Here is a 288,358-nt window from a genome sequence, read left to right on the forward strand (position 1 = left end):
TTTGGATAACAGGTCAGTTATCTGGGAAAAATAAAACAGATCAAGATTTCAACTCCCAAGTAGAATTGTGGTTATCGGGGCCGGGGGTGGGGTAGAGTGGGGAGCCCTTGGTCCAGGGATACAAAATTTCAGTTAGACTGGAGAAATAAATTCAAGAGATCTATTGTACAATATGTAACTATAGTTAATAACAATGTATTGTATACTGGAAAATTGCTAAGAAAGTAGATTTTAAGTGTTCTCACCACACACAAAATAATGATAAGTATGTGAGGTAATGCTAATTAGCTAGATTAAGCCATTTCACAAAATATACATATTTTACAACATCAGATTGTACACCATAAGTATATATATATTTAGTTGTCAATTAAAAAAAAGATTTCAACTCCTTACATACAAATGTCTTCTAGATGGATCATGGATGCAAGTGTGACTGATGAAATGTCAGAAGTGCTAAAAGAAAAATAATGGATATTTTTCCTTTAGGGGATGGCAGGCCTTTTAAAACAATATTACAAAAATTCAGGAACCAAAAAGAATAAAATTGATAACTTTGACATTTTAAAGTTCTGTGTTGCAAACGATCAAACAAAAAACAAACTCACAACTCACACTATAAAGAAGGAAGAGAGAGAGGACAAATTGAGAAATGTTTTTGCAGCATGATCTATAACAAAGGGCTGAAAATAAAAATGTATCTTACATACAAGGAAGAACAAACAAAAGAAAAATGAAAAAAGACAATGGACAGAAAATTTATAAAAAGAAGATATCCAAATGACCAATACATATATTAAATGCTCTAGTTTATTAGGAACCAAAGACCAGTCAAACAATATTAAAACCATCATTGAAATATTTTTTGTCCAATTGTTAAATATTTTAAAAGATAGTAACATTCAGAGTTGGAGATGATTTCAGGAAATGGATACTTTCATATCCTATTGGTGTAAATGTAAATTAATATAATACTTCTAGAGTACAGTTTGGCAATATGCATAAAAATAACCCAAACTGCCACATATAGGAATTAATACAAAAGGAATAACTGAAAACATGAGAACAGCTGGAACCATAAGGATACTCACTGTGGCTTTGTTCATAATAGAAATTCAGAATCAGCCCAGATAATTAAGTAAATTATGGTACATGCATTCAGTAGAACACACTGCAGCCTGTAAAAGAGAAAAGTAGCTCTGTACTGATAGGTATGGAAAGATGTCTGGGACAAATGGTGGACTGAAAGGAAGCATGTTTCAGAACAGCAAGTGCAGTATGATTTCATTTATGTGAAATTGTGTTTGTCTATAAATGTGTGTATTTGCATAGAGAAATGTCTAAAGGATATTCACCACACTGATATCAAGCTTTCTCTATGCTGATGAATTTTAGGTATATGTTTACTTTCTTTTCTGCACTTTTCTGTTATGTGAGATTTTGTTTACATTGAGCACGCATTATATTTAAAAACAGTAAGTTGGTTTTAATATATTGCCCTACACACGTGGCTCCTTTCAACATGGCAGTGCATGTGTTAGCACTCTTGTACAGACATGAGAGCAATGACCATGTCAACGGTATTTCTCCCCTAAAAGCACACTTAGTCCTAAAGGAAAATGTAAAAACAGCTTGGTGGCTAGAGGAAATACTGGAAGGTACATAGTACACTGGAAAAAAAGGTGGTTCATATAGAGTCAGATAACTCCATTTCCCAAAATGTGGCCTCGAAGAGTTCAAGTAGCATTCACGTATCCCTTTTTAGAAATTATTTATTTATTTATTTAGGATAGAGATGGTGTTTTGCCATGCTGGTCAGGGTAGTCTCGAACTCCTGGCCTCAAGCAATCCTCCTGTCTCGACCTCACAAAGTTCTGGGATTATAGGCATGAGCCACCATGCCTGGCTTCATGTATCCCTTTGAAACATTCTACCGCCAAAATATCACATTTATATTCAAAAGTGACATTCAGTGTTCAGAAACTTAAATTTTTTGAATTTGCAGACATTCTTGTGGCGAAATATTAAAAAGTGATATATCACAAGACCAGAAAAGGCATTATTGTAAAGCATCATTGACTCCCATGAAAGAAACATATTTGCAGCCAGAAGCCAAAAAACAGTATTATGGCAAGGCCAAATACATTGTACATCATTGCCAGAAACATATTTCCGGCAAAGAAACAAGAATTGGTAATTGAACTATCAAATATATGTCAAGAGGTTATTATGTTCCAGAGAGAATTGAATACATTTAGAAGTAGATTTCATCTGATTTTCCCTGACCTGAAGCATATCTGAATGCCAACATCTATTAGGCAAGATCTCCGTAATATTGAATGCAATAAAAGTCCTTTATATTTCTTATAAATTTTTACATATGCTTACTTAGGAGGGTTTTTTTTTGTATAACGATGTCAACAGCCATCCTCTAAAGAAAATTTTGTCTTTACTAAGTTTCCTTGAAACCATATAGAGTCAATAAATTTGTTATTGTATTAAAACATGATTGAGAAATTTTAGACCTTGTCATCTTGAATTATATTTCTACCTGCAGCACTGTAACACTGTTTAGCTTGAACAAACTTCTTTATTTCTAGATTCTGTCAGCCAAAGTAAAAAAAATTTTAAAAAAAGAGAACATTACTGTACTCCACAGGGAGCAGTAGCGTTATAATGAGATAATATTGATAATTTATTTTGATCAAAAAGAAAAAAATACTATGAATAAACTTATTGTATATTGATAACTAAAAGGAAAAACATAGTTCCACAATGAAAAACGTGTAAATTTAAATATTTTCAATATTCATGTTCATAGATGAATCCTAGCTCAGTGCCTTGCCAAGGAAGATTAAAAAAAAATTCAGTTTTAGAAAGCTCGAAGTTCCCAAAGTCAGAGAAATGTGAACAGATTCAAGCTTACTCCATTGTTCCAATTTGTTCAGCTTTATCCATTAGGCCATCACTAACTTCCAGATTTTATTTTTTTCCCCAGTAATGTGCATAGGCCAATTTAGTATGAAAGCTACAATGCAGAACTACATATTTTGAATAAGAGATTGAAAACAGAATATTTGTTTCAACTAGTCAAACAGCTCTCTAAATTTTCTTTAGCATGGATGGAAGCACAAGGATTACCATGGGCTGCTAGTTTTTATTAGAGTCTAAAGTCATTATTGTAAAGTTCTAGTATCAACTTAGAACCCAAACATTTTCCCCAGGGACCAGCTACATCCCTATTTATAGCCCAAACTCTTGGTTTAATGCAATTTAGAATATCTACAACAACAACAACTTCTCTTTAGGATTTCTTTCTCAATTTTGACAGTTCTCTGGTCAAGCTCCAAAGCACTGTACAGTTGGACTGGTGATTCTCAAAGAGGGCCATGTTGGAAATTGGAGAGTCGAACCCCTCCACTCCTCAGGATGGATGAGAGGAAAATAATTCAATATTATATTTTTATGTTTTTGAAGGAAACGCTTTGATTTTTGTAATAAAACTACAGAAAGCAAAACTTCAGGGAAAAACTACGTGTATATGTTGAAAATGATTGAGAAGCACTAGCAAATACTGATAACTACTGTAAAGGAAGGAGAATGTAAAAGAACTGGTCATTTAGATGGAAGCTGAGGAAAATTTTCGGCTGGGCACGATGGCTCACGCCTGTAATCCCAGCATTTTGGGAGGCAGAGGCAGGTGGATCACGAGATTAGGAGTCTAAGACTAGCCTGACCAACATGGTAAAACCCCACCTCTACCAAAAATACAAAAAATTAGCTGGGCGTGGTGGCATGCGCCTATAGTCCCAGCTACTCAGGAGGCTGAGGCAGGAGAATCGCTTGAACCCGGGAGGCGGAGGTTGCAGTGAGCTGAGATCACGCCACTGCACCACAGCCTGGCGACAGAGCGAGGCTCTGTCTCAAAAGAAAAGAAAAAAGAAAATCTTCTTGGTGAAAGAGGTGACAGAGGGACGAATAGGATCATACAGTACCCAGAGTGTTCTGTTCCAGTTTCCTCCTCCATTCCACACTTGTCTAGTTCATTAGCAAGCTGTGAATTTGGATGGCTTAATCTGTGACTTGATTAGCTTGATTAAAGGCCGAGTTAAGTTGAAATATTTGGCACTGAATTTCAGAACTGAAACAGATAAACATTACCCTTGCCAAGTGGCAATTCCAAAAGTTCACGGGTTTTGTTGTTTGGGGCTGGAGGTGACCAGGAAAGTAAAGAGGGGGAGATTTGATAGTAAGGAAGGCGGTAGAGGGAGCACTTGGAGAGAGACAGAAAATTAAGAAAAATGTACTTGATCTTTAAGTTTAAAAAGAACCACAAGATCACAACTAATAAATCATCATAAAATTGGATCTATGGTAACAAGTAGAAAATGCTGTTCACTAAAATGCACAGGGATTTAACATTTTAGGATAACAAGTCTATTGCTGCCAGAAACTGGAATTACAAAATAACAATCAAAAGCATATATAATTTGGAAGCAAATAACATAGGAAATACAAACATTTTCACATTTATACCCATCTGTTTCATAATAACTATGCTGAACTCTTCAAGAAGAAATACATTCCTGAGAGAACAAATGGGGCATTCCACCTGTATTCCACGGAGGAAGACTTATTTCAAGACATAAGCAGAGCCACTTGTAGAAGGATACTGCTCCTATCTTTTTGTGTTTTTCATGACCCTTCTTTTCAGGCAATGTGTTGCAGTTTGGTCCCATAATATGCAACTAGGTTTGTCTGGGCTGACTTATCTGGGTTAAAATATTCAAAGTAATTCTCCATTTGCTATCCTTCCCAAAACACTTTGTTAAAAGTTATCAGTAGGTAGGTAAAATAGCTTAACACAGTGAAAATTCTAATTCAGAATAATTATCTGAAAGGCTTAAGTTAATTAAAATCTGATGTATAAAATTCTTTTTGATATCTACGAATGTATTTTTAAGTTCTCTGAGAATATGAGCTGATTCTCAGAAATTTTCAAGGAGAGTTCCTTTTGGACCTGTTTTAACAAACAGGTAAAAATCATTTTTAATTAGTTCATCATTCATATGCAAATAAATGCTGCTACAGAATTTCAAGAGTGCCTGAAAGGACTTCCTAAGGAAAGCTAATAGTTCCCTCACGATTTTTTTCTATTTATAGTTTATTTATCAAACACTTTCTTAGAAAAAGTACAAAGATCGTGATCTTACCTATGCTAGAATTATCTCAGCTTCTTAAATACTGTTTATTTAATGAGATTTTACTGGAATCCTCATCGTTAGTTTTATCACACAGGAATGGTAATTGTGTCATGTGTATAAACCTTGTGGAAAACATTCCAGACCTCAGTTCCTTATGGTTTGATTTTAGCTATTTCTAGGGCATTTATTTTAACATTAAACAGGATTCTGAAAATTTTGTGGATTTAGTGTTGATTTGTCTAATGCATATTTGTCAGCATCTTTTCCCTCATAAGCAACATGTTGGGAGATGGTGTAGACAAAGGTAAGGATCCAAATCATCAGTTGAAAGTGACAGCGAGAATAAACCACAGCATACTAAGGTTGGAGAGTGAAGCAGGCCACCCAACAAAGTCCAGGCTGGGTCAGTGTATTAGTTCGTTTTCACACTGCTGAAAAAGACATACCTGAGACTGGGCAATTTACAAAAGAAAGATGTTTAATGGACTTACGGTTCCATGTGGCTAGGGAGGCCTCCCACAATCATGGCAGAAGGTGAAAGGCAGTCTCACGTGGTGGTTGACAAGAGAAGAGAGCTTATGCAGGGAAACTCCCCTTTTTACAACCATCAGATCTTGTGAGACTTATTCATTATCATGAGAACAGCATGGGAAAGACCTGCCCCCATGACTCAATTACCTCTCCCTAGGTCCCTCCCACAACACATGGGAATTCAGGATGAGATTTAGGTGAAGACACAGCCAAACCATATCATTCTGCCCCTGGTTCTTCCCAAATCTCACATCTTAACATTTCAAAGCCAATCATGCCTTCCCAATAGTCCCCAAAGTCATAACTTATTTCAGCATTAACTCAAAAGTCCACAGCCCAAAGTCTCATCTGAGACAAGGCAAGTCCCTTCCACCTATGAGCCTGTAAAATCAAAAGCAAGTTAGTTAATTCCTAGATACAATGGGAATGCAGGCATTGGGTAAATACAGCTATTCCAAATGGGAGCAATTGGCCAAAACAAAGAGGTTACAGGCCCCACACAAGTCCAAAATCCAGTGGGGAAGTCAAATCTTAAAGCTCCAAAATGATTTCCTTGACTGCATGTCTCATATCCAGGTCAAGCTGATGCAAGAGGTAGGCTCCCATGGCCTTGGGCAGCTCTGCCCATATGGATTTGCAGGGTATATCCCTCCTCCTGGCTGCTTTCACAGGTTGTCATTGAGTGTCTGTGGCTTTTCCAGGTGCATGGTGCAAGTTGTCAGCGGATCTACTAATCTGAAATCTGGAGGATGGTGGCCCTCTTCTCACAGCTCCACTAGGCAGTCGCCCAGTAGAGACCCTGTGTGGGGGATTTGACCCCACATTTCTCTTCTGCACTGTCCTAGCAGAGGATCTCCATAACGGCCCTGCCCCTGTGGCAAACTTCTGCCTGGGCATCCAGGAGTTTCCATACAGCCTCTGAAATCTAGGCAGAGGTCCCAAACCTCAATTCTTGACTTCTGTGCCCTGGCAGGCTCAACACCACATGCAAGCCGCCAAGGCTTGACGCTTGCACCCTCTGAACCCTCGACCTGAGCCCTATATTGGCCCCTTTCAGCTATGGCTGGAGTGGCTGGGATGCAGAGCACCAAGTCCCTAGGCTGCACACAGCACGGGGACCCTGAGCCTGGCCACAAGACCACTTTTTCCTTCTAAACCTCCAGACCTGTTATGGGAAGTGCTGCCGTGAAGACCTCTGATATGCCCTAGAGACATTTTCCCCATTGCCTGGGTGATTAACATTTGGCTCCTTGTTACTTATGTAAATTTATGCAGTCAGCTTGAATTTCTCCTCAGAAAATGGGTTTTTCTTTTCTATTGCATTGTCAAGCTGCAAATTTTCTGAACTTTTATGCTCTGCTTCCCTTATAAAACTGAATGCCTTTAACAGCACCCAAGTCACGTCTTGAATGGTTTGCTGCTTAGAAATTTCTTCTGCCAGAAACCTTAAATCATCTCTCTCAAGTTCAAAGTTCTACAAATCTCTGGGGCAGGGGAAGATGCCTCCAGTCTCTTTGCTAAGATATAACAAGAGTCACCTTTGCTCCAGTTCCCAACAAGTTCCTCATCTCCATCTGAGACCTCCTAAGCCTGGACCTTATCGTTCATATTACTATCAGCATTTTTGTCAAAGCCATTCAACAACTCTCTAGGAAGTTCCAAACTTTCCCACATTTTTTCTGTCTTCTTCTGAGCCCTCCAAACTGTTCCAACCTCTGCCTGTTACCCACTTCCAAAGTTGTTTCCACATTTTCAGGTATCTTTTCAGCAGGACTCCACTCTACCGGTACCAATTTACTGTATTTGTTCATTTTCACACTGCTGATAAAGACATACCCTAGACTGGGCAATTTACAACAGAAAGATGTTTAATGAACTTACAGTTCCACATGGCTGAGAAGGCCTCATAATCATGGTAGAAGGTGAAAGGCATACATCTCACATGGCAGCAGACAAGAGAAGAGAGCTCATGTAGGGAAACTCCTCTTTTTACAACCATCAGCTCTTGCGAGACTTACCCACTATCACAAGAACAGCATGGGAAAGACCTGCCCCCATGATTCAATTATCTCCCACCAGGTCCCTCCCACAACACATGGGACTTCAAAATGAGATTTGGGTGGGGACACAGCCAAACCATACCAGTTGGATACCCTAGAAACCTGTGAATGTGAGAAGTACTGTCAAAGCTACTAAACCATGGGGGCAGGAGTTAAATGCAGCATAATCATGGCAATGGCTGATAAAGATATAAGTGGTGACCATTTTATTATTAACTTAAAGAAAATAAATGGGAAGAAATTAAGACAAAAGGAAGTGTTATAAAGGCAAGATAGGTGGAAAAGATCTTGGTCAAGATCCAGGCAAATGTCAGCCAAAGTTCAACTGGAGTCTGTATTGCATGCTAGGACATAGATGAGTTCAACTGAAGTCTATACTGCATGCTAGAACAGAGATGAGTTGCGGCGGGGGGGTGGGGGGTGTGGACAGGAGAGCTTCAAATTTTCATTTTATAGAGGAAAATTGAATCTCAGGGAGATGGAGTTACAAGCTTACTGCATGGCAGAAGTAAGTCATTATTTTTCTTTATCTGTCATCTCTGCAATGGAAATCCTACCCATCCTTCAAAGATCAATTCAAAAGCCACCCTCTGTTACTCACTTCCCTGTTTTTCCTAACTCCTGATCTCTTTCACCTCTGAATTTCTGCAGATTTTAGTAGTGTTCGTGTAACAATTTCTACTTATATTTTGGTCATTTGTATGTAATGTCTTAACTTTCATAGTCTTCAGACTGTATACACAATGTACATGACAACCATAAACTTTGGTTGACATGAATAAATGAATGGACCAGGCACGGTAGCTCACGTCTGTAATCACAACACTTTGGGAGGCCAAAGCGGGAGGATCTTTTGAGCCCAGGAGTTTGAGACTAGCCTGGGCAATGTAGTGAGACCTTGTCTCTACAAATAATAAAAAATTAGCCAGGTGTGGTGGCATGTGCCTGTAGTCCTAGCTACTCAAGAGACAGAGGCAGGAGGGTCATTGAATCCAGGAGAGACTGCAGTGAGCTATGATGGCACCACTGCATTCCAGCCTGGGTGACAGAGTGAGATATTGTCCCCCCAAAAAATAAATAAATTTCAAGACCATTTAATGGACAGATTCCTTAGCCCTGTCTGAATTTAAAAGCAAAACAGTTTTATTTTGTTTTTCATGGCTTACTATCCTGTTCCTGTTGCAGACTGCTTGAACTCAAAGAAAGAGGCTCACTGATGATTATGTAGGCAGGGAGGGCCTTCAACATAGCGTGTCCTCTTGCTGGAGAGAAAAGAACAGGAAGAAAAAATGAAATGTACCCTGACCTCATCGTTTTTTTCTCTTTTTCAATAAATGACCTTCATGAATTCTACTTGTTTTATTTCTCCCTGTTCCTATGAAACCAGAAGGTAACTTTTTTAGGGTTTCTCCTCAGAGCATTCTATTACCTCCATGTTATGATTCCAGTAAATAAATAAATTCTAGGGACCTTTGGTAGACCAAAGGCCAGTCGATGTCAGCTTTTCTCTGCTTTCTACTTTGAGTGACAGTCAGGTAGTACAAATGCAGCCCGAACTGGGCTAGTGTGGTGTGGGGCCACAGGACCAAATTAGTCAGATGTATGGTAGCTAACTGATCATTTCAAAGTGAGAAAGGATGGATTTAAAACTTTTGCTGTTATTATGATGATGGTAAAGGAGAAGTCATTATGAAATTACATTAAAAAAAGTAAAAAAGATGTTTTATACCTAAAGGAGGAATTAACAGCTCAGAAATAAAGATTTTTTTTTCCTCTCAATGAGTACTTATGAATTTAGAAACCCCAGGAGTGAGTCACTGAAAATGTCCCAACAGATAACATATTGTTAATCTTTTTCTTCTCCTAGAAAATCCGATGTGAGAGACTAAAAATCTAAAATAAAGTCCACTGCCTATCAAATATCTGGAGAAACTAATGGTAGAAGAGTGATGAGATCAAAACAAAATAAAACCATCAGCTGATCTAATTCCAAGAACTAGAGAGGGTGTGTTTTGGTTTCTGCAAAGTTCTGGAAAGCAAAGCAGCTGGTCAAATTCTTAACTCCTTCAGGGCAGAGCTGTGTTTTATTTTCCCTATGAATTCCCTTTAGCACTCAGCAGCATAGAGTAGGTGCTTGGTACATGTTTGCTGCATTAAAAGCATTGAGCCATACTTGGTATAGCAAAGGCAACCATGTGCCTATGTTAGTTATCTCTCATATCAAGCCTTTCTGAGTCTCTGCCAATCTTCTGTGTTCTTCGTACTTCACAAATTGGTGACAGAAAAGCAGATGCCCTTAGTCTTTTGTACTATCTGTTCTAAGCCTGGGTTTCACAGTTACTTCTTGCCTTTTGTGTGTGTGTGCTAGTGAAAAAGTGATGACTTTTCTGGTAAATGATGTATGTCTCCACTGCCTCTAAAGATGCTACATCAAAAGACCTCCAGGACTCCTATTTTTCATGCCTAGCAACTATTATTGATTGGAATTCGGTCTCAGAGTTTAATAATTTCATTCCCAAATCTCTGGGGTGCAGAGAGCTAGGCTCAGGGGTGGGGGAGAGGTCCACGTTTGACTGAAATACTTGTTCCTCTTGTTCCTGCTCATAGACCCGTTTCACACTGATGAGCCAGACAGCTCTGCCTAGAGAGCCTATTGCTTTTTTTTTTTTAAATAAGTTTCTTAATCTTAAAAACATACATTTTATTGTTAAAAAGTGATTGCAGACAACCGTATAGAGTAAAAAGGAGGAGTGTTCCAATCTTTTGCCATCCTGTCATTGATCCCCTTCACCAGAGGTCATTGCTGATAAAATCCTGACCTTCAGAGATTCAGACAGATTACATCACTGCCAATGTTTGAAAAAAGAAAAATCTTACATTCAAAATAATTCTGTCTGCATGCCTTCCAATAGTTCATTTTACAGTTTTGATGAAACACTGGTCAGGTACTGTAAAGGATCTGAAAGTTATTACTCCCAGTACATCCTGTGTGTGGTACAGACTGTCAAACGTACACCTTGTATTATTCTTCATACATCCTGGATTCCTGGGGAGAGGGTGTATGATGTGGGCGTGTTTCGTGTGCTTGACATCTATAAATATACTCAGAGGCTGCTCAAAGCTGCTCACTGTTATTTCAGCACATTCACTATTCCCGGTTTTTACATACACCCGCACCCTCACAAAAAAGGAGTAAAACTGAATTTATTTCTGCTATCATGATCATGATTCCAGATAAATTGCTACAAAACTAGTCATCATTTTCTAGGTGTACCTTAACCCAAAGATACAAAATTAACTTCTAGTTTTTCAGCAACAATGTGTAGAACACTCTGTTTCTACTCATTTTCTTGACCTCCTTCAGGGCTGACTTGAGATGCTGACTTCTATTTATGCCTCCACCTGCCTTCTGCAGTTTGACTCAGGGATCATCTTCTTTTAGCTCATGACTCTGACTCCATTTTTTCCGCTAAAGTTTTTCCTTTTTCTTTCTCCAGGAATCCCAGCCCACAAGTCTTCCATCCACTGCTGCCTGTACCCTGCCCTTGCAGTCTGCACTTATCTGGAGTATGGGACCTTGACAGTGTTCAGGGCCCATCACGATCAGCCCCTATTCACCCAGCCAGTCTCACCTCCCATGGCTCTTTCTCATATGTAACTTTGTGGTTAGGAGCATAGATTCAGGAGTCAGTGTCTGGGTCCAAATCTTGGCTTTGTTTCTTATAAGTTATGGGTTACTTAACACCATATGGACTTCATCTTCCTCACCTGGAAAATGGGGATCTTAGTCCAGTTACCTGCATCACAGGGTTTTTATAAAGATGGTGGGTGGACTGTTGCAATAATCGTAAACCCAGCGAATCATGCCTGAAACAATGCTCTTGCGAAGTCTCCTTTGACATTGATTTTGGGTTTGGCCATGTGGCCTGCTTTGGCTGATGGCATAAGCAGATATTTGATATGTGCTTGCATGTTGAGTTTTGTACTCATTTGCTTGCTGGTTTTTGGAACTCGACCACCGCCTGAAAAAGCCTAGGGTAGCCTGCTGGATTCTGAGAGATGCTTGTATCAATTCTGAGAGATACTCCATCCCCCAAGTCAACTGAGACATGTGGGTTGGGGGACATCTGGGACTAGCCAGCCCCAGCTAACTTGCCAAGTGAGTGCAAATACATGAGTAATTCCAGCTATTATATGGAGCAAAAAGATGGACTGTGCTAGCCCAAATTGCCAACTCACAGAATCTTGACCTAATAAATGGTGATGGAGTCACTAAGTTTTGGGGTGATTTGTTATGTAGCCATAGTTAACTGATAGAGAGACAAGTGAGTTTTTACTTGCTACATGCAAAGTATTTAGACAAGTGTCTGACATTTGGCATGTCAGTATTGTTTATTATTTATCATTAGCTTGAGTCATAGGGGTCACCTTGGAAACTCCTGACTAGGCTGAGCCTTCTTATGCTTCCGTGCCTCTGCATGTGATTACAGTTTTCAAAAGTGCATTCACTGACTGCCTACCTCCTATGTGTCCCTCAAGAAGCGGGATATTTAAAATATTTGACAATTAGTATGGCATGGGCACCATTAATCAGAATCAGGGGTGTACCACCTAAATATCAGGTCTGCCTTCAAGACTCTGATGAAGCATCATCATCATCAGTCACCTGAGTTATTGTAATACCTCATCAGATTTCTCTGCTTCTCTTCTTACATCTCTCCATCCTCACCCCATAGTTTGCTCTAAACATGGTTGTCATTTTTCAATGGAAATGATCCTTTAAAAATATAAGTCAGATCATATCACCACGCAGAGAATCAAAGCTGCAATGGTTCTTTGGTTCACTCAGAGTAAGATCTAAGATCCTTGCAATGGTTCACAAGTCCTGCAAGTTCTGAGTCTTCCACTCCTGCTCCTTACCTCTCTGATTTTTCTCTCCTTCCTTCACTGTGCTCCAGCCACACTGGTCTTCTTGTTCTTTCTCAAAAATCCTACCTTAGAGACTTTGTTCTAGCTGTTATTTCTGCTCGAAATGCTTGTCCTAAAAGAACAGACTTGCCTAACTACTTCACCTTTTCCAAGTCTTTGCTCAAATACTTCTCAATGAAACCTAAACTGACTATTAATCTGCAACCTGCTCCCTAATGTTACCCTACACTCTCACTCTCCCTTTTACTCTATCACCTTCTGTAATAGTCAGGAATCCCCCAGAGAAGCAGAACCAGAAGGATATATATATATATATGAATATATGAATATATATGAATATATATATGAATATATATGAATATATATATGAATATATATATGAATGTATATGAATATATATATGAATGTATATGAATATATATACACAGAAGGATGTGTGTGTGTGTGTGTGTGTGTGTGTGTGTGTGTATATATCCTTGCAAAGAACTGGCTTATGCAACTGTGGGGGCTGGCTAGGCAAACCAAGATCTGTAGGGCAGGCTGTCAGAAAAAACAGACTGAATTCCCAAGCACAAGCTAAGGCTTCAGTCCATAGGCAGAATTATTTGTTTTTTAGGGAAACTGCAGTTCTACTTGTAAGGTCTTTCACCTGACTGGATCAGGCCCATCCGGATTTCTAGGATGATGGTCAGAGCAACACCTACACTGGTGTTTGACTGAATAACTAAGGACTGTAGCCTGGCCCATTGGCACATAAAATTGGCCATCACATCTTCTAATATACTATATAATTTTCTAATTTCTTATGTCTATCATCTGTCTCCTTCACTAAAATAAAATTTCCATGAGCATTGGAGATGTTTTTGTTTGCTGATATATTTCATAGTAAATATTCAATAGATGTTTGTTGAATTAAATAGAAACATTACATCCCCAGGAAGTCTTTTGACTACCCGCTATCCCCAAAACAGACACCTACCTACCCTAAGTTAGGTGCCAGTCCTCTTCTTTCTACCTCCTAGTTAGCTAAATCCATTCACTTTAATTAGACTGATTTAACCTCATTCCAAGAGATTAAGTAAAGCACCAGGAATAACTAAGCATCTTATGGTGTTATTTATTTAACTTATTTATCTCTTTGTTCCCATTAGCCTCCTATTTTGCATCTATTCCTTTATCTTTCTTCTACTTCGAATCATTAGGAAAAATAAAAAGGAGGATGCATTACGATGAAATTTATAAAAAGAAGCCTTACACTAAAGGCAGTGTTGACTTGTTTGATATCTCCACCTATAGAAATAGTCTTTCAATTTAGCAGCATGCCTCCATTTATTTTACCAGCATTTATTAAGCACCAAATATGTCAGACATTGTATAAAGAACTGAGACCACAGAAATAAAAATCAATGTCACTGCCTTCACATTGCTTTTAATCTTTAGTAATTGTTAATTATCATATATTATCAGTCATACAATTATTAATGATGCCTATCAATTATTTATTATTTATTACTCATTAATTAAGCCTTTATTAATTATTAGTTAATTATTGGTATACACAGTGTTTGATATTTAAATCGGCTGTCAACATTGAAAAATTAGGCCAGGTGAGGTGGCTCATGCCTATAATCCCAGCACTTTGGGAGGCCAAGACAGGTGGATGACCTAAGCTCAGGAGTTCAATACCAGCCTGGCCAACATGGTGAAACCCCGTTTCTACTAAAAATACAAAAATTAGCCGGGCATGGTTGTGGGTGCCTGTAATCCCAGCTACTTGGGAGGCTGAGGCAGGAGAATCGCTTGAACCTGGGAGACAGGGCTGCAGTGAGCTGAAATCGCACCATTGCACTCCAGCCTGGGTGACAGGAGGGAAACTTCATGTAAAAAAAAAAATGGAAATATTAGAATATTTTACATAGAAATCAGAATTTCTGGCTTCCCTTGAAATATCAAAAGATGTAACAAAATGGCCTGCATTTTTACATAGCATAAGCAGCTCAGATTTGAGGCATGAGCTCTCCATTTCTAATTCACCATATTCACTACTTCTCTGTATTGCTTCTCAATATTAAGATGAGATATCAGCTGCTATTCATCACCTTACACCTAGCCTGATTAGCTTTTTAGCTACCTTCCTGGCCTCCTGCATGGATTTGGTTTGTGGCTCTCTAGTCTAGTTCATTGTATTTGATAATACACTACTAAAACACTTTTTAACTCTGCAAAATAATTCTGCTTCTATGATATAATTTGATGTTCACAATAAATCTAAGATGTAGGTAGGCCAAGTATTATTGGCTCCATTTTTTACACAACATAATGAAAAATTGAAGTGGTTAATTTACAGATTTGGAGTGTAGTGGTGGTTCTAGAATTTACATGTCCTCCTTAGCTACCTTAAGTCTAAAGAGTATTGCAGAGGGATTTCACCCCCTTCCTCACTTTCCTCAGTACAAGATTTTAGACTGAAGTAGGTCAATGATTGGGAGGGGCAGAAAAATGAACACAAAGTTAAATTTGGAATTTTAACTATTACTTAAGACTGAGTTGTGGCATTTTAGGACTAAGTGGCTGGGGGACTTTTTATTAACTGAGAGTCATGGGCCTGTTCAATGTTTCATCTAAGGATAGAAAAAGATCACACCAATGAATACATGTGTAAAGGGACAATGGAAGCAAAAATTGAATTTTTCTATGCAATCAAAATGTGTCATATTTATTCAGCTTACCAGTTACACACAGAGATGCAGGCACACCACACACACACAGACACTTCTTTTCTTTTACATAAATAGGTTCATACTGTATACAGTATTTTTTATTGTTGTCGTTGTTGAGACAGGGTCTCACTCTGCCATCCAGGCTGGAGTGCAGTGGCGTGATCATGGCTCATTGCAGCCTGGATCTCCTTGGACTCAGGTGATCCTCCCACATCAGCCTCCTGAGTAGCTGGGACTACAGGTGCATGCTACCATGCCTGGCTAATATTTGTATTTTTTTTTATAGAGACAGGGTTTCATCATGTTGCCCAGGCTGGTAGTATTTTCTAACTTACTTTTTCCTTTCAACAATATGTCATCTTTTTATGACATTAAGTTTTCTTATACTGTGTCAATTTTAATGGTCCCATAGTAGTCTACTATATGGTGGTTTTATAATAATATTCATCCAGTAACCTGTGGGCCAATTTGGTTTTCCAGTGTATTATTATATAAATAAGTTGCACTAAATATTCTTGTAGCTGACTCATGTGCATGTATGAATATTTCTTTTCCTTTTTTTTTTTTTTTTGAAACTGAGTCTCACTCTGTTGCCCAGGTTAGCATTCAGTGGGGCCATCTCAGCTCACTGCAACCTCTGCCTCCCAGTTTAAAGTGATTCTCCTGCCTCCGCCTCCCAAGCAGCTGGGATTACAGGTGTGTGCCACCACACTTGGCTGATTTTTGTATTTTTAGTAGAGACTGGGTTTCACCATGTTGGCCAGCTGGTCTTGAACTCCTGGCCTCAAGTGATCTGCCTGCCTCGGCCTCCCAAAGTGCTGGGATTACAGGCTTCAGCCACCACACCTGGCCATATGATTATGTCTTTAGGATAAATTCCTAGAAGTGGAATTGCTATATCACAGGATACATCTATTTTTAAAATTCTGATGCACATGTAATGACTCCTTAATCAATGTCCTTCCTTCCCAAATCTCCCAACTCCTAATTAGGTCTAACTACTTCAGCCAGATAAATCTCACTAAATATCATACTTGAATATTGTACTCCCTTGTTAAAAAGTCTCAGTGGTTTCTAGCTTATTAGATAAATTTAAAAGCTTTGGGGGTGTGGGGGGAGGCCCAGGGAAAATATCTCATCTTAACTTCTTTAATCTCACTTACCGTTCTTCAATTCCTGTTGGCGCTGACCTATAATTTCTGCCAGGTCCAACATTTCTATTTTTTTTCCCCTACATGAGGAAGCTGCTCCCTTTTCTTCTCTGCTAATCTAAATCCTATATGTCCCCTGAAGTCCAGACCAAATTATACCTCTTCCAGAAAGTGTTACTGGAATAATCCCACCCCCAAATTATCATTGCACCCATAAATCATATTCCTCTATAATTTTAGTATGTATATCCTAAAATTTCCTCGGGGTGGGCAAGCTGTTTCTGGGCAGGTTATATTTTGAATCTGCCTCCACAGCAAACACAGTGCTAAGTTCTGAATCTTGAAAAGGACTGTAAAATTGTACAATGAGTTACTAGAGAAAGTTCTTGAATATTCCCTGAATGCCTTTAAAATCGGTTATACTCCCATTTGAAATTAGGTAAATGGACTAACTGAGTTTTCAAAGAGGCTTCAGCCATATTTTTCTAAGAGTATAACTATAATTAGTTATTGATGAAGTATGAATCATTTTCAGCTGGCCCTGTGAAAGATACCTCCACTTACTCACAAAAATTATTTGGTATGGAATAAGGTATGAGAGAAAAATCTCTCAAAGATAATTTAATCACCACAATTACCAAAGTAGTTGGTGGTGGTCATGGGATGGACTTTGAAAACCACATAAGTGAGGTTCCATTGTATAAACATATTTTTATTCATAGCTTATGATACAAAACTGAACCAATGAATTTTCAAATTATCCTAGATACTGAACATTAAGAAAAACTTTGATTCATTTAAAAATACATAAATTATTTTCATTTCACCCCCCCCCAAAGTATGGTGCTTCACTGTTCCAAAAATACTACACATTCAAATAAACTGTAATTATGAACACATATAGCTTCCCACAGTTAGAACTTTAGAAATGAATTGTGTTAAATAAAATGCATGTTGCTGCAATATTTAAATATGCTTTAAAGTAAATCATTATTATAAGTAGGTATGTAATTACTATGGCTTTAGGAAGGTTTAACTGGGAACTAAAATACAAAAGAATAAAATTTCTGCAGCTTTTGACCAAAATACAATGAATAGATATCCACCATAAATCTGCTTTCTAATCCCTCATTCCAGGTCTTCCTAGATGAGGTAATTGGAATGAAAAATCATAAAGAGAAAAAGTAAAATTTGGAACAAAAGATATGAAAAATAGAAATAGAGAATCTAGAAATATTAAGAACTTCAGGCAATGTAAAATCCAACTTTTTAAAAAACGAATCTTTACTGGAGGAATAGTGGCTTTGAATCTATCTCTCTAAGGATTAGAGCAAAAATAAGATTTCCAAAAGAGTGGGTGTGTTTTGGTCAGAATGGAGGAGGAAGTTGTCTGTGGTACTAAGATGCAATGTAGTACCCACCTCGCACTAGGTACTCTTTAACCTAATGCATTAGTCAACCTTCTAGTATTCAAGTTTTTCCCTGAAATTCGTATCATTTTAACTTGTAGATGTACTGGCAACTGGCAGCTGAGCTCTCCCTGCCTGGGTCTCCCACAGCTACAGCAAATTGGCAGTAAGCCTTCCTTAGCAGCTGCTAATGGGCTGAAGGTACCTACAGCATGATTCCACTTACATGAAACAAATACAAACCCACCTATTTCCATGTGTACCACATATGTATGCAACTACACAGAAAAATGTTTGAAAAGATACACTTAGAACTGTTAACATGTGCTACTTCTGGTGAGGAGATTAAGGGAAAGGTCAACGAGAACTTTCATTTTATGGTTTGAATTTTTACTGTAAGAATGTAGTCATTTTCTTTCCAGTAAAGCCTTGTGAAAAAAAAAGAATGTAATCATGTATTATTTGCTTTGAATTATTTTAAAAATTAGCAACCAAGAAAGCAGCCCTGGGACGCCAGCCAATGCTCAGAGCAATGTGAAGAACAATGTAGTTGACCACAGAAAGCTGCATTACCAGTTTCTTCAGGGGCCAATAACTTTATGAGAGTGAATCTATCTTTGTACCAGGTGTCCTTGATCTGGCTAATCTACAACTTTCCGCTGGACATTTTACTGGGATATCTTGAGGTTACTGCAAACTCTGTAGGCCTAAAACCACACACGTCATCATCTATCCCATGTGACTTTCTTATTTTTACCAACTCTATCATCATATTTTCAGGCTACTTCGTCTTCCTTGCCCCCCATATCAAATTAGTCACTGAGTCATGTTTATTCCACCATTGCCATTTGGCTGCTTCTTTTCATTTGTGTCACACTACACTACTTCATGCTTTTATCACGGATAAACTTTTTTTTTTTTTTTTTAGATGGAGTCTCATTCTGTTGCTCAGGCTGGAGTGCAGTGGCACCATATCAGCTCACTGCAACCTCTGCCTTCCAGGCTCAAGTGATTCTCATGCTTCAGCCTCCTGAGTAGCTGGGATTACACGTGTGTGCCACCACACCAGGCTAATTTTTGTATTTTTTAGTAGAGACACGGTTTTGCCATGTTGGCCAGGCTGGTTTTGAACTCCTGGCCTTAAGTGATCCACCCACCTCAGCCTCCCAAATTGCTGGGATTATAGGCCTAAGCCACCGCACTTGGCCCACAGATAAACTCTTGTGATAGTTTCCCAAAGAATCTTCTGTTTTCAGTCTCTCCCAGCTGTCATTAATTTTGTAAAGCAATGCCAGATTAAAACTCTTACAAGTAGAGTTTGTTTATTCTACAACCTGGACACACACACACATGCACGTGCACGCACACACAACACACACACACGGACTTACCCCTCTAATAATTGTCTACTTATTCCACATAAAGCCTGAAAGGATTTATGGAATCTGATGTTAACATTAACAGCTTGGCTTTATTTCTTAACATTCTATTCTTGGATTATTTGCCTAAAATCCTCCTTTACTATCCACTGAACATATTCTCTTTTCCCACTATGTACTTTTCTTTTTTTTTTTTTTTTTTGAGACAGAGTCTGGCCCTGTCTCTCAGGCTGGAGTGCAGTGGTGCCATCTCGGCTCATGCAAGCTCCGCCTCCCAGGTTCATGCCATTCTCCTGCCTCAGCCTCCCCAGTAGCTGGGACTACAGGTGCCCGCCACCACGCCCAGCTAATTTTTTGTATTTTTAGTAGAAACGAGGTTTCACCGTGTTAGTCAGGATGGTCTCGATCTCCTGGCCTCGTGATCCACCCACCTCGGCCTCCCAAAGTACTGGGATTACAGGCGTGAGCCACTGCGCCCGGCCACTTTTCTCTTTCTTAAGTGCTCAAGTCAGAGTTTATCTTACTTGTGAAGACTCTGTTGTCTGGTATTTTTAATTAGTTTTATTTATTTATTTTTAAATTTTTTTTTTTTTTGAGATACTGTCTTACTCTGTCGCTCAGGCTAGAGTGCAGTGGCACCATCTTGGCTCACTACAACCTCCAATTCCCAGGTTCAAGTGATTCTTCTGCCTCAGCCTCCCAAGTAGCTGGGATTACAGGAGCCTACCACTATGCCCGGCTAAGTTTTTTGCATTTTTAGTAGATATGGAGTTTCACCATGTTGGCCAGGCTAGTCTTGAACTCCTGACTTCAGGTGATCCATCTGCCTCAGCTTCCCAAAGTGCTGGGATTACAGGCGTGAGCTACTGTGCCTGGCCTAGCTTTATTTATTTTTTAGAGACAGGGTCTGGCTCTGTCACCCAGGCTAGAGTGCAGTGGCACAATTATAGCTCACAACAGTTTTGAACTCCTGGGCTCAAGCAATCCTCCCAGCTCAGCCTCCCAAAGTGCTGGGATAATTAGTTTTATTTAAAATTTGGATTTATTTTTATGACTGAAATTGATTACAGTTATCTTAAGGGGAGAATCCTTGTCCTAAGTTTCATATTATTCCTAACTGCTCCCCCAGACGGACTCACCTATCACAGTGTAATCATCAAAGAAGGCATTCAATAAATTTGTTGGCTGATTGACTCACTGAAATCAAAGAAAATTTATCTGTACCTTCTTTATTTCTGGGGACCATTGTTTATATGCTTCCAAAAGTAAAAAAGAATACATTTGATACATTGATGTAGCCATATATCTATTAAAATGCACATTGCTTGAATTTTGAGTTGCAATATATGTTCCTGGAGGTAAACATTTTGGTTGGGGCCAGTTCGTTCATTCGACAGTATTTCTTGAATGTATAATATGTGTTAGGTATTTTGCTAGGCCCTGGGACTGAACAGACTAAAATTCACGCCTTCATAGAGCTTACATTCCAAAGAAGAGAACAGACAATACATGAAATAAGTAAGACACAGAGTTGGTCAAATTGTGATAAGTGCTTCGGGAAAAAACAAATCCGAAAATAAGTTTAGGGAGTGTTGAGGGTGCAGGGGGAGTGCTAGTTGCAATTTAAAATAGGGTGGTCAGTATTTTCCGTATGTGACATAGAAAAAAAGTTGATACGTATATCTAACTATAATACAATCAAGATTGGCTTGAATCAGTTTGCCTCAGAAAATATGACTTGGAATATTTTTCTCATGATTTAATTTTAGTTGGCTTTTAACAAAGACTTCAAAATGGCAGCTCAGGTTCATTTTTAGTTCAATGAAGAATAGTTCTCATACATATGCAGCCTGGATTTAATTCTATTTCTTGGGTTGGATTATTACCAAGATCTTAACAAGGAAAATGAAGAAATATGGATGCCTCAGGAATTGACTAACCACTTATATCCTGCATTAAACATGCTTCTCTGCATCCAGAAGCTGACTAGTACCAGATTAAGAACTAGAAAGGATTTCTTGGCAAAGGACCCTTTCTTGCAAAAATAATTCCAAGACTTGGGCTGAGCTCAAATTTTAGGATTTATGTGGAAATTCAATACTTATCTTTTTGTATTAGCATGTGAACAATTTGAACAAGTAATACAAATTCCCTGAGGTATGGTCTCAAAAGGTCTAGAGTTTAAGAAGAATATTTTTTATCTCCTATACTCTGCGTTGTCCCTTATTGAAGTAAAGCATTCATTTCACAGTGTTATTCAGTAATACCTTTATTAATCAAAGACACATTTAAACATCACAACTTGTAAATAATTTTGTAATTAAAATAATATAGATGACATGGGAATGCATTCTAGGAAAGAGAATAGGGGTAGGGTATAAAGATATTATTTAGCTCAAATAATACTAGTATGAGGTTACCGCATGTCTAAAAGCCATTTGTTTTAAAGTGTAGTTCACTAATCATTCTGTTGGCTGATGTCTGATCATTTCTAAGTTTTGATTAGGGATGGAGAGAGGACACTGGAGACCTGTAGATGGTGTCAAAGGTTAGAGATGTATTGCCGCATGAAAAAAGAGAAGAAAATGGGAAAAATGAGAATGCCAAAGCAAACTTATTTCACAATTTTGCTTAGGGCCTGTGCTATTAACAGTCAGCTGTAATGGACAAGCAGAAGCTGTGGGGAGAAGTTTTTGTGTATGTGCGGATGCATAATTTCAGATGAATGACAACAACCTAATAATGCTTCCCATAATTTATCAAGAATTTTTACTTGCTTTTTCTTCCCCCCAGCACTGCTGACTGTGTAGAAAGATGTTCAGTCCTAGATAATTCTATAATGAGGGATTACATCACCAGACTACATAAATAGATACCATAAAGCTATATACAAGTAAAAATAGATTAAGTAAATTTCCTTTTCTTAAAGCACAGAGAAACTGCTTACCTGAGATACATTAGTGTGAAACCTATTTTTGGATACTTCCTGTACCAATTCCAACAGATTTTCAATTAAACTTTGCAGCAAACAATTTGCATTCATTTCTCCACGAAGCTCAGATACAGGGTAATGGGGAGGTATGCTGTGTTGGAAGTAAAGTTGCTATCTTACAGACTACAAAAACAAGGAGGCAAGCATTTGAAGAGTAAATTGGATTCATGGAAACAATGGACTCCATCAGTTAAGGATTCTCTATTGATCTAGAGCACAAGACGCACATCACCCCATTTGATACCATAAAGCTTGTAATACATATCTTAATGTATTGACAAATCCATTTGCTAAACCGCAAAGTATCAAAAGAACATTTTGAAACGCTTCTTAATATATTATGCTGCTAAGTTTCTCCTAAGTCAAAATATTAAAAGCAAAACCCCTAATTTAAAATTAGTAAAGCAACTTAAACTAAGTCTTTAGGATAGAAAATGCGACTTTTTAGAAGGCCTTTATCTTCTTTAGTACCTATTTTGAATGAGTGAATCTTTTCATACTTGCCATCCTTGCACTGGAAGGAATTACAAATATAGCATCTAATGGTTTCGTATTCTTCGGTGAAGTTAAGTCTTTTCTTTATAGGAGCAATTCTTAGCTCCCGGATACTTGCCATGAGATAGATGTGTTTGCGCCTGCCATGTCATGTCATTAGTTCTATTGCAACATCTGATTTCAGCTCAATCTAAGGGATTTTTGCCACTAGCCACTGTCACGGACTTGTTCATCCGAGTGGTTTCATTTTCTTTACAAGTGATACATTCCATTTACTTACATTAGCTTTAGATTATGGTTGCTAATATGGTTAAGGAACTGTTCTATCTCAACAGCATAGGAGGCAGATGGACTTTGGAAGGTCTCATTCCTCTGCCAAGGGTGTGAAGGGCTCAGCTAAAGAATGATGAAAACGTGGGTGGAGGTAATAACCTAAGCAAGGGGAGGTCAACACCATTGCATGTTCAGTCAGACCTTATGTCAAGGGAAATGAAAAAGAGAAGAGCTTGGTGGTCTTAGGTAGCTGCCCCTAATCCTTAGTGTCCTTCACTTGAGAAGATGGTGAAACTGAGAGTCAAAGGAAGAAGTGTTAAAAAGTTTCTTCCCCACTGCAATGTTGGATTTGGGCTCAGCCTGTCAAGCATTTTTGTTTACTTTCTCTTGTGAGCGGAGAGACAGGTTAAGGGTGGAGGCTGTATCTGGCTGAGGACCAGTTTTGGTGTGACATTTAACTCCAAGTAAGGCTGAATTGTATGTGGGTAATGTACTCTTTCCCAGTCTACTTGTGAAGCCTACAAATGGGGGTGGTTGTGAAAAAAGAAAGGTTTGGGTTGACATTTAGCATGCTAGATGAGTTGAACCCCTTAAGCAAAGAATTATGATAGACAAAACTAACCCACAGGAGGATGTGAGAGGGGCTATGGTTTGAAGTTATGTGCCTAGTTGTCAGATGGACACATCTTAATTTTTTAGTATTTATTTGTACACATAACACTATTTTGGGTGGGAAGATACAAAAGCAATAGAAAAAGTCCACCTCCCACCCCCCACCTCAAAAGAGTTCCTGAAATGGCTGATGAGTCAGCCCTACTCACTGAGTTTGCATGCAGAAGGAAGTCAGGCCAAAGGTTCGGTAAAACCTAAGTCAGTATCTCCTGGCTCTAAGACTTAACCCAGTTCCTAGCAGAGTCAGGTATAACTGATGGCCACAGAAGTGTACAGAAATAATAGCAGCAACTAACATTTATTAAGTGCTTCCGTTATACATTTATGTGCTATATACTTTACATCAATTATTTCATTTAATTCTTAAAACAACCTTGTAAAGTAGGAAGTTTTATTATGGCTCTGAACAGAACCATCATACAGAGAAGTCAGCTCATGCTAAAGTGTACTAAGGGTTTTTCGTTTGTTTGTTTGTTTGTTTTCTGGAACCCTTCACTAGGCTGCCAAGACACCTGCCTTGGATCTCCTTCTATTTCCCTGGTTGTTCCTTTACCATCTCCTTTGCTGAGTCCTCCTCCTCTTCTTTTTTAATGTTGGAGTGCCCCAGGGCTTACTTCTTGGTCTACTTCTTTTCTCTAGCTACATAATCTAGTTGATCTCAATACCATCTGTATACTAACAACTTCCAGAGACATATATCTAATTGTCTACACCTATCTTCACATGGATGTTTAACAGACATCTCAAATTTACCATAACTAAATCAGAGTTTACAAATACAATCTCCACCCCGCCCTCCGATATTTGTTCTTTCTCAATATCCCCAATCCCAGTAAAGGGGAACTCCATTCTCCCCAGAGCTCAGAACAAAACCCGTAGGATCATCTTTCTTTCATATGCTAATCTGCCAGCAGTACCTGCGTACTTTACCTTCTAAACAGATTCAAAACCTGGTCACTTTTCTCAATCACTCAGACTCTAATCCAAGCCATCCTTACTTTTCATCCCAGCTAGGCTAATCTCCTTGCTTGCTCTCTTGCCTCGCTATGCATGTTGCCCATACAGCAATCAGTCATCTTTTTTTTAAAAAAACTTTGTATTATGAACTTTTATTTATTTATGAATTTTGAGACGGAGTCTCGCTCTGTTGCACGGGCTGGAGTGCAGTGGCCCGATCTCGGCTCACTGCAACCTCCGCCTCCTGGGTTCAAGTGATTCTCCTGCCTCAGCCTCCCAAGTAGCTGGGATTACAGGCACCCACCACCACACCCGGCTATTTTTAGAAGAGACGGGATTTCGCCATGTTGGACAGGCTGGTCTTGAACTCCTGACCTCAGATGATCTGCCCGCCTCGGCCTCCCAAAAAGTGCTGGGATTACAGGCGTGAGCCACCGCGCCCGGCCCATTATTATCTTTTAAAACATACACATAAACACACATAAATGATGACCACCCTATGCACTCATCACTTAGCCTCAAAAATTAACATTTTGCAAATCTTCATCTATTCACTTCTCTGTCCTTTTTTTTTTTTTTTTTTTTTGAGACGGAGTTTGTTTCGCTCTTGTTGCCCGGGCTGGAGTGCGATGGCACGATCTCGGCTCATCGCAACCTCTGCCTCCCGAGTTCAAGCGATTCTCCTGCCTCAGCCTCCCGAGTAGCTGGAATTACAGGCATGCACCACCATGCCCAGCTAATTTTTTGTATTTTTAGTAGAGAGGGGGTCTCTCCATGTTGGTCAGGCGGATCTCGAACTCCCGACCTCAGGTGATCGGCCCGCCTCGGCCTCCCAAAGTGCTGGGATTACAGGCGTGAGCCACGGCGCCCGGCCTCTGTCCTTCTTTTTGTGGGATATTTTCAAACACATCCCAGAAAAGTCATCCTTTTAATGATCAGATCAAGCTACTCACCACTTTCTAATTGCTTCTAATCTCAGTAAAAGCCAAGTCCTTTATCACGGCCTGCAAGGCCTGGGTGATCTGTGATTACTCCCCGCCACACCCATTCCTGCCGCCGTCCTCCTGACCTCACTGCTTTATTAGAGGGTCTCCCACCCTCGCGGCCCCAGCAAGCATCATCTGGAAAGCTTGTTAAAGCACACGCTGCTGGGTCCCACCCCCAGAGTTTCTGGTTCAGTAGGTCTAAAATGGGACTGGAAAATTCGCATCTCTAACAAGTTCGCAGGTGCTACTGCTTCCAGCGGGCATACTTGGAGAACCACCAGCTGCATTGTTCTCCTTCCCGTTCCTCAACAAGGCAGGCAAGATCTTGCTTAGCAGTCTCCACGCTGCTCTTCCCTCTGCCCTGGGCATTCTTTGCATTACTCAAAGCTCCTGTTATTCCATCTCTCTTTAACTCATGCCTTTTGAGAGGCCTTCTCTGACCACTCTTTCTAAAATCTCTTTCCCTCTCCTCATCCTCATTTATGTTTCTTCATGGTAAGCATCACTTACTGTTTCCGTCACCCCGTCTAGATGGACAGCTCCACAAGCAGAGAGACTTGGTTTTGCTGTCACATCCCCAGCACTAAAACCTTGCCTAGCAGGTGTTCACTTCACTTGTCCAAGGAATGGATAGCATACTGAGGAGGGAGAGCCAGCTTCTTGCTTGGGACACTGGACAGGCAAATCATTTCTTCTTGCCTCAGTTCCACCATTTGTAAGGATACTGGTTGGTTATGCCTACTCTTCCCATCTTCCTGGGTACAGGCACAAATGAAAAGAATAACGTGCACACGCCCGCGAAGCAGAGCAGCAAGTGGATACCGAGCATTATTACGCCGTGCGTTCGGCCGCCCTTTTCCTGCACGGAGAACCCCCTCCGCTCCCATTTTCCAGCGCCCCCATCCCGGCGATCCACAGACCCGCTGTGGGCGGTCGCCGCCCGCGTCCCGGCCTGCGGGCCAGCGTCTGGGCACGCCCGCCCCGCTCCCGGCTGGCGCCTGCCCGCCTCCAGAAGCAGAAGCAGCAGCAGCAGCAGCGGCAGCGACAGCGGCAGCGGCAGCAGCAGGAGGAAGGGGAGGCGCCGAGGGAGGGGTCCTCGGCCGCAGCGGGAGGCCGCATCGCAGTCCCGTCACAGCGTCGACGCCGGCCGGGGCCGAACCCGGAAGTGGCCGAGCCCGCGCGCGCGCCGGTCCCGTCGCCGCCGCCCCGCACTCGGGCGAGCGCGGGAGCCGCGCAATAGACGGAGCGCGCCCGGCCAAGCGGGCCATGGCCGCGGGGGCCGCCGCCGCAGGTGGTGGCGCGCGGTGAGGCGAGCGCGGCGCCCCCTCCGGGGCGGATGGAACGCGGCTCGGCGGGCGGGCAGTGCCGGCGTCCGCGGCTGGAATGGTGCTGGCGGTGTTGGTCGGTGCCTGCGTTCTGAAGCCCGAGAGGAGCCACAATGGAGACGCCGCCGCCTCCCGCGTGAGTGAGCGGGCGGGCGGGCTGCGCCGCTGCGGATAAGCGCGCCGCTGCGGCGCGTGTCGCCGGCCGCGGGCGCAGCTCTGGGGACAGCCGCCGGGGCCGGCGGGAGGTGGGAGATGCGGGGCGTGACGAGGCGCGGTGCCCGCAGTCCTGAGCGGACGCGGACGGAAACTCAGCCTGGCCAGGCGGTGACTTAAAACGCTGCCCAGGATTCTGGGGAAGGGTCTTCCCCATCTCAGGCGGATAGAAGATTCGGGGTGGGGCTGTGTATGGGTGACCCTGCAGGTCCTGTGTGTACCTTCCTGAAATGCATAGGCACCTGGTGCCCAGTTTGCCTACCCCTTTATAAGAGATCAGGCTAGGATGCACTGAGTCCGTTGAAAAAAGGAAACTGGAAAGTACCAGTCACCCGCTGTCTAAATGAATTGATCTTAGGTTGCTTGATTCCCCGAATTTCTAACAAAATTAATATCTGAGGAGCTTTTGCATCACTCTAAATGAGCGGCGGCCGTTCAGGGCATGTGACCTCTTTTACCTGGCACTGCAGAACGTTTTATCCAGAAATCAGAGTATCTTCTGTTTCCTTCGTACCTCGGGCAAATTAGTAGCGTATCGACCTGCCAGGCACAGGTGTCTTTTTTCTTTGGTACCCAAGTACATTCAAGATCACTGGCAACAGAATTACTTTCTAGAAATAATAGCTGAAACATTATGTAGAAAACATTATTGCATTATTCAGAACAAGGGTTTTTTTTTTTTAATTTTAGTTTCTAGTTTTAAAAACATCTTGGTAAAAGTGAACTGTGAATACCTAGGAGTTTCGAAAATTTCAATTTTGGTTCCCTCTTCTCTTAGGAAGGAACAAGGGTCCTTTGAATCTGACTTTTCAAATCGCAGACAAACCTCATCTTGAAGAATGGTTTACCTTTTCGTGAGAGCTTATTCATGGAGGCTTGTCGTTCTCCGGTCAGATTTGGCAAGCTTCACTTCATGCCGATTGTACCGCACCAGTCTCTTGTGGTTATTTGGCAGAATTCCAGCCAAAATAAGGATACTTGGCTTGGGTTGAATAATTTTTTTGATGTTCAGCCCTTTTAGGAGAGCTAATGGGATTCTGGAACGACAGTTTCTAAAAGTGCGTTTCAGAATTTTTAGCTTGAGTGGAACAGGTCGTGGAAATCTAGGGGGTAGATGATAAGACTCTTGAATTGGCCTTCCTGGGCTGACAGAAGCAGGGGCTTAGTCACTTCTCGATAGCTGGTTTTGAGGGCTCTGAGATTTGGTGATGTTCTTCAGCAGGCTGGAGGAAGGCACCTGAACCCCTAGGAAATATGATGGTGGATGGTTCACATCAGCAGCATGAGCACACGGGGGTCTGCCCAGGCTCAGAAGCACTTAAGGCAGGATATGCTAGCTGTATTTAGACAACATATGGTATGTAATATGTAACATGTAGGTATGTTATCTGTAGTAAACCTGCCTTCTGTGTAAGTTCCTGCAGTTCCTTTTTACTTTTGGAACAGAGGGAACTAAAGGAAAGAACAAGGGAATACTTAGAATGCAGGTGAAAAGAAGGGTGTGGGAAAGCAGGCTCTGGAGGGAGGGAATAGAGACACAGATGATTTAAATTGAAATAATGAAAAATGAAATTGATGTATGCATTCAGACATTGATAAACTGACTTTAGGGTAGATCAGCTAATCATAATTTTGATGACCACCATTTTTTGGCATTGAGATTCCATCAATAGTGCTGGAACAATGAGAGGCTGAGATATAATGGAAAACCTGGAATGCCAGCATGGATGAAAGATTTGTTAAAACTCCTTTCAATCATGGGTGGCTAAAGTTGGTGAGACTTTTTCATTGTTTCTGTCTATTTAATTATAAATACAAATAGGTTTTTATTTTCATTTGGTTCTATCCAGGATTAAACCTAATTCAAGAACTCGTTATGGTGTTATTTGCCATTCTGTGAATCAGAAATAGTTTTTTTCCTTGCCACCCCTTGGCCTGTTTGCCTCCACTCCCATTAACATCCCTCCACCATGGATCCCGTGTGCCGGATTTGAGACGTGCAGGCAGTGTCTTTAGGAAGGAACTTTACCGGGCCTCACTGCCAGAGCTGGGCTAGAACAGAGGCCAGTGGAAACTATTAGGAAGACTCAGCTTTTCATAAAGTTAGATTTTTAGCCTGAGCTTTAAGGCAAAGAAAGATGACCTGGACTTAAAGTGCCTTAGATGGTGTGGTTGGAAGCACGGCCCCAGGTTCTCTTTGTGTTAAGTGTCTGTTTATTAATTCATTCAATGTGCAAATATTTGAATGCCTGTCTCTGCCTGGCACTGTGCGTGGTGCTTTTGCTTGTGTTTCTCTTTTAACATCCAGATTTACATTGTTCTCAGATCCCACCTTGTTCTCCATTGGCCTGTTGGCACATTGTCTTGGAGGGATGTCAGGCATCTGTACCCACCATTCCTGTTTCCTTCAGGATGGACTCCTTGAAATTAGCTTTTGATCTCTTGTGCTTTTTCTATTCCTTGCCTCCAACTTTCATCCTTTTTAATTCTCATATAATTAAAAATTGTCGTTGAACTGTATATTTGTGCTTATTGTTTTTTGCATACTTGAGTATATGTGGCATTTAGATTCTGTTGCATTCTGGGGTCTGGGTGATATTGAGACTGTGTTACATTTGCTTCTGATCAAACTTGAAAGATGTGTAACTAAAAAATTAGATGTAGATTAGTAAAGGAATTTCAGGTAGTAAATTGAGAGATGCAGTTTAGATGTAGATTAGTAAAGGAATTTCAGATGGTAAACTGAGATATGCAAAAGGAAATGTAAATTGACCAGCCCTGACCTCAGGAATGTATTTTACAGTCTGGCTTTTATAGTTATTTGTATAAAGGATTTTCATAATAAGTTGAAGGAAGACTGTGAGGTATAGGCCTGAGTGCATCCATCTGATCTTCTCTTACTGATCAGTTTTCTTGGCACTTGTTTTTTTACTGGCTCCATTTTCACAAGTCGGCTTACTCTCTATGAGCCTTGATTTTTTTTGCTTTTCCTTCACAAAACTAAGCAAACATCCCTAAGATAGAACCATATCTTTTTTCAGTTGATGGTTCCACATTACTAGAGACTTGTCATCAGAGGTGTTCATGCATAGGCAGAAAAACAACTTGTTGACCGTGTTCTAAGGCATTTAGGCAGCAGAAGATTGGTTGGATTAGAGCAGAGGTTCTCACATTTTTGAATTTAACTGACCTGTAAAATTAAAAAAAGAAAAAAACAATTGAAGTCTAACAATTGCTAAGTTTTTTGTTTTGCTAAGTAAAAGAATTATTTATGAAACAACAGTGATCAACTATCACCATCTTTTTATGAAAGAAAAAAACATTTTAATATCCTTTCTCAAATATAAGGAAGAATATAATCTGACTAAAGGATTGTCTTTAAATTTAAAAAATTTAGCCTTATGAAAACTTATTACATTGTCCTCATTTTGACATAGATCAGTAAAAAGTTCATTGAAGCCTGACATTTGCAGTCCACTGGACCAGATGACCTGTAATGTTGTTTCTAAGATTGAATTGCTATGAATTTGGAAACTTGCTACAGGATACCCAGTATTCATTTGTTCGTCTGTTATAGTGCATTGGAGTGTATTCTTATTTTTGTTTAATTAAATGTACAGTGGGCATCTCTCATATCACAGGTGAATCTCTCCACTGATAGACAAAGACATTTAAAATATTTAGGAGTAATAATGGCCCACAAACAAGGTAATGGTGAAAGAAGACATGTGGATCAATGTGTGTTGAAGGAAGTGTTACATATAGGGACAACTTTGAGGTGCATTTGGGAACTTGAGAAGTGAATTCTGGAAATAGGTAGCATTTATGTAGTAGTTTAAAAAATTTCTGATGCTGGGAAATCACTCCACCTACTCCCCACAAAATGCCCCAAACCTTTTGTTTCTGATGTACATGGTAGGCATTCAGTAAATATTAGTAAATGTGCTTTTCTAAAGGTGACCGTAAGTTTACTCATCTATGGCTGTTACGGATTTACACTAGTAGTGCTTATGAAGACCATTGAACTTCTTTCTTAAGATCAGGCAGAAGGTTTTTTTTAAGGTGATCCAGAGAAGGAAATTCACATTAAGTTGCATTTCTGTAGTGTTCTACCAAATCCAAATGCATTTACTCTTTATGATGAGGTAGTTTGAGTTTTTAATTTATATTTATTGAGTGCCTACTATGGCCAGATTTTGGGGATATCTCAGAAAACAAAGTTCCTTTTCCTATGATTGAAACTAATAGCAAACAAATATGTAATATTGTTAGTAGTATTACAGTAAACAAAAATGAAGCAGGATAAAAGGGTAGAGAATAATAAGAATAATAGTTCAGATAGGGTCAGGGTGTCTTTGACGAGGTGATATTTTAGCACAATCCAGAGGGGGAATAGCATTCCAGGTAGAGAGAATAGCAAGCGCAAAGGCATTCTTGAATTCTTCCCCTGATGAGATAATTGCTGCAGTGAGTGGGTCAGTAACTTTTTGTGTGTTATACACTGTACTTTCTTACATTTCGGACTATTGGCATTTGCTAAAATATTCCTTTGACCAGTTCCATTCTCTGATTTTACCTTGAAAAACAAGCCCCTGCTTTTTATGATAGCTCTTTTTCTTGTTTTCCTTCTCTGGTTTTTAGGTTGCTAAATGTGATTTGCATACTTTATCACTTAATCTCACTTAATCTTGTCAACAACCTTATAGTGGTAGGTGTCTTATTTATCAGCTGAAGAAGTAGAGTTTAAGTTACTTTCTCAAGCTTATCAAGTATTAGAAAAACTGGGATTCTAATCTCTCTGTTGTATCACTTTTTTCTGTCTTGCATGACTTCTCTTCTATCACTGTTTGTGGGCAGTATTTCCTCACGGAAGTAGGCCTTGGCCAGTTCTTTTCAATCAACTGTTAATCTCTGAGTTCTAGCTCCATCTATATCTTAAGTCTGGGCTCTAGGTCTGTGCTTTGGTGTGGAATTTTGAACTTCTCACATCTCTACTCTTAGCTCATGCCTCTAAACCCAATATATTCAAAACTGATGTTTGTTCACAAACAGACTTCATTTTATAACATTTCCACTTATTCAATGGGATAACCATTCTTTTGGTCCCTGACAACCAATACATTGGAATAGTCTTTGATTTCTCTCTCTTTCTTCATCCTCCACATCTTATCAGTCCCCAGGAACTGTGGTCTTGGTTTCAAGTGTCCATTCTGGTTGCTACTATTCTGATGAATGGATTTCATCACTTGATACCTGAACTTTTTCACTGGTCTTCTATTGAGCTCTATGTATTCTGTCCTCATCCTTCAGTCCCCACGGTTTTAACCGTCCAACATCTTAGAGTCATGTGAAGTGACTTATCAAAACCAGAGACTCAGGCAGTCACAGCCCTTCGTCATTTTATCTTATCCTATATATCCAAGATCATCATGTGCTTTTAAAACTCTCCCTTGTCCACAAGCCAGGATTCTCCAGCCTTTTCCTATGCTTCTCTTCTTCTCTCCCCTTTTATAACAACTCGAAGTTCCTCCAAGGCCCCATTGGAGCCCCATCTCCTTCACCAAGTCTTTCCTCTTTACTCCAGCTCATTCCAGCTCATCGTTGCTTTCCTATAGTGTTTGTCACTGCACCTATGTACTGACTTGTGCCATTCCTTAGTGGTTTCCCATGTACTTCCTGTTTAGATAGTAAATGGAGGAAGATCTCAGTTCAGCCTTCCTAATGTTTCTTACCCTTCTTAGTACATGGCATGCAGTAGGCATCTAGGCAGCACTTAAATACTTAATTTATTGGCTTTGGTCATTTTGAATATTGCTATTAACTTTGAATTGAATGTTGCAATTAAAAATGAAGGCCAATAAGATCCATAAAAATATATCTGCATATTCAGTTTAGATCCTGAACTCAACACTTCTTCTAAACTTTGTTTACATTCATATAGTGCCTAGTGCCTATACAGCTCCCTGAGATAAGTAGGTGAGGTATTACTATCTTTGACTTTCATATTACATTTCACATCAGACATATTTGTGAAGTAAATTTTATAAGTAGTCTGAAGCCCAGAGAGGCTAAGTGACTAATCCAGGCTCTCTTGGTTAGTATTTGGCATAGACAGAACTACAATTTTGGGCTTCTTTCTGATTCTGGTCCTCATCTAGTACCTTTTCATTTGAGTGCTGGAAAATGTATCCCAGTCAACTGAATTGCGGAGTCATATTGCCGCCCCCTTACCAACCAAGTGATGGCAATACTAGGAAGAGGGGCAAAAGAAAAGTCAGAAATATAAGTGATAAAATAAATGGAAATGTTTGAAATGGATCATCGACCTCCTTTTCCATATTTTAGCACCTCAAAAATATCCCACTCTGACAATGCTTTGTTAGTTATTTATAAAATATTCCTTAGGAGATTGATCTTGCATAAGACATGCTTTTACCGTGGTCCTTTTCCTGGTAATAGTCACTGTCAGGGACAAAAAGTGCCTGATTTGTGTTCTGTTTGTCATGTAGGTGGGAGGGAAAGAGGGAGAGAAAGCTGAGTTGAACTGAAGCAGAGCTTTTTACAGCTCTATTGTTCTACTATCAGAGAGCAATTATACTCCAACTTCCATCCACCTCAGACATCCCAACCTCCTCCTCCTGCCAGTGCTTCCCCACACACTTAACATACAGCCGCACAACCGAATTCTCCAGGGAGAATAGGGTGCTCTTTAATACCTCCCTCTGCCCTTTAGTGAGTTCAGGGCTCTGCTTTTTAACTGCTAATATATTTTAGTAAAGTTTGGCAATTCAAGCTTTTCTAGATGTTTCCTTTTCAGCTCTGGAAAATTGGAAAAATAATTTTTAACTATATATATTTAAAATATTCAGTGGCATTATGATATTGTCTGAAAGGCATTCTGTGTCTTGATGCAAGATCAGAAGTTTTTTTTTTCCCTTGGAGAAGTAAGTAATAAAAAGAAAAAAGAGATCAAAGTTTTTATCTCACAAGATACCTCATATTCAGTTCTACATACTGAAGACCTAATCCAAGTTCTTACATGTCTATAGGGCAAATGTTAACATTTTTAAAAAGCTATATTTATTTGGTAATATGAACATACGTTTGTAGATTAGTTAGTCTGCTGTTTCCGTACCTAATAAAAGTTTAAATTCCAGACATGTGAAGAAAATTTGCAGTGTGTCTCTTTGCCTTAGCTAACTGCAAAAATTGAAATCACAACCCTACCATAGACCCAAACGTGTTTCCAATTGAGAAAGTCTTCTACCTTCACAGCCTCTAAGTAATATAGTGGTTATTTATTTGAAGGATGTGAGAGTATTTTGTTGAGAAACTGTAGAATGATATAACAAATTTTAGTTAAAATGTTAGTTATGGTTGACTCTGTACTTCTGATATCCTGGATTTGTGTATGAGAGCAATGCTAGTAAGATGCCTGCTTCTGAATGCAAGTTTAGCTGGGAAGATAGCAGAGAAATAGAATAAATATTATAAAGTAATGGAGAAACCTCAAAACAGTACAGCATGGATGTTGACTTTGAAAACAACAGCTGCTGATGTGAACTGGGGATAAATTTGTGAGTAATGGTGGTTGACTCATTGCAAGCAGGGGAGTCTTGCAGCTTTTGAGGTGAACAGGCAAAGGGGAGAACAGTGATGGTGACCACCCAAGGGCCAAGTATTTATGTCCTAAATGTCAAAATGTCTTTGATCTCCTGTTAAACTTTGCAGCTGTATCATTCACATGAATAGTTGCATTTTTTTTTTTTCTAAAAATGCAACATATTTTCTAAAGCATTTGTTTTTAATCTGGGATGATTCTGAGGTGGGAGGTAAGTTGGTGGCAGGACATATTACATGACTTTTGTTATTATTACTATTTTTAAAAATCACGCATTGCTGGCTTTACCCTATACTGGAGATGCCATCATGTATGTATAGCTAATTCTAAAAAGGGCTTGTGTGACTCTTCATGTGAGAAGGGGTGGTTATTTGTGGCTTGAAAAAATTGCTTGGGTAATTCTGATCTTTCTCTCACTCTGCTGAAAACCATTGTTTCAAAGCCAATAATAAATATCTAAAGAAGTTTTACTTCATTTCTGTGGTGTTCTTAGAATTGTTACAGTAGATTTAAACCTTTGCCTGGTTTGGAAATCTTGACTATTTGAGGGAGACAGCCCTGTTAGAGTCTTTATTTTCTTCCTGTCTGAGAATTCAGTTATCATCAATAGTGTATCTTAGGCAGAGTCAGAAAGTCACCTCATCTGAGAAGCCACCTGTGTCCACAGCTGGGAATTTGCAGAAGTCAGTCACTGAAGGAAGGCTTTAGGATATCTATGATAAAACATAGCAGTACACTGGGATCCAAACCCTGGGAAACTTCAACTATTTTAGAGTATGTGTTGATAACAATAGGCTATTGGATAATTGCCAGACTACTTGAGGAGTCTAAGAGTTGGATAAAGACTTAAAGGTGAAAGGAACTTGGAAAAATATCTTCTTCAGGTATTTTAAGGAAGACAGTTCTTAGAATGAGAAGCTTTTCTGGAAAAGGCTAGCACTTTGCTTCAGAAGAGAAGCAGGGCAAAGGTGTAATTCTTCATTTAATGTGGTACAACCTAAAGGGTAAACCTTTACCTCTCACTTAACTAGTTATTCCTAGTATATATATATATGTCACATCTATAGTTTTAGACATTATGCATCATTTTCCGTTCTGCTTCTGAATGAGAAGCCATCTAACACAAAGCCACACAGGGAATGGAAATTTGTGGAAAGGGCATTCGTTTTGAAAATGGACGTTTGCAGAAGGGGTGATGTATTTGTAAGTGACTCTCAGTACAGAGAACACTTAACAAAATTCAGTGTTTTTTCTTACTTATTCCTTTAAGCCTTTGAATAAAGTCTTCTTTGCAGAGTTTCTGTAGTACATCAGAAAAAGGAGGAGCTGAAAATAGGTTTAAGAGAGCACCAATATGGGCATTGATTGTTGTATGGCAGCTGTCTAAAAGTGAATTCTCCAATGCAGGGAATTTTAATTCCTAAGTTCTTAAGCAAATATAAACACTCCTGACTCTTAAATCATGACATTCTTTCTGGGGCAGAGTTGCTTTTGCTTCCACTTTCAAGCATTGAAAATTCTTTTATGATAGTTTTGCTAATCCTCAATATAACATTCTTCCTTTGTTGCATCTTCTAAATTATTAAACTAGAAGCAAATATAGAATAAGTATTACCTTGCTATCGTATATGGACATGCAGTGTTACATGGTTAGAAAGTTTGCATGGGTTGCATATATCTACGCAGTTTCCCTTTTCCCTGGTTTCTTACTGTTTCCTTTACAGGTAGAATGAGAACATCTGTCTTATACTATAAAGTGTTTTTCCAGTTCTCTCCCTCCAGACGTGAATGTTCTGCCATCTTTTTGGCTTCTAGACTTATCAGTGCTTTTCCTTTCTTAGACTGGGTGTAACTAATTCCCTACACACACACCTTCAAGAGGGCATAGGGAGTAGAGTGGCATCTCCTTATTCTCCCACTCCAGCTGTGGGCTTTCCTTGTGGAGGTAAAGCCTTGCGTTAATTCATTTGTTAGGCCCCTTAAAAACTCTCAAGCGGTGAGGAAGTAGAACTGATGTGCACTTGTAGTAGGCAAGCCCTCAGAGAGTCAGGTGCTTCAACTAGTGCTGATTCTGGGGTTTGGGGTTTGCTTAATTTTAGAGGTTATATTCATGTTGAGTACCTGTTTCATGGCTTCATGTACCAACCATGTAACCAGTGATTCCCACATTTCTGCCTCCAGCTAAACTTTTCTCTCCAACTCTAGACTCCAATATTTATCTGGTGATTTGATGCCTTCACTTGGATGTCTGATGTTTTAAAACCAATATGTATAAAAACAGCTCTTGATCTCTGCCTATCTCAAACAGTTTCTACCTACAGCCTTCTTTATCTCAATGAACAGAAACTCAGTCCTTTCTCTTGTTCAGGCCAAAAGACTTGGAGTCATTCTGACTTTCTTTGACATGTCATATGGTTGTTTCAACAGATCTTGTTGGCTGTATCTTCAAAATGTCCAGAACCCAGACAGTTTTCATCACCTCCACTGCGACTATCCTCCCTAAGCCACTCTCATCTCTTAGTGAATTATTGTAATATCCTGCTAAATAGATGCCCTCTTTTCATCTTTCACCCATGTAGACTGTTCTCAACCAGCAGCCAAAGTGATCTTTGGAAAATGTAAGTCGGATTATGTCACTCTTTTGCAGTGTCTCCTCATTTCACTCAAAGTGAAAGGCCTTAGGATATCCTAAAAGGCCCTTGTGATCTGCATTCCCCTCTCCTGCTCAGCCCCAGCCTTTTGCCAAAGCTGCATGGGTCACAGTTCCTGGAACATACTAGGTACATATTGGCCTTTGCTGTAGTTACTGCTTCCATCCGGACGTTCCCACACCCCCTAGTCTTTTGTTCAAATCTCAGTTCTCAACTAGGCCTTCCCTGAGCACCCTATTTACTGCAGATTACACCCCTCCACCATCCCCACATTTCTCACTCTCTTCACCCTGCCCTGCTTTTTCTATTTCCATAACACCATTTCCTAACATGCCAGTTGCTTCCCTGACTTGTGTTGTCTTCCCCTTTCCCCCCACCAGACTCCAAGCTCTATGAGGCTAGGGATCTTTGTTTTATTCACTGATATATTCCAAGTGTCTTAAGAGTAGTGATTGGTACATGGTTGGTACTAAAAAAAAAATTGCTGAATGAATTAATGAACGATAATGTTTAAAAATGAATCGTCTTTTTAGAAATGGGTCAGGAAAGGAAGAGAAGTGCAGCAATTAATAACGATGTTTGCTTGTTCTTTGATGTATATACAAGTATGATATTTTTAGACTTCATTTTTTAAGCCTGGTTAAAAATTGGTGCCCTGATTTTTTATGTAATAGCTTTATTGAGGTATAATTTACATACCATAAATCCACCCATTATAATTGTGCAATCTAATGATTTTTATTAAATTTATAAAGTTTTATAACCATTGCTTCAAAAAGTTGTCTTGTGTTCGTTAATTTGCAGTTAATTCTTGCCCCCCTCCTCATGGGACCCTGATTTTTTTGGTTAATTTTATGGTCCTAAGTCTTGAAAGAATAATTCATGTAGCAATGCTTGTATAGCCTTGTGTGCTTAAAAAATGTAAATTTAAATATTCACTGTTCAGTGTAGGAAATGGTATTGAAATATTAGTGAAAAGAACAAGATGGAGAATCAGACTGGCCATACTCTTACCCAGCCCTACCATTCACCACGTTACTCAAGCTATTCTCCTCATCTGTTAAATGGGGATAATAATAGTAATTTGCTCAGAGAGTTGTTGTGAGGATTAACCAAATAATGAAAGTAAACTACTCAGCACAGGGCTGCCATATGGTAAATACTCAATAACTATTAACTAACATGGTTAATCTCGATTAATCTTTTGTTAGTATAGGTCAAAATATATGGGGTTAATATATCCTGGCACGTAGAGAGCAAAATTTAAATCAGATTCTATGTTTCTGAAGTTTGTGTAAAATATGATCCTGCTCTGTCTTGGTTTGTTAATAACGTATGACTATAGAAGTTTGTAAAAGCAAGTTAATTTCCAATGGAGAAGATCATTTCTCAACAGTTTTATTTGGAGATATCTGCTAAGCCACTTCTACTGAATATTCTGTGTTGATCTTTGACGGAACTTTGACACCAGGGAGGTAATTACTCACTTTTTAATTGAAACTATAGTGTCCATCAGAAACTGTTCTCAATCGTCTTAACCTTATATTGGGATATTCTGTCCATGAGACTTCCTCTAAATAAGTAGGGGAAGGAGACATTCATTGTCTCTCTTGTAGCTTGATAAGCTGAACTAAATGATCTTTAATAAGATCTTTTTCTGTTTTTGTTCTTTTCTTTTATGTACAGATGCACAAAACAGGGTCATCAGAAGCCTCTCGATTCAAAAGATGATAATACCGAAAAACACTGCCCAGTGACAGTGAATCCTTGGCATATGAAGAAAGCTTTCAAAGTCATGAACGAATTAAGAAGGTATCATTATACTAATGTACATGCAACCATTGGTTTCGTCCCTTTATTTTTCAGTTGTTTGTAGTGAATATATAATCAACCTTCCGTTGTTGCTTTGTCTGGTACACAGAACATTAAAAGCTTTTTCTGCAAGTTTTTTAAAGGAAGAGAGCAAGTAATTTATCAGAAGTGTGGATGGTGTGGGGCTCCTCTATTAGTGTGGTAGCCACTTAGCCACATACAGCTAGTCTGATGAGATAGTTTGGAGGTGAAAAATACACAGGGGATTTCTAAATGCAAAAAAAAAGAAATGTAAATATTTTATTAATACTTTTAAATGTATTGATTCCATGTAGAAATGATAATATACTAGATATTTTGAGTTAAAAAGAATATAGTAGGCCAGGTGCGGTGACTTATGCCTATAATCCCAGCACTTTGAGAGGCCAGGGCAGGAGGATCACTTGAAGCCAGGAGTTTGAGACCAGCCTGGTCAACACAGTGAGCCTCTGTCCCTATTTTCTTTCTGTTAAAATAAAAAATAGGAGAATATATTATTGAAATTAATTTCTCTTGTTTCATTTTACCTTTTTAATGTGATTACTATAAAATTGTGACTTGCATTATGTTTATATTGGACAGTGCTGGTCTAGGGCTTCTAACTTACTGTGGCAAAGAATATGGAAGGAAACTTTTAGAGACAAATGTAACCATTTTTTTGTGGGAGTGGTGGTAGTTTTGGGGGGCAGTGACCTACCTGTTGCTGAGGTAATTCTCAAGTGTACTAAGGATCACTGCAACTTTTTAGTAGTATTAAAAGTTGATTGAAAAATGAGTAGCTTTTTTTTTAATTAAAAGGGTAATGTATGTATTAAGAGTCTTGGTTTTATTTTCTTAGCACTTTATGAAAGATCTGCTTTTTCCCACCATTCCCTTTGTGAAAGTACTCTACGTATATCTATCTGAAATGCTGAAAGCCTAGCTAAAAAGGGATTAAACCTTCCCTTAATCTTTCTGTGCTTCCTAAAAGCTCTCCCTTTTAGGCCCATCATTTGTTTGTTTCTTCTTTAATTAAAGTAGGGATTCAATAAATATTTATCTGCTAGGTACTGTAGGTACAGTGGTGAGCAAGAACAAATATGGTTGCCACCCTTGTGGGCCCATAGCTGACTGCAGGAAGCAGGCATTCATCAAAGAATCACAAAAATAATTTACTGTAATGACAGTAAGTGCTGCAAAGGAGGGCTGCTGGTGCTAGAAAGGTGGATAACAGTGGTCAGGAAAGGCTTTCTTGAGAAGACAGGAATAATTATGCTGATATCTAGAAGGAAAAGAAGATAAGGGGATAAAGTCAGGATGGGAGTGAGGAGAGAGAGAACAGTGTTCCAGGCGTGGGGAATGCTGTACCACATCTTAGGGTGGGAAGGAGCTGGCCTCATCGGAGGAACTGACAGTGTTGCTGCAGTGCACATGGCGGTGGAATCACACAGGAGAGGCAGCTGAGTAGGTGGGAGGGGCCATTGGACTGAGGTCCTGAAATTTTGGTCTTAATCAAGAGTTGCCTTGAGAGGAAGCCAGTGGAGAGTGTTAAGCAGGAATGTGACCTGATCAGATTTATATTTTGAACACACTGGCTGCTGGGTGGAGAACGGATTGGAGAGAGATAAGAGAAAGTTAAACTGAATATTGGATCATTTGATTTGCTTTCTAGTACCGCTTTGACAACATTTTCAAAATGTGGATTTTCACTTATTCTTTGGGAGAATATATAGCTGGGATAATCCAGCAAGTCTGAGGGTGCTGTTTCAGGTTTTTAATCCTGTTTTGACAGTAGTTATTAGAATGTAAAATGCATTGGTTACCAAGTGGAACTGCAAGAAAAGTAAGAAAAATAGTCTGGTTGTTTTAAGACTGGGATCTTTAATGGCTCTTTTTTCTCTTTGAGAAGTCTAAAAAGACTGACTTTTAATAGGACTATTCAAATGTTCTTTTTCCCCACTCCTATGGGTGGGGCACGGGTAGCCTTGGCTTTCTGCTGGTGTTAATGTGAGTGGGTCTCTGTTGACCTGGGCATGACTCACCAAACTGCAGGGAAGGTAACACCAAGTGCTCCTTCCCTTGGGGTGAACGACCTGAGTTTTGGGACAGACTCTGGCCTCGAGCCATTTGTTTTACTTGTTTCAGCCTGAGTATAAAATGAGAGGAATGGGCAGGGTGGTGTCTAAGGTTCAGTACTGCTCTGACCTTCTCAGCCTAGAGATGTTTTTCCTGCTTACCTGCAAGCCCTGTGGTGTCCTTGTCTGGCCCTAGGATTATTTATAAGCTCCAGTCTTTATTCATCTGTTTGCCCCTTTTTGGATGTGAACTCTGCGACTGTGAGATAGTACCTTCTTGTTCTTTGTGTGGCACCCTTTCAGCAGCTAGTATGTCACTGGGCTGGTAGTTGATGCTGATTTTCAGAACAAAGAATGACCTTTGAATAGCCAGAGTGTTGGCTGCCAGGTCTATAACCTGAGTTGTTTTAATGAAAGCGCCAACCAACAGTATTTTTAAAAATGGACTGTCATTGGGGTTCATCAGACCTTTTTAAAAATGTCATTCCCTTCCACTCTTAAATCTTATAGCCATTTTGAGTAATTCTTTAAAAAAAAAATCTCTGAAGAGGCCTATTCCTTGTACAGCTGAAAAATCATTAATTATTTCCTGTCCTTGCGTCAACTTCCTCTTGCCCAGAAAGGGTAGCTGAGAGTGGTTTCCTGACTTCTGGGAAGGGAGAACTTCCTTGTTCTCACCACTCTGCCCTTGGGCTCTAACCTCAAAGTGGTAGAGCAACAGCTGTACTCCGAACAATGTTAATGTGAACCTTTGGCTGATGGAAGCAAAATTTTAGGAGTAAAAGTCACTTTCAATTATGGCTGATGTAAGGTGTGGTTGTGGGAATGGTGGTAGGAAGACAGGAGTTCTGTAAGGTTTAAGTTACAGAATTAAAATTGTTTGATAGAAAAAGTACATGACATTTTATTGTTTTCTTAAACTAATTGTTTTTAGACAGGAGGCCCAGAGACCTAGCTTTATATCCCAGCCTGGTAAGAGCTCGAATATCTTGAAATTATTTGGTTTAAAAACCCTGCAGTCATATGTAAACAATGTATTCAACAAGTGTTGGTGAGCACCTAATCAGCTAATACGACTGAAAGGCTGTGTGGGATCCAAAAACAGTATCAGACTTAGCCCACGCCCTTTGAGTGTCTAGAGAGCTGCTGGACACATAGAGAGAGGAGCATGAGGCAGTGAAAAAGTGTGCAAATCATGGGTGCCCAAAAGGATTCTCATGGGAGAAATTCACACAGCCCACAGAGGTGGGCTTCAGCTGGGCCTTGATGGGAGTACAGCAGGATTCACCTAGGGGATGGAGTGGGAAGGTCTTTGCTGGTATGATTAATTGCACAAGCCAGGGAGGGAATAAACATCATCTGTTGGATAAAGTGAATCAAGGGTTCATCCTGGGGAGTCTGTGAAGAAAGGGTTAGGAAGCAAGAGAAGGGCAGAATTGTGGCAGGCTTAAATAGTATGATGAATTCGGGCTTAATCCTCTGGGCAGTGGGATTCAGTGAAGGCTTTTGAGAAACGGAGCATCATGCTAAGATTAATGATGTTGGAGTTGTGAAAGGATGGCTTTTAGGTCAGCAGTGCATCTCTGGTGGGAAATTCAGATCTTAACTCTAAATTTCCCAAGTGTGGATGGGGGAAAATTTTTCAAAACATCAACATTTTCAAAATCAACCCAATAGATCTTCACAGAATGCTTATAATGTGCAACACACTGTATTAGGTCTAAGAGGGGTCAGAGAAGCAGACTGTATCCCAGGTAAGTTTTTTCTTTTTCTTTTTTTTGAGACAATCTCACTCTGCCACCCGGGCTGGAATGCAGTGGCGTGATCTCAGCTCACTGCAACCTCCGACTGCTGGGTTCAAGCGATTGTCCCACCTCAGCCTCCTGAGTAGCTGGGATTACAGGTGCGTGCCATCACACCCAGCTAATTTTTTATATTTTTAGTAGAGACAGGATTTTGCCATGTTGGCCAGGCTGGCCCAGATAAGTTTTATTGACAAAATTAGATTGCTAGCTTTTGGAGAAGACCAAAGAGCAACTGTTGAAAGGTGGCATTTTGTCTTTAAAATAAATTTAAAAAAAAATCCTACTGTTTTTTAGGCCGTAGGATAAGACTGTACTTGAGCTTTAACAATTTCAATGAGTATTAGTGGTGGGGGCACAACCTATTAGCTTTATTTACAAGGAATATAAGTTTGATCCTTAATATTTAGGAGTTGAAAGTGTTCAGTAAGGATGAATCATATGAAGCAATTCAAATGTTCACCTTTATATCCTGTACAACCCATAAATATCGAGTTGTTCATTCATAACAGCAGTTCTTAACATTCCAGAAGATATTTATGCAAAATAGCCCGACGTGCCCTCTTAAAGGAATGGTTATTGTGTTTTTCCTCCAGGATTTTAGGCATCATGGGACCTATATCACTACTAGGATTAGATTATCTGTTGTGCATCCATAAAAACATTTGATTTGTGGCTGTTGAATTTTGGGTAAATTGTTATTGTGGTTATTGTATGAATTCATACTTCATTACTTAGATGGCAAGTGAATTAAACAGTGAACTTAAGTGAGTCTCCCTTTTTCTTCATGTATACCTAAGATATTTTGATACAGGTATATAATGTATAATAATCACAGTAGAGTAAATGGGATATCCATGACCTCAAGCATTTATCCTTGGTGTTATAAACAATCCAGTTATACCCTTTTAGTTATTTTTAAATGTATCATTAAATTATTATTGACTACAGTCACCCTATTGTGAGACATATTTTACTTTTAGGAAGATAGACACCGTGCATTTTAAAAGCAGTGACAGGTTTTTCTCAGTCTTAGGAATTCATTCATTTTATATCAGAAGACCCAAGGACCCAAGGATGCCTTAGTATGTTCAGGCATGTTTCATACCTTTTCAAAGCAGTTTCTTTTTTTCCTGAGAAGGACCAATTTTCATGATATAATTTTATTTAGGAGATGGAGTGCCTTTCTTTATTCTGTGCTGTTTGAGTTTTACATTAAGCCTATCTAACTCCTGTTCTTTTCCCTTTAGATTTGTGCTTAGAAGGCACTTCATTCTGAAGCTTTTCCATAAGGTTGGGCCTAGCTTCTCCTGTGTGTTTCCAAATATCTCACACTTGCCCCATCTTAAAGTCATGGGTTCATTTTATAATCACTTATTTCCTTGTCTGTCTCCCTCACATGACTAAACTTCATACTGTCATGGCTGTTAATCTTGTTTATTTTGGTAAGCTCACACAGTCCTTGATGAATGAATGAATAAATGCAAATTTTGCTAAATAACAACTTATTTATACCATTATTTTGGAGGCCTTCTTTTCCTACAGTTTATTCCCTCATTGTATTTCAAGTAATAGGAACATAAACTTAGAAATTCACCGTGGAAGACTTTGCATATGGGCTGCTAAAAGAAGTTTTTATTATTTTTAGTGCCAGACTTTTCATTCGTAGCTCTCTCACTCAAAAGTCATTCAGCTTCTTGTAAGCATGCAAATTTGGAAAGAGGTAAGGGCCAGACTCAATGTACACACACTGATGTACACTCATTGTATACTCAGTGACACAAACTAGTAAGAGTTTGTTAGCTCTCTCATCTCTGAATACTGTTTTAAAATATGTTATTACTGAAGACAGATAAAAAATTGAATACTAAAACTAAACATGTCCTTAATTTGTAAAGTGGCTCTGAGACCTAACCCAGGATGTGGCTGCATAATATTTTAGCAGTGTTTTAACCTTATTAGTTAACTAACATCAACTAATAAGTCAGTAAGGCCAAGTTAATTATGTAAGTGACAGCCAGCAGGTATTATGTTTGAAGGTTTGGATCAATGAATAATTGTAATTGAAGCCAAATGTCATTAGTTACGTGGTTTTTGAGGTGTTCAAGTGTAATTCCACTTGTGTTCCATCTTGAAACTAAAGCACTAGGAGGGATTACTGACAAAAGGAAAGTAGGCGTAAAGATGCACTTGACTCATGTTTGAGTTGTGTTCAAATCCCCAGGTCACAAAAGAGAAACCTGGGTTGCTTTGTTCTAGAGAGACCATGCATGCTCTGCTGACCCTGCTTACCTCCCTCCAGAGTTTCTTCACTCCCACCCTTCTTTCTCACCACTCTTCTCGGCCCACAGTTCCACATTCTGCTTTGCTGCTTCAGGTCTCCATGCGATAGTACATCATGTTCTCTTTGGGATTCTTTTGCTCCTTCTCGATCCAGCTAACTCTCACTTGTTTTTAGAACTCAGCTTAAGGCCAATAGCTGCAGGAAGCCCTTTCTGATCCCCAGTCTGATTTAAATGCAGCACCACCCCCCTCCACAACCTTTCCATAACATCTTTATTACGGTGCTTTCCACTTTATCCAATAATTTTTGCATTGCCAGTTTTTTCTGCTGGTCTTCTTAAGGGCAGAGATGGTCTTGCAGTACTTTGTTGATGGTCTTGCAGTACTTTGTTGAATGAATGAACAAACTTTGATTTTTAAAAATATTCTGTAGAGGTAGTGCTTAAAACCCACTAAATTTGGAGCTTTTATTAGCTATGTATAGAACTTAAAAATACTTTCTACTATATAGTATGTCAAAAAATAAATTGTTGTTATTTATAATTTATTTATTATTTCCCTTTCTTGTTTTATTCAAACTTTAACAGATCTTAAAACCATATAGCTTTAGGTTTTGTGTAGTGGTCAAGAGGCTCTGGAGTCAGCCTGTGGATTTGAATCCTGGCACTGCCTCTAGTTGGAGGACTTTAACCTTGGTTTCCCCAGCTATAAATTTGGGGATAAAAATAATACCTTATAACATTGTGGTGGGCACTAAATGAAATAATACATGCAGGTAGAACTCTTGCATAGTACCTTCCTGAAAACACCGCTGACACCACTGACTTTTCCACCCTAGTTATATGTGAACCCATAGAATTTTCATAGAATTGCAGAATGGTTTTATATTCTCAGAGCAGGTGGTAAACTTTGTCAGTTCTGTAAAATGATCTGGAGGAATTATAAATTAGTGATACTGTGCCACCTTTTGTGACTCCAATATGGGACCTGCTTTATGTCTCATACAGCATCGTGAGCCATTAAACTGGTAACACATGAGCCATGCTGTATAATCTAAGTGGCATAGCAGTCTCATCAGCAATGAGGCCCTGGGATGCAGCCATCACTGATGCTGGGGTACTCTTTTTTTCTTCCATTTCTCCTAAACTGGAAGGAGAATAGTTACCAGTAGGCTCTCCAAAAAGTTTTGGCATGAACTTTATGGGAACAAGTTTGCAAGCAGTATGGACAGGTGGAAAACTTCAAGGACTTGGTCAAGCTTATGGAAAATGTTGCTTGTAAGCTACTAGAAAATTACAGAAGTAGGCAGGCCACCTTTTTAGGAAATAGAACAGTAGAGGAAGGTGCCAAGTGTGACCTGCATGTACTATGCACATAGACATAAATTCAGTGCTTGGGTATGTGAGGTGTGGAAGGGACATTTGCTTTCACCACATCTGTTTCAGTCATTCATGGTATGACTACTAGCAAGGCAGGTTTTAGGCTTTGGAGCCTTCTTGCTAGTTCTAGAATAAGCATCAGCAACGTTTTCTGTTAAAAATATTCTGTGACATTATTAATTACCTGGAGAGTATGATCTGGCACCACGTATTGCATGTCAAAAATGCTCACCACATGTTTTTGAGTGAATTACAATGGATGTTTTAAAATTACAGATATAATAATTATGGTTGCTGAATAATGGTTTTGAGGTAACAAAACGCTTTTTTTTTTGAAACAGAGTCTCACTCTGTCACCCAGGCTGGAATGCAGTGGTGCGATCTTGGCTGAATGCAACCTCTGCCTCCCAGGTTGAAGTGATTCTTGTGTCTCAGCCTCCTCAGTAGCTGGGATCAGAGGTGTGGTCTACCATGCCTGGCTAATAGTTGTATTTTTAATAGAGTCTGGGTTTCGCCATGTTGGCCAGGCTGGTCTCAAACTTCTGGCTTCAAGTGATCCATCCACCTACCTTGGCCTCCCAAAGTGTTGGGATTATAGACATGAGCCACTGCACCTGGCCAAAGTGTTTTTTAACTTTAGATGTAATATTTTCTGGCCTTGAAGGATGAGATATTTTGCATTGGTAAAATGTTGTGATTAGGTTAAGCTTCAAATGCGCAAAGCCTTTTAAGCAGCAAGTGTAATGAATATAATTTTACCATTGCTTGATGAACTAGGGTCTTTTAAGATTTTTTTTTTTTGGGAGGGGGTGGGTATTTTACCCAATTTAGTTTTCGGCATGTGTTTTTTCTTCATCTTCATGTCAGACTACACCTGCCACTTCTGCCGCTACTTCTTATTCAGACAGCCTCTTCTTTTGCAGTCCATTGATGGTTTGCTGCCAGTAATTGCCTTTAGGTTGAGAAATCGATAATCAAGTTTGGGAAGATTTCTGTGTTTTTCAAAGGCAGGATTCTTAGTAAGGGTCCAAGGCATGTTGGGCCTTTATCCCAGCTGTTTTCTATTTACTTCATGTTTAGGGATCATGTCCCAAAGGATGGCTGTCTTTTACGTTAGTCTCCACTTGATGAAAGTGGGCTTTACTGTAATATTTTTGCATAGGATGTTCAATACATTCATTGTTGATATCATTTAAATTTTTTCTCTCTGCTTTTTTACACAGTCAAAATTTGCTGTGCGATGTCACAATTGTGGCAGAAGACATGGAAATTTCTGCTCATAGAGTGGTGCTGGCCGCCTGTAGTCCTTATTTTCATGCCATGTTTACAGGTATGAAATATTTTAGTTATGGGCATTTTAAAAAATGTATTCAGATCTGTGCTTTTCTTACCACATTTTCTTTTGTTATTACCATTTTACTTTTATGAAATGAAGAATTATAATGGAAGAAAATGTTCTTGCTTTGTTCCAAATTCCTCCTCATCTTTGTTTTTCATTGTTGGGGGTCAGTAAGCCTATACATAGGTACACTCACAATTTTATGCTCAACTTTCTCCCTTTAAGTTATACTTATGTATATTAGTTCCTGCCATTTATAATAGCTTTTTGTCACTTTATTATTTTGACAAAAGGAAACCACTTTACATTTTTTAAAATGATTTTTACATTTGTTTCATCTAGTGTTACATTGAACAAAAAGATGTTTATTTAATATCCTTCATTTGGAAATATAAGAAAATAAAGCGATTTATCTATAAGCTTATGTTTTACTTTGGCAACTGTGAAAATATATAGAATGATTTTAGTGCTTCTGGAAAAGAAGTAATTTATGTCTGTCACACTTGAATCCCTTACTCTCATTCTTTTTTAAAATATACTGTACAAAGAAATGAAGTTTTTATCTGTTACATCAATGAGTTTATAATCTTAGGGTATTGGTATGTCAAATAGAAAATACAAATAGAAATGTAGTTATACCAAAAAGCAAAAATACAAAGCTCTTCTTACTTTAGAAACTATTAAGTATTTCTGGTGCTTCTGTTTTACTAGATACTTCAAGGCATACAAAAACAATGTGAACATGCTTCCTGCCCCAAAAGCTTCCTGTGTAGCTAGGCAGATGGATGTGCACCCTTTAATAGGTAAAAGTGTATGGAAGATCTGAGCGCTCACAGCAGTGGTCAGACGTTGAGGGCTGTGATGGGCAGCACTGAGAGAAGGATTTCCCCAGACCTGGTGGATTGAGGGGTTTACACAGATGAAGATGAGTGTAGAAGGTCAGATGGAGAAGACGGACTGAGTGAGAACTTTTCTGGGTGTCTTGGGAGTAGTGAGGAGACCAGAGCCCCGCTCAGTTTTCAGCCTTTTATGATCTTGCTGTTCCAGAACAGAGTTAAATAATCAGAAATGAAGAAAGATAGCAGGTGGGCTCTGAGCCAAGTTTGGGAGGGTTGCCTTTCAGCTGAGAGCTGAGGTTGATCTGAAAAGTCAATACCCGTGAAGTGAGACTAGTCAGATTTTTATGTCTTGGGGTTCACTCTAGTCTCTTGATTTACATCTTATTTATTGCTGCTGGACACTTTTCTAGAGAGAGAGAGTCTCTCAGGCTTGTAAGAGAAGGATTCGATCTGGAATGTGTTGGGCTACTTTACGAATTCCCTTGTAAAGTGCTGTCCCCTTAGTGGCCTTCCTTCAGATGACACTGCTGTTGCCACTTACTTGTTGGAACTACTAGGTCTTTGGAAAACTTAATCTGTGCTTCAGTTTTTTCCCCATCTGGAAAATGGGAATAATAATATTACCCACATCCTAGAGTTTTTGTAAAGATTAAATGAGATCATGTGTGTGAATTTCTTAGCACTTGACACATAGAAAATGATCAATTAATTTTGACAGTAATTATTACGGTCATCATCACCATTCTTTTTTACTCTAACTTCCTAAATTTCTTTATATTCTGTACAAGATTGGAAAGCTTTAAGCTAGGCTCTTTTTTTTTTTGATAAATGTTTTATTGTCTACAGAGTGACAAAAATAGAGTGATTAACTTATACCTGTAAGATCAAGGTTAGTTTCCTTTCCCCTCAAAAGGCTTTGGAGACTTAGTGTCTCCAAACTCCCTGAGCCTTAGACATCCAGTGAAATGGATGCTAGGTAGAGATAGGAGAGCTTATTATGTCTTTAGCTGTCTTTTCTGTTTGCTTTATAATCTAAACTGCATTTTGGTTTCCCTCTTCTGTTTTTGTCTAATGGTTCTCTGTGCTTCGTGATTTAGCTGACGTGGTTTATGAATATGTGAGCTTTGCCTAATGAAGGGAATGAGGCATTGAAGACATTCTGATTTTCTAAGTATTTATAGTGTATTACAACTAACTAGTAGGTAGGTGCTTTTGCAGTTCAACTGGTTTCTGTCTGAGAATATACCTTTTATGCTTAGTCAAATTTTAGATTGCTATACACTAAAGTACTTGAAAATAGGAATACTGTGTTAATTTCTGGCACATATACAAAATGTGAATTGAGTACCTAACGTTTTTTTTTTACTAGTTTATTGAGGCATATTTTATATATCATAAAATTTACCCATTTCAGGGCTGGATGCAATGGCTCACACCTGTAATCCCAGCACTTTAGGAGGCTGAGGCAGGTGGATTGCTTGAGGAGTTCAAGACCAGCCTGGGCAACATGGTGAAAACCCATCTCTATCAAAATATAAAAAATTAGCTTAGTGCGGTGGCACTAGCCTATATAGTCCCAGCTACTCAGGAGGCTGAGGTGGAAGGATCACTTGAGCCTGAGAGGCAGAGGTTGCAGCGAACCAAGATGGTGCCATTGCATGCTAGCCTGGGTGACAGAGTGAGGAAAAAATAAAATTACCTATATTAAGTGCACAACTCACTGATTTTTAGCAATTTTACTGAGTTGTACTGCCATCACCATAAATCAATTTTAGAACATTTTTGTTCTCACATAATGTTTTTGAGGTTCATCCGTGTTGTAAATGTTTCAAAGGAAGGTTTGCTGTTCTTATTGCTAAATAGCATTCTGTGTGGATAGACCGCTTTTGACTTTCCATTTACCAGTTGATGGATGTTTTTGTGTTGTTTCAATTTTTGGCTGTTATGAATAATACTGCTATGAACATTCATGCGCAGTTCGTTTTGTGGACATATATTTTTATTTCTCTTGGGAGTAGATATCTAGGAGTGTAATTGCCGGGTCACATGGTAAATTTATACTTAAAAAATTCTGCTAAGCTGTTTTTCCAAAGTTACTGTACCATTTTACATTCCTACTAGCAATGTTTGAAACTTCCTGTTTCTCCACATCCTTGCCAACACTTGCTACCGCTTTTTAAAAAATTATGGCCCTTCTAGTGGGTGTTGAAGTAGCATAGTATTGTAGTTTTAATTTGCATTTTTCTAATGACCAATGATGTCAAGCATCTTTCTATGTGCTTATTATTTAGGCTAAACTTTTATGGTTTTTCAGCAGTAGATGTTATTTGACTTTCTAGCAATCTTTGTACTGTTTTTTTTTCTTCTACTTTTGAATCTACTGTTTAGCCAACAATTTGGCAGAAATTAGATAAAAAAGATAAAGGCCACTTTGGGAAGCTGAGGCGGGTGGATCACAAGGTCAGGAGATTGAGACCATCGGGGCTAACACGGTGAAACCCCGTCTCTACTAAAAATACAAAAAAAAATTAGTCCGGCGTGGTGGCGGGCACCTGTAGTCCCAGCTACTCGGGAGGCTGAGGCAGGAGAATGGTGTGAACCCATGAGGTGGAACTTGCAGTGAGCCGAGATAGCACCACTGCACTCCAGCCTGGGCGACAGAGCAAGACTCTGTCTCAAAAAAAAAAAAAAAAAGATAAAGGCAGGGCGCAGTGGCTCATGCCTGTAATCGCAGCACTTTGGGAGGCCAAGGTGGCAGAATTGCTTGAGCCCATAAGTTCTAAACCAGCCTGGTAGAAATAGGGAGATCTCATCTCTGAAAAGATTTTAAAAAAAATTTACTGAGCATGGTCACACGTGCCTGTATAGTCAGTCCCAGCTACTGGGGAGGCTGAGGCAGGAGGATCGCTTGAGCCTAGGAAGCAGAGGTTGCACTGAGCTGAGATCATGCCACTGCCCTCCACCTGGGCAACAGAGTGAGAATGTGACCCTGTCTCAAAAAAGGAAAAAAAAAAGAAGACACAGGGATTGGGTCTAGGTAATTTAGTGTATGTAGACTCATTTAAGAATTTGCCAGAGTATGAGTAATTTGTTTCTTTGTTTTTCATGGTCCAAAGCCCTGTTAAGCTTTTTTTTTTTTTTTTTTTTTGTTTGGTAAAAATTATGGTGAGGTTAACAAGTAGATCATTGGATGCTTTCATTCCACCAAACATCATGTATATTTACATTCCCTTGCTCAGGGACAGGGAGTTTCCCTACTCTTCTTTCTTTTTCCTGTGACTAACCTATTAGGAAATGGGGAATATGCAGATGTTCTTTGTTGGGTCTTACTTTTAATCTCATAAACTGTAGGTGGAGTTTTCATTTAAATTATATCACCTAAGAAATAATTCTGTTACTCGTCATAGTTCCAAGTATTTGAGTAGAGAAGGGAAGTGAAAAGTAATTCTGTGATGTAGTCACAGGGTTCTACTTTGTGAAGTATGGGCCTATTTAGAGCAAGGCCAAGTTGTTTAACTATTACTTAAGGAAGAACATACCAAATTGGGTTCTTGTGTTTTTAGATTACTTCTTGGTTACAAATGTGGCATTTAGAAAGCTGTTTGCTTAACACATACTTTGAGATTTATTTGTGCCATAGGCTAACATTTCTGAAATCTGGTGGGAAGTACTGAATACTAAATTTTTATTTTTAGCCTTTTTTTTTGGTGTGCTTTTTGATTTCTTTTGTCATATTGAACATGATTCAGTAAAATAAATTAGAATAGGAAAAGACAGATTCTTGTTTGAGTGACTAAGAAGTAAGATTTTAAAAAGCTATATACATGGTTATGTTTGTCTGAGATTCATGCTTTCATTCATCAAGGAATATTTATTGAGCATTTTCTGTGCTAGGCATTGTCCTAGGCTTTGGGGACTAGAGTGATGAATAAAACAGATAAGTTCCTGTTCTCATGATTCTAGTTAGGAAGAAGAAGAAAGGTTAGACAGTAAGTAAACACACAAAAGGTAATTTCTGGTATTGATGATGGCTCTGAAAAAAATTAAATAGAATGTTGCACAAAGAAGTTAAGTTGGAATGCTTTAGGCTGCCTGTAACAGCAAACTCCACTCAAACTGGTTTAAATACTAAGAAAGCAGGCTGGGCACCAGACGTGATTGGATCTACAGCTTGAAAATTTCATCAAGAATCTTCTTCTGTCTCTCTGCCCTTCTATCCTTGATAAAAATATCCTAAGGTTTCTTCCCCTCCTAAATGAAAGATGCCTACAAGAGTGGACCCAACATCTCAAGGAAGGAGGACTCTCTCTTTTAGGAGCTAAGAAACCTTTCTCAGAAGTTACCCAAACCAGACCAAAACTGGCAGGGCAATGCAGTTACCATGTGGGCTTTAGATTTGCTGTAGAACTGGAAAGTTACATACTCTGACCATCATAGAGAGTGGCTGGTGGGCCACACAGGTCAGCTTGCCAAACTGAAAATGCCTGTCTGTCAGTAACTGCTTTGTAACCCAAGAACAAAAAGGTGGTAGTGATTAGAGTAGATGACAAGTGGAACTTGCAAAGTAATGGAATAAAATTTATTTATTAAACATAGCTATAAATTTGTTATTTATTTCTTACAGTTTCAGCATAGTCAGAGTTTCTGCGTTACACTTTTATTTTTTTTTCAGATATTTTCTGTGCTAAATAACTGAAATTAGAATCATGGAATTTTTAAAATGAATTTTAGCATTTGTCTTTTTAAACCTATTCACTTTTCATTTATTCATTGGATAAATTCATTTTGCAATGGATAAGTGAAGTTACCAGTTTATGTTGGGCTTCAGGAGTCCTGATTAAAGATCCTTGAGATGGTTTTTTTTTTTTTTTTTGAGATGAAGTCTCGCTCTGTCACCAGGCTGGAGTACAGTGACATGATCTCAGCTCACTGCAGCCTCCGTCTTCTGGTTTCAAGCGATTCTTCTGCCTCAGCCCCCTGAGTAGCTGGGACTATAGGCATGCGAGATGGAAATGTTTTTTAGCCATATGTGTGTTCTTACACATTCATGATTTGGAGGGCTTCCTTTTTTTTCTCAATAAAAGTAGATAGGAGACTGGGTGCGGTGGCTTATGCCTATAATCCCAGTACTTTGGGAGGCCAAGGCGGAAGAATCATTTGAGGCCATGAGTTCAAGGCTGCAGTGAGCTGTGATTACACAATTGCACTTCATCCTGGGCAACAGAATGAGACTCTGTCTCAAAAAAAAAGGTAGAGATGATGTGGTATTTGCTAGTGAAAGTGCTTGGCTCACTCTGTAATGTATAGTGATGTTCAATAAATGTTTGTTGACTGAAATCCTACATAGCTAGAATATCCATGTTTAAGACTAATTTTAAAGTGCCATTAGTTATGTTAAGTAAAAATGCTATATTTTATGTATTTATTCAATTAATTAATTTATTTACTTATTTATTTATTTGGTGAAATAAGAGTCTTGCTCTGTCACCCAGGCTGGAGTGCAGTGGTGCAGTCTTAGCTCACTGTAACCTCCACCTCCTGGGGTCATGCAATTCTTCTGCCTCAGCCTCATGTAGCTGGGATTACAGGCATGTACCAGCATGCCTGGCTAATTTTTGTATTTTTAGTAGAGATAGGGTTTCGCCATGTTGGGCAGGCTGGTGTTGGACTCCTGACCTCACATGATCCGCCTGCCTTGGCCTCCCAAAGCGCTGGGATTACAGGCGTGAGCCCCTGCACCCAGCCAAAATGCTACATTTTAAATTGGCACTTGCTTTACTTTTTATTCATCTAGTCATTTACTTATCTAACCAGTATTGGGTATCTACTAGATGTCAGACATGTTACACAGAGATAAGAAAGGCTTCATCCCTGTTCTCAGTGAGCTTAAGAATTCAGAGGAGGAGAACTAGGTAAAGAGTTGATGATGACAGAGTGGATTTGCATGAGGCACCCAACTGTACCTAATCCAGTCTTGGGCCACCAACAGATAAGGCTACCTAGAGAGGTTCCAGTGGAGATTAGCCTGAGAAATGAGTGGGTGGGGAGACAGAGAGGACAGTGTTCAACAAGAGCATCAGGGGTAAGACATTGCTTGGTGTCTGTAGAAAACAACAAACAGCTTCTCAGTAATGTATTTCAAGTTTAGAAAAGCGGGAGGAGAGAGAGAAGGCTAGATAATGAATCAGGAGCTGGACATGTGTGCTTGGACTGGGAGAAACCAAAGGATTTTTGAACTCCGTTCTCAGGTTTGTGGAGTCAGTACTGGAGGCAGGAAAATAATTAGGAGGTGGCTGCATTGGTGTTAGCAAGAGATTATAGGATCCCCAATGGTGAGAAGGTGAGAAGATTTATTTGAGATCTATCCAAGGTTAATCCTGCAAGTTTTAGTGAACTGTGGGACTGGTGGGTAAGGAAGAGGAGAGAATCAAGGATGACTCTCACTCAGGTTTTTAGTATAGGTGTTTGTATGGATAGCATAATGTAGCTTCAGAGTTCTGATATAACCTCAGAGTTATGTGATCAAAACATAAACAAGAAACCATAATCTCTATAGAGACAATGGGAGGTTACAAATGGTAAGGATAAACTATGTACAGTATCATTGGATAGCCTAGTTTTTTTTCTGTTTTAAATAGGACAGAGTCTTGCTTTGTTGCCCAGGCTAGTCTTGAACTCCTGGGCTCAAGTGATTCTCCTGCTTCAGTCTCCCTAGTAGCTGGGATTACAGGAGTGAGCCACAACACCTGACTCTCATTAATAGTTTTTAAAATGCTTATCAATCATAAATCTCACAAAGCCATACTGTTTAAAGATTTCCTCTGAAAACACAGCAAAGGGCAAAACTAAGGTAATATGTAACAACTGGAATTAGATATAAATAACTTTTACAATACTCTTTAGTATGGGCTTTGATTCATAGTAATTAGAATTTTTAAACTATTAATACAGTCATGGGCACATTTTTTGTTTTTCTTACTGTTTTTGTAAATTAATATAAAAATATTAAAATGTTTTCAAAACAGTATATAATTGAAATTGAATTTATTGGAAGCAGATACAGTTTTCTGGGGAGAAAAATAATCTTAAAAATGACAAATATTTGAACTAGCAAAATGCATCTTATAGCAATACCTTAAAAACTATAATATTAAAAACTGGCAGAGAACTAATTATTTTTCAGTCATACATGTAAATTAAAGTCCCACTTGGTTTTGCCTAAGGTAAGTTATGTTTAACTGAGTACTGGCTGTTTGGCTTTGTGCTCATGTGGCCCCAGGCCCTGAAGGGCTTTGCATATTATTGGGGCCCTGTAGGTGAATCAGTTATGGCCTTTGTCTCAAGTCCAAGTGGGAATCACCAGAATGTCTTAACTTTTGGCACAAAAGAGGCTTCAGTTTATACAGACTATCAGTTTATACCCCAACTATTCACAGGGAAAAACATTTGCTGTAGCACCAGACATACAACTCAGTCCCCTTTCATCCTGCTATGTAGGTATAGGTACATCTTTCTCATTAACTCTCCTACTTCCCTTGTCATACAAAGAGATGTTTTTCTTCCTGGGAAGTAGCAGCGTAGTTTTTTGGGATATTTTAGCTCTGAGGTGAACAGCTTCTTTCTGAGATCTTGTCAGAGATAATCTCCAGGGAAGCACGCAGTTAAATGTACACCACTATTGTTATTTCTCTTCTCCCAGGGTTTTGTTTACAAAGGAATTTTGTGTAATTATGATTTCCCATAGACTTTTCTGATAGTTTATGGTCGCTGACAGTGCATTGTATCAGAAAAAGAAGTGAGCTTTCAAGAAATCTTGAGGCTATGTTATGGTTTACTTAGAGATGCTGGGTTAAAGTGAAAGTGATGAATAGTGGCACGTTCTCATGCTTCTTTTATCTTTGAAACTTAGTGAATTCTAGAGCCAAATCTTTTTTGCCCATGGCCCTCAGCATTATTCTTGGACTGTCCTTTTAGTTTTTAATTGAATCCCTCCCCACCCCCATTCAATTGCTTGTGTCTCCATGTGTCATAGTTCACTTATGTTGGCACACCTAGGTGCTTAAACTTGCCTCCTACTCTCCCGAAGTCTCCTTGGCTTAGGGACCATCCCTTCTCTTTCCTCCTTCCCTATTTCTTTTCCACAAGTGGGTATTAGGAAGAAAGTCTTGTACTGTTTTTTTTAGCAGGCAGTTTTGTAGAAGGATACCTGGTTTTAGTAATAAAGCTGGTATGGAAATGACTTCAGTGTGAAGTTGCTGCAGATGACAAACAGTAACTGAATCTGAGCTAGAAGATCTCTGTAACAAGCTTTGTTATTGACTAACCCTTTGTTATTATTGTGATCGCTGTTATGCCTTGCATTCTCTAAGCATCTTAAGTAATTTGTTTTCTCGTTGTCTCTGGCATGAGCGTTGTGACCTCTCACTGAGGGTGGAGCCTCTGTGTCTGGTGCAGGCTTTGCATGCCCCTGCAGGCATTTGTGTGTTTGTTGAAGGAGTAATGCTAGCCAGGTGGGTCCTTTTCAGCAGTCGTTCATGGCTATTAGCCAAAGGCAGTAACATCGTTACTCTTCTAGTCATGACTAGAAATCCATAAAGACAACAAATGCCCAAAAGCAGGGACAGCCTCAGCTACTGATCCTATAGCCACAAGAATAGTTCATGCAGCTGGACGTATGGCACATTCATTGTTGTGATATGATTTTCAGGTGCAAAGTGGGTAACAAAAGTACGTTTTATGATTTGCTCAGGTAAGCTTTTGGAAGAGGAAGGGGAGTGTTTTTGGCCTGCAAAAAGTGGCTGATTATGCTGCCTATTAAATACAGTGAGTGGCAAGAAGATGTATCAATCTACATTGGCATTGGAACTTCCACAGCAGTGTCTTGCTGTAACATCACTCTTATTCCTTTGTGTTTTAGGTGAGATGAGTGAGAGCCGAGCAAAGAGAGTTAGAATAAAAGAGGTAGATGGCTGGACCCTGAGGATGCTAATTGATTACGTTTACACTGCAGAAATTCAGGTTACAGAAGAAAATGTACAGGTAAGAGTAAACACTTCACACCATCTAGCTTTTTATGCATACAGTTTTTTTTTTAATAAAAAAAGCATACCCACACAGTATACATTTTGTACCAAAATAATAGGATTCATTGTGAAAATTGTATCTCTAAAAAATATTTGGAATGATTATACCTTTTTAGTAATGTTTGTGAGTTCAGTATCTTTTATATTCTTTAAGATCTGAGATACAAATCCTTTAGTTCTCTGAATGATGCTTGTTCTTTCATGAAAACACTGTCATATTCATTTATAACTGTTGATTGATGCTGCCCACAATTTTTCTTTATTCCTTGGAAGGATATAGTCTACAAAGAATGTTTTTGACTGCCAATATTCTTTATTTCTGTCTTTTTTTTGACACCCGATCTTGTTCTGTCTCTCAGGCTGGAGTACGGTGGTGTGATCATGGATCACGCAGCCTTGACCTCCTAGGCTCAAGCAGTCCTCCCGCTGCAGCCTCCCAAGTAGCTGGGACTACAGGCGTGTGCCACTGTGCCCAGCCAATTTTCTTATTTTTTTTTAGAGAGGTCTCACTGTTCCCCAGGCTGATCTCAAACTCTTGGGCTCAAGTGATCCACCCTCTTCAGCCTCCCAAAGTGCTGGGATTATAGGTGTGAACCACCGTATACCCAGCCTATTCTTTGTTTTACTATTTGAGCATCCTATTTAATTCTGGAGTTTAGCTAAAAGTTGATATTGCATCTTATTTTCTATAAAGAACAAATGTTTTATGTGTGTTACGTAAATGTTTAAATAATACAGATGGATGTGGAGTAAAAGGTGAAAATCCCTCTTTAGAAAACTGCCCTTCTCTTCGAACCTACCCCAGTCCACATACATTGATTCACTTCTTCTTCCCTAGAGGGTAGCTTCTGTTATCTACTGTGAATCCCTTCAGACCGTTTTCCATGCGTTTATTTACACACACATACACACAATTTTTTTACATAAGAAATACTATACTTGTTCTGAAACTTGCTTTTTGAATTGAACAGTGTCTTAGGGGTCTTTACACATTAGTGTATATGGGTCTAACTCATGTTAATCAGCTATATATATATGTATGATTTTTCACCTTTATAAAAACAGTGCAATGAGTGGACATTTTTATATTTGCGTCCCCAAATTTTATAAGCTGGATTCCTCAAAATGGAATTGGTGAATCAAAGAGTACATGCGTATATTAATTTTTTGATAGCAATGCCAAATTGCCATCTGAAAATGTGTGTTTATTTATATTCCTTCTAACAGGGACACTGTGTTTTGAGGACAACAAAAATAACTAGGACTAAATTCTTAAGAAATAATCTTTAAATTCTACTTGCACAAATAGGAAGTTGTTGGCTCAATCCTTATCCCTGCTAACTAGCTGAAATATGCTACAAAATGAATTCGGAGACTGAAATCTTTGCACTTGTTAAGACATGCTATTGATTGTTCCATGTGAAATATTGGCAGTAGTAAGGCCTCCTGGTGATCTTTCCCAGATGGCCTCATTAGCTTTTGCTTAGAAGTTCCAGTTATGAGGTAAGGCATTTGAAAAACCTTGGTCACTATTGGGGTTGTTTCTAAATGTTTGCATCAGATGCTAGATGAACTTTTTTTTTTTTTTAACATGGAAGAAAGTGTTTGGTATATGTCATGAGATCACTGTACTCATATGTCATCTCATTCTGGTCTTTGAGGTACATTTAGACTATTTGCTAGATTCTGGGGCATTGTTTTCAACAAGAGTTTATCTTGGTTTCTTTTTGTTTATTCTTTTTATTCATTTTAGTGCATGGGCCTCATTATGCCCTTATATTTGACCTTCAACAAATGAATTACTGATTTCTTTGATTCACATAATGGGCCACATGGGAGAAAATTGAGAAAAATCATTTAGGCCTTAGAGACTAAACTGTGTGAATTCAGCCCTAAATGTTGTTTGTAGTAGTTCTTGTGGTGGGGACATGGGCCTATTAGGAATTAGGAGAACGCCTCTCATGTTTCTTTTAATAACTATCATGTTCCAGTCATGAAATATTAGTCATCACAGCCTTTCAGAAAACTCTTGCCATCCTAATTTGCCTCTTGTGTATATATTGCTTAGCTTTTAGAATATGCAGGAATACATTCTAAGAGTTACATTTGGCAGGCGTATTATTATTAAATGCTTAACATTTGTATAGTTTTGTTTTGTTTTTAAGAGGGAGAGGGATATCTCTTCAGCATAGGGCTATCCTGGTTTGTAAAGCTTTATTTTCAATTGAAAAATACTTGTTTTGGAAAAGGCAGTTGAGAAATAAATTAGATTAAAAGTAGCTACTTTTTCCATAACGTGTGTTTTTCAATGAAAAAAGTAAGACTGTACCATATAAAGATACACCAGACTCCTATTTCCTGTATATTTTTTGTCAATCTATATTTTGTTAAATCTTTCTTGTAAAGTGCTGTCCACCTTAGAGAAGAAGGTGTCTGGTGTTATTAATGTTAAGCTGAAGTTTTAAGTGGCCCTAACTGGAAGCCGGTGCTCTGAATTTATATGCCCTGAAGGTGCTGACAGTGGGAACAGAAGTTTCTGTAATTCGAGTGTTTCTTGGTGGTGGTATATTTTTCTCACTGGACCTAGACTCAAATCTTTTACCAGGTGACCTCCCTTTTGTAAGTTTCTGTTTTAGTAATAAAGTACAATATTGGGCTAGAAAGTATCTTTGGGATTGCATGTTTTGATGTAGAATCATTGTGCCATAGAATGCTGAGGTCCAGCCATCTGTTGGCAGTCAGTTGGTGACAGAACAGGGCTATAACCCTGGTTTCCCAGATTACTAGTGTAGAGTCTCTTCCATGATACCATATGGTCTCCTTATTACACTAATTTTAAACAATATAATAGCTATTTGAAGTGAAGGTTGTTAACTTGGAGTCAGAATAAGGGAATGAGTAATTTAAAAAATTAACTCCAAAGAAGGGACTATTGTTATTATAGTCCCTTCTGATTTATACAAGCAATAGGGCTTTAATTCTTGGCCATTCCAGGTTTCCTAGCTTTTTGTATGTTTGTTGCTGCTGTTGTTTTTTTGTTTGTTTAGGTTTTTAAACTTTGGCTTTAAGTTTGGATATTTGGTTTTATTTATGGCAAAATTGGAGGATAATTTGAGCTAAATGAATTCACAGTTTTTTTTTTAAAGGGAGATAAAAGGAGAACCAATATTTTACCTATGACTACATTTGCAATTCAACTTTTTTGTTGTTGGTGCTGTTGAGTGAATTAAAATTTAACTTGTGTCTAGAGTTTCAAAGCAAACTTTATGAACTGCATAAATCTGGAAAATAGAGAAAATACAGCCAAAGGCTATTGAAAAGTATGCTCTTTGACATTTGGTGGTTATGGACACCTTTGAGAATATGATGAAAAACTGTCAACCCTTTTCTAAGGAAAGGGCACATTAGCTTATCTACACAAAGTTTTGCATACATTTTCAATACACTTTCAGAGAATACGTGTACCTTGCTGCTTGCCCCACCTTCCACTGTTAAGAATACTTGGCTTTATTTTTGAATTTTTAAATTTTTTTATTTCATTGAGACAGAGTCTTGCTCTGTTGCCCAGGCTGTGGTCAGTGGTGTGATCTTGGCTCGTTGCAACCTCTGCTTCCCAGGTTCAAGCAATTCTCCCACCTCAGCCTTCCAAGTAGCTGGGACTACAGACATGCACCATCACGCCTGGCTAATTTTTGTATTTTTAGTAGAGATGGGGTTTCACCATGTTGGCCAGGATGGTCTTGAACTCCTGACCTCAAGCAGTTGGCCAACCTTGGCCTCCTCAAATGCTGGGATTATAGGCATGAGCTACCACTCCCGGCCGAGAATACTTGGCTTTAGATATAAAAAATATAAATATGTAAGTGTGTGTGAGTCTGTGTGTGTATGTGCGTGTATGAAGGATTTTCACATGGGTATATCTCTAGTTATATGCTAAGCATTTTATATGTAGCTCATTTGATGTTTTTGCCTCCATATAAGATAGGTGTTACCCCAATGTGATTGAAGAAATAGGCTTAAGAAGGTTAAATAATTTGCTCAACATCACACAGCAACTATTAAATCATCATTAACTAGTATTGCTTACAAAGAGAGTTTATAAATTCAAAAATGTAAATGTCTTTATAACTGAAAATTTTTTTTCACGATCCAAAAATTATTCAAGATATATGCTATGTCATTAGATGTGTTAATTAACACTTTTGGAAAATCCTAAAGGATCTTGAACTTCTTAAAGCATTTACTTCATTGCTAAATTTGTAGTTTTGTTACATGAGTTTGACTTCTCCGCCTTTGGGTATTTGTTTTGGCTTCCTAAAAGTAGGTAAGAGTTTTTCACTTGATGTAAGTGTTAAAAACAAAGGTAATGCTGTTAATAAACAGTGCCCATGAAAGTAAATGTTCTCATTCCTAAATTAATATTATGAGTACTCATCTACAGATTCTTTCTGTATTAGAACTGTTATCATCTAGAAGAATTTGAGAAACATCTGACAGTTTTGAATGGATGGGTTTTAAAAAGTTCATGAAATATATGTTGGATGAATTGGAATTATGTGAGACAGACACTTTCTATCTCTTTAGAAATGAAACAAAATTTAAATGAGAGTTTTTCAAGGGACATCTAAAATCAATTATCGGTAATAGACTAAATATTTAACACAGTCTCAGTATAGTAAAAAATTCAATATAGTTTGTCCATTTTATTGGTGGTATAGGGCAGGTTGTTGTTGTTTTGCTTCAAACCAGAACTGCTAGGAGTATGCTGTATAGATAGTGTTTTACTCTGCATGTTCCCAAAAGGAGGACATCACATGGAGGGGCTTACATGGTACCAGGCCTGTTGACATAGTTGAAAAAGCTTTAAGTTGGCTTAATCAATAAAAAGCCAGCCAAAGTGGGGAAATCACCAAACAGAATACATGTGTACCCTAAATATTTTAACCTCAAACATGTAGGTTTACAATTGTATTCCAATCTTTGTTTGTAAAACTGAGTATGGTAAGCTGTTTCAAGAGCCACATGTCCTTTTTTGCACAAACCACACCATAATCATGCACCAACTATAATTTCCAGCCTTTTTTTTTTTTAAGTGCAGCAAGAACCGAGACACTTGAAATCTCAATGCAAAATCTTCTTTGAATTATACAGTTTCTCTTTCATTCCTCCCATGTCTAATTGGATTGAAAACATTTATTTTTTTTCCAGTAACACGTTGATCAAGCCACTCCAAAGCAGCCAACTTAGTTTTCATAGAAAGAGCTCTTTTTACATTCACATTTCATTGAATTCATTTACTTAATTTGTGTAATTTCAATAAGTGCAAGTGTCATAAACAGATGTGGGAGCAAATCCAACATGTATGAGTTGGTAAAATGCATCCCAGCTGTAGGAGCAGACGTGTGCAAGCACAGTAGAGTGTAGTTACTGAGGGCATGGAGAGAGTTGGTTCATCAGGTGAGTAGGTAAAGTGGATTTTGGTGAAGAGTGCTTTTGCTTTGTGTATTTCTATATTGTGTGGGTAAACATTGAAATGAAATTCCCATTAGGTGGAGATTTGTTTTAAAAATCTGTCTTAAAAATATTTAAGACACCCTATCAGTTAAACAGTCATTGATGGAATATCTGATAAGTACTCGGTCCTGGTGCTACAAAACAAAAAAACAAACAAACAAAAAAAAACAGGGAACAAAGCGTAATGAATAGAGTATATACTTAGACTGGGTTTGGATCTTGGCTTTGCTGTTTAAATGCCATGTGACCTTGCCTAAATTGCTTAACCTCTGATTGGCATTGGAGCTTGAGCCAGAGATGAATAGGGCCAGGTGTAGGAGCACTGACCTGATGGAGCAAGCACTCAACAAGCATTTTTTTTCTGTTTGTGTTTGTGTGTGTATTTTTTTTTGACATTTTCAAAAAATAATTTTAAAACTGAGGGTAGGCTGGGCACAGTGGCTCACGCCTGTAAGGGATGCCAAGGGAGGCGGATCACCTGAGCTCAGGAGTTCAAGGCCAGCCTGCCCAACATGGTGAAACCTCATCTCTACTAAAATTACAAAAGTTAGCCAGGCGTGGTGGTGCACACTTGTGGTCCCAGCTACTCGTGAGGCTGAGGCAGGAGAATCGCTTGAACCCGGGAGGTGGAGGTTGCGGTAAACCAAGATCGCACCACTGCACTCCAGCCTGGGCAGCAGAGTGAGATTCCATCTCAAAATAACAACAACAAAAAAAACTGAGGGTAGCATGCAGTCCAAACTGAAATGTTTAGAGGTAAGTTACAGATTCAGGTCTGAATGAGATGCTGCAGAGAGCCTGGCAGCAGGACTTTCATGGTGTTGGTAGTGGTGGTAGCATATACTCTTGGGCTGATGGCAGTGCCTTTATCCAGGAAGAGCTGCCCTGGGTGAACACTCAAGCCTATAGCTCTTATGTTTCTGGCTTGTCTGGAAAGAGATTTGGTAAGGGCTGGGCAATTGTAATGACCACAACCAAGTAAGTTTGAGATTGTGGAGGGTCTGCATTCCCGTAGGAAACTGGGCAGCAAACCCAGGATCTGGGGCTTGTTATGTGGGGCATTAGGAGTCACGCTGTGGCTTGGCAAGCATGAGGGTACTTGGGGGAGCACATCACATTTAGGGCAGCAAGATTAACGCCAGACTGTAAACACTGATATGGTGCCCAATAAGCTTTGTGGTGTTGGTCAGGATTAGTTTAGGACCAAATTGAACTGCACTTGAAGATCTAAGATTTTTAAGACCTGTAGCTGGATCAGGCCAGATCAGGTATGGATGAAGAACCACTTTACTGCTTTTTATACATGGCTTGCCCTTTCCCTTCCCTATATCTAAGCTGTTGAGCTTACCTCTTTTTTTCACTGCCAGTATTGATCCTGATGAATTCCATCTTCCAATCAATAGTTTACTAAATATTTATGGGGTATCTATTCTATGCCAGACACTGTTCCAACCATTGGTGTTACAATGTCAAGCAGGATAGATAACGTCCCTGTCTTGAAAGGCTTTACATTGTAGAGGAGGGGTAGGGACGAAACAAATAATATACTCGTAGATAGAGAAACAGGTGAATTTTACATTATTCTCTGGGGAGGAGTCATTTGAACAGAGACTTGAATGAAGAGAAGGGAGTGATGTAAAAGTAAAGGCAGAGAACATTCCAAGCAGAAAGAGCAAAAGACCTGAGATGTGAATAAGTTTGGCATGTTTTATGGGCCAGAAAGAAAAGGATGATTATTATTTGAGCAGAGTAAATGATGAGAGAGTGGAGAAAAATGAGATTAGATTAGAAAGGTAAATAGGGCCAGACAAAGTGGGTTTGTAGACTATGATAAGGAGGTTTGATTTTGTTCCAGTTGTAGTTTGGGCAGGGAATTCATGCTTTAGACAGTTGGTTCCCCTTTCCCATCTGCCAGGTGGAGGATGGACTGTGGGGGCAGTAGAAGAAGTTGGAGGCCCTTTAGATACCTGTTGGGGTAGGCTAAGTGAGAGACTAGTGGCTTGGGCCTGGGTTGTTGGCGTGAGATGGTGAACAATAGATTTGGGAGATATTTGGAGGTAGGGCCAATGGAATTTACTAATGGATTTGCATGATGGGATGGAGGAAGGAGAATGATCAAGAATGGCTCCTGCGTTTTTGGTCTGAGCAACTGGGTGGATTATAGTGCTGTTGTCTGAGATGGTGAAGACATGGGATGGGGACATATTTTCAGGGTGGTGGGAATTAATGGTTCTATTTGGTTATGTTAACTTTTACCAGTTGGACTTACAAGTGGAGATGCTGAATAGGTTGGTTCTGTGATGGGAAGGGGTCAAGTTAGGGAGGTAGATTTGGTGTATTGGTGGCATATTGAAGTGGATGAGGTCACTTTAAGAGGTAGTGTAGACAGAGAAAGCAAGCAAGCCTAAGACATAATCTGGGGCATTCCAGATTTTAGATGAGCAAATGAGGGAGATGGAGTACTGGTGATGTAGGAGGAAAAGCAGGTGTATGTGGTGTCACAGAATGCTAGTTCTAGAGAAGAAAGTGCTTCAAGGAAATAGTGTTTGGCTGTGTCAGATGTTCTTGATAGGTCAAGAAAGTGAATTGAGCCATATCAGTTAGGTGTCGTTATGTTCGTTTGCCTGAGACAGTCCTATTTTATGCCTGTTAATCTGGTGTCTTGTCTGATTAGTGTTTATTTTACTCAGAAATGTTCCAGTGTGGATGATAAATTATATGGTCACACTGGTCATTAGTGACCTTGGGAAAAGCTATTTAGAGGTGATGGTGAGAATGAAAACTGGTTTGGAGTGGACTAAGAATAAGTGGACTCAGAGAGTACCAAAAGTTCTTTCAGTGCCTTTTGCTATGAAGGGGGAGAGAATGTGCCGGCTGAAGGGGATGATGAGTTTAAGGGTGTTTTTTTTTTTTTTTGATGGGTAATATTTTAAAGCATTTTTTATGTTAATTAGAATAACCTAGTAGAAAAGCGAAAGTTGATGTGATAAAGGGGAGAAAGAAACAAAGGGTATAATTGCAAAAGTGAGAGAGGTTGGCATCTAAAACAAAAAGAAGGGGTTTACCTTAGATGCGAGCAGGAAAACTCCTCTGTTAACCAGAGAGAAGGCAGACTGTGTTGTCAGATACAAGTTAGTGGCTTCGATGGTGGAAAGGTAGGTATTTTATCAGCTTGCATATAATTATAAAGGCTGTGGCAAGTAATCAGCCAAAAAGAAGATGAGGAAGAGGGACGCTGGAGATTTGAACTAAAGATGATAAATCATTGTCTTGCAAAGGATGAAGATGAATTTACTAGTGAAGTGTAGTCGAATTGTCAGGCCATATTGGGAGCTCATTTGAGATTTGCAGTCATAAATATCAGGTAGAATGGTTGTGTGATTTTCTTCAGCCATGTTAAACCACTTATACTTAGTATAGAGATGATGAATGTGTTAGTTAGCTATTGCCACAAAAATGCCACAGAACAAACTATGCCAAAGCTCAGTGGCTTAATAAAAAAATCATTTATTCTTATGGATTTGCAGATTGGCTGAGGATCAACTAATCTAGGCTGAGGTTGGCTAGGTGATTGGCTCTACACCATGTTTAAAAATTATTCTGGAAGAAGAAAGTCTAGAGCAAGACTACATGAGTGGGTAGTTGAGAAAGAGTGGAGGAGGAAGTGGTAGTTGAAACTCAGGAAACCGAGATGTTCTATTTGGATGTTTATGTCATCAAAAATTGTCAGAAGTTGTGGTGGAGAGAATGGTGATTTAGGTTTTAAAAAGTTCTTTCTCTCTTGTGTGTTTGAGTTAGCATGATGACAACACTCTGGGGTGATTGTAGTACCATACTAAATCTTTGATTTAGAACCACCTGTTCCATCTTAGTATATTAGACGAAGTTGGCCAAGTAAAAAAAGTCATCTGTAAATGAGTAGGAGTGACTGAGTTGTCGTTAGATAGTCCCAGTGAGGAAGGTGAGCAGACATGTGTTTCCAAGGAGCGGGGGTTTTTGGAGAAAGGAGAAAGGAAGTAGCAATGGGGAGCTGCATCTCCAGGCCTTAAAGCAGCATTTTTGTTTTTCAGATGTAGATGGTGATCAACTAGTGGGTCAAGAAATAAACTTAGTAGGCCATTATTAGCATTTAAGAGAAAAATTAGAGACAAGAGTAGGAAATGCTATTCAAGCTTAAAGTCTATTTCAGAAGAAAATAGCAGATCCTAGCAAGTCTGCATGTTTTGTGAAATTTGGGTTCTAGGTTGTGAGGTAAAAAGTCTTACTATGTAGTCTGGTCAAAAGAATTGGAAAATTCAGCTATAAGTTACTTGGAGTGTGAGAGAGAAAAGTTTCATAAATAGTAGAGATGTGACTGAATATATGTTATTGATTATGCATAAATACAGTGATTTTTATGTTATTTGTGTATATATTTTATTTTTCTAGACTGTATTCTTTAGCATGCATTTCTAGCATGGAAATACCCAATAGATGACTAATAGATGTTGACTGCTTAGATATCAGGAAGACATAGGTACTCAGTGGTAATCCAGAAAGTATACTTTGTTTTTTGTGCTGGCTCATGGTGCAATTCCTGGAACAGGGCACAGAGATTCAGATGGACCTGCTTGAGATGGTGAGCAGTGAAGGTGATGTCACAGTGGGGGTTAGACATCACTTGCCCAGTCTATTTCTTGGCTTTGCAGGTCTAGAAACTATTTTGTTAGCTCCTTCAGAGTTGATCAGACTTTTGGGAAATAGCTCAGAGTAGCCAAAATCAGAACACTAATACATGAACCAAAATGATCTTAAACTAATTTTCAGTGGGTAACAGGTGTTTCTAGGGACTGTGTTTACATTATCTGGTGTGCATCATTCTCAGGATCTAGATACCTAAGTGATAGAATTAGTAATCAGAACCTCATTTGGTGAGCAGGGAATCACAAGGAAAGGAAATTTACTTCAAGGGGATAATGGAAAGTCCTACCAAACTGGTATCCCACTGCAAAATATACCTTTCTAGTGATTTGAGTATTGATTACATACTGTGAAATCCAATATCTCCTTACCTTTCATGGTACTGGGAAAACTCTGACAAATAATTGCTCTTTGGATAACCCATTTCTGAATTTTTTTGTAATCTCGTAGTTATCTTTTTCTGTCCCCAAGCACTTGAGGATGTGCCAAACTCCACCAGACACAGTGGTTCATTGACACAGAGATTCTCAACTAGAGGGCAGGGTGCCGTGGTATTTTTAATTCTTATTTATCTTCTTGTGGAGATTTAATAATGTGGACCATTTTAAACCTCATGTTAAAAATAGTTTCTTCTGGCCGAGTACGGTGGCTCACGCCTGTAATCCCAGCACTTTGGGAGGCCGAGGCAGGTGGATCACGAGGTCAGGAGATCGAGACCATCCTGGCTAACACGGTGAAACCCCGTCTCTACTAAAAATACAAAAAATTAGCTGGGCGTGGTGGCGGGCGCCTGTAGTCCCAGCTACTAGGGAGGCTGAGGCAGGAGAACAGCGTGAACTCCGGAGGCGGAGCTTGCAGTAAGCCGAGATCACTCTACTGCACTCCAGCCTGGGCAACAGAGCGAGACTCCATCTCAAAAAAAAAAAAAAAGTTTGTTCTGACAGAGACTATCACTATATATTTGATTATGTTTTGAGCTTTGTTACAGTCATATTCCAGATCTGCTCCTCCAACACTGCCCTCCACCCATTTTGAGTGGATGACCATGCTTCATTTGTAGCCACACATCTAGAATTTGCCAAGTAGCAAGGAATTCTGTAGAAAGTTCATCTTCAAGGTGAACAGACACATCTACTGAGCAGTTTTTTAAAATGTTGTTAATAACTCCTCAAGGTAAAAATCATTTGAATTACACGTATAATACTGCATATTTACATTAATGTGGAACAACTCAGAAAATAATAAGGAGCCCTTAGGTTGGCTTTCTGCTAGTAAACTTTATGGCCCAGTGGATTTTGGCTAATTATAGTATTAAAATTCAGAGCTCAAATCTTGAATTTATTACTGACTTCAAGAAGGGCCTTGAGTAAGATATTAACCTTTCTGTTTCTCAGCTATTAAATGAGGCCAACAGTGCTTTGCCACTGCATTGAAATGGTGTAAAAATATACCAGTTAAAGCTTGCAAAAATATCTAAATGCTCTATAAATGTTGAGCAGAAATAAGAGATGGGCAGGAATAAAAAGACTTAAGACCAAGAAAAAGAATAACTCATTAAAATTATTTGGGATCACTGGGTAGAAAATAGCTCATATGACTTTTCCTTCCCTCTTTATATTCTGAATCAGGTCATATAAAAAATGTCCCTAATTTGCTATAGAGTTCTCTCCCTCTTGTGCATTTGAGTTGGCATGGAGACCACACTCGGGGGATTGTAGTACCATGCTAAATCTTCGATTTAGAATCACCTGTTCCATTGGTTTGACATGTAGTGGTTAGAGAAAAAGTTATGTATCTCCCAGCAGTGTCTGTGGAAGGCTTATTGCTTTTCCATTTCTGTTTTCTTTCTCTTATGAGATAGAAGTCCTTTGTGAGTAAAAGGGTTTGGCAGATGATGTGCTTGGAAAACACAGGTTAAAACTTAAAAAAAAAAAAAATACATAAATTCCTGAATCAAACCTTCAGGATTAGTGGTTGTTTATGATATAACCATGGGTACTTATATCATTGTAATGAATTTATCTGACATTCTAGCACCCAGAAATCAGTTACCTTGATATTTTATCACTTTACCTGGTTAGTACTAATTTATTATTATCCAGAGGCATAAAAATTTAAATTATTTACCATTTGAGTTTTGATGTTAATTGTATTTTATTATATTTTAAGTCTGAATTTGGTAATCCTCATAGTTTTAATCAAAATATTAGACCAACTAGAACATCCATTCTCCATTCTAGTTAAATTATTTTTATTCAATATAAGAATATAGAATAAAAAAAGTCTTATTTAAAATTTAATATGGAATGGCCATTGAGGTCAACTAGTTTGAGAAAACCTAGAAACCTTAGTATAAGAGCATCTTATAAAACTAGATGGATACGAAACCCAAAGTGGTTTTTAAAAAATTTATTGTTCAGAACAAGGCTAGGTACTCTAGATGCGTTAGTAATTGAGTTACTTGTGGCCTTGTATTATTAAAATATATGCTTCTTGAAGATGTCTCCATGGCTGAATCATTTTGAGATTCACGTTTTAAGTAGTTTCATGTGGTACATAAAAGGCATTTATCTTGATGAACAAAAAAATGACTCCATCCTGATTATGATTTAGCATCTTATAACAGCGTCTTTGTAATTTGAACTCGAACAAGACAAATAGAAACAAATCAAAGTCCTTATTAGAAATAAATCCAGTTCAAAGTGGATTTTTTTTCTTGTTTGTGATGTTGTTTAGGTATGGAGCCTGTGTGTGGGATACCACATTTTTATCAGGCTAGTTGCCAGCGTTCAGGATACGCCTCTCCAATCCAGTCCAGGTGGTCACAGTCTAGAGTTGTTAAATTATATATGGTTCTGGCATATTTGGTTTGACACCAGCCAAAGGTTTTATAAACCCTAGCATTATTGATACATAGTCTTAAAAATATTATTACCTCTTGGACCTTAATGTCTTAATTTCGTTAGGTTAGTAAAATTAATGTGCTTCTGATAATCTGGTTTAAGTGTATTATGCCTTTTCTTAGGCTATATAATTTATGAAAACTTTATTTCTAGCTTTGTACAGTGGCAGTATCATAGCCAATGAGGCATGATTATTGCTAATTGAAAACTTTATTTCTTGCGAAAATAGAATATAGCTATATCACTGACACGGATGCCCAAGCTACTGTTTCAAAATAAGTTTATCAAATGCTAGTGTAGCAATTTGGTCACGTAAATGCATTTTTGTGGGGTTTCCTCTTATTTTGGATTCTATCAGGTAGGATTATTATTTTTTATTTGAAAATTTATTTCATGGCTTATAAATGCTGTCTGTTGACCTCTGGTTAATCTATTAGTATGGATTTAAAATACAGTTGTCCCTCAGTATCCGTGGGAGGTTGGTTCCATGACTTCCCTTGGGTACCAAAATCTAAGCATGCTCTAGTCCCTGACTTAAAGTGGCATAGTATTAATATTTGCATATAACGCATGCACATCCTCCTGTATACTTTTTTATTTTTTATTTTTTTGAGACGGAGTCTCACTCTGTTGCCCAGGCTGGAATGCAGTGGTGCAATCTCGGCTCACTGCAACCTCTCCCTCCTCCTGGGTTCAGGCGATTCTCTTGCCCCAGCCTCCTGAGTTGTTGGGATTACAGGCACCCACCACCATGCCTGACTACTTTTTGTATTTTTTGTAGAGACAGGTTTCACCATGTTGGCCAGGCTGGTCTTGAACTCCTGACCTCAGGTGATCCACCCGCCTCGGCCTCCCAAAGTGCTGGGATTACAGACGTGAGGCACTATGCTTGGCCCCTCCTGTATACTTTAAATCATCTCTAGTTTGTGTACAATACCTAATACAATGTAAATGCTGTGTAAATCATCATTAATATGGTATGGTTCAGGGCATAATGACAGGAAAAAAAGTTTGTACATAATCAGTACAGATGCACTATTTTTCCTGAATATTTTTGATCTGAGGTTGGTTGAATCCCATGGAGGGTTGACTGTACTTAATTGTTTTTCTCCTAGTGGGATATAATTTACATACCATAGATCTTAACTGTACAGTTTGCTAAGTTATAACAAATGTACACATCTATTAGTCCACACCCAAATCAAGGTATTGAGCATTTATAACCTCAGGTCTCTTCCCAATAAATCTCCCACTCCCTTTCCAGGCAACCACTGATGGGATTTCTATTATAATAGGTTAGTTTTCCTTGTTCTTGAACTTCATATAAATAGAATCATACAGAATGTATTTCTTATAAGGCTGACTTCTTCCTCATAACATATTTGTGAGAGTCATCTATGCTGTTGTGTATTTCAGTAGTCGTCCCTGTTTATTGATGAGTATTGCATTGTAAGGGTTTATTACAGTTTAGCATGTTAATGGATATGTGTCTCCTCTGACTAGAGACAGGATGGGATCCAGATCCAGTGCTGCCAGCTGTAGGAGTGAAGGATGCAAGGGCAGGAGCCAAGCTGTCATTAAAAAAACCAGTAGAACACTTTCTTTACTCTGTCCACTATGTGTTAAAAATACTTGGTGTGGAAGTGTTCAGTAGTTCATTCTGTTTGTGTCAACATTGTTTTATTTTTTAAGTTTCCTGAGATCAGAGGAGCTTGTTGTCCATTGAGTTGTTCTAATATGATGATGGGTTAAAGCTGTGTGCCAAGTCCATTTAATTTTATAATAGGATTGTTTGTTATAGCAAATACTTTAGAAATGTTAGTTATTTTTAAAGCCATTATTAATCTTTACTATTATTGATTATAACATTTCATCATGTGGATTTATCATATTTTACTTAATTGTTGCCATATTGTTAGATCTTTAGTTGGTTCTGGTTTTTTTCTGCTAAGTAATGCTAAAGTAAAAGTCATTTACGTATCTTATTCCATTTTTTGGACTTTTTTCTCGAGGTAGATTTTCAGAAACATAATTTTAGGGTCAAATGTTTTAAACGTTTATATTTTTTGATATCTATTGATCAATGTTCCTTATTTGTTTTCTAAGAGAGTTGATTAGTTTACAGTGACAGCAAAAATATGCTAAGGGCCAAGGCTTACTGTACTTTAGTTTGAATATATATTGTCTGGAAACATTTTGTTGTTTGAATTGGGAGGTGCTAGAAAGAAAAGTAAAAACATTTTGTATTGTAGTTATAAAATGCACTCTCATGGTTCTATATTTGTTTGATAACTAATGAGGCATCAAATACATTTCTCATTTTTGTATGCTATGTTTCTTTTGCAAATTTTCCCTAATTACATCTTTTATGTTGAGAATATTTGATCAAAAAAGGAAGCCACCTATATTGTGAATGATCTGGGATAAAACATCATCTTATGCGGGAGAGAGTAAATCTTGCTGTTCATTTCTCATGAGGTAGAATGTTCAATCCAAGAAAAAAAGCCCTGAGTCAGAGCTGTAGTGCTACATGGTCATTGCCATGCATTGTGTTAAATCGTTGACTGACATTTAATTTTTCAATAACCCTGAAAGGTAGGTGATGTCTTCATTATCCATTTGAGCCACTCACAAATAAGTTGGACTTCTAAGAGAAACCTTGGGTTAAAAGTAGTAGAAGTAGCAACTGGAAAAAGGATAGTGTAGGAGAGATGGCTTTCAGTCTGCCTGAGGCTCCTTTGCCCCCAAATTTCTTCTCTCTATACTACCTTTGCTTTTCTACTTCATTAATTATAACATTGGAAATTCCACCAATTGCAGTTGTATTCTGCTTAAGAGTCAACCTCTCTTAAAATGTTAAAAACCCCTAGAAGGGATTTATTCTGGAAGATCTTGTGTTATTAGCCATTAATATAAGCGAATCAGACAGTTTTTTTGTGGGGGGAGGTTGTTGTTTTTGTTTTTTTAAACTCTGTGGGACATACCTATTCCTAGGGGTGGAGTGTTGGGAGGAGGCAGGCGAGGTTGCATGTGGGGTACAGGAAAGAAGGCGGAAGAAAGTTTCCTTCCTCTTTCTGGGATGTAGGGGGCTGGCCCGGTGCAGAGTTTTGACATAGGAAATGTTTGTCCTTGGCATCCTGCCATCTCCTTATTCATACTTCTACATCTCAAAACCCTACGCCTTGGCCGCAAAACCCAGCCCTCTGCTATGTGCATCCAACCATGACTCTCCACCCAGATCTGCCTTTCTTGTCACTAAGCGTTTCATCTTCTAAACACATCACCCTTGCCTGCCTTCTCCCCACACTCCTCCCCAAGCTCCACCTTGCAGGATAGCTATGGCTAGCCGAGTCAAAAACAACAGCAACAACAAAAGCTGTCTTTTCATGCTTGCATGTTTTCTTAGATATTTAGAAGTTATATATATATGGAGCAATCAGACCCTTTGGTAGTCTTTTCCTAATAAACAAACTGCTAATGGCTCAGGATTTAAAAGACATACTACATAAATTATTTCCCCCTATGGAATAAATGCCCAAGCTGAAAATAAACTACAGATCCTAATAGCCAAGCAGAAGGAGTATACTTGTCTAAGCGAAACATCTTCTATGTAATTTGGCTTGTCAAACAATGTGAAGTAGGATGAAAGCATCTTACTTTAAAATGTGCAGCTGGTGTGAGAGTGTCACACGGATGCTAATTGTTTGGCTCGGGTGTCTTCCATTTCTCATGCTCTACAGTGTCTTCACTGATCAATGGTGGCTTCTCCCTTCTGTTTCTTTGTTCATTGCAGAAAGCATCTCCACAGTAAAAAATGTGCAGCCTTTTATTTTTCTCCATTGGTTGGAAATCAACATATACAAATAAAAAAGCTTGTTTTTCCCCTATTTTTCAAAATGACATTTTAAGTTAGATTTATTTAATCAGGGGCTATGTCCTTCTACTTCATGTTTCTCCAAACACTTAAAACTGTTGCTGTTCACCGAACAGGAAGAGTAACGTGTAGAGCCTGGTTACTGTTCTACAAAACACTGGCTTGATGATCAAAGGCCTTTCAGACTCCAAAGGCCTGTCAACACGCCAAAGTGAGGCAATCTCTAGTGAGTGGTGGGTAATATTTCCTGGAGAAGCCACAGTCCATCTATAGCTCCCCTTAACCCTTGTTATAGTTGCTAGCATTGTAGAGATTCAGAAAGACATTCCTTTACTTGCTTCTCCCTGACTTTCTTTTAAATAATATTTGACCATTTAAATGGTACATAGAAAATGCACCATTTAACAAATACATAAAATTTAACAAATACGTAAAAATAAACAGGAAATGTTCATATCACACCTAACCAGAGTAAACTGTATTAACAATTGTGGTATAGCCCTCTAGTACTGTTTGTTGTTATGTACACATGTGTTTACCCAAAAAAGGGGTCATACTGTAGATTCTTTTAGAAACTAGCTTTTTATACTAAATGTATTAGAAACATTTTTCCAAGTCATTAAATATTTGTCTACTATATCTCTTTTAAGAGCTGCAAAATATTCAGTTTCATTGATATTATAGAATTGACTTCATTTTTCTCTTGTTATTGGACATTTAAGTTCTTCTCAATTTTTTATAATTTAAACAGCACTATAATTAATAGTTCTATAGCTAAGTATATTCACATTCACAGTTTGTTCCATTGTGTAATATAACAGCTTGGGGTCCTTCTGCAAGCAAGGCTTATGTGCAGTTCATTTATTTGAGAAGTGATCCCAAGGAGCCACAGTGAGTGAATGGAGGACTTGAGCTGGAAAGGAGGGAAAACCGGTTCATAGGTGCAGTACAGATCTGGCCATAGCTACATGTGACAGGACCTTTGAAAGCCTTATAAAATATGTCTCAGAACTGTCTTCTAGGAGAATACCAGGGGGAAATATTTCTCTTCCTTTGATCCATTCTCCACTAGTCAAGGGTGGTCCCACAGCATTATTTCCTGCATGCTTCCAGACTGTGTGGGTATGAGCCCAGTGCATCACTGAGGGCCTAGATAGGAAGCCAGAGAGAGGTATGGCCGGGGGCTGGGGTGAGGCCCTGTTACGTTACATCTTCAGAAAGATGGTCCAAGCCTGCTTGGGCCTGGTTGCTGCAGTGGTGGCTTGGGCAAGAAGTAAGGCTGAGAGGATTTGTAGTAGGATACAAGAAGTGTCTGCTACATATACATTCCTAGAAACAGAGTTTGTAATTTTGTCTCAAAGGACATGCACAATTGTATCTCAAAATACAAATACACATGGGAGTCATAAAGTTATGTTCAGGTTGATTCATTTATGACGTACACATTCTGAGACCTGAGGATGTGGCAGGGGTAACAGACGTGATCCTACTACCACAGAGCTTACATTCCTTTGCAGGAAGACAGTAAACATGGGAACAAATACATAACATCAGTGCTGACAGCAGTAGGTGCTGTGAAGCAAATGAAATGAAGCAGTGCTGTTAGTAGTGACTTGAAAGGGACTGAGCCCATGGTGAGAACACCAGGGTTCTCATGATTTTAGATGGCACACAGATGAACTGAGAGTGAAGAGACTTGGGTTGGAGTTGATGGAATAGAACTAAAGGAGAAGGATGTAGGAAGGAGGGGCGAGGGCCTCTTTACATTCACTGTCTGCTTTACATTTTTCCTAGAGGCAGATGTACCCAAGAGAGATATTTTGGCTTTTGGAGTGTGGCCTTCCCTCAGTATATACACTATATGGAATTTAATCACTCTTAGATTCTTAGAAAATATTATTAACATTCAAAATATATATCAAATTATAATTGCTTCATCTTTGATGTTTTGGAATATACTTCAGGATCATAGAGTGCCTTGGAGTTATTTTTAATCAATCTCAGGGTTAACACTAGTGCAACTCTGCACTAGATGGAAATTTCCATTAGACGGTGGCTGGGGGTTATTGTATCAATGTAATTCTACTTCATATGAGAAGCAGCACTGTTCAGCTGCTCCTTTGCTTTAGAGAGCTCAGAAAATAAGTTTCAAAGACATAAATTTATTCATTGGACCTTTTAGTTACAATGCCCAAGATATTTTTGTGACCTAAATAGCAAATTAAGAAATCACCTCTTTAGATTGCTAGGTGTTTCTCACATTTGTTACCAATAGTACAATTTATCCACTTCAGTAGAAAATAAGCCATGGGATTATGATAGCTCCAGATTAAAGCACATTCTTCTTTTTCAGTGATATGTAAAACCACAGGATCAGAATTATATTACATATTGAAAGATTAGAGTATTAAATCTGATCTCCTAAATCAGGGTTTTCCAAATTCTGATGACTTGTAATCATTTGTGGGCCAGCTTCAAGATTTTGCTATATTCTACAAGTGCTGATGCTATTAAATTTTTAATGTTTTTCTCTACAGTGAGTCAATTTTTGCTTAAATAAGTTTACTTGAGAAGGAATGTTTATATTATTGTATTATTGAAATAAATGGAAAATAACTTTAAAAAATATATTTCTAACTATGAACCTATATTCTTTTTTTTTTTTCTTTGAGATGGAGTCTCACTGTGTCACCCAGGCTGGAGTACAGTGGTGCGATCTCGGCTCACTGCACCCTCTGCCTCCCGGGTTCAAGCGATTCTCCTTCCTCAGCCTCTCAAGTAGCTGGGATTACAGGTGTGCACCACCATGCCCAGCTAATTTTTGTATTTTTAGTAGAAACGAGGTTTCGCTATGTTGGCCAGGCTGGTCTTGAACTCCTACTCCTGACCTCAAATGATCTGCCCACCTTAGCCTCCCAAAGTGGTGGGATTACAGGTGTGAGCCACCAAGCCTGCCCTGAAATTATATTCTAAACTATTAATGCAAGAAGTTTATCTGTATGTCATCTAAAATCATTATGCACATTTTGGTTAGTACTGCTCTCATAGCAGGCTTGGCCTGTCCCATACCAGGTGTGTGACCTTTAGCAAGTTACCCAACTTCTCCTACCTTCTGTATTCACTTGTGTATGATGGAGATAATGAGATATTATTGTCTGACAAGTGCTTAGCACAGTGCCTGATGTAGTAATTACTCAGTAAATGGAAGCAACTGCAATAATGCATTGTTGAAGTGGTTGTTGTCTTTATTATTCTTCATGAAAAGGACAGTGTTGGAGATTTAGAAATTATACAAATACTTCCATTCTGCACCTAAATTGGGGGTTGAAGGTATTAGAACAGTAGACCAAAGAGTTGACCAATTTGATTATATCCCTAGCTTTCCATGACTCGCTGTATGACTTGGTCAAGCCGTTTAACCCCTCAAGGGTGTGGTTTCTTCATCACACAAATTAGAAGGTTTGATTTGATTTGATCTCAAGACATTCAACTTGCAGGGTGACAGCTGTTTGAGTGGTTTTGATCATGGGATGTGGTTCATCTGAAGTCAGAGCATTTTAAATTTTAAGTGGCTGTTTGACACACAAAATAAGCTAGGAGTTGATGTGGCCCCAGCTGTTTTCCTGTTTTCATTATGAGTGACTGATGGTCACCAGGCGTCATGTTATCAAGCTGGGTCAATTAGTAATTGCTTTTGAAGCTGTATATAATTAATTACGTAATTATGAGCTATTGAAGTTTAGTTCTAGTAAAACTACATCATAAAACCAAGGCAATTTCAAAAGATTTACTGACAAAAGAAAAATATGAACAAACTTTTTGTACATTTGACTTACATTTATTTTATGTTTAGTATATATTTGTCAAGCATGTAACCACTTTTCACTGTCATCAATAAACATTATATGTGAATATAATCTAGCCGCATGGACCACTGTTGAAGTAACTTTTATATTTCTACCTAGATGACTTGTTATGCCCCTTCCAGATAGGAGAATCTACAATTTTATGAATTTCGGTCTCCTAATACAGTAGATCTGAACTTGGTAATGATTAAGTTGAAATCAATAAAGCAAAATGAAATTTAAAAAGCCTGCTACACACACATATATGTGTGTGTGTGGGGGGGGTGTATACGTTAGCATAATATACCAACGACTAATTTTTTTTTCACTCAGGAATATATTTTAGAAATTATCTCATTTATTAGTTTCCTCTTTCGTTTGAATGACTGCAATTGAATGGATGATTCCAATTATTTGATCAGTCTCCTTATGATGGACATTAAAGGCTATTTTCTAACTTCTATTAGCCACAATAATGCTGTAATGAATATCTTGTGCATGTGAGATTTTATGCATATGTTAGCATATCTATAGGTTAAATTGCTGGGTCAGAGGACATGTGCATTTGTAATTTTGAATTTGAAATAAACAAATTGTTCTTCATGGAGGTTGGACCAATATGTGCTCCCACCAACAATGTGTAAGTGAGCCTGTTTTCTGCCCAACCACTTTTCCTCATCGTTCTGTGTGACCAAACAATTTAAGTATTATACTGTTTTCTCTAGGAAAATGCTAATTAGAGGGGTGATCATACTATTTGTGCAGATTTCACAGAGATTGAATATTACACTGAAGACCACTTTCTAAACTATATGTAGAAATTTAGTTTGCTGAATTAAATGGCTGTACTGTTAAGCATCTTGGAACGCACTTTATGTTGCTTCAGAGCGCAATTACACTGGCATGGAAAAACCTGCAATTTGAAAATTATCAACAAATTAAAGCCTTCTGTGGATATTCATTCTCATAACGTAATGAAACCTACTATACATATCATGCAAAAAGTTTGGCTGTAACGTTATTTATACTTTATTTTCTATTTTTAATTTTATTTTTTGAGACAGAGTCTCTCTCTGTCACCCAGGCTAGAGTGCAGTGGTGTGATCTCGGCTCATTGCAACCTCTGCCTCCAGGGTTCAAGTGATTCTCCTTCCTCAGCCTCCTGAGTAGCTGAGACTACAGGTGTGTGCCACCACACCCAACTATTTTTTGTATTTTTAGTAGATTGGGCTTTCACCATGTTGGCCAGGTGGTCTCAAACTCCTGACCTCAAGTGATCCACCTGCCTTGGCCTCCTAAAGTGCTGGGATTACAGGTGTGAGCCACCACACCTGACCTATTTTTCTTAAACTCAGAAGGAAAAGGCCTTATGTCTAGATACTGTTTCTATTTTTTCTTGAACCTTTAGGTTCAGGAGTTAAAGCTTCCGTGCTTCCTTTAAGAGGGTAAGAAGTTTGTTACAGAGAGATGTGAATGATGTCTTTTTTTTCTATGTTTAGGACTTACTCCATAGATTTAGGAAAGTCATAACATATAGTCATAAACCACTATTATTTTTCTGTCTTTGGGCTGCAGTGTGGCATATATGAAAGTCAATTTCTGAAGGAACTTAGGTCTTTTTTTAATGCTAATGTAGTCTTTTCTAAAATTTACCATTGTTCGAATAGTTGAAGGTTTTTTTGTGGGGTTTCTTTGGCTTTTATAAAGGATCACCAGAATTCAATAACCTTTTTTTGAAGTTTTTCTCCTTAATTTGACTTTCAAATATGGTCGTTTATATAGCACTGTAATAATTCACTTACAAGGAAAAATGTTTTTCTATTATTGACTTATTTGAAAAGCACTTGTAGTGTTGGATATAGTATTTATAGTGAAGATAGTGTTTCAGTCCCACAGAATAACATATAATTAATATAAAATTGCTTGGAGTTACTCAAATAAAAATGCAAATTAAAAAGTTATTAGATAATCACCTATTACATTTTCCTTGTTAGCACATATATTACATTCTAGAGAAACTGCTTATAGGTAGAGACTGTTGTTGAACTTTAAATTGTTCTACCCCGTAAGGAAAGCAGTTGTTATGATACTCATACAGTGGAAAAACAGGCCTTCAGCAAAATGAGGCTTTGTTGTGATACAGATTACTCTGGGGCCACTCCTTCCCCACAAATCACTGAAGCGCATGACTGCTTGAACTAAGAGAACAAAACCATTTTCATTGAATCATAGCACCCCCTATCATCCTAATAATTTACGGGTTTTTGTTGTTGTTGTTTTGTTTTGTTTTTGAGATGGGGTCTCACTCTGTCACCCAGGATGGAGTGCTGTGGGGTGATCACAGATTACTGCAGCCTCGACCTCTCAGGCTCAGGTGATCCTCCCACCTCAGCCTCCTGAGTAGCTGGCACTACAGTTGCGTGCCACCACACCAGGCTAATTTTTATATTTTTTGTAGAGATGAGGTCTTGCTATGTTGCCCAGCCTGGTCTCAAACTTCTGAACTCAAGTGACCCTCCTGTCTTGGCCTCCCAAAGTGCTGGGATTACAGGTGTGAGTCACCATGCCCAGCTAAGAATTTGTGTTTTTAGAAGTCAAAGGAACATTTTGTTTATGCTTATAAAACAAACCATTAATCTTATAAGATCTGATATCTTATATTCTTCTGACCAAGAAGAAGAGGCCTTTGAAAGATTACATGGAAATTATGGGGAATGTGAAGAGTCATCATTGTTATTGAAAATAATTTTTATATTTGTTTTCTAGGGAATATGGGGGTATGGACGCAGATAATAAACTATGGCTGAACATCTTGTGTCCTGTGTAGAAGTGGTCAAAGAGACAGTGTTTTTCCACCCAAGTGCCTAAGAATATTGATGTGTGTGTTGCAGGTACTTCTCCCAGCAGCTGGTCTCTTACAGTTACAGGATGTGAAGAAGACTTGTTGTGAATTTTTGGAATCCCAGCTTCACCCTGTCAACTGCTTAGGAATCCGGGCTTTTGCTGATATGCATGCATGTACCGACCTTCTGAACAAGGCCAACACCTATGCAGGCAAGTGGAGTAGACCTCAGCTGAATTTGGGAGGAAACTACTTGGTTTTTGATATGATTGCACAGTGGTCTCTGGAAAGTCATGTCATATTTCTGGATCTGGGCTTTATAAAAATACATTTAAAATCTTATAATGGTCACACTGCATAACTGAAGCATACTCATAAAATTCTGAACTTAAAAAGCAAGCAACTATACATTGGGATTGGGCCTGAATAATAGAATAGCTAGGAATAGCTAGGTTTTTTGTTTTTTTTTTTTTGAGACGGAGTCTTGCCCTGTCACCCAGGCTGTGGTGTGGCGGTGCAATCTTGGCTCATTGCAACCTCCGCCTCCAGGGTTCAAGAAGAATAGCTGTATGTATTTTTCTTTCAAATTGTTAAATGAATAGGCATATGAGAAAGTGTATGCATGTGAAGTTATTTTAGCTCTTATTTTTTACATTCTTTTTTTTTTTTTGCATCCATGAAAACAATTTTGTGGCTTAAAAAAATCTTCAAAGCAGTGAAATATAGATACGTTTGGTGGAGTAGAAAAGTAGACCACCAATAGAAGCAGCCCACTCCTTGCATGCTGGTTCCATGGCCTACTGCTACTGCTGGCATCTCCCTGTGGCGGAGGGAGGGCCTGTTGCTGGTTTCAAGGAGCCCTTGCTTTAGCTGCTGTTCAGGCCCTTCAGGCCCCTCATCTCTGCAGTTGGGGAGGGGAGATTGTTATAGCTTTGAATGCGCACACATAGTTCACAAATGTAATCTATATTTTATTTGAGTTTGTAAACAATTAAAAATATATATTAAAAGTGATTATTAGGAAATTTCTTTTTTTAGTTTCTTTATGCTTTCATTTAATGATTACATCCTTTTTTTTATTCTAATAGCTTTAGGAGTACAAGTGGTTTTTGGTTACATGGATGACTTGTATAGTCACGAGGTCTGGGATTTTAATGTACCCGTCACCTGAGTAGTAGACATTGTACTCTAATCGGTAGTTTTTCATCCATCACCATCCTCTCAACCTCCCCACTTCTGAGTCTCCCATGTCCATTATACCACTCTGTCTGCCTTTGCATACTGATAGCTTAGCTCCCACTTATAAGTGTGAACACGTAGTATTTGGTTTTCCATTCCTGAGTTACTTAACTTAGAATAATGGCCTCCGGTTTCATCCAAGTTGCTGCAAAAGACATTATTTCTTTCTTTTTTTATGGCAGAGTAGTATTCCATCATATACACACACATACACACGTACATATATACACGTGTATATATGTACACACGTGTATATACATATATGTCTACATACGTATATGTATGTGTATATATGTATGTGTGTGTGTGTGTGTGTATATATATATATATAAAAATAACATTTTCTTTATCCACTCATTGGCTGAGGGGCACTTAGGTTGATTCCATATCTTTGCAATTGTGAATTGTACTGTGATAAACATACACATCTGGGTGTCTTTTTGATTTAATGATTTCTTTTCCTTTAGGTAGATACTCGGTAGTGAAATTGCTGGATTGGATTTTAATTTCTTTGAGGAATCTCCAGACTGTTTTCCATAGAGGTTATACGAATTTACATTCCCACCAGCAGCATATAAGCATTCCTGTTTCACCACATCCACACCAACATCTATTGTTTTTTCACTTTTAATAATAGCTATTCTGGTTAGGGCAAGGTGGTATCTCGCTGAGGTTTTAATTTGCATTTTCCTGATGATTACTGATGTTCAGCATTTCTTTCATGTTTGTTGACCATTTGTATATCTTCTTTTTAAGAAATATCTGTTCATGTCATTTACCCACTGTTTAATGGGATTATTTGATTTTTTCTTGCTGACTTTTGTTTGAGTTCCTTTTAGATTCTGGATGTTAGTCCTTTGTCAGAGACATAGTTTGCAAATATTTCCTCCCATTCTATAGGTTGTGTGTTTACGCTGGTGATTATTTCTTTGGTCTTGTGGAAGTTTTTTTTGTTTAATTAGGTCTCATTTATTTATTTTTGTGTTTGTCACATTTGCATTTGGGATCTTTGTCATAAATTTTTTGTTTTGGCCAATGCCCAGAAGTTTTTCCTAAGTTTTCTTCTAGAATTTTGATGGTTTCAGGTCTTAGATTTAAGTCTTTAATCCATCTTGGGTTAATTTTTATATATGGTGAGAGATAGGGATCTCTCACCATATATAAAATGTGTACATGTACACAACGTGATGGTTTCCAGCTTCATCCATGTCCCTGCAAAGGACATGAACTCATCCTTTTTTAATGGTTGCATAGTATTCCGTGGTGTTTATGTGCCACATTTTCTTAATCCAGTCTATCATTGATGGACATTGGGAGGTTCCAAGTCTTTGCTATTGTGAATAGTGCCACAATAAACGTGTGCATGTGTTTTTATAGTAGCATGATATATAATGCTTTGGGTATATACCCAGTAATGGGATTGCTGGGTCAAATGGTATTTGTAGTTTTAGATCCTTGAGAAATCGCCACACTGTCTTCCACAATGGTTGAACTAATTTATACTCCCACCAGCAGTGTAAAAGCATTCCTATTTCTCCACATCCTCTCCAGCACCTGTTTTCTGACTTTTTAATGATTGCCATTCTAACTGGCCTGAGATGGTATCTCATTGTGGTTTTGATTTGCATTTCTCTGATGACCAGTGATGATGAGCATTTTTTATATGTCTTTTGGCTGCATAAATGTCTTCTTTTGAGAAGTGTCTGTTTATATCCTTTGTCCACTTTTTGATGGGGTTGTTTGTTTTTTTCTTGTAAATTTGTTTAAGTTCTTTGTAGATTCTGGATATTAGCTGTTTGTTAGATGGGTAGATTGCAAAAATTTTCTACCATTCTGTAAGTTGCCTCTTCACTATGATGATAGTTTCTTTTGCTGTGCAGAAGCTCTTTAGTTTAATTAGATCCCATTTGTCAATTTTGGCTTTTGTTGCCATTGCTTTTGGTGTTTTAGTCATGATGTCTTTGCCCATGCCTATGTCCTGAATGGTATTGCCTAGGTTTTCTTCTGGGGTTTTTATGGTTTTAGGTCTAACATTTAAGTCTTTAACTCATCTTGAGTTAATTTTTTATATGGTGTAAGGAAGGGATCCAGTTTCAGCTTTCTGCATATGGCTAGCCAGTTTTCCCAGCACCATTTATTAAATAGGGAATCCTTTCCCCATTGCTTGTTTTTGTCAAGTTTGTCAAAGATAAGATGGTTGTAGAGGTGTGGTGTTATTTCTGAGGCCTCTGTTCTGTTCCATTGGTCTATATCTCTGTTTTGGTACCAGTACCATGCTGTTTTGGTTACTGTAGCCTTGTAGTATAGTTTGTAGTCAGGTAGCGTGATGCCTCCAGCTTTGTTCTTTTTGCTTAGGATTGTCTTGGCTATGTGGGCTCTTTTTTGTTTCCATATGAAATTTAAAGTAGTTTTTTCCAATTCTGTGAAGAAAGTCGGTGGTAGCCTGATGGGGATAGCATTGACTCTATAAATTACCTTGGGCAGTATGGCCATTTTCACAATATTGAGTCTTCCCATCCATGAGCATGGAATGTTCTTCCATTTGTTTGTGTCCTCTTTTATTTTTTTGAGCAGTTGTTTGTAGTTCTCCTTGAAGAGGTCCTTCATATCCCTTGTAAGTTGTATTCCTAGGTATTTTATTCTCTGTGTAGTAATTGTGAATGGGAGATTACTCATAATTTGGCTCTCTGTTTGTCTGTTATTGATGTATAGGAATGCTTGTGATTTTTGTACATTGATTTTGTATCCTGAGACTTTCCTGAAGTTGCTTATCAGCTTAAGGAGATTTTGGGCTGAGACAATGGGGTTTCTCAATATACAATCATGTTATCTGCAAACAGAGATAATTTGACTTCCTCTCTTCCTAATTGAATACCCTTTATTTCTTTCTCTTGCCTGATTGCCCTAGCCAGAACTTCCAACACTATGTTGAATAGGAGTGGTGAGAGAGGGCATCCTTGTCCTGTGCTGGTTTTCAAAGGGAATGCTTCCAGTTTTTGCCCATTCAGTATGATATTGGCTGTGGGTTTGTCATAAATAGCTCTTAGTATTTTGAGATACGTTCCATCAATACCTAGTTTATTGAGAATTTTTAGCATGAAGGGCTATTGAATTTTGTCGAAGGCCTTTTCTGCATCTATTGGGATAATCATGTGGTTTTTGTCATTGGTTCTGTTTATGTCATGGATTACGTTTATATATTTGCCTGCGTTGAACCAGCCTTGCATCCCAGGAATGGAGCTGACTTGATCGTGGTGGATAAGCTTTTTGATGTGCTGCTGGATTTGGTTTGTCAGTATTTTATTGAGGATTTTTGCATCGATGTTCATCAGGGATATTGGCCTAAAATTCTCTTTTTTTGTTGTGTCTCTGCCAGGCTTTGATATCAGTATGATGCTGGCCTCATAAATGAGTTAGGGAGGATTCCCTCTTTTTATATTGATTGGAATAGTTTCAGAAGGAATGGTACCAGTTCCTCTTTGTACCTCTGTTAGAATTTGGCTGTGAATCCATCTGGTCCTGGACTTTTTTTGGTTGGTAGGCTATTAATGATTGCCTCAATTTCAGAACCTGTTATTGGTCTATTCAGATTCAACTTCTTCCTGGTTTAGTCTTGGGAGGGTGTATGTGTCCAGGAATTTATCCATTTCTTCTAGATTTTCTAGTTTATTTGCATAGAGGAATTTATAGTATTCTTTCATGGTAGTTTATATTGCTGTGGGATTGGTGGTGATATCCCCTTTATCATTTTTTTATTGCGTCTATTTGATTCTTCTCTCTTTTCTTCTTTATTAGTCTTGCTAGCGGTCTATCAATTTTGTTGATCTTTTCAAAAAACCAGCTCCTGGATTCATTGATTTTTTGAAGGGTTATTTATGTCTCTATCTCCTTCAGTTCTGCTCTGATCTTAGTTATGTCTTGCCTTCAGCTAGCTTTTTAATGTGTTTGCTCTTGCTTCTCTAGTTCTTTTAATTGCGATGTTAGGGTGTCAATTTTAGATCTTTTCTGCTTTCTCTTGTGAGCATTTAGTGCTGTAAATTTCCCGCTACACACTGCTTTAAATGTGTCCCAGAGATTCTGGTACGTTCTGTCTTCGTTCTCAATGACTTCAAAGAACATCTTTATTTCTGCCTTCATTTCGTTGTGTACCCAGTAGTCATTCAGGAGCAGGTTGTTCAGTTTCCATGTAGCTGTGCGGTTTTGAGTGAATTTCTTAATCCTGAGTTCTAATTTGATTGCACTGTGGTCTGAGAGACAGTTTGTTGTGATTTCTGTTCCACATTTGCTGAGGAGTGCTTTACTTCCAATTATGTGGTCAATTTTAGAATAAGTGCGATGTGGTGCTGAGAAGAATGTATATTCTGTTGATTTGGGGTGGAGAGTTCTGTAGATGTCTATTAGGTCCGCTTGGTGCAGAGCTGAGTTCAAGTCCTGGATATCCTTCTTATTAACCTTCTGTCTCGTTGATCTGTCTAATATTGACAGTGGGGTGTTAAAGTCTCCCATTATTATTGTGTGGGAGTCTAAGTCTCTTTGTAGGTCTCTAAGGACTTGCTTTATGAATCTGGGTGCTCCTGTATTGGGTGCATATATATTTAGGATAGTTAGCTATTCTTGTTGAATTGATCCCTTTACCATTATGTAATGGCCTTCTTTGTCTCTTTTCATCTTTGTTGGTTTAAAGTCAGTTTTATCAGAGACTAGGATTGCAACCCCTGCTTTTCTTTTGTTTTCCATTTGCTTGGTAGATCTTCCTCCATCCCTTTATTTTGAGCCTGTATGTGTCTTTGCATGTGAGATGGGTCTCGTGAATACAGCACCCTGATGAGTCTTGACTCTTTTTCCAATTTACTAGCCTGTGTCTTTTAACTGGGGCATTTAGCCCATTTACATTTAAGGTTAATATTGTTATGTTTGAATTTGATCCTGTCATTATGATGTTAGCTGGTTATTTTGCCTGTTAATTGATGCAGTTTCTTCATAGCATCGATGGTCTTTACAATTTGGCATGTTTCTGCAGTGGCTGGTACCGGTTATTCCTTTCCGTGTTTAGTGCTTCCTTCAGGAGCTCTTGTAAGGCAGGCCTGGTGGTGACAAAATCTCTCAGCATTTGTTTGTCTGTAAAGGATTTTATTTCTCCTTTACTTATGAAGCTTAGTTTGGCTGGATATGAAATTCTGGGTTGAAAATCCTTTTCTTTAAGAATGTCGAATATTGGCCCCACTCTCTTCTGGCTTGTAGGGTTTCTGCCGAGAGATCTGCTGTTAGTCTGATGGGCTTCCCTTTGTGGGTAACCTGACCTTTCTCTCTGGCTGCCCTTAACATTTTTTCCTTCATTTCAACCTTGGTGAATCTGACAATTATGTGTCTTGGGGTTGCTCTTCTTGAGGATTATCTTTGTCTTTGTGGTGTTCTCTGTATTTCCTGAATTTGAATGTTGGCCTGCCTTGCTAGGTTAGGGAAGTTCTCCTGGATAATATCCTGAAGAGTGTTTTCTAACTTGGCTCCATTCTCCCCATAACTCTCCGGTACACCAATCAAACGGATATTTGGTCTTTTCACATAATCCCATATTTCTTGGAGGCTTTGTTCATTTCTTTTCACTCTTTTTTTCTCTAATCTTGCCTTCTTGCTTTATTTCATTAATTTGATCTTCAATCAGTGATATCCTTTCTTCCAGTTGATTGAATCGGCTATTGATGTTTGTGCATGCGTCACAAAGTTCTCTTGCTGTGGTTTTCAGCTCCATCAGGTCATTTAAGGTCTTCTCTACACTGTTTATTCTAGTTAGCCATTCATCTAACCTTTTTTCAAGGTTTTTAGCTTTCTTGTGATGGGTTAGAACATGCTCCTTTAGCTCAGAGGAGTTTGTTATTACCAGCCTTCTGAAGCCTACTTCTGTCAATTTGGCAAACTCATTCTCCATCCAGTTTTGTTCCCTTGCTGGCGAGGAGCTGCGATCCTTTGAAGGAGAAGAGGTGCTCTGGTTTTTGGAATTTTCAGCTTTTCTGCTCTGGTTTCTCCCCATCTTTGTGGTTTTAACTACCTTTTGTCTTTGATGTTGGGGACCTACAGATGGGGTTTTGGTGTGGATGTCCTTTTTGTTGATGCTGATGCCATTCCTTTCTGTTTGTTAGTTTTCCTTCTAACAGGCCCCTCAGCTGCAGGTCTGTTGGAGTTTGCTGGAGGTCCACTTCAGACCCTGTTTGCCTGGGTATCACCAGCAGAGGCTGCAGAACAGCAGATATTGCTGCCTGATCCTTCCTCTGGAAGCTTCATCCCAGAGGGGCACCCCCCTGTTTTGAGAAGCCCCCTTGTCTGTCATCCCCTACTGGGAGGTATCTCCCAGTCAGGCTACACAGGGGTCAGGGACCCACTTGAGGAGGCAGTCTGTCCGTTCTCGGAGCTCGAACGCCATGCTGAGAGAACCACTGCTCTCTTCAGAGATGTCAAACAGGGACGTTTAAGTCTGCAGAAGCTGTCTGCTGCCTTTTGTTCTCCCCAGTTTATGTTTTTGTATGCTTTGTCGAAGATCAGTTGTTTGTAAATGTTTACTTTATTTCTGGGTTTTCTATTCTGTACCACTGGTCTACATATCTACTTATAAGTGCCGTGCTGTTCTGGTTATGATACCCTTATATTGTATAATTTGAAGTCAGGTAATGTCATGCCTCTAGATTTGTTCTTTTTGCTTAGGATTACATTGGCTATTTGGGCCTTTTTAAAAAAATTCCATATGCATTTTAGGATTTTTTTTTCTAATTCTGTGAAGAGTGATGGTATTTTGATAGGAATTGCATTGACTGTAGATTGCTTTGGACAGTATGGTCATTTTCATGGTATTTATTCTTCTAATCTATGAACATGGGGGATGTATTTCCATTTGTTTGTGTCATCTATGATTTCTTTAAGCAGTGTTTTATAGTTCTCCTTGTAGAGTTCTTCACCTCCTTGGTTAAATATATTCCTAAGTATTTTATTTTATTTTATTTTGTAGCTATTATAAAAGGGATTGAGTTCTTAATTTGATTCTCAGCTTGGTCATTGTTGGTGTGTAGCAGTGCTACTGATTTATGTACATTGATTTTGTAACCTGAGGCTTTACGGAATTCATTTATCAAAGCTAGGCGCCTATTGGAGGAGTCTTTAGGGCTTTCTAGGTATACAGTCATATCATCAGCAAACAGAGATAGTTTGACTTTCCCTTTTCCAATTTGGATGCCCTTTATTTCTTTCTTTTGCCTGATTACTCTGTCTAGGACTTATGGAAGTTGCTAATTTGTTTTTAAACCATATTTCTGGAGGATAAATCTGGTAGAAGTTACAATCCACCAAATGCCTGCAAGACTCTGCTTTGCATATATGAGACTCAATAGGAATAGTTCCTATGGAAGCTTCTATGTTCACTGCTCCTTTAATAGGCTATAGAACTGTAACTTCCCCAGCTTTCAAATGCAAGAGCCTTTTGTCTAAACTGCTTCAGTGTGCTTACTCTGATGAGTAAGGAAGCTTTTGGTACACAGATCTGGGTAAGGGAGAATGTATGTGCATATATATATGTGTCTCTGCCTGCACAGAGCATTGGAGAGTAGTAGTCCTAGAATCCCTATTTCATTTACCAAATAAATAATGGTTCAAAGTGGTTAGTTGAAAAAACAAAAACCACAGTGCTTCACTAAATCACAGTAGGTCCAATAAATTTAGACTTTATTGATTTCTATTGGGTGGCCTGATGGCCTAACTGCCCTTTAGAAAATTATTTCAGTGAAAAAATGTGATCTGAGTTCTAGGAAGCCGATTTACAGATGAGCTTTTAGAACACAACCCTTCTGTAAGTTGGGGAATACCTGTAGTGTGTGACACTATTCATGCAGCACTTTTGAATAGAATGAAGCATTTTATGAAAAATCAAAGACAAATATGAATTTATTGGTGTATTCCAGTGCAACCAATTCTGTTCAACTAAGTAGAAAATATTACTTCTAAATTCAGATTCCATTAACTGCTAGACTTAATGCACCTGTTATAAGTGACTTCTATTAGGAAAACCAAGAAAGCTTTTGTATTTTTAGATATTTTTTGCTGCATGAAACAATCACTGTTTAACCTTTTATCTTTCCTGGGCTGCCAGTTTTCTCTATAGTGCTTGATAAATGTTACTGACTGCTAATGGGGAGAGGAGGGTCAGTGCCTGGGGAGAGAATGAATAAAGTAGGATTAATGCACAGGATATCCAAACATAGTTCATATGATGTACTAGAACTCTTAGTTTTGCTTATATCAGAAGCAACTTATTTACTGTTTTTAGGAGATCATTAGATTTTTAAAAATCTTTCTCTTATTTAAAATCTTAAATTTATTCTAGTATACTACAAAATATAAAAAATTTTCCACCAGAATTAGAACACTTCTGTTTCTTAGTTTGTAGAGTCCTCCTTTGTAATTATGCCAAGAATTTTTCATGAAAAATTATTTGCTTTCAGTAAAATTATAAAGAAGAATTGATTCTTCATTTTTAATGCACTATATTTTGCATCCGAATCTATCTTTAAAGGATGTACTGCTTTTATACCATGCTTCTGAATCTTGTATTTGCTTGAGTTTCTTAGGTTTTAGGTAACATTTTAAAACATCTTTCATTATGAAAAATTGCAAGCATGTACAAGAATAGAATAGTACTCGTCATCCAACTTCAACAGTTGTCGACTCAGGGACAATTTTGTTTTAATTATAACCTTCATTACTCCCTTTCCCTTTTTGTTATATGCAAACATTTTACTGAAGTCTAATGTACATATAGAAAAGTACACAAATCATGTCTACAGCTTGAGGAATTTTATACATCCCCTTGTATTATTTTGAAGCAGTTGTCATGCTTTACCTATGTATTCCATCCTTATATTTTAAACAAATGCCATTATAAAGACCATGCTTGTATAATGAAGCTATTTCCATATCTTTGGTGTATTGATAACTAGTTGCAACAGACTTTCCAAAATAATCCAGAATAATACTATAAAACAGTTTGATATGGTTTGGCTATGTCCCCACCCACATCTCATCTTGAATTCCCATGTGTGGTGGGAAGGACCCGGTGGGAAGTAGTTGAATCATGGGGGCAGGTCTTTCCTTTGCTGTTCTTGTGATAGTGAGTAAGTCTCACAAGATCTGATGGTTTTAAAAATGGGAGTTTCCCTGCATGAGCTCTCTCTCTTTGCCTGCTGCCATCCATGTAAGACATGACTTGCTCCTCCTTGCCTTCCACCATCATTGTAAGGCCTCCCCAGCCACGTGGAACTATAAGTCCATTAAACCTCTTTCTTTTGTAAATTGCCTAGTCTTGCATATGTCTTTCTCAGCAGCATGAAAACAGACTAATACACAATTGTTCCTCATAGTGAAACTATCTGATTGTTGTTGACATTTTAAGCAAATAGGAGGTGGGGAGATAAGGAGTCCATGCAGTAAGATGTCTATAGCTCCTTTTCTACCATAAACAAATAATTGTTGTTTAGGTGATTTGTCTTTAAAGCACTCTGTTTGTCCAGAAAATTTACCCAAACCTTCAAATTACTTTCAAGTCAAATCACATAGCTTGTGAAGAACTCCAAGAGGGTGACGGGACACAGTGGCAGTAAAGTTAATATTTTTCTTTTTCTTTTTCTTTTCCCTATCATAGGCAGTAGGACTTGTGACAGCTTTTCTAGGTAGGAAAGAAAAGAAGGAAGGGAAGAAATAAATAGCAATAGATGACTCAATACATACATACATATATACATGTAAAGCAGAAGGGAGGAGAAAGAAGCTGAGGGAAAAAAGGATGGATAAGGAGAGAAAGCCTGCAGGACCTTGGGGTATTGTCTGGTCCATGGTGTGACTGCACATAAGAAGAGCACTCTCGGGCTGGGCGCGGTGGCTCACGCCTGTAATCCCAGCACTTTGGGAGGCCGAGGCAGGCGGATCACGAGGTCAGGAGATCAAGACCATCCTGGCTAACATGGTGAAACCCCGTCTCTACTAAAAATACAAAAAATTAGCCGGGCGTGGTTGCAGGCGCCTGTAGTCCCAGCTATTCAGGAGGCTGAGGCAGGAGAATGGCCTGAATCCAGGAGGTGGAGCTTGCAGTGAGCAGAGATCACGCCACTGAACTCCAGCCTGGGTGACAGAGTGAGACTCCGTCTCAAAAAAAAAAAAAAAAAAAAAAAAGGAGCACTCTCTATCCTTTGAAAACTCACTGGAGATTCTGGACATAAGAACTGCTTCATTTCTTTCTCTTGCCCATTGGAAATAAGCTTTCTAGAATTCATTATAATTAAATTAAATTGTATAGGTATAATGAAAAAATTAACAGTGTTCCATGGAGATCTCTTCCATGAACTCATGCTTATTTTTAATAACATCAGTATCTTTAGGGAAAGTAAAAATGTGAGCAACCAAATGGGTAGGTTAGAGAGTGAGAGCAGGGGAGGATGTGGAATCCACGCTGCTCACCCTGAGACGCTCTCATAGCTTCAGCAGCGTGGCGCTGGCAGTGACAGCCCGTCGCACTGACCACCCTGCTTCTCCAAGGTGTGGAGTGACAGCTCAGTGTGACCAGACCACCCAGGTTAAATGGCCTGCGTGCTGAGGCATGGTGTTCTGGACTATGGTCAACCTTTGTTATACTCCTGAAAGATTTATTTTATTTTAGCTTAAAAAGCTGTATGAAATTATTTTTTGTATCATGTCTAAAAATGAAATTTTTCTCAGTTAACCCCAAGTGTACTAACTTATTCAGAGAGTGCTGATTTGTGGACTCTTCTCATGTTTGTTGGGTGGTATCTATATTTTAACCATTTCTCAAATCATTAGCACCTTTATTTTTAGCATTTTTGGCAGGCCAAAAATATAGAGGAGATAAAAATTGAACTCATCGGTTTAGATGCATTTTAATAGTTCTAGCAAAAGACTCTTTGGAAATTGGATTTTAATTATAACTTGAAATATGAATTTTATTCAGTATTTCTTGTTGATAGCCAAGCACATTTAAGGGGAAAAAATTGTTTCAGATTTTTAGTCATTCCTATACCTCAGCACTTTCCATACTGAAAATTTGAGAAACTACTTAATACTAGTTCTAACTGATCTTTAGGGAAGTTTGTGGTATCCTTTTCTTTTTCTTTTTTAAAATAGAGACGGGCTCTTGCTATGTTGCCCAGGCTGTGCTCGAACTCCTGGCCTTAAGCATTCCTCCTGCCTTGGCTTCCCAGAGTTGGGATTATAGGCATGAGCTACCACACCCAGCCTGACTATCATTTTCAAGCTAGAGCTGTAGCTGAAATTCTGGGCTTGGTAAGCACTCAGCATTCCTCAGTAACAGGACTACCTGTGGAGAATTCCTTCAGAGCTGGGCATGGTGGCCCACACCTGCAATCCCAGCACTTTGGGAGGCTGAGATGGGCAGATTGCTTGAGGCCCGGAGTTCGAGACCAGCCTGGCCAACATGGTGAAAGCTGGTCTCTACTAAAAACACACACACACACACACACACAAAAGAACCAGGCATGGTGGCATGCATGTGCCTGTAGTCCCAGCTATTAGGGAGGCTGAGGCAGGAGAATCACTTTAACTCAGGAGGTGGAGGTTGCAATGAGCTGAGATCGCACCACTGCACTCTAGCCTGGGCGACAGAGAGACTCCATCTCAACAACAACAACAACAAAAAAGAAGTCCTCCAGTTATGGATGTGCTTTCATTTTATTTTCCATTCTTTGGCTGTTAACGCTGTTATTAGTTTATATATCCCAGGCCCCGGTGGTAGTAACTACTTTACCCAGGCCTGTTCAGGCACCCCTCACTGTCCAGCTTCTGTCCTTTCCACTAGGCCTATAAAATGATCAAACTTTTTTATATGTGCAAGTATTTTCATGTGTGTCCCCTCTGTCTTTGTTGTAAATGAAACTTTGTGTTTCCCCCAAACCTGTATGTCGTGAGCAGACTTCTGGAAGGGATCACTCCCCACAGCTCACTGGGAACCTAGGTAGAAGGGTACCACTTCCAGACCATTGCTCTCACTGCCATCAGCCTCACTTTTTTTTTTTTCACTGTTTACTACAAAACAAAGTAATTTTAAGATATTTTTAAAAATTGATGTTAAGAAGCTAGATTATTAGGTAACTTCTTATAATATGTGACATTAAATATTTTGAGAAATTCTTGGTTTCGTTGGAAGGCATTTGTAATGATAAACCTTTTTTCAGTTATAATAAGATACTAAGCAGAGATAATTTTGTCATCCCAGATAGCAATTTCTTATTAACAATTGATAACATTTGAACTGAAAGAGACTCTTGGCTTTATTTCTATATTTTTTTCTACTTAGGTATTTAACTTTTTTGACATCCTCTTATCCCCTCAATAGGATCCAAAATATGTCTAAAATTAATTCAAAAGAAAAATAACTATTTGAATTATTGCTTGTGTTTGAAAACAATATTTACTGTAGTATTCCACAGTTTCTTCTTTTTTTAGGCTAAGACAATTAAATAAAAATGTAAGGGATAAGAAATATAGTTGAAGTCACAATAAAGTATGTTTTCTTTTATGGACATAAAACATAAATTTTAAATGTTGGCTCTTTAAGAAAAAAATTCTCCTGGTAAATATTATGCATAACCATTGCCCGATAATGTACACAGCTGTTTTCCAACATATGTATATACATAGTGGTTCACTTAAGACCAGCCCTGTTAGAACCTTCTGAATATAATGTGCTCTTAATTTATAAATGGGCTACCCTCAGTGTATAAAATATATAGGCATATATGTTATACATACAAAGTAAAAAATATAAAAAGGAAAGATGGAAGAAAAAAGAAAGTATGCTTTTCTGTAAGATCCAGACAGAAAGTCATTATAATTAGTGGGACCATGGAAAATATTGTAAGGATTTCAGTTTTGGCAAATACTTTTCAGAAAAATATCCAAGATATGAGAACACTAAATGTCTATTTTAATAATTTAGTAGATGTTTCTATTCAAACATTCAGTGAAGGTGTTTCCATCTTCTACTATGTAGAAAAGAAGACTTTTGGGGTGTCTGTTAAAAGCAAAGAGCTGCTCATTTTTAACAGGTTAGTAATAACCTTTTAATCAAGTATATGTCATGCAGAGACTCAAATCCTGTTCCAGTAGTGTTTGAGTATGTTTGATGGAAGATTCCAATGGTGAGGATCTGAATTCTTCCTACATCTTAGAGGGAATGGAGCGGGATGTTATGGCAATGGAGGGGGTCAGCCCCAAAGATAGCTGGCCCAACCTTAACTGTGGATGTTAAAAAAAAAAAACACACACACACACACCAAATATTTCTATATCATTCTTTTTGCTGCATTTTCTTTATTTTAAGCCACAGGTCTACTTGGAGGGTCATGCAGCAAGTGGCTTATAAATAAAATCGAAGTCTATGAATAGTGTCATCGCATTAAGAGACAATTGCTGGGTTGTTCTTGCATTATGTAAAAAGCTCGCATCTTGGGAATCCATGAGTTGGTAGGTTTTATGGAATACCTGAGATGTACCTTGCTCCGATTAACATTGCCATGCTACTCACTATAAAAAAGCCCAAGGGCAGACTACAGAAGACACTAGGGTCACCACTTTCTGGAGATCGAGTTGTAACCCAACCCATTGACTTCATCACAGCTTTCTTCCATGTAGAATAACGGATTTCACTTTCCTCAGCATTAATCTGAGGTTCAAACCGCTCCATCGTGACGGCAGACAAATCCTCAGGTTCAAGACTCCATACATCGACTCCTTCTGCAGCCCCTGCCACCATGGCAGCACCCAGTGCAGTGGTTTCAGGCATCAAGGGCTTCACTACTGGAATATACAGAATGTCTGCTTGTAGCTGCATAAGAATTTTGTTGCTGGTCATTCCTCCATCTACCTGCAAATGACTGAGTGGAATTCCACAGTCTCGATTCATGGCATCCAAAATCTCTCGAGTTTGGAAACAAACAGCTTCTAATGCAGCAAAAGCAATATGGCATTTATTGGTGAACTGAGTGAGTCCACAGATTATCCCTCTTGCGCTGGGCTCCCAATAAGGTGCATATAACCCCGAAAATGCTGGGACGAAGTAGCAGCCGTAAGAAGTACCTACTTCTTTAGCAAGTTTTTCAGTTTCTTCTGAGGTCTTTATAATTCCAAGATTGTCTCTTAGCCAGCGAATAACAGCACCAGCTATAGCTACAGAACCTTCTAAAGCATAATATACCGGTTTGTCTCTGCCAAGTTTGTAAGCCACTGTGGTGAGAAGGCCATGATCAGAAAATACACACTTATGGCCTGTATTACATAGTAAGAAACATCCTGTTCCATACGTATTTTTGGCTTGTCCAATCTGGAAGCACATTTGTCCCACCAGTGCAGCAGACTGGTCCCCTAAACACCCAGATATTGGCACACCTTCCAAGGCCCCAGCTTTCATTAGGCCATAGATCTCAGAAGAACTCCGAACATGTGGAAGAATTTCCATTGGAATTCCAAAAAATTCACAGAGTTGTTTATCCCATTCCAAAGAATGAATGTTGAAAAGCATAGTCCTACTTGCATTTGTTACATCTGTACAGTGGACACCTCCATTGACGCCTCCTGTCAAACTCCAAATAAGCCATGAATCAATAGTCCCAAAAAGAGCTCGTTTTTCTTCAACGGCCTTTTGAACTTTTCTCACATTGTCAAGGAGCCAGCGAAGTTTCACTGCACTGAAGTAAGTGCTAAGTGGAAGGCCTGTCTTGGACTTGACAAAGTTATTATTTCCTGGAATTCTTTTACTAAGACTCTCAACGGTAGACTGTGTTCTTAGATCAAGCCACACCACAGCATTGTAGAGAGGCTCTCCAGTTATCTTGTCCCAGACTACAGTGGTTTCCCTCTGGTTGCTGACACCAATAGCTTTTATGTTGGAAATACCAACATTGAGCTGTCCAAGTTTCTCACATGTTTTCTCTATACACTCATAGACAGAATGTAGAATTTCCTTAGGGTCCTGTTCCACCCATCCTTCTCTTGGGAACTCTTGTTTTATTTCCACTTGATGATGACTAAGTAGTTCAGCTGTTCTTGAATTGAAAACCAAAAAGCGCGTGGAACTGGTGCCCTGGTCCACCGCCCCCACCAGTGGCCCCAAAACTGCCGTCTTTGAGGCTGCCATGAAACCAGCTTCAGGTCTGCCCGCGTTTGCCGCCGGTTTCCTGGGTGACGGCGGCGGGAGGGGGAGGGGCGGGTGACGAGTCCACAGAGCGAGGTCGCGCACGTCCGCTGAACCAGCCTCACTTCTTTACCGGCTGGCTGGCAGGCTACTGCATTCTCTCTGCAGCTCATTTTCTCTCTTGGCCTCTAGGCATACATCTGTCTTTAACACTGAGATTATCTTTCCCTGTGTATTTTGTTTCTCCTGCCATCAACGCCTTCAGAATCTATACTGTTGGCTCACGTGAGACTCCTTCATATCTCCTTGTGACTATCATCTTCCCCCCACAAACCCATTCATCACCTTAGACTGCAGTTCCAGGGTCTGTTGGACCTTTCTGGTATTTAGAACTCTGGGGTCCCCACCTTGGTTCGGACTAGATGTGTGCCTTCTCATTCTCTTGTATTTCTTCATAAATCTGTGCTCTTTGGCCCTTGTTCTTCCAGCCAACTCTTGGCCGTTTAGCCTAGACCCAGTAGTCAGTTATTTCAAAGCTATCCTCTTTATGTGCCTGTCATTGCCCACACTGTTGTGAGTGATAGGTAACAGGCTCAATACAATTTAACCCTTGCTTATAATCTAACTTTATAGTCCAGTAACAATAAACTCACACCCTAATTAAGTATATTTGGAATATGCGTTATTCTCTGTAAAACCAGTTTTTATAACAGTTTCTTCTACAGAAAATTTACTTCAATCATTTGCCCACCTTTCTATAATTTAGGCTAGGAATCACTGCTTGGAATAAACATCGGTTAGAACAAGCTCGTGATTTGAATGCCGCCCTCTTGAAAGAAATTTGTGTTGAGTGAGTGGTTTTAATAATAGTATTACTAGCCTTAGCCATGGGATATGCATGCCAAAGAATAGATGCTGATTATTCAAGGGTCTATTGCAATGTTAATTTACTGATACAGAAGATTCTTCCTTTGGAGAACTGTGAAAGCACTTGATACACAGCACTTTTTAGCTGAAGTCATGCCAACTCAAATGACGCTTCTTAAAAGAGTTAATTATTTGTATATTCATGCATTCATTATGGTCCTCTTTGTTCCTTAGTAAACTACATGCAGTCTCTGCTGTGCCTTGTTGACAGGAATTTTTTCTAGCTTACATGAGTTAACTGTTTTCAGGTTTCATTAAAACTTCCTTATGTTAATAGAACTGCTGGAGACATATATAGTTTTTTTCTCCTAAAGATTAATAGTGTTGGAAGTCAAAGAATCACAGAGTATTAATGTTATAGGAAATCTTAGCAGTTATCTAGTCTAACACTTTCATTTTATTAATTAGGAAAATGAAGACCAGAGATGTTTCTATTTTCCCAAAAACACTTTGTCTGTTAGGAATGAGCTGCTTGTGGATCTAAGAGACTATTGTTATTCATACTTTTGCCCTCACTTCTTGAATGGGACTCTGCATTGAGTATAGAGGAATTATGGAGACCCATCATGGCATTTTAATTTTGTTCAAAAAGGTGCTTGGTGTTTAGAAATCAAATACAAAGGGTACTTTGTACCTTATTACAGGATACAAAACAACAACACTTGAGACTTATATTGTTGATTTTATTACACTTATTTGGGATGAGGGTCCTAACCTGATGCTCTCTTTCTTTTTTTTTTTTTTTTTTCCATTTTTTATTGAGATGGAGTCTCGCTCTGTCACCCAGGCTGGAGTGCAGTGGTGTGATCTTGGCTCACTGCGAGCGCTGCCTCCCGGGTTCACGCCATTCTCCTGTCTCAGCCTCCTGAGTAGCTGGGACTACAGGTGCCTGCCACCACACCTGGCTAATTTTTTGTATTTTTAGTAGAGATAGGGGTTCACTGTGTTAGCCAGGATGGTCTCGATCTCCTGACCTCGTGATCCACCCGCCTCAGCCTCCCAAAGTGCTAGGATTACAGGCGTGAGCCACTGTGCCCAACCCTGATGCTCTCTCTTGACCTGGTATGGCAAATTCTAGGGACTGTCTTTCATTTCATGATTAGCTTATTTTATTTCCTGGAGGGAAACAGAAAAGTTCAATTGCTTTAGAGAGTAATGAGCATATATGTTCATTATGGAAGGAATGGAATGTATATTCCATATACATATATGGAAGGATGCATATGTATATTATATATTATGTGTGTGTAGTTTATGTGTTTAACGTATATAGCATATTGATGGCATAGTCTTTACTACCTGGAATTGTGCCCTACTGCAGTTATGGTATTTGTTTAGAGAGAAGAAATTGATGATTAAATGTCGGTATAACTATGTTGGGCTTTATTCAGTGGCCAGTGGTGAACTACTGAAGGTAAATTACTAATGTCACAAGCTATGATCCATAAACAAAATGACCAGTCAGTATGTGGGTGAAAGGTTTGAAAGCAATAATTGAGCTTGGTAGTAGGGTTAGAACTAGGGTAATGAACATAGGAGGTGAATGAAGCAAGATCATAGATGTGGGAACTAACTCTGAGTATAAGTAGAGGAAACAGATTAAACTCTGAGATGACCTGCCTTTTAGCATTACATTTTAGGTAAATTCTTTGTAGGTACATTTTAGTGTGTACATATTTGCAGCAAGTGTGCAGTAGCTGTTGATTTTTACTGTACCTTACTGAGATACAGTAGGATGAAAAAGAATTCATTCACTGAAACGGAAGAATTTTTCACTTTGGCTGTGTTGTGTTAGGCTTATATTAACCAAACTAATGCAAAGATGTTAGGCTTATGGTTAATGGTATATTCAATGGGAACCAATTATGTAATCGTGTCGAGAAAGGCGTAAGGTGATTATCCTGTTCTGTTCTGTCCAGATCAGACCATAGCTATGAAATTGAGTTTGTTTTTCGGTTCAGTGTTTTGAGAGAGACTGATGCACTAGAGCCCTGAATTTATAGTCAGGGTGATGATGAAGACTCCAAATCATGTTGTGCAAGCAGTGGTTGAAGGACATAGGACTGTACAGACCATTGAAGGATAATCTGGGAAAATATAATGTTCTCTGTAAGATTTTGAGGAATTTCATAAGAGACAGATTAATTAATCTTGTTCTGTTTATTGTGGTGGCAGAATTATCAGTGTTACAAAATAAGAGTCAAAAAGATTTTAGAGCAATGTACAGAAGAACTTCTAATAGTAAGTGTTTGTATTAGTCCGTTTCCATGCTGTTGATAAAGACATATCCGAGACTGGGCAATTTACAAAAGAAAGAGGTTTATTGGACTTCACAGTTCCACATGGCTGGGGAGACCTCACAATCATGGTGAAAGGCAAGGAGGAGCAAGTCATATCTTATGTGGATGGCAGCAGGCAAAGAGAGCTTGTACAAGGAAGCTCCCATTTTTAAAACCATCAGATCTCATGATACCCATTCACTATCATGAGAACAGCATGGGAAAGACCCATCCCCATAATTCAGTCGTCTTCCACTGGGTCGCTCCCACAACACATGGGAATTGTGGGAGCTGCAAGATGAGATTTGGTGGAGACACAGAACCAAACTATATCATTCCACCTCTGGCCCCTCCCAAATCTCAGTGGAGACACAGAACCAAACTATATCATTCCACCTCTGGCCCCTCCCAAATCTCATATCCTCGCATTTCAAAACCAATTATGCCTTCCCAACAGTCCCCCAAAGTCTTAACTCATTTCAGCATTAACTCAGAGGTCCACAGTCCAAAGTCTCATCCCAGACAAGTCAAGTCCCTTTCACCTATGAGCCTGTAAAATCAAAGGCAAGTTAGTTACTTCTTAGATACAATGGGGATACAAGCATTGGGTAAATACAGCCATTCCAAATGGGAGAAATTGGCCAAAACAAAGGGGCTACAGGCCCCATGCAAGTCTGAAATCCAGTAGGGCAGTCAAATCTTAAAGCTCCAGAATGATCTCCTTTGACTCCATGTCTTACATCCAGGTGACACTGATGCAAGATGTAGGTTCTCACAGTCTTGGGAAGCTCCTACCTCCTGGCTGCCTTCAGGGGCTGGTGTTGAGTGTCTGTGGCTTTTCCAGGCACATGGTGCAGGCTATAAGTGAATCTACCATTCTGGGTTCTGGAGGATGGTGGCCCTCTTCTCACAGCTCCACTAGGCAGTACCCCAGTAGGGATTCTGTGTGGGGGCTCTGACCCCACATTTCCCTTCTGCACTGCCCTAGCAGAGGTTCCCCATGAGGACCCCGCCCCTGCAGCAAACTTCTGCCTGGGCATACAGGCATTTTCATACATCTGAAATCAAGGTGGAGATTACCAAACCTCAGTTCTTGACTTCTGTGTACTCACAGGCTCAACAGCACGTGGAAGCTGCCAAGGCTTGAGGCTTGCACCCTTGGAGGCCATGGCCTGAGCTCTATGTTGGCCCCTTTCAGCCACTACTGGAGTGGCTGGGACGCAGGGCACCAAGTCCTTAGGCTGCACACAGCACAGGGACCCTGGGCCCAGTCTATGAAACCACTTTTTCCTCCTAGGCCTCTGGGCCTGTGATGGAAGGGGCTGCTGCAAAGGTCTCTGACATGCCCTGGAGACATTTTCCCAATTGTCTTGGTGATTAACAGTCAGCTCCTTGTAACTTATGCAAATTTCTGCAGCTGTCTTGAATTTTGCCTGAGAAAATGGGATTTTCTTTTCTGTTGTATTGTCAGGCTGCAAATTTTCCTAACTTTTGTGCTCTGTTTCCCTTTTAAAACTGAATGCCTTTAACAGCACCCAAGTCACCTCTTGAATGCTTTGCTCCTTAGAAATTTCTTCCACTAGATACCCTAAATCATCTCTCTCAAGTTCAAAGTTCCACAGTTCTCTAGGGCAGGGACAAAATGCCGCCAGTCTCTTCGCTAAAACATAACAAGAGTCACCTTTGCTCCATTTCCCAACAAGTTTCTCATCTCCATATGACACCACCTCAGCGTGGATTTCACTGTCCATATCATTATCAGCATTTTTGTCAAAGCCATTCAACAAATCTCTAGGGACTTCTAAACTTTCTCACATTTTTCTGTCATCTTCTGAGCTCTCCAAACTGTTCCAACCTCTGCCTGTTACCCAGTTCCAAAGTCGCTTCCACATTTCCGGGTATCTTTTCTGTAGCACTCCACTTTACTGGTACCAATTTACTGTACTAGTTCATTTTCACACTGCTGATAAAGACATATCTGAGACTGGGCAATTTACAGAAGAAAGAGGTTTATTGGACTTAACAGTTCCACCTGGCTGGGGAGGCCTCACAATCATGGTGGAATGTAAGGAGAAGCAAGTCACATCTTACATGGATGGCAGCAGGCAAACAGAGCTTGTGCAAGGGAACTCCCATTTTTAAAACCATCAGCTCTCGTGAGACCCATTCACTATCATGAGAACAGCACAAGAAAGACCTGCCCCCATAATTCAATCATCTCCCACCAGGTCCCTCCCACAACACATGGGAATTATGGGAGTTACAAGATGAGATTTGGATGGGGACACAGAGCCAAATCTTATCGGTGTTCAAGGATGATATGACTGTCTTGCCATCTGTTGATGTGTGTAAACTACAGCCAGATAACCATTTATTGTGAAAATTTTTGAGGTTACGCATACGTATTATAGAAGCTGTGTCAGGTGACCTTTCAGATCCCTTATACCATTATATCTTATGATTTTTATGGCATTACTGAGAAAGAATTAACAGGGTTTATGAAACAATTCACATTAGGGGTTAAAAAAGAGTGGGATGAAGAGGGAAAGGGTAGTTACTTAGGGAATTTCATATTTGCTTGATGAAAATGTTAGATCTTTTTCATAACAGTGTGAATATACTACTTTTTTTGAGATGGAGTTTCGTTCTTGTTCCCTAGGCTAGAGTGCAGTGGTGCAATCTCGGCTCACTGCAACCTCCGCCTCTTGGGTTCAAGCAATTCTCCTGCCTCAGCCTCCCAAGTAGCTGGAATTACAGATTCCTGCCACCATTCCTGGCTAATTTTTGTATTTTTAGTAGACAGGGTTTCATCACGTTGGCCAGGCTGGTATCGAACTCTTGACCTCAGGTGTTCCACCTGCCTCGGCCTCCCAAAGTGCTGGGATTACAGGCATAAGCCGCTGTGCCTGGCCCAGTGTGAATATACTTAACACTGTTAAACTTTACACTTAAAAATGGTTACGGTGGTAAATTTTATGTTTTTATCACATAATAAAAGAGAGGGAGGGAGGCAAAAATGACTGTGACTAAGACTTCATTCATCCTTGGATCAGAGTGAAGCCATCAGGACACAAAGGGAACACGGGAGGTCCAGCAGGTGTCTGGAGGAGGTCACTGAAACGGTTTGAAACGTAGGTATGTCCTCATCTTGTTTGCTTGAGGGAGAGCCAGCAGTGAAGTGCAGTATCAATTTAAAGGTTCTCAGATTGGGCAAGCTGTTTAACAGTAGCCAAAGACAGCTTGGCCAGAGGAAGAACTTGATTTATGTTGAGAGGAATATCAACAGACATGGAGAATCTTTATCAAAGTATCAGGCCAAAGAGTGAAGCATAGCATCAGTGGAAAAATGCACAATGATGAAAAGTCAGACCACAGAGCTCAAAACAGGCCAAGGTAAGTGGCCCAAGGTAGTAATTAATGTGAGGGTTTTAGAGGACTGCTTGTATGTGGTACTGGTTTCATGGTGTGTGGGTGGCTCTGTCTTGTTTAAAAGAGCCATGATGATTAGATCATATTCATAGGGAGACTAACAGACAGCTAGAAATTCAAACATTGGGGTTTGGGGGAGAGGTTGGATCTGGGAGCAACAATATTAGGGTAATAAAGATAACTGTGGACAGTAATATACATTAGATAGTTAAGACAGAACAAGTGGAGAATCAAAAGGAGGCTGAAGGCAGGCAGGACCATAGTAATACATAGTTTTAGGGAGGTAAAGGAGGCAGATTCAGTGGTCAGAAAGGTAGAAAAATATATAGAATCCTAACCAGTAGAGAAGGCCATTAAGCTTAAAATCAGCAGAGAGGTTGAGAAGGACTAATGCCAAGAAAAAGACTTCCAAAGAACTATTTCAAGGTAAAATTGAGCCAGAGGCTATGCCATAACATAAAGATGTGAGTGTGCATCAGCATGCAGAGGCTTCAGAATTGAGATCTGCTCTTGAGAAGTCTGGTGTGGAGGCCGACAAGGTAGGACAGCAGCCAAACATAGGGAAGTTAACCCAGTGATCTTTTTTAGCAGAGCAGGTATTTGTCCACTGAAGTCAAGACAGTGACATGCATTGACTGTCTATAGCAACACTTCCTTTCTCACTGGGGAAGGAAAGTAGTTGGATCTGGTTGCTTGTTTTGTTTTTATTTTTGTTTTTTAATTTGCATCACCAGTGTTTTCAAATGGTTATAAACTTTTAAAAATATTTGTGGTAAAGAACATATAACATGAAATTTACCACCTTAACCATTATAAGTGTTCCACTCAGTAGTGTTATGTGTAAGTATTTGCTTTATTGTGAAACAGATCTCTAGAACGTCTTCATTTTGCAAAACTGAAACTCTGTACCTTTTAAACAACTCGTCTTTTCCACTTTCCACTAGTCCCTGGCAAGTATTATTATACTTCCTGTTTCTATAAATTTGACTCCTTTAGATACCTCATATTAGTGGAATCATACAGTATTTTTTTATTTTTGTGACTGGCTCACTACACTTAGCATAATGTTCTCAAGCTTCATCCATGTTGCATTGTGACAGGATTTCCTTCCTTTTTAAGGAATTGTATTATATATAGTGTATGTATATACCAATTTCATTTATCCATTCATTAATCAGTGGATACCTGCTTCTGCCTCTTGCTATTGTGAGTCATGCTTCTGTGAACATGGGTGTACAAATATGTCTTCAAGACCCTGCTTTCCATTCTTTTGGATATATACACCAAAGTGGGATTGTTGGATCATACGGTAGTTCTACTTTTAATTTTTTGAGTAACCTCCATGCTTTTTTTTTTATAATAGTTGCATTATTTTATAATCTTACCAACAGTGCACAAGGTTTCTAGTATCTTCACATCTTTGCCAACAATTGTTATTTTCTGGTTTGTTTGTTTGTTTTGTAGTAGCCACCCTAATGGGTATGGGGTAATAGCTCATTGTGGTTTTGAGTTGTATTTTCTCTGATGATTAGTGATGTTGAACATCTGTCATCTATTCATACGCTTATTGACAATTTGTATATCGTCTTTGGAGAAATGTTTATTCCAGTCCTTTGCTCATTTTTAAATTGGGTTATTTGATTTTTGTTGTTGTTGAGTTGTAGGAGATATTTTTATATTCTGGATATTAACTCTTTGTCAGATACATGACTTGCAAATATTTTCTTCTCTTCTACAGGTTGCCTTTTTACTTTATTGTGTCCTTTGATGCACTGAACTTTTAACTTTGATGTAGTCCCATTCGTCTTCGTTGCCCGAGCTTTTGGTGTCATTTCCAAGAAATCATTGACAAATGCAGTGTCACGAAACTTTCCCCACTGTGTTTACTTCTAGGAATTTTATAGTTTTGAGTCTTAATTTAGATCCTTAGTCCATTTTGAATTAATTTTTGTGTATGGAGTATATGATCCACCTTCATTCTTTGCCATGTGGATGTCTGGTTTTCCCAGCACAATTTGTTGAAGAGATTGTTCTTTTCCCATTGAGTGGTCTTGGCACTCTTGTCAAAGATCATTTTACCATATACATGAGGATTTAAAAATATTTGAAAGGTATACATTGAAAGAGTCATCCTTTTACCCTTGTTCCTCATTTCTCTCCCCGCTAAAGATAATCACTATTATTAGTTTCTCAGTTTTCTTTTGTTTTCTTGCATGGAGAGGATAAGTAATCCATTTACATGGTTCGTAGAACAAACAATCTAGCCACTGAAAAAATGCGTTCTCACATCTGTCCTGCTTCCTTTCTAAGCTGACAGTATTTCCTAAAGCTTTTTTCATATTATGAGCTTCCTTGTTCATTTTTACAGATGCAGAATATTCCATTGTATGGATATACTATATTTTAAACTAGTGTCTACTGATGAACTCTCTTTTGTAGTTGTTAAAAGCAGTGCTACAATGAATAACTCAGAGTGTGTCATTTCATGAGTGGTCAAGTATATTTGTAGGATGAGATTTCAAAATTGCTCTCTGTAAAGATTGTGCTGATTTATACTCCCACCAGCAGTATGAAATAGCATACTGTTTCATAATAGGGTTGTTGCTTTTTTTTTTTTTTTAACTTTGATCTTTGTAGTTTTGTGGCTTGAGGCCAGGGAAGGAATGTTCATGTTATATCATTTTTATTAGTACTAGTGGTAATATAAGAGCATTTAATGTCCTGAACTAAGCACCAGAGAGACTAATAGTGATTTGCATCAAGAACATATAAAATAACAGGTGAGCTGCACTAGCCTTCTTGCCTTTCTTCCTATAGAATTTTCCATGCATGCCTTAAAGTGACTTTGCCAGTCATCTAGTGCTTCCTGACTGTGTGAAGTGTTGGGTCCTTAGGAAGTGTGTTACAAGCAACAATCTCATTAAATTGCCTATCAGTTAATACTGTAGAACAGTTGAAGAAATATACAGTTAATATAAGTAGAAGAAAGGCAGGCCCTAAAGTAAACTAATTTACTCCAGATGTTGCCAAATAGTGCCCTCTATATTTTAGTAATGCTCTATATATGTTAACCACATCCTTTCCAAAGAAAGCTCAGTATAAGAATGTAAACATTAGATATCAATACTTAAAAATTTTTCTAAGGAGGAGGGATTGTTCCAATAGAAAATAAAAGTATTTGAGAATTGGAAGTATTTAAAAACATGTATATGTACACAATGAAAGTTACTTTTAATTTGAACATTTCTTCTTCACTTTTCCCTTAGGCTAATTTTTTTTTTTTTTTTTTTTTGATAAGTGGTGAAGGGGTGGTGTTTGTTTGAGTGACAGCTGTGTTATGGTTTTGTCAATAAAGTTGTAATAGTTAACTATTTTCCTTGCCCTCTTAACTTTCTTTGATACACTAGGAAAGAATACACAATGAATTTAGATCTCAGACTTGGTTTTGGATAGAGTTTACTAATGCCCTTCTACATTTATGTAATTGCTGACTTTTAAAAAATCACCACCAAGTTGGCTTTTTAGCAAGTCCATTTTTTTCTGATCTGTGAAGCAGAGACTAAGATAACGTAGTCACAGTATGGAAAAGTTCTCTCAGTTATGTTTGTTACCACTGGAGAGTTCTTTCCCCTCATGAAAAGCATAAGGAGACCAGCAATCTCTTGCTTCGATTCAGATTTAAAATATACAGAAGAAGCTTAACCCAAAATCACTGTAGACATACATTTGAAGGTGAAAATATTTATATAATGGATAGAAAGAGATTTATGTTAGCTTCTCTTTTGTTCAGTGGCTGCTGTGTTTTCTGTTTGAATTTCCAAGTTGGTATTCATAAATGTTTCTAAATTTATATGCTGTTTGCCAGCTTTTCATTAAAATGAATTTATTTCTCAATATTTTAGAGCTCTTTTTTTATTTGTTTTTTTTGAGACAGGGTCTCACTCTGTCACTCAGGCAGGAGTATAGTGGCACGATCATGGCTCACTGCAGCCTTGACCTCCTGGGCACAGGTGATCTTCCTACCTTAGTCTGCCAAGTAGTTGGGACTACAGACATGCACCACCATGCCCAGCTGATTTTTTGTAGAGATGGTGTTTTACTGTGTTGGCCAGGCTGGTCTTGAACCCCTGGACTCAAGTGACCCACCCTCCTCAGCCTCCCAAGATTCTGGGATTACAGGCGTGAGCCACTATGCCTAGCCTACTTTGGAACTTTTAATATAAAGAACCTTGTTTTTTGTTTGTTTAAATATGTTCAGTCTTTAAAAAACAAACTCAACTATTGAAAAAGTTTTCCCTTTTTTCTTAGTGTATAAAGAAAACTTTCTTAGTGTATAATTTTTTTTTATATAAACTTCTGATAAAGTCAGGAATTAGCGGGATTATATTTTAGATATAGAAGGTACTTTTGCAATTAATCATGATCGCTTTTTAAAATCTGTAATCCAGCTGGGTGTGATGACTCATGCCTGTAATCCCAGCACTTTGGGAGGCTGAGCCTGGAGGTTCACCTGAGTCAGGAGTTCGAGACCAGCATAGCCAACATGGTGAAACCCCGTCTCTACTAAAAATACAAAAATTAGCTAGAAGAGGTGGCAGGCGCCTGTAATCCCAGCTACTCAGAAGGCTGAGTCAGGAGAATCGCTTGAACCCAGGGGGTGCAGTTTGTTTGATTGTGGAAGAAACTGCCAAACTGATTTCCTACCAGCAGTGAATGAAAGTTCCTGTCATTCCACATCCTTGTCATAATTGTTGTTGTCAGTGTTTTGGATTTTAGCTATTCTAATAGATATGTAAATGGTATCTCATTGGTGTTTTAGTATGCAGTTCTCTAATGACATGTAATATTGAGCATCTTTCCATGTGCTTATTTGCCATCTGTATATGTCTTCTTTGGTGAAGTGTCCATTTAGATCTTTTTGCCCATTGTTTAGTTGAGTTGTTTACTTTCTTATAGTTGACCTTTAAGTGCTCTTTTTATATTTTAGGTAACAGTCCTTTATCAGATATGTGTTTTGCAAAGATTTTCCCCCAGTCTGTGGCTTGTCTTTTAATTTCTTAAGAGCATCCTTTGCAGAGCAGAGCAGAAGTTGTTAATTTTAATGAAGTACAACTTAACCATTTTTTTTCATGGATAATACTTTTGATGTTGTATCTAAAAAGTCATTGCCATACCCAAGGTTAGTTAAATTTTCTCCTATGTTATCTTCTAGAAGCTAAGTTTTGTGTTTTACATTTAAGTTGCTGATCCATTTTGAGTTAATTTTTGTGAGAGGTGGAGTCTGTCTAGATTTACTGTTTTGCATATGGATGTTCAGTTGTTGCAACATCATTTGTTGAAAAGACTCTTCTTTATTGAATTGGCTTTGCTTCTTTGTCACAGATCAGTTCCCTGTGTTTTTGTGGGGTCTATTTCTGGCTCTCTATTCTGTTGCATCGATCTACAGTCATCTCTTGGTATCTACATCCATGGGGTATTGGTTCTAGGACCCCCAACAGGTACCAAAATCCGTGGGTTCTCCAGTCCCTTATATAAAATGGGGTAGTATTTGCATACAACCTACGCACATCCGCCTGTATACTTTATTTTTAATTAATTTTTTTTTAAAGAGTTGCCCAGGCTGGAGAGCAGCGGTGTGATCCTAGCTCACTGCAGCCTCAAACTCCTCTGCTTAGGCAATCCTCATGCCTCAGCCTCTCAACATGCTGGGATTACAGGGTGAGCCACTGTGCTTGGCGTCCCATATACTTTAAGTAATCTCTAGATTATTTATAATACCTAGGAGTATAGTGTATGTGCTGTAGTTGTTTTTTATTATATATTTTTTCCAATATTTTTGATTTGAGGTTGGTTGAACCACAGATTGGTTGAATCTGCAGATGTAGAACTTGTGGATATGGAGATCCAACTGTATTTGTCATTTTCATCTTCAATTTCATATTTATTTCAGTGTAATACCTTGCTTGGTCAAGTCTGAGTTTCAAACAATTGTGTGTCAAAAAATTTTTGAGTTTCAAAAAATTTTGTAAATACAAACATTTTAGAGCTGCTTATTATTTGTATAGTTATCTTGGGGTGAACTTTTTTTATTTTTTTTGAGACAGAATCTTACTCTGTTACCCAGGCTTGGGTACAGTGGCATGATCTCGGCTTACTGCCACCTCCTCCTTCCAGGTTCAAGCAATCCTCCCTCCTCAGCCTCTCAAGTAGCTGGGAGTACAGGTGTGTGCCACCATGCCTGGCTACTTTTTGTATTTTTCATAGAGACGGGGTTTCGCCATGTTGTCCAGGCTGGTCTCGGACTCCTGACCTCAGGTGATCCGCCCACCTTGGCCTCCCAGAGTGCTGAGATTACAGGTGTGAGCCACCATGCCCTGCCAACCTTTTGTAAATTGAATAGTTTTTCATGAGATTTATGAAAATGCAGATTTTATTTTTCAAATGTCATTGAAGAGGAAGCCAACTGTTCCTTTTTATGGTATGTTGAAATACATATTTGAAATGAATCTTTTACTTCATCTTATAAAACAGTTTTATAAACCCTATTTATAAGGGTTTTATAAGGTGAAATAAATATGGTTCATTGTGACGACCTAGAAATTAACCTAGATTTTCTAGCAAAATTTTACTTTAGAATTTAGAATATTAACAAGAGCTAAATGATTGAATCCTTACTCTCTACAGACACAGTTCTAGGTACTTTATAAACCACTAGCTTATTTAATCCTCACAGCAATCTTATTATTATTTTTATTATCCTCATTTTACACATGAGGAAACCAAGGCTTAGGGAAATTACATAACTGCCCAAGGTTGTACAAGCTAGCACGTGGCAGAGCTGGGATTCAACCCTGGTATGTCTGACTCCGCAGCCCAAACCACCACATTCCCTTGTGAGGTGGATTTGCAAGAAAGGTTCTTTTATAAAAGATTCGTTCTTTGTAAGTTTTTCAATCATTGCACTGATAGTCTTTTCCCCCCTTGGATGGAGGACGTATCGGATATTAAACTGATAAGAACAGATACTACACTTGATCTTAGCCAAAAGGCCGAGAAGCGATCTTTTTTTCCCTTGGGAAGAGTGGCCATATTTGTGAAATCAAGGGAAAAAAATTTTTTAAGTATTTAAGAATTACTAATTTTACAAGTTTCTGGAAATGGGTTGAGGCATAAAATCCTGGAATTTGATCCCAAAATAAACTATTTAGAATTCAGAGCTATCTATATCATAAACCAATTATATCTCTCTCTCTTTTTTTTTTTTTTTTGTGACAGAGTCTCGCCCTGTCACCCAGGCTGGAGTGCAGTGGTGCGATCTCAGCTCACTGCAAGCTTTGCCTCCCAGGTTCATGCCATTCTCCTGCCTCAGCCTCCTGAGTAACTGGGACTACAGATGTTCACCACCATGCCTGGCTAATTTTTTTTTTTTTTTTTTGTATTTTTAGTAGAGATGGGGTTTCACCGTGTTAGCCAGGATGGTCTCAATCTCCTGACCTCGTGATCCACCCGCCTCTGCCTCCCAAAGTGCAGGGAATACAGGCGTGAGCCACCGCGCCCGGCCCAATTCTCTCTTTTTAAAAAAATGTTGGTCATATATTCAGATTGACTAGCATTTGAGATTTCTTTAGTTTCCAAATGAAGCAGGGCTTTTTTCCTTACTCCATAAGGAACAACCCCCTCTAATGTTTCACATGATACGACATGTAGGATATGATAATATGACATCATGTTCTTTATCTGATTTATATAATCAAAAGGTTTTCAAATTTAAGTGCTGATGGTGTCATACCATATAAGGAATAGATTTTTTTAAGCCTAAAATACCACCATGTAAAACAAGAGTGATTCAACTAAGTGCATGTATATTAAGGCAGCTTCCCTACTTGTACTGCTACTGTGCTGTTGTATAAACAAATCACTGAAGGTACATCCCCAGGTGTCTCTGAGTTTGTTTGGGTTTGTCTTGTTAGTTCTTGCCTGGAGGTGTGCAATTGGTTTTCTCATTCTTAAGTTAGATTAAATTAAGAAAAACCTTTTTTAAGCAGTTTGAAACTATGATAATGGAATGTTGATGTTAGTGGATTTTCTTTTTAATTCCCAAACAGAGCAACATTTTGCAGATGTCGTACTTAGTGAAGAATTTCTCAATCTTGGCATCGAACAAGTGTGCAGCTTAATCTCAAGCGACAAACTTACCATTTCTTCAGAAGAGAAGGTAAGGATATTTTTCTTTTCCCAGTGTGCAGTGATGTTTCCCTTTTTTTTTTTTTTTTTAAATTTCACTTTTCTTTGTAGCTTTGTGATCCTGTATGTGTAGTGACAGCCAGTGATGTTTCAACTGGAAATTAAGAAACTCAGCTAGTTACTTCAGGAAAGGATTCCAGGAGAAAAAAAAGAAACTCAGGACTTGTTGATTGTCTATGTAAATTACTCCCGGTCTTCACTTTGTGGGAGGTTCCCTAAATTTTTAGCCACTACAGTTTTGTACTTGACCTCCACAGCAAGAGCTTGCACACATTAAACTATCTGAAACAAATGCTTTTTTGGAAACTAGTTTCTTCCTATTTAACTCGATGCCTGTAGGAATTATGATGTGAACATAATATTTGTCACTAAATTAGTTTCCTTGTCTTCTGAGTTGAAAGAGGTTACCTAGGATGGCGAAGTTTTGGTAGTTCTAGGCTGAACATTCTTGATTGTCACCTTCCTTTAGATTGGTTTCCTGTGACATAATACCTCACCCCTGCCAGTCCGTTCAGCCTCCCTGCCTCCCTGCCTCCCTCCCTCACTCCCTCCCTCTCTGTGCAGCTACTGCTTCTGGTTGTAGTCTTTTGTCTCTCCACATTTTGGATTACCTTTGTCATCCACCTGCGCTTTTCATATAGTTGGAGAGAGAAGCTCCTTTTAGTGGGCTGTTTTTCCTTGGGTGGGTTTTGTAGCACATGGGAATCAGAGCACAAAAGCTGTGCTTAGAGGAAATGAAACTTGAGTTTCTCCTTTGTGTGCTTTGCATTTCAAGTTGTGTAAATTCTGATTCTCTTTCTCAAGGATATTCATTTCGCCTGGGGGTAAAAGACACATTTACTCTAATATTTACAGTATTAAAAAATGTGAAAGCATTTGTGACATATATAATCTTAACATCCTAGAAATACAGAGGAAGATGACATTACTTTCACACTTAATAGATAATGTACTGAGTGCCTACCATGTACCAGACACTGCCATGGGCTCCTAGAGAAGAGAAGATTAGCAAAATAGAATTTGTTATTCATAGACTAGTGGGACAACCAGTAGAGTAAATGATTACAGAATGCGGTAAAGGGTGCCTTAGGAGCATTTAACTTTTCAGGAATGGGATAGGGATGAGGATGGTAGTTCAACTTGGTTCAGACGTATATTTCAAGTCTTTTAAAAACGAGTCTGAGTTTGCCAGAGAAATAGGGATGGGTGGGAATGCAGAGGGCATTCCAGGTAGAAGAAGCAGAATATACAAATGTAAAGAGGTATGAAAGAGTAATTGTATTCAATGTGTTCAATATGATGGGAGTTTAGAATATGAGACATGGTGGAAGATAAAATTGGAAGATGATATAATAAAATATCTTCTCAGCTATGTTAAAGAAAATTAACTGTATTGTAGTGGCCTTAAAAGGCCTTAAAAGGGTTTTAAGCCAGAGGAGAAAACCATGCCAAAACCTGCATTATAGAAATATCATGAGGGCTGTTCTGGTTTTCTGCTGCTACTCAAGTCATCGTCAAATGTAAAAGCATAAACAATAACCATTTTATGCTAACAATTCTATGGTCAGAATTCATGCAGAACAATAGGGACAGCTTGTCTCTGCTCCACAGTGTCTGAGACCTCAGCTAAGGTGACCCAGATGCCTGGAGACACCTGGCATGGTTCTACTGGAGCCATAGATCTGGAGCTTCAGTTCTTCTGCACATGGCATCTTATGGGTCTGTAATGTCCAAGGTGGCTCCTCCACTCACTTTTGTCTGGCTCCGGGGCTCCCGGTTGATTGGTCTCTCTCTAGGTCTCCCTCCTCTCCCCTCCATTCTTCTCTATAACTTGCATGGGTTTCTCATGGTGTGGTGGTTTCAAGTAGCCAGACTTCTTACATGACATTTGGCTTCCTTCAAATGAACATTTCAAGAGAGCAGAGTAGAAGTAGTGAGGCTGCTTAAGACCTACCTTCAGAAATCACACAGTGTCACTTCCTCCACACTCTACTGGTTAACAGGGCCAGCTTAGATTCAGTGTGGAAGGTTACTATATAAGGGTATGGATCTGGGAGATCTGGTTTATTAGGAGGCTATCTTTGGAGACTAGCTATCATGGTGGTGGTGGGCAGTATGGACCAAACATGAGGTGAGGTGGGCAGTATGGACCAAAAATGATGAGAGGATGTTGAAGTCATACCAGTGAGCAGCAGGTTCCGATATGGGATGATAGAAGCAGCGGGGAGAGAAGACAGAACTGGGAAATATTAGATAGAATTGCCAGAAGGCCGACTATCTTGTTCACTTAATCTCTGGCACCTGGCATGTAGAGACACTCGATAAATACTTGTTGACAGAATGAATTAAAGAGGGGTGTTAATTGTAATGTGCATTATTTTTAGTTTCTTGCTTTTTTTTTTTTCAAACTTTGCAAAATGTTTTACTACCTCCATTCTGTTCATTCTTGTTATTTATTTGCAGAAATCAATAAAAGGTTGCCAAAATGTAAGCTGATCCACAAAGTATGAGAGAATTAGTTTCTTGCTTCATTCCTGGATCCAAATAACCTATTTTTGGTCTCAGTTATCCAATTGCATATTGTCAAACATTTCCTGCAAACCTTTAAAGATTGTTAAGTGATATATTCATCAGTTGAGACGAAAATTATGTAGACAAACAGTGTCTTCATATTAGCTTATTAGCTTTCTCACAATTATGTGTTGTAAAAAATAATGCCCTTATTTTTTAATTTGTAAAAAAAAATTTCCAAATACTACATTTTAATATATTCTGCTTTTACAGAGCTGAGTCGATCTGTTGTACAAACCTTCAATTTATGTGTATGGTCTAACATTTGTTTGTAAACCTGAAGAAAAAGCCAAACATGAATTGTTTATAAGAATACATGATTTTCATTCCAGAATATCACTTTGCTTTATTATTTTGGGTAAATAAAAAAAAAAAGAACAGAAAAGAAATGGGGTGAATGGCTTTGTAAGTACATTGCAAGTCAGGATTTTGAAAACATTTGAGCTGTGAATTAAACTTGGATGTCTTAGCAAGGGTTATATATAAAATGTAGTCTCATATTTTATCCAGATGCCTTGATACACAACTCATTTCTTATTTTTTCTTCTCCTATATTTTCTGCAAGGTATTTGAAGCAGTAATAGCGTGGGTGAACCACGACAAGGATGTGAGGCAAGAGTTTATGGCCCGACTGATGGAACATGTACGGTTACCTTTGCTTCCTCGGGAATATTTAGTTCAGGTAAATGCATATGCAAAACATATGAATCCACACAGCACTGTGTCACTGGCCTGACAGCATGTAGATCCCTATCAAGCAGTGATAAGAGCTGTAGAATGCAGATCCGTGGAGTACAGGACAGAAGACAGTAAAGGACCCTGCAGGCTGGAATGTAGTGGCATCATCTCAGCTCTCTGCAACCTCCACCTCCCGGGCTCAAGTGATTGTTGTACCTCTGCCTACTGAATAGCTGGGACTACAGGTGCATGCTACAACCCCAGCTACTTTTTGTATTTTCAGTAGAGTTGGGGTTTTGCCCTGTTGGCCAGGCTGGTCTCGAACTCCTGACCTCAAGTAATCTACCTGCCTCGGCCTCCCAAACTACTGGGATTACAGGCCTCGTGAGCCACCGCACCCAGCCACCATTCCCCGTTCTTAGAAATTTGCTTTTGCCCCTATTTTTGATTTGGGTAAGCAAGTACTAGAGCTTATCAAGATAGTATTTGTGGTCATTTAAATACATGTAAATAAATGTCCCTGTGGCGGTCACTGCTTTGCATCTTCTTTACTGTTTTTTTCTTTTGATAGTCTCTTCTGATTCCCCTGCAGACCTGGAATTTTGAGGTCTGACCCAAATACCGTTTAATTTTACTTCGTAATTTAATAGTGGCATGCATTTGATTTGTCTTTATTTCTAAGCTGAGGGAAAACATTATTTGAAATAAATGAGAAATGATTCTTTAGTGGTCTCCAAATAATTTTAAATTTACTCTTTTTTTATTAGAATCCCGCTAGGAACATTTCAGCATTATTTTAGTAATTGAAACCATTGAAAGAATCATTTATTAAGAAATTAGATTTGAACATTTTAGGATTTCTTGAAATCTCATCACTTTTTGTGATCTGTGTAATCATGGGCCTTCTGGTATTAAGAAAATGGTCCAAAAGGCTGGGTGCGGTCAGTGGCTCACGTCTATAATCCCAGCACTTTGGGAGATGGAGGCAGGCAGATCGCATGAGGCCAGGAGTTCGAGACCAGCCTGGCTAACATGGTGAATCCCCGTCTCTATTAAAAATACAAAAAATTAGCCAGACATGGTGGCAGGTGCCTGTAGTCCCAGCTACTCAAGAAGGGAGGGAGGAGAATTGCTCAAACCTGGCAGGTGGAGTTTGCCAGGACTGCGCCACTGAACTCCAGCCTGGGCGACAGAGTGAGACTTTGTCCCCTTCCTCCCGACCCCCCACCCCCAGAAAAAAGAAAACGAACCCAGAGGCCTGTCCTGCGTTTGAGGTCAGGTTAGGCAGTACAAGATTTATTTCTGTTATGGGTATGTTGCTTTAAGGTATTTCTAATCTCTTTTTGGGATATTTTACTTGCCCACTTGTGTTTGAAAAAGGTATCATTAACTTATTAGTATTGTCTTCACCTGAAGGATGTATTATCTAAACTTTGTTTCTTGTTTTGCTTACTTTTTGGCTTAAAGGTTAAAGATACACAGGTGGATATAATATCCAAAGAGTTCATCATATTCCATAGCTAACATTGAAGTTTATCATTTTTTACTGTAGTTCTTCTTTTTATTACCTATATATGTCTTTCTCTGCAGGCCAGATACTTGAGCATTTTTTGGTTTTATTTATTTTTCTCTTAGATGTATTTATAAACTTTCCTCATTTACTTTTAGACTAAACTAAAGGATATAGTTACTGCTTTTTTCCTCTCCTTTACTTCTTTTTCTTTGGCAATTTAATTATGAAATAGCCCTACCCTCAGTGGGTGTGTCTGATTTCTTGTTACAGAGGGTTGAAGAGGAAGCATTGGTCAAGAATAGCAGTGCTTGCAAAGATTACCTCATTGAAGCAATGAAGTATCATTTGCTGCCAACAGAGCAGCGTATATTAATGAAGAGTGTCCGGACTCGGCTGAGGACACCCATGAACCTTCCCAAAGTAGGATCTGTTGCTCGTGCTTGTTATTACCTCATGCGAAAGGCTTATAAGTGAAGCTGTTAGTACTTTGCTTATTTGAATTTCCATGATTTATTGTTTGTTTTAGTTTTCCTTCAAGAGAAAATGTGCCTAAGAATGAATTGTAGTATGTAATTCAGCCTCTATTGATTTTATATGTTAAGGGTGGGGATTGTTTGGTCCATTTAATTTTTATAAACTGTATGATGTCACTCTTCTGGAACAGAAGACGACTGGTTTTTGTCCCCTCTGAGTTTTATTAGCTCTAATTATAGTAGAAAGCTCTAATTATGGTCCAAAAAAATCAGACCAGGTAGAAAGATTTCTCTGTAGGCCGGGGGTGCTGTGATTCATGCCTGTAATCCCAGCACTTTGGGAGACTGAGGCAGGCAGATCACCTGAGGTCAGGAGTTTGAGACCAGCCTGGCCATCATCGTGAAACCGTGTCTCTACTAAAAATACAAAAACTAGCCACGTGTGATGGCGGGTACCTGTAATCTCTGCTACTCAGGAGGCTGAGGCAGAGAATCACCTGAACGCAGGAGGCGGAGGTTGCAGTGAGTTGAGCTCGTGCCACTGCACTCCAGTCTGGGCAACAGTGCGACAGGCTCTGTCTCAAAAAAAGAAAAAAAAGAAAGATTTATTTTGTAAGCTAGGTGTTTGTTTAATAACTGAAAACCCAGTAGTTTCACAGAATTACACATCAGAACTACGGATGATAAAATAGCTTGTTCAGTTCATCTCATTGCTGTTCCCTGTTGTATACCATTTGATGGTTCCCTGCACATCATATGTAGCCATTTCAGCATACATTCCCTTGTCTTCCCATGTCTCTCGTGTTCATATTTTCCTATGTGAATGTTTATATTCTACCTTGGTCTTTTTAGCTGTGGCCATTCATATTTTACCAATTCAATTTTTCTTATGAAATAACCCCTCATTTCTGTCTCTGTTGGCAATTCCTTCTGCTCTGTTTACATCTTTATAGTACGACCAATACTTTAAGCACCATTTTGTGCGTGGTCTAATCTGAATGACTCATAATATAAAGACTTTATTTATGTATTTATTTTTAACTCTTGTGTATGTTTTGGGCAATGCTGGATTAAGAAATAAGAATCTGTTCTCTCTTGTTTTCTTATATCGTCTTTAGTTATTACTCTGTCCTTTCCATTGAATTATGTTTTTTAAATTCTTTCACTTTAATACTTTTATTTAATATTTTTCTAAGTTTTACTTTGGAGTCTACATTTTTAATTGCTGCAAATCTATATTGGTATTGTTTTTCTGTTTTGCCTATTACTAACAACAGTTCTCAAATTAAAACTAACTGCAGATTTGCCAGGGTGCTGTTGACTTATTTTTCTAGATCGTTAGCAAATATTTTAATTTAGAATTGATCTCAAAACTCTCTTGGTGGCACCTTGTTAGAAATACCCAGCCACTGACACAGTCTATTTGTGGGAAGTTTCATTCTGTATGGTTATTATCTAAGCCAAAATAAGTAATTTGGCATATAACATCTGATGAGGTTGAGGATCAAATGGATTCAAATTTGGCATGACTTTTTAAACATCCTTCTGCATGTTATTTTATTGGCCCCTAGAAGTTCAAATGCTTTTCTCAAAATCTTCTAAATTTTTACTCAGAATTATTATCACTTAACAAATTGTATTTACAAGGTATTCACTTCCTATCCTGGTTGGAAAATTTGGTATTTGCTTTCTTTAAATTTTCTGATCTATCCTCAGTTCTCTGAGATTTTTCAGAAATAATTGTAAGTGGCTCAGTAAGTACATTAGCTAGTTCCCTTAACACCTCAGTATTCATGCTGGGTCTGCTGATTTTATATGTGTTTATATTTTTCAAATACCTTTACACCTGCTTTTATAAGTACCCATCTTTTAAGTCTTCATTAATTCATATTTGTCCATCTTATTTGGTGTCAGTTTTTGTTCTTACAAAATAATCCATTTATAAAAATTGTTCAGTCTTGGCAGTAAATTTAAGGTTGCCATTTATTTTATTTTATTATTTTATGTAAGTCTTTCCAACTTCCTTCTAAATAATATGCTATATCTTTAATACTTTTTAAATACTTCATATTTGTAAAAAAGAATTTCTTCTTGTATATTCCTCCTTCTGGCATCTTCAAACTTTCCTATATTTAGCTATGCTGCAGAGACCTTTAGAGTGAAAATGAATTCATTTTTGATTTCTGGAATAAACATGTCATTTTTGAAACCTTCTAGAGTTCTCGGTAAAAGCCTATCAAGTACTTACTTTCTCTTTTGTGGTGTTGTGTTTACATTGTTTCTGGACTTCTCTGGTTGTGGTTTTGGGAGTAGGACTCCTATAGCTGTGTTATGCTTTTAGATTTCTCAGTTCTCTAGCTGTTATTTTGTGTTGGGTATGTGGGTCCCTGGAGGTTCTCTTTCATTCTGTTCTATCAGGGTGGCGGGAGGGGCAGCAGCCTTGCTGGATAGCAGTGAGCAGCCCTGTTGCTTTGACTTTGCATGTTTACTTGTATGATCCCTTCTCAGTGTGTTTGTTTATCCACACATATTTTTGAAAAGGTGCTGGTGATGAACAATTTTCCAACACCACCGTTTGTCATTTTAGAGTTGTTATATTCAGATTAAGTCTAAGGAGTTGGGTAAGAATGGAGCAAAGATTAATTTCTTATGCTTATTATTTCATAGTAATGATGCCTTTTATCATCATAATAATGAGTCAAATTGAACAAAATGTGGTAGTCATGCTGAAGAAATTACAAGGTTTTGATAATATTTTACCATGAGAGTGAATTAGTACTTTTTATATTAGGCTCTGATTTTTAATTTGCATGAATGATTCTTTTCATATCTCAGACATTTAGTTTTGGCTTCTCAATAAACAGACTGTATAAGGCATCCTTGGATTTGTACATCATAATAAAAATTGTATGTGTTTTGCTTCTTTTGTATTTTGTTAGCTTTTCTCTTTGGAATCTGTATTTTTATAAGTGCTGTCATATTTCTGGGTATATATTATATTTTAAAAATATTTTTACCCAGTTATTTATTGAAATTTTCAGTTAGAAACTTGATTTTTCAGGAGTTAATTTTCAACTAATGTTTATTTAATAGGTAAAGAAAATAAAAAGAACAAAGTTTAATTGACCTACATTTCAGGATGATTACTGAATTTGCTTAACCTCCTACCCCTTGCCCTCTTCAAATATGTTACGTTTAACTTTTCCTTACAAAAGGTCTTCTTTTCTTGTTCCTTCATAGCATAATTAGTATGGTGTTTCTCAAATATCTGTGTCTTTTACAGATAACTGGGATGTCAGCATTATGAGCAACTCTTTTGGTAGCCACACAATGGTTTATGACACAGTCTCTTGGTTTTATATAAATATTCCTGCCTTCTTGTCCCCGCATCCCCCCATTGCACATTCTCCTTGTCTCCTTTATCCCTGATTCCTGGAGACCCAAATCCTTACCCCATTTTCCCTCTCTTGGGTGAGTAAAGGACAAATATTACTACTGTTCTCTGTATGTAATAGCACAGTTTTCCTTTTCATCTTCATTTTAATGTGTAAAAGTGAACTATTGCGTGGAAATAGAAATCTTATATTCAAACTTTGAGGATTATGTAATCTATAACTCAGTGTTATTTCTCAAAAAATTTAAAAAATGTTCCCTTCTGAAATTTTAGAAAAATTGGTCTTCATCAGATATATCATCTAAGACTCTTTCAACTATTGTCTTTTGGGCAGTTTTGAAGTTTTGAACAGAACCCTAAATACAAGGTTTATCTTAACATGCATCCCAATTCTGTAATTTTTACAACCTTGCTCCCCCCGTTTTTGGGTGGTCAGAGGTGAGGGTATTGTATATTTTCTTTATTAATTATGTTTATTTTATTTATTTATTTTTTGAGATAGAGTCTTGCTCTTTCACCCAGGCTGGAGTGCATTAGTGCAGTCTCAGCTCACTGCAACCTCTGCCTCCCAGGTTCAAGCGATTCTCATGCCTCAGCCTCCCGAGTAGCTGGGACTACAGGCACGCACTATCATGCCTGGCTAATTTTTGTATTTTTGGTAGAGACGGGGTTTCACCATCTGGGCCAGGCTGGTCTCGAACTCCTGATCTCAAGCGATCCACCCGCACTGGCCTCCCAAAGTGCTAGGATTACAGGAGTGAGCCACCGTGCCTGGCCAACCAAAATGTTGTCTGTTTGTGAGACAGAGTCTCACTCTGTTGCCCAGGCTGAATTGTTGTAATGGTGCAATCTCGGCTCACTGCAACTTCCACCTCCTGGGTTCAAGTGATTCCCATGCCTCAGCTTCCCCAGTAGCTGGGATTACAGGTGTGCACCACCATGCCCGGCCAATTTTTAATTTTTGTTATTTTTTGTGGAGAAAGGGGCCTTGCTGTTAACCAGGCTGGTCTTGAACTCCTGAGCTCATGATCTGTCCGCTTCAGCCTCCCAGAGTGCTGGAATTACAGACGTGAGCCACCACACCCGGCCAAGAAGAATAATAGGCCTGAAAAAAATTACATAGTTGGTTTATGTTCAGTCTTCTTTTAAGACTTTTAAAATTCATTCTGCTCTCCAGTTACCAAAAACTAAAATGGGCTTCTTTTTGGAAACTTGGGATTTGCTGTCTGATTCAGGAACCATTTTTTGCTATGTACCCATCTTTCTTTAATTCTAAGTACAGGTAGGTCATTGTCTAGTCAAGGTTGGAAATCTTCTCTTTTTGTGTATATGAGTTACTCCATATTCTATTTGTTTTTATTTTTTGTTTCTTTCTAACATCTGTTTTTCTAATCATTATCTCATCTTTTCCTGAAGGTCCTTGCCATTCTTTACAGTTTTTGATTTGGGACATCATTAATGTTTACATTATTCTGATTTGACGGCTGTATTTTCACTGTTGCCGGAGCGTGTCTGTGTATACTCAGTAAAAGACAGACACATTGATTTCTAAATTCTATCCATTTAGCAAGACCATAGATCAGGTTCCAGGAAGCTTTCACTAAATTATGGCAGCTTTTCATTTTCTGATCAGCAGTAGCAATTACATCTATACTAATCACATAATTTTTCGATCATATGTAATTGTGTATTGTTCTTGAGTTATTTCCTAAATCTTGTCTCCTTAGTGAGATCTATCACGTCTTGAAGCATAGAGACCATGTCTTGTATTTCTTATGTATAACACCTAACATAGTTCTGGACACATATAGACGGTAGGCATTTAGTAAATAGTTGTTGGATTGAGTTGAGGGAACTTATAGACCTCATTTATTCTCAAAAGTAGGCTATTATGTATTTGTTCATTATGATATCTAGCATCTCTATTACCTGTCCTGTTAGGTTGTTTTATTTGTGGGGCATCAGGAAAGGTCTCTACTGGAGATTCGGGAATCTGTACTCTTGAGCTCCAATTCAATTACTCCTCCTTTTTCAATATTTTTTTTCCTTCTTCCATCTTTCTTTTAATACTTACTGTCCTTTTCACTTCACTTACCCAGTAACATATGTTTCATTTCTATCTTCTCTCCTGGATTGTGGATTTCTAATGCCTGGTCATTGCAAAACCAGGATCTAGTTTATAGCAAGCCCTATGACATACTGCAGCCTTGCCAGTAATAACTGCCTGCTGTTTTTTGGTTTAAATAACTGCTTTTGCTTGAAGGATCAGAAACTTAGTTTCTGAAGTCCTTATTTTTGACTAAATGTGCTGGATGATAAAATTGTAGTTTTAACATGTGCCCCCTTTGTTGATGTTTATGAAATGTTGGTTAGATGGTTAGATGTTTGTATTCGCCAGCTCACCCTGTCATCTTCATTCTAACACTTCCCACACCAGTGTCTTTGTAGGACATTTTAAATCCTGAATATGTAATAGTCATTTGTTTAAGTGCTTACATTTCTGCCCTTGTAGTTGATGGTGGTGGTTGGGGGCCAAGCACCAAAGGCTATCCGGAGTGTGGAATGCTATGACTTTAAAGAAGAAAGGTGGCACCAAGTAGCAGAGTTGCCTTCCAGGAGGTGCAGGGCAGGTAAGCATGATGCATCATGGTCAATTCTCTACTCCTGGGTCATTGGGAGCTTCTTTTTCAGGTCTTATTTTATTAATTAGAAAAATCCCTATCAAAAAACTTTGAGTTAAATAGCTATGTAGTTAAACAGTAATTCAGGGGCCGCATATGCCTCTCAAGACATTGATGGGATAGCTACCCTGTCTCCACCTTTACATATCTTTCTGATTGTTTAGTGTAAGGTGGAAGAGAGAGTAATTTGCCGGATATTTCCTAGTTACATTTGCCTGAAGTGCTGAGAGGGGAATTCTTTAGGTTGGGACCCTTAGTTCTAGGAGATTCCCTCAGCTATAAGGTACCGTTAAGTCCCTCAGTTATAAGGCATAATTGCCTTCTTCAAGGCATCTGTTTTACAAACATTTGTTGAAGTAGACTTTCATTTAGCCAAAGCTGTGATCAAAGGAAGGAGTTATTATACAAACTCAGGATTTTTCCTGGGACTTAAACTTGGATCCATAATTTCTGTCTCCCATAGCGAAATGAGTTCTGTATGTAATGGAACATTTCTATGATGGTAGCACTTTAACAGTACATCTTGGAGATTGTTATATATCAGCATATCTGGAGTTACCTCATTCAATAAGAGCTGTCTAGTGTTTCATTTTGGTCTGGACATAGTTTTTACTAGTTTTTAATAGAGCATTAAAATGTTTTTAATCTTAATGTTATAAACAATGCTACAACAAATCTCTTATACATACATCATTATGTACATATGCTAATATATTTTGGCAGGATAAAACTCTAAAACTAGACTTACTGATTCAAAGGATGTCCTAAAAGGATATGCCAGTTATTACTACCACTAACAGTAAAATATGAAGGTGCCAGTTTCCCTAAACTCCTGACAGTACTTTGTAATTAAATGTTTTGAGCTTTGCCAATCTGGTGGGTGAAAAATGCCTTAATTTATACTTAAGTAATTATGAGGAAAGTTAAATATCTTTCTCTCTGAATTGTCAGTTCATGATTTTTGCCACTTTAACAGTTTTATTGATGTCACAGATACAGTTATGTTAAGGAAAGTAGCCTTCTTGTCTGTGATATGTAGTGTGAATATTTATTTGTATTAATCTTTTATCTTTTGACTTTGTGCTATTTTTGCCATGTAAAAACTTTATCTTTTAGTGTAGTCCTGTATACCAAAGTTTTGTGTCTCTGGACTTAAAAATTTGTTTCTTGCATAGAAAGCCATATGCCAAAATTATCTATATGTGTGTGTGAGTGTGTGTATATACACACAAACATATTTTTTAAGAACTTTATGTTGGGCCGGGCGCAGCGGGTCATGCCTGTAATCCCAGTGCTTTGGGAGGCCAAGGTGGGCGGATCACAAGGTCAGAAGCTCGAGACCAGCCTGGCCAACATGGTGAAACCCCTTCTCTACTAAAAATACAAAAAATAGCTGGGTATGGTGGCAGGCATCTGTAATACCAGCTACTCAGGAGGCTGAAGCAGGAGAATCGCTTGAACCTGGGAGGTGGAGGTTGCAGTGAGCCAAGACCTCGCCACTGCACTCCAGCCTAGGCAACAGAGTGAGACTCCATCTCAAAAAAAAAAACAAAAAAAACCAAAAAAACTTTATGTTGAAATAATTTTACTTACAGAAGAGTTGCAAAGATAGAACAAATAATTCTGGTATATTCTTTCCCCAATATTAATATCTTACTGTGATACAGTTATCAAAACTAGAAATTAGCATTGACATATTAATATTAACTGAAATACAGACTTCATTCATATTTACCATTTTTCCATTGATTTCCCTTACGTTGTTCCAGGATCCTGCTTTGCATTTAGTTGTCGTTATCTTCTTATCTGAGATAGTCCCAGAGTCTTTTCTTGTCTTTTATGCCCTTGATTCTTTGAAGAGGACTGGTCAGATATTTTGAAGAATGTCTCTCAAGTTGGGTTTGTCTGATATTTTTCCATGGTTAAATTGACTTAGTATGATTATTTTTTGTGAGGGTAACCTTGTTCTCTTGGTTAAGGTAGTATCTGCCAGGTTTCTACCCTATGACAAAATTATATTTTAAAAACATTTGTTGTTCTAGTACCTTTACAATTTTATTTATAAATATATGTATCTAAGATATCTGGGCTGTATTTTAGTCTAAGATGTAAGGTATAGATTTTGGTTTTTAATGGCTAGTCAGTTGTCCAAATACCCCTTATTGACTTGTGTGTCTCCATTCATTTGATGAAATGCTGCCTTTATCTTGTATTAAATTTCCACATTTACTTGGTTTTATTCTAAATTTTCTGTTCTCTTCCATTGATTTGTCTTGCCTATTCATGCATCAAGACAAAGCCAATTTTAGTTACTGAGCTTTATAATATGTTTTACTATGTTATGAAACTAGTGATAGGACTCCTGTCTTTTATATCCTTCAGTAGATTTTTAACATTTTCTTCCAATGGTCCTCTGTGTTTCTTGGCAAGTTTATTTTTAGGTATTTTATCTTTATCGTTACTATTGGAAATGGAGTCTTGTATGCCATTTACTAACTGGTTTCTTAATTCATATCTGATTCCTAATACATTTCCCTTTTCATTGGGGCCATAAGTCATTTGACTCATTTTATTGCAAAATGTATTATTTACTTATTGGATAACTGAATAAATTTTATCTTCATCATATCCTCTTCTCTCTCCCTCCTTCAGATTACAGCCAATGTCCTTAACTGTGTAAATTTGGCCAAATTTTAATAAACCATGTAATTAAACTTCTGGGCACTTCAGTTTCCTGATAACTTTGGGAGGTTATCATACTTCTCTTAGTTCAGTCCCTTCTCCAGACCCAGAGCCTTTGGTGGGGGGCACTTCATAGATTGATTCATTTATTTTCTTCTCTGTGACCTAAAATTCTCTAAAACTTGGTAAGCATGCTACATTACTTCTAAGAGATGGCATATTTGTAGTGTTATTTTGTGGGTAGAGAAAGGAAAATGAAAATTGCAATGGGCAAAATTCCCACAATGAACATTCCCTGGAGTTAGTTATGATTTTGGGATACAGGATTGTTTCATGCTGAAACATGCTACCTGCTATGTTGCTGCTCACGAGTCTCCAGGCCCTCTTAGGAGGTCTGTTAAATTTTGTGCTAGCAGGGGGCCAAAACAGGCAACTTCATCTGAACTGGAAAGGTCTTGTTGCCATATGGAGGACTGCATTTCTGTGTATTTTTACAGGGGTGGGGGAATAAAGCACCAGAGGGTAGGACAATAAGGGGTAGAGGTACATCTCTTGCCTGATAACATCTGCAAAACATTGAGCTTGTCAAACATATCTGGTGATTCCAATTCTCCCTACAGGGATTCAGAGAACTGTGAGCCACATTGCCTGCCCTCAGGCTGGCACAGGGACATAAACATTATAGAACTAAGAACAATAAAAATTTGAAGAATTTAATTATATTATAGATGGTACATTTATTAAACCTCAAGTACATGATATAGATGTTATTTGCTATAGGGTTCAGGAGCTTGACGTAATCCCTTTTAGGCTAAAGTGGACAGGGAAGGCATCATAGATAATGTGGAACTTCAACTGAGGATTCAGAGTTAAAGAGAACAGAGTGGATGGTGATAGGAGCCTGTCCGATTAGGACAGCAGCATGAAAAAAGTTGAGAAAAGTGAGAAGATGGTTGAAACCTGAGTCTAGCAGTCCAGTTTCTCCATTCACTCATTCCGTAATATCTCTTTAGCTCAAGGATCAGCAGACTTTCTCTTGAAGGACCAGAGAGTAAGTATTTTAGGCTTTGTGGTTATATGGTCTCTGTCACAGCTTCTTATCTACTGCTGTAGTGCAAAACCAGCCATATGTAAGTGAATGGGTGTGGCAGTGTTCCAATAAAACTATATTTATGGATGGTGAAATTTGAATTTCATATAGCTTTTTACATGTCATGAAATATTATTCCTCTTTTGGTTGTTTTTCAGCCATTTAAAAATATAAAAAGCATGCTTAGCTTATGGGTTCTACAGAAATAGTTCGGTGCACCAAATTTAGCCTGTAGCTGTAAATTTGCCGACCCCTGATTTAGCCCACTAACATGATAAACTAGGAATACGTTATGCAAATAAATTATAAGCGTATAGAGTTACATTCTAAGAATATCCACTAGAAGATCCAAAATTGAAAGCTATGGGAGGTGAGTACAGGGTCAAGTAGTTGGAAAATAATGGCTCATTATTTAAGCTTGTAAATTGATATTTAAAAAAACCAAGAGTCAACATGGTACTTTAGCCCGTGCCATTGCATTTTTTAATAACCTTAGAAAGAAGGCCAGGTGCAGTGGCTCACGCTTGTAATCCCAGCACTTTGGGAGGCCAAGGTGGGCGGATCACGAGGTCCGGAGATCAAGACCACAGTGAAACCCTGTCTCTACTAAAAATACAAAAAATTAGTCGGGTGTGGTGGCGGGCACCTATAGTCCCAGCTACTCGGGTGGCTGAGGCAGGAGAATGGTGTGAACATGGGAAGCTGAGCTTGCAGTGAGCTGAGATGGTGCCACTGCACTCCAGCCTGGGCAATAGAGCGAGACTCCGTCTCAAAATAAATAAATAAATAAATAATAATAATAATAACCTTAGAAAGAAAGACAATTTAGTGATTGGATGTTCTTGCAAATGAATAGCATTCTCAAGGATTTATTTAATCAGGCTCCTCCTGAGAGTAGCATGTTCTGACAACAGCTATAGACTTATCAGAAAGCAATCTTTGGATATTGGTGGTAGTTGAGTTGCATGTTGCTCATTAAATGCTGTACTCCTTTTGCAGGCATGGTCTACATGGCTGGACTTGTTTTTGCTGTTGGTGGCTTTAATGGCTCATTAAGAGTTCGCACTGTAGATTCCTACGACCCTGTGAAGGACCAGTGGACCAGCGTTGCTAACATGAGAGACCGGAGAAGCACTTTGGGAGCTGCTGTGTTAAATGGATTGTTATACGCTGTGGGAGGCTTTGATGGGAGTACAGGTCATTTCCTTTTCATCTCTTCTACATTGCTGCTAAAATTAACATAGTAATGTTTATGAAATAAATTGTGGCAACATTAGGGCACATGTGAGGTTTTTTGTGTTTTTTTTTTTTTTTTTTTTTTTTTTTTTTTTTTTTTGGGAGATGGAGTCTTGCTCTGTCACCCAGGCTGGAGTGCAGTGGTGCAGTCTCGGCTCACTGCAAGCTCCGCCTCCCAGGTTCATGCCATTCTCCTGCCTCAGCCTCCCGAGCAGCTGGGACTACAGGCGTCCACCACCACGCCCGGCTAATTTTTTTTTTGTATTATTTAGTAGAGACGGGGTTTCACCGTGTTAGCCAGGATGGTCTCAATCTCCTGACCTCGTGATCCGCCCTCCTCGGCCTCCCAAAGTGCTGAGATTACAACATGTGAGGTTTTAACTGGTATTTAAAGATAAGTTTAAAATTTTATCAAGAATTTCCTTAAATGATATGAGTGCTGAGTATATAAATTTTCTTTCTTATGCATCAGTATCAGTCATCAAGTTTTAAAAGCTTATAAATGTCAGTAGCTTAGGTAGGAGCCTTCTGGAAAACAAGCCGTCCCTGTTTTTCATGTAATTGATGTGTTTACATTCCACCATTTTCTTCTCTTAATTTTAGCCCAGTGTAACATACCTGAAGTATTTTTCCATATATATGAACTATTGACTTTTTTTAGAGAAGGAAATGAAGACTATTGTGCTTTATTATAGGTTTGTCATCTGTGGAAGCATACAACATAAAGTCTAATGAGTGGTTTCATGTAGCTCCCATGAATACAAGGAGGAGCAGTGTTGGTGTGGGTGTTGTTGGAGGTAGGTGTTGACAGTTCTTTCGGGTACATATGGCTTTTTGATCCTTGAGAGTGGTTCTTCCAGTAATCTCAACTTTAGTTTTCTGAATGGGCAAGCTAATTATCATTTTAAAAAGAAAAGTTGAATTACTGTAAAATTTCAGTTATCCTCTTTTTAAAATTAGCTTCTCTATATAAATCAACCTATATAAGGCCTTTTCTCTCCCTCTCTATCCCCCTCCCTTTATCCCTCCTCTTTTCTGTGTGTGTGTGTGTGTATGTGTGTTTGGCTTATATAACTGTGTGTGTTTGACTTACATAACATGCGTGTGTTTGACTTATGTAACAGCAGTCCCCAACCTTTTTGGCACTAGGGACTGGTTTTGTGGAAGACAATTTTTCCATGGACAGGGGTGGGTTGGGGGGATGGTTTTGGGATGAAACTGTTCCCACCTCAGATCATCAGGCATTAGAGTGTCATAAGGAGTGCACAGCCTAGGTCCCTCAAATGTGCATTTCAAGATAGGGTTCACACTTCTGTGAGAATCTAATGCCGCTGCTGATCTGACAGGAAGTAGAGCTCAGCTGTAATACTTGCTCACCTGCTGCTCACCTCCTGTTGTGCAGCCTGGTTCCTAACAGGTTCCAGACAGGTACCGGTCCATGGCCTGCAGTTTGGGGACTGCTGCTATATAAGACTGTCAACTGATTTTAACAGTTGTTTGGGGGAACAATTCAGGTGACATAAATGTGTAATTTTATATCTGGAGAAGGGCTGTTAAGGGATGGATTGCCACAGTTATTTATTTATATCCTACTTTGTCTCCCAACAGAAGTTAAGGAAGGCTCTAAGTATTATTTTTTGTTTTTTGTTTTTTTTAATTGACTTGGGCAAATTTGCAGGTTTCCACCCCCTCATCGTAGGTGTAATCTCTGCACTTAGAAAAAAACAGCTTTATTGTGATATAATCCACGTACCATACAAATCACCCATTTCATGTATACAGTTCATTGTGTATCCATCACTGCAATTCATTTTAAAACATTTTTATTATCCTCTAAAAGCAGTCCTGCTTCCCTTAGCGCTTACTCGTATCTTACCCAACCTTCAGCAACTGCTAGTCTACTTTCTATCACTTAGAGATTTGCCTCTTCTGAACATTTTAGTCATACAGTATGTGATCTTTGGTGACTCACTTCTTTCGCTTAGGGTGATGTTTTCAAGATTTGTTTATTTATACTGAGGCATTTATTAGTACTTCATGCCTTTTTAATGCCAAGTAATATTGCATTGCATTCTGATACTAATTTTTGATTTAATCTTTTTTCCGATTTCCTAAGATAACTTTGGTATTTAATTCTGTCTTACAGGTGTTGTTCACTTATCAAATAGTGTTACCTAAAGATATAATGAGTGTGCTATTTTATCAGTCAGATTATTGATGAAAGTATAAAATTAACATCATCAGCTACACCCTGCAGATCTTCATAATATGATTTGATTACTCCATCTGTCACCATTAGGCAAGACCCTAATATAGTTCATAAAAATCAGCAGCACTTTAAGGGGAAAGTCTGCTGCCATGAAGGAAAATATATTAATATTTTCTGGTTTGAAAAAATGGTGTTTTTTGTTTGTTGTTTAATCAATTTGGCTTTCTTTGTGATTTTATGTGTAGGTTTGCTCTATGCTGTAGGAGGTTATGATGGAGCATCACGTCAGTGTCTTAGCACAGTAGAATGCTATAATGCTACAACAAATGAGTGGACCTATATAGCAGAAATGAGCACCAGGCGGAGTGGAGCAGGTACATGTGAACCTGTTTTAGCAATTGAAGCACAAAAATGATGGAAAATAGCTAAAGTAAAATGATTCAGTGGCATCACTTTACATTATCTGAAAATATATGATGTGCTGATTTTACTGGCACTGCTAAATAAATGTCTTGTGAATTGTGCAGGTAATGGGAGTAATTACAAAGTAATTTTACTTTAAAATTTAATGTCTAAGTGCCATAGACGTTTCTGTTTCATTTATATATTCACGTTGTTAGCACTCCTTTTAGTTTTTTGTTTTTAGTGCTTATTGGGGAACTTGCTTAATAATCAAGTCTTTTCATGTATATTTCTTAAAATTTTGTGCTTTAATACGGGGTTATTTTATTATGGATATTGCTTTCAAAAGGATTACATTAAAGGACTTTTTCCCTCCCTGTGTTTCACCTACATATTATTAATATTTTTATTGTTTGACATGCCTCTTTTTTCAGAATAATAGTTTGTTGAGATGCTTATTTAGTCATCAATTCTATTGATTTCCATTTCTTAAATTGTAGGCTATAGTATCAGCTTGCTTTTATTATGATAACTTCAAAAGTTTTAGTTACAAGTCAATTAAATAAACCTAATATGATATAAATCTCTTGTTCTTTTTGCCCCTCTATTTGGCTGGTTGTGTTTTATAGGTGTTGGTGTGTTAAACAATTTATTGTATGCTGTAGGAGGTCATGATGGCCCTTTAGTACGAAAAAGTGTTGAAGTATATGATCCCACCACTAATGCCTGGAGACAGGTTGCAGATATGAACATGTGCAGAAGAAATGCAGGTATCTGTCAGTTTAAGGTTATAAAACTTATATTGAATTTTATTTTAAGTTTCACTGGTATCACTGTGTATTTCCATTGTTCTTTTACTGATCTGGGTTCCCTGATAGACTTTGAACTCTTTAAAGACAGAAACTTATGTAATAATCCTATAAAGTGAATGCCTGCCATAGTCTCTGGAACATAACAGGTTGTTGTTGACACTTCAGTAAACTCATCATTTCTACTAGCTGCTACTTTTTGGTGATAAATGTGGAGACTAATTAAATTAGGAATAGACCCTTTAAATGATACCTGAATTCATTCATTCTTAAAACAGATATATTTTAGTGCCTACTATGTATCATATACTGGAGATCCTAGTTCTCAGGAAATTTAGTCTAGTTGAGTAAATATTTATACTAGGTTAAAAAGCTAGTTGATTATCTAAATCTAGAGGGGAAGTCTGCAAAGGTAACCCTAGCTTAATACAGTTCAGGATTTCCAGAAAAATGGAAAAACTAAAGCAACAACAACAACAAATAATTTTAAGAAAGGAGAGAACTTCAAGATTAGGGAACTAATCACTTAAAAAGAAGAATCAAGGAAGGGAAATACAAATGGAGAATAGACTCAAGATAGCTACATAGCCTTTCAGGAAATGCTAGGATTCTTCGAAATGCCATTATCTTCATGTCATTTCTCACAGTGTAAAATAAGTTCCTGGTGAGTCTCAAACTTACTGTACACCATTGGACACCCCCCCTCCATCAGCGCTCATCTTAGTTTCTCTTTAAAGAAGTGTGATTACTAAGAGAGACTAAGTATGTGGAACTGCAGATACTGTTAGCAGCAGACCAGAATTTATAATTAATTCTGTTTGGCCTTGCACGTCATCTAGTCAGTTGTATATGGTAATCAGTTCGTTCGATGGTAAGACCCTCAAATCTGGGTCCTTAGTAGAATAAGTGACTCCAGTATACATTAAGTTAGAAAAGCCATGGTGATTTGTGCATGTGTCTTCCTAGATTAGGAAGTTTAGTTGCAATTTGAGCTTTTTATGAATATTTTCTTAAAGGTTAGACTAATCTTATTTTTTCTCTATATGTGTTTATTGTTTTCATATCAAAATTCACTCATTTAGGTAGAAGAATAAAGAGATAATTTGTATATATAGAGCTATCATTATCCTGTTCTTCAAAAAATTGTGTGGGAAAGGGTAGGATTTAGGAAAAAGACGTAAGTCTCTGTTGAAAAGTTGTTTCATATTTTGATTTAGACAACATTACTTAAGTTTATTTGATAATCAGGAAGAGAGAAATCTGTAAGCTTACTTTTCAGCTTGTTTTTCCTTCTCAATCAATTATGTTTATTTTCTATGCAAATAACAAAATTTGAATTATTTACTTCTATAATTTACAAGACACAATATAATCCAACTGAGCATATATTTTAAAATTATTTAAGTTCATAAGAGTATTTTAAAATCTCACCCTCATTCCATATTCCTGATAATCTGAAACAAACTTCTGATAAGATCTATTCAGCTCTTCCTTTTTAATAACCTAGGCTAAGGACCTCATCCAAGCACCTAAATTATTGGAAAGAAAGAACTAAACTGGCAAAGAGTGGAGGACATGTATTCATTGTTAAATGGGGAGAGGTGAAAGCATCCATATAAATTTGAAATAGCAAGCAGCTTACAAGCCAGATTTCAAAAGTTTTCATAAGTATGGTAAATTATGACACCAAGAGTGGAGTAAAAATGAAATAAATTTGAATTAAATGATTATATATAGACCTTTAATACCTAGCACATCTGTACTAGGTTCTCAATATGAATTTGATTCTGTTGAAGTAAACTGAATAAACTGGAACCATCAAACACTGCAGGAAAGTGCATCCTTTTGGCAAAGTGATTTGGCTCCAATCGCCTAAAAGGAATCTGGTGTTGTGAGTTAGTGGGTTAGTAAAATTGATGTCTTCTGAATGTATAGCTAATATATTCAAATGGATGTATGGACCAACTTCCCTTTCTGCAGTGGGATGCTCTTTAATCTGTGAGCCCCTCATAGATATAATTGGGAAAACTCTTTAGGACAATATAGTCTTCTTGTTCATGCCTTCCATCATAGCAGGGCCATTTTTGAGATCATTTTTCTCTCACAGTCCTATGTTGTCCATCAATAGGCTGAAATAGAGTGTTGCATACACATGTAACTACTGTGCGGAGCTTGTGTGGCAGCAGCATTTGGTTCTTGCTTTTAAGTATTTGAACAACTTTAAAATGGTATGAGTTTTTTTCCTACAAAGTTTTGTAGATTTGGGCAGCATTCTTCGGGATTTTTTGATGCCTTCTAGTATAAGTTCATAGTAGCACTGAACTTTTTATAAGATATTAAATGTACTTTTAAAAAATTACATTGAAATAGCTTTTTAAAAGCATTTACCATTTGACTCAGCAGTTTTCCTTCTAATAATTTATATTAAGAAAAATTGCTCAAGTATTCAAAACACTATTCAGGAGATCTTTGTTCATTGCAACATCATTGGTAACAGCAAAAAAATCAAAATTACTTAAATATCCATCAGTAAAAAAATGATTAAATAAACTATCATACATAAAAATTACATTTATATTTATTAACTTGAGGAAATGTCTACGGTAGGTTGGTTGGCCAGGGTGGGTAAGTTATTTAATAAAGTAGCATGTGTAGTGTGAGCTACTTTGGGGTTAAAAAAGAAAGTATCTGAGTATATATGCATAGGGAAAAGTTAGCCAGAGTAGAGATCAAAATTTTAATGGTCATTATTCTAAGAGACATAAGGTTGGAGGTCATCTTTTTTTCTTTATACTTTTCTAGATGTTTTGAATTTTTGCAAAGAAAAGAGTTATTTTAATAGATAAATAATATTGTTTTCTTTAAAGGGAGATAAAATAGCTAACCATTCAGTGTGATAATTAAAATTAAGAATATTTTTACCTTCTACTAACATATATTTTCTTCCTTAAGACTCCCTAAGTAGCTGACTTTGACTTTTTATTTAAAAAAATAAAATAAAATGAGGGTCAAAATAGTTTCTAACCTATAATGTTGTGAAAATTAAGTGGAATAATGCATATATAAAGTAACTACTACATAAATGACACTCAGTAGGAGCTTAGAAGTGGTATTATAGTCTCCCAATATAGAAAGAATTCTTTTTTTTTTTTGGAGACAGAGTTTCACTCTGTTGCCCAGGCTGGAGAGCAGTGGTGTGGTCTTGGCTCACTGCAGCCTCTGCCTCCCTGGGTTCAAGTGATTCTCCGGCTTCAGCCTCTTGGAGTAGCTGGGACCACAGGCACACTCCACCATGCCTGGCTGATTTTTGTATTTTTAGTAGAGATGGGGTTTCGCCATGTTACCCAGGCTCATCTAGAACTCCTGAATTCAAGTGATCTGCCCACCTCGGCCTTCCAAAGTGCCGGGATTACAGGTGTGAGCCATGGTGCCTGGCTATCCTAATATAAAAAGAATTCTTTACATGCTCACTATTTTCTCTTCTTGCCTCCTTTCAAAGAAATTAGTGTCTCTGGATTACCTCACTAAACATGTACAGTGATACTCATATTCATCCAAATTTTTTAAATAATTGTTTTCTCTCTGTGTAATTTTTTAAAGGAGTTTGTGCAGTTAATGGTCTGTTATATGTTGTTGGAGGGGACGATGGTTCCTGTAACTTGGCATCAGTAGAATATTATAACCCAACAACCGATAAATGGACAGTTGTGTCATCGTGTATGAGCACAGGGAGAAGTTATGCAGGTAACAATTGTCTCTAAAGTCAATTTCCGTACAAAAAGATGACCTGATTATGAATTTTATATTAACGAAGTTTTTCTGTTATAAGAATAAAGTGTTTTCTCAAGGTATAGTTTATATCTTATTCTTAAGATGATTAACATTGGCTGTGTATATTCTGAAATAAAGCACCAGTATACTTTTGTCATTCTACAGTCATTTGTATTCAAAATCCCAAATCTTTGATATACAAAATCATATAATAAAATTTAATGTAGCTGAAATCTGTATGCAGAGAAGAATTCGTATGTGGCAAGGCTTTAATTCCTGAGATGTCCAAGAAATAGGATAGGATTCCTACATCTCCCCATGGTGCGGCTTCATGAGATAGTATTATAGTGAGGCTGTGGAATAATTTTTATTTCTTAAGCATAGTACTGGTTGAGTTATAAAATGTGATTTTGTGGTCCATTCTCTTAGTAAGATAAATAATAATTTTAATAAATATTATGGTGAGTCTTTGTGTTATTTATTTCAATTATATGTATCTTGCTTTTAATAGTATAATATTTCTGTAACAAAATTGATCCAATAGTGGAGGAAGAAAATGTTTAAACTCATTAACCATCACTGTTGCTTATGTATCATTCAAAACAGTACTTAGAAGAACTATGTACAGTAGAATTCCAGTATAACATGGCTGAATATTAGATGAATTTTTAAAACAACTTCATTGAGTTATAAACTGACAGAATACATAGCGTACAGTTGACCCTTGGACAACACAGGTTTGAACTGTGTATGTCCACTTATATGCGGATTTTTTTCAATAATTATGTTCGAAAAAATTTTTTGGAGATTTGTAACAGTTTGAAAAAACTCAGATGAACTGCATAACCTAGAAATATTGAAAAAATTAAGTTTAAGATTATGAACACATAAAATATATGTAGATATTAGTCTGTTTTATCATTTACTACAAAATATCCACAAATCTATTACAAAAAGTTAAAATTTATCAAAACATATGCACACAAACTCTTACGGGAACAAACACCCACAAACCATAGATGGTGTCATTCACAGTCCAGAGAAATGTGAACAAACCACAAAGATACAATATTAAATCATAACTGCATGAAATTAGCTGTAGTATGTTACTGTACTACTATAATAATTTTATAGCCGTCTCCTGTTGCTGTATTGGTGAGCTCAGCTGTTGTGAGTATCCACTTAAAAAGCTGTGGGGCGCTAATCACCTTTGAAAGAGCAATTTGTCTCTTCAGCGATGCGTATCTCAGTAAAAAGTTCTCTCTCATGGTTCTGCCTTATTTTTCATCATGTTTACTGCAATATCATAAACCTTGAATAACACCACGGGACCCATACAAAGTGCTACTGGTGATGGTGCTAGGAAGTGCTTCAGTGAAGCAGAGAAGAGTCACGACGTTACACGAAAAAGCTGAATTGCTTGAGATATACCATGGATTGAGGTCTGCTGCTGCACTTGCCCACCATTTCAAAATAAATGAATCCAGGGTAGGGATCATTGTAAAAAGGAAAAAGGAAATTCATGAAGCTGTCTGCAGCCATCCCAGCAGTTTTGAAAACTTCACGCTTTTTGTGAAATCCCTTTTTATCTTGTGTTGAACATGCAGCTTTTATGTGGGTACAGGATTTTTGTTTTTGAGACACAATCTCACTCTTGTTGCCCAGGCTGGAGTGCAACAGCGTGATCTCAGATCACTGCAACCTCCGCCTCCCAGATTCAAATAATTCTCATGCCTCAGCTTCCTGAGTAGCTGGGATTACAGGGGTGTGCCACCACACCCGGCTAATTTTTAAATTTTTATTATTTTTGACTTTTTGGTTTTGGTTTTTGGTGGGTGCAGGATTGCTGTAAGAAAGGCATACCTGTCAACTCTAATATGATTTGAGAAAAAGCAAAGTCATTATATGACAACCTGAAGCAAAAGGAAGGTGAAGGATCTAAAGCTGGAGAATTTCCTCAGCCTACTCAAGCAAAGGATGACTTGATAATTTTGGAAAGGGGCTTGGCTCAAAAAATGTCAAGATAACAGGAGAACAGCTTCTGTCAACCAAGGGGCCAGCAGATGAGCTCCCAGATGCCATTAAGAAAGTTGTTGAGGAGAATGGATATCTGCCTGAACAAGTTTTTAATGCAGACAAATGTGCCACCAAGGACATTTATTAGGAAGATAAGCAAGCACCAGATTTAAGGCAGAAAGGGATAGGCTAACTCTACTATTTTGTGCAAATGCAGTTGGGTTTATGATTTGGACTGCTCTTATCTAAAAAGTTGCTAACCCCCAATCCTTGAAGGGAAAATATAAATACCAGCTGCCAGTCTTTTGATTGTATAACAAGAAGGCCTAAACAAGAACTCTTTTCCTGGACTGGTTCCATCTATGCTTCAGGTTCAGGAAGTACCTTGCCAGTAAGGGACTGCCGTTTATTTTGATATTGGACAGTGCCCTTGGCCACCCAGAACCCCATGAGTTCAACACCAAAGGCATAGAAGTGGTCTACTTGCCCCTAAAACACAATGTGTCTAATTCAGCCTCTAGATCAGTGACCATAGGAACCTTAAAGGTTCATTATACATGGCACTCTATGGAAAAAATTGCCAGTGCTATGGAAGAGAATCTCAACAGAGAAAACACGAAAGTCTGGATGGATTACACCATTGAATATATCATTGTTATAGAAAAAGCTATGAAAGTCATCAAACCCAAAACAATAAATTCCTGCTGGAAAAAAACTGTGTTCAGATGTTGTGTATGACTTCACAGGAGTTCTGACAGAGTCAGTCAAAGAAATCGTGAAAGAGATCATGGATGTGGCTATAAAGGTTGATGATGAAGGGTTTCAAGGGATGGATCTTGGAGAAATTCAAGAGCTAATAGATACCAAACCAGAGAAATTAACAGAACATGACTCGACGGAGATGAGTGCTTCTTAACCACTGCCAGACAATGAAGAAGACGTAGAAGCAATGTCAGAAAACAAATTGACATTAGACAGTCTGGCAAAAGGGTTTGGTTATTCAAGACTGTTTATGACTTATTTTATGAAATGGGCCCTTCTATGATATGTGCACTGTAACTGAAGAAAGTGGTGGAAAGAGGATTGGTATTATGTGGAAACATTTTTAGAGAAATGAAAAAAACAAAAAAGTCAGACAGGAATTACAGTGTATTTCCTTAAAGTTGCACCAAGTGTGTCTGCCTCTCCTGTTTCCCCTGCCTTCCCTTCCACCTCCTCCACCTCTTCTGCCTCTGCCACCCCTGAAACAACAAGACCAACCTCTCCTCTTTCTCCTCCTCCTCAGCCTGCTCAATGTGAAGAGACAAGGATGAAGACCTTGATGATGATCCACTTCCCCTTAATGAATAGTAAATATAGTTCCTCTTCCTTATGACTTTTTAAATAACATTTCCTTTTCTGTAGCTTACTTTAAGAATACAATATATAACACATAACATGTTATGACATATATAACATATATTACATGTAAAATATGTGTTAATTATCAGTAAGGCGTTTGGTCAACTGTAAGCTATTAGTAGTTAAATTGTGCGGGAGTAAAAAATTATACATGGGTTTTTGACTGCGTGGAGGTCAGCACCCCTGACCCACATGTCGTTCAAGGGTCAACTGTATATTTAAAGTATATAATTTTATTACTTTTGACATAGTATATACCCATGAAACCATCACCACAATCAAGATAATGAACATGTCCATCACGCTCAAAAGTTTCTGTGTTCCCTTTTGAGTATATTTTCCAAATTGTAACTACAAAGAGGAAAAGACTAGTTCTGGATTAAATAGTCTTATATTTAACTAGTCCATAACTAAACAGAGTTTTCACTGTCATTTAGATTAAATGATAATACTACTAAAGTTTAAGAGATTCTGAAACATGATTTGTGTGGTTCCTCCTGCCTTCGTATTATAGTGAAGAATTGAGTGTTTTCTCAGAGATACAGAATGCTGCCTGTGACTTCTTTTTTATCTCTTCATTTCTTTGCTCAGGGGTCACAGTTATTGATAAACCATTATGAGCCTGAAGGACATTTTCAGCATATTTATACATGAGAAACAGCCTTCAACAAGTATTTGTGAAGTGACTGAGAATCTAGCACTTCTCCACTTGTAGCTGCACTTTAAGTCTCAGCAGAAGATACGATCGTCTGCCTTTATAGGCCTCGGATACTGAAGATTATTTTTGGTAGAAGCACCGTGTAGGCTTTTTCTGCAATGAGCAGCAGCTGACTGAATTTTCATAAGAAACTTGGACTGCAGGACTTAATCTGTAGTCTTTAGACAACAGTTGCTTTCATAAAGACTAGTTCTTATCAACCTTGAATGACTACAGATTATTTTGTGAAGGAGGATGAAGTAATATGTGTTCTTGTAAAATTAAATTTTATCTTTATTTCTTCTAAAAATCTGTATACCAGGAACTGAAAATCTTTGAACAGATATTAAAATCTACGTAAGTATACAAACTAGTTGAGGAATAAACTGTTTTCTTTTATAAAATAACTTTGATTACATGAATATAATAAATTATGTGCATATAAATGTGTGTCTATATGCTTTCCTTTAAATATGTTTGAAAAGATGTTTGAAACTTGATTATACTATTTATAATTGGCACAGTACTTTGAATTATGCCAGTACTACATTGTAAAACAGAGTTGTATTTTTTGATATTTAACAATGCTTAACACTTTAAATGCCACTTCTGAGGAATGGACCTGGTGTGACACACTTGAATATGTGTGATGCCAAACTTTTTAAAATACAATATAAATTATGCTTATTTATTATTTTCTTTAGTTTAATCTTGGTCATGTTTTGGTGTGTATTTTTAATTTTTTTCTTAAATTAACACTTTGGCATGAACATTACTGCAGGTTTTTGATGAATATAATGAATGTATGGAATTCAACTGAATTTGCATGGTCTTCGGAATTTTTTCTGTGTGTATAAATTTAGCTGCTATTAACAGAAGAGAGAACTTTCTGTGAGTAGCCATGTGTGTTGATCAGATACAGTTTTTCTGAGATCTTCAATTAATCTCACTTTAAAAATGACCAAAACATGTCTTTCTTCAATTATCTTTGAATAAAAGTTTGTATATTATTTGTTTCACAGTGTTCCTGATTTTTATCTATTTAGTTTTGTGTTAAAGTTTCCTGTTAGTTTTTTTGCTCTTTTATAAAGTTTGCATTTTGTCACTTCACAAATCTGCATTTTTAATTTATTGCCAAAGTGAGCCGACCTACAAGACAAAACTTCATTTAACATTCGGTTAAATGAATAACCGAAGTCAGTAAAAATGGTTCTCTTTCCAAGGAAAAGTAACCTCAACTATCAAGGAGAGGTCTGTCAAGGATTGGTAAAATTTAAACTTTTTATATTTTTGTGTCCCTGATATGGGTAGGGTATGAGATAAGGATAAAACAAGTAGCATTAGACCAAAAAGAAGGTCAAAGAAAAAAAATACCTACTCCAAAGTAACTGAGAAATAAACTGTGGTTTTGATACCAAATAAAAAGAATTGAGGAAATAGGAATAGTGGAGTCAGGTAGGCAGCTGAGGTGCTGGACACAGCAGAGAAAGGGAAGAAGGTGAAGGAGGAGGTAATGGGATATTGTGACCATTCCTCAGGAATTAAAAAAGTTGGCATGAGCTGTTGCTAGACCAGTTGATAATCAAGAGGAAAGATTGCTATGATAACATTTCGATTCAAATTTAAACATGGAACCACATTTAATACTTAGTTCAACTTTCCATTATAAATGAATTTAATCGGAAAAAGCCTGTGCTCAGTTGATGAAAACATGAATTTCTGCCTTACAGCACATCATTGTCAACAAACATGTTGAAGGTCTAATGAATTTGGAGTAGTCGGCTGTTTCTGACAGAGGCACCAAGAAAAATGTATGAAGTCTCTGTCTTTCCTGATCACTTCCAAACACTAATGTTCTATATGAATCTGTCAATTAAAGATTTATCTGAAAAATCTTAAAGCTTTTCTTAAAATATAATCTCAGCCTATTAAAGTAACAGACTTAACTACATAGCATGTCAAATACCTCTACTTTCTTAATCTTTGAAGCTTTAATAGCTATACTATAATTGCCAAGGTTTGTCAGTAGCTGGATTCATATCTGTGATTTCAGAGACTTTAGACATACCTCCTTCCCCTATGCCAACCTTTGTCTTTCCAGTTTGAAATTTTTTTTAAAGGCATATGGAAGTGTTTTCAGACTGTTCCATTATTGTATGAAAAATAATAAGGCAGAGAGGTGTCTTAGAAATCCTGCCAAGGAAGCAGCCCCAGGTGTGAGCAGAGCTCAAGGCTGGATCCACATACCTGCGTTGTGAAGCAACTCGTCTGCCTGCTTTGTTTGGATCTATGCCTTGGCTGAAAGCAGTGATGACTGTGGTTAAGGCGGATGGTGTATTTACTGTCAGAAGACTATCAGTTCTCTCCCTGTTTCTTATGGAGTCTGGTGTATGATTCCTGGTATTTATTATCTCTTTATCGTTCCTTATAGCATAAGAACCCAGGTATTTGTAATCCTAACTGCTGATGCGTTATGAGACTTTATGAGATATAAAAGGGTCACATGATATTACATAGCAGTGTGCTGACACCATCTTGTTTTAGTTTTGTCTTAAGCAAATTGCCTCCTACTGACTTCCATGGCTGCCAGTATCTCATTTTGGAGAGGAGGCTACATTGGAGAATGGAACTATACTTTGAGTCAAGATTCTGGGGTTCTAATCCTGGCTTTAAGGGAAAAAGCCACGTGGTATATTGGAAAGCCCATGGGCATAGAAACAAAAGGGTTCTGGGTTTGCAGCTCCCTCTATCAATTGCTAGCTATGACTTTCAACACATTACTTAACCTCCAACCCTTATTTTGTTTTTAAAATGGCAATAGTAGTGTCTGTGTCACAAGGTTGTTGCGTTTGAAAGAAATGATGCATGTTAATATGCTTGAAATCCAGAGGGCCCTCAATAAATTACAGCTATTGTTCCCTGAGCCCCCTGTTAATCTCCATTGTAGGGAAATAAGTGAGTTGAGCTGCTGCATCAGCATTTTTTTCCAGCTCTAAGCCTTTAAGGTTTAAAATAATCTGACCCCTCCAAACACCTGCTCTGATTTAGAAAATCTAATACTGTAGTAGAATTCCAAATCAGAAATAATTGCTGACATTTACTGATATCTTGTATGCCAGAGACTGTGCAAAGGGCTTTATACACGTTATCTCATGTAATCATCATAAATAACTCTTCGAGGTGTAGGTATTATTATTTTACAGAAGTGCCAGGTAAGACAGAGAAGTAACTTATCCACTGCTAATAGAATGCCAAGCCTAGTAAGTGTGGCCCGATAGCGTGTGCTATTGATGCTTACCTGATAGAGGATGGCAGATTTGGGCAGAGACAAAAGTTGGGTGGCAGTGCAGTCATCACACAACCAATAGGATGGGGAGCTCTGGAGCTGGGATGGCCAAGCAAAGTAGCCCTACATTGGTTTAAGGGATTTTATACCCGTTTCAACCAGTTACTTGACTAGCTGTTGCCCAGAAAGGGGGTATACCCGTGGGGAGAGGTGCTTCTCTTTGGCAGTACTCAGCAGCTGGAGGAATGCCTGCTTAGGTCTTGAAGAGGGGAATCTAGGTGGTGTGCCACAGCATCCACTACAGGACCAACAGATTCATATGCCCACTGCACAGTATACACTGAGACAGCAGTGTTTGCAGCAGAGAAAGAGTTTAGTGATGGCAGGGTGCCGAGAGGAGATGGGAGGAGACTCTCAAATTCATCTCTCCGAGGAGTTCTGTGCTGGGGCTTTTAAGGGGATCCTGGAGGGCAAGGGGCTGGAAAATTAGGGTCCTCGATTGGCTGGGGTAAGGGGGATGAAATCATCAGGATGTGGGAACTGCATTCTTTGGTGAGTCAGCTCCTTGTAGTCCTTCAGACCAGCTGAGTCAGTAGTTTCATCAGTATGAAGGACCTGAAAGGTTATCTCAAAGCACAAACTTAACGTTTCATAATGTTCAAGTTGTTGTCTATAGAGCAGTTACGGGAAACTATAACCTTGTAAGAGTCTACATGATTCTGAAGCAATAGGCAAACAATTATGAGGAAGGGGTCAGAGAGCAAGCTGACCTAATTATTAATCCTCAGTGTGCTGCAAGCTTGGTTTAATTTCGTTCCCCCCACCCCTTTTTCCCAGATTAATTTCATAAAGTATATAGGGGCGGTTTCAGACACCACTGTAAAGGCATCCTAAAGACAGGGCTGACTCTGATAACCAAGGGACAGATCCCATTTCTTTTCATTTGACGTGACCTCTGTCATGATACTTTACAAAGAATGTGTGTGCCAAACATGAGGGATAGACGAATGAGTACAGGTCACACTGAATCTAAAAAAGACACTTTTCAAGAGGGAACTTCCTCAAGGAGATGGTACCTGAATTGATGGGGCGGCATGGAGATGGCTGATTATTCCAGGCAGAAGGGCCAGTTTGAGCAAAAGCATGGAGGAGTGAAACAACAGTATTCCGTTTTCAGAAGCTGTATATATTTGACACAATATACACATAATCAAAACATCATGTGTGCGCTGTAAACACAATTTTTGTCAATTATACCTTAATAAAGGAGGAGGAAAAAGGGCCTTCACTAGCCCAAATGATGCCCCTGTGCGGTTTTTTTCTTTAAAGGCACCTTTTCCGTTAAGTGAAAGTTTTAGTATATTATCACATCTGTACACAGTTTTATTATTATACCCCAGTACCCAATATTTTAATGTTGAGAGATGGTGTAAACTGAGCTTAGAGCTGCAAAGACCTGCGTCAATCCCCCCACCCCCGCCCCCGCCCCCGGGCACTCATCGTCCAGCACAGCAATTGCAACAACACCTGGGCGTCCTCGGCCCATGTAGCGAGGTCAAGGTCCTGGGAGCCGAAATCTCCCTTGATGTTCAATCTTTTTAAATCTTTCCCAGCCTCTATTTCTCATCTGCAAAATGACGATAAATCGCATTTGAAATTCTCCGTTTTCAAAATGCAGGGATTTATTAAAGGATACGTAGGCTGGGGAAACAAGGGAGACGAAAAGATCTAAATCTAAAAGGTAGACCAGAAAAAGGAAGGCAAGGGTGTCTAGAAACACAAAACAGTCAACATAGATTTTAAGACTCATCTATGCTCTTCTCTTCCCGGGTTTGGGAGTTGCGGTTGCTACACAGGTCACATTTGAAATAAAAGTCCTGGGACGGCGGCTGGCGCGACACTCTCCCCCGCACAGCGCAGGCTCTCACCGGGAATCTGCCGGGACCGCAGTTGCCAAGGCGACTCCGCGCGGCAGGGCGAGGAGGCCATCCGTCTGTGCCCGCCCCCTCACGCCGTGACGCGCTCTCACGCTTCCCCGCCTCCGGGCGCTCCGCGGTGCCGACCATTGGCTGGCCCTGCAGGTCTCACTATCCTCACTCCATCCACGGAGCCAATGGCTGGGACCGCCAGGGGCTCGTTCGCGCGAGTCACACGATGTCGGCAACTGCACAGACCAATCACCGCGCCGAGAAGGCGGGGCGGGAGCCCTCGCAGGCCAATAACGACAGGACGGACCGCCGGGCCCACCCAGCTCCACCCCCCAGCCAGGCGAGGCAGGTTCCGAGGTTGCAACACCTGGCGGGTCCTGGGTGTTGCTGGCCGGCAGTCATCTCGCGGTCGTTCAGGTGAGGGAGTCGGAGGAGTGGCTCGTGAGCGAGGAAGGGGGAGCAGGCGGGCTCCCACCCGGTGCTCCGTGAGATCGAGGGGAGCGGGTTCGGGGTGCGGATGCGCGCGCTGGGCGGGACCGCTGGCAGTGGTACCGGAGAGGGGGCGGAAGGAGACTGGAGTGAAGGTGGGCCTAGGGTAAGGTACGTGCTAAAAAGGAGGAAAACGGATGAAAACAGAGTGAAATTCTTAAGTGATGGAACTAGGCTAGGGCATGTTTCTTGCCCTTTAAAGAGTGTTGTCTTCGGGAGACGGGACGTAGAAGACAGTTGCAGCACAGGGTGATAGACTGGCGAAAGTTATACAAAAGCAGGAAACACTAGAAGGAGGTAAGATGTAATGTGCTTTGGGAGTAGTGGAGTTGGGAAGGGCGTACGAGAGGAGGTTACTGAAGGATGACTAGGAGTTGGATGGGAGGACATCACCTGTAAGGGAACGATATTTCCGTGGGCAGAGAGGAATGAAGCAGTAGCAACCATGAATGATCAGATACTGGAAAAATGTGAAGTGTAGGATGGCGAGAATGTAAGAAATGAAGAGTGAAGAAGTCTGGAAAGGCCTCGTGTGCATCAGTCACAGCGGGGCTTGATCTTTATGCTTAGGGCAAGCACTCCCTTGAACTTTGAGTGTTTTAAGGAGGTTATCTCTGATGTTTAGATTTATATAGATCCTGGCATTGCATCTTAGAAATACGGTGTAAGAAGGGCAAGCTTGGAGGCAGGGCAAGTCCAGAAAATGAAGGACCTGGTGAAATCCGTGTTAAAGTGCCAAAGGACAGAGACTGGCTGACAGCTAAACTTCAAGGTTTCTGAGAATCCACAAAGAACTAAATTAATCTGGTCAGCCTGCTCCAGAGCAGGCTTCCAGTCATTTAGGTTGCCCAAGAATGAGTAAAGGAAAAGGAAATGCAGTTTTCCAAGACCTTGTTTCCCCTCTCCTCTTTAATTCCTTGTTCAGTTAGCAACAGTATATCGATTCCTTCGCTCCTTTGTGAAAAGTAAATTCCTGAATGTTAACTAAACCAAGTGTTTCTAAATTGGGTGAGAGTTTGAAGACTTAATCAAGGCAGCAGAGATGGGAGAGATTTAAAACGTTATGTCTGAGAATTAGGCATTAAAGGAGGCCTAGTGTTTGGGCGGGGGTTGTGAGGAGCACATACTGAACCTTTGGACCTGTTGAGTGAGTTCATGTGCCTCTGAACTCTCTGATTGGATATGACCAGTAAACTCGGATAATTAGTTCCTGGAGTTTAGGGGAGAGGGCTAGAGATAGAGAGGATGGATATCAGCATATTTTTAAAACGGAAAATAGTTAAGATCACCCAAGACAATCTGGAATCGTTAGAAGGGAGTAAGGAAGGCATTATTGGGAAAATTTCCAGCTTCAATTCTCATATTCTTTCTAATCTCTTGGTTGAGTCTTTGGAGTTGCTCTTCTCTCTATGCAAAACCCCTCCCTTGACCCTCTCTCCCTCACTCTATTTTTTAATTTGTCACCTCCCTCTCCTGTTCTAGGTCTCAGTTTAGATAGCACCTTTCTCTAGAAGTTCATAGCACTGTGTATTCTCCCCTTTATTGTTCTTATCACATAATTTTTGATGGTTTGGACACTAGTTGTTATTCCTCACTAAATTTTGTGTTTTATGAACTCAGGGGTAAGGGCACCAGCTAGCACAATGAATGCACAATACTTGTCAGAGTGAATGCATTTGAGTTCCAAGAACGAAGGAAAGGCAGTATTTCAAGAAGAGAAGTATCAAATCTTCCAGATTAGTCAAATAAAATAAACTCCAAAAAAAAAAAAAAAAGGTTTATTGGATTTGGCAGCTGGAGATCCATAGCGATTTTTTTTTTTTTTTTTGAGACGGAGTCTCACTCTGTCGCCCAGGCTGGAGTGCAGTGTCGCGATCTCGGCTCGCTGCAACCTCAGCCTCCCCAGTAGCTGGGATTACAGGCATGCGCCACCACACCTGGCTAATTTTTTTGTATTTTTTTGGTAGAGATGTTTCACCATATTGGCCAGACTGGTCTCGAACTCCTGACCTTGTGATCCGCCCACCTCAGCCTCCCAAAGTGCTGGGATTACCAGCGTGAGCCACCACACCCAGGCTCCTTAGTGATTTTAGTAAGAGTAAGTTCAGTGCAGTGATGACAATAGAATGCAGATTGCAGTTGCTAGAATATAAACAGGAAATAAAAAGATAAAGGCAACTCATGTGGAATACCTTTTCATAGGGCTTAGGTAAACTATAAGAATTATTCTCCTTGTACTCTAATACTTATTACGGGTTTTATTTATAGTTATAGTGTAATATAATGGATGAGTGCATGGGCTTCCTCACTTAGCATTTGTTAAGTTAAGCATTAACTTAACATTAAGCATTTGTTAATGCCCAAAGCATTAGACTTCGGGCAAGTTGCTTAATCTTTCTAAACCTCAGTTATTTTATCTATAAAATGGCGATAAAATAATACCTACCTCACGAAGGTGTGGTAAGGATTAAAGTTAAAATGTAGAGAGCATGTAGCATGCTTTGAACACAGTTCTTGGCACAGAAAGTGCCCAATAATTGTTAGTTTCTTGTAGCTATTACATGCCAGGTCCTGTGCTAAGTGCTTTATATGCATTATCTCTTGGACTCATTGGAAGGCCTACTGTTTTAATTTTTGCTGCTGATAAAACTGCATCACAGAGAGGTTACCTAATTGGCCCAAGGTCACAGGACAGGACTAGTAAGTGGTCTTGGTTCATTATTGTCAAATTTACTAATCACCTTGAGAAAAATTAAGATTGGATGGTTGCCTTATTTTACAACTTAGAAGATGATTGAAGACATTTTGGTGTAGGTGGGGAGCCAGATTGCAAGTAGCTCAGTGAGTTGTGTGGGTGAGTTAAGCAATCTTTTTTTTTGAGACAGAGTTTTGCTGTTGGTGCCCAGGCTGGAGTGCAGTCACAGCTTACTGAAACCTCCACCTCCTCAGTTCAAGTGATTCACCTGAACTCCTGACCTTAGGTGATCTGCCCACATCAGACTCCCCAAGGTGCTGGGATTACAGGCGTGAGCCCCCATGCCTAGCTGAGTTAAGCAGTCTTTATGTAGAGCTCTCCTTTGAGAAAGAAGTTGGTTGGGTCAAAGAAAGATAAATGGGACAGTGGCTTGGAAGAGGTAATGGAGACTAGGAAGGTGTTTATCAACGAAGGAAGATGTAGGCTGGGCGCAGTGGCTCACACCTATAATCCCCACACTTTGGGAGGCTAAGATGGGAGGATCACTTGAGTCTAGGAGTTTAAGACCAGTCTGGGCAACATAGGGTGACCCCTGTCTCCACAAAAAATAAAAATAAAATTAGCCAGGCGTGGTGGCATGTGCCTGTGGTCCCAGCTCCGAGGGGCTGAGGTGGGAGGATTGCTTGAGCCTAGGAGATCGAGGCTGCAGTGAGCCATAATTGCGCCACTGCACTCCAGCTTGGGTGACAGTGAGACCCTGTCTCAAAAAAAAAAGACATGAATGTGTTTTTAGACCTGAGGGAATATATGGATTCTATGAAGGGAGAAGGACGAAAGATGAGAAAGGATAAGTGATGGTCAGGTTCTTGAGGTACGATAAGAACACAGGAAGACTGGTCAGTCTTAGAGGAAAGAATGAATGAGCAAAGAAATTTTAAGGCTTGTAGTGACACAGGATGGAACACTATAGTCACTGTGGTGTAAGTCATTTGAGATGAATAGGACAGAAGAAGGACGGCATGAAGTGAATTCAGATGCCTGAAGGAGTTGGCTGGTTCTCAATATTCCTTCTGTAGAATGGGATAAAAGGTCAATTTGAGAAGTGTTGGGGAAGGGGACTTTTAAAGCACTGTTTAGAACGCTTCTGAGGCTTTAAAATACTCATTTTTAAAATGGTCCAAAAAAATTCATAAATTAGAAGCAGCAGTGGTGAACATTTTTAGGAAAGTGACTCTTGAGAAGTTTATTTTTTGGTTAGTGACCTATTGAGCTTATTTATTAGGTAAGTAGAACATGTTCATTTAAAAAGTTTAAATTGTGCAAAAGACATAAGTCAGATTTTTTTTTCTGTCTTCCATAACACTCTCCCCTACCCCACCACACTCTGTCTTCCATAATACTCTCCCCTACCCTGCCACACTGTATTCCATAAAACTATCTCCTAGTTGCCACTCTGTCTTCTGTAACACCGTCCCTTACCCCGCCACACTGTCTCCTACCCCTCCACGCACTGTCTTCCATAACACTCTCCCCTACCCCGCCACGCTGTCTTCATTAACACTGTCTCCTACCCTGCCACATACCTCTGTTTTCCTAGAAGTCACCACTGTAAATTTTTCCCTTTGTATCCATATGTACATTTTCTGTTTCTGTGTGTCTCTGTATGTACATATGCATAAAAGTGCATGGATAAAATACATATCCTTTTCAAAAAATCTTAAGTGGGGCTCTTGCTATACATATTATTCTGTAACTTGTTATTTGGATTGACACTGTGTCTTAGACATCTTTCTATGTAGAGCGTATAGATCTTCCCTGTTCTTTTAAATGGCTGTATAATTGTCTATGGAAGGACTTAATTTATTTAACCCATACCTTGTTGATGGCTTATTTGTGTTTTGCTTTTATTTTTTCCTCTTTGTTTTTGCTACTACAAGCAATGCTTCCTTCCATCTTAGTGTATCTGTCTTTGTACTCTTAAATGAGAAAGCTGCTGGATCAAAGGATGTATTCATTTTGAATTATGATAGGTGTTGCTAATTTTTCCTCCAATGATACACTGATGTATCCCCCCCTGCCCACAGTGTGTGGTTATGCCTCTTTTCTCATCCTCTTACCAATACTGGGCACTAATAAACTTTTAAAGATTTGCTACTCAGGCTAAAAGTGTCTCTTTGTTTTAGGGTGCATTTCCTCATTTAATGAAGTGAAGATTCTTCCTTGTTTAGTGACCATTTGCCTTTATTTTTCTGTGAACTGCTTGTGAATGGCATTTGTCGTTTTTCTATTGTCTTTTTAGTCTTTTTTCTAAAGCACACTTTATAGTCCTTTGTTGTAAAATGTTGGAAATATTTTTCCCAGTTTCTCATTTAATCTTTGACTTTGTCTTTCTATTCCCCAGTAGGAAGTACTTAATTTTTATGTACTCACATTTGGCAGGCTTTTTCTTTATAGGTTCTTTTGACTTTAAGTGATACTTTTAAACCCAGCTATTGCTCATTTAAATTAGAAGCTTTTCCGTGAGAACCACATTGACGATTTCTTTAAATATAGCTTGAAAAAAATTTTCCCCTATTGTTCTTTTAGCTATTGTTCTTGAAAATAATGTGTTTTTTAAAGGAATATCTACAAATGGAAATGGTGATGATATCCGGCAAATTTTTTAAAATGGTGTAAAACCATTTGTACTCCTTTAGTAATTTTTTGGTAAAAAATTTATACTCCTTTAGTAATTATCATTTTTAAAATGATCAGAGGATGCATTTTTTAACTGTTTTATTTTTTGAAAGCTCATTGTTTAACTTATTATATATGTATTCATTTCTACAGAATTATAAGGCTGTCTGCAGAGATTTGAAAAATGGCAACAAATGAAAGTGTCAGCATCTTTAGTTCAGCATCCTTGGCTGTGGAATATGTAGATTCACTTTTACCTGAGAATCCTCTGCAAGAACCATTTAAAAATGCTTGGAACTATATGTTGAATAATTATACAAAGTTCCAGATTGCAACATGGGGATCCCTTATAGTTCATGAAGCCCTTTATTTCTTGTTCTGTTTACCTGGATTTTTATTTCAATTTATACCTTATATGAAAAAATACAAAATTCAAAAGGTGAGTATAAGGAACTAGAAATAGAATATTATCATCAATGTTGCTGAATATTTTAAAAGTAAATAGGTCTTTGTTTTGCGAGGCTAAAGCAGTGATATCCAATAGAGATATGAAGCCACGTATGTAATTTTAAATTTTCTAGTAGAATACATAGAAAAGGTAAAAAGAAATAAGGAAATTAATTTCATAATGTGTATTCTTTAACTCAATAAATGTAAACTATCACTGGGTGCAGGGTCCATGCCTGTAATTCCAGCACTTTGGGAGGCCAGGGCAGGAGGATTGCTTGAGGCCAGGAGTTCAAGACCATCTTGGGAAACACAGCAAGACCCTGTCTCTACAAAAAAATACAAAAATACCCAGGCATGGTGATGTAAGTCCTAGCTACTTATGAGGCGGAAGCAGAAGGATTGCACCACTATACTCTAGCATAGGCAACAGAGTGAGACCTTGTCTCAAAAAAAATAAGAAATAAATGTAAATTATTATTTCAACCAGTAATCAAATTCTAAAAAATACTTAATGAGATATTTGATAAGTTTTTGCAATCCCGTGTGTATTTTACATTAATTTTAGTCTATCTCAATTTAGACTAGCCATGTTTAAAGTGTTTGGTAGCCACATGTTACTAGTTGCTCCTGAATTGAACAGCACAGTCCTAAGTCATTATTGATAATATTTCAAGAATTGTTTGTTAAATTGGGCTTTAAGTAGATGTGATGGTTATGTAACTTAAGTTTATAAATTTTAATGTTTAAGCTAGCTGGAAAGGAAAGGTATGGTGATTTGTGCATATTTTGCAGTTCACCCCAACTCTATGTTCCAGCAAATCTAAGGGACTGTTAATACGCTACGACCTTGATCAGGGCTATTCAAGTTTTTTTTCCCTAAATATATGGTAGGTAGTTCTGCAGCATTCATATCATCCCAAATAAGGAGGTGATGCTCCTTGTTTCTGGATATTTGCTTCATTGCACTAAATGTTGAGAGGTCGCTACGTACATGACAAGGTGAAATCTAATATGTAGCCTATGAGCTTGATGTGAGAATTTGGAGTAGCTTATTAGAAAGATGAATTGTCAGCATTTGGTAAGCTGATGATAGTTTCTAGTGTTTGCTGTTTACTTTTCATAAAAAGTCATTCCAAACTAAAACTCAAGGGCACACAGTCTTGGTAGAAAGTAGACCATTGAGAGTATTCATCTATGGAAAGTAATTTACATTCACTCAGTACAATTGGCTCTCCATATCCATGGGTTATTGTATCCATGGATCCAACCAACTGCAGATCAGAAATATTCAGGGGAAAAAAATTGTGTCTATACTGAACATGTACAGTCTTTTTTTCCTTGTCATTATTCAAAATAACAACTATTTATAGAGCATTTGCATTTTATTAAGTATTATTAAGTGCTGTAGAGATGATTTAAAGTATACGAGAGGATTTGTGTAGGTTATGTCAAGTACTATGTCATTTTATATCAGGCACTTGAGTATCTTCAGATCTTGGTATTTGCAGAAAGTCCCAGAACCAATCCCCAAAAGATACCAAAGGACAACTGTATATATTTTGGATGGCAGTCTGTACACATTCTCTGTTATCATTCTGTTAGTTTCACAGCCTCTCCCAGAGTCTCACTTTAAGCAGGTATTAGTATTAGTCCTCTCTGGAGATAATGCAGGGGTCAGATGACTGTGGACTCCAGGCCAAAGGAGAAAAGAGCAAAGGGTAAAGGCGAAGGAAATAAAAAATAATGTAACCCAAAGGAGAGTACTCTGTGACCCTCAATTAAGGTCACAGAAGTTCCAAAGTGCTTTTTAGAAAAGCACCTGCTTTGAAAGGCAGAATTAAGTTTGGATGTCTTAAGTTCTAATGCACCTTTAGGGTGATTGTGGCTGCCGTGTGTCACCCAGTGATTTATTTATAGGGCTCATTCATTGTAATTCATTGTATGGCTGGCCAGGCAAAAGCATCCTTTTTCTCCTTCACTGCACTTTGCAACTGACTCATTGGTTAGAAGTAGTAACCTTTCCAGAGAGACAAAGAGCTTTTTCAGGCAAGGGTATATGAGCAGCTTTAAAATATAGTGTGGCAAAGGAAAGAATACGCTGTAGTCTAGTTGGTCAGAACTAGCTGTTTATGAACAGATTGAAAGGCTGGGTAATTTGACTTCAAGTCTGTACTCAGCAAGTCTTTACGTTTCATAACCATTAAAGTCCGTGCTTTGAGCATTTTTGATAAAAAATGTGATTTTAAATCAGGACTGGTTTTCACAAGTTAAAGGAGTTTTAAAAGAAACCAAAATATCAGTACAAATTAATCACAGGTTTATGCATTTTGAAGGCAGATACCCTGGTTAACATTGAGGGTATCAATTGTTTAAGATAAAATATTTGAGAATTATATTTAACATATGCAATAAATGTTTTTATTCTTAAAATTGTCAAAAAGAATAGAAGAAGTTGGTGGTGGTGATGAAATAGTACTAAAGACTTTCTGCTTTCAAACAGAACAGACAACTGGAGAGCTAATGCACATCCTTGCTAGTTAGGGGAAATTTCACAGGAATGAAAAAGTAAAGCATACTTTGCAGGATCTATTTCTTTAAAAAAAAAAAATCATACATCTTAGTAATTCTCCAAAAATTTTCCTCAAAGATAAATGTACTAAAAATATTATTTCTGAAGTTTGTGGCCCTTGTAAAGGTATTCCTTTATATTAAGTACAGTTATGCATAAAGAAAGTAAAATATGGTAAACTTTCATATTGCACTAGGTGTGAATTTGTATTGCTAACTGTCTTTGTAACTAATTTATGTATACTCTAAATGGTATAACGTGATTTTATTATAGTTGATTAACTTTCTGATTTCTGTAACTGCATCGATATCACAGTCTACCTGGGAAATTAAGTCTATTAACCGTAGTTGCTGTAGGAGACAGTACTATTGCCAACTGAGGCCTGAATCCTTCATTTATTTCGTCCCCAATTACAGAGTGGAGGTTTAGAGGAGTGGGGCTAGATAATACTCAGATTAGAAATACAAAGGCAGTTGTCAGATCCTTCCATTTTATTGTTGAAGAAACTGAGTTGTAAACATCACAAGAGCTAGTTAACTGGTGAGTAGCAGCCCTGGTATTAGAGCACAAATCTCTGGATTGATTCTTAGTTCAGTGCTTTTCCTATTTTTGTCAGGAAGATACCCCTTAAAGAATTTCAAGAAAAGAACTGGATCTGGAGACCTAGATTTTAGTTAGTCCAACTTCTGCTAATAACTGCGTGTGTGACTCTGCCCAAGCTGGTTGACCTCTTTGGGCTTCTGCTGATGCGCAGTAGTTCCTGTACGTTGGATTTCATGGTTCAATTAAAAGAGTTTTGTTGGCAGGTTTCTGAATTTTTCAGCAGTGACATTTAAAACGAAGCAATAAGTGATATTTATTGTCACCATCATTTTGTAAAACTCAAAGCACCTTAAGTGCAGTCCTATAAATTGAATACATTTAGTTAGTTTTTGTTTTGTTTTGTGTTGCTTTGTTTTTTATAATGGCTTGCTAAGCAAATGGGTATCCTGATGAGGTCTTATGAACATCTCATTTTGATCTAACTTTTCTCATTTTGACTTGAATCTGTGAACTCCATAATCAGGACACATCTCTGTACTTCTCAACTCAGAGAGTTTATAATTCTGTCATTGGATATGAACAAAAGTGTACTTATTTATTGAAATGAATACCACTGAGTGCCTGGAAGCATCGACTTACTGTGTAAAAGGCTTCCAATGCTTCTTGTACAACTTCTTCAATTGTGGACACCCAACTGTAATCTTAGCATATTATATTTCTTCTCTGAAACTTCTGGTAAAAGAAGTGAAGTGAATGATCTGTGGCAGCAAAGACTGGAGAGTTATTCATTCCATAGTATTTCTTAGTTTGTTTGAGATCATTATGGCTGGGCGCATCTGTTAACGGTTTCTTCACCTGAAGTAGTGATAGTAGTTGTAAAGAATTTAGAAGGCAAAGATTCCTGAGTCTTAGTTATTAGTTAGTTAGTTAACATAACTGACATAGAATTAAGGTCCAACATAAACAGAGAAAAAATTAGGTCAAGTTGAACTCTGATAGCAGAGACTAATATTAGATACTGTGATTCTTCTTTGTAGGATAAGCCAGAGACGTGGGAAAACCAATGGAAATGTTTCAAAGTTCTTCTCTTTAATCACTTCTGTATCCAGCTGCCTTTGATTTGTGGAACCTATTATTTTACAGAGTATTTCAATATTCCTTATGATTGGGAAAGAATGCCAAGATGGTATGTAGATAAAAATTTGGCTTTTATACCCAATTGTGGCTTATTCAGTTAAGTTATACTTAATGTTTACCCGTTTTCTTAATTTTAGTTAATGTTTGTTCTAAACTTTGGAAGTAAATAAATAGTAGAAAAGTAAACCACAGTAAAATCTTAAAATGTTTCCATTTTTACATCTTTTCAATATTTTGTTGGAAGGTGAGCTTCTAGTATCAGAAGTTTCCATAACGTCTTTTGTATGTTTATATACATATATAAGTGCTTATGTTGACAAAAATATATTACATTTTACATTTAAAATGAATGAAATATATGAGAATCATTTATGAGGTTTATAGAAATTGTGTTTATATAAACAAAAATATGTATGTATATATATATATATACACACACACATATATATATTCATGTGTCACTTAACAGGGATATCTCTTGAGAAACGTGTCATTAGGCAAGTTGTGCAAACGTAATGAAATGAAATTGGTCTAGTGGGCACTCTCTTTAACCTTATATCAAGTTATGTAGCTGTATCTGGTGGTTTTGAGAATTTATTTATGAATATACCCAATTAGGTCAACCTGGTAAGTGAGTGGGTAGTTTTATGTAATGTCTCAAGCAGTGATCCCAACTAAAAGTCTGGATAGTTTAAGTAAAAATTATTTCTTACACATTACAACATTTTTATCTTAAAGGTATTTTCTTTTGGCAAGATGCTTTGGTTGTGCAGTCATTGAAGATACTTGGCACTATTTTCTCCATAGACTCTTACACCACAAAAGAATATACAAGTATATTCATAAAGTTCATCATGAGTTTCAGGTATGTGAGAGTTATATTTAATTCTTTCTGTTAGAAGCAAAATGTCTATTTTAATTGCCTGAGCATTTTTCTAAAATTGTTGGTGACGTTTTTATTTTCTTTTCCTTTGGCATGATTATTAAGAACAATACACACACATACAAACAAGCCATTTCTACACATTGTCTTCATTACTTAAATTTCATGGTAAATTGAGATCTGAAAGAAAAATATTACATGAAAGTTTGGACTTCCATCCTTGTGGACAGTGCTACACTGGCACAGCTAGATCCTCACATTGCTAACTCCCACAAAAACAGTAACTTTGATTAGCACTGCTTTTTTTTTTTTTGAGACGGAGTTTTGCTCTTGTTGCCCAGGCTGGACTGCAATGGCATGATCTCGGCTCACTGCAACCTTCACCTCCTGGGATCAAGCAATTCTCCTGCCTCAGCCTCTCAGGTAGCTGCGATTACAGGCATGCGTCACCACGCGTGGCTAATTTTGTATTTTTAGTAGAGACAGGATTTCACTATGTTGGTCAGGCTGGTCTCGAACTCCTGACGTCAGGTGATCCACCTGCCTTGGACTCCCAAAGTGCTGGGATTACAGGCGTGAGCCACTATGCCCAGCCTATTAGAATTGCTTTGATGTAGCTTTGTCAAACTGGTTATGTGAGTATGTTTTGCATTGACCGTGATTACATGGTGTGCCAAATCAAGCCTGTAAATACATAAATCAAAATTAGAGTTCAAGTCAATTATTTAATGCCTTTATCTAAACCATCAAAGACAGAAAGATTTTATATCCCTAGACTTTTGATGTTGAGTAAGGACAAAAGAGTATTTTTATTGAGAATTGCTAGTATTATTTATAAGTGTATGACTAGATAAATCATCACTACATATAGAATCAATATAACTTTGTAAAACTTTATGCATAAATAGAATATATGTATTAGTGAAGTTCTCCAGTGAAGCAGAATCATTGAAATATATATATGCAGAGAGAGATTTATTTTAAGGAATCGGCTCATGCAAGTGTGGGGCTATCAAGTCTGAAATCTGTAAAGCAGGCTACAGACTAGAAATCCAGGTAAGAATTGTTGCAGCCTTGGGTCCCAATTCCATGGAGCAGCAAGTTGGAAACTCAGGCAGGGTTTCGGTGTTGCAGTCTTGAGAATCCTTCTTCTTCAGGAAACCTCAGCCTTTATCCTGAAGGCCTTCAAATGATTGGATGAAGCCCACCCTTATTATGAAGGGTAATCACCTTTACTTGGAGTCTACTGATTTAAATGTTAACAACATCTAAAAAATACCTTCACAACAACATCTAGACTGGTATTTAATCAAACAGTTGGATATCATAGCCTAGCCAAGTTGACACCTAAAATTGACCATCACAATAGCTAAGAAATTAAGAATTTCTTATCTGTTTGTTTTAGGCTCCATTTGGAATGGAAGCTGAATATGCACATCCTTTGGAGACTCTAATTCTTGGAACTGGATTTTTCATTGGAATCGTGCTTTTGTGTGATCATGTAATTCTTCTTTGGGCATGGGTGACCATTCGTTTATTAGAAACTATTGATGTCCATAGGTGAGTATTAATTTCTGTTCAGGTATAAAGTATAATGAAATATATTTATTTTCATGGCCATAAGATTATCATATTTCTAAGTAGACTAATAGGAGAAGTTAATCTTCTTAATGTTATATTAAGAAAACATAATTGTTGGATAAAAGTTTAAATAATAGATGTTTTTACATTCTAGCCTATGCTGTTATAATTTTTATAGTGATAATATGTTATTAGGGCAAATATATATTTAGGACCAGCAATTTCTTAATCCTTCTGTAATAAACCTAAACCTAACTCATATTTGAAAAAAAATCAAAGCATTCAGCCTTCATTGAATAAGACTTTCTAATCTTTACTGTTCAGCACTGATAAAAGCACTTGCAAGATGAAACTACTGCTTGTAACACGTACATATTTCAAATGCATCCTTTCTGTTGATTGGAAGACATTTTGTGGTAAATTATTTATATTGAATGCCTTCTTAAATGCTTATCCTAATTGTTCATTATTTTTTAATTATATGTTCATTGCATTTTGACTTGGGACGTACTTCTCTACTCATGAATGCAGAATATAAAATTCTAAGAATTATTTCTAAAGTAGCAAAATTAATGCTTCTAGTCCTAGGCAGAGAATATTCTGTAAAAAAATTGTAATTGACATTTCTTTCTTTTTTTTCTATCCATTGTTTCTTTCTACCTTCCTTCCTCTAAGCCCCTCAAAGGAAGAGAGGGTTAGAGTGATTCAAATAAGTATAACTGGATGTCTGATTGTAGATATGTAGTTAGAAAAAAAGGAGCATACTTTAAATGGGACTCTTTTTTGAAGCCATTTGTCTTCTCCCAACTATAGAAAAGTACACTGATATTTTGATTAATTGTAGTACATTTGATTCCAACTTGTCATTGCCTAAAAAAGTAAATGAAGTTGCTATACAGGGAATCATGGGCCTGCCCTTTTTAATACTTGATACTAATTTTATGTGACTTTTCCTAAAAAACATATTTAGTATTTTGGGCTTTATTTACAACTGTTACAGATGATGGTGAGAAAGCTTCCTCTAAAACATAAAAGAAAATTAATTCTTAAAACACTGTGTCTAAAGATTCATTACTATAATCCCTCTCTTCCATCATTCATATATTTTATCATAAAATAAATGGTTTTCATAGATTTTTTTAAGGATTTTTTTTCTTAGAGTGGTTTCTAGAATATACATCATTTTCTGTGTTTGCTGTTTGTGAACATCTTAGAAATAAAGTGGTCTAGGCAAAGTGGAATGTTATCTAAATTGGTTAATGTGAACACATGATTATTAATAAAAACAGCAATTATTTGACATGTATTTATTCCTTAATAATCTTTATCATTTTTGTTTCAGTGGTTATGATATTCCTCTCAACCCTTTAAATCTGATCCCTTTCTATGCTGGTTCTCGGCATCATGATTTCCACCACATGAACTTCATTGGAAACTATGCTTCAACATTTACATGGTGGGATCGAATTTTTGGAACAGACTCTCAATATAATGCCTATAATGAAAAGAGGAAGAAGTTTGAGAAAAAGACTGAATAAATATCTCACGTAAACCTTCCTGAAAGATAAATGTTTTCCTGAATTCAGAAACTAGTAGCTAACATTGCTTCTGGAGAGCAGAAATAAGCATGTCTTCTGGCTACTAAGTGATAAAAAGAACGTTAACAACCTTTAATTACCTTCCTAGTGGGAACTTTTTCTACTTTACCTACAAGTTCTATATATGTAGAAATGAATAAATATATATTTAAGTACAGTTTTCATGAGGAATTTTTAAAAGACCATGTTCCTAAGCTTCCAGGAAGGTTTTGGATACTAGAAGTATTAATCTATGGCTTTTCTCCCAGTAAAACCATAGGCCTGAACTTGACATTGGTCTTTAAATCTTTTAGATATATACTGGTCATTTCAGAAAATTCTTCATAGTGGTATTGGCCTTATATTTAGCTTTTTTTTTTTTTTTTTTTTTGAGACGAAGCCACACTCTATCTCCTAGGCTGGAGTGTAGTGGCACAGTCTCAGCTCACTGCAACCTCTGCCTCCCAGTTCAAGCAATTCTCCTGCCTCAGCCTCCCAAGTAGCTGGGATTACAGGCACTCACCACCACGCCCAGCTAATTTTTGTGTTTTTGTAGAGATGGGGTTTCACGATGTTGGCCAGGCTGGTCTCAAACTTCTGACTTCAAGTGATCTGCCCACCTTGGCCTCCCAAAGTGCTGGGATTACAGGTATAAGCCACTGCACCCGGCCTTTTTAACTTTAAACATGTTTTAGAATTTGCCTAAAGATAAAAATGTCATGGATTGAACCTCATCAATTGATAGCAGTGAGTGACTGAAGCTTCCAAATCAAGAAAAGCCAGCACCAAGAACTTCCATTCTAATCTAGAGCTGACCAGTTTGAGCTGATTCTGTCTTTGAAGAGTCCTTCTTGATTGCAGTGCAGTACTGGCATTTCTGAATGGATGTAAGTGGAGTATTTTAGTCTAAAGGCTTTTCAAATTACTTGAATTTTTTTAAAAATTGAGGAGCTTTATTTCTATTTACCCTTTCATTTTTGTATATCAAATTTCCATTGTCATTAAAAACTGTATCTTGAAACTTTGTGAACTGACTTGCTGTATTTGCACTTTGAGCTCTTGAAATAAATGTGATTTTTGTGTGATTATCTGGTTTCCAGTTTTAAACATTAACTGTCACGTTTTATTCTTAAAATGGAAAGTACAGAAATTATTAAATTATTAAGTTGTACAATAAAAGGATTGGTTTCTATTTTTTTTTTTTAAGTGCTTCCTTTGCCAAAATGTTTCCTGGCTGTTTGAACATGAATTTTTCAGGCTTAACTATTGTGGGAAATCGTCTTGACCTAGTAAAGCAATACATGTTGAAGCAGCTCTTTGCCCTGCTTAGATAATATATGTTTTCTGTACAGTTGAAGAATAGAGCTAAACTTTTCAGGGCTGATATAATCTCAAGTATCTAGGTTGTAACTGATCAAGGGTTGGGAATTCTTAGTATATGGTGGTAATTATTTTTATTTTTTTAAGCTGTGGCGTCATTATCTGGTAACTTCCTTTTTTTTTTTTTTTTTTTTCCTTTTTTTGAAACCTTATGCAGTAAAGATGTCCAGGTAAGGGATTCAGATACTTAAAACTGAGAATGTTTTGTTTGTAGGTCATGCTTTATACCTTGTATGTGGTTCATATGCCTACCTTTGTGTGTGTGTGTGTGTGTGTGTAAATTTGTTATAACCCTCAAGCAACAAATTTGGGGCTGGCTGCAATTAAAATTGTGCTGTGTGCTACAAATAGAGCTACCATACGATCCCGAAATCCCACCACTGGGCATTTATCCAAAGGAGATGAAATTGGTATATGGACGAGACATTTGCACCCTCAAGTTTATTGTAGCACTTCACAATAGCCAAGATACCGAATCAACGTAGTTGTGGATAAAGAAATGGATAAAGAAAATGTGGCATATATACACAATGGAATACTTTTCAGCCACAAAAAAGGAACCTTGTCATTTGTGGCAACATGGAAGGAACTGGAGGACATTGTGTTAAGTGAGGTAAGCCAGGAACAAAGTTAAATACTGCGTGTTCTCACTCGTGGAAGCTAAAAAGAGTTGATCTCAGGGGTAAAAGGTAGACTAGACCAGAGGACACTTGAGGCTGGGAAGGGGAGGGAGCACAGAGGGATAGAAACAGATTTGTTAAAGAATATAAAATTAACAGTTGGAAGGCAGAGACAGTAATGTTCCTATACCACTGTAGGATGACTATAGCTAGAAGGAAGATATTGACTGTTCCCAACACAAATGATAAATGTCTGAGAGAATGGATATGCTAATCAGTATACATTATATGTATTGAAATGTCACTGTGTGCTCCACAAATATGTACAACTGTCAATTTAAAGAGTGTGCTGTTACTCTGGGAGGCTGAGGCGGGTGGATTACCTGAGGTCAGGAGTTCGAGACCAGCCTGACCAAAATGGTGAAACCCTGTCTCTACTAAAGATACAAAAAATTAGCCGGGCGTTGTGGCAGGCGTCTGTAATCCCGGCTACTTGGGAGGCTGAGGCAGGAGAATCACTTGAACCTGGGAGGCAGACATTGCAATGAACCGAGGTCATACCATTGCACTCCAGCCTGGGCAACAAGAGTGGGAAACCCCAACAAAAAAAAAAAAAAAAAAAAAAAAAGTGTGCTGTTTAGTTATACCTATAAGAATTCTTTTGTCTTCTACCTTTTACTCCCTAGTACTCATGGAATGCCCAGCATCTGAATTAGCAATAAAAGGTGACTCCCTGTCATCACTTGGGGAGAGAGTGACACCTGCTGCTGGAAGCTCTGCTAAACGTTTTAAAACAACTTGGTAAATTCCAACTCATGCTTCATACTACACATTTATTGAGCAGTTTGTGTCCTGAATCGTGCTATGTTTAGTGTGCTGTGATTTTAATGCATGTTCTCATTTGATTTCTGAGGTAGATGCTATTGTCCCTATTTGATAGATGAGATAATTGTCTGAGAGGTTCAGGTCACAGGCTTGGTCTTTTTGACTTTTGAAGCTGTGCTTGTGGCTACTATGTTCACTATGCTGGAGAGCTGCATCTTCTATAAAACTCGTAGGGAATACTTTTAAAAGTGATATTTGAAGAGAAATAAGGTTCTAAACTAGTAGTCATCCAGGAACTGGTAAGACATATACAAGTATGTTGGTATGGAGTAGACAGACTTTAACTTAGCAGCCAAACCTTTCTTTTTGAAATTACTTAAATTAAGCTTTTAACTATACTGGCATTTGATAATTAGACAAAAATAAAATAAATATGAAGACTAGAATACAAAACAGGGTACATAACTCTGACTCTAGCAAATAATTGACAAGATTTTTTTTTTTTTTTTAAGAGTCTTGCTCTGTCTTCCACTGGAGTGCAATGGTGCCATCTTGGCTTACTGCAGCCTCCACCTCCTGGGTTCAAGCAATCCTCCCATCTCAGTCTCCCGAGTAGCTAGGACCACAGGTGTGTGCAGCTACATGCAGCTAGTTTATTTTTTGTAGAGACAGGGCCACACTATGTTGCCCAGGCTGATCTTGAACTGGCTGAAGCGATCCTCTCACTTCACCCTCCCAGTAGTGTTAGGATTAGCCACCGTGCCCAGCTGACGAGCGAGACTCTGTTTCTTGGATTATCTATTTGGATTTTACTAATTGTTTAAAAGTTTAGTTAATATTATAATTTAAAAATTAGTAGTAGAGTATGCTTAGAATTATAATTAACTAGTATTTTATTCTTTGCTACATATTTGGCTAACGACATTTAGACCTTTGGACAAGATTTGTTCTGTGGAGACTCACCCCAACTTCGAATTCTCATGCTCTTATATAAAACCTAGTAGGTTTTTTTGTTTTGTTTTGTTTTAGATGGAGTCTTGCTCTGTCGCCCAGGCTGGAGTGCAGTGGCACGATCTCGGCTCACTGCAACCTCGCAACCTCCACCTCCCAGGTTCAAGCGATTCTTCTGCCTCAGCCTCCTGAGTACCTGGGATTACAGGTGCCCGCCACCACGCCCAGCTAATTTTTTGTATTTTTTAGTAGAGACGGGGTTTCACCATGTTGGCCAGGCTGGTCTTGAACTCCTGACCTTGTGGTCCGCCCGCCTCAGCCTCCCAAAGTGCTGGGATTACAGGCGTGAGCCACTGCGCTTGGCCTAGTAGGGCTTTTTAATTCCACATTTAAGTTCTGTATTTCCATAGAGAGAGATAGTATCTAAGCTCTTCCTGAAGAGTGAGCACCTTGTTTCTGAAGGTTTAGCTCCTAATCCATTCTTGCAGAAGAATAGAATTTTTCAGCCAATGTTAGAAAGAGTAGCATGCTATTAGTCTAATGAATGCTGTCTCTGCAAGTGACTGCCAAATGTTGACGTTCTTACATGACATCATAAGAGGGCCATGGTAAAATGTCTTTAGTACATATGCTTAGAGGTCTGTTACATTCTGAAAGTCTAAAGAAAAAGGACATGAATGGCTAGAATCTAAGATAGGAAATGTTACTTTCAAACTATTAGGAAGATAAGTAATTCAACTCAGGGACACAGGCTGCTTATTGTGTACTCACAAAAGGAAAGGGACCATGACAGAATGAGAACATGGGATAACTAACCTACAAGCTGCGTATAGGATGCTGAAACCAGCACTGCTGGGATAGTAACAGGAGAGAATGCCATGTATGCCCTGCCAGCCGGTCTTGCTCCCTTGCATTATGAAACTCCTTGGCTCCTGGTGATTGGCTCACTCCCTGGAAAGCCTTTCCCCCTCCTCTCTCTGGAGAGCTATTTCCTCATCTATGAAATGAGGATAATAATACTTCATGGGGGGTTTGTGAGGATTCAATAAGATGCACCATGTGAAGTATGTGATGCGTGTAATGAATGTTAGCTATTTTTTTTTTAATTCCCTCCCTTTATTTAAAGATCCGGTTCAAGACTCACCGCACCACTCCATCAGCCCCACTCTTTCTGAGGTCTTATTTCTGCTTCAGATTAGAGAAATCTCTCCCACTCTCCCTCACTCAGAGTTCTGTAACACTCATCTCTATCACCTCTCAGCATACGCCACCTTGTGTTTTCTGCTCCCTCAAGTTTATTGTAGCACTTCACAATAGCCAAGATACCTTTTTATCTTTAGGCAAATTCTAAAACATGTTTAAAGTTAAAAAGGCCAGGTGCAGTGGCTTATACCTGTAATCCCAGCACTTTGGGAGGCCAAGGTGGGCAGATCACTTGAAGTCAGATAACAATAGAGATTGGAAGATATTTTTGAAGAAACTGAACCCAACCCACAGAAAAATACTTACAAAGTTTGAAAAGATTGACTTGCTGCCTGATTATTTAAAATGGTTTTACAATCACATTTGCAAATTGTATTGCTACCTCTTTTTTAGCCAAAGATTTCTCTTTTGCACTGTGTGCTTTCATTCTTCTGCACATTTGCTCATGCCTAACCCTCAGCCAGTGAATGTTGTTAACATAGTCAAAGGCACGCGGGTAGTTCATGGCAAAGCTGACTGCAGAGCTGAGATCTTCCCACTCTGTGTATTTTCTCCTTGTTGTGTATACCTGGCACCTTGCCTTGAACATGGTAGGAGTTCAATAAATACTGTCAATTAAAACAAAGAGAGGACATTGTAATAGCATCATAATATAGGAGCGGCAATTAAGCTGCCATTTTAGTAGTCAGTTCAGAAGGTTTTTAGTAATTAACAGCAAATGATGGGGAAGGAGAAGACAAGGAAAGAAGAGGGTTCTTGAAATACAAGCCAGAGCCAGAACCAGGTGGGGGGCTGCCGGGTTCAGTTGAAGTCTGGCTACATTCTAATGCTTTGGTATCTTAAACTTTGATTTCACTGGTCATGTTCTTGTGGGATATGCAGCTTGATATGCTCTTTGAGGGAACAAATTATGTATTAGAGCACATTCATGTCCATTTGAGTTCGTGTCCAGCTAATAAAGAAAATTTAGAACTATTTAGTCTGTTGGTAGATTTCAATCAGACCTCTTGTATTCCATGAAGGTTCTCTGAGCTTTTTTTTGCTATAAAATAATTCATCTGATAATAATAAAATATCATGATGGTATAGAGGTAGGAGAATACGGTATTGGTCACTGCCCAGGAGTAGGTAATATACCGTTAGCATATTAGAATGGGAGGCTGAGCTACCTAATTTTTGCATGTCTATGTCACAGGAAAATGATCTTCAAGTTGGAAAAGGAAACAAACTAGCCCTGTTCAAAGGGAAGCAAATCCCAAAGAGGAGGAAATATTTAGCAAAGTACTTCATACATTTTAATAAACTTTTTTTTTTTGAGACGTACTCTCGCTCTGTCACCCAGGCTGGAGTGCAGTGGCGCGATCTCGGCTCACTGCAACCTCCGCCTCCTGAGCTCAAGCAATTCTTCTGCCTCAGCCTCCCAAGTAGCTGGGACAACAGGTGCGTGCCACCACGCCTGGCTAATTTTTTGTGTTTTTAGTAGAGATAGGGTTTCATCGTGTTAGCCAGGATGGTCTCGATCTCCTGACCTCGTGATCCACCTGCCTCGGCCTCCCAAAGTCCTGGGATTACAGGTGTGAGCCACCGTGCCTGGCCTTAAATACACTTTTAAGTCTCCAAAGTCAGATAACTTGCATTCCAGGTGACAGAAAGAATTTGCAAATGTGATTGTAAAACCATAGATGATCAGGCAGCAAGTCAATCTTTTCCAACTTTGTTAAGTATTTTTCTGTGGGTTTGGTTCAGTTTCTTCAAAAAAATCTTCCAATCACTGTCTGGGGCAGAAACTACTCATATGTCTTCATGCTGGGAATCACATATGTGGGAGGAGACAGGATCTGACAGTTGAGTGGGTTCCCTTTCACAGAATCCCTCTTCTGCCACCTGCCTACCTCACCCAAGGCCTCCTCAGCATCAGGAGAGTCTTGAGCCTCTTCTGTTCCATTTCTCCAAAGAATAAATCTGCCCCTTGGGAAGTGTGGCTCCACAGAGTTGGAAAAGGGACCTGGGGCCTAAAGGCTTTGTAATAGAGTTTTGAAGTGAAATTGAAATGCTGGCTTTTAGTATTACACAATACCATGGTATTTAATTTTTAATGGAGCTACATCATACAAACACACCAGAAAAGCACACAGCTTGATGAATGGTTACATTCATGTGATCACTACACAATCAAGAGCATGACTACTTCCTTTGTCAATTGTCCACTTTGGACCAGAAATGTAGTTAGAGTCTTACCTGGTTCAGCAACTGAATCCAAATTCTCTTGACCAAGGAGAGTTTCTAGTGTTGTGACTCGAGGCTTTGCCTGTAGCCTTGTCCTGTTAAACATGTTTATCATTGACTTAGACAAGGCCACTGATGCCAAGCTTATCAAATTTAATACTGAGGCAGAGGAAAAACAGCAACTGACACTTTGTTCTACAGGACAGAATCAAGATCCTGCAAAATGTTTGCCTTGATTTAAAAGTTCAGCTGTACAAATGGAGGAGAGGAAACATAACCAGGATTAACAGCAATATATACCTAAGAGCCGTAAGGATTTTAGTGGACTACAAGTGCTCACTTCCCCACAACTTAAGACAGCCGTAAGCTAAATTATTAAAGGTAAGCCTAAATTACAGAGAAGACAATGATCTCCTTTTATTCTGCTTTGATTGGTCACGGGTGGAAAAGCATATTATGTTTTCCATATATGACTAACATCCACAGGAGACAAGAGAGTAATCAGGATTTTTGTTGTTGTTGTTGTTTTGTGTTTGTTTTTGTTTCTGAGACAGAGTCTCACTGTATTGCTCAGCCTGGGGTGCAGCGGTGTGATCTCGGCTCACTGCAACCTCCACCTCCTGGGTTCCAGCGATTTTCATGCCTCAGTCCCTCAAGTAGCTGGGACTACAGGCGCGCACCATCACACCCAGCTAATTTTCGTATTTTTAGTAGAGACAGGGTTTTGCTATGTTGTCCAGACAAGTCTTGAACTCCTGGCCTCAAGTGATCCACCCACTTTAGCCTTCCAATGTGCTGGGATTACAGTCATGAGCCACTGTGTCCAGCAAGGAATTGCTTAAGGTCTAGCAGTAATTACACAAGATAATTTAAGGAAACAGAGGGATAGTCTAGAGCAGCTCTGTCAAGTACAGTAGTCATGAGCTGATGTGGCCATTGACATCTCTGAGTACAGATTCTAGAACATTTCCATCATTACAGAAAGTTCCATTAGACAGAACTGGTCAGAGAAAAGAAGACTAATTAGAAACATCAAAGGTGTGTTCAAATGTCTGAAATGATATTATGTAAAAGAGGGTGAGTCATTCATTATTGCCCCAGAAAGCATAAGTGTATCAGGGAATAAAGTTCTAGGTGTTTGCCGTTTAAAAATTCAAACTTTGGAAGAACTTTCTTAAAATTAGAGCTAGTTATCTTCCCCTTCATTGATGATTTAGGCAGCAGCTATAGGATTCTTAGTATATAATGAAAGAGATCCTTAAAATGAGGATGAATTTCTAAAAATACATTTTATTTTATTATTTTATTTATTTTGAAGCAGAGTCTCGATATGTAGCCCAGAGTACAGTGGCACAATCTTGGCTCACTGCAACCTCTGCCTTCCAGGTTCAAGAGATTCTCCCACCTCAGGCTCGTGAGTAGCTAGGACTACAGGCGTGCGCCGCCACTCCCGGGGCTAATTATTGTATTTTTTAAGTGGAGAAATGGTTTCACCATATTGGCCAGGCTGGTCTCAAACTCCTGACCTCAAGTGATCTACTTGCCTCAGCCTCCCAAAGTGCTGGGATTACAGGCACGAGCCACTGCACTGGGCCTAAAAATGAATTTTAATTGACACATAATAATCATATGTATTTATGGGGTACAGTATGATATTTCATAATATAGTTGTTTACAATGTGTACGATCAAATCAGGGGAGTTAGCATATTCATCACCTCAAACACTTATCATGAAATGAGGATGAATTTGAACTGGATTATATCTCTTTTTTGAGACAGTGTTTCACTCTATCCTCCAGGATGGAGTGTAGTGGCATGATCATGGCAGCTGCAGCCTCAAACTCTTGGGCTCAAACAATCCTCCTGCCTCAGTCTCCTGAGTAGCTAGGACTACTGGCATGTGCCACCATGCTCAGATGCTCAGCTAATTTAAAAATTTTTTTTTTTTTTTTTTTTTTTTTTTTACAGTTGTGGTATTGCTATGTTGTTTAAGCTGGTCTCAAACTCCTGGCCTTAAGCTATCCTTCCACCCTAGCCTTCCAAAGTGTTGAAATTACAGGGATGAGCCACCACAGCTGAGCTGAACTGGATTATTTCTAGTGATACTTCCAGCTACCATGGTTCCAATGTAGATATTTTAGTTTATTGTTGCAAACATTTTTAAATAAAGCTTACAAGGTTTTTTTTGTTGTTGGTGGTGGTGGTAGGTTTTGTTTTGTTTTGTTTTTTGAGATGGAATCTCGCTCTGTTGCCCAGGCTGGAGTACAGTGGCACGATCTCAGCTCACTGCAACCTCTGCCTCCTGGGTTCAAGCAATCCTCCTGCCTCAGCCTCTTGAGTAGCTGGGGCTACAGGCATGCACCACCATAACTGGCTAGTTTTTGTATTTTTTTTTTTTGTATTTTTTTTTGTATTTTTAGTAGAGATGAGGTTTCATCATGTTGGTCAGACTGGTCTCAAGCTCCTGACCTCAGATGATCTGCCTGGCTCAGCCTCCCAAAGTGTTGGGATTACAGGAGTAAGCCACCATGCCCAGCCGGAAGCTTTGTTCATTTTTAAAAATTTTTTTTCTTTGACAGATTGGGTTAATTCAAAAACCTTGTCTTCGATCTCTGAAGTTCTCTCTTCTGCTTGTTTGATTCTATTGCTGAGACTTTCTGGTACATTTTGCATTTCTCTAAATGTGTTCTTGATTTCCAGAAGTTGTGACTGTTTTCTATTTGTGCTATCTATTTCATTAGAGAATTTTCCTTTCATATCCTTTATCACGTTTTTGATTTCATTAAGTTGGACTTCACCTTTCTCTCGTGCCTCCTTGATTAGCTTAATAATCAACCTTCTGAATTCCTTTTCTGGCAATTCAGACATTTAATCTTGGATTGGATCCATTGCTGGTGAGCTGGTATGATCTTTTGGGGGTGTGGAAGAACCTTGTTTTGTCATATTACCAGAATTGTTTTTCTAGTTCCTTATTTGGGTAAACTATGTCAGAGTGAGGATCTGAGATTCAAAGGCTGCTGTTCAGATTCTTTTGTCCCACAGTGTGCTCCCTTGATGTGGCATTCTCCCCCTCCCCTTTGGAATGGAGTTTCCTGAGAGCTGAATTGTGGTGACTGTTTTTGACCTCCACCCAGTGGAGCTACCAGGCTCTGGGCTGGTACTGGGGAGCATCTGCAGAGTCCTGTGATGTGATTGGTCTTCAGGTCTTTCAGCCGTGGATACCAGCACCTGCTCTGGTTGAGGTAGCAGGGGAGTGATGTGGACTCTGTGAAGGTCCTTGGTTGTGTTTTTGTTTAGTGTGCTGGTTTTGTGTTGGTTGGCCTCCAGCCAAGAGGTGGCGCTTTCAAGAACTCATCAGCTGCGGTCCTATAGGGAGGATACGAACTTGCCCTAGGGACACCTGTTTAAGTATTCAGGTTTCTCAGGTGGTGGACAGGGCCATAGAGCTCCCAAGAAATAATGACCTTTGTCTTTGGCTACCAGGGTGGGTAGAGAAAGACCACTAATTGGGGGTAGGGATAGGTGTGTCTGAGCTCATCCACTCTGGGCAGGTCTTGCTGTGGCTGCTGTGGGGGATGGGGATGTGGTTCCCAGTCCAATGGAATTATATTCCCAGGGGGATTATGGCTGCCTCTGCTGAGTCATACAGGACTCAGCAGGGAAGTGGGGGACAGCTGGCAGTCACAGGCATCACCCCACTCCCACTCAGCCCACAGTCCTAAAGGCTGGTCTCACTCCCACTGTGTTCCCCCAACAGCACCAAATCTATTTTCAGGCAGCTGATGACCAGGGCTGAGAACTTGCTCCAGACCACGAGCCTCTCTGTTGATAAAGCAAGAAGACTCACAGTTTCTCGGCATCTCAGGGAGCCTGCAGCAGTGATCCAGTTCTTTCAAAGGGTCTGTGGATTCTCAGCTTTCCAGGTATGTTCCTGCGGTATTTCTCAGAGCAGAAGTTCATGATGTGAGTCTCCACAGGCTGCTCTGTCCATCCAAGTGGGAGCTGCAAGCTAGTCCTGCTTCCTATTCACCATCTTAATACATTCTTATTACTCAATAAAATACTTTTGATATACATTTAACAGAGAAAGTGAAAGTCTTACACAATGAAAACTACAAATATTGTTGAAAGAAATTAAAGCAGATCTAAATAAATGCAAAGACATTTTTATGGATGAGAAAACTTAATATTGTGAAGATGACAATACTTCCCAAATTTATCTGCAAATTCAATGCAATCTCTATCAAAATCCAAGCTGCCTTTTTGTAGAACATTACAAGCCAATCTTAAAATATGTATGGAAATTCAGTAGACTCAAAATAGTCAAAACAATCTTGAAAAAGAAGAACAATTTAGAAGACTCATATTTCCCAATTTCAAAACTTACAACAAAGTTACAGTAAGCAAGACAGCGTGGTTTTGGCATAACGGTAGACGTATAAAAAATGGCATAGGTTTGAACTTCAGATGTAAACCCTGATATTGATGGCAATAGATTTTAATAGTGTTACCAAGATAATTTAATGAGTAAAGAACAGTATTTTCAACAAATAGTGCAGGAACAACTGGACATCTACATGCAAAAGGATGACATTATAGATCTACCTCACTACATACACAAAAAAGTAACTCAGATGATGGCACTAAATGTAAAAGCAAAAATGATAACACTCTTAGAAGGAAGTGAAGGAGTTGCCTTGGATTAGCAATGATCCCTTATTTATGACCCCAAAAATACAAGCAACAAAATAAAATGGTGGATACAATGGACTATGTGAAGAATTTTGTGCTGCAAATGATACCGTCAAGAAAGTGAAGACAATACATAGAATGGGAGAAAATATTTGCACATCCTATATCTGATAAAGAATTTGTGTCCATAATATATAAAGAACTCGAACTCAATAATAACAACAAGAGATAACCCAATTCTCAGCAAACTAACACAGGAACAGAAAACCAAACACCACATACTCTCACTCGTAAGTGGGAGCTGAACAATGAGAAAACATGGACACAGAGAGGGGAACATCACACACTGGGGCCTGCTGGGGGGTTGGGGAGCAAGGGGAGGGAGAGCATTAGGACAAAGACTTAATGCATGCGGTGCTTAAAACCTAGATGACGGGTTGATAGGTGCAGCAAACCACCATGGCGCATGTATACTTATGTAACAAACCTGCACATTCTACACATGTATCTCAGAGCTTAAAGTAAAACTTAAAAAAAAAAAAAGATTTGAATAGACATTTCTCCAAAGAAAATATACAAACAGCCAGCTGGGCGCAGTGGCCCACGCCTATAATCCCAGAATTTTGGGAGGCTGAGGCAGGTGGATCACAAGGTCAGGAGATTGAGACTAGCCTGGCCAATATGGTGAAACCCCATCTCTACTAAAAATACAAAAAGTTAGCTGGGTGTGGTGGCAGGCACCTGTAGTCCCAGCTACTCAGGAGGCTGAGGCAGGAGAATTGCTTGAACCCAGGAGGCGGAGATTGCAGTGAGCCGAGATTGTGCCACTGCACTCCAGCCTGGGCAACAGAGCGAGACTCCATCTCAAAAAAAAAAAAAAAAAAGTATACAAAGAGCCAACAGCCAATATGTACATTAAAAGGTGCTCAATATCATTATTCTTTAGGGAAATACAAGCCCAAACCACAATGAGATGTTACTTCACACCCATGATGATGGCTGTAATATAAAAGATAAGCAATAGCAAGTGTTGGAAACAATGTGGAGAAGTTGGAACCTTTCTATGTTGCTGGCGGGAGTGTTAGATGGTGCAGCTGCTTTGAAATGAGTTTGGCGGTTCATCAAAATATTAGACATAGAGTTACCATAGGACCCAGCAATTCCACTCCTTGGTATATACCCAAGAGAAATGAAAATGTATGTGAACACAAAAATTGTACATGAATGTTCATAGTAGCATTATTCATAATAGCAACAAGAGGAAACACCCCAAATGTCTATCAACTAATCCAGTGGTCCCCAATCTTTTTGGCTCCTGGGACTGGTTTCATGGCAGACAATTTTTTCACAGATGGGGGTGGGGGTTGGTGGTTTTGGGATGAAACTGTTCCACCTCAGATCATCAGACATTAGATTTTCATAGGGAGCACGCAAACTAGATCCCTTGCATGTGCAGTTCACAGTAGGGTGTGCGCTCCTGTGAGACTCTAATGCCACCACTGATCTGACAGGAGGTGTAGCGCAGGTGGTAATGCGCATTCGCCCACCACTCACCTCCTGCTATGTGACCTGGTTCCTAACAGGCCACGGATGGGCACTGGTCCACAGCCCAGGGACTGGGAACCCTTGAACTAATGAATGAATTAAAAAATATGGAATACTCGTACAATGGCATGTCATTCAGCCATAAAATGAATACAGTACTGATTCATGCTGTAGCACAAATGACCCTTGAACATACTATGAGAAAGAAGCCAGTCACAAAAGACCATATATTATATATATGATACCATTTATATAAATTATTCAAAAGAGAAAAATTTATAGGGACAGAAAGTGGATTTGTGGTTGCTTAGGGCTGGGGGTTGGGGCTTAGGAGGGAGGAATAGGGACTGACTGCTTATCCACTAGCAGGTTTCTTTTAGGGGAGATAAACATGTTCTAAAATTAGATTGCGGTGATGGTGGCACGGCCCTATGAATATACTAAAAGACATTGAATTTTATGCTTTAAAAGGGCAAATTGTATGGTACATGAATTATTACTCAATAAAGCTGTTTAAAAAACAAAAAGGCAAACAGTTAGCAGTGTATTAGTTTGTCAGGGCTGCCATAACAATAAGCAACAATCTGGATGGCTTAAACAACAGAAATGTATCGTCTCACAGTTCTGGAAGCCAAAAGTGAGATCAAGGTGTCAGCAGGGTTAGCTCCCTCTCAAGTCTCTGAGGGAAAACCGTTTCCATGCCTCCCTCCTAGCTTCTATATTTCTTTTTCCTTTCCTTTTTTTTTTTTTTTTTTGAGAAAGAGTTTTGCTCTTGTTGCCCAGGCTGGAGTGCAATGGCATGATCTCGGCTCTCTGCAATCTCTGCCTCCCAGGTTCAAGTGATTCTCCTGCCTCAGCCTCCCAAGTAGCTGGGATTACAGGCGCCTGCCACCATGCCCAGCTAATTTTTATAGTTTTAGGAGAGATGGGGTTACATCATGATGGCCAGGCTGGTCTCAAACTCCTGACTTCAGGTGATCCACCCACCTCGGCCTCCCAAAGGGTTGGGATTACAGGCGTGAGCCACTGCGCCCGGCCCCTCCTAGCTTCTAATAGTTTGCCGGCATGCCTTTTGCATTTCTTGGCTTGTAGATGCATTACCCTGGTCTCTGCCTTCATGTTCACACCGTGTTCTCTCTATGTCTATCTTTCTTTGTGTCCTGATTTCCCATTTTCATAAAAACAGCAGTCATATTGGCCCGCCCGTATTACCTCATCTTAACTTGATCATTTGCAAAGGTCCCTTTTCCAAATAAGATCACATTCACAGGGAGTGGGGGTTGGAGTTAGGACTTCAACATTGTTTTGGGAGACACAATTCAACCTATAACAAACAATATGGACATGATTTCCTTAATTCTAAGATCAGAGATGCTAGAATAATGCTTACTTACAAATAGCTCATCCCATTCTCTAAGACTAATACAGAAGGAAGATTTTTTTTCTATCTCTTCTTAGCTTGAACACTTATCTGGAAGGCCATGCGATTTTCTGAGACAGGCAAAGACATTGCATAATAATTCCGTGTCCTCAATGACCTTAAAAGTCACTTAGTTTAGTTATCTACTCAGAGTTTGAATCTCCTTCCTGTGACAGACAGGCTTTTTTTTTTTTTTTTTTTTTTTTTTAAGGGGGCTGTGAGCTGAGACCACTGGAGAGCAAATTCACCATTTGGCAATAGTTCACTCGCCAGCTGGTGGCAGTATTTTGCTTGAAGCTGTGAGGCCCAAAGACTGGGCACAGGAACTACTTAGACCTCAGTGTGGAGTCAAACTCTGCCATTTACTGTGTGACTTACTTCTGTGCCCTTAGACAAGTCACTCAAGTGAATCTCTGTTTCTTTGTACATAAAATGGGAATAATGATGCTCATCTTGCAAATTTTTAAGAATTAAACACAGCCATAAAGAAAAACACACCAAACAGCAGAGTGCCCAACTCATATCAGAAACAACAGCAAAAAAAAAACCAACAAATTTTTAAAAAAGCAAATGATGCTTAATTTTCTGAATTACTTAATTAGTATTTTAAAAATAGACTGCCAGCCAGTTGGGCCCAAGAATATGGAAAATCTGAGAACCAGTGCAGATCTTTTTCACTGGAAACTATTATTTTCCCATGTACACACTGATTATTACAGGTTTGCCAATTTTTTTCCTGTAAAATGTGATGGGTGGATATATGCAATATATAAAAATAATTTGATATAACTACCAAATACATGTTTAAACTTAAAATATCCATTAGTTCACAGTATACAACTTTTAATGGTTGTGTTAAGAACAAAAACTTTTACATTTTTTCAATTTGGGAATTTTACATTAAAATGATTTTTATCAGTTATTTTATCAGTTTTTCTGATTTTCATTCAAATGAATAATCTCTTATCATGTAACATCTGTTATAACACCTCAAAAATGAGAGTGATTTTCCTGCTGTGAGGAGTGCTGTGCTGGATGGAAAGCATAAATAACCCTGGAACTAAGTGGTTCAGCTGACTTTTCCCCTCAGACAATTTAGGTTACCCAAATGAATGATCTTTTCATGGTTTTGTTTTTTCATTCTATTCCAGTTTATTTTTACCTTTCTTTTTTTTTTGTTTTTTTGAGAGGGAGTCTCACTCTGTCACCCAGGCTGGAATGCAGTGGTGTGGTCTTGGCTGACTGCAACCTCTGCCTCTTGGGTTCAAGTGATTCTTCTGCCTCAGCCTCCTGAGTAGCTGGGATTACAGACATGTGCCACCATACCCAGATAATTTCTGTTTAGTAGAGACAGGGTTTCACCACATTGGCCAGGCTGGTCTCGAATTCCTGACATCAAGTGATCTGCCTGCCTCTGCCTCCCAAAGCTCTGGGATTACAGGCTTGAGCCACCATCTCCGGCTTATTTTTACCATTTAATCAAGGGTTTTCTCTAGCTATCCCTGGGTTACTGCACAAAACTCACACGTTAGAAAGTGTTCCTCAGACAAGACTATGAAGACTAAGAATTATTCTTGAATGTGCTAGTTCAGGGCAGTGGGGATGAGCAACAGGATGGCAACAGTATTCGGAGAACTGGCTATTGAGAAAATTCCTCTTTAATAAGGCAGCATGCCTGCTTTACAGCTTTCATTCTTTACTGAAGAGTACCAGACTAAGAAATCGGCAGTGATTAACATCTAATCCTGGCCAAAGGGTGTTAGGGGAAAGTGGTTGTCCTTCAGAAACAAGGAGCCAATTAGAAATAAGTCATGAAGCATTTTCTTGGCCTTACTGAAATAGTGAATCTCCTTCCCTCCCTCCCTGCCTCTCTCCCTCTTCCCTTCCCTTTTTTGAAAGAGAGTCTTGCTCTGTCACCCAGGCTGGAGTTCAGTGGCGTGGTCTTGGCTTACTGCAACCTCGGCCTCTTGGTTTCAAGTGATTCTTCTGCCTCAGCCTCCCGAGTAGCTGGGATTACAGGCATTCCCTTCCCTTCCCTTCCCTTCCCCTTCCCCTTCCCCTTCCCCTTCCCCTTCCCCTTCCCCTTCCCCTCCCTTCCCTTCCCTTCCCTTCCCATTTAAGCCATTTAAATTTAGTTCAATTGCAATAAACCAAGTCTAATTCATCTACTCAGGACTTCGAAGTCAGTACTGTTGCATTCCACGTTTCTTTGGTTACAACCCGTATCTCCATATAAACTGGCAGGAGTAGGTAGTGGTGATGGGTTCTTCATCAAGCTCAGCAACATTGCTCTCATACCTGCATAAATCCACAACCATCAACTGTTTCCCGCAATTATGGAAGGGGTTGCAGCTTAATAAGTGTAGATTTTGAGCAAGTTATTTTTGAATTGTTGAGGTTCAACTTAAATAGCAGCATATCAGATGTCAACTGAGGAGCATAGCTTGATCTCTAAGAATTTATGTATTCATTCATTCAATCAATAATATTTACTTAGTTTTCCATTATGTATCAAATGCTGTTAGGTGCTAGGGTACACTAGGGGCCATGAGAGACAAGATTCCTGCCCTCACACAATTTATAGTACAGGGGAGATTATGGACAATGAAATAAGTAATTATTAAAAACCTCTGAAAGGTGAGAGAGGCCTAAGGAACTCTGAGATCACATAGCAACAGTATCTTTTTTGCTTGATAGAGGCTGTTAGACAAAGCTCCCGGAGGAAATAATGTGTACCGTGAGACCAGAAGGACAACTAAAAGCTAACCAGAAATGAAGGGGGACAGAGGGGAAGAGTGATTCAAGTAAAGGCAACAAAATATCCTAAGATCTGCTGGCAAGACAGAGAATAGAATAAACCAGATACTGAAAGAAGATTGTATGATTGGAGAGGACGCAGAGATGGCGGGACAAGTTGGAGAAATGAGCAAAGCTAGGTCATTATGTGCTTTGGAGTTTGTTTCTGAAGCTTTTTAGACAAGAGAGGCTGCCGTGCTGCAAAGGCTGTGCACAAGAAGCAAGAGAAGTGGAAGGATGACCATAGAGCTTTGTGGCTTGTTTCCATCAGCAAACCTGTGTGACTAACCCTCACCTGCCCTCTATTTCCTCTCCTGCATAATCCTATCAGTTCAAGGGACCATTTGTGCCATTTATTTATTTATTTACTTATTTATTGAGACAGGGTCTCTCTCTGTCGCCCAGGCTGGAGTGCAGTGGTGCAATCTCGGGTCACTGCAACCTCCACCTCCTGGGTTCAAGTGATTCTTGTGCCTCAGTCTCCCGAGTAGCTAGAGGTGCACACCACCACGCCTGGCTAATTTTTCCATTTTTTGGTATAGATGGGGTTTCAACATGTTGGCCAGCCTGGTCTCGAACTCCTGGCCTCAAGTGATCCGCCCACCTCGGCCTCCCAAAGTGTTGGGATTACAGGCGTGAGCCACTGTGCCTCGCCTCTGCCATTTATTTTGATGGTGCTTTTGGCACAGCACTTGTTGGCTGTCTGGCCAACCATGGGTTAGTGGTAGATATCTAGGAGTGGATTTATTAAATCGCTAATGAAATAGCATAGGTATTGGGAGTCAGCCTGAACAAGCTAAGCTGATAAGAAGCTAGTTCCCAGGAAGAGCTAAAACCAAGTTCAAGTAGGGATGGTGGTGGGGCTGTTAGGGTTTCTGCAAGTATTAAATAAAATATAAGAAAACTCAAGGAGCCAAAATATTGGTTTGCCGAGGCAAGGAACCAGAAAGAACAAGTTAAAAAAATTGAAGCTTGGAAGAATCCTTACTATACAATTTAAAGCAATGTGGCAGCTGAACCTAATTTTTTTACCCAACCACACAGTATTAATGACTCATTGTGTTTGGTAACACTTCCTGCCGTAAGTGGGTTCTCAAGGAGCTGGGGTGTGGTGTGTTCTGAATCTGTCAATTCATTAATTATTTAACCAATCTAGTTATTGAACATTCATTATACAATTAGTCCTCACTTAATGTCGTCAGTAGGTTCTTGGAAACTGTAACTTTAAACAAAATGACATATAAAGAAACTAATTTTACCATAAGCTAATTGATATAAATAAGAGTTAAGTTCCTACGGCATACTTCTGGTCATAAAACCACCACAAGCTTCTAAATAAAGACCCCAAACAATTCTAATATTAAACATGGAAAAAATTGTGAGCTATATGTACATTTAGGAAAGATTAATTTTAAGAAGTAAGATTATTTACTTGCTTATTTCACTTCAGGGTCGTAGGTAGCTGGAGGTTGTCCCAGCAGCTCAGGACATAAGGTGGGAACCCACCGGCCAGGATGCCATTCCATGGCAGGGCACACTCATACACACACCCACACTGACTCAGACCGGGACAATATAGACACATCAATCAAATCAACATGCACATCTCTAGGATGTGGGAGGAAACCGGACTATCAAGAGAAAACCCACGTAGACACAGGGAGAACGTACACTCTCCACAGATGTTGGCTGGCTCCAGCTGGAAATCATTTTTCTTTCTCATCAATGTTGGAACAAAATGACATAATTCAAGGACCTGCTGTGTATTGTTTTCAGAGTGTTCAAAATACTCCAAAAGTCACTTCTTGAAAGCATATGTTTTTCCCAGCCCTCACTTCTGCTAAATCCCAATTGAAATAAACTCTCCTCTGCATGATGATTCGTTCTAGACAGGGAATGTGCTTATCACTGGATGAGGCAATCTTGTTTCTGTAGCCTGGAGAGGGAGGTCTGAATACTTCCCTGGTAGGAACTACAACTTAATCAATTTCGTATTCCTTTCTGACCACATCTCACTCAGTAAAAGCTGAGTCTGTGGCATTTACTAGGTCCTAAATAAAAGTTTGTTGAATGAATGAATGGAAAGCCCTCCAGTACACCATGGAAATAATGCTGTGTTTTCCTGCCACCCTGTCTTCACTATTTCCTATTTATATGAACTTGCACAGGTTATTTAATGTTTCTAAACTCTATTTTTCTTATTTGTAGCATGTGGTAAGTAGGTGGAAGATTAAAGCCAATGACTAGCACAGAGTCTGGTTTAAAGATATTAGCTATTAGTAAGGTTACGAGGAATTACATTCTTTTAGAGGTAGATTGGTTCTTTCCTTGAAATGTTTAAAGTTTAAATTAGAACCTTTGGCATATAGTTCTTGAGGATTTAAATAAAAATGTTAGGACATATAAATTATTCATTCTTTCAACAAATATTTATTGAATCTCTTTTATAGACTAGGCTCTGGTGATAGGTCACCTTCCATCGGGAAAAGAAAGCAGCGCAAGTAAAGAAACAACATCATTTTGTGATGATGCGATGACGGAAATCAACAGGAAGATATGATAAATAGTACATGGAGTGCCTACTTCACAAGAAAGCCTGAGAGAGTCCAGTTGTATTCAAGGAGAGGCAGAAGTAGCCAGGAGACAGATCCGGTAGGACTGTGAAAGCCATGGTAAGAAGTTGGGAACGCGTTCCAATTATGTTGGAAAGCTGCTGGAAACTTTTAAGCAGGGAAGTGATACAATCTGATTTACATTTTGAAAATGGGTTGCTGTTTGAGTAACAAATTCTAAGTGGGCAGATGCAGAGGCAGGGAGACCAGTTAGGAAGTTGATTGAAATGGTCCATGTGAGAGAAGTCAGTTGGTGGCTTAGTTTAGGGTAGTGGCTGAGGCAATGGTGAGGAGAGGGTGGATTCCGTGTATAACGTGAATATAGAATTGATAGAGATTGCTGATGTGGGGTGTGGGAAAGGGAAAGATCAAGATTGCAAATGAATTTCATTTAACAAATATGGAGGCTATTTCTGAGATAAGAAAGACTGGGAGGAAAACAGGGTGGGTTTTTTTTTTTTTTTTTTTTTAGCAGGGGGAGGAGAGAGGGTCAGAAGTTTGGAAATCATATCATCCAAGAAGATATGATTATAGATTATAATAAAAGATTAGTGTATTGCTGTGCACATCTGTGTCATTTTCAGAGCTACCACTGTGGATTCCTGAGCAACTTAATGCATACTGTAAATAAAGAGGCTGACCCACATCTTGTGGCTAACAAACAAATCAATCATCCTTGGTGACATTTGTCTGAAAAGAGGGTACTATGTGATTTTCATTTTGGCAACTTCACTCCCAAAGGGTATTTAAGAGAAAATGCACGTTTAGCATTTTCTGAACATTATATTAGTGGAGGGACTCACATAACATTTTGTAAGTAGATCATTGTAAGTAACATCTTTTTAATTCAGTTTTTTGGTATCTTGTTTTTAAATAGCAGAGTATACCATTAAAGTTAAATCTGATGAACACCACCACCACATTTTAGAGTTGTTAAAGGCATATCACACTTTATATGTCTTTGGTAAGGATACAAGAATACTAATTTCTAGCCGGGCACAGTGGCTCGTATCTGTAATCCCAGCAGTTTGGGAGGCCAAGGCAGGCAGATTGCTTGAGCCCAGGAGTTACAGAGAAGCCTGGGAAATATGGCAAAACCATAACTCTACAAAAAACACAAAAATCAGCCAGGGGTGGTGGCAGGTACCTGTAGCCCTAGCTACTAGGGAGGCTGAGGTGGGAGGATCACTTGAGCCTGGGAGGTCAAGGCTGCAGTGAGCTGTGATGGTGCCACTGCACTGCAGCCTGGGCAACAGAGTGAGATCTGTCTCCAGAAAAAAAAAAAAAAAGGAAAGAAAAGAAAAATAATTTCTTTTTAGATAGACAGGAGGAGAACATAGAAATTTAATTCGTTCTTGGCTCCTTTAGGTTTATAGTATGTTGTTCTAAAATAGAATCGGCTCAGCTCCAAAAACTTAAATAGAAGGTAATTCTAAAGTATATTTTTGAACCAATAATAATATATATTTTGACCCAGCATTTGCTTGCTTTGAAATGTATTCTTTACAAATTTAAGTGGCTTATCAGTCAATGTAGATAATAAAATGAGGTCATTGTGAGGATCAAGTCAGAAAATGCAGATGAAACACTTTGTAAATACTAAAGTACTTTGTAATTTTTTTTATTATTATTATACTATTGTGTTTCTTTAGTAAGATGCAGAGGTGTCTCAGTTTGATTTAGGACTAATCATAAGAAAAGTAAATTTCCCACACTTACCACATTGAAATAGGTGAAGTGCATAAAGTTCCTAAGACCCCTGAATAGGTAGATATTAGTGATTTCATTTTTCAACTGCTTCACTTTTGCTTTCCGTACCCATTTTACTTTTTTACTTCTTCTTCCTTTTCTTCTCCCATTGCCTCTCCCTCTCCCTGTCCCTCTCCTTCACTCCCTGTGTCTCCCTCTTCCCTGCCCTCTCCTTTTCTCCCAGCCCTCCTTCTTCCCATATAGATTCTCAGCTAAACTCTATTATTCATTTGACCACAGGTTTCCCTCTGAAAGAGGTAATCTATTAAGTCACTCATAACAGAGCAAATCTAGCCTCAAGACATAGGCTGAGCCATCAAGAGAACTTGGCTGAGCAGCTACCCCTCCATACCTCTTGGGCCATCGTCTACCTAGTATGTTGGATTCTGCCCTCTCCTAGGTTATGGATTCAGGATGCGTGTTGCTGTAGTAAACCATGCAACCAAGTGGAGAGCAAACCATGCTGCCTTTTTCATTGACTTGGAACAAGACTCCAGATATGAGTTACTTTTCAACAAAAGGGGCAATACAAATATTGTAATTGGGGTGTAGGAGAATCCTGATTTAACTTCAAGGACTTTGATGAATCTACACTGAGGTGCACAATAGGAACAATCATGTAAAACTAAGCCATTGTTATTGGTGAATATTCTTTGATCATACACTTAATGAATGTGCTGTTTCACTTACTTTTAAATGATTTTGTGGCAAATGATGTTGATGTGACTGACCACTCGCTCACCCACAGGCATCTGCTTTAAGCTGTCATTTCGTCAGTGAGGTGAATTTGTTGTATCCACAGAATTTTGAAATTAAGAGTGCAGTTCTGGGAATGAGTAAGAGGTTTGTTTTTCTCTCTGTGTACATAAATCATTGATTAACCTCAATGATCTCGTTAGCACCATGGTCAGTCCATCCAGAATCAAAGAAGCTACCAAAATGTTGGTCAAGGGAAGAGACAATATAATACATAGGCATAACTACTACATGTGTTTACTTACACTTATTATGTTGTAGCCTAGCAGGGGAGTGAACGGCTTTTATTAAATAAGATACCATTTCACCCTGACATCATGTATTTTATATAAAACAAAAAGGCTTCCTATTTTGGACTCTTCAGATTAAAAAAGGTATTAAGAAATGTTATGGATTGAAAAGTAACATAAGAGATAAGGCATGGTTATGGCTGATAATGAAATATTCCGGTACTTTTTTGTACACCTGGATGGTGTTTAATATTCCTGAGCAAGTTTATCTATATTATAAAGTTGTTGTGCATTGTGTTGGTCAGCTTCCAGCAGCTGAAGGGAAAACCAGTCATTCTTTGAGTTGTTTACTGATGGAAGTTGGCTACTTGATTTTCATTTCAGTAATTTGATTTCCAAAGGTAAGAACATAGTAGAAATTCTACTTTTCTCTTCTGAATATTACATTTTTAGTGTGGTAGACTTAAAATTATCTTATGAACAAAGTAATAATGTAGACAGAAATAGGAATTACACTGAATAATTACACAGATAGAATGAGAAAATTGGTAAATGACATATATTACATGCAAGCAACTTGGTAAATGTGGTTGATGAGTGAAAAGGAAACTGTAGTTATTGCATCACACTTAGGAAGGGATCCTGTGGGAGAGTGTGGGAGCGTTAAGAGCTTGCTGAGTAAGGAGACCATTCACAACAATGGGAGAAGTCTGAGTGCCGTAGCTAGAAGAAAGTTGGTAGTGAATTTTCTTATTCAGTCATTCATTTGCAAACATACTGAGCACCTATGACTGTGATTCTCACTGTGCTGGGCTTTGGGCGTAAACACTAGTAAGAAAGGCTGGTCTCTGTCTAAGTAGAAGACACAGGACTCTGAATCCTGAGAGCTATAAACATGGGAGGAGAGAGATAATAAGTGAAACTATGAGGGTGGATGAGGTCACCCTCTGCATGTGAAGAGGGAGCAAAACAATGGGCCAAGTGTGGAGGCCTGAGGAAATCCAGGAGGGTCATAAAGTTCCCGCTAGCAGGTTGTGCAGACACCAAAGCCAAGGGAAGAGAAAGTTTCAAGGAAGGAAGAAGCATTTAATACTGCATTTAGTATTAAATGCAGCAGAGTGCTCCAGTAAAATTAGAATTTAAAAGCATTCAATAGGTGGCCCTTTAGGAAATCACTTGGTAACATGGCATAGTGGATCAGAGCACTCAGGCTTGTGGGGTCAGACTGCCCAGGATCAAAACAGGCATCTGTTGCTTCCTACCTCTGTGACTATAGCAGTTATTTATGTCATCATAAAGAACCATCTGGGTACCAGTGAAACGGATTCTGAGATGGAGTTTACCATGCAGGAGGTTTACTAGGGAGTGCTCATGAGATCAACACCAGTGGAAAGGAAGGGAAGGAAGCAGGATTGGGCAGAGGGAGAAGTTGAGCTGTAAGGCAGTCTCAAGAAAGGCCTCAGTTGAACCCATTGGATGCTCTGAAGCTGGGTTGACCCTTGAGAGTTGCTCTGAGCGTGGGTGAGGACATTCGGCCTTTATACTGCTGCATGCAATGTACATATACTGTAAAATGAACAGTTGCTGGATGTGTGCTATCTGGGAAGGCGGTGTAGTGTGGTCTTGGACTCTCCTCAGCTAAGGCCATCCCCCAAAGAGGTGGACAGCTGAGGCCCTCTGATGAGAGCACATCCATTTGCTGAAGTAACAGCCCTTAATTCCTGAAGGAAGACCCGGACAATCACTTTCTAGTGTGCACATGTGGATTTAGTAAGATACTATAGCTAGAGTGCTTAGCGTAATACCTCACACACAGTAAATAATCAGTGAATATGAAGTTTTATTAAATGACTGGAACCCACAGAGTAGACGTTGAATAAAGAGTGAATGAGACCTGAGAAAGCTGAGATGTTTGGCTCCTGAGGAAAGTGGACTCAAGTGAGGATTTCACTTTTTTATAAAGGATAGGAGAGATTCGTGTAATGAGAAAGTTCAAGGAGAGAAAGAGGACCTGAAAGTATAGGAGAGAGGAAGACTTCCTGGTGGAGAAGAAGATCATAGAAACAGAGTCTTGGGGATAGAGTTGGCCTGGGGGTGAAGAAAGCCAGCTTAGGAGGTAAGGATGGTGTAGACACAACTATGGGTTTGACTGAGGCCTTTCCTGAGACTGCATGGCAGCTGAACTTCTCCCTCTGCACAATCCTGCTTCCTTCCCTTCCTTTCCACTGGGCTTGACCTCATGGGCACTCCCTAGTAAACCTCCTGCATGGAAACCTCCATTTCAGAATCTGTTTCCCTGGAGCCCACCTGGTTCTTCATGAAGATGTAAATAACTGCTGTAGTCACAGAGGTAGCAAGCAACAGATGCAAGTTTTGAACGTGGGCAGCTTGATCTCCAAGCCTGAGTGCTCTGATACGTTACGTTGTGTTACCCAGTGATTTCCTTTGGAGGGGGCGTGGTGGTTGCAGAAATTTGAAATAATAGCTTGAGAGATAAAATAAGGTTATGAAAGAAGCAGGAGTAAATACAAAAAGTAAGATTGCCTAGGGCTCTCTAATCAAATTCTTTGATGAAGAAGATCATGGCTTTGTTTTGATCCACTGAAAGATGACATGACAGAATCCTAGATAGTGCAGTCAAGGTGAATAGTGGAGAATGTGATTTTGTCAGCAAGATTAGAAATGAGATTAACCAGTGATGGAGAGGAGTAATCTCAAGGGGAAGATGTTACCATGGTCCAGGCAAGGAATAACCAGAGGCTGCACCAAGATATTACCTGTGAAGATAAAGCAAAAGCAATAATTATTAAAGATGGGACTATAACAAGAGCAAGATTTGTCAGGTGTTCAATACAGTTGTCACTAGCCGCATGTTGCTACTGAGCACTTGAAATATGGCTAGTCTCTCTGTGATGTGCTGTGATGTAAATTACACAATGGATTTTCAAGACAGTATATCATTAACATATTTTATATTGATTACAAGTAGAAATGATAATAATTGGAATAGGCTGAATGAACATTTATTATCAAAATTAATTTCATCTGTTCCTTTTTACTTTTTTTTTAACATGGCTACTATTTAATATAAAATTTAAAATTACATATGTGGTTCATATTGTATTTTTGTTGGGCAGTGCTGCTGGAAAGTTGCTGATACTGGGGTGGTGACTGGAATACAGAGAAATTGGCACAGGGTAGAGTTGTAGAAAAACAATGCCGGGTGCAGTGGCACATGCCTGTGGTCACAGCAGTAGCTGATGCAAGAGGATTGCATGAGACCAGCAGTTCAAGGCTAACAATTTAAGGCCAGCCTGTGCAACATAGAGGGACCCCCTCGCTCAAACCAGTAAAAATAAAAAATAATTCTAAAAAGCAACAATAAGCCCTTTGGACCACATGTGAATTGGTAGTTAAATATTGAGGTGGTCACACCTTGTAGATGGAGTACTGTTCTGCCGATTCAAGTGGCATGTTCAGAATGTCATTTACATTACCTGTTTGGTCTGGTACATATCTACCTTCTTGAATGATGTAACTGGAACATATAGTGGGTTGATTAATGGAAAAAAAAATCAGTTAAAGAAGATAATTGTTTTAAAAAAATGAAGCATACAAGAACAATTTTGATAATTTATTTTAACTTAAAACATAAGCAATACTGATTCATCTATTGATTGTTGGATATAGGATCAAGGCCTTTTCTATGCATATGGGACCGTTGACTTGAAGTTTCTTTCATTTTTCTTGAAAATATCACATTCGTAATTTATTTTCTATCATTTCTAGTTTTAGTTTCTTAAAAGTGGAGTGATAAGTTTTTGAACAAATCTAAGGGCAGAATGTTTAGAGATTTTTGTTTTCCTTAGTCTACTACAGTTTTCTCATCCATAGCTGATTCCATTTTCAAACTTGAAGTGTTTCCAAAGCATTCAACCTTCTTCTACTCTCATATTTAGCAATTTACCTAATTTTTAATTAATTACACAAGCTCTAGTAAAAGTGGCATAAATATTTGGTGACATACCTGCCTGACTCTCCTTATGCGTAGAATCCAGTGGTGACAGAATCATGATCCCCACTGGAGCACTGGCCAGAAATGGTCAGGGGACCTAGATATCCATCAATATGCTTCAGAGTGTGGGTGAGGAGCTGCTTCAGTGTAGGCTGGCTAAGAGAATTTCTTTGGCCGCTTAACAGGGAGGGGCAGGCATTTGCGTTTGGAGTTCAGAAAGTAGAAGAAAGAATTCTGGAACAGCAAGGCCTGGACAGGACACTGCAGTGGCTGGTAAGAGGCCGTGTAATTGGAGAGTCTGCCCCAGCAAGGGGTGAAGGGGCACAGAAGGTTTCCATTTAGTGAGCACTTCTCCTGTGTTAGGTGCTGTGCCTACCCATTGACAGGCATTATTTTATGAATGAACATTTAATGGAATGCTCACAGTGTAGCCTCCTGTTCAGATGAAGTCATTGAGTAATCTTCCAAAACAAGTAGGCCTGGTGTTAAAAAACTCTGGTCAAAAATAAAAACAAAAATAAAAAATACTGTTCTGTCAAACTTCTCTTGAACCATTGTTCCTGCAACCTTGTGTGCATGAGAATCACCAACGAAAGTGTGTATGTTTGGGGCAACCCAACCACTTACTCCAGTGCAGGTTTCCAAGTCCCCATTCCCTGCAAAATGGATCGAATTGATCTGGAATATGATCATGCTCTCCAGGTGATCCTAATGCAGACAGTTCATGAAAACTGAGTGATGACACAATACTCCCTTTACAGAGGAGGGCCTGCAAGAGAGGGAGGGACTGCCAATGAGTGAGTAATGAAGACTAGAGATGGATATGCAGTGGTCTGCTGAAGCCAGCTCATACCACTTGCGAGAGCCAAATGTTAAAATTAAAGGAATTTTGTGCATCACTTGTTGAACAGAGCCATTATTTAAAAAATAATATAAATGATATAAACTTGCAATTGAATTGATTATGTTAAAAACAAATGTAATAAACACACATACTTATCACTTCAATGTTGCCATATTTATCTTCTATATTCTTTTTTCCTCCAAGGGTAGAGACTCAATAAAATTAATAATTTCATCGAGAACAATTTTAAGTGAAACTCTCCTTTATCTTTTTTTAAATTTTTTTTTTTTAGGGTGATATAGCCATGGAGAAAACCATAACTACAGACACAAGTTAATGCTCTGCTTCTATGTGTGCTACAGGACAAGCAGCTTTACAGTCAAAGAGGCTAGTGACAACCTAGTATTATCATTGAAATCATTTTAATCAATTAACTAATGTATAAGCACTTAACATGAGATCTACTGTTTTTCTTTTCTTTTTTTTTTTTGAGATGGAGTCTCGCTCTGTCACCCAGGCTGGAGTGCAGTGGCACAATCTCAGCTCACTGCAACCTCCGCCTCCCGGGTTCAAGCGATTCTCCTGCCTCAGCCTCCTGAGTAGCTGGGACTACAGGTGCCCGCCACCATGCCCGGCTAATTTTTTTTTTTTTGTATATTTTAGTAGAGATGGGGTTTCACCACGTTGGTCAGGCTGGTCTTGATCTCCTGACCTCAAATGTTCCACCCGCCTCGGCCTCCCAAAGTGTTGGGATTATAGGCGTGAGCCACTGCACACGGCTGGGACCTATTCTTTTAAAATTTTAAGTGCATAGTACAGTTTTGTTAACCATAAGCACAATGTTAGGCAATGTTGGACAGCAGATCTCTAGAGCTTACTCATCTTGAGTAATTGAAACTTTATGTCATTGAATAGTAACTCCAGGTTTCCTCCTTGTCCCAGCCACTGGCAAACATCCTACTCTCTGTTCCTATGAGTTTGTCTATTTTAGATATCTCATAGAAGTGTAATCATGCAGTGTATGTTTTTCTATGATCCTCTAGGATCATTCACGTCATGTATTGCAAAATTTTCTTTTTTAAAGGCTGAATAATATGCTATTATATGCGTGTACCGCATTTGCTTTGTCCATTCATCTGTCCATGGACATATGAGGTTGTTTCCATATCTTGGTTATTGTGAATAATGCTGCAATGAATAGAAGACTGCATGCATCTCTTTAAGATTCTGCTTTCAATTCTTTTGGATATATACCCAGAAGTGAGATTACTGTATCATATGTTAATTCCATGTTTATGTTTTTTGAGGAACTACCATACTGTTTTCCTTAGCAGCTGCATCATCTCACGTTCCCACAACAGTGTACAAGGATTCCAATTCTCCACATCTTGGCCAACATTGTAATCTTTTTTTTACAGTAGCCATCATAACAGGTGTGAGATGATAACTCATCATGGTTTTGACTTGCATTTCTCTGATGATTAATGATGTTAAGCATTTTTTAATATACCCAATGGCTATTTGCATGTCATCTTGGAAGAAATGTCCATTCAATTCCTTTACCCATTTTAAATCAGATTATTTGTTTTTTCACTATTGATTTGTATGGGTTCCTTATATATTTTAGATATGAATATTTTATCAGACATATGATTTGCAAATATTTTCTTCCATTCTGCAGGTTGCCATTTCACTCTGTTGATTATATCTTTTGCTGTGCAGAAGCTTTTTAGTTTGATGTGGTCCCACTTCTCTAATTTTGCTTTTTTGCTCGTGCTTTTGTTGTCATATCCGAGAAATCATTGCCTGGACCAATAGCATGAAGATTTTCCCCTATGTTTCTTTCTAGGAAGGTTATAGTTCACAACACAATTCATTCTGTGTTGACTTTTGTGTATAGTGTAAGACAAGGGTCCAATTTCATTCTTTTGCATGTAGATATCTAGTTTTCCCAGCATTATTTGTTGAAGAGACTGTCTTTTCTCCACAGTGTATTCTTGGCATACTTGTTGATTAGTTGACGGTATATACCTGGGTTTATTTCTGGGATCTCTATCTGTTGATGTTTGTGTGTGTTTTAATGACAGTACTATACTGCATTAATTACAGCAGCTTTATAATATATTTTAAAATTAGTAAGTATGAATATTCCAGCTTTTTTGTTCTTGCTCAGGATTACTTTGTTTATTTGAGGTATTGTGTGATTCCATATGAATTTTAGAATTTTTTTCTATTTCTACAAAAATGCCATTGAGATTTTGATAGAGATTACATTGAATTTGCACATTGTTTTTGGTAGTGTAGACATTTAAAAAATACTGTCTTGCAATCTATGAACACAGGATATCTCTACATTTGTTTGTGTCTTCTTTAGTTTCACTGTACAAGTTTTTCGTCATCTTGGTTGACTTTATTCCTAAGTATTTTATTCTTATTTTTATTCTGAAAATGGGACTGTTTTCCTAATTTCCTTTTTGGGTAGTCCATTGTTAGTAAATAGAAATGCAACTGATTTTTTTGTATGTTGATTTTTGTATTCTGCAACTTTACTAGGTTTGTTTATAATTCTAACACTTTTCTTGTGAATGTTTAGAATTTTCTACATATAAGATAATGTCACCTGCACACACAGACAATTTTATCTCTTCCTTTCCAATTTAGATGGCTTTTATTTCTCTCACTTACCTAATTGCTCTGGCTAAGACTTCCAGAACTATGTTGAATACAAGTGGTGAGAGTAGGTATCCTTGCTTTCTTCCTGATTTTTGAAGAAAACCTTTCAGTTTTTCACCATTGAACATTATGTTAGCTGTGGGCTTTTCATATGTGGCCTTTACTAATGTTGAGGTAAATTCTTTCTAGATCTAGTTTGTTAGAAGTTTTTTTTATTATGAAATGGTGTTGAATGTTGTCAAAGCTTTTTATTGCCTTTATTGAGATGCTAATTTTTCCTATACATTCATCAGGAATATTGACCTGTAGTTTTCTTTTCTTGCAGTGTTTTTTGTCTGGCTTTGGTATCAAGGTATTGCCGGCCTTATAGAATAAATTTTGAAATATCTCTTCTATTAATTATTTTGAATAGTTTAAGAAAGATTGATGTTAATTCTTCTTTAAATGTTTGGTAGAATTCACTGGTGCAGCTCTTTACTTTTCGTTGTTGAAGGGTTTTAAATTATTGATCCTCATTTTGTCTGTTTCAATGTAGAGATATTTTACATTATTGAACCTTATTTTTATTTGTCTGTTTAGACATTTTGTCTCTTCTTGATTAAGTCTTGGTAGGTTGTATGTTTTTAAGAATTTATCCATTTCTTCTAGGTTATCCAATTTGTCGACATATTGTTGTTCATAGTAGTCTCATGATTCTCTATTTCTGTGGCATTTGTTTTAATATCTCTTCTTCCATTTATGATTTTATTTATTTGTTTATTTTTCTTAGTTATTTTAGCTAAAGATTTGTTGATTTTGTTTCTCTTAGAAAATCAGTTTTGCTGATTTTTTCTATTGTTTTTTCTATATTCTATTTTATTTATATTTGCTCTAATCTTTATTACTTCTTTCCTTATGCTAGCTTTGAACTTAGTTTGTTATTCTTTCTCTAGTTTATTAAATGTAATGTTAGGTTGTTTATTTGAGCCCTTTTTCTCTTTTTTACCATACATGTTCATTACTATAAACTTCTCTCAGTACTGCTTCTGCTGCATCCCATAAATTTTTGTATATTGTGTATTCACTTGTGTTGAAATATTTTTTTTTTTTGAGACAGAGTTTTGCTCTTGTTGCCTAGGCTAGAGAGCAATGGTGTGATCTCAGTTCACTGCAACCTCTGCCTCCCGGGTTCAAGTGATTCTCCTGCCTCAGACTCCCAAATAATTGGGATTACAGGCATGTACCACCACGCCTGGCTAATTTTGTATTTTTAGTAGAGACGGGTTTTTACCATGTTGGTCGGGCTGGTCTTGAACTCCTTACCTCAAGTGGTCCACCCACCTTGGCCTTGCAAAGTGCTGGGATTATAGGCATAAGCCACTGTGCCCTGCCCTTGAAATATCTTCTAATTTATCCTTTGATTTTTTTCTTCGACCCAATGGTTATTTAAAAGTGTGATGTTTAATTTCCACATATTTGTGAATTTTCCAGTTTTCCTTTTGTTTTTGATTTCTAGTTTCATTTCATTGTGGTCAGAAAAGATATTTGGTATGATTTCAATCTTAAATTTGTTGAGACTTATTTTATAGCTTAACATGTGATCACGTGAATTTGACACTGTTCTGTGTGCACTTGAGAAGAATGTATTTTGCTGCTATTGAGTGGAATGTTATGTATGTCTTTTAGGTCCATTTGGTCTATAGTGTTGTTCAAGTCTGCTGTTTCCTTTTTGATTTTCTGTCTGAATGTTCTATCAATTATCGAAAGTAGGGTATGAAATCCCCTATTTTATTGTGTTGCTCTCTACTTTTCCTTCAAGCCTGTCAATGTTTGCTTTATATATTTTGATGCTCTAATGTTGGGAACATATGTATTTTTTTTTATTATACTTTAAGTTTTAGGGTACGTGTGCACAACGTGCAGGTTAGTTACATATGTATACATGTGCCATGTTGGTGTGCTGCACCCAGTAACGTGTCATTTAACATTAGGTATATCTCCTAATGCTATCCCTCCCACCTCCCCCCACCCCACAACAGGCCCCGGTGTGTGATGTTTCCCTTCCTGTGTCCATGTGTTCTCATTGTTCAATTCCCACCTATGAGTGAGAACATGCGGTGTTTGGTTTTTTGTCCTTGCGATAGTTTGCTGAGAATGATGGTTTCCAGCTTCATCCATGTCCCTACAAAGGACATGAACTCATCATTTTTTATTGCTGCATAGTATTCCATGGTGTATATGTGCCACATTTTTTAATTGTTACATCTTCTTGATTTGTCCCTTTCATCATTAAATAATGGGGACCTTCTATGACAGTTTCTGACTTAAATTCTATTTTATTTGATATGATTATAGTTATCCTTGATCTCTTTTGGTTATCATTTGCATGGAATATCTTTTTTCATCTCTTTACTTTTAGCCTATGTGTGTCTTTGATTCTAAAGAACACCTCCTGCTCACAACATATAGTTACTGTTTTTTAAATCCATTCAGCTATTCTATGTACTTTTATTGGAGCATTTAATCCGTTTACATTTACATTATCGATAGGTAAGGATTTACTATTGATATTTTGTCATTTTCTGTTTTGTAGTTCTTTTGTCTCTCTTTTCCTCTGTAGCTGTCTTCCTTTGTGTTTTGCTGATTTTTTTTGTGGTGACATGCTTTGATTCCGTTATTTTTTCTTTTGTATGTTATGTATTTATTTCTTTTTCTTTATCTATTGTATGTATTTTCTTTATGGTTTCCATGTTTCTTTCTCTCTCTCTTCTCCTTCTGGACACCCATAATCAATATATTTGTTCACTTGGTGGTGTCTGATAATTCCCTTAGACTCTCTTCACTCTTTTGATTTTCTTTTCTTTTTGCTTCTCTGGCTGGATAATCTCAAATGACCTGTCTTGGAGTTGACTAATTCTTCTGTTTGATCAAATCTGCTGTTAAACCCTTATGATGAATTTCTTATTTCAGTTATTGCATTCTTTCACTCCAGAATTTCCATTTGGTTCTTCTTTATCTTTTCTATTTCTTCATAATATTCTTGTTTATTTAATGTATTGTTTTCCTCATTTTGTTTAGTTGTCTATCTGGGTTCTCTTGTTTAGTTGTCTATCAAGCTAACTTGTTGAGCTACTTTAAGATGATCATTTTGAATTATTTGTCAGACAATTCATAGATCTCCATTTTTTTAGGGCCAGTTGTTGGATATTTATTTTGTTCTTTTGATTGTGTTTTATTTTCCTGATTCTTCATGTTACTTGTAGCTTTGCACTGATGTCTTTACATGTGACATCCATGTCTTAATGACATGTTCTCCAGTCTTAATGAACTGGCTTTGATAGGGAAATACAGCCCAGATAGAGTTTCTGGGTCTTGTTCCTAGGTCCTGACCCAGGTGTTCAGTCTTTTTCTTTTCTTTCCTTTTTTCTTTTCCTTTCTTTTCTTTTCAGCACTAGCAATCTCTTACTCCCTCTGGTTCCTATGTCAGTCTCATCTGTGCTCCATATGAGATGAGATAGAAACTAGCTCTTCAGGGAGCTCACTGAAAGGCTCAGGACATTAGAGTCATGATCCACTCCTCCTTCTTTCCTGAAGGAGAGGCCTTAGTTCTATGCCTTCTACAGGTCTCTCAGCGCCTTGCCAGCCACGGGAAGGTGCCGATTCTCCTAGCTTTCCCAGGCATCTGGACTATGCCATGTCTTTAAGCACTCTGTAAGAGGCACAACAGAAGCCAGCCCCTTGGGGGGTGTACTGAAAGACCAGAAATGTTGGATGCTCACCCTACTCTCTATCCCCTGCCCTCCCTACACCAGGAAAGGATTGTAATCTCTCTGGTGCTGAGTTGTACTAGCAGGTAAAGTGAAATAGCTTTTCTTATGTGTTTCAGTGTGGCTGATTGTGATTTTTTGTTTGTCTGGGATACTGAAATTTCTTAACTTAATCCTGAACTTCTTATAAAGCTAATTTGTTACCTGTATCACTGTTAAATCTGTGTTTCTGTTGGGGAATGAGGGCTGGAACTTCCCATTCTGCTGTCTTGCTTACATCACCCTATCCTTGATGTTCTTGAGGTTATTTATGCATATTGTGTCCGTATGGGGGAGAGGTATGTATTAGTGGTGGTTCTGGCTCAGAGTCTCTAATGCGGCTGTGGTAAACCTCAGATGTCAGAGATGGAGTCCTCCTGAGGCTCAGGTGGGGCTGAGATCTGCCCCTGCCCACCCACATGGTTGTTGACAGACCTCAGTTCTTAACTGAATGCTAGACTGAGGATGTCAGTTTCTCTCAGGCTGTTTGTCAGATGCCTCAGTTCCTTGCTATATGAGCCTCTCCACAATATGGCAGACAACTTCCCCAAGACAAGCGATGGAGTGATGGGGGAGGGGGGGAGGAAAGGAGGGAGAAAGAGAGGGAGAGGGTGAGGAGAGAGCACACACACAAGCATGAGAGAGCAATTAAGATGGGAGCTGCAGTCTTTTTAATAACCTAATTTTGGAAGATCATCTCGTTACTTTTGTTGTGTTATGTTCATGAGAAAACCACTAAGTCCTGCCTACACTCAGATGGAAGAAATTAAGTTTCATCACTTGCAAAGGAGGAGTATAAAGAATTGTCCCATCACAACAATATATGATGTCATGCTACTGCATATCTCTTCCTAACACTGTATTCAGTGATACAACATTGGTAGTTTGAAATCAGCCATGGTGGGAATATTTAAACCATGGAAATTAGCAAACATTCTAAATCAGACTTTTCCCCCCAGACAGCTGACATTTACCAGCACACAACAGGATGAATATAGAGGTATGTGTTCACAAAATTTTTATGAAGTAGATGAATTTTAGGAAGGGCTTTGAAAGAAGGAAATAAAATATTATTGATACAGAAAAAGATAGTTTCTTAATTTAAAGATAATAGAGGTGAAGCAAGAAGTGGAGGGAGACCTAGGGAGTTTAAATATGCTCTTATGGATGCCTATAATGACACGAAGAAAAAGCAGCTCTTTCTTTCTCTTTTTGTTTCTTGTGTGTGCATGTGTGCACACGATTTGAAATGGAGATTGCATACTAAATTTAACTATGTGTACACACATTAAAGACTTGGCATACAAGGTTTTTCTTTAATCCAGCAATCAGGATGGGTATATAATCGTTAACATAATTGCCTATGAAGCCACAAACAAGTAATCCATATGCCAGTAAAGTTGGTACAGCTGACCTATATCTAAAATAGCTCAGAAATTCAAAGACCAAATTTTAGTTCATTTGAACTGATGCCTTGGTGTATGTAGTATGACCAATAATATGTGAGGAGTGCTACCATTTATCAAATGAGCAGAAATTCACTTCAGAAAGAAAATTTCCAGAATCATAGCATTTTAGGTCTGAAAGAGACAGTAGGAAACCTACAGTACATTATTTCTCAAAATGTCTTTGTCAATCGAACATCAAAATCAGAAATGACTGGTCTTCTTTTTAAAACCTAGAAGCTTGTTAATACCTGAAACCCACCCCAGACCTGATGAATTCGTAGGGGCTTAAGAATCTGCACATTCTATAAACTCTCTACATGATTCTGTTGCAGGCAAACGTTAGAGAGTGAATAATCCAAACCTTTTATTTTATAGATTAGGGAAACAAACAACTAAGCTGTAAAAGAGACCCCCCTGCCCAACAAGTGAGACCACATAGTAGGCATGATTTTACACATTACAATTTTTTTTTCTCCAAAATAAAATTTTTTAAATCCAGCAATCAGGGTGGATATATAATTTTTTCTATAGTTGCCTATGAAGCCACAAACAAGTAATACGTATGCCAGTAAATTTGGTACAGCTGACCTACACCTAAAAATAGCCCAGAAATTCAAAGACCAAGTTTTCATTCCAAAATTTTTTATTTTGGAGAAAATAGAAAGCATATCCTTTGTTCAAAGAGACAGCTAAGGAACAACACAGGACTTCAATGAAAAATATGTTGTTTATGTGTGTAGTTACTAGTCAGTATGCCCCACCTAGCCACAAATTAGTGTGGTTACACTAAATTGCTAACATGAAAATCTTAACCTCCTACTTCTGAAGTTATTTGGTTTTAGCTACTCAATTTTTTTTTCTAGGCTTCCAAGGTTGCTGTTTTGCGCATGATTTTAGAAATATAATTATAAGTTTGATTTCAAACTTCTGGACCATGTAATCAAGCACAGACTGGTCATAGTGGAAAATATACAATTTTTAGCTCTGCCTACATTGACGAAAAAAAAAAAAATGGCTGGATCCACATCAATTCAACTTGAGTGCCATGTGTTTACAGTGACAGTTTCTCCCCGAAAACACAAAAAAAAAAAAAAAAAAAAGAAAGAAAAAAGATCCATGCTGCTGTAGTACATGTACATAGGGGTGTTTGCAGCCAGCCCCTCCAGCAGCACCTTACCAACCATGTCTGTACTTTTATTTATTGATCCAATAAGATGACTTAAATATCTAACTCCTTTTCCAGGTAAAAGTTTTTATTATGTGTAATGCACTGTTAAACAGGTGAAGAATGAACAAGTTTAAAATAACAAAGAAGTTTAACGTGAAAAATTACCCTCATGGTGTCCACTTTTCCTGCTCGGTTGCAATACCCAATGGATTATTTATTAATTTAGATTTGTACTGTCCCTGAATCCAAACAGCAGCCTCTTTAGAGTAACATCTGCTCCAGACATTGCTCCAGGAATATAAATCCCGACTAAGGGGTGGATATTTAAAGCTGTAAATGATTTTTTATTTTTACAATAGCTTTGCAAAAGGAATGGAGGTGTCGTGTCATCATCAGAGTTTTCTTAACAGGATTTAATCTTAATGCCAAACTAAATCCTTTGTCTAAAGCATCAGCAGAGTTGTACTTTATTTTCCCCATAGTATTAAAGAGGAGGGCTGGTGCAGGCACAGCCACATGACATTGCCTTATCTGTTTTGTCTGTGTTTTCTGGAAGAATCTAGGAATGTGCATAAATACAATTAAGGACAGTATCTACAAATTGGAAGAAAGCATTTCTATTCTCTTAAACCTCTAAATCAAAGCACTTAATGTTCTGATTTCCAGCAAGACCTTCCAATAAATGAAAACCCAACCCTTGGGTTTGTGTTTTGACTCCTGATACAGTTATGAAAGACACATCAGGAGATGGCAAGTGGCTGCCAGTACTTCCTTTTTTTCTGGAATATTCTCTAATTCTTGGTGTATCAAGATGGAAACTGGTAGGCTTGGAATAGATGTCCCTTTAAAAGGCTCCACTAACAATACAAGAATATTTTTTCCATACGCAGTGACGTGGGTGGGTCATGGGTATCTCAATGACAGTAACGTTCCCGAACCCCGGACCTTAGCTGTCATTTCACCTGCGTCGTCCCGGACGCCATTTGGCTGTTGACGTGGTTCCGAGCCAACAAATAACGCCAGCAGCCCTCCCAGATCCACGCCGGCCCGTCTCTCCGCCGGCCCCCTCCTCGCAGTGGTTTCTCCTGCAGCTCCCCTGGGCTCCGCGGCCAGTAGTGCAGCCCGTGGAGCCGCGGCTTTGCCCGTCTCCTCTGGGTGGCCCCAGTGCGCGGGCTGACACTCATTCAGCCGGGGAAGGTGAGGCGAGTGGAGGCTGGTGCTGAACTTGCCGTCCCCAGCAGCGCCGGCCGGCTAAGCCCAGGGCCGGGCAGACAAAAGAGGCCGCCCGCGTAGGAAGGCACGGCCGGCGGCGGCGGAGCGCAGCGATGGCCGGGCGAGGGGGCCGCGCGCTGCTGGCTCTGTGCGGGGCACTGGCTGCCTGCGGGTGGCTCCTGGGCGCCGAAGCCCAGGAGCCCGGGGCGCCCGCGGCGGGCATGAGGCGGCGCCGGCGGCTGCAGCAGGAAGACGGCATCTCCTTCGAGTACCACCGCTATCCCGAGCTGCGCGAGGCGCTCGTGTCCGTGTGGCTGCAGTGCACCGCCATCAGCAGGATTTACACGGTGGGGCGCAGCTTCGAGGGCCGGGAGCTCCTGGTCATCGAGCTGTCCGACAACCCTGGCGTCCATGAGCCTGGTAAGGGCGCTGCCCCCTGACAGCCCTGGGGGCATCCCGGAGGGCGGGCGGCAGAGGGTGGGACTGGTGGCGGTGGGGGAAGGAGGGAGGGATGGGCCCGGGGTGCCTCTTGGTAAAAGGTATCTAACGTGGAAGGTGGGAAGTGGAGGGAGGGATGGAAATGGGGAAGAACCCGACTTAGAGCGCCAGTGGCCCAATTTCTGCTTTTCCGTCCCATCCCCCCAGCACCAATCCCATCTCCCCAGACCTTAGGCCACCCTCTAGTAAGTATAGGCTTGGGAGGCTGGGGTGGCGGGGAATGGGGGGGTAGCAATAGGGAAAAAACAAATCCTGACGCACGCAAGCCCAGCGGTCGCTCTCACTTTGCTGTGTGAAAAACCCAAAGGAATGATTGCGAGTCCCCAGCAAGGGGGGTTGGTCTTCCTTGCTGACAAGAGTAGAAAGATAAGGTGCAGAAGGCAGTGATTGAGAGGAAAGGAGAACGAGGGGAGAAAGAGTCATTTATCATTTTTTCTCTAATTTCCAGAGGACCAGTTTATTGGCTCTGTGTACCCATCTCTACCTGTGTGTGCATACGTATTAGGTACGCTCGCTGCTGTGGATGCTCGGGGAATCTTAGGGATATTGCCAATCTGGGGTGGTGGTGTATACAGACACGTTGGTGCCTCTCCTACCAGGGTGAAAAGTGGTTTCTGACTTTTGAAACCAGGTTTTGAAACTGCACAAGGCCTTTCCAAGGAAAAAGGAGTATTCCATTTTCTCTGCTATAACCATTTGAGATGAATAGTTTGTGATGGGGTCTTTATTCCAACTGATGTTCCCAAATAACCATCTGTATTCATCTTTCCTAGGAGTATGTTAAAGCACGTTTTGGTTTATGTTAATTGTGATGCATTTAGTATTAATAAAGAGGTATTTAAAAATGTTCTTGGGATTTTTTTCATTATGTTTCTGCTTAGGAAATAATTTGGGCCTGCTCTTCTGGTAATCAAGGTACGGCTAAAGTAATCTGTGCTAACAATATCAGCATGGGATGCTTAATTTTTGTTTAATGACAAAGCAAGCAAGAAAAGTAGGCTAAAAATTCTCAGTGCAGGGCCAGTATAGTTTTATAATGATACATAAGAACCAAACTGAGAAGGGATTAAAATAGGTGATCAATAGACATTTTGATCTTCAAATATATAGTAGGTGGGTTGATCAAGAATAAATCTTCAGGAAATATTTCTTACCTTCAAATAATATAAGAAAAAACGGTTCGTGTAAGTTTGCTGTCAAAATTCTAAGATCAGATCCTAGAAAACATTTAATATTAACTACTCTATCTACCAGGATTCAGCATGTAGGATTGGACATTTTGAAACTTAGTTTCATATTGTTATCTGAAGACAGGGAAAAATTTAAAATGTGATAACTGATCTTCAGCTAAATCCAGTAACCAAAGCCAAGATATCCTAGGCACAGTTAAAGCTAATGTTTAAGTATTTGTGACTCTCCTGCTGCCTACTTAATGAGAACCCTTTGCTACTGTATTTTGTAGATTGATCCCAGAGTTTTTTGCATTGTTACTTCAAGAGATTATATGAAAGCTAATGTTTAACTTTTTGTTGTTTCAAATTTGGAAATAAAATTTTAAAGTGATATTACAGTTAGAATGTGATATGCTTTAGAAAATGAAAACAATGATTCCTTTGCTTAAGTATCTGGAATATATAGTTCATCAAGGTTTGCAAATCCTTCTTTTAGATTGCAAGCTGTATGAAGTGGGAACCCTGACTCCAGCACCCAGCTCATGTTTGGCACACAGCGTGCTTGTATATACATTATGAAATAATCTACATTATGGAAAAATACTGAATATGCAGTATGGAAAAAATGAATCCATCAATAGCTGCATAACACAGTGTATTAAAATAAAATGTTTTATTCTTCATACATACAAAATACTTTGATTGAATTCCTCTTACAGAGACAAACTCGGAAGTGTTGTACAATATGTACTTTACAATTCCTTTTTGAATGAAGGAGACTAAGTCTATGGTATTACTAATAGAATACAAAATGTCTGTGTCCCTTATATTTTTAAAAGTAGAAATAAACTATTATAAACCAACACTAACAAAACTACAAGGTGATATCCCCCTCCATCACCTTTTATGAGCATCAAGGAGGTTAGAAATCTTCAGGAAACTAGTAAATATAGAGATCTGATCAGTATACAAGTTTGATGGTGCTTGTGTGAATTAACTTTAAGGAAGTTTGGATAAAGGAAAATGTTCACCATTCTTAAATGGCCTTTCAGTTTCTTTTAGGTTAAACTATTTTAAGAAGTAAAAAGGAATACTTATACTTATTCTGAGGTACAAGTGGGCTCATTCAGTGTTTTTTTTTTTTTTGTGCACCTGTATACTCAAGGTGGACCAGGCTTCTGTGAGTTGTGCCTCTGCACAACCCATAGAAGATAACACAGAAGATAGTCCCTTGCCCTGAGGGGAATAGAGAATTGGGAGCTTGAAGAACACCACAAAGGGATGTGAGGCTGCAAGATCGGCTTTGGGAGGACTGGAGAAAAAGACAGTAGGGTCAGCAGGTCAGGGAGACTGGATTATTGAAGAATGGATGACAAAAGACAGGAAATGTACAGTTTGTTGACATTTACAAATTCCAAAATAGCTGGTATAGAGATCTGTCTTCACTAGGACCCCTGCTTTTGTAAAAGGGCCAACTGTCTTTACTATTTTCACCTTTTAAGTACCTTATTTTTTGGTTTGAAATAACATTTCTGATTCAGCTTTAGGAAATAATATTGAACTTAAGAAATGTGTTTACTTGACTGAAATTTTGAGGTGAAGTTGCTCACTTTTGTTTTATTTTCCAGCAAGAGAGGTGTCAGATTTGTTGATTAGTTTTCTTAATCTAGATTCTTTTCCTGAACATTAAAAAAACAGTGGATTTCTAAGGATTTAGTTGTTGTAACAGAAGAACTCCAAGAAAATACAACAACATACCCATATAAAGCCATTTCTTGTGGTAGAATCAGCAAGCTAGAGGTTTACTTTGTTAGACTAGCAGTTTTTGGACAGAGGTGTTTGTTGATACAATTAGCTCTCTTCCTGAGCAGAAAGAAGTGATCTTTATACATGCTTGGTACAGGACATGGGGTGTAGTTGAGCTTATCTCCTGAAAATGACTCTCTTTGCAAGATGTTCAACATTTGAATTCATCAAAAGGCAAAGCAAATTCCATTTTGAATTGGTCATCAAGGAATAGCCAAACCTACTCTGTGATGACATCTTAGGAATCAGCTTGATTGTTGACCAGCTGAATGTTGGGTCTCAGTCATCATTTTGTATCACTTCTGAGGTCTGCAAAAATCTGTTGAAAGAGGGTTGCGAGTAGCAGCCAATTTCAATAAGCGGAACCACAAATGGTCCTGTCATTGGTCTCATCTTCTCAGACATTGTTAAGTCTGGACCCCATGGATTTCCTCTACACTGGGAGTTAGTGTTTGTGGCCCATTTGGAACTGGGATGAAGAATGGGCTTAGACTAGGCTAGGGGCTGATTCTAAGTGCTCAGATATGTCCCCATTAGATATCATACCTGCTAGGCATGATCATTTTTCCCGTTTTTCTTTCCTTTTACTTAGATTTTATACTTTTTTCTTATTTCTGTGCTTAAGGACTCACGTATTCAAACCCAAACATATGCCTTCCTAGGCATGTATATCCATCACATCATAAAAGAAACCTTTATTAACTTACGTCTAAGTAATGGATTCTGTGTTCCCAGACCACTCCACCCAGAGTTAAATATGAGTTAAGATTAATTTGCTTAAAACGCTATTTCTTTTACATGTAGTTCAAGATAGCTTTTGGGAAGTAAATCTGATTTATAGCTAAAACGCTATCTCAAAAACATTCTTTAGAGCAGGATTTTTCTTTCTCAAAGGCTGGAATGATTATTTTGGACGTATTCCTCTCTGAATCTGTTAAAATTTAAAGTGTATAAATGCCAGTATGCATTTGCCAAATATTGTGATGGAACGTTTAATGCTGGCAAAGTTTCCACACAACTTGAAAAAAAGAAGTGGGGATTTTTATTATTTATATGGCCTCTTTTTATAGCAGATTAGTATGTATTAGTGGCAAATGGTTATAACTAAGTAACACCTTAAAATTCGTGAAGATACATGTTAGATCCTAGAGAAGAATCTAGACCTACCACACACGGTCAAGAGTTATTTTTAGACCTGAATGAGTCAACACAGCTTTTGCCAGAAGTGATGTTCTTGATTGACTTGTGATTGGTTAATGGAAGAGAAGGCAAGTTGGGCTTGCCCCTACATGATAGGCTTTGCTCAGACAAAAGAGGCAGCTTTCTGTGACAACGGATTTCAGAGGTGGCAGACGACTCATTTGCTAGTAACTCCCTTACTGGCTTACCATAGGGGCGAAATCCTATTTCTCAATATTATTAAGAAATACGAAATAGCTCTTGTAACGGGTGACACATTAACCCGGATTTCTCAAAATATATTCCATAGAACATATATTCAGCATGGTTTGATAGGCATTATGTAAACAAAGATAAACAGGTTTGTATATTGAAAGACTTAACAGAGCTCTTAATCGGCTAATGTATGTTTCAAATCTCCAAGTTAGATTCATACTATATAAGATTTCCCAGCCTTTTACCATGGGATTTCCTCCTGTCCCGCTGGCTGGTGGCTCACACCTGGTTGAGGCAGGAGGAGTGCTTAAGGCTAGGAGTTTGAGATCTGCCTAGGCAACATCATGAGATCCTGTCTCTACAAAAAAATAAAATTAGCTGGGCATGGTAGCATTTGCCTGTAGTCCCAGCTACTTGGGGGGCTTAGGAGGGTGCTTGAGCCCAGGAATTTGAGGCTACAGTGAGCCATGATTGTACCACTGCACTCCAGCCTGGGCGACAGAGGGAGACCCTATCTCAGAAACAAAATAACAACAACAACAACAATAAAAATGGGAGCTTATCTTGGAAGTAGTGTTACACTTCCATTAGCCCATTATCATTCTTTATCGTAGTATTAAAGATTCATTTGTCACATGAGACTGGATGTAGAACAAAGAAAAAAATGATTCAGTTGGCAATTCTCCAGCAGAAGGCCTCATACAGGGAGCTCTTCAGGGGTAGGGAACATATGTTTTGCATTTTTTCCCTCCATAAACAGCTAGTGTAGTGGTTTATGTAGAGTAGGCTTTTAAGTTTTGCTTAGAATCAGAGCATGATTCTGAGGCAATGAGGCAGAGGAGAAATAATTTTGTTTGTTTGCTTTTTTCTCTCCCTGTCTTATGGAGCTGAAAAGGACACATAATTTTGATGAAAATGATTGAAGTTAGACAAATGCATCACAATTCTTCTTTTATTGTTAAAAGCTTCATGCTTTTACCTTTTGTTCACCTCTTTTCTTTGTGTATGACAAGGGAATACGTTAAGAACTCAGAACTCACAGGATCGCTGTGAGGCCGAAGTAGTGTAGTATATAGAAACACATTTAATGAAGTTGCTTACATCTGGTTATTAAGAAGAAATGCTAATTTGTAAATATTCTTTTTTTACTTTCAGTTGGTCTGGAAACTGTTCTCCATGGCCTTTACAGTCATTTAGAGTAGGCACTTGTGGCTGCGTCGTCACATGAGGTCTGCCTCCACCAATCCTGCCGAATGCTTTCCTCTTAGGATGCTGTTGCACAGGCTTAGTTGATAGCCCTGAAGGACTTTTTCCCTCTTCTTACTGTTTTTTTTGTTCACAAATGTTTGCTTTTTTTTTTTTTTTTTTTTTTTGAGATGTGGTCTTGCTATGTCACCCAGGCTGGAGTGAAGCGGCACGATCATGGCTCATTGCAGCCTTGAACTCTAGGGCTCAAGGTGTCTCCCTCCTCAGCCTCCTGAATAGCTGGACTACAGGTGTGAGCCACCACACCCTGCCTGTTTGCCTTTTATCAATTTTAAAATGTAGGACATTCTTGCTTTTCTTCAGTTTGACATGATGATGAACAATAATCAACAAGCAAGCTTGAATCAAGCAAGCGTCACTCAATAGGAACAAAGTGTGCGTCAGTATTTGAGAATGTCTTTATGGTTGTTTCTTTAGGTAGCCAAATAAATCTAGGGCAATATCAACATTTTCATTGGCAATCTGACTTATTTTCCTAAAGAATTTATGATGAAACTGCTCCGGTCCTGACTAACTTAGTCTTTTACAGTCTCAGCAGAAGCAAAAGCTCTTTGAAACCTCCTTTCTCCCTGCTCCCTAACTTTCTTACCCCTACTGGGGCTCTTTCTTTATGCTTCCATATTTCTTTGGAGACCTGTAAAGAATTACAGTGTGGACTTTGATGTCAGGGGACTTGAGCTCAAATCCTGAGGCTTCTTATTTTTAGCTGAGTGTCCCTGGGCAAGTCAATTAACTTCTCTCTACCTCCCAAATTCATCACCTATAAAATGACAATAATGTGATGATTAAATGTGGTGGTAAATATAAAGTTCTTAATTCAATATGTGGCAACAATTATTACCTCATTATGGCATTTTCCATTGTTGGTCTACATGGGATAAATCTATAGACAAAATACAATCCCAGACAACAAGAAGCTCCTATAGCTCCTGTAGCTTCTTGTGCTCTAGGATTGTATTTTGTTTATATATATATTTTAATCCCAAATGTCTAGTATTATGCTTGGGACATAGTGGCCACTCAGTGAATATTTTTGAATAAATGAAGTTTCTCAAATAGGCAAAAATGCATATCATAAAACAAAGCCATGTTGGTCGATGCTGACATCATGCATATTAGCATGCCAGAAGTGTGATAACAAGAAAGGATAGAGATGGTACTTTTCTTTTGCGTATGCTTATTTTTTGTGTGCGCTGAATCCAGTTTTGCATAATGGAGAAATACACCAACGTGAATTACATGCCTTTTCAAGTTTCAGTGCTGAACTTGCTGTGTTTGTTGTCTCATATAACTGGACTAGTAAGGGGCTTTCTTCTTTTTGGAAGAGAAGAGCCTTCAGACATCTTAGAAAGTTAAGCTGCTTTTTAAGTGTTAAATAAACATTTTAAAGATAATTGGTAAGCATTTATTTAGTAAAATTTTGACCTTTAAAAACTCTGCATGAGACCTGAGTGTTGAAAACTAAGAATTGTGTGCTTGTTTTTAACACAGAAGATATGCATCTCCAGGTTTTCATTCTCCTTTTTCTCATGAAATGGTATTCAAATTGTGCACTTTGAAATGCCACAGAGGAGGAGGTTTATCTGAGCTAGGTGATGGGTCAAATGAACTTAAATTTGAAACATGTTTAAATTTGCCCTTTTCTTTCCTTCTCATTAATTACTGGAATTGCCATGAGTCCGTTGCTCTGTGAAGGTTTCTCTTTCTTTGAACATTCAGGATATGGTGTTTTGTAAGTGATCTAACAGCCAGCTTTTTCTAATAAAACATGGCCTAAGAGAAGAGCCTGTTTGTGTTACTAGTGTCTTTTATGATTTTCAAATGATTTACCCACTTCTTCAACTGTCCCTAGATGAGTAATCTTTGAAGAGTAGGGTGGCACATGTGGAGTATTAAAGAGATGGCTCTTAAGCAAAGATAAATGAATTCCTTATGATAGTGCACTGTGGAACAACTTTCCACTACTGGTAAATATTTTGTTTTCTACGAAAATCTCTTTACTATCAAATCATTGCTAAACATCATAGTTCTATAATAATCCCCTCATTTGAAGACATTTCATTGCAAACAAAAGCTGATTATTTTAAAATAGATGCAAATTGTTTATTTTCTAAATAAGCCTAAATATAACTGAAATTCAGGTTGCTAAAAAACCTCTTGCTGGCCAGGCGTGGTGTCTCACACCTGTAATCCTAGCACTTTGGGAGGTCAAGGCGGGCAGATCACGAGGTCGGGAGTTCGAGACCAGCCTGACCAACCCAGCCTGACCAACATGGTGAAACCCCGTCTCTACTAAAAATACAAAAATTAGCCAGCCGTGGTGGCACGTGCCTGTAATCCCAGCTACTCAGGAGGCTGAGGCAGGAGAATCGCTTGAACCCGGGAGGCAGAGGTTGTGGTGAGCTGAGATCACACCACTGCACTCCAGTCTGGGCACAGAGCGAGACTCTGTCAAAACAAAAAACAAAAAACCTCCATGTTGATCAGGCTTGTCTTGAACTTCTGACCTCAGGCAATCTGCCCGCCTCGGCCTCCAAAATTGCTGGGATTACAGGCATGAGCCACTGCGCCCGGCCCCCCAAAATTTCTTGTGGTTATGCATGTCAAGGTAATTAGAAGGAACAATAATTATCGCATTTATTTGCTCAATGTAGGCAACTCCTCATATGTTCAGATCCCAAAGTGATGCTCACTGATTGGACCTATCCAATTTCTCTTCCTATATAGGCGAAAGTATTTAAAATCATAAAATCTTTCCTTCGCTATGCAGCTGCTAGTCACTGCCATTGTGTAATGTTTTCTCCGAGAAATAGCTTATTTCTAGAACTCTGCTCAAAATTTGCACAAATCATAACCTTTAGCCATTAGTTTAGGGTAGTGAAACTTCAATATAAAGATCGGATTGTCACCTTCCTGTCCCATGTCCTGGATACCCTTTTTCCTTTTCTTTTTTTAGCCAAGTGGTAATTTCTAAAACAACGTTTCTTCATAGCTATCATAAAATATTACTGTGTGGCATTCCACACGGAAATTAACTTTCCAAGATGAAAATGCAGGCCTTTTTTAATAGAACTAATAAAGTCAATGTAATTTAGGGAATATTTAATGAACACCTGCTATGTCCATGCCATTTTACTTCACCTGCTGGTCCCCCTTTGAGGCAATGCCATTGCATTTCTTGAAATGTGTTATTTCAGTTTTTGCTTTGGATTCACTCTTTCACACACATCGAGCTTATATTGCATACTGTATAACCAGTGGATACATTACTTGATTCTGCATAATGCCTGCTGCATATGATGCAGGGGTTGAAGTCTTCTCTATCTTATTCTTAATGTAGCAAACACAAAGGCAATATCTGTAGGAGAAACTGCTGAAAATGTTAAAGACATTTGCAAAATGAAATACTTTTTGTGTTTTAGTTGCAGTGCTGGACATCTGATTTTAAAGTACAACAGTTCTATTCAAACATTTTCATTTGTCTCAGATCTTGTCATTGTTCAGCACAGATTTTTTTTCTTTAAGTTTACTAGAGGAAACCAGTCTTATTCATTGTGGGAACTCAGTAAATGTTAAGCCATATTTTCAACATAACCAGCATCAGGGGAATTAAGTTAATGCACTTTTGGAAACTGCATTAACTCCACAAAATCAACAAGACCTTTATAGAGCTCACACAAAGAGAAATCAGCTGCTACATGTATTTTCTCAAGAGTCAAATTCAGTTTTGAGAAAATGCTAAAGCCATAAAAATATATAGATAGATAAATCTCATGTGAATACTATTACATAGATATATAATGAATGATACTGTGTAGCTAAATAGACTAAAATACTATCTAGACATATAGGTTTTATTTAGGGTTCGATGATGGCAAGATAATTGTGAATGCAGAAGTCTTCTTTGTTTTAAATTTCAAATTAGTTTAACTATTTATAGATTTCACTCTTATCTATAAAATAGCCCTTGTTTTTCTTGTTTTTACTTCTACTCATAGCTATTGCCAGGAATTGAGAGTTTTTTCTTTAATCTGAGTGGTTGGTTCTTGTAAAAAATATCGTTTCTCAAGAATTTTTTTTCAGGAAGTTTTCTTGGGCTATTATTGTTCTCTGGGTTTTTAAACAGTTGGGCTGACTTTGCCTTTGCTTTCAACAGAATGCTAACCGGATACCTTCTGAGATAGGTTACAACTTCATGGCTTAAAGTATTGGTTGTGCTGGAGTTGTCTTCCTCCCTGGAGAACAGTCCTTGAGAACTAATTTCATAACCAAACATGCTAAAACTGTTAGAAGGTTGAGGTGACTTGACGGCCATTTATAAATTAAACTCTGTAAAATTATTTGGCAAATAAATATTATTAAATGCCACTAGCATAATAAATGAACAAGTCCAAACATCTAGTGAAAATTATAATTTCAGTTAGATTTAGGACATATTTTATATTGTCAGTGCTTTATTTTCACAGTTGCCAAATTATAAAGTGAAATGTCTTCTCATTTCTTAAGGAGACTTTTTCAAACTTGTCTGTCTTCTCCTGGAATCAAGATAGTGACTGCACATTTCAGCGTGAACCATCTGGTGCAGGTCTATAGTAGGTTCTTGATGTGTTGTTGAAAGTGATGAGTGAGTGAACACTTCAAAACGAATGACACACATATTAGATCTAGTTATACACACTTTGCCAAACCATTGACATGCATGCAAGCACACCTGCTTCTCCAGCTGCAAAGCAAATAGTTATATCAATACATAATTCTGCCTTCCTTCTAGAATGGTGACCTTGAGGAAGGGTGGCTATCTTTGGCAGATTAATTACTGTATCCACAGGGCTTGGCATGTATATTTTGTCAGCAACTGGGTCTTATGTTAATGTTCCACCCTAGGCTGGTCGTGTTTCTTGTTCTGGTCTTTTCTATATTGAGCCCTGGTTCTGTGTTGCCTTCAATGTACTCAGTGAGATGCAGGTCCTCATTCTGTTCTTGCATTTGACATTAATTTCTCCATACAATGGGTCAGACTCAGTACTTAAAACACGGAGGCTTCCTCCTCTGGAAGAATTTTTGCCGCTATTTCTTGATTCCAAATGTATGAGCTGCAGAAAACTTTAGAGGTGTTGAACATGTGCAAAATACCTGATGAAAATGCTTCTATGTGTTAATGCATAGGAAGAATTCTATAAACTTTCCTCAAATTAGCCTCCTTCAAATTAGAATAAACTTTGGGTTGAATGTTATTAGATACTTAGAACGGTCTCCCCAATGTCCATAATGGGTTAGTTTCAGTATTCCACTGGTCAGTGTAGCATTGGGTTTGGTAGCGTTTTTATATTTTCATATGTATGAGTAACACACATTTTTACTGTTCTTGTCAAACCCATTTCAATTTCTGATTTCCTCTCCACTAGTTAACTAGGGAATGAACATGAGAAACTTCATTAAAAGAGTATATTCATTTTATTCATGTGTCTAAATTGTTAGGTTGTATGTTGAGGACAATTCTAGGTTTCTCTCCAGCAGTGAAAAACATGAACTATGTGATATTTTTAATATTTTTGAGATCCTATTCTATTGTTTCTAGACTTCTGAGTATGCTTTTTTATATAGATTTAGATTACTGGATAGATGGGAGTGAGGGCACCTTATGCTATTTTAACAAACATTTTCCCTTCTCCTTTGAGTCTATTTCAGTTTGCACAAACTGTATCTTAAAAAATTACACCTAATTTTCAGGGACATCAATTCAGTGTGAGGTATTTTTCCTGAATAGTTTTAAAACTCTTATTCTTGTTGCTGTTATTATTTTAACATTGAAGCTGAACTCATTGGATACTATAATTTTGTGACCTCTGTGTACAGGGAAAGTGAATCAATGAGAATGCATTTTTTTTTAAATGAATGGAAGAGTGAGACTTGTTAATATTTTTTCAAAAATTCATTGGACAGAGCTAATGCATTCATGGGCTCCATAAAGACAGCAGTATAAGGAAAACATTCATACCTCTGCCAACATTTCCAAAAGGCCAAGAAGGCTCTTGTTCGTGGAACACGTTACATTTTCCGTAATGTTCTCAGCCCTCAGACCAAGGTAGTAAGAGTGCTTTATTATCAAAACAGCCCTACTAACAACTTGCAGTGTAAATCATCCTAATTGGACAGATCACTGAGAAAAAACAAAGACATTCATTCACCAGGCATTTGGAAATTCCAGGTAGAAATGCTTTCAAACCAGGCCACATTTGGAAATCAAACTCTGAGTAGTAGAGGGCTGTAAACGAAATACTGTATCTTTTATTTCTGTATGTGTTATTATATTTGTAGTACGAATGTACTTATTTAACAATAATAACTAAGTGCCTCCTATATGAGTGACATTCTGCAAATTGAAGAGGTATTTCAAAAGGGAGCAAGAAACAACAGTATTTTACCAAGTACTTTGTATGAAGGTATTGACTTTAATTCTTCAGGGAGTTATAAGAGAGTGGTCTACAATGGAGGGCTTTCAGAAGGAGGTGGAGCTTTGAGCAGGACTTAAAAGATGCATAAGATATGGAAAGTCAAAGAGAGGACTTTATTCTAAGTTAGTAAAAAATCATTCACATTTCTTGTGTCTTTTTCTTCTTTGTTCTGAATGTGGTGACATATAAGCATTCAAGATGCATTGTGCCAGATAATTATGTTCCATTAACATGTGAAATTTTCATCTACAGAAAATTTTTGTTTAGAGAATGCAGTTTTGGGGGTGCTGTGCTTTGGGGCTGATTTCCCTCATCAAGATGGTAAAACTTTTTGGGATGGAGCATATACTAATATAAATATAATATACTTTTATATATAGTATATATATACTAGTATCTATACTAATATATAGTGTATATATACTAATATATACTAGTATATATACTAATATATAGTGTATATATAAGTATATAATATATTTATATATTTACATATAATAGTATGTATATATAATATATATAATATATACATATATTGTAAATATATGATATATGTATATGTAATATGTAATATACATATATCATATATTTACAATATATATGTATATTATGCATACATATTCAGAGCTAACCTTTAGGTATTAATGAGAGTGGGAGTCCAGAGCCTAGCATATATGTAATATGTAATATACATATATCATATATTTACAATATATGATATATTAAATATATATATTATATTAAATATATTATATATTTATATATTATAATGGAGCTTATACTTACATATTATATTTATATTACATTATTCCATTACTATAGTATAAATATTATACTATTATAATGATATTATAAATATATTATAATGAAATGTTATACGTACTTTATTATATTTATATATAATATCATAATGGAGCTTATCCTAGTATAAGCTCCATCCCAAATAGTTTTATTGTCTTGGTGAGGGAAATCAGCCTCAAAGGACAACACCCGCAAAACTGCATTCTCCAAAATGAAAATTTTCTCTAGATGAAAGTTTTACATGTTAATGGAACATAATTATCTGGCACATATATAGTCTGTTATAATATATCATGTATATAAATAATACATATATAAATCAAACATATAATACAGTTACATAGTATATAATTATAAGTAGAATTATATTAAGCATATACTAGATTATATTGTAATTAGCAACAATTGATTACTAATACTTTTCCTCCCTAGGTAGCTATTATTGAGCACTCTCTAGTAAGCCATGGAATATAAAGATGTTATGTAATTTTGATTTTGTTAGGCTAATTTCCAGTAGTTAAGTATAGTTCAATTAGTGTTCTGTTTTGACTATGTAATTCAAAAATTACGTTTTGTAAAAACCCACAAAAATAAGAACAAGAACAAAAAAAGCAATGTCGTTTGAGTTATTGAAGGAGAATTCAGCCCATAGATTTTCTCCATGCTTTGGCAGCTGTTTTAGAGCATTCATCCAGCTGCATTTGTCTAACACTTGAATAATGATCATGCAGTTTGTCAGATGCTTTTGGGAGAGAAATTCACTATGCAGAAATATTTAGTATTTAACTAATTTTTCCAATTATAGGTTTTTGATTAGGGTAAATTTATTTTGAATTACTCCTGATGTTAAACCCAATCTTCATTAGTGTTCCATAGAATTGTGAAACATTAGAATTATAGTTTTTTCCTAGCTAGAAGGAGCACTCTCATTTTATAGATGATTAAGTTGAGCTTCAGGGAGAGATTAAACAACCTGCCCAAGGTTTTGAAGCCCAGGAGGCTTGGAACTCATTTTCTGATATACAGTTGGACACTCTTCTTAAAGTATTTCCCATAACAATGTACACAGATGGAGAAATGAGCATAACTATTTCTTATTGGTCATGGAGGGTTATGAGCTGTTTATGAGAACTGAAGTCTGTGAGGGTGTTACTGGAATGTAACTTATCAGTTATGTTTTCAAATCCTTAGAGCAGAGCTTCTTGACCTATGTGCTGTAAATGGGTATGGGTGTGCCAGAGGTGGATGAACAGGGCCTAGGGTGGCAAAAAATCAGGAAAGCATTGAAATAAATCACTCCAGCACACTGTAAGTACGTACAGAAAATGTTATTTTTCTTGGCAGTAGAATCCACTTTCTAGGAAGAAACAAGCTTTTGTTGGAAGACTGCTCTGATAAACTTTTTGGAGGGCTGGGCCTTCAGGAAGGCTGAGGACCTAAAGTGGACATATTCAGAGGGTGTGTAGAGAGTCAGAGAGAGAGAAGAGAAAGACTTAAGGGCTGGTGGCTCAAGAGAAACTTTGGGGAAACAGAAATAATGGATGGGGACATCAGCAGATCTACAGTGCTCCATAATGATTTGTGGAGTAAATTACTTTGGGAGATGGGATGAAGTGCTTTAATCTTGCTTTGAGTTAGGGACTGGTAAAATCCAAGATTGCCCAAGGAAGGACTGTTCCATATAAGTTACAGTACAATTATGAAAACTTATTAGCAAAGATCAGATACCTACTATACCACAGTGCTTCTGCAAACAGATTCAAGTAATTTTTTGAATTTAAGCCCGGCATCTCCCATATGACTGACCATTTAGGAATCCTGGTCCTAAGAGAACATGACCATTGGGAGTGGGCCTCTGGGAAGGGTGCTGTGGTGTGCAAGGGCAACCCTCAGTTATGTGCACCATGCAGAATGAATCATGTGTTGTGTTGCTGGAAGTTAAGGGTGAATGATATAAATAACTAAAAATGGGTGAGGTTTCCTGTGAAAAAAACATCCTCGTGTTGATCTGTTCATGTGTCTGCATTACATTTCAATGTGATTGAGTGGGGAGGATTGCTTGGGCCCAGTAGTTCGAGACCAGCTTGGGCAAAATAGCAAGACTCTGCCCCTATTAAAATTTTTTTTTATGTGAAAAATGTTATTTGTGCTGAAGGGGATCACGTATTTGTTGAGAATGTTTTCCAAACCAACAGTCATCACACAATTTCTCAAAGGACTTTATTTCCAGGTTTGTGAAAGTTTTATGAAACATATTAAAATGTTATAAGAATCATTGATAATATATTGCATGTTTAATGAACAGCCTTTATTAAGAAGCAGAAATATGTAAAGGAACTAATCTGGAATGAAGAGCCTCCTTAAATGATTGGACAGAAAATAGTGGTATGAATTACTGTAGGAATTGAAGAATATATGATACATGTGTGAATGACTTTTTTTGTTTTGATTTTTGTCCTATGACAAACTCTACCAAAATGATTAGTTGATGAATTCTGTTGGTAATTTATAGTCAGGATATTAGCAAGCAAAGTATTCCAAAGTCTTCTGTCTGATGTTTGTGTGAAAGGGTGTGTTCTCATATGAGCAGGAAATGGGCTAATAAGGCAATGAAAAGACTGGAGATAATTTCACGGTTAATTTGGGGTAAAATTTATTTTGATTATAATATTATTTGTGGTGAAAGCATTAAGTCTGAATTATTCAGACAATTGCTTTAATTCTCCATTTGACATTTGACCTGTGCATAGAGCTAACCTTTGGGTATTAATGAGAGTGGGAGTCCAGAGCCTAGTCAAGTAAGAGATTAGGAAGCAGAGAGGGAAAGAAAGTTCTACCTATGCCAAGGGTCAATGCACAGTACTGGTAATGATTTGATTGGGCAGTTTTATTAGCAGCCATTTCTTTGACAGACTAATAAAAATGACTTACAGATTCTTTTTCAAGTTATCTTATATAAATGGATTATGATGAAAAAAGTGTGAACCACAATTCATCTTCTTTCTTGCCTTCTGTTAAATATGTGTTCAGCTTAGAAATTAAATAGCACGGGATAGAACTTGAAATCATAAATTCTGTGCATGATATGTAGTTCAAAGGGATTACATGATAATTCACATGTAGAGAATTGTACAGGATAGTTGGGAAATGTTTCTTAACCCTCAGAGAATGCTCACTGGGCACAAGCATAACATGTAGATGCCCAAAGCATTTCAGAAGTAGAATTACAAAAAAACCCCAAAACACTTGTCATGAAAGGTTTGTGAACCTAATCTCGCCTGTATAGACTGGGCTAATTCTGATATTAAGAGGAGTTCTCTCTTCTCCGAAGTAAACAAAAACTAGATTGGCTTTTATCCAATCGGTTATTCTAAGACCACTGCAACTTTTTTCTCTCACAAAAAGGAGTTGCCCTAAAGAAGTTTCATTTGCTTTGCCTTCTTTTTTTTTCCCCCTCCTCTAAAGGAAAAAAGGTATGTGTGTGTTGAAATCTAAAATATAGCAAAGTTTCCATTTAAAAATACTTTTTAGATAATCAGATTTGCTCTTCGCACAATGAGGTCTTTGGTCCCTGGGAGATATTTTATGTCATATTCCTGAATTCATTCCTGGAGTCATCTTTAACGGGGATAGGGAATTTATTGGGTGCTGTAAGAACTGTTGGTATGACCCACCATGCTCTCTCTGTCTCTCTGTGTAACTCCTACAACTTGACTTTGAGATAGATCTAAAGAAGTGAGCTATCAAATGTTGGAAATATCAGGTAAGAAGTTAAGATAGGCTGGTCATGGTGGCTCACACCTGTAATCCCAGCACTTTGGGAGGCCAAGGCAGGCAGATCACTTGAGACCAGGAGTTCAAGACCAGGAGTTTGAGACCAGCCTGGCCAACATGGTGAAACCACATCTCTACTAAAATACAAAAATTAGCAGGGTGTGGTGGCATACGCCTGTAATCCCAGCTACTCTGGAGGCTGAGGCAGGAGAATTGCTTGAACCCAGGAGGTGGAGGTTGCAGTGAGATGAGATTGTGCCACTGCATTCCAGTCTGGATAACAGAACCAGACTGTCTCAAAAAAAAAAAAACATAATGGAGATTATTAAAAAGAATAAGATAGAAATATAATATTTAAGGTTAAAGAAGAAGGATGGGTGTGGTGGCTCACGCCTGTAATCCCAGCACTTTGGGAGGCTGAGGCAGGACAATCACTTGAGCTGGGGAGTTTGAGACCACTCAGACTCACTTGAGACCAGCCTGAGCAACATGGCGAAACCCTGTCTCCACACACACACACACAAAAATTACAAAATATTAGCCAGGTGTGGTGGTATGCTCCTGTAGTCCCAGCTACTCAGGAGGCTGAGGTGGGAGGATGGCTTGAGCCCAGGAGGTTGAGGCTGCAGTGAGCCATGATCACAGCACTGAACTCCAGCCTGGGTGATAGAATGAGACCTTGTCTCAACAAATCATAAAAATTAAAATAAAATAAAAAGAAGAAAGTGAAGCCAACTGAAAACAAAAAGTATTAAAACACAGAGAAAGTTAGAAAATAAAGTTTAAATATGAAATAGAAAGGCCAAGGAGAAATGTTTAAATGTTGTGGAGAGAATATGAACTTACTATATATTATTGTTCACACTTAAATAATGCTTGGTTTATGCCAAGTGATGTTTAAAGGCACAACTTACCCACATATCCCTTATGGGTTTGGTACTATAATTATCCCCATTCTATAAATTAGGAAACTGAGGCCCAGAGAGATTAAATGATTTATTTAACATCACAGGTTTGTAAGTGGCAAAACCAAGATTAGAATATATATGTATATATAGCTACATTCTTAAATACACAATTTATTAGACACCTATTTATTTTGTCTTCCTCTCTTCTGATATTAGCTCCTCTCTTCCCTTTTTGGGGAAATGTTCCTTCTTACCATGTGACTTGAGTGGGAGCTGTTGCCATGTTCTTAGACACTCTCTTTCCATGCTTTGAAAGCAAGCATCCTTTCTACCATCTTATCTTGATTATACAACGTGTTTCCAAATATTATTTTAGATTCTCTGCATTTTCATCAGATAAAACAGGATTATCTCCCTTTTATAGGACAAATAATCATTTCCACTTAAAAATGGAGCTGTATTAAAAACAAGCTTTTGGCCAGGCATAGTGGCTCATGCTTGAAATTTCAGCACTTTGGGAGGCCAACGTGGGAGGCTTGCTTGAGGCCAGAAGTTTGAGACCAGTCTGGGTGACGTAGCAAGGCCCTGTCTCTACCAGAAAAAAAAAAAAGAAAGAAAAATTAGCCAGGCATGGTGGTGCATGCCTATAGTCCTGGCTACTCCAGAGGCTGAGGTGGGAGGATTGCTTGAGCCCAGGAGTTGGAGGCTGCAGTGGGCTATGATTGCATCACTGTACATAGCTTGAGCGACAGAGCAAGTCCCCATTTCTAAAAAAAAAAACAAACAACCCCCCCTACTACGGTTTTATGTTATCTTGTACATTCATGCTAAATAATTTAGAGGCTGGTAATGAAAAGAATATTGTTCTGGTCTCAATTAATTAATTATTCTAATTAATACATAAACTTATTTTATTAATTGCTTATTTACATCAGATATAATATTAGTAAAAGATTGATAAGCGCATGTACCAGTGACAATTTTCTGAGACGTTAAGAATTTTCTTTATATTTAGGACTATTAGCCTACAAGTGCTAATATATACACATATATACACACACACATATACACATGCATGCACATATATACAAAATGTATATAGGTGTATAAATGCATATAGGTACACATATACATATAGGTACATATATACAAATGTGCATATGTATACATATGCATACACACACATTTAAATGGAGTATGTTTATCTAGAAATCAGTAAAGTTAGAAACTGAGAGTAAACAAACATTTAAAAATGGAAAGGCAAATGGCTTTTCAAGATAGCCCTGATTTTAGGTCAATGGAAAAAATCTAAGTAGTTATTTTAACTAAAGTATCTGGTGATCATAGCTTGGAAGATCTGGAATTTCAAGGTGGGTGGCTCACTTGACTTGAAAATCCAATATTTTTTCTGAAGTAGGTGTTGCCATGGTGACAGAACGGCTTAGCAACTGAAGACAGATTTCATTGGCTGGCTGGCTGCAGACTTGCTTGTTGAGTGGCATTAATATGTTGCCTCCTGCTGTTTTTTATTGAGGAGACCATCTGGCATTAGCTGTATTTAAAGGTACAGTTCTGTTAAACAAAGAATACCAGGTGATATACACTAAGGTGTTAAAAATAGGTTTTGCAGGCATTAGTTGGTTTAATCAATCAATGACTAAGAAGTTCCAGTTCAAATCACAACCTATTATAACCAATTAATTCAGGATTCTAGGCTTTGACAGTAGGCATTAAAGGGTTTTGTTGTTGTACTTACTTATATTATAAAAATTTAATTGCCTAAATATACTATACTAAATGATCATATTAATCTTGATGTGCCTAAAAATTAATCTACTTGATAAACTGTTCTCTCACATTATATGTTCATAAACCAGAGATATAGTTTTAAAATAATGATTACTGAAGATGTTTAATATATCAGAGCATAAACAGCTGTCAGTTTTTCTTTTACTTTTGAGGGTGATAAAAATAATGGATTTTCAAGTAAGATGTATTAAGATGTCAAATGCATCTATTCTACTAATTACAACTGTTGATTCTAAACAATAAATACCTGTTGTACATCTGTGAAAAGACATACCCTTTTTTTTATTTTTTGAGAAAGAGTCTCTGTCACCCAGGCTGGAGTGCAGTGGCACGATCTCAGCTCACTGCAACCTCCACCTCCCAAGTTCAAGCGATTCTCCTGCCTTGGCCTCCTGCCTTGTGAGTAGCTGGGACTACAGGCACACGCTACCACACCCAGCTAATTTTTGTATTTTTAGTAGAGATGGGGTTTCACCATGTTGGCCAGGTTGGTTTCGAACTCGACCTCAGGTGATCCACACGCCTTGGCCTCCCAAAGTGCTAGGATTACAGGTGTGAGCCACCGTGCCTGGCCACATATCCTCTTTTAAAGGAGTTCCCAATATACTAGGGAGGATAAGACCCATGCATATGTTATGATAAGACAGAAAATGACAAGTACCTTAAGAGTAATACAAAACAAAGTTTGAGATTGAAGAATGGAGGACACATTTAATAAGGATACTCACCGAGACTTCCGATTGGCTTAATCTTGACCAGTGTAGAGGAGAGAAGAGAATTCTAGGAGAAACAGTAGCAATCATCAGTGTTATAATCCCAGCCTCTCTAAGAGTGGGTTCCAAGATAATGTTCAGAGGATAATAACAGAGCACTTTGTGCTTAGACCTTGCTGTACATGTAGAGGAAGCAAAATCTTTACCAGTAGGTCTTTGGCCATATCATGAATATCCTTAAATGCTAGGCTGAGGATTTAGACTTCATTTGTTTGGGAGTTAATAGAAATAGATCATTTGTAAGTTGCTACTTTAAGAAAAAGATATTGTATGCTTTTGACGTATTTAGGGAGGTGTTGTGGACCCACCACCTGGAGAGAGATATATGGCCAGCAGTTTGAAATGAAAATCATTTCATGGCAGAATTTGAGGACAGAGGAAAAGATTTAGGAGTCATTTGCATGACTGGTGAGGGTGAAAATGGTGATTATGGATGAGATGACTGAGGGAGGGAGAATAGGCAAAGGAGAGAAAGTGTATCAGGCAGAAACTTAGAACACGCCAACATTTTTAAGATTAAATGAGCAAGAAGAGAGCAGAGAGATGTAGTCAGAGAAAGAGGCAGTAGGTATGATTCAGAGCTGTAGACTCAAGATAGGACTGTGGGCATATGACGATGCCCAGTGCTGTGGAAGTTAATGAAGCAGAGGATACAGTAAAGGTCACTCACTTCCAGCACTGGTTGGAAGTCACTGGGGACATTTGGGGAAGTAGTTTCAGTAGAGTCAAAAGGAAGAAGTCAAACAAATGGATAAGGAGTACGTGAAGGGCAGTTTCACTTCTAACACTCACCTTTTCTCTCACCCATTCATCAAACCAAGCCTTTCTTTTTTAAAGGCTAGTCAAGTGAAGCAATGGGAGTAAAGAAGGAATAAACTAAGTTTTTTGAAAGATTACATACTATTTTCAGCACACATTCATTCCTGAACTCATATCATTGTGGCAGTCACTGCATTACTCTCTTCATATGGTTCTCACAAAGGGCCACTACTGACTTCTTAATAGGGTGACCTTATGTCTTGGTTTCCACCATATTCAGTGTTCCTGGGGTATTTGTTAATAGAGCCCTCTTTCACCCTCAAAACTGTCCTAGTTTGGATGATAAATTATGAATTATCCCAGCTCTTAACCACCAGTTCTAATGAGCAGTTTTCAATCTTTATCTTACTTGACCTTATTTGATTTTTTTTCTTTACACAGCTGACTACTCCCCTTTAGTGTGACTTGAAACCCCACTTCTTTGATTTGTACTGGATAACTCTTCTGGTTCTCCTGACACCTTCTCAGTCTTTTCTGCGGCCTTCTCTTCTGTACACCCTGTAAGTGGTGCCATTGCTTAGAGTTCTGTTCTTGGTTTCTTCTCTTTGTTACACACCTTTTCCGTAGACAAGCTCACTCATAACAACAGGTGCAGTTAACCAGAAGCCAGTGATGGAAAAATATTACCCTTGTTTCTCCCCGCTGAGCTTTGGATTTGCACATCCACCTGCCTAGTACACTTTAACTATAAGTGATACTCAACATGTGGACAAGAACTTGAGCATTGGAGTGAGACATAAGGCTGCCAGGTCTGCCATTTAATAGCTTAATGGCCTTAAAGAAGAAAGTCGCTATGTGGCTCAGCTTCCACTCTGTAAAATCATGAAACCTGTTACGTAAGGTTTATGTGCGGGTAAAATGAAATAGCACATGTAATGTGCTGAGCACAATTCATAGCACACAACATACACTTAATGAATAATAGAAATTATTATTATTTCCCAAACTGTATTCTCCTCTCATTATTTCTTGTCTTGTGGAACATCTGCTTTCCTGAGTGGAGGAGGGTTTATGTGTGGGGGAACATGAAATACTTCTGGAAAGATTGAGTGATGCCACAATATATGAGTCCCTGGAAGCTGGACAGAGGAATTTAGACACAATGGTGGGTTACAGGGGCTTCTGCAGTCTTGTAAGCATAGAATGATTCTGTGGGAAGTGGTGTTGTAGTAAAATTAGTTATTTTAATATTAAGCCAGATGTGTTTAAAATAGGGGCTGGGAGGGTGGGCAAAAGGCTGATAGAGTAATACTGGCATAATTTGATGAGGACCTGGAAGGGTGTGGTGACAATGGAATGAAGAGGAAAGGATAATTAGAGAAAGGTGATAAATGGACAGATTATTTTATTTTTTATATCAGTTCTTTCTTCAGAAGTTTGTAAAATATTTCTATCAAAAAGATATATTTAATAAAGATGTAATAAAGCTTCTTTATGGATCAAGAAGCCACTACTGTTTTGTACCTATTTATTTGTGAAAGAGAAGGAAAATGTGCTAATAATAATAGTGGCCAGCATTTTCAGCCTGATTTTCTCAGTTTGCTTAGATGATCATTTACCTCTTCAGATCTTTGAAAGAATTTCATAAATGACTGCTCCCATTTGTAATCTTTATTATTCTCATAGTTACATAGAATTATTGAGATGCATACTTCAGTATTAAAGGATGTTGGTGTTTCTAGTGATTCTGGCCTGTTACATGACACCATGTGTTACAGTTTGGATATCTGTCCCTGACCAAATCTCATGTTGAAATGTAATGCCCAGTGTTGGAGATGGAGCCTGTTGGGAGGTGTTTGGATCATGGGGGCAGATTCCTCTTGAATGACTTGACACCATCTCCTGCTGTGAGTTCTCACGAGATCTGATTAAGTGTATGGTACCTCCCCCACCTTACTCCCTTTCTTTCCATGTGACATGCATGCTCCCGCTTCTACCATGAGAGCTCCCTGAGCCCTCCCCAGAAGCCACGTAGATGCCAGCACCATGCTTGTACAGCCTGCAGAACCATGAGCCGATTAAACTTTTCTTTATAAATTACTCAGTCTCCAGTATTTCTCTATAGTAATTCAAGAATGGCCTAATGCACCATGTAAATTAAAATATACACTTGCAAATATGTCACAAAAAGATTTACTCTCCCCCAAAGAGGAGTCAATACGAAAACCTGAAGAATGTGGCAAGTGGAAAAACAGAAATGAGAAAACTACCTTTGTTTTTAAAAAATATTTTTAAGATATTTTTTCTTTGGAAATAGAGTGTTGTTTTGAAATCTGGAATGTAAAATGCCAGACTCTTCTTCTGTTTTTCTGGATTTGAAACAATCGAACACTGGGAAATATCTGGTCCTGAACTAAAATGCAGGCACACCAAATTTGAACTCAGATTAAAAAAGTTAACACTGGGAATCAACTAGAAATTAACGGTGATTATGAAGAATATTTTGATTGCTATTTGATTCTTTTATAGCTCTGTAAAACTTATGTAAGCAAGCTATTAAAAAACAAAAGCTGAAGGCAACTGTTTTATGATGTGTGTATCATAAAGGAAACCATCACCACCTGTCATTGAAACAAAGAAAGGCTCATGTCAACTAAATGTGAAAAGAAAACAGTGTAAGAAATTAAAAAAAAAAATCATAGTCTTGAGGCCATGAAACACATGTTCCAGAAAAAAGTTGATTAGAATTGCATTAAGTAAAAATTAATGTCTGCACACTGATGGGGAAGCAGTGTGGAGAGGTATGGAAAATGTTAGAGCAGTCTATTTTTGTAAAATCTGGAAGCTGGAATAAGTAATCATTGGGGCCCCAGCTCTAAAATCCTACTACCACTATTAATGTGACAGTGATTTAATTGTTGAATGAAATTTAAATTGTAACATATGCCATGGGGAATGTGTTTTCTGGCTTGCTAACAACATGAAAAGAGGATGTTGAAAGCCTCTTGTAATTCATGTTTTTAATTTCATTCTTTTTTTTTTTTTTTTTTTTTACAGAGTTTGGTTTTTATTGTTATGTGTTTGTCTGAGTGCAGAATTGCCCTCACCACCCCTGGCCACCCTGGCCTCCTGAGAGGAACAGGCAAAGAGATGGCTCCAGATGGCTCTTGGCTGCCACTCTAGGCCTCAGGGCTTATACAATGAGCACAGTGGGTTCCACCTTCCAATAGTGCAAACTCTAATTCACAGTCAGACTTCACCAGGAGGGAGAGATGATCTTGGCTGAAGGCACTTTAATCAGGGAGCAAACCCAATGCTGGAGTTTGTCTTCCTTCTCGTTACTCTGATAAATCTAGACGCCACTCTGTTGGAGAACCAGCACTGCTGGCAGCTGGGGTTAGTGCACTGACTGAGTGAGGCATGAGGCCTGCTCACTGATGAAACTTCTTGTTAGGGCTGTTAGTGTGGTCAGCTAGTAGCTGGCTTGCGGTGAACTGTTTTCCATAGGCAGCCTCATACTTCTTGAGCCGGTCCACTATCTTCTGGGCTTCATACAGATCCACAAAGTAGAGAGGCCCTCCAAGACAAGGTGGGAAGCTGAGCCGGAAGATGGCTCCAATGTCTCCCTCTGCAGGTGTGGCCAAGATCCGCTCTTGCAGGCACGTGACTGCCTCATTCACAAATCTTGTCACCAGGCGGAACTGGATGTCTTCATCTGAGAAGACTTCAGACTTAGGAGGCATCTTCAGACTTGCTAAAATACTATCCATGTCAGAATTCAAATTCTTACTCTTCACACTCTCCTGATAGATGGAAAAGCCCTTCCCAGACTCGCGACCTAGGAAGCCCTTGGACACCATCTATGTCAGTAGTTCTGGGTTTCCACCTCCAAACTGCTCCCCAAAGGCTTTGCCCAGATCTTTGGCCACATGTTTCGCTACATCCATGCCAACTTCATCCACCAGTGTGGCAGCACTCACAGGAAAGCCAAGGCCTGTGGTCAGGGAATCCAGCTTCTTCGGGTCAACTCCTTCCTGGAGGATTCGGATGACTTCAGACATCATGGGTGCAAGATACCTGGTGATATAGAAGCCAGGTCCATCCTTAACCACAATGATGACCTTCCCCTGCTTGAGACCGACTGCTACAGCTGAAGCACTGGTGTCTTTGGAAGTCTTCTGGGTTGCGATCATCTCCAGCAGCTGCATCTTGTCTGCGGGAGAGAAGTAGTGCCTGCCAATCACCTTCTCAGGTCTTTTGCTGACAGCAGCGATTTCACTGATTGGGAGAGGAGATGTGTTACTGGCAAAGATACAGTGATCTGGAATCACTGCTTCTACTTCCTTTAGCACTCTGTGCTTAGAACTAAGGTCCTAGAACACAGCATCCATCACCATGTCTGCCTTTCAAAACCTTGGTAATCAAGCTTCCCAGTCAAGTTGCTGAAGATGGAATCCCTTTCAAATGATGTTAGAGCTTTCTTCTTTACTTTATCATTCAATCCTTTGAACACTTGTTGCTGTCCTCGGCCTAGCCCAGTGAGTGTGGCATCTTTAAGTATAGTCTTTCGCCCCTTATCCACGGAGACTTGGGCGATGCCTGCTCCCATCATCCCTGCACCAGGAATAGCCAAATGCTTAACATCCTTCTGTGGAGCTCCAGATGTATTCTTGCACAGGACCTGACCCTGGTAGAGTCTCATCAAGGCCTTTGATTCTTTGGTCATTGCAAGCTCTCCAAATTTCTGAGATTCAGAGAGATAACTAGCATCACTCCCTTGCTCAATTCCAGTCTTTACCACATCAGTTATTTTCAGAGGTGTGGGATAAAGCCCTTTAGTCTGCTTTCACACTTTTTCTTCCACTTTTTTGTAAATCTGTTGCCTGACAAATGGAATAGTCATGGCATATGATGTTAATTTTTCCACCAATCCCTTGTCTCTCTTTGGAGAGATCTTCTTATCAGCTAGTCCTTTGGGAAAGTAATTGCGACTTCTTCTATGTATTTGATTGTCCATTCCTCTGGAAGTTTTAGTCCTGGTCCCAGAGATTCCACCAATTGGTCAACCAGTCCCATTTTCTTTGCCCTGTCTGCACGAATGTTTCTACCAGTCAGCATCATGTCAAAAGCAGCAGGCACACCCACCATTTTGGGCAGCCTTTGTGTGCCTCCTGCTCCTGGTAAGATCCCCAGCAAGACTTCAGGAGCACCGAATACTGTTTTTCTGTCTTTTGTTGCTATTCTGTATTGGCATAAACTGGCAGGATCCACTGATGGCAGTCACAACAGGCTTTGTGGACTTTTCAAATTTCTCAAATGTTCTCTGTGCTTCTTGTGATATCTGTGTTACTTCTTGAGGGGTCTTGCAAGTGGCTAACATGTTGATATCAGCACCTACAATAAAACAGCCTGGCTTTGATGAGATAAGCATGGCACTTCTGATTTGATCACTAGCCCAGATTTCATTCATAACTTCCATGAACTCTGAATGCAGCTGTTTGTTTATTCAGTGTATTTATCTTTGAATGGGGAGAGTTAATTTAAATAACTACCACATCCCCTTTGATTCCATAGTTAATATGGGTTCTGGTCAGCAAAGCAAAGGACCCTGTAAAATTGCGGCATATATAACCTTGGGAGCGGAGGATCCTGAAGGCAGAGAAGCGGCTGAGGCTGCCAATCGCCGGGTAGGCCACCATGTTGAGCTGAAGAGAACAGCAGTGGAGAGCGCTTCTCTTTAATTTCATTCTTATCTTTTGTATGAGCTTTTTTGATGTATTATAACCAAGGAGAATACAAATGAACTGACTTCACAGTTTTTCCCTCAGATTTCAGAATTGTACTGTTCTTCAGCTCCCTCCTAAAACTTGCCTCTTTTATTAAATATTTTAATATTTAATGGTTGAAAATCTTTGTGGTCATTATTACTTTGTTTCAGCTTTATTGAGATAGAATTCACATACCAAATAGTTCACACAATTAAAAGTAAAATTCAATGGTTTATAGTATATCCACAGTGTTGTGCAGCCGTCACCACAATTTTAGAACATTTATATCATCACCTCAAAAAGAACCCCATACCCATTAGCAGTTACTCCTCATTTTCCCATTTCCTCCCAATCCTGCTCCAACAACTCTAGGCAACCAGACTAATCTACTTTTTGTCTCTATAGATTTGCTTATTCTAGACATTTCATATAAATCAAATTGTGCGATATGTGGTCTTCTGTGGCTGACTCCTTTAACTTAGTGTAATGTTTTCAAGGTTCACCCATGTTGTAGCATGTATTAGTACTCCATTATATGGATTTACCGTATTTTGTTTTTCCGTTCATCAGTTGATAGACGTCTGGGTTGTTTCGATTTTTTGTCTATCATGAACAAGGCTGCTGCTATGGCACTTATGTGCAAGTTTTTGTGTGGATATGTGTTTTTATTTCTTTTAGATATGAACCTAGCAGTGGAATTGCTGGGTTATATTGCAGTTCTTTGTTTAACATTTTCAGGAACTGCCAGATTGTTTTCCAAAATGACTGCACCATTTACATTCCCATCGGCAGTGTACAAAGGTTCCAATTTCTCTATATCCTCGCCAACTTGTTTTTTTGCTGTCATTTTGATTATAGCCATTCTACTGGGTGTGAAGTGATATTTTAATGTTGTTTTGATTTGCATTTCCCTGATGGCTAATGACATTAAGCATCTTTTCATGTGCTTATTGACCATATGTATATCTTCTTTGGAGAAACTTCCATTCTTTTTTTATTTTTTTTGAGATGGGGTCTGGCTATGTTGCCCAGGCTGGTCTCAAATTCCTAGGCTCAAGGGATTCTCCCACTTCAGCCTCCCAAGTAACTCAAGTGGATTGCTGGGATTACAAGCATCATGCTGGGCTTCAGCTTTTTCTTTCTTTTTTTTTTTTTTTTGAGATGGAGTCTCACTCTGTTGCCCAGGCTGGAGTGCAGTGGTGTGATCTTGGCTCACTGCAACCTCCACCTCCTGGGTTCAAGCAATTCTCCTGCCTCAGCCTCCTGAGTAGCTGGGATTACAGACACCCGCCACCATGCCTGGCTAATTTTTTATTTTTTTATTTTTTAGTAGAGACGGGTTTTTGCCATGTTGGCCAGGCTGGTCTTGAACTCCTGACCTCAGGTGATCTGCCCACCTCGGCCTCCCAAAATGCTGGGATTACAGGCATGAGCCACCGCGCCCGACCCAACTTTTTTCTTTTTTTTTTTAAGAGACAGAGTTCCGCTGTGTCTCAAACTCCTGGGCTCTGGGGATCCTCTCACCTCAGCCTCCCAATTAGCTGAGACAACAGGCATGTGGCACTGCACCTGGGGCTGTCTATACATTTTAAAATGGGCAATTTATCTTATTATTGTTGAGTTGTAAGAGCTCCCTGTGTATCCTGGAACCAAGTCCCTTATCAGATATACGATTTGCAAAAATGTTCTCCCATTCTGTGTGTTGTCTTCTTACTTTCTTGATAGTGTCCTTTCAAGTACAGAAGTTTTACATTTTGATGTGGTCCAATTTATGTATTTTTTCTTGTGTTTCTTGTGCTCTTTGCGTCATATCTAAAAAACCATTGCCTAATCTAAGGTCACAAAGATTTACACCTACGTTTTCTTCTAAGAGTGTTATAGCTTTAACTCTCGCATTTAAATCTTGATCCATTTTGAGTTAACTTTTTTATCGGATAGGTAGAGGGTCCACTTTCCTTCTTTTGCAGGTGGATACCCTATTGTCCCAGCACAACTTATTGAAAAGACTGTTATTAAAAAAAAAATCCACCCCTTAGCATATTTTCACAAGTCATGAATTTCATAAGTGAGTAGAGGCAACTCAAAGACAGCAAACAACTTGATTAATATCATTGGCTAATAAGGGGCACAGCAGGAATTTAAAAGCCTTAGATTATCTGCTTCCAAAACCCATACTTATTCCAATATACCAGTGGTTCTCAATTTTGAGCCTGCCTCAGGATCACCTGGAGGGCTTGTTAAAACGCTGGTTGCTGGGGTCCAACCCCCAGAGTTTGATTCAGTAGGTCTGAGGTAGGGCCTGAAATTTTGCTTTTCTGACAAGTTCCCAGGGATTCTGATGCCACTGGTTCAGGGGCCACACTTTGAGAGCCATTGTAATGCACTGTGATGGTTGCCCTGTGTATCCTGATGCTTGAAGAGCCTTCAGTTGGAGTGGAGGGAGACACAGAGAATAATATAAAGACAATAGTAGTGACAAAGGGCTAAGTGTGCATAGAGGAAGAAAACAGTAATTCTGATTAGAATATTGAAAAAAGTTTCTGCAGGAGACATTATGGAATGGATTGGTTTATGGATAATCTCAAGCATTTACCTCCACCTGGTGAAATCAGGCAGCAACTGTCTCTTCTTACATTTGTTTGGTCACAAGTATGCTTAGAGCAACTAAGCTCTTGAGCACATAAGCAAGTATATGGTGGAGTGGATGGTGGTTCCGGAATGGTTGACGTGGGAAATGCAGAGAGAGCACTTAAGTGTCAGATTATGACACTGAATACAGGAAAGTAATGGGAGTGAGGCTGGCTAAATTTTTCACCCACACAGTCTCCCTGTGTTGCCCAGGCTGGAGTGCAATGGTGTGATCTCGGCTCACTGCAACCTCTGCCTCCAGGGTTCAAGTGATTCTTGTGTCTCAGCCTCCCCAAATAGCTAGGATTATAGGTGCGTGCTACCATGCCTGGCTAATTTTTGTATTTTTAGTAGAGACAGGGTTTCGCCATGTTGGCCTAGCTGGTCTCGAACTCCTGGCCTCAAGTGATCCACCCGCCTCAGACTCCCGAAGTGCTGGGATTACAGGCTGAGCCACCGCGCCTGTTCTCCACCCATGCTTATATCCCACAGTCAGGTTCAGTGAATCGATGCCGCTTATGTGAGAGACTAAAATAAATAATGGATTTAATTTGATGACTTTTTTTTTGACTCTGAGTCTTTCAGTGTACAAATGAAATCTTGATAAAGAAAATATCAATAATAGCAGTATATCAATGCTTTCCTAAAAAACTGTGAAATACTGTGGTGATCTTATCCTGGAACAAGCTAGGATGAGCCAGTCTTTATTAGATTATTTTATACTATACTTTATTTATACTTACTTTGTGATCATTCAGGAGGACACTTCATATTGTTGAATTCTGTAAAATTTCCTTGCAGGGCTAGGTTAATGGGGTTTACAGGCTCTCAGGATTGTGTGCCAGTTGTCCTCTTTCTAAGGTAGTTTTATTCATAAACCACACAGATTTTTTAAAAAAAAAAAAACAAAAAACACAAACAAACAAACAAAAAACAGAGGACAGGTGCAGTGGCTCATGCCTGTAATCCCAGCACTTTGGGAGGCCAAGGCGGGTGGATCACCTGAGGTCAGGAGTTCGAGACCAGCCTGGCCAGCATGGTGGTCTTTACTAAAAATACAAAAATTAGCTGGGTGTGGTGGTGGGCACCTGTAGTCCCAGCTACGTGGGAGGCTGAGGCAGGAGAATCGATTGAACCTGGGAGGCAGAGTTTGCAGTGAGCCAAGATCAAGCCACTTCCCTGTAACCTGACAGAGGGAGACTCTGTAAAAAAAAAAAAAAAAAAAAAAATCAGAGATTTTAATAGGTCAATCTTGAACTATGTGAACAACTTCAGTTTATAAAAGGTTAAAAAAATCATTGAATTACAGAACTATGAACTGACTCCTTTTTGATGCAGCCTGATTATTAATAGTCTTGTTCACAGCTGTGCCCAAAGTAGAACATCACATCAGCACTGGGTAAGTAAACAAAACAGGCCAGTAACTCTGCCAAAGACCTAGCTATTAATGGCAATTTATTTTTATTACATATTTGGAATCTTGTCATCCCAGAAGGTGCTGAAATAGAAATTTAGTAATACTTGATTTAAGAGGCAGAAGTCCTGTAAGTTTGCAGCTATTAAAAAATGGAAAGAAAAGAAGGGTTACAAAAGGGAGGGGACCATATCTGTGTTTACATTTGTTCCTTTCCTCAAATGGAAGGTAGAATAATGTATTAGAAGATATTTTAAATATTAATATCTAACTGAAACCTGATATTAGAGAATGAGAAAATTTTGCTCAAAATTAATTTTCTTTTCTTTTAATTTATGGTGCTACTATACCTTTTAGATTTAGGAAGGCAGAATGTGTGTGTGTGTGTGTGTTTGTGTGTGTGCACTTCACTTTGGGGTTCCCTTTCTATGGATGTTTCAGGATCTGAGGATAAAGGATCACAGTCTAGCAGAAAGCTGGGTTTCAGGGGATGTCAAAGGTAATTTCATGACTATATTAGCAGATAAATCCAAGACCAGAGAACATGCTGAATGGAGGACATTTACATGGTCTTTCCAATGCTAAAGGAAATAGGGAAGTGATTATTTCAAAATTACCTAGAGGATCTTGAACATAGTAGGACTTAAGATAAAAATCTAGCTCATTGTTTCGGAGAGTTGGCCTCTTTCTCCTCTCCAGATGAAATATTTTTTCCTTTTTTTCTCCTCTGTGGAAAGAAATTATTAATTAAAACAAAAAGACATTGTTGGAAAGGGAGTTTTTTAAGTCACCTAAGAGAGGTGCTATTAGTACTTGTTTATTTAAAAATTGACTTTTGGTCAAACTAAACTATACAACTTTTTCTTTTTCAATCCTCCTTCCCTCCATCCCTCTTCTTTTCTTTCTTCCTCCTACTTTTTGCCCTTCCTCCTTCCCTGATCCCTTGTTTTATTTAGTTTATGTCATTCTACAGAGCTCACAGTTACCATCTGGTAGGTACACTTGACATTCTACACAGTTGGTAAATCAGTGTCATACAGTTGCTAAAGAATTGGCCAGGAATACCTTTATCAATGAATGTTTCTTCTCCTTTTCACTCTCCATTGAATAAAGATGGAAACCAGCTTTGCCTCCTTTTTGAGTATGGCCACTTGATTTCTAATCTGTCATAGCTCACATGGAAACCTTGTGATGCGCTTGAGGGGGTTTTTCTCATGGAGACCTCAATACCTGTGGAATGTAGGGCACATGGCAAACTGATCTGGTTTATCTGATCAAATGATTAATGCAATAAAAAATTATAAAAATTCAAAGTGAAAAGTGTGCTCTTGTTACTGTGTGTGGTAAGTAGTTTAGTGGATTCTGGTTCTACCCATTGAAGCACTATCCCTGCGGCTGGTGATGGAGGTGAAAACCTTTTACTGGAAGGAATGGGAAGAAGGGCAGTGGGGGCCAGAGAGTCTCTACATTCCTCCAGGAGGAGGAAACCATCTCTTTAAAATGACAGTGCTTTCCTTCCACGAAAGAACCATAATTTTTCTAATCATTGGTAACTATTTTGGTCTTTCAAATGTGTCAACAACTTGTACACTGGAACAGCCTCTGTCTACAGGCAGAGCAGGATTCAGTGATTTTTAGAAGGCATTTGGGCCCCAGCCAGCCTGAAAGTTGGGGTTTACAAATGTATTAGACAGAAGAGATTTTGTTTGAAAGGATAAAGCACATCATGGAAAAGTTGAGGAAGAAACAAAAGAGAAAGTTGCAAACTTACCTTTATGTTTATAAGAACAGATATGTTCTTCAGAGATTGTGGATTTTTAAAAATATGATTTTTTTTTTGGTGGTGGGAAAATTGTAGTCATTAAATACCTTTTTTAGTTATGTTGACACCTTACAATTACATAATCCTTTATAATTTTCAAATAAATACTAACATTAGTAAGCAATTACTACATACCAGGAAAAATTCTAGATGCTGGAAATAAGACAATAAATAAAACAGGGATTATTTTATGAAGTCCTCTCAATAAAGCCTATGAATCAGTGACCATTATTATCTCTATTCTACAGATTAGGAAACTGAGGCACAGACGAGTTGTGTTACTTGCTCAGAGGTTTCATAGTCAGGAATGGGGGAGTAAGGTTTGAAATACAGACTCTAATTCCAGATCCTGTGCTCTTAGCACCACACAGTCCTGTCTCAGGCAGGCAGCATTGCCACTGTGCACTTTATCATAAAAACAACTCTCTGAGGGAGGTGAGAAAGGTATGTTTCTTCACATTTAAAAAATATGAACATGTTTAAAAATTAAACAGTGATCTATTTACATTTGTATGCTGGGAAGAAGTTCTAGAGTCATCATCTTCACCTCTTCAATGCTTCAATCATTGGCTTCCCAGCCTCTAATCAGCCATATACTCCATTTCTTTTTGCACTGTTATAACCAGTGATTTTCTCAAACCCCAAATCTGTAATGTTCCTCTGCTTACTTCCCTGCAGTTGCTTACCATTACCCCTAGGATCAAACCCAGACTTCTTTGCATGCGCTTGAGATTCTTCTGGCTGGGTCCTTGCACACCTCTGCAGCGTCACACTTGCACTCTCTGAGCCCTAGCTCTACAGGGCTTTTCTCATTTTAACAAAACATGCTCGTTCTTGTCTCTCACATGTTGCATATGCCGTTTCCCTGGCCTCAACATTCTTTTCTTTCCCTCTTCCCTCTTACTCTACCCTTCTTAACTGGCAATTCTTGTCCCTTCTTTTAATCTCTACCTTGATGCTATGTCTCTACAGTGTGTTGTAATTGCAAGTCCACCCCCACTTTCCCTGAGTCCATGGGTCTGGAAACCATGTGATGCTGGGTCTGAAGCGAAGAATTGGGGAATAGAGAACGGGAATCTTGTTCACACAGTTCTCTCCAGGACCCAGCATGGTGACCCAGAACATGTACATGTAAGGCATTCATACATGTAATCAATTAGCAGGCATGTTTTGAACACCAGCTTCATTAGGAGTGATGCCATATTTGAGGCAGAAACATAGTATGATGGAGAATTTGAGGGGCTTTGGACTCATAGCTCTTAGTTGAATTCCGGATTTATCAGGGACTACCTTTGAGGCTTTAAGCAAGTTACTTAACTTTTCTGAGCTTACTTTCTCAAATAAAAAGCAAGGATCACTAAAATGCTTTGGAAACTTTCGTGTGAGAAATTGATGTGTAAATAGATAATTAAGGGACATGCTAGGAGTTATGTTACAGGCATGAAGAGGAACACAGAGGAGGGGAGAACAAATACAGCTCAAGAGGTCACAGAAGATGTCATGTAAGCCTTTTCTTTTTCTCAGAGCCTCTGGCATCGACGTGCCTGGAGATACCTGAAAATTGGGCAGCTGTTTATCTTTCTGGAAATGCTTAGTCAAAGGTCTTCTGAGCATGGAGATACAGGAAGTGATCTTCCATTCATGCATATTTATGATTCTATTCTAAGTTAAATTATTAATAGCATTTGACGAGTATTCTATTTTGATATGGACAAGAAAGATCGTTCACGTTGAAACATTTACTGAGCTCGCTTATAGCATACTGGGAGAAAAAGTCTTGGTTTTGTTATTTTTCTCAAAAGATTTATATGTATTTTCCTGCAATAATAAACCAAAAATAAAATCCATGAAGGATCTAGAACTTTTAAGTCTATGTAATTCATATTTTAAGACTTTACTGTTTCATAAATTATTTAAATAATTTGAGGAATTACTATTGAAGAGCGTCTTAATCTGTCAAATTTATCAGATTGGATTTATCTTGAAAACAGTTCTGCATCTTTGGATAAAAATCTATTTTATTCCAAAGAAAGCTTTTTTTAATGGCAAATAAAAGCAAAGGTATACATTTTTAATAATCTTATGATGAACAGGATGATCTACTTTAAAGAAGAGTAAGTTTACAGAGTCGGAGTATACTTGTACACACCTTAAAGTCAAACGTTTGAAAAAGGAAATTTGTTATGATTCTAAGTGTAGTTTCGAATGTAAGAAAAAGTTAAAAGGTGATGCAGTCAGGAAGCTTGGAATATTCTCTTGCATAAATTATATGTGTTAACAGCCTTAGCAGTATTCTCTTGTAGGCCACTTGGCTCCATCTTTAAGGTAGTTTGATGAATATTGACTGGTCTACAAAATTTGACTTAAGAAATGTTGAGCCAAAGTATCCTGGATAATGTAGATATAGAGATAAAGTAAAAAATATATATGTGTATATATATACACACACATACACACACACACACACATACATATATATTTACATATATACACATATGTACTTATTTACAGTGTATATATAAAATAATTTAGAGGAATGCATCCAGAAACCAAATTGAGCTTGAAAAGTACCACCTCACATGACTGCAGGGGCAGCTGGTTATTGTCTTAGGATATATTTGCATTTTGAAGTGAACTTTAGTGACATTACAAAATGCCAGATTGGAAAAACAGCCATTATTTTTTTAGAAAAACAAAATATAATTAGCACTAGATGAATGAGTTTTCTTATAATCACCTCATTATTACAAATTAATTCCAAATGAATATGTTTGAACAAGGCATTAGTTTTGAATCTTTAATTTATCTCCTCCTTAGCCTTGCTGCTGACAAATCATAAATAGATATAATTAATGAAAATGTTAATAGTGCCAGTCTCCAGAATATCTCTAGATCACTGACCTTCTGATTGGTGGAAAAACCTTTGGAGAATGATCTTTACAGGATTCCATGGCAGTGAGTTAATCTATTTTTCTCTGTATGGGGGCAGCAGATGAGGTGAGTTTCTTCCTCTGTCATTTGTAGGATCTACTGTTATTCTCTGGAGAGCTATTGTGTCAGAACAGATTTGGATTATTTTTTAAAATTACTGCTACCTAGAGGGTAATTTTATTAAATTCCTTTATCATTTGGAATTTGACAAATTCCAGCTCTCAGAGGAGCTGTCACCACAATCTTTAATATTTTCTTAGTATTATTTTCCTTTAAAGTATGCTTTGGGACAATTAATAATGACTAATACTTAAATTTTCACTATGAATAAAAGCTTTTTGGTAAACATTTATTATATATTCCATGTCTCCCTTTTATTCTCTAATTATTTCACCTATTCACCTAATTATTTCGTAGCTCAAGTGTATAATTTAAATGATGTAGAAATATAGAGATCAAAATTAATAGAAATACATTTATATAGTGATGCGTTACATGTTATATTTGTCACATATATAGCATATATTTGTCTAGTACATATATAGTATATACAGTACATATATATTACATACATACATATAGTACCTATTTGTGTAGTACACAGGTATAGTGCATATATATATTTGTCACATATATAGAAGTCCTGTGTCTTCTTTTTAGGTAACACGGGAGAATGAAGGTATGTTTTTGTGTTCAGTCCAAGAATGACACAGTTTTTTTTGTTTGTTTAGTTAGTTTTCTTTAGGATCTAGATCCCCCAGAGGTAAACACTAAATATAAAACCGGGAATTAGAAGCTGGACTTGGGTTCTGCAGTTCTAGGCATGGCGTTAACGTTTTTTTTAAAACTTAAGGCCCAGACTACACAAGGAATCTTCTCGCCTGCACTCCCCTGCCAGCTCAGCTACTTCCCTACTCCTGCGCCAACTCAACCATAACCGTAACTGAGACGAAAGCATTGCTCTGAAGTAAGGTGTAGGGAAGCTTTCTGGCTTCCTTAATAAAGTTACACACGATCTTCTAAGCTTGGTGATGGAGGGAGAAGGCACATGGGAGGGTCTTCACCGATCCTCTGGCCCTGACTCTGCCTACCCTTCATTCATTCACCTGCCCTTCTGGGGCTCTGGGCGGTGACCACTGCCACTATTGGGCTAGCTAGTGGTGGGGGCACTGCTCCCCTTAATGCTCTGGCCTCTAGGGGAGACACAAAATATTGCTTTAAATTTCCAGTAGTGAAGCTCATGGCAGGCTGAGGCACTTACACAAAAGGGTGCTGGAGGCTTTAGGGTAACACAATAGAAATCGTCAAAGGGAGAATATGCGGTAGACAATTTAGGCTCTTCAACATAACTTGCTTGATCTCCAGAGCCCCCAAACTCTGCTCATGCCAGGCTTTGCACATGCCATTTCCTCTGCTTGGACTGGTCTTCCCCATCATTGCCTGGCTATCTTCTTCTCAATTACTAGATTTCACAGTAGGGGTTCCGCCTTCTTGATTCCCCCGGCCTGGGTTGTATAGGTTTGTCCTAGATAGTGCGGTGGCCCCACATACGCCTCCTCATCAACCTGTTTTGCAGTTGTTTATCCTGTTAGGCCATAAGCTCAGTGGCACCAGGGACCTTCTCTGTCTCTCTCAGCACTGTATTCTCATCAGCTTGGACAGTGCCTGGCACACGGTGGGGACTCAGAAAATATTTTCGAATGTGTGAATGAGTCCATGAATGAATGGAATTCAGAAAAAAAGAGAATTCTGACCTCCAGCTTCTCTTTATCCTATGAGATGCTTTCTTCACTGTAATCTTGCAGGACTGGGGTTAGGTTTTATTTAGAAAGCTGGCAGGTTTATTTACAAAAGATGCAAATAAACCACTGGGCTTAGGGGACAGAAAGAAAGAGCCATTTTCTTAGACTAGAAAATAATATGGAATGGATTAGGGGGTGGAAGAAGGAATGGGTGAGTGGGGTGGAGGAATGCCAGCAGATAGGATGTTGATGGTTATAAAAATTGGGAAACTGTCCAATTCTCCTTAGTTTAGACTTTAAAAAAAATGAGTAAATTTCCTAGAAGTCAAGTGTAGCCATATAAAAATATTTGGACTAAGTTAAATATAATTCGCTTGGTATTATTGAATTGCCTTTGACTTGGAGACACAGCTATTCATTATAGAGCAGTTTCTAAGAGCCTGGGCTTCACAGAGATGATCTCTTTTCATTCAACAATGTAATGAAGTAGGAATTATACTTCTGTTTTACAGATGAAGAAATAGGCTCAGAGAGTTTAATTGACTTTAGGATTGTAAAACTACAAACGGTAGAACTGGCAGCCATTCATTCATTCCACAAATATTTATTGGCAGTATTTTTTTTTTATCATTAGCTTTGTCTTTTTTGATGGTAGAAAATGCATTTCATTTAGAACTATGATTTTAGCCCAGAGAAAGTGATGTAGAAAAAAGCACTAAGTTAACTAGATCATATCAGTATAAATGTGAAGCCTCACCATTTTACTCATCCAAAAGTGTCTAGGGCCTTAAGTTCAGTTCCTTTTATTACAACTTTAATATTTTGTCTGTCTTAAAAAAAACAAAAAAAACCATTAAATCTCCAGCCCCTGGAATCGTGCTTGGAACATGGTGGGTACTTAATAAATAATTTGTAGTGAATGAGAAAATTGAGAACCATTAGTCATTTTCTGTTCGGTATTAACAAAGTCTGACTTACTTTTTTGTTTTTGTTCTGTGTGGGCACATTTCACTGAGTGCAACTTATGAAGGACCTCAAGATCAAATTCATGTCGTACTCTTGGAATTGAATTCTGACAGGGGGACTGAGAGTTTTTTGTCCTCTAAGCCTTTATTCTAAGACAGATGACACCAATGTAGGTAGTTATTCAGAATAATGGACTGAGGAATTTAATAAGGGTGTTGTTTAAAACGCAAATTTCACCAGCCAGTGGTAAAGCAAACACATTCTGTGTGAATGAGAACAGACCACTGATTGACATTCAAGACCCATTGGAAAAATCAGGAGACACAAGAGTGGGAAGAGTGCAGATTGGAGCAGCTATCCAAAAATACAGAAGGCCAGAAGGTGGTGAGAAAAATGTCAGACAACAGATTGTGGAGAAAAATAAACAAGCCAAGAAAAGTCCTATTTGGCCTTAAAAGAGGCAGATGGTGACAGGAAGTGTTCAGTGAGGAGTGATTGTGCTAAAAATCAAAAAGTCTATAAAATTATCCATCTGTAGTTTGAGGTTTTTGGGGAAAATTAAAACTCTTTGCTAGCATTACAGGGAAGGGTGATAGCACAGAAACAGAATATTAAGTAAGTGTGTATTTGTGTCAGGATAATAGAAATGAGAGATGCGTTATTCCATTAGAATAGAAGTTTTGTTTACTTAGAGATTGTGACCAAAATTATAAAACGTGTTTTGTTTTGCATAAAAGCAGTTGAACTTGTATTAAATCCGTTCTTTCCACATTTTTGATGTAAGAAAGAATTCTCCCAAGAAATGTTAATAGGTTGCTAAGGTAGCAATGATAATTTTCTAACTGAAGGAATGTACTAAACATTTTTTTCCATTAGAGAGTTTTTTTGGAATGGGATATAGAAAATAACAAATCACAATGCTAACTTTAAAGCAAAGAATTTTAATTTGAAAGTTGAGAAAATATAGCAGAGAAAACTAATCATTTGGAATGGTATGAGAGAATTTGAAAAAAATATTATAAACGTTTTAAGATAGATGTGGTTGAACATTTAGAATTGGGAATCATTTTTTGATAGTTTGGGACCTAGTTTTCTGTGCTTAAATTTTAATTCAGTACTACTTACTCCATGGTCTTCTGGTGGTGTGCAACTTGAGGAATCAAATAAGCCAGGGTTTTTACAACTCTTTCCTAGGTCATTAAAGCATTTCTACTATGTGCCTGAATATGTCTTTGATTTCATGCATAAGAAATATTAGATGCTTCGTTCTCCTTCTTTAGAAGAAATAGTAACTGAATATGTTGGATTCTTCTCTATTTTTGTTGTTTCTCTCTTAGATTTTTAACCACACTTGCTGAAGACTAAGTTTTGTATTTTAAGTTTAGATGTGTGAAGTAAAAGGCTGGGAGCTGAGTGTGTGGTGATGCTTCCTCCTTTTCCCTTGAGAATTGAAGGCAAAAAATTAAATTTATTATAAAAATTTGTTTTACTTTTAAAGATGTGATTTTCCAGACAGAGAAACAAACTCATGTATCGGTGTATTTTTTAATGAATTAGAATCATGAAATATAGGTACTTTATGTAAGTCATTTTATTTAATCCTCAAAGTAACGTTTTAAAATAGTTATTATTTTCATTCTCATTTTATAATTGGGGAAATGTAAGATCATCAAAACCAAGTTTCAGTTTCCTAAAGTCACACACCTGATAGCAGAGTCAGGATTTGAACTCAATTCTGTGTCTTTCAATGGCAGAAGGGGTTTTGCACATTAGATTACATAAACCATTCTCAATTAGACTCCTTGTCCTTTGCACTTGTCAAAGAGTGGTCCCCAGGCACAAACATGCATGTGAAGAAAGCTCCAGAGGACATTCTGATTCAAATCTCCAGTTGGGAACTACTACATCAAACATTTCAAAAATCAGTCAAACCAACCAATCAACCCAGCCTTTATTGTATGGTGGTAGTTAAAAATCTAAACTCTATTTTCTGCAAGTTGCTAGGCAAATGAATCAAACTTCTTCACTGGTTAATATTTTTAAACATAGATTTAGATGTCTTTTTATCAAATATGAAAATCAAAGATATAGTAGCTTATTTCTGGGATATATGCATACATAATTGTTTCCCACCTAATTTTTTTTCACTTTTGTAGCCTTATATGTGTGACTGTCTTAATATCTCAAAGGGCTAGTGCTATCCTCACCCTTATGCTTAGATTTTATCTCTTTAATTATTTTCTTTGCTTTGTTATTCTCACCAGTTTGTCTTCTAGAAGGTCTTCATATCATGTTATCACTTAATAAACATTCTCTTTTTTATTCTGAGTGAAAATGCACCAAAGTATAAATCTGAAAAAAAGTGAATATTTTATAACTTTTGTTTCTCAGAAAATTATAGCAGTTATGTTAATATTGGTGATATACTTCTCATTGTAGTCATTCCTATGCAAACAATATTTTTATTGCTACTGTGGATAAATTATTTCATTATATTTTTAACTTGTTATTGTTGGAGTAAAACAACTATTTATTTTTCATATAAGTATTTTGTTTTGGCCTTTTTGCTGAACTCTGAATTTTAATGGCTGTCCAGTTTGTTTATTTCTTTATTTTATCATCTCCATTTTACAGGTGATGTCTAGTTTATTTTTTCTGTTTTTTTTCTGAGTGTACTATATAAATTGTATACAGTGTTGGTACTTTATATTTTTAAGTTTGTATATCGTAATTTATTCCTATGCATAATTTAATAGTAGAGAATTTCTAGTATACTGTTACATAGTATGTCTTTTCCCTGATTTTAATGGGAATGGCACTTCTGTGCTCATATGCATATTCAAGCATTCAAATAATCATTCTTCTGAAGTTGCAGATTAGGTACTTTAAGCATTTGGAATAATTAGTTTTTATTAAATGTCATTTTGATTTAAGATAATTTTTTATTTATAGGATACTAAAAGTAAACTTTGGAGCAGATTTTTAAAACATACATTTCTATTTTCTGACATTTTACTTAGGTTTTCATATGTATATTCATAAAGGAAATTGGCCTGTACTTCTCTATTTTATATAATTTTTATCACACTTAGAATTAGAGTTGTAATTTATTTTCAGGAAATAATTTCATTATGATCTACATATTTGTTAATGTCATGAGAAATAGCTCAATTTGGGCCTGCATTATAGTGGAAAATTATACTTCTTAACCCTCTGCCTGATTATTAGTTACTTCCTTTTAACTGCCTAAGGCTGATCCAATTAGCAAGACACAAACCTACTGAGTGTGCAGTAGTAAATTTCTCATCTTCTGTAGTAGGATTTGGAGTCTTCGTTGCTGTGCTCTATAGGTTAAAAACAACACATGTATTGAAAGGTATACTTTTAGGACCTACATGCCTGGCCATAGCCTGGCCATAGCTCCTGGTCCTCTTGTGGGCAGAGAAGGGGCCAAATCTTAGTTGGTATCTCTTCTATGTTTGGTCAGCAAGTAACCTCTGCCTCTATTCCACCTCCTGGACTTGACATTTGTAACTTTTGTCTTCTGTGTCTTACTGACAGAGATAGGGCTCATTCCTAGATTGGTGAATTGCTTGTTCTCCTCCAAGTTGTCCAAAAAATCCCTCACATTTGCCTCACAGCCCTGCATCCTTCTTGCTCTTACAGTAAGGACGTTGAAGTTTCCTTACCACCTTCACATTGTATACCTTTTCACCCAGGAGAGGACAATTGGAGTTGTAGTTACAGAATTCTTACTTAAAGTTTGATTTAGGCTAAACACTGTGCTCACATTTTCATCCATCTTATAATGCTACTTAATATCATATCCTGATTTAGAACACAAATTACATAAACAGAAAGGCATATAGGGATAGCTTGTGCTCTTATATGATGTTCTTCCATTTTTAACTAATGTTGATGGTGCATAGCATTCCATTTTAATGCCTTTTCCTCTATTGTTTCCATTGTATTGTTTTTAACCTAATTAATTATTTCTGTTTTTTAAAATCGTTTTGTAAGAAGTTAGTCTAGGTCAGCATTCTGCAAGCTGTTCTCAGAATACTAAAAAAAGGGCAAATAAGCTTGGGAAATTGTACTAAATACTCTCCTTGAGGATTCAAAGTACATATTAACATAAGAAAAGATCTGAGAAGTTTTAAAATAACAGGGAAAACTTTTGAAGTTTATTCAATGATTAAAGAACTTAAAAATAAAGAACTTATTTGTGTAGAGGAAAGCTTTTTCTTGGCACAGTTATTAAAATTCTCTGGAATAGATTTTAATTTTTTTCTTAACACCAATTTAAGAAGTGCTAGTCTATTTCGTCATTATCATTATTACTTTAAATAAGGAGCTTAGGAAATTACTTACTCAATTCATCGTTGTTCTTTCATCTCATTTATTATTTTTTACATATATTTTAATTTTTTTTATCTATTTAAGGAATCTTTTCTTCTCTTTACAATAAAAAATTGTTTGGTTCATTTATTTTTATATTTAAGCAGGAAAGCAGGAAAAGAATTAAAGTTATGGCATTATCTCTGAGTATCCCTTTTGAACAATCCTAAAGGTTTTTGTATTTAGCAATCTCATTATTGCTATGGTAAACCAGAGTATCTGAGATAAGTCTCAGTCAGTTTAGGAAGTTTATTTTGCCAAGGTTAAGGATGTACCTGTGACACAGCCTTAGGGGGTCCTGATGACATGTGCACAAGGTGGTCAGGGCACAGCTTGGTTTTATACGTTTTAGGAAGAAATGAGACGTCAATCAATATGTATAAGATGTACACTGGGGCCGGGCGCAGTGGCTCACGCCTGTAATCCCAACACTTTGGGAGGCCGAGGCAGGCGGATCACGAGGTCAGGAGATCGAGACCATCCTGGCCAATACGGTGAAACCCCGTCTCTACTAAAAACACAAAAAATTAGCCGGGCGTGGTGGCGGGCGCCTGTAGTCCCAGCTACTCGGGAGGCTGAGGCAGGAGAATGGCGTGAACCCGGGAGGCAGAGCTTGCAGTGAGCCGAGATCGTGCCACTGCACTCCAGCCTGGGCGACAGAGCGAAACTCCGTCTCAAAAAAAAAAAAAAAAAAAAGATGTACACTGGGTTGGTCCAGAATGGAGGGACAACTCGAAGAAGGGAGGGGTGTTCCAGGTAAGAGACAAACAAACATTATTTTGAGTTTCTGGTAAGTCTTTGCAAAGGAAGCAATCAAATATGCATTTATCTCAGTGAGCAGAGGGATGACTTTGAGTTCTGTTTGTCCTTTGTCCACAAGAAATGTCCTTGTGGACAAATTGTGAGGGAGGTACATAGCTTTTTTATCTTAGTAGCTATCGTTTTTAGGAATAGAATGGGAGGCAGGTTTGCCCTAAGCAGTTTCCAGGTTGACTTTTCCTTTTAGCTTAGTGATTTTGGGGTCCTTTCACACTATTTTATAAATAAACTATTTTTAATTTTCTTCTTTGATCTCATTTATTTTTTTAAAAAGTTTTATGCCTCTTTTAAAGTTTTATTAATTCACAGTTTCATCATATGGTTATTAGAGAATGTGATCTATAGTCTTTCTTATTTATAAATTTATAAAATTTACAAATTTTGTTTCTAAAATTTATCAAAATTTCCCCATGACAAATTATGTAATTAGCCATTGTATTTCATGTATATGCCAGAAGGTGAATTCCCTGTTGCTAGATTACCAAGATAAATATATGTTGATTCATTTTATTTTCTTAAAAAATCTCCACTGTCCTTATTATGTCCGCTTGACCTGTTGTAAGCAGGTGGAGGTGGGTTGCTTTCTTCTGTAATTGTGTTTGATTATTTCCTACTTAGACTTCCAAAGGTTTTCGCCGTATACATTTTCTTGCTGCATTTTTTTTTTAGTTATTTACTCACTAGATATTTTGCCTTTTCAAAATATGAAGTGGTCCTTTCACCTAAATACTGCTTAAAAAATATTAAAGTCAATTTTGCATAATTAGCTTACCTTACTTGTTTTTCATTTTGGGGTTTTTTTGATATGCATGTACATACTCTTTTTTTTTTTAAGTCTTTCCATGTCATTTTATGTATATTTATCAGACGTTGTAGAATTAGTTATTTTCTCATAATGTCTTAGGCTTTTTTCTTTTGATAGGAAAATATAAATGATTTATATTGATTACCATAATTATCATGTTTGATCTTATTTTTATGTCTTTATTTTTTATTACTGTTTGCTTTCTATTCTGTATTTTGCAATAAAGTCCAGTTTTTAAATTTTTATTTATTTTTATTTGTATTTATTTATTTTTTCGAGACGAAGTCACGCTCTGTAGCCCAGGCTGGAGTGCAGTGGCACCATCTCGGCTCACTGCAAGCTCCGCCTCCTGGGTTCACGCCATTCTCCTGCCTCAGCCTCCCGAGTAGCTGGGACTACAGGCGCCCGCCACCACGCCCGGCTAATTTTTTGTGTTTTTAGTAGAGAGGGGGTTTCACCATGTTAGCCAGGATGGTCTCGATCTCCTGACCTCGTGATCCGCCTGCCTCAGCCTCCCAAAATTCTGGGATTACAGGCGTCAGCCACTGCGCCCGGCCCATGTTTTTTACTTTGAGTTTCTGTAATGATTTAAAAAGTAGAAACTTTTTTTTTTTTTTTTTTTTGAGACAGAGTCTAGCTCTGTTGCCCAGGCTAGCGTGCAGTGATGCGATCTTGGCTCACTGCAACCTCCACCTCCCGGGTTCAAGTGATTCTTCCACCTCAGTAGAGAGTAATCCCAGAGGGATTACAGATGTCTGCCACCATGCCCAGCTAATTTTTGTATTTTTAGTAGAGATGGGGTGTCATCATGTTGGCCAGGGTGGTCTGGAACTCCTGACCTCAAGTGATCTGCCTGCCTTGACCTCCCAAAGTGCTGAGATTACCAGTGTGAGCCACTGTGCCAGGCCGAAACTTCTTTTTAATTCCACTGTTGCTTACTATAAAGATAATATAGACTTAAAACCTTTTTATTATTATGAAAATGTAAATATTATTTTAATATTTGTTGGTTTTTTGTATCTAATTAGAAGTTTTTACTCTGACTTTTAAGCTAGAATATTTTTATCTTGTTAAAAAAACACTACCATTTCTTCTTCACTACATCTTCTAGTTTCTTGAATTAATTTCTTGAGTCTAATGAATTTATAGAACTTTGCTCAAGCAATATTTTGGACCAATATTTCCTTTATGTGCTTATAGTTAGAAGACAGGGTGAAACCAGCTTTGCCTCCTTCCTGTTTAGGAAAACAGAAAATTCTACCTGCCCAGTTTTTAGTTGGATAAAAGGAGCAAGAAGTAAAAAAAATAATTTGCCAGATTTACTAGATATTGACAATAAAGTTAAATCATCCAAAGATTGATGAAAATCAAATGTTTAAAAGTAAATATTTCCTCAAAAAAAACACTTAATTCCAATAGAGTCCTAGAAGAAGTTTTAGAAGTAGTTCTCAAATGGGTGAGATCTTGCTACCTAGGGGACATTTGGCTTGTCTGGAGACATTTTTGGTTGTCACAACTCTGGGGAGAGTAGGGATGGAAAGGCAGGGAGGAGGTGGGTGCTCCTGACATCTGGTGGAGGCCATAGATGCTGCTAAATATCCTACAGTGCACCAGGCAGCCTCTCACAACAAAGAATGATCTGGTCCCAAATATCAATTATGCCATGGTTATACCTGTGTAGCTTACATGCTACCTATTGCGCCTGAATGAATTACTTACTTAAAGACTTCAGCAATACAGTTTTCTATATTGCTCTCTCTGTTTTGCGATTTCAGGGCTCTCACAAGCTATGATCAAGAGTCTTCAGCCAAATTAAAATAATGGATCATTTTCCCACACTGAAAAATATTCTCTAGGGGAATGTCTTTCAACTCTAGAATTTTAAGCTCTATTCTTAGTGGTTTCATATCTATAAATACTGTTCCTTCAAGAAGGATATGAAGCAAGCTTTATTTCTGTATTTCTAAAAAGTAAAATTGAACATTAGATTATTGGAACAATTATTTTTACTGAATTATAGTTTAAGGTTAGCCTTTGTTATATATAATGATTTATTCTGTTTAAACAGGAAAAATGTTAAGTCCAGCCTCCAGCTATGGTGATTAAGTCATCTCAGTTGCTGTGTGACATCTACTTCTTTTTTCTTTCCTTGCTATTTAATACTTGAAGTGTGGTGCCCCACTCGTTTGCCAGGAGCAGTATCACATCAGACTCTGCTGTTAACAAGGTCCCCAGGTAATTCATATGCACATTAAAGTTCATTTTGCACCTCTTTTGGCATTTACTTTACTTTCAGTTTCAGTGGCCTATTTTATGTAATGTAAAATTGTGTAGGCTGCCTCAAATTCTTTTAGAAGTAGGAAAAGGCAAATGTCTTTTGTGTCTGTTTGAAGTAGGCTATTTCTGGATTTATTAAAGAAATGCACACCCACAGGTTTGAGAAAATTCAGAAAAGTACAAATAATTTAACACAGTTAACCCTTTGTTACAGTCTCACCAATACACTACAATGTAGCAGTCTCTCGTGAGGTATCAGCCAGAGTTTTTTGTCTCACAACCAAGAAAATTAAGGAGCATGGACACAAAGGGTGAGTGAGGTTGGAACAAAAGTTTAGTAAGTGAAAGAAGAAAGCTCTCTGAGGCAGAGAGCAGGCCTGAAAGAGAGTTGCTGTTTTTACAGTTGAATGCAAAAGCTTTTACAGGAAACCAGTGAGGGCTGGGAGTCTTATTTGCATAAGGTGCAAATTTCTGGTAGCTCCACCCCATCATCCTAGTGCACATGCAGGCCCTTAGCTTGAGTTACTCAATATTGCTTTGTTCCCTTTACGGTGCACGTGTTAGAGGACAGAATTTTCCGTTGTGGGCATATCTGGGAAGTCACCTGTGTAGCCTTTCTTATCTGTGTGGTTGCGGGCATGTCTTAGGCAAGTCCCCCTGTGCAAGTTCCTCTATCTGTGCCTGCAGCTTGATTTCTCAGGCTCTTCTTTTGATTGAAAGAATTCAACTGAGAACCCATCCTAACTGGCTGCCTGATCAGTTTCTTCCTTTCTCTTCTCTCACTTTGGCAATTACCTTTTTGTTTTTTTTCCTGTGCATATGTCTTTGTATAAATTATAGTTTTGTCCAACCTTTTGTAAACATTTTGTCATAAACATTGCCTCAACCATTTTCTATAAACATTTTCTCAACCATTTTCTATAGGTATTTGTAGGTAATATCAATGGCTGCATAATATTCCATTTTATGGACATGGCATAATTTATTAAATCACTTTATAGGGTATAATTTCTGAATTAAAAAGAAAATTAATATGGGCATTGGGTAAGAACCTACACATATTTTGCATTTTTTTCCTGAATATTAGATCCTCTAAAGGAGATTGTCTTCCACAGCAAGTACAGAACTCCCTGTCTATGATGGTTTATCCCCCAAGGCTCTGATGGAAGTATTCCATTGTATCAGTCACACAAAACAAAAGTGGATATAATACCTCTCAACATTTTCCATTGGATCTCCTCTAGCAATAGGGAAGGGTGATTTAGAATCTCTGTGAATCTCAGGGTGTAGTCCAAAGCACCCATACGTTGCACATTTGATATTTAATTTAGATGTAATTTTCTTCTTGAAAAAAATGTGAATTTGTATTGCATTCTATAATGTATAAATAATGTTGTTTATTACTTATGAGTGAAATGGACACTATCTTTAAGTTCTATTTCAGATTACGCATTTTTATGCTGTATTTTCATCTCTCTCTCTCTCTCTTTCTTCTTTTATTTCTTTTTTATAGACAAGGTTTTGCTCTGTCACCCAGTCTGGAGTAGAGTTGTGAGAGCATAGCTCACTGCAGCCTCAAACTCCTAGGCTCAAGGTATCCTCCTACCTTAGCCTCCTGAGTAGCGGGGACTATATAGGCATATGCTGCTATGCCTGACTAATTTTAATTTTTTAAATGTTAATTTTTAAACTTTTTTCATTTTTTGTAGGGGTCTCACTTTGTTGACTGGTCTCAAACTCCTGGGCTCAAGCAATCCTCAGCATCCCAAAGTGTTGGGATTATAGGCATGAGCCAGTGTGCCTGGCTGTCCTGTATTTTCTTAAACTCCTTGTCAAGGTTTAAGTACTCCAATATAGAAGCAACGAAAGAATTGAATTATTGCTCAAAGAAAAAAGACTTATCTGTAATAGGAGATAATTTTCCCTTTGACATCATAGCATAAAGACAACTTGGTCTCCCATATACATGTATTACCCATGGTATTAGTTTCCTGTGGATTCTGTAACAAATCATCACAAATTTGGTTGTTTAAAACAACGGAAATTTATCCTTTGCAATTCTAGAGACCGGAAGTTTGAAATTAGTATCACTGGACTGAAATAAAGGAGTTGTCAGGGCTGCTGTTCCATCAGAGTCTCTAAGGGAGAATTCCTTCCTTTCCTTTTCCAGATTCTGGTGGGTGCCAGCATTCCTTGACTTGTGGCTACATCACTCCAATTTCTGCCTTTGTGGACACATTGTATTCTCTTCTTCTGTGCTTTTAATCTCCCTCTTATAAGGATAGGTGTGATTGCATTTAGAGCTCACCCAGATAATCCAGAATAACCTCCCTATTTGCAAGATCATTCATTTAATCACATCTGTGAAGATTCTATTGTTTCTGCCATATCAGGTAACATTCACAGGTTTCAGGGATTAGGGCATGGATATCTGTTGAGAGACCATTTTTTCAGCCTACCACACTAATCTTTACTCTTTCTCTTAATCAATTCTGTCACTCTCCTGTCCTGTGTTACGTATCTATTACCACATATTTAACCACCCCTGCAACTCAGTGGCTTAATAACAATCACCATTTGATTTTTTTCATAACTCTGTTGGTCAGCAATTTGGGTTGGGCTCAGCTGGAAAGTTCTTCAGCACGTCTTTTCTGAATTCACTTAGAAGCTGCCTGGTTCAAGCGGGAGCTTCACTTATGTCTGACTGTTGGTGCTAGTTGTCAGCCAGGCCATGTGGACTCAGGGAGTTATGATTCTTTGGGGGCAATTAGGTTAAAAATTTTCAGTGTCTCCTATTTTTAATAATTTTGGAAATCCAAGTTTATACAAAAACACTCCTATTTATTGGAAAAATTCTTTGCTTTTTTAAACATACTTTAAAAATTATTGCTGGGTGTGGTGGCTCACACCTGTAATCCTAGCACTTTGGGAGGCCAACATGAGTAGATTGCTTGAGCCCAGGAGTTTGAGACCAGCCTGGGCAACATGGTGAAACCCTGTCTCTACAAAAATACAAAAATTAGGCAGGCATGGTGGTGGGCATCTGTAGTCCCAGTGACTCCAGAGGCTGAAGTGGGAGAATTGCTTGAGCCCAGGAAGTGGAGGTTGCAATGAATCGAGATTGTGCCACTGCACTCCAGCTTGGGTGACAGAGTGAGACCCTGTTTTAAAAAAAAAAAGTTATTAAGCTTCTGTCATGTTACAAACACTTCAAGTTTATAGGAAAGATGAAATACACATATACATAATGTAAAAACAATAATAAGCAACCAAGACTGATTATAAGAAATTATGTCATTGTTTATGCTGTGCTTGTGCTTTTGGGTTTTTAAAAATGCTGTATAGATGACTAACAGGTAAGAAACATCTTATTCTTAATACCTAATCCCTAAGGAAATCATAACCTCATTTGGCATGAGGCCAGCCCTAATCATGTTGGGAGAAATTCTGCAGGTAATTTTCATGTACCTAGAGAATTTCTGATTATTTGAAAGCTGAATGGAAATATCAAAAAATAAAAATAAAAATAATGCCCTTATTATTATTGTGCTCTTTAAAACGAATTGATTGTAGTCTTTTTGAAAATCAGTTTTTAGTAGCTGCAGAAATCATATAGCCTAGAGGCAGTTTTCATTTTTTAAAAAATATTGCTTGTAAGTAACCATATGTGGCCAAATTGATTGCATGTGTTGACTCAATTTTTGGAAGAAGTAATCTTAGTCACACGTACTACAAGACCTTCTTGTTCTCTGAGAAAAATGTCACTTTGGGAAATTTGCACAAAAAATTTTCAAAGTAGTGCAAAACAACATATGACAAAATAACATAAAATTTTTTGGGTTGAGTTTCCAAATATAAGTGCTTGTGTGAGATTTCAGAATGATGTTTATACATATATTCTGCAAGATCCCATTTCACTGACATTTTGAAGGTAATAGATGAAAAGTTTTATTAATTAAAATTTGAGTTTTACCATATCTGACATGAATCCCGAAAAGAAGATAATAAGGACTTTCAAAAATTTATAATATAATTGATTGTTAAAACTGTGTGGTGGTAAAATATAGTTTTCACTTCATGTTGGAATTTGAAAAAATATAAATCAATATGAAAGTGATTTTTATTATACTTAATATTTGCCTCATAAAAGAAATGCAAAAAGAAAATTATATAAGTATATACATTTCAGACCTACTAAAGAGAGTGAAATTTAGCGTGACGAAGCTGTATTTCAGAAAAAGAAAAAAAATGAGAAAATGATTTAAGTTAAATGTTTGGATTTAGTCTGAAGACACCAAGGTTGAAGAATGCTGGTGCAGTCCGAAGGAAATTAGTGATGGAATGGGACTCTGGACAAGGCCTGTGCCACCACCTCAGTATTACTGACCTTACCTTTCCAGGAGAAGCTCTGACCTTGGTGGTTGCTCATGACCAGATTTCTGCTCTTGTCTTTTCCAATAAACTCGTCTCACCTGGTTGGAGACTTTGTGATCATACCTAAGACAGTTCTTCAGCAGCTAGCCCCATTCCTAGGGACTTTCCAATGTGGCCTCTGCCTTTTGCCTTTCTTATCGTAGATCTCCTGATACTGATCTATAAGCTGCATTTTACTAAGGTTCAGGAGCTGTGTGGTTTGAGTTACCTTCACACCTATCACTGCCTGTGCTGGTAAGGCTTCCTGTCTTAATGTGATACCTGCGTTTTCCACTGTCCACACGTACGTGATGCCACCTGGGTTAGCCTGGCATTTGTTTTTACATCTGCTTTCTCCCACTCCAGCTATAGGTTAGGTGCGTTAGTACTACAAAATTGATATTGCAAAAAAGGCGAAAGGACCGGCAGAACTGATGTCCTTTTGTACAAGAGAGGAAAGGAGAAAGGGAGAGAGGGCAGAAATTATGTTTAGGGCACAAACTATGTTTAGGGCACTAGGCCAGGTAGTTTCCATATAGACTCTCACTTTATATAGCTCTCTAGGAAGCAGGTGTGAATAGCTCCTTTAAGTAAGGACACATAGTTAATAATAGGGGGAGATTTTCTGGAAAAGACCAGGCATTTTCCACTACAACTTGCTGCTTCCTGATGAGTTTGGAACATCCACAGTGGACAGATTCTGTTTTTTTCTGTATATATTATATAATCATGGTAATTGAAATTAAGTACTGAAGAACTTTCGGAACTTTTTGGCAAAGATATTTGAAAGCTGATTTGATTTTTGTTGGAGTATGAAGACAGCAAAATATGGTAAACTGTGATAAGGAGCCATAGAGTAATAAAAATAGCTAAATGTATGAGAAAAGATCTGAAGGGAAGGAAAAATATTAAAGGCTTTACAGAATAAAGCAGACATTCCTATGTGTGTTAATAGAGAACATAGGTAACAAGACAAGAGAGATGAGTGTAGTAGATGGGAAAACAAAAACATCTCTTTCTTTTCCTCTTACCCCACCCTACACCCCAATTAAAAAAAAAAACCCAACACCAAATGAAACAATCCATGTAAGACAAGCAATATTAAGACTATCAGTATGATGCCAGAGAAAAAGAAGGTCGGGGAAGACAAAGACACTCCCAAAACGTATTTCAAGTACTCAGAAAATGAAAAGCTGATTGGTGAAGCAAGACCTATTCGCCCTTGTCTCTCTTCATACCATGTGTTGTGAGCATAGCTACACTCTTGTCATTGTGCTGGGCACTGATGACGGATGTGCTAGGCAAGAAGACACCACACAAAGAGCTGCAAGAATTGCAGGATTTTTAAATCATTTGTGTGTGTGTGTGTGAGACAAGGTCTTGCTCTGTTGCCCAGGCTGGAATGCAGTGGCACAATCTCAGCTCACCATAGCCTCCACCTCCCAGGCTCAAATAATCCTCCCACCTCAGCCTCCCTATTAGCTGGGACTACAGGTGTGTGCCACCATGCCTGGCTAAGTTTTTTAATTTTTTTGTAGAGATGGCGTTTCACTATTGCCCAGGCTGGTTTTGAACTCCTGGGCTCAAGCAATTCTCCTGCCTTGGCCTCCCAAAGTGCTGGGATTATAGACATGAGCCACCATGCCTGGTGAATTAAAGAATTTTTAATAAAACTTCTCAATAGTCACAACAATTTCAGAGAGTAGGATAAGAATGTGAGTATCCTCCTTTTCTCCCCAGTAATTTATATGTTTCAGATGGATTATTCATATTCATCTCAAAGTTCAGGGCCCATTCCTGATCTGCCCCCACTCTCTCTGTTCATCTTTGTTTCCATGTGGCCTAAGCAGCACAACCCGCCCCCAGCTGCTCCTACCAGAAGCCTGGGAGTTATTCCAGGTGCCTCCTTATCCCTCCCTCCAGTCCTCACCAAGCACTGTCAATTCCACGTCTTCATTGTTCTCGAATCTGTTCACTGCTCTCCATGACCTCCACTGCCAATCTAGTCCAAGCCAACAGACTCTTTTGCCTGGATTTGTCCAAAGACAAAATTACAACAAATTTAGTTTAAAGCTCTCAATTGGCTTTATTGCAATTCTAGAATCAGGTGACACTTCATCCCATAAAATAGAATAAGTGTTTCAATGACTCTAGCAGAGGAGCTTGGCTCTAGAGACAGAAAAAGGGCTGAAGAAAGAACAAAAGTGGATTGGTTATTTCAAAGTTACTTTCCTTGTTAGGCAGGGACAGGGACAGAAGAATAGAAAGATAATGGATTGGTTAAGGATTAAAAGCAAGGAACTTCATTTTCATACTTCCTGGCCTGTTTGGAAAATTGGCTGTTATCTCTCTCCTGATTTCTCGGAAGGTCAGATGACTTAGTTTTAGTTTGGTGACATGGAACTCAGAACAAGTGACTCCATTTTGATTTTTAGCCTGGTCTCTCGGAGCTCAAGGCAGGAACTTAGTCCAAAATAATGGCCTCCTATAGTGATTACTTAACAGACTACCACAATATCCTCTGACTTCTTTTCCTTATTATCCTCTCAGCCCCTCCAATTCATTCTCCACACCAGGTGCAAACTTTTTCTACAAAGGGCCAGAAAATAAATATTTTCGGCCCTGCCGGCCATACGGTCTCTGTCTCTGTCAACTACTCAACGCTGCCATTTATAGGAGAAAGCAGCCATAGCCAGTGCATAAAGAAACAGGCGTGGCGGCATGCCAGTAAAACCTTATTTACACAACCGACCACAGCAGGATTTGGTGTTCTCATCACTGTTTGCTGAGAGTCCTTGTTCTACACTGAAGCTGGGGATCCTTCTTAAATGCAAAGGATATCCTGTCAGGCCCCTGCCTAATGTTGTTTAATTGACTTGCTGCTGCTCAAGGACATGCATTCACAATGTCTTGCTTCTTAACCTTGCTTATTTTGAGCTCCTTCCTTCTTGCTCATTTTGTACCTGTTCTTTGGCTTTCTTTTGTTCAGATCCTTGAAAGCTCCTTTCTGAGCTGCGACCTTTGCACGAGCTGTTTTACAGCTCCCTGGAAATCTTGACTTTCCTAACCCCTGCTCAACCTGTCTTTAGCTTAACTGTTACCTTCTTAGGGAAACCTTCCTTGTCTTACCAGACTGATTTAGGTTTTTTCTACTAGAACCATACTTTTTTTTTCATAACATTTATCTCAAATTTTTAAAATTAAATAAAAATATTTGTGTGACTGTCTAGCATTTAGCTCCTTGCTAAACTGTCAACTCTCAGGCTCAGGGAACGTGGGAGTTTTCAACTCCGAATTCCCAACATTTTGTCTAGTGCTTTGTATAGTGAGCACTTAGCAAGTATTTGCTAAAAAAAAATACATTTAAATCGATAATTTCCATCTATAATGTGAACATTGATATTGGAGAAATGGGTGCTAGTTGGCAAGCCAAGGTGAAATAGAAATATAATAGTGTTCACCTATCAGCTATAGAGAGCACATAGATTTTGCAAGAAAAACTTTTAGGTTGAACCATATGAAACTACCTATATTTGACTACTCTTGACCTACAAAAAAGGTCATTTCCTGTGCCTTAATATAATACTAAATATTATATACTCTTTTTCTTTTGGCATCTTACTTTCAGCACCTAAAGAACTCAATGAAACAATGAGCACTACTATGGCACCTGGCACATTGAGCACTGTATTTAATAAGCTTTTGATGAATATGAGGTTGTGGAAGTAAGAAAGAGGGAAGCTGCCAGTGTGAAGGATATATGCAGGAAGAGGAGCTACCACAATACCTGGTAGTTGAGTGCGTGATAACACAACATCTGCCATAGCTCGGTTTGTTTGACCCCTCCAAATCTCATGTTGGAATTTGACCCTCAGTGTTGGAGATGGGGTCTAATGGGAGGTATTTATGTCATGGGGGCAGATCCCTGGTGAATGTCTTAGTGCCATCCTTACTGTAATGAGTGAGTTTTGCTCTGTTAGTCCCCTCAAAACCTGTTGTTAAAAAAAAGCCTGACACCTCCCTTCTTTTGCTCTGGCTTTCTCTCTCACCATATGATCTCTGCACCTGCTGGCTCCCCTCACCTTCTGCCATGAGTGGAAGCAGCCTGAAGCCCTCACCAGAAGCAGATGCTGGTGGCATGCTTCTTGTACAGCCTGCAAAACCATGAGCCGAATAAACCTCTTGTCTTTATGAATTACCCAGCCTCGAGTACTCCTTTATAGCAACACAAATGGACTAAAATAACATCTTTGAAGCTAGTTTGCCAAAGCTATAGGAAAAAAGATGGAAAAACAAGAGTCTCAAATAAGTTATACAGCCTCAATGAAATGAAAAAGGACCATGACTTTGCATATAATGGCTTTCTGAGAAAGTTGAAATGCTAATGCGTTTCAGGCTACAGAAAAAGAAAAACTGACTTTGGAAAAGAATTCAGAGAAGCAAAAGAAGAAGAGATGAAAAAGCTTGAGTTTGTGTTTATAAGAGCAGATATGTAACTAATTTATTAGTGGAACATGTTACGGGTTATTGTATCATAGGAAAATAATTATAAATATGATGTAAAATATTAATTCCTGAAACTTTTGGAAAGTAAAATAGAATTTTTTCTGTATAATAACTTAGTATAATTCTTAGCCAGGATGAGGACTATGACCTCTTATGTGCTTTTGTAGTTCTGTGATTCCATAAAAGATGTAGAAGAGAAGCAAAAAATAACATTACACATAAATTTGAACATGTTTTGTTTACCATATATAATGATACGTGTGCTGACATTTATTTACTTTATGTTTCTTATACATTTTAAATATGAATCCATGACATTTTACGGCAAAATCTTTGTCTTTGATTCTTCACTTCCTGTTGTGAATCAATTCCAAGAAGGCTTTACCCTATCACTCCATTAAAGACTATAATCTTCATCACTGTTTAGATCACCAGTGGCCACCTTCTGGCTAAATACAGTAGTAATTGGACACACAGTTGACCCTACTGACCATGCTTTCCTTCATAGAACACTTTTTAACCTGGTTGCCAGGGCTTGGTTTCTTGGTTCTCTTCCTACCTCTGGGCTGATTCTTCTTTGCCATCTTTGATAGTTTCTCCTCAACTTCCCAAACTCAAATATTTAGAGACCCTAGCACTCTGTTCTTGACCTTCCTCTCTTCTTTGCATACATTTATTAGGTTTATGACTTTCAAGCTTATTTTGATCCCTACATGTAAAAAATATATTTTGCAGCATTTCCCAGCACACATACAAACAGACACACAGACACACACACACACACACATGCACGTGTGCACAGAATCCAAGTTCTCTTTTCTATATCATTAAAAAATCCTCTTTATACCCACTAAATTGATTTTACTACCCACTTAGTGAGTCATGACTTGCAGTTGGAAAAACATTTTTCTGGGTGATCTCATATAATCTCATGGCTTTAGATGCTGCATTTATGCTGATGGTACCTAAATATATAGGCATGACAGTGTGGGATTGTAATAATGTGCATTGCATAGAAACCATACAGGATCTATGTAATCAATGGGGAAAGTTATGATTATTTCCTGATCTTTACAAGTAGAAAAAATATTAAAAACTCATACTATTGTATGGCTGTGTTCCAATAAAACTTTATTTACAAAAAACAGGTGGCCAGCCCATACACTGCAGTTTGCTGAACCATGATCTAGACTATTCCAAAGACTTTTTGGAAGAATCATTTCTGGATCATCTTAGACAGAAAAATCTTATTTATTTATTTAGAGATGGGGTCTTGCTATATTGCCCAGGTTTGTCTTAAACTCCTAGGCTCAAGTGATCCTCCTGCCCCAGCCTCCTGTGTAGCTGAGACTACAGGCATGTGCCAATGTGCCTAACTGAGGAAAAATAGTTTTAGAATAAATCTTTGCATTAAGGAAAAAGCTTTTGTAGAGTCGAAGAGGAAAAGCTTCTACTTTGCCCTCTAAATGTTTACTGAAAATCACTGAACAAAAGGCAGATTACTAAGAAAAAAAGGCATGCAAAATTTATTTAATGTGCATAAGCACAGGAGACTTGGAGGAGGAGGATTACCCAGTGAAGTCTAGGTGCTTATATATCCTTCTTCATAGGGAAGTGTGAAAGTGAGATCCTGGGGACCTGGTCATGGGGACTGCTGTTCTCTATGTTGTCGCCTTTCTCAGACAGGTCCTTCTCTCAGAAGAATAAATTCCCACAAAAGTCCTTAATTGAGTGTTATTGGTCTGGCTGGGGTCACATGCTCATGTCTGAAACAGTTGCTGAGGTCAGAGATGAAGAATAGTGATTCTAAGCCCTGGGTCAGATGGACTGAGAGTGAAGAAAATCATGATGCTGTGCCTCAACACAGGAGAAATTAATTCTGGTCCAGCAAAAGCTTCACATGTCCCCTCTGGACACCATTTAAGTAATATTTTCAGCATATTTTTTCAGAGCCTTCATCCTGTATTAAATCAGCTCTGTTCTGTCATTGTCCCAGATCCTGTATCTGCACCTGAGTTTCTTGTTGTCAAAGGGAATGGAAGTTGAAAGGGGATTAAAGTGAAACCCTTTGGGTCAAACACTTATTAAACAGCAGCTCAGGCAGTCTGCCAGATCCTGAAGATATAAAGATGAAGAGGGAGGCACAGTTGTGGCTCTTGAGATCATTATATCTAATGACCTCAATTAGATATAATGAAATGAGGACATATAAATATGCAAATTCAGGACAATATAATATTTGCTATGATATCCTCATGCATTGGGTATGATGGGAGGAAAGACAGTCAGCCAATCTGGGAGCAGAGCGTGGGGTGTGGAGAGAATTCAGGGAAGGTGTTCTAGAGGAGCTAACATCTGAGCTGAATCTTGAAGTATGAGTAAGAGTTTCTGGATGTAGAAGGGGAGGCATCTAGGCAGAAGGAACAGAATGAACGCACATATGGAGAGGAGACAGAGCATAGTGTGTGACGAACTGCTGATAATTTAACATTGCTTCAGGATGAGGTGTGAATCAGAAAGTGTCTGGAGGGGTGGAAGAGACTAGATGTTGGCACTCAACATAAGTTGCCTAGTGTTTAGATTAAGTTCAGATACAAATGAATTTAGACTTTATCTTGTGAGAATTAAGGAGATCTTGAAGGTGCTTACTTAGGGGAAGGATATCTGTGGATGAATATTTTAGAAAAATCACTCTGGCGATTGTGTGGAGGAGGCAAGATCAGTTCTGGAGGTGGGAGGACAGACAGTTTAGGAGACTATTTTAACAAACCCAGTGGGAGATGATGAGGGTAGTGGATGGGAGAATGTTCAGAAGGGAATGAGTATGAGAAATATTGGCAAAGTTTGATAAATGGAGTTATGTGAGGGAGTTGTTTTGCAGCACAGGGCTTTCCTGGATATGAGTCCTCAGGTTAGGAAGGCCATTTTGGTCCAGAGAAAGTGACAGGTATATTTGGTAGTACAAAAAAGCCTTTGAGGAAAGAGTAGGGGAAACAATTGGTCATCTATCCTTCTTTATTTGAGGCACAATTTCCCCCTCCTTTGGTGTATTTTATCAACATGTATTCATTGAGAATCTTCTATATGATTGTCAGTGTGCTGAGATTCTAACTATGAACAAAGCGATCATAACCCCTGCTCCTGGGTCCTACAGTTTAGTGGGAAAGACAAATGGATAATTTGAATGGGTCATTTCAAACACAATGAGTGTTACAAAGTCACTAAAATTAACACGGTTTTAAAAAGATGAAACAGATCTAATGCAGTGGAAGAGTTCATTGTGACTTCCAGGCTAGTGGGTAGTAAGGATTGTAAAGGCTAATGCCAGCTTCTTTGACTGGGGCAATACTTTATATGGACTGATTTTGGATTTCTTGGCACTCATGGACTGTAGAGTTTGTAGTAGAGTTTCAAGAGTGCTTGCACAAAGGATGTGCATGGATGGCAAAAATCAGAGGTAGAGATGCATAGTTCACCTCTAGTCCTAAGGCTGGCCCCTTTAATATTGGGCAGGCCAGTAGAAATGCAGATTTGGTGCAAAGCTCCATATCTGTCCTGGTGTTTTAAAAGAGTAAGTGTTTCCAAAGGTGTCTGATTTGCAGTCGGGAAGAAGCTTAAACCTTCAGAGAATCTGTCTCTTATAATTCTGACTTAGAAAAAAGGGAATAATGAGAAACACTTCATTTGCCTTGTCCATTGAAGATGCTTTTGGATAAATAATCTAGCATCATGTTTGAAAAACCGACCAACCAACCAACCAACCAAACCAATGTTAACAAGAACAATAGCAAAACAAGAATAACAATGTAAAAAGCAGTTGTCTAATAATTCCCAAAAGGTGGCCTTGGGTTGAGCCAACTTTAAAATTTAGTAAGGCAGCAGAAAGATCACATGAAAGAGAAATGGATAAGGTAGAAGAAGATGGTGGGGGTGCGGGGGAGTAGAATTAATTGTGAAAGGAGAGTAGACTGTGTCTTTGTTGTTGGTCATGCTGATTTATAAGTCAACAGAAATTCATTTCCTAGTTAAGTTGTTAGAAATAAGTTATTCATGGAAGAGCCATCTGTGTTCTCTATTGCCAATTTCTCCACATAAAAGGAACAATGTGTTGTGGCAGAAGTCAGCTGAAGCTTTTTTTTTTTTTTTTTTTTAATGTGACTCATGTCACTTTGAAGATTTACTTTACTTTCAAACTTACATCTCAGTTCTCAGTGTGACAGGAGGTTCGTGTTACATTTCTTCCTCTTACAAAAAATCCGGAGAGACTTCTAATCAAAGAAGGATATTGATACTAATGAGAGAATATATATTTACAGTTGCTGCTAGACATTTCTATATATAAAAGATAGGGGCAGCAGTCTGATTGGAAGAGGGGAGCAGTTTACAACAAATAGAGCAAATGTCAACGTTCTGGATAAAATCATGTTGAGGCAATCAAGGAACCGATAGCATGATGAGAGGGCTAAAGTACTCTCCAGATCAGTTCGTGAGCCCATTAAATGAACAAAATGCAGTTCCCTTGTTTATGAAGTTTATTTATCTGTTTTCTATAATTTTTTGTTTAGCTTTTAATACCTTAGCTCAAAGATCATCATTTGCATAGTGCAATTATATTGTTACATAGCTTTGCATTAGCTGTCCATATCAGCCTTTCTTGACTTCTTCAGTTTTTCCTGCTATAAACACTGTGGACGTGTGTATGTTTTTCTGTTTTTACTCTCTGTGTATCCTTTCTAGGTTCCCAACATGCCGCTCCTGCTGTGAAGGCTTTAACCAGAAAAACTCCTAGTGTTCTTCTGCCAGGGATAAATCAGTGGGAGGCAGGAAGAATGGTGGTTTTAAAGTTCATCTTCATTATTATAGAAAATAACTTTGTCTCTTTACTTATCTAGAAGTTAGATCAGTTTGAACTGAGCCCCCTGTAATATAGATGTTGGCAATATGGAAGCGTACCAAAGTATTCATTTGCAGAGAAATTAATCAAAGATAAGTTTCAGAATCCGCTTAGCTGCTGCTGCTGCTGTCACAACCCCCCCCCGCAAGCTATGGTTTCTGGAACAGTGGTCTGGTGTGCAGGATTTGGAAAAATGCCACTGATTTCATGATTCATATGCACACCATGGAAATAAACAGAGCAAACTTCTATAATAATTTATGTACTTTAAGCCTTATCCACTTCGTGGGATTTTTTCCTCGTACCTTCCCAACTGAGTTCCTGTAGCCCTTTATAAACATTAGCATCATTGCTGGCAGAATTCCAAGGAGTGAGTCAGAAAATACCACCTCTGCCCCTATGTCACCGATTTGGAAATATTTGCCTTGAGGGGTTGTCCTCAGTAACTTCTGAGTCCTTGATAGACACTAACTAATTAGCACTTGAAAATTGCCTCCGAGACCTGGAACTTGTTGGTTGTCAGAGAGGCTGGTGTGCTCCTTCTTTCATGTGCAGCATTAGCAAATGCCGCTGTGGTATGAATCTTAAAAATTCAGCTCTGACAATCTAATCTCAATAATGAAAGTATAAAAATGCTATTGCATCAATGGAAATGCAGATGTCACTGGATGGCAAATGCATCAGTACAAAGGCACATTCAAAGGGAGGCAAAGTCGGAGAGGTGCAGGTGCTGAGTTAGATCCTGACTGCACACCTGGACCTTTACAGCAGTATTCCCAGGGGGTGACCACATGTTTGGGTTTGCTCAGGATGGCCCCATTTATGACTGTTTCCCTGGCAGAATTAATCGTCGAGACCCTGTTCACTCTCAAGAATCCTGATTTGATTGTTAATCTGATAAATAGTGAAAGCGTTTTCAATGGCTCAAATAGCATAAAGAAACCCAGAGTATCTGGAGAATCGAAGCAATTTGAGGAGGTGGCTCCTGTAGATCCTGAACTCCTTAACAGGCCAGATTAGTAGCACTTGGTGGACCTTCGCTTTCCTGTGACATAGTATGTCCCAGTGACTCCATTTGCTACAGAATGGAGCCATCATTTGAATTTCCATCACAGCCTGTCTCTGGAGCAGACCACTGTGGTACTGGAGTTTTGGGGGCTCTCTGAAGCCAGCTTCATAGACTCGTTAACTTATTTTCCAAGTAGCATTCTAGAACCAGTCATTATAACTTTCAGGGTGGGCATTTTCCATGAGATCCTGGTTCCAATTACTCCTAATTATTTGTCATGTCCTATTTGGGTTTTCTTTTTACAGATCTTTAAAAAATGTTCCTTTGGCTCTGAGTTGAGTCAAAATGTTGAGTTCAACTTTCATCCTAAGCAAGATAGAGGGCATGAGTTATGGTTGAGGACTTATGCATATTTTGACCAAATGAAAATGAACACTGTTGCTCCAGCCCAATTGCTGCTACTCTAGACTGTGAATGCAGATACAGTCAAAGTGACTTTTGTAAATGCTTCTAATCATGACTGATCATCTTTTTGGCTGGCAGAGGAAGTAGGAATGCATTCATATTTTGTATGAAAGATAGCATTCTTTTTGTAAATTCTTGCTATTTAAATAACTTTTCTGGTTTGTCAAACCTTTTCAAATTTTTCCAGTTAAAGTTTCTTCCTACAGCAAGACAGTGAGTTTGGTTTTTTTTTTTTTTTTTTTTTTTTTTTTTTTTTTTTTTTTTTTTTTTGAGACAGTGTCTCGCTCTGTCACCGAGGCTGGAGTGCGGGAGTGTGATCGTGGCTCACTGCAGTCTCGAACTTCTGGGCTCAAGCAATCCTTCCACCTTGGCTTCCTGAGTAGTTGGGACTACAGGTGGATGCTACCATGCCCAGCTAATTTTTTAATTCTTTTGTAGAAACAGAGTCTTGCGATGTTGCCCAGGCTAGTCTTGAACTCCTCGGTTCAAGTGATCTTCCTGCCTCAGCCTCTCAAAGTGTTGGGATTACAGGCATGAACCATGGACCCAGCCTAGCAAAACATTGAGTTTTTATACCAAAAATATACAGCAGCTTGTGCTAGTGTATCCACAGTCCTACTTCCATATTTCCTTCTGATATTCCTCAAACTTATCTTCTTGAGATGGATATAAACTCAACATACAGGAAGTTCATACAAAAGTGCTAAATTCAGTTTCCAGATTATAACAAAGCCCCATAAACATCAGAACATCAGAGGCTGATCTGTGCTGTTCAATATGCTACCCACATATAGCTATTTAAATTTAAATTAATTAAAATTAAGAATAAATAAAAATCCAGTTCCTCAGTTGCACTAGCCACATTTCAAGTGCTCAAATGTTATTTCCCAGGACAGTACAGAGAGAGAAAATTGCCACCACTGCAGAAAGTTCTACTGGAGAGTCATGGTGTAGGAATAGGCAGACCTTATAAAAAACAATCCTTTTATTTTCTGGTGAAAATGGAATTGAGCCAACCTTTCATGCATTCTTAGTTCTGATTCTGTGCCATTAAGTCAGAGCACTATGAGAATCCCTATATTACCTTGAGGAAGAACAGTGAAAATTTATAGTGGTACAGCTGTCCCAGAATTCAGAACCCATGATCTAGGAGACTTTAGATTTCATGAAAGTAAGGTCTAAGCCTACCTTGTTTTTCACTGCAGTCCCTGGGTCTGGCACATAGTAGACATTCAATAAACACTTGTGTAATGAATAGTTGAGGGAACCCAGCAAGGACCCATTAAAAGGGCCTAACTACAAAAACATGGGCATCTCTTGGGGTTTGGATCACTTTTGAGGATTCCCTGGGAATCAGGAGAATCAGGCAGTAGCCATTGGAGATGCCTCCTATGTAGAAGCCACAGCAAAGCATAGGGCAAATGGCATTCGCTGAGTAGCTTCTCCTTTTTCTTCTCTTCCTTCTCTGTCTCCTCTCCTTCTCGTCTCCCTATTCCAACATCATATCAAATTGCTAATTCTGTGGAGCATTTATTAAATGCCAGCCACTATTCTAAGGTCTTTTAATAGATTATTTCATCTTCCCAGTGATTCTATTGTATTGCTTTGCTAAGGCTACCATAACAAAATACCACAGACTGGGAAGCTTCAACCACAAACATTTATTTTTTCACAGTTCTGGAGACTGGAAGTCTGAGATCAAAGGCAGGCAGGTTTGTTTTCTCCTGAGGCCTCTCTCCTTGGCTTGCAGATGGCCACCTCCTCGCTGTGTCCTCACACGGCCCTTTCTCTGTGTATCTGCATCACTAGTGTCTCTTTCTGTGTCCAATTTTCTCTTCTTATAAGGACACCAGTCAGGTTGGATTAGGTGCATCCCAATAGCCTCATTTTAACTTAAATGCCTATGTAAAGGCCTTATCTTCGAATACAGTCACATGCTGAGGTACTGGGGGGTAAGGCTTTGCTATGGTCTGGATGTTTGTGTTCTCCCAAAAGTGATTTGTTGAAAACCTAATTGCCAGTGTGATGGCATGAGGGGAAGGGCCTTTGGGAGGTGATTTGTTCATGATGGCTGAATCCTTATGAATGGGATTAGTGCCCTTACAATGAGACCCCAGAGAGTTACCTTTTCTATCACATGAGGACACAGCCAGAAGGTACCATCTACAAACCGGAAAGGGGGTCTTTAGCAAACGCCGGCTCTGCCAGTGCCTTGACCTTGGCCATCCTAGCATTCTGAACTGTGAGAAATTCATTTCTCTTATTTATAAGTTAAGCAGTTTATGGCGTTTGTTGTAACAACCTGAACGGACCAAGACAGGCATGAACATATGAATTTTGAGGGGGCACAATTTAGCCCATAACACCTATCAGGTCGGTATTATTACTAGTCCCACATTATAGTAGAGGGAACTGAGGCATGGAGTAACCTTGCCCAAAGTTTAACAGCTAGTAAATGATGTAACACAGATAGACATCTCACCAGTCTGACTTCAAAGCTTGCGTTTTTAACCATTACAAGGGATACTGCATTTTCTTAAATTGGGAACACATTTGGGTTTGAAACTAATTCGAAAAAGATGTCATCGACCAGGCGCAGTGGCTCACGCCTGTAATCCTGACACTTTGGGAGGCCAAGGCAGGCGAATTGCCTGAGCTCAGGCATTTGAGTCCAGCCTGGGCAACATGATGAAATCACGTCTCTACTGGAAAAAAAAAAAAAAATTAAAAAAGAAAAGAAAAAGATATCACCATGAGAGGTAGATCATTGCAGCATTGGAGGTGATCTGCCTCCCCAGGTGGGGAGACTGGGTACAGCTATTGCTGCCCCAGCTTCTGCTGTTCTTCATATGCTTGTCAACTGCAGTGTCTCCAAAGTTCCTGCCAGCTCAGCCATATTCTTCCTCCCTGCCCTCATTGTGTCTTCCCCAGTTTTATCTGGGAGGGAGACTTGTGGTGGGTAGAGAGATTCATCTTGGGCTGTGGCAATCTTCAGTTGCACAAACCGCGTGAATTACGGGATGGCTGGAGCAACTGGAGGGCCAGATCCCTAGTCATTGCAAGTCGGATAGCTTTCTCTCTAGTTACTTTGTTTTGTAATACTAATAAGAATAAAAATTATTTTAACTTCTTCCATATGTATTATTCCATTCTCTTTCTTCTTCTTTTTTATTTTATTTTATTTTTTTGAGATGGAGTCTTGCTCTGTCACCTAAGCTGGAGTGCAGTGGCACAATCTTGGCTTACTGCAACCTCTGCCTCCTGGGTTCAAGCCATTCTCCTGCCTCAGCCTCCCGGGTAGCTGGGATTACAGGCATGCACCACCACACTTGGCTAATTTTTGTATTTTTATAGAGACGAGGTTTTGCCCTGTTGGCCAGGCTGGTCTCGAACTCATGACCTCATGTGATCTTCCCGCCTCAAACTCCCAAAGTGCTGGGTGTACATGTGTGAGCTATTCTCTTTCTTCTAAAAATATGTAAATTTATTTTCCCTTTTTTTGTTTTTTTTTTTCTTTTAGGCACAGCAGAAGTTATTCTACTTTATTGGTTTTTTTTTTTATTGGTGTTATTTATCCTTTATACCGCATCTTTAATTGTTTTTTAAAATACTAATTTTGCTTTTAGCTTTTAAAATTTCTACTCCTACCTTCTTTTGGCTGGTTTTGGTATTTTCTTTGAATTTGAAAAAATGAAAGAAATGACAAAGAAAGTTAACAGCTTTTAAAAATAATGGCAATAACAAGTTAGATACAGAAGTAGAAAAATGTTCTTTTCACAATTGTATAGCCAGGAATAGATTTAACAAAAAAGGTGCAACTCCCACATGAAGAAAGATGTACTTATTGACAGGACTTGAATAAATACAAATCGAATTGACAAGAAGATGTAAAATCATGAAAATAACAGTTCTTCCAAAATTAATGTTTGATTTAATAAAATTCCAACCAGAATTTTATTTTTTTAAGTAAAAATATTATTTTCAGGTTCATTTGAAATAATAAATGTATTAGAATTCCAGAAAATATTTTAGAAAATATTTAGAAAAGAGACTTATATTGGAGCACTAGTCCTACTGGCTATTAATACATGGTTCTAAGATTCTTTTAGCAAAACAGCTTGATATAAAGTCTGGATAAAAGCAGCTATTATTCTATTATAATAGATTAAAGTATAGATGGAAACCTAATTTATGATAAAGGTAGAATTTAAATTCAGAGGGAAAACGATGTTGGCGTAATTGGCTTCTAGCTAGAATAAGATAAAATGAAACCACAACTTCACACCGTGTATATATGAAATATACATGTGAGGTGGAATAAATACTGAAATGTCAAAATCAGAATATAAAATAATAGAAGAAAAATTTTGATTATATTTAGTTTTTCTTTAAAAACAGGACAAATCCATAAGCCATTTAAGAAAAGGGTTGGATAGTTTTCACTAACAAAATTATAAGTTTCTGTGTTGAAAAATGCACAACATAAAGTAAGAAATACAAGTTTAGACTGAGAAAATATTTCCAATACTGCATTATAAACAAAAGTGTAATGTACTTATACAATGAGACTTAATAAAGCATTAAGAAGCATAGAAACAACAGGCAAAGCATAAGATTTGGCAAGATACATTGGATGGAATGCAGATGGCCAATAAATGGATGAAAAAATGTTTAACTTTTGAAATAAAAGAAATACAAATTAGAGTTTTTGTTTTGCTTTGTTTTGTTTGTTTTGAGACAGAGTCTTGCTCTGTCACCCAGGTTGGAGTGCAGTGGCGTGATCACGACTTACTGCAGCCTTGCTCTCGTGGGTTCAGGTGATCCTCCCTTCAGCCTCCCAGGTAGCTGGGACTACAGGTGCCCACCACCACACCCGGCTAATTTTTGTATTTTTCGTAGAGATGGGGTTTTACCCCATTGCCCAGTCTGGTCTGGAACTCCTGAGCTCAAGTGATCCACCTGCCTCAGCCTCCCAAAGTGCTGGGATTACAGGTATGAGCCACTGCGCCCGGCCTAGAGTTATTTTCCAATAGTTTGGAAAAAATAATAATCTTTATTGCTGGCCTTAGAATGAGTAAACAAATCCTTTCACACATTACGAAGGGGTGTATGAATTGCTACAATTCTTTTGGGAGAAGCTATTGAAATATAAAATGCATATTCTCCTCAAAGCAACAACACTGCTGTTAGAAATCTTACCTACTGAAATGAAAGCACAAGTATGTATTGATAAACAAATTATGCAAAACTTAACAATGGAGATATGTTTTGAGAAATTAGTTGTTAGATGATTTTGTCATTGAATGAACATCAGACTACACAGTAGAGCCTACTATACATGCAGGTTATGTGGTATAGCCTATTGCTCCTAGGCTACAAACCTGTCCGGCATATTACTGTACTGAACACTGTAATACATTGGTAAGCATTTGTATCTCTAAATATAGAAAAGGTACAATAAAAATACAGTATGAAAGATTAAAAATGGTACACCTGTATAGGGCACTTACCATGAGGGGAACTGTAGGACTGAAAGTTGCTCTGGGTGAGTCAGTGAGTGCTGAATGAATGTGACGGCCTAGGACATGACCATATAAAACTGTAAACCTTAAAACTGTAAACTTTATTAACACTGGATACTTTGGTTACACAAAATTTATTAAGAAATATTTTTATGGCCAGGAGTGGTGGCTCACGCCTGTAATCCCAGCACTTTGGGAGACTGAGGCTGGTGGATTACCTGAGGTCAGGATTTCGAGACCAGCCTGGCCAAAATGGCGAAACCTCATCTCTACTAAAAATACAAAAATTAGCCGGGAGTGGTGGCGCATGCCTGTAATCCCAGCTACTTGGGAGGCTGAGGCAGGAGAATCGCTTGAATCCAGGAGGCAGAGGTTGTAGTGAGCTGAGATCACGCCACTGCACTCCAGCCTGGGCAACAGAGCGAGACTCTGTCTCAAAAAAAAAAAAAAAAAAAGAAAAGAAAAGAAATATTTTAATTTTTTCAGTAACAAATTAACCTTAGCTTACAGTAACTTTTTTTACATTATAAACAAAATTTTTAAAAAATCTTTTTGACTCTTTTGTAATAACACAGCTTAAAACACAGAAGCATTGTATAGCTGTACAAAAATCTTTTCTTTCTCTTATATCCTTTCTGTAAGCCTTTTTGTATTTTAAAAATTTTTATATTTTTCTACTTTTTAAATTCTTTTTTAAAAAACAAGGACACAAACACACACATTGACCTAGGCCTACACAGGGTCAGGAACATCAAAACATAGGCCCTAGGCAATGGGAAATCTTCAGATCCATTATAATCTTATGGGAATGCAGTCATATGTGGGGTTGATCATTGACTAAAATGTCATTATATGGCCTATGACTGTACATTCATTTTATTAAATATATGCATATCTATATTCATATATACATATACACAAGGATGTTTATTGCCTTTTCAGAAGGTTCATCAATAGGAGAGAGGTAAAAATTATTGTGTATTTATAAAAGGGATTGTTACCCACTATTATAAAGAATAAGATCTAAATGTGTTGACCTATAGAGGGGTAGAGAGAGGAAAGGAGATTATGAACTTTTCAAAAATAAAACTTCAGATAATTTTATTTGTCACAGGAGAATGCATTACTTTTCATACTAATGATAATAATGGTTACCACTTATTGACCCTTACTATGGACAAAGTATAGCAGGAATTTACATATATCATTTATAATTCTCACAAGAACATGCAAGAACAATGTCTTCAGTTACCTATGGGGAACTGAGGCTCAGATTGGCGGTCAAGTGGTGGAGCCAGGATTCAGCCCCTAGCCCATCTGCTGAGAAAGTCTTTGCTCTTTCTTCTGGTTCCTACCATGGCTGCATCATCTTCTGTGTGGGCCCTAACGGGGAGCAGGAAATGCCCCACTTCTCTCTGGGCAAGGGAGCCATAAGAAGGACATCCCTAGCATGTACAACCACTGCCGATTTTGGTCCTGTGGAGAACTAATAAAGAATAAAGCAAAAAAAACCTTCTTTTATCATTGGGAGCATTGTCACCAGTCCTAACTGATCACTCCACTCTACTACACCGATAGCAATGGGCTGCCTTACTGTGTCGTTTTTGATCGTCAGTCCACTATCCCGTGAATTATTGCGTATTCATAAGCTAGAATATGGACAGTCAGGGAAGGCCGCATGGAAGAGGTAAGCACCTGAAACTTGATTAGGGAGATGGAGTCAGAAGGTAGTGATTTTCTCTGGTTGTGGTGCTACATCGTGGGTTGTTGAGTTCCAGTACTGCTGTGAATAAGCTCTGTGGTATAGGAGAAGATATTTAAACTCCTGGTGCCCTAGGTTTTCTCATCTGTAAAACGTAGATGAAAATAGTTCCTACTTCTTAGTGTGTGTTTGTGTGCACGCATGCGCATGCACCTGTGCGTATGTGAGTATGTATTAAATGAATTAATACACAGAGAGCCCTTGGAAAAGTCCCCACCACAGGGTAAGCCCAAAGTACATGAAGGCCATTATTATTATTATCAAGACCAATCCTCAGATTCTAGGTCTAAAAAGATAGTTTACTTTTGGCGTGATTAGCCTATGATTACCAATGTCATAATGCTAATGCCTGCATTTATACTATGAGTTTAAAGAAGGATAAGATCAGGTCGAGGTTAATAACCATTTGAATTCTGACATGTTTGTGACACAATAATGTTCACAGGTGACACCAAAAATGTTGAATTATCATTTGCTTTCTTGAAACCGGTTTATTTTAGGGGAGGCCTAATTTTTTGTATGACTCCTGTTAATTTTCATGACTGTCCTTGTTGCTCTGTTGTCTGTGTCTTTTCCTCTCTTGGATGTTGGGGAGATGAGCGATATGTAGATAGGATAGGTGAGTGTGAAGGCAGAAGTGTGGTTGGTGAGTGTTGAAAAGAAAGTAACAGATCCATAAAGAAAACCACAGTATTTCCTACCCTCGACGCTGAGATATGCGATGAGTGTATCTATCTGTTGATAGAGCTGTTTAGGTTTTTGTTTATTTGTTCGGGTTTCGTGCAATTTTGTGTAAATTTTTTCTGGTAATTTTTTGTTATTTAATTATCTTCCCAGAAGAGAAATTCTTTTTTTTTCTGGGTTTGAGGCACATTTATTTATCTTTTTCTGAGTTGTTAAGCAGTTAGAAAATTATAAGTAGTTTTTTTTGCTACACATGATTATTTTTATCAGTAAACTTGAAAACAGCTGTTTATTTTGGTCACAAAGAAATATTTTAATAATGCTTTTGACAATATATCGCAAACCATCTGAATAGAGAATCTTAAATAGCTTTAAAAGAATCATGAACTTATTAGCAAAAATAATGAAGTTCAGTATAACATTTAAGTTGACACTTTGAGATTGTAGATAATGTTTACTTGGGACACACATGAAATTAAAGGTGATTCGTTAGCATTTAGTAATTGTCTTTATTTCTTCATTTAAGCCAGATGTTTTATATTTTATTTAGCAAAACATCTTAATATTATTTTTAGTTTGGAGTGTTTGTGGAATATTTAAATTAACATTTAAAAATTCCTAAGGGAAGGGACAAGTGAAATACTAACACAAACAAAAACTGTTATAAAATCAGAAATGTCAAGATTTTGGGGGGGCTACTGTGTGTCTGTTTAATTATCTACTTGATCTTATATGTGATTTTGTCTTTCATTTTATTACTCTTCTTCATTGGGAAGAAAAAATCTTCTCAAGGTCTTATCTCAGTCCCTGAAGAAATAAATAAAAAAGAGTAGCAGAAGATGGATGAGATTGAGTGGGAGGTAAAATTAGAACAATTGCAATCAGTAAAAATCTTGAAAGTACTTTAGTGAGAGAACCATAAACAAAATATGATAGTGCATATCCTATAAGATCCATGATTACTCATAATTTATTCACAAGTACATTAAAAATGTAAAACCATGCATAATTATTTAATGTATAATTAAAATTTAAATATCGAATTTGAAACTGGGACAAGCAATACGCTTTCCTGTCATCTGAACAGTTCTGGAGTATCATAGGATTATTTCATGTCTGATAATATTCCATCGTCTTCCTGTATCTAACATCAGATTTAATACACACAGCAGATACTTTTTGATCATACGGTTTAGCATTTATAATGTATCTTAGAGCTGAAGCCACATAGCCGCCTTGAAAATTATGCTGTATGCCTTTGAATGGGTGGGCACTCAAGTAGGTTGGAGTAAGAAAAAGCACTCAAGTTTTTGCTGTTGTTGTTGTTTTTAATTATTTTTAAAGTTAGTCTCATTTGATCTCTCTTTCTTTCCCCCACTCTTGATTTTGGAGGTTCCAAATGGCCTTTCTCCACTCAAAGAGTGGTTCCCAGGTCTGCAGGATAGCACGGTCCACTGACCAGCCGCATGGCATCCCAGGGGAGCTTATTAGAGCTACAGGCTCTCAGGCCCCACTCCAGATCTGCCGAATTGGAATCTGCATTTTAATAGGATCTTCAGTTGCTTCACATGACATCCAAGTTTGAGAAGCCCTGCCATATGGGATAGGTCTGAATCAGGCCGATATTATTGTCTATATTCCTGGAAGGATTGCTTAATTTTCTAAACTTGTTTGGGTTTTGTAGCTTTTTGAATGATCCCAGGGGCTCCTAATATTCCTATTAGAAGTTTCTAAGTCTCCAACAGGGAAGATCATCTATATTATTGTTACCAGTGTGAGTAACAACAATGGGTGATATGATTTCCATTTATTAGCTACCCACTAGTGGGGCATGATGCAAAATGTCTCATCTGTGTATTTCACCTGTAATCCTCTCAACAACTCAACAGAAGAGGTTTTATTATTTATTTATTTATTTATTTATTTACTTGAGACAGAGTCTCGCTCCGTTACCCAGGCTGGAGTGCAGTGGTACCATCTCTGTTCACTGCAACCTCCACCTCCCAGGTTCAAGTGATTCTCCTGCCTCAGCCTCCTGAGTAGCTGGGATTACAGGCACATGCCACCACGGCTGGCTAATTTTTGAATTTTTAGTAGAGATGGGGTTTCACCATGTTGGTCAGGCTGGTCTCGAACTCCTGATCTTGTGATCCACCCGCCTCGGCCTCCCAAAGTGCTGGGATTACAGGCGTGAGCCACTGTGCTCGGCCCAGAAGAGATTTTAATAAGACAATTTACAGAAAAGAAAACCGAGGCTAGGGGTTATTTGTTCAAGGTTAAATACACAATGTTAGTTCTGAAATCAAACCCAAGTTTGTCTCACCTAAGCCACGTACCGCCCCCCAACCCCCGTTTTTGTTTTTGTTTTTTTTAAACAATACTATATTGCTACATGCCGCTTTGGTCCTCTTGCAGTAAGGAAGGGCATATAAAAGTGCCCTGTTTGTCTGGGATCAGAAAACAAGCCTGTGTAGGCCCAGAGAGACAAATATGGCATGTTCTCACACGTATGCAAGAGCTAAAGTGGATCTCACAGAAGGAGAGGGCAGAATGGTAGATACTAGAGGTTGGGAAGGGAAGGTGAGAATGAGGAGAAGTTAGTTAATGGACACAGTTAGCTAGAAGAAATAAGTTCTAATATTCAACACTACCATAGGTAAATTATATTTAATAATTTATTGTGCATTTCGAAATAGCTAGAAGAGAAGAATTGCAATGTTTCCAGGCCTAAGAAAAGATAAATGTTTGAGGTGATGGATATCCTAGTTACCCAGATTCGATCACTGCATATTGTATACATGTATCAAAATATCACATGTATGTATAATTATATATTTATGTACAACTATGATATACCAATAAAAAAAGGAAATAAACCTGTGTATAGGCATATGCTGATATTTATTGTGACTCTTATTTCTGTTTTCTGATTCTGACTTATAAATGTCTAGAGTAAGAGTCCTTAAATTTGTAAAATCTTTGTACATTTTTGTGATTTGTTTTTTGGGTTTTTTTTGCAAATGTGGGGGAAGATCATTCATAGTTTTGTTTAAATTGAATTTTCAAAAAAGGCCATGACCCACAAATTGTTAAGAGCCATCTCCCAACTCAGCCTGTACCTTCATGGCCCTCAGCTGTTGAAATTCCCACCATTCTGCTGGCATCATTGCATTCCTCCCTATTACTAGATTTTCCCAGTGCCTTCTTTCCAAATCATTCCTTCTCAATCCTGCCCTGGCATCAGAATCACCTCTAGACCCTGTACAGAATACAGCTGCTCAGGCCCCTTCTCAAACCTTCTGAAAGATGACCTTGGGAATGGGGCTCAGAAAGCTGTATGTTTAAGAAGCTCCGCAAATGATTCTGACCTAGAGTGCTATAAGTCAGCACAATTTTCTTTCTTTCTTTTTTTTTGAGATGGAGTCTCACTCTGTCGCCCAGGCTGTAGTGCAGTGGTGCGATCTCAGCTCACCACAACCTCCGCCTCCCAGGTTCAAGTGATTCTCCTGCCTCAGCTTCCTGAGTAGCTGGAACTATAGGCGTGTGCCACCACACCTGGCTAATTTTTTCTATTTTTAGTAGAGACGGGCTTTCACCATGTTGGTCAGGCTGGTCTCGAACTCCTGACCTCGTGATCCGCCCACCTCAGCCTCTTAGAGGGCTAGGATTAAGGCATGAGCCACCGCGCCTGGCCAGTTTTCTTAGTTTCTTTCTTATTTTTTTTCTTTCTCATTTTCTTTCCTTCTTTCTCTTTCTTTCTTTCTCTTTCTTTCTCTCTCTTTCTTTCTCTTTCTTTCTTTCTCTCTCTCTCTTTCTTTCTCCTTCCTTCCTTCCTTTCTCTCTTTCTCTCTTTCTTTCTTTTTCAGCATCTCACTCTGTCACCCAGGCTGAGTGCAGTGGCATGATCATGGCTCACTGCAGTCTCAACCTCCCAGCTCAGGTGATCCTCCCACCTCAGGCTCCTGAGTAGCTGGAACCACAGGCATGCACCACCATGCCCAGCTAATTTTTAAATTTTTTGTAGAGGCAGAGTTTTGCCATGTTACCCAGGTTGGTCTCAAACTCCTAGGCTCAAGTGATCCTCCCACCTTGGTTTCCCAAAGTGCTGAGATTATAGGCATGAGCCACCACACCCAGCTTCAATTTTCTTTACAAACTTTGAACAAAAGGAGATACTTCATGAATGTCTTCTTGTGGAATGATCTCCAGGAGGGAGACCCAGAGCAGCCCAGTCCTCCCATAAGAGACTCATCATCATCTAGATCTGGCTTTCCTGGTAAGATCCTAACTAAAGAAAGAGAGGTGAGCAAAGGAAAAGAAGGTATTTCCACCTTCACTAGTTTATAAAAAATAATGTCAGAGTTTCAATATTTACAGAAATGCCCTCACTTTTTGAAATGCAAGTATTTGATACCTTCACAAAAGCTAGGATTTTTTTACAAATACCCCATACACAGTGGTGTGCTGGTAAATGTTTTACAATCAGCTCTGATTTGTAGCGTTGCCTATTTCCATGGTGTAAACACTCCCACCCTGGCCAATTTGAAGCTACCAACTTGGCTCACAAATTTCCTGAAAATTAAAAAAGCCTCTCATATGCCAGTACAAGCCTACTCCATCCCACCACTGCATATGGAGAGTGATCATCTGGGAGAGATGGCTTCTGGATTTCTCTATAGGCTCAGGCATGCAGAATGATTCAGAGAGCTCCATTTGCTTCTTTATTCTCCTTCAGAAGATTCTATTGTGTGGCCTACTCCTTCCGAAACCAGTGCATGTTCAACACCTCAAGTCTTTCATGATGATATTGAAAAAAATAACATCTTGAAGATGTTTGACAAATTAATTTGACTTTTGAATTATTTTCCTTTTGAGAGAATAAAATGTTCCAAAGGTCTCCTGGGAAGAGATTGTTCAAATAAGTTTTTATGTTGTTGATTTTGTTTTAGGTAGTTAATGCTACTACCTCTTTATCTGTGGGTTAGTAAATTGATGTTTTCCTCCTTCATTTATCTGTGTCTGCTAGAACTGTTTGACATTCTCCAGCCACGCAGGTTCTGATGATATTACTTTTACTCATTGTCTATTTACCTTTGAAAGGATGAGCTGTTTATTCATGGGCATAAAGAGCAATGACTGAGGAAATGGACTAGTGTTTTTCCATTAATTTTTATAATCATGTCTTAGTTCACTATGATGATCTAGAGTTTTCTCTTTGTTCCAGAGAACTATCAAAATTGTCACTGACATTTATTGACAACCATGATTTGTATAGGACAGTTTTAGAAACTTGAATACCAGTAGTTTGTCAAGCAAGATACAGTGCCTGCTTCTCTAGAATCAGGGGATGTTTAAGAGGTTATCTAGTCCAGCCTCCACAGCTTGTCTCTTAGATATCTTTCTGCTTCTGTGGGAATTAATGACTTCTACTGACTGTAGATTTGTCTGGAGTTTTGCAGAACAAACCAAATCCTTCCCCACATAACAACCTTGGAAAACTTGGAGAACTTTTGACCTTTGGAAACTTGATGCTGCCCCCTAAACTTTTCTTCTCAACCTATGAAATGAGCTTCTCATGGAAATTATTTTCCAAAATAGATATACAAAGCACAATAAAATATGTTAATGAGAGAATCGGCTAAATTGATTCACTCGAATCATAGTCGCTGCCACAAGCCAGGTGCATTCCTGTTTTCTTTCCATTGCCTCTAGTGTCACTTTGTTTACCTCTGTTTTGTGCTTAACTTCTTAGACAAATTTATCTTTCCAATTTATCTTTTTATTTGATAAGAATATTAGTGAAAGACAGCAGAATCTTCTAAGAGAGTTATCTAAGATAACTAGAAGTAATCATTCTAAAAGATGCTTCAAGGTCCAAAAACTCTCTTCAGTACATAAATGCACAAAGGCATTTTGATAAGCATTTGATGTAGCCAATAACTATTATAGCACTTTAAAAAATAATTATGGTCTTTTTGGTGATTAATATCTACAGAAAGATTTCAAATCATGAAACTAAATCATTAAAATGATCTCTGCCTTATCTGATTTGTATATTAAAACTTCTCTGTGCTCACTTAACAATGTTCTTAAACAAGTCAAAGGTTTTTTGTTTTTGTTTTTGTTTTTTTTTTGAGATGGAGTCTTGCTCTGTTACCCAGGATAGAGTGCAGTGGCATGATCTTGGCTCACTGCAACCTCTGCCTCCTGGGTTCAAGCGATTCTACTGCCTCAGCCTCTCGAGTAGCTGGGATTACAGGCGTGCACCACCACACCTAGCTAATTTTTGTATTTTTAATAGGGTTTCACTATGTTGGCCAGGCTGGTCTGGAACTCCTGACCTCAGGTGATCCGCCTGCTTTGGCCTCCCAAAGTGCTGGGATTACAGGCGTGAGCCACTGTGCCTGGCCACAAGTCAAAGGTTTTTCTGAATCTGAAGGCTTTCATAGGTAGCTTCTTCCTGGATGGTAATAATAAGGTGTTTTGTGATACTAATTTTAAATTATTGATTTCTGTGAATTTTAAATGATGAATTTGTATGAATGGGAATGGAAATTATATTGCCTTTTTATTGTGAAGGTCGTCTTGTAGGACAGGACTATAGAGAGAGCAGAAGGAATTTTGAATATCTGATATAATTGCTGACGAATATTTTAGAAAAACTATATAATAGATTAAAGTAAATTTTCTTCATTGATTTATTATGGCTAATATTTAGGGCAAAGGGTGATATACTCTTGTGAGTCAGTAACTGCTAGGATAACTTATTCAGTCAAAAAATTTTCCCTATGCCCGTTTACCACCCTTCCCCCTAAGTTGAATTCATAATGATGCAGTGCTTTGGAAAACAGCTCTGTATTAATATAAGGTAAAAAGCCCTCACAAAATAAAAGCTTCTTTTAATTATCCTAGCATGAAATGAAACAAAAAGAAAAGTAATAGGGTAGATGCTAATTTCATCTTTCTTTCTTTCTTTCTTTGTGTCTTCCTCCCTCCCTTCCCTCCTTCCCTCCTTCCTTCCTTCCTTCCTTCCTTTCTCTCTTTCGACGGAGTCTTGCTCTGTTGCCCAGGCTGGAGTGCAGTGCCGTGATCTTGGCTCACTGCAGGCTCCACCTCATGGGTTCAAGCTATTCTCCTGCCTCAGCCTCCCGAGTAGCTGGGACTACAGGCACGCACCACTATGCCCAGCAAATTTTTTTTTTTTTTTTTGAGATGGAGTCTCACTCTGTCGCCCAGGTTGGAGTGCAGTGGCGTGATCTTGGCTCACTGCAACCTCCGCCTCCCAGGTTTAAGCAGTTCTCTGCCTCAGCCTCTTGAGTAGCTGGGATTACAGGCACGCACCACCATGCCCGGCTAATCTTTGTATTTTTAGTAGAGACGGGTTTCACCAGCTTGACCAGGCTGCTCTTGAACTCCTGACCTTGTGGTCCACCTGCCACTGCCTCCCAAAGTGCTGGGATTACAGGTATGAGCCACTGTTCCAGGCTGTAGCCTCATATATGTCTTATTGTGTTTCAAAATTCTTCAGATTTCTTAGACCTCAGTTTCCCCTTTTGGAGAATCTTTGGAGAAACCAGAAGCCATCTGTCCCAAATAATTGCTTTCCACATGCAGTGGTGGTTTGGAGTAGGCTTTTACTGGCATATGAGAGCCTATTTTAATTTTCAGGAAATTTGTGAGCCAAGTGACCACACATTAGTAGCTTCAAATTGGCGAGGGTGGGAGTGTTTACACCATGGAAATAGGTAATGCTACAAATTAGAGCTGAGTGTGAAACATTCACCAGCACACCACTGTGTATGGGGTATTTGTAAAAAGTTTGTAGCTTTCTTTTGTGAAGGCATCAAATACTTTCATTTCAGAAAGTTAAGGCATTGCTGCTAATATTGGAACTCTGACATTATTTTATAAACTTGTGAAGCTGGAAATACCTTCTGTTCTTTTGCTCACCTCTCCTTCAATTAGAATCTTAGTAGAAATATTTTAGATGTCATATGTAAGATAACTTTGAAATTATATTAAAAGCAAATGCATAATAAATGCAACTAAATATTTTAAATTATTAAGAAAATATTCTTAAATAAAATAATACCTGAATCATAAAAAAAAGATTACAAAATGATTCTGTAATGTGTCTCTGCAGAATAATTCTGTAATATATTCCATCTTGACTGCCCATTAAAAATCAGATGAAGTGAGATTTCACTTTTAAGATATCATGTTGATTTGGTTGTTTTCTAAATTTCACTCTGAAGGAAGAAGCAAGAAGAGAATATAATGCTGTCATTTCTTTTGCAATCATTTTTTGTTCCTTTGCCTTTTCTTGATTTCCTTTCCCCACTTTTTTCTTTACTTTTTCCTCATTTCTTCTGTAAACGAGTAATCTGTTTTTATAACCATACTACCGCCTCGTGTTTTTTATTGGACCCCTGGCAACTTGCATTTCCTTTAGGAATATGCCCAGCATTTTTAGGCTGCTAAAATATGAGCCAATTAATGATGTTCTTATTGACGAGGTCTAGGAAACTTGTAGGGTTCAGTTTCTGTAAGAATGATTTACAGGCTATAATAGGTTAGAATGTCAAACAAGGGGAAACAATTAGTAGCACTAATGTTTTAACCCCAGGTTTATCACTGAGGGAGGATCATTGATGAAAAGGCCCATCTGTTCCAAAGATGTTTCCAACTTGCTTGTATAGCAGTTTGTAAATCAAATCAGTGCAGTGATTGTGAGGTTTATATAGCCATTTGTTTGTCTATTTTTCAAAATCACTGCTTTTGTGCACATTTCATCATGATATCTTTGAAAAATGGGGTTTTACCTGTGGAAATTACACTATTGTTATTCAGCATTATGTCCAGTTTATTACATGTACCAGGAACACGTATTTTGAAATTGTCACCAGCTCCAAGAATTATGTAATTAGTGAGTTAAATATATAACTTCCAAATGAATTAGTGGACCTATATTTTGGCAAAAATTTGTTGTTGGAGGAAGAATAGATTCATCCCAGAGTGAGTTTCTTCTCTATTTTCAGGATAAAAGATGGGAGAATTCTGTTACTATAATCAAGTTCTTTCTTAAAATACCCTTAACCTACTTTTTTCCCTTCTAAATAATGATGCTCCACTTCTTACATAGAATTTCACAATTTACAACCCACATTCACATTTGTTATTTCATTTCCTATTGGATATTTTCCCTCTGCTGTTTTCTTCCCATAGAAAGGCCATTGAATAATTGGCTCTAAGATTTGAAAGGAGTTCAGATTGTCTGTTCTCCTGACAACAGAGAACAGATTATCTGTTCAATTACTGTGCCTAGTGATCAGCCTGTCTGTTACTTCCAAAAGGAGAAGAAAATATTAGATAGGTAGACAGACTGATCATGGGGCCAAATAACAGAGTGAAAGTAAATTTTCTTTTCATAGGAATGGAAGACAATATTATTTTTTACTTTTGTCTTTTTATTTGATCCTTTATTTCATGCTCACCCTACTGACCTGTGGACTTCTGTTTCAGTGACTCTCTGGTCACTTTAAGGCATAAATTCCTTTTGCTATTTGGGAACATTGCTAACTTGCCTCCAGCTTCAAATTTCACCCACATGGATGTGAGTTTCTGGGGTGTAAAAGAGTGACATTTTATTTCTGAGGCAAGAGACTTCTTTAAAGCTGCTTTTTTACTGATTTAGTTATTTCAAATCATATTAATACAAATTCGGGCAAATTAAGAGTTACAAGTCTGGACTTAAAATCATATGCCTGCTCTGGTTTGGAATTTATGCAGCTATTTCTGCCTTAATTAAAACTGTGGATATTTTTAAAGCTTAGAATTTATTCTTATCTTATTCTGACGAGAATCCAAACAGGCACATTAAATGTTCTGTGATACGGACGGAAAAAGATAGAAACTCGGCCCAGCCAGGCTGGATTTGGTTTGTGAGGCGATCGTCTTTTAATAATGGCTTGATTGATGATTGCGTGCCATGTGAAGTAACTGGAATGCTGTATGGTTACATGAAATTGTGGGAAAATTGACACAATGTGGAAAAGATGCTTGCTGAGCCTATGAAGTGCAACCTGTGCAAATATGATGATTCCTCAGTTGCAAGATCAGGAACTCAGGATTACTGTGTAAAAAGGAAAATGAAGGCCGGGCGTGGTGGCTCACCCCTGTAATCCCAGCACTTTGGGAGGCCAAGGGGTGGGCGGGGGGGGGGGGGCAGATCACGGGGTCAGGAGTTTGAGACCAGCCTGGCCAATATGGTGAAACCCCGTCTCTACTAAAAATACAAAAATTAGCTGGGTGTGGTGGCGTGTGCCTGTACTCCCAGCTACTCAGGAGGCTGAGGCAGAAGAATTGCTTGAACCTAGGAGGCGGGACTGCAGTGAGCCGAGATTGTGCCACTGCACTCCAGCCTAGGCAACAGAGTGAGACTGTCTCAAAAAAAAAAAAAAGGGAAAATGAATTAGTGAAGAAAATAAGATGAATGTAAAAAGAACCATCCCCAGTGTCCTGAGGGTAGTGCTTCTAGCCGCCTTCCCCGCTCCCCCACCCCGTTGCTAGGAGAGAGATGAGTTAATGCACAGGGACGTGTACATTATACCAGCCAGATCCACGTACCTGGCAGCTGCAACCTGTTAAACCTGTGGTTTTTTCTTCTATGTAAATACTATAAACAGGAAGGCAAACGTCATCCATTTACGCAGAAGAGAAAATTGATGATGAAAAACTGTCACTGCTTTGCTTAAAAAAGTCTAAGGTAAAGAATGTATTGACTCAGAGAGGGCCATTCAAAATCTAAAGTCTTCAATTTTATCGCTATTTCTGTATTAAGGATTCTGAAGGCAAAATTTCTTCAGAATCTGTTGTTTAGACTTTACAACAAAAATAGCCTTGGGGAGCTGCTTGCCTGGAGAGGTTTTGTGGTGACTATGGAAATTAATCTTCTTGATGGGAAATCAGCTGTTCACCATACTGCTGCCTTCATTCCCAAAGAAGAGTTTCCATTCCTACCCGGGGATGTTGGCTAGAGCAATGAGCCATTGAGGCCTCCTGATATTCCACCTGGGGTGCAGCCTCCTTGAAGCTGCCTCAAGCCCCCTTCAGTTACTCCTTTATTCCCTTCACTGTTCCAGAAGGGTTTTCAAGCATCTGCAGCTGCACCTCTGTCTCAAGGGCAAGCTCTACTGTCAGCCACGCTGCTGCAAGGATGCGATTGAAAAGCAAGACCATTCATTTACTCATTCATTCACAAATTTATTGAACTGATATTTAAGCTTAGAATTTATTCTTATCTTATTCTCACGAGAATGCAAATCTCTACTATGTTCCAGACTCTATGTGGGGGCACAGGTGACACACTAGTGAGCTAAAATAGATCCCATCCCAGGACTAATAGACCTTACAGTCTGGGCGACAGAGGGGTTAATCAAATAACTGCATTGATGAGTGTGTATTTTCAAACTGAGGTATTAAAAATAACAAACCCAGCCTGGGCAACATGACAAAACCTCATCTCTACAAAAAAATTAGTTGGGCATGGTGGTGCATACCCATACTCCTAGCTACTCAGAAGGCTGATGTGGGAGGATCATCTGAGCCCAGGAGGTTGAGGCTGCAGTGAGCCATGACTGTGCCACTGCACTCCAGCCTAGGTGACAGAGTTAGCCTCTGCCTCAAAAAAAAAGAAAAAAAAGAAAAATAACAAAGGAACTGGACCTAGACAAAAGATAAAGAGGAAGCTGTATTTAGCCATACTTAGAAGGCTATGCGGATAAAATGTGTGAATGTGTGAAGCAGAGAGCATTACAGGCATGAGCCCCATGGCTGAAAGAAGGATGGCTGAAACACAGGAGGGAAAGGCTGGTGCCTCAGGAGGCGAGAGGCACCACGCCAAACCACGTGGAGGTTCAAGATCTTGTAGAGAATTTTGGTCTTTATCATGAAAGCAAAGGGGAAGTTACTGATGGGTTCTTAGGTGGAGGTGACCTGAGGAGGGTTGCGTTTTAAAAAGAAAGCTTTGGCCTTGGGAGGGAAAAGAGCTGGAGAGAGGCTAGAGGGGTGGGAAGAATATCCCAATTTGGAACCTTGAAGCAGTTTAGTTACATATCCCACATTCCTTCACCGTTGCCTCACTCCTGAACATTGTCCATTGCATGTCTGAGTCTTCCTCCAGACTCTACATTCCTTCAGTTTAGGAATGCTGACATACTTGCTTTTGGATCCCATGTAGTGTCTGACCCTGGGATTTGCATGTATGTCCAACAAATGCTGTATTTAAACAATGTGGCTCTTCCCCATCTCACAAGTCATGTGAGTTGGCTTAAAGGAACACAGCTCTTCTGTATTCTAGTGATAACATTATATAGTGATCTAATTTATTCCTGAGGACAGAAGGGGTTAGAGATACACTTGCCTTTTCTTTTGCTATCATATGTGCCTTACATTTTATTTCCATACATTAATTTCTTCAATATAATGACCTTTGTTGTCCTGTCTTCATGTTAACCTAAAGCATTGTTATTGTCATTAGTGTTACTACCGCCTCGCAAATACATAGATATGTTGGGGGAGATTTTTCCTGAGAGAAATCTGCAGATTTGAAAAGAAACCATGTCATACATTTTCTGAGTCTGAAAATCAGGAGTTGCAAACATGAATGAGTAAAGCAGCAGTAGGGAATGGCACAGTCTGTGGCAGAACTAGGGGGAGCATGCTGTATCCCAAAACATTCACATTCAAACACAAAATATACTGTGCTAGCTAAACCAGACATCTGGGGGCAAATGTGGCTTAGTGACTATGGGTTTGTTGTTTCTTCTTTAATTGATTAAAAAAAAGATTTAAACACAGAGAAGTTATAAAAATTTTCAGTGTAATTAGGGGTTGTGGGCCAAGCTTTATTGAGTGACGTGAAGCTTCAAAGTTGTTTTGGGGAAGGGAGCAGGACCAAAATGCCTCCTTAGTGCAACTTTTTCAAAAAACCTGTGAAGCCGGCTTCTAGTATTCCCCTGGCTACTTGCTCTCTCTCTCTAATGGGCTGCTGCAGTTTCTCCTGTGCCACAATCAAATGAATACATCGCATAAATGAAGGTATAAACTGCATGAGTTTACAGAAAGGAAGGTTATTATTACCTTTGAAATCAGAAGCCAAGAAAACATCTCTTCTCCCACCTCCTCATCTCTTCTCTTACTTTCTGGGCAAGTCCCTAGGGGTAATTTTATTAGAGACTCTCCCTCAAAGTAAAAACTGAGGGGGGTATAAATAGCTCTGATCCTGCTCCCACCTGATCCTTAGATTAAGATTAGCATAAACTCAGGCTGAGAGGTCACCACAAGGTCATAGTTTTCTGGGATGAATAGTTACTTAAATCAGACACTCAGGAATCTCATGCAAAGAATGCTTAGTTAACATATTTCCAGGAGAAAAATAATTCCGATTTGCCTTCTTATACCAAGAACCAGCAGTCTTAGTGATTTTGTAAATGGGAGAATCCTTTCCACTGCAGAAATTGGGCCCGTGGGATGGATGAAGCAGAAATGAGCAGAACAACAGGATTAATTGAGATCACTTTGCTGCTACGTTCTGCAATTTCATTACTACTCCTAAAACGCAATGGAGAGTCTCACAAACAGGCAACAGTGACTTTTGTTAGTATTCTGAGCCCTTCGAGCAAAATATATCCTCTTTGGGCTGATTTATACCATGAGGATAATAAAAATATATGCCTTACACATTTTAGTGGGCTGTTGTGAAGAGAAAATTAGATTATGTATGGCAAGGAACTTCACAATGACAAGATAATGTGATGTAATAATAATATTAAAGATAATTATAGGAAACACATAGCACTTACTATTTGCCAGGCACTGTTCTAAGCATTTACATTCATTATATTATTTAGTTCTTATAATAACCTTCCGTATGGGCTAGAATCTATTGTTATCTCTAATTTTTAGGTGGAAAAACAGAGCCACAGAGAACTGAAGTAACTTGCCCAAGCCTAGACAGTAAAAATTGGTGCTAGGATTTGAACCCATGCAGTCTGGCCCCTCTTAATCACTGTGATTTAGGAATAAAAACAAAAAAACAAAAACACAGACTTTTAAGTAAACCAGAAGACTAGCATTGGAATCCTGGCTTCACAGACCGTATAACTATGGAGACAGTCTTAAGCAGTCTGAACTTTTTTTATCTGCAAAATGAAGTTGGATAATAATACTTATTTTTAGACGTTTGGTCAGGATTAAATAAGAAAACATGCAAAGCATAGTGTTTAATAGGAGGCACATAGTGTGTTATTATTATTAGTTATTGTGGGTGAGATTGTTTATTAGTCTTGTCAGACTGCCATAGCAAAATATCCACAGACTGGCTGGCTTAAACAACAGAAATTTATTTTCTCACAGGCCTGGAGGCTAGAAGTTCAAGATCAAGGTGGCAGTGGGGTGGTTTCTGGTGAGGCCTTTCTTCCTGGCTGCTGCCTTCTCACTGTGCTCTCACATGGTCTTTCCTCTGGTGTCTCTTCCTCTTTTTATAAAGACAACAGTCCTATTGGATTACAGCTCCACCTTTATAACTTAATTTAACCCTAATTACCTCCTTAATACAGTCACATTGGATGTTAGACCTTCAACATACTAATTTTGGGTGAATACAGTTCAGTCCATAACAGGTGGGTGGCTGGGAGGCGAGGAATAGAAGGATAGAGGGGGTATTTTAATGTCTAAGGTAGATTTTTTTTTAAGGCATCGCTGCTGGAGGAAAAAAACCATCAGATATTCATAGTACATTTGTAGGTACACAATTTATTTGGCACTGTATGTCATAGAAAACATCTCCATACTATCTATTGTTAATCTTTTAGGTGAGCCTGAATTTAAATACATTGGGAATATGCATGGGAATGAGGCTGTTGGACGAGAACTGCTCATTTTCTTGGCCCAGTACCTGTGCAACGAATACCAGAAGGGGAACGAGACAATTGTCAACCTGATCCACAGTACCCGCATTCACATCATGCCTTCCCTGAACCCAGATGGCTTTGAGAAGGCAGCGTCTCAGGTGAGTGCCAGGCAGCTCAGATCAGGCGTGCTTTCTTCATTTTCTGTATGTTTGTACGTACATGTTTATCTAAAAATTATACCCTCGCACAAAGCTTACAGATGGTGCAGTGGAGGGCATAAGTGATGCATTCATTGTTCAACTCACTGGTAAGAAAATAGCTCAGAATGAAAGGGATGATGGGCGAGTTTTTCCAGTGAAGACTGCAAATCAGAAATGGTGTTAAGAAGTTAATGTTCTAATAGTGTTCTGGTTTATGTTTTTCAATAAATTATTCACCCACTTTTGTGACTAGGTAAGTTTTCTTTTAAAAATCTGCAAATATGAAAAATATCTACTGCCATTTGTTGAAGAGTAACGCCATGGGTGTATGTGGATGAGCCTGTGTCACAGCGCCCTCTACTGAATTTAAGGAAGAAATACTTTTGGCCTGAATAATGTTTTACTGATGTTTACTTGGTTTTTACATACGCTGAGTAAAGTTAAAAAACGAGCGAAAATCCTCCCTCTTAACTAAAAATAATTTAATATATCTTCGCTGTTAGATGAACTGGAAAATAATTCCTTTTTAAGAGAAGATATATGGTGTGTGTTCCTATTTTATTGGACAGGGGTGGGGGACATTATATTTGCTGTTTTCTACAGTTTAAAATAATTTTCTTAGTCTATGGGAACATGAGAACACATTCAAGTTAATATTTAGTATGTTTATCTACAGTTAAAAAATCCAATGACATAGTTTGACATTGTAAGAAACCCAGCGAATTTCTGTAAACACAAAATTGATACAATTTCTAAAGTTATGAGAGAAAAATTCTAGTAATACATAAAATTAAATTATTTAATATTTTAAGGTAATATTCAGAATTTTTAGACACATTGGCAACAGATTATCATTGCTATTTTCTGTCTTATAGATTTTTATCCCTCACAGTCTGAGGTATCTAAACTTCCATGACTTAAAAAATGTGGGAAATATATCTATATCATGTGATATAATTTAACAGTAAAACAAGAAAATTCACATTATAAAATGAAACAAATATATTGGAAATTTATTAATTTTCCAGATTGTACCATTAGTTAAATGAAGAGTTTAAACTGGAGAGAAATTCCTCAAATCATAAAGCTCTAGAACTTTTGTTCTAGGCTCATATTTTTTCACGAAGACTATAAGAGGGAGACATGTTATTAGTCTATAACGCATGTTAAATTCATTTTAAGCCTCTAATCTTTAGTTATTTATTCTACTAAATATTTAAAAATAGGTTGCTGTGATTTACAGAGACAATGAATATTTCACTTAAACCTAATTATAGAATGATGTGCTTTGAAATAGGTCATTTATAACTAGTGAATATATATTGCGAAATTTGATAAATATCTCTATTATTACTAACATTTAAAATATTATTCATCAAACATATTTTCAAAATACCTATAACAAGTACAGTAATGCATCTCTTAATAATGGGGAAGTGTTCTGAGAAATGCAATGTTGGATGATTTTGTCGTTTTGTGAACATTCTAGAGTGCACCTACATAAACCTGCATGGTGTAGCCTACTACACACCTAGACTATGTGATATAGCCCATGGTTCCTAGGCTACAAGTCTGTACAGCAGGTTACTGTACTGAATACTGTAGGCAACCGCAACACACTAGTAACTATTTGTGTATCTAAACATAGAAAAGGTACAGTGAAAATATGGCATAAAAGATACAAACAGTACCCTTCGACAGGGCTCTTACCGTGAATGAAGCCAGAAGTTGCTCTGGGTGAGTCAGTGAGTGAGTGGTGAGTGAATGTGAAGGCCTAGGACATTACTGTACACTAGTATAGAATTTACAAATACTGTACACTCAGGCTACACTAAATTTATAAAAAATATTTTTCTTCCTTCAATAATAAATTAGACTTACCTTACTGTAACTTTCTTTTTTTTTTTTTGAGATGGAGTCTCACTCTGTCACCAGGCTGGAGTGCAATGGCATGATCTCGGCTCACTGCACCCTCCGACTCCCTGGTTCAAGCTATTCTCCTGCCTCAGCCTCTCAAGTAGCTGGGATTACAGGCATGTGCCATCATGCCCAGCTAATTTTTTATATTTTTAGTAGAGACGGGGTTTTACCATGTTGGCCAGGATGGTCTTGATCTCCTGACCTCATGATCCACCTGCCTTGGCCTCTCAAAGTGCTGGGATTACAGGCGTGAGCCACTGCACTTGGCCACCTTACTGTAACTTTTTTACTTTATAAACTTTTAAACTTTAAAAACGTTTTGGACTCTTTGTAATAACACTTAGCTTGAAACACACAACACATTGTACAGCTGTCCAAAAATCTTTTCTGTCTTTGTATCCTTATTCTACAAGCTTTTTTCTATTTTTGAAGCTTTTAATGGTTTCTTAGTTTTTCAACTGTTTTGTTAAAAATCAGACACAGGCTGTGCGCAGCAGCTTATATCTATAATCCCAGTGCTTTGGGAGGCCCAGAGGAGAGGATTGCTTAAGGCCAGGAGTTTGAGACCAGCCTGAGCAACATAGCGAGACACTGTCTTTACCAAAAATAAAAAATAAAAAACTTAGCCTAGCATGGTTGTGCACACGTGTAGTCCCAGTGCTTTGGGAGGCCAAGGAGGGAGGATCACTTGAATCCAGGAGTTTGAGGTTACAGTTAGCTGTGATTATGCCACTGCACCCAAGCCTGGGCAACAGAGTGAGACCCTGTCTCTTAGAAAAAAGAAAAAGAAACTAAGACACAAACACACATATCAGCCTAGGCCTACACAGGGTCAGGATCATCAAAATGTCACTAGGCAATAGGAATTTTTCACCTCCATTATAATCTTATGGCATCACTGTTGTATAGTCTGTCAGTCGTGGTAAGAAATGTCATTATGTGGCCCATCACTGTACTTTAAATCTGATACCTTCATGTTTATATAAGTAAAGTAGTGAAAATGCTGATATGGGGGGGCATTGTTGAAGTAAATAATCTTAATAGTTATTTTAAAGACCATTGATAGAGACCTTAAATAGAAAGTGACATAATAATAAGCAACTGATGATTTTTCTCTTTGACTTTTTTTTTTTAGCCTGGTGAACTCAAGGATTGGTTTGTGGGTCGAAGCAATGCCCAGGGAATAGATCTGAACCGGAACTTTCCAGACCTGGATAGGATAGTGTACGTGAATGAGAAAGAAGGTGGTCCAAATAATCATCTGTTGAAAAATATGAAGAAAATTGTGGATCAAAACACAAAGGTAGTGACCACGGGATAGTCTTCTTGGGTTCGTCTCTAGCCTAAGGAAATATGTTCCAATATCTTCATCATCATGAAGGACAGAGGAGTAACATCACAGCTTGTATGGGGTGGTTAACTGTGGCTTTGAAAGTCAAGGCTGGAAGGGCTGGTGCCATGAAATTAGTCCTGACCCCTGGAATTGGGCCATAGGTGGAGAGGAGTTGGAGGTGCAGATATAGGGAGAAACTCAGTTGTAGGTTTCTTAGAAAATCACCAGGGCCTTCTCAGAGACCCTTTATTAGCTCATCTGATCAACTCCTCCTGCCAAATTTACACTGTTGCTCTTTTTCTCTTTTCCAGAACTTTCTCCTCCCTTGCTTTACAAAACTCTACTTTCTCCTACCTACCTCTTCTACTATCTTTAAAATCACTGCTCAGTTTTTTTCCCTGTTTCTTCTACCTGGGCATAAATGCTGGCCATCTTTGGGGTCTCATCTGATACCTTTATTTGCTTCCCTGGGCTTCCCTCCTTACTTGTAGTTTCAGTGTTGTGTGTTACACAAGGTCTCCCAGATCCGTGCCTCTAACTCCAGACCTTCCACAGAGCTTTATGTCTCTGTTCTATTAGCTTACTTGGGTTCCTTTAACTGGTGGAACTTGATATCTCAAGCTCAGCTTGTCCAGAAACAAATATTTTCCCTTAGAACCACTATTCTTTCATTTATCCCAATCATCAAAGCTTTTGATTTTTCCATCTCTGTCACTGCTCACCAGTTACCACCTCTCAGTGATTTGATCTCTCTGACACCTCTTCCATTTCCCTTTCTCTGCAAACTCATTCCCTTGCCTCAGCTGAGAACCCCCCCGGTCTCCTGCTGTGACTGGTGCAGTGGCCTCCTACTTGTGTTTCATGTCCAGCCTCTCCCAACTCTATTCTATCTTCTCAAATTCTCAATCTTCCAGAGTGACCTTCACACACAAATTATTGCTCTTTTGCTTAAAAAACCTTACCACCTCTCCACTGCCCAGAAGATAAAGTGAAA

General features: G+C 38.4%; 4 protein-coding genes, 1 long non-coding RNA gene, 1 other non-coding gene and 2 pseudogenes across 11 annotated transcripts in view; 5 read left to right on the top strand and 3 right to left on the bottom strand.

The window, feature by feature from the left end:
- The first annotated feature begins 26,880 nt into the window (after positions 1 to 26,880).
- Positions 26,881 to 141,803, top strand: KLHL2 (kelch like family member 2). 4 transcript variants are annotated; one of them, XR_008524855.2, is made up of 16 exons: positions 27,075 to 27,219; positions 39,255 to 39,380; positions 48,161 to 48,267; positions 58,033 to 58,154; positions 81,906 to 82,068; positions 113,032 to 113,141; positions 116,307 to 116,423; positions 118,203 to 118,352; positions 124,312 to 124,429; positions 129,252 to 129,449; positions 130,184 to 130,285; positions 131,943 to 132,071; positions 132,729 to 132,869; positions 136,509 to 136,652; positions 139,981 to 140,044; positions 140,688 to 141,803. XR_008524855.2 is itself a non-coding variant. In XM_002815268.4 (15 exons), exons 1-15 carry the CDS (start codon positions 27,197 to 27,199, stop codon positions 140,714 to 140,716), a joined length of 1,779 nt encoding a protein of 592 aa, XP_002815314.3. In that variant the 5' UTR covers positions 26,881 to 27,196; the 3' UTR covers positions 140,717 to 141,803. The 4 variants fall into 4 exon arrangements, 3 of the variants coding, with proteins under 3 accessions (XP_002815314.3, XP_054410648.1, XP_024101806.1); XM_002815268.4 differs by lacking the exon at positions 139,981 to 140,044 and having other exon boundaries at positions 26,881 to 27,219; XM_054554673.1 differs by lacking the exons at positions 27,075 to 27,219; positions 48,161 to 48,267; positions 139,981 to 140,044.
- On the top strand, positions 71,447 to 71,514 carry LOC112133338 (U4 spliceosomal RNA; annotated as a pseudogene).
- Positions 96,442 to 98,353, bottom strand: GK3 (glycerol kinase 3). Its single transcript, XM_002815271.5, has one exon. It carries the CDS (start codon positions 98,292 to 98,294, stop codon positions 96,633 to 96,635), a length of 1,662 nt encoding a protein of 553 aa, XP_002815317.4. The 5' UTR covers positions 98,295 to 98,353; the 3' UTR covers positions 96,442 to 96,632.
- Positions 111,802 to 111,987, bottom strand: LOC112133321 (U2 spliceosomal RNA). Its single transcript, XR_008525006.1, has one exon. It is a non-coding gene; the product is annotated as a U2 spliceosomal RNA (small nuclear RNA).
- A 4,498-nt stretch (positions 141,804 to 146,301) lies between the features above and the next one.
- On the top strand, positions 146,302 to 161,799 carry MSMO1 (methylsterol monooxygenase 1). Of its 3 annotated transcripts, none has more exons than XM_009240424.4 (6): positions 146,331 to 146,607; positions 152,021 to 152,306; positions 156,467 to 156,615; positions 157,305 to 157,431; positions 158,855 to 159,009; positions 160,373 to 161,799. In XM_009240424.4, the coding sequence occupies exons 2-6, from the start codon at positions 152,052 to 152,054 to the stop codon at positions 160,566 to 160,568; spliced, it is 882 nt and encodes a 293-aa protein (XP_009238699.1). In that variant the 5' UTR covers positions 146,331 to 146,607; positions 152,021 to 152,051; the 3' UTR covers positions 160,569 to 161,799.
- A 20,684-nt stretch (positions 161,800 to 182,483) lies between these two features.
- On the top strand, positions 182,484 to 186,442 carry LOC129059130 (uncharacterized). The gene is made up of 2 exons (XR_008524856.1): positions 182,484 to 185,134; positions 185,577 to 186,442. It is a non-coding gene; the product is annotated as an uncharacterized LOC129059130 (long non-coding RNA).
- Positions 186,443 to 198,473: 12,031 nt separating this feature from the next.
- Positions 198,474 to 288,358, top strand: part of CPE (carboxypeptidase E) — a 119,722-nt gene continuing 29,837 nt past the window's right edge. Inside the window, exons 1-3 of the mRNA XM_024245769.3 lie at positions 198,474 to 199,178; positions 283,873 to 284,069; positions 287,167 to 287,334. Of these exons, the coding sequence (XP_024101537.2) occupies positions 198,872 to 199,178; positions 283,873 to 284,069; positions 287,167 to 287,334 (672 nt within the window). The 5' untranslated portion in view covers positions 198,474 to 198,871. The remainder of the gene's footprint in view (positions 199,179 to 283,872; positions 284,070 to 287,166; positions 287,335 to 288,358) is intronic.
- On the bottom strand, positions 223,606 to 225,878 carry LOC100458040 (trifunctional enzyme subunit alpha, mitochondrial-like; annotated as a pseudogene).

The sequence above is a fragment of the Pongo abelii genome, chromosome 3, assembly GCF_028885655.2.
Source record: "Pongo abelii isolate AG06213 chromosome 3, NHGRI_mPonAbe1-v2.0_pri, whole genome shotgun sequence".
Lineage (NCBI taxonomy): Eukaryota > Metazoa > Chordata > Mammalia > Primates > Hominidae > Pongo > Pongo abelii.

What these genes read in the sequence shown, in the direction of transcription:
- KLHL2 (XM_002815268.4), top strand. Translation starts at nt 27,197, where the DNA reads ATGGAGACGCCGCCGCCTCCCGC. An exon ending in GAGACGCCGCCGCCTCCCGC is followed by an intron (nt 27,220 to 39,254) that starts GTGAGTGAGCGG and finishes TTTTATGTACAG; the next exon opens with ATGCACAAAACAGGGTCATC. An exon ending in CCATTTCTTCAGAAGAGAAG is followed by an intron (nt 113,142 to 116,306) that starts GTAAGGATATTT and finishes ATTTTCTGCAAG; the next exon opens with GTATTTGAAGCAGTAATAGC.
- GK3 (XM_002815271.5), bottom strand. Translation starts at nt 98,294, where the DNA reads ATGGCAGCCTCAAAGACGGCAGTTTTGGGGCCACTGGTGGGGGCGGTG.
- MSMO1 (XM_009240424.4), top strand. Translation starts at nt 152,052, where the DNA reads ATGGCAACAAATGAAAGTGTCAGCATCTTTAGTTCAGCATCCTTGGCT. An exon ending in AAGTTCATCATGAGTTTCAG is followed by an intron (nt 157,432 to 158,854) that starts GTATGTGAGAGT and finishes TGTTTGTTTTAG; the next exon opens with GCTCCATTTGGAATGGAAGC. An exon ending in GAAACTATTGATGTCCATAG is followed by an intron (nt 159,010 to 160,372) that starts GTGAGTATTAAT and finishes TTTTTGTTTCAG; the next exon opens with TGGTTATGATATTCCTCTCA.